Raw genomic sequence first — 243,793 nt, 5'->3', positions numbered from 1 at the left:
CAAAATGCATGTACCATGGATAAATACAATGGAATCGCCTCCGCACGGACAATAAGGAAATTATTTTAATCAAACCATTGATGAAAATAATACAATAACAAAAAATGCTAGTTATTAATAACGCATCAATGTATTGGCAAAAAAAATAAAAATAATAATATTACAGTAATAGTAAACATCTTTAATATTAGGCTTACTGTTTCAAATGGCATCATTGCTGTTAGAGCTGCGCTCGCTGAAGCTGAAGAGAACTGAAGAACTTTTCAAGCAGGTTGTTTAAATCAAGGAAACACATCCTGTGTGAGATTAATCAGATATTTATATTTCATAAACGTAATATGACTTATATCTGCACAAAATGACGTGAATGAACAAACGAACTTGACTGCTGGCCAGAACGTGTAATCCCTGTTCTGGACGTGCTATTTCCATAACAACGCGCTGAAACACGGCAACTAAACCCAGAAAATTCACAATGTTTTATTACAATAGTGTTCTCATTATAATGTCATGTATATGACAGTCCCAATTATAGTTATAAATGTGCATTGCTGTTTAAGCTGCGCACGCTAAAAATAAAGATGATCACCAGTAGGTTACAATTACGCACTTTACTGCATCGTTAATTAACTCAACCAAACGCATCCTATATTAATCAGATACTGTATACACACTAAATTAACATATCACAACTTACAATGGCACAAAATGCTGCGAATGCTCAAGCGAACTTGTCTGTGCTTGTCATGAAGTCTTGACTCGGTGGACGCGTTCTTTCCGCCACAAGGCTGTAACAAATGAGCTCAAATGGGAAATATTAATAATGATATAATTAATATTACATAATATAACCAATTATGATTAATTATTAATATTTGGGTCAGTTAATTAGATTAACTTGAGGTAGCTAAATTAATATTACAATCAATTAATCAGTTCCAACAAACTCTTTTGATTATTCAGTTATTCTAAGAAAAGTGTATCTTTCATGGCCACCGAAAAATAAATATTTCTTAGCATGTACAGCGCTTGGAGCATGTAACAAGATCAAGATCGTAAAATGGACTTTGTTGCAAGCAGATAATCAGAACCAAGGATATATTGTGCACAAGATTTATTAACTAAATCACAAACATAACTAGACAAACATACATATATTCATACATACATACATACATGCATAGGTAAAAGGGTGAGTGATATGGAACCGGAAGCCGGAAATAGAACTATGGAAAAGATCTATTTAACTATGAAAAGAACCATCAGCTTATCATTTTCAGAGCACCTCATTAAATTGATACTTTCATGGTCTGTGCAGAGGACAATTCTTGAAGTGGTTGAAAATTGAGTTCGTCGGTGGGTCCATGAGTGTCAAATGTCACTGTACAAGTTGCAGTCGTTTTCTTCTCTGCTGGATGGAGAAGATATGATGAACTTGCATGGTGGTTTCGACACTGATGTGGTTGAGAGAGAGACCTTTTTCTCCTGGGGGAGCACATGTTGTGAGTCGAAGCCTGCAGTCCAGGCCTGCTGAGGCCACGCTGGACAGCACGGCATCCTGAAGTGCTGAGAGTGCCAAGAGTTGATCGTTAACCCGTTCAGTGATGGTAAGGTTGTATTTTTCTGGATTGAAGAAAAGGCAGTCTGACTATCAAAGTGAAGATGCAAAGGCCAGAGAGAAGAGCTAAAGAGGGGGAGGTCACTGTGGACTGTCTCTAATAAAGCCTGAGAACGGCCCCACCCCTCCTGTTTGCTTGACCAATGAGAAGGGTGGACTTTCTGGTGGGAGTTTCCTCTGTGGGGAAGATTTATGAGTCTCTGTTCTAAGCATGCTCATTTGCAATGGCACGCTGGATTGGTTTCTGAAGATGAAACTAAGAAAGATTCTTGTAATACTAATATGTTGGACAGCTAGCGGCATATCATGTACACAATCATTTCGATCTTCAAAATACCCATATATAGAGACCAAACATGGTATACGTGAGGTTCCGTTAACTGTTGGTTCTACAGGGTGGGCCATTTATATGGATACACCGTAATAACATGGGAATGGTTGGTGATATTAAAGTCCTGTTTGTGGCACATTAGTATTGGGGGCAAACTCCTCAAGATGGGTGGTGTGTACTAATATATACTAATGTGCCACAAACAGGACTTTAATATCACCAACCATTCCCATGTTATTACGGTGTATCCATATAAATGGCCCACCCTGTATAATAAAATACATAGTATCAACAGATAATAGTATTAATAAACACAACACAAGACAGTAAATCATTCACAAATTGTTCTGGAATGCATGTTAATTTCATGTTAATCAGTTAATCGATAAATGAAAGCAGGAGAGTCTGTTCTAATATCTGTAGGTTTTGTAGCAGGGCCCTATTCACATTTCTAAGAGTCATAAAAACAACTTATCTGATCGTTGTCAGGGTAACTAAGACCGTCTTGCCCTGTTTGGGGGATGGGACCACAGATCACAGAGTGAAGTTTAAAGATTTTTCTTTGGCACATATACCAAATAATTGTGTTTGATTTGTCTCAGTCGTTACAACGCGCTTGTCGCGCTGAAACACTGGCTAACACAAATTCACAACATTCTTTTACAGGCGTGTTCTTATGAAGCGACAGATTTGGGCTGCACATGTTGAACTGTATCTTTCTTTTCGAAGTGATTCCAATCATTCAAAACCATCATGGCGAACAGCGCGCATCTCTCAGCTTAAGTAAATAATCTATTATCTATCGGCTTTGATATATCTGCCTAATTTTCTTATCGGATCGATAACGATAACATCAAAAATGACCATTTATCGGCCGATATCGATATGTGGTCGATATATATCGTGCATCCCTACAAGTTACTGCCATCGATGACCAGGCTCAACGCGTCAGATCAAGATGAGCGTGCCCGCAGTTGTGTCACAGCTACCGAGGATTTCACTGCGTTGATCCATCCTGCAATACTCGATTTTTTTTTCTGTGTGTTAAAGTGAACTGGAAAAATCGCCTCATGCCGAACAGACCAAACGGACAGCTGTCCACAGAGTAAGTGAATATTTTAAACATGACGCATGTATAGATCGACCCATATTATACCTGTTTTCACAAGTTGTGGGATTTCATGTGTTGCGTGATATCTCTGCGCCCAAGTAGCAATGCTTCGCCTGTGCTTCCCCCTAATCTAGTCCCATGTCAACATCTGCCTAGGAAATCGCCTGGTGTTAATCTGCATCGCTATTTGTATTCGTTGTGTACTCGCAGGCCACAAGAAGTAATTAGTTGTTTTTTTTATCACTTTTACTCAGGACATGCTAGCTGGCAACAAAGGATTCCATTCATTAAGCTAAGCTAAGCTCGCGCCGACCCTGTCAAACTAAAAAAATGCATGCACTGAGACAAAAATGCATTTGCCCACCTATCTAAATGTAAACGGTGTATATATAAGTGTTCCTTTAAATATATCTAGTCTTCATTAATTTTAACAAAAAAATAAAAATAAACAATCTCAATATTTTATCTTGCGGAATTTACCTGAATGTATTTGATATAGAACTAAATGTTGATCACTTGCAACAGGTTTTTATATGACCATGAAGGCTTGATAAACTTCTAAAACTCTTCTCACACTGAGTACAGTGGTACGGCTTCTCTCCAGTATGAATTCGCTCGTGTGTTTTCAGAGGTCCAGACTGAGTGAAACTCTTGTCACAATATGAGCACTTGTAAGGTTTTTCTCCAGTATGAATTCTTTGGTGCTCTTTCAGATCACCAGCTCTAGTAAAGCTCTTCCCACAGTCAAAGCACACATGATCTCTCACTTCATCATGTGTTTTCTGGTGCCGTTTAAAACTGTTCAGTCTTGAAAAACTATTTCCACAGAGAGAACACACATAAGGCTTCTCATCTGAATGAACTTTCAGGTGATCTTTTAGACGTGATGATGAAATAAAATCTTTACCACACTGATCACAGTTAAATGGTTTTTCTCCAGAGTGAATACGCAGATGATTTCTGAGATCAGATAAATATGTGGAACTCTTTCCACACAGAGGGCATGTATACGGTTTCTCTCCAGTGTGAATTCTCATGTGTTTATTAAGGCTTCCTTTTTGACTGAAACTCTTTCCACACTGAGTGCATGTATACGGTTTCTCTCCAGTGTGAATTCTCATGTGTTTGTTAAGGTATTCTTTTTGACTGAAACTATTTCCACACTGAGAGCATGGATACGGTTTCTCTCCAGTGTGAATTCTCATGTGTTTGTTAAGGTATTCTTTTTGACTGAAACTCTTTCCACAATGAGAGCATGGATACAGTTTCTCTCCAGTGTGAATTCTCATGTGTGTCTTAAGGCTTCCTTTTTGACTGAAACTCTTTCCACACTGTGAGCAGGAGTGCAGCCTTTTGGCTTTTGTTCCTTGAGTTTTGAAGTCACAGTGTTTCTTTACTTCTTTCAGTTCTTCTCTTAGCTCTGTTACTTCCATCTGATCTAGAATGAACATATCAAGTAGTTATAATCAGTTTAAGGAGGATAATTTCAAGGAAAATTCAAGTAAACACAAACAGAAAACAAGAGAATGGGTTTCTGTCTGTGTGAGTATAAAGTATCAGATCTTTGATGTTGAAGTTTTGTTATATGATTTTCATTAATTTGAATAATTAAAATGTGTTTGACAACTGCTATATACAAGATTAGGATAATTTAGATGAATTTCTAAATCATTTATCTACCAATAAACTACTTTTTAATTAATTCACAGCTACTAAAGCAGTCAACAATGAAGAATCAAGAATGGACACCAACCTATTTGTTCCTCAGTATCTTCATGTTTTATTCCGGATGGTTCTGGATCACTCATGTCTTCAATCTCCTCTTTAATAAACTCCATCTTTAACAGTCACACAGATTTCAGCTGCTACTCCTGGAGTTTGTCCTTCTCTTGTAGGATGATGGGAATGTTCCAGTATTTATTGGTGAATTGTTGTGTGAGGGACTTCACTGCAGGTGTGAACTGTGATCACCGTGTGATACTGACGCCCACAGGACCAGATCTGGAATTGGAAAGTTACTGAATTTATAATGAACTAAATTAATTACTTGATAGTTTAGTGAATATTTTTGCTGTAATAAATCTTGTTTTGACAAGGTTGCATATTATCATAATATAAAACAGATCTATAAGGTCATCCGTGTCAAAACAACCAAATTTTAGAAACTTCCCCGGCTGAAATTTGTTATATATTATTAAAATAAAATTCTGAAGAAAGCCAAACATAAATGTGATGGGTTTATATTTACTAAGTTATCCAGTATTTTGTAGAGGGGGGTAAAAATTACTTTAGAAAGATGGCAAATCATTATTTTGTGTTTACACCAAACGTGCCGCACAAGCCCTGAAAAGTGAAGCCAAAACGTCTCGATCGCCCCCCTGGTGACTGGTCCTAGTATAGGTCATAAGCCCCGCCTCCCCACGTTATTCAACAGGACGTGAGACGAACTAAACAATTAAATTACACTCCAAATGTGGTTTCTTTCATTTGCTGTCGTTTTTATCACGCTGATGTAAGTTCAAGTGTCTGTTTCAAAAATAAGTTGGTTTTTAGTTAGTTACGTGATGCTATAAAAATGGTGGTGTAACCAGCTGTGATTGACAGGTTCTCCGAGCAAAGTAGTCACTGAAGCACCAACGGACATTTTTTTCGGGATCTTCGGAGAACTGAGGAGATTGTATCTACTTTATTTTAACAAGCCTCTCGTCATACTGCAATCAGTTTTTTAAAAAGTGCACTCAGGGAGAGTGCATTCTGCGTGAAGGTTGAGTGAAGGCGGAGCGTTGATTTCGCGGCTTTACTTCCTGCTCGCTACTGCGCAGGTCTGGTCCCGAGATCGCTACTGCACAGACTCAAGTTCCAAGATGCCAGCGCCATATCGGGACACTGGCGGCTTCAGTTCTTACCAATGGAAAAGAGCGAAGGGATGCGTCCATCTTTTTTTACAGTCTATGGTTTACACAGAGATTGGTAGGTCCCAATGTTCAAATTGTGGAATTTTCCCATTTTCAATGATTGAAAACCAAATATGAGTATAACTTCTCAAACAGTGGATACTTATTTTGTTTAAAGAAGAATGTATGAAGAATAACTAGAAATGTATCTTGTTTCCCTCTATCAAAACAATTGCATACAACCAACTCTGATTGCCAAAAATACACTGAAATTAATATTTCCAGTATTTATTGGTGAATTATTGTGGGAGAAAAAAACATAAAAGAAAAGAAACAAGTGAATTTACACTTAATTACTTTCATTGCATTTAAATTGTGAACATTTGTTTGAAGAAATTTTAGAAATATAGTATATTTTAATGTGGTTTGATATTAGTTACATTTAAATCAAGGCTTGTTTAATACTTTCCCAAAGTCTGAGGCAAATAACTGAGTCATCATGTTTTTGAGCTGCTGAAAAACCTCTTTAAAAAATCTGCCATGTCTTTAATTTTAAGAGTAAAAATTCCCCCGCAAATGTCCTACCATATTTCGCCGAACACCGTAATTTCTGAATCACACAAGGTCCCCAGATAATACTAATCCAGTGTGAATAGGGCTTTTGTCTCTAAAAGTTCCCTGTTTTCACCTCATTGAGTTTCACTTCTTCACTACAACACTTGGACAACGCTTCTTTCTATGATTCACTACAGAGCTTTAAAGTATAAAACTCTCTCCACATTAGTGCGGCTTCTCTCCAGTATGAACTCGCTCGTGTGATTCCAGTGCAGACAAACCTTATTCACGATATGAGGGCTTTTACTCTGGAGCTGGTTAATGTTAAACTCTGTAATCTGGTAACATCTCTCATCTGCAGACTGGAAATATACGGCATCCGGAGAAAATATTCCACATCGTTAACAGTGACATATTCAGCCTCAACTGGTGAAAATTTCAGCTCGTCTCGTCTCTCTCGCTTCTCTCTTCTGCGCAGGCGCAGTGCGCGATGTCATCATGTTTCTTAAAGGGGCCGCATGTTATACCATTGTATTCAAAGGGTTAGTTCATCAGGGAAAGTAAGGCTGCTTCTTCTTCTTCTTTGGGGTTTTACGGCAGGATGCATCCAATTTGTTGCATTACTGCCACCTACTCTACTAAATTCCCTTTACACTATATTCTCTTGTCCAATCCGGGTTCTTTTAAAAAACCTACTAAATATTCCCTGCCTTTCTGTTTCTCTGCCAGTGGTGGACGAAGTAAACATACCATGTACCTGAGTTAAAGTAAAGATACTCAAGGTAAAATATTACTCAAGTAAAAGTAGAAGTGCTGCCTTTAAGCATTCACTTGAGTAAAAGTAGAAAAGTATTTGCCTTCAAATGTACTTAAGTATGCAGGTACTATGATTTTTTTGTATGGCTATAATGTCCTATTATATTTTTGTCACAAGACTCTTGCTTAACTCAGTCTACGTGAAGACTCTAATGTCACTCTTGGCTCATCAATCTATTAATAAAATGACATTAATTAGTCTATATATATATATATATATATATATATATATATATATATATATATATATATATATATAGTTATGGGAGCAGCCAATTTCCCTCCAAAATTAAACACCAAAACGTATTAATGCAGTGTTTCTGCTACTCCCCAGAAAAAAAAATGCTATTATATGCAAGTAACTTTAGTGTCAACGTAATAAGCAATGTTCATTATGCGTCAATATTTACCGATAATTGCTGCAATAATAGCTGCTGCTCTCTGCCCCGCTTAAAATCATTGGCAACGCGATTTGTTTGGAACTATCTCGGCGGCGAGATCACAGTAGGCTTGTCTTCGACTTGAACCGGCGCTGCACACTGCACAGACCAATCGGTGAATGACATTAAAATACCGCGAGAGCGATTAGAGAGTAGACGGCTCTGTATGCTTTTTTCAAGTCGAACAAGCCTAGTGTGTCGCAACCTCTTATATACTGTCTATGGTCGCAACTCTCATATTTAACGGCTCTGGTTCGCGCTTAGTTACCGACAAGCAGGGTCGGCGCCAGGACATACGGAACGAGGGGGCCTCGTTGTGTCACTGGGGGGGCATACCTCTCCCACCCTCAATAATAATAATACACCCACTTTTAATTAAAACAACAACAACCATCAAGTCACCATTTAGGCTACCCGACGCGACGATTCAGAGCAACGCTGCCTACAGCATTCTCATAAATAATAAGGACCAGCACTGGCTATATAATCAATCATAGTAACAAAGACAAAAAAGCAAAAACAGTCTGTCTATCTGTCTATCTCTGTTTTGATCTGTGTATCAATATTTCTCTATCTGTCGAGTGTCTATATACACTCACATGATGGACTTTGAGTTAGAAGAAGAGTTGAGAAATACTGATGAGCTCCTTGAAAAATAAAGTTATTGTACAAGCATTGAGTTTAGTATATTTTCTTAAAATTGTCCTGTTGATTTTATATTAAGTCACAATATTAATTTCACAATGACTGTTACTTTATTGGTCAATAGTATGCATTTATTAACCCTAACAAGACATTAAGTAATATTATATTTCTTGAATTGTTGGCTAGTCATTTGTTATGCTTTTAGGGAAGACTGGGCAAAAGCAATGTGCAGCCTCTACTCTCACCCCCTACTGTTCAGTGGAGAAAGAGGGACAGCCAAGGTGAAATCATTTACAAATATCCAAGAGCCAAAAGGAAAAGTGTAGAACGTAAGTATAAGGTACTCACTGTATATGCTCATAAAAATGATATAGGCCTATATGTATAATGCTCCATATGTGAGTCCAGAATCCATACTCCATATATACTGTATATAAGAAGCAATTGCACATACACACACACACACACACACACATATATATATATATATATATATATATATATATATGCATGCTTCTTAATCATTAGCTCTGCAATATTGAACATTATGTAAAATTGTGCTTCTGTTTTGTAAATAGGACTAAGAAGTGACCACAACAGCCTTTCTGGTAATGTTTAGCTACATCAATATTATGTTGTGTGTATTTGTATCTCTTTGTGTTTATTTCTTTTTTCAAAATTTTTAGCAGGTCCACTTGTTATGTTTGATCTCCTTATGGCCTTAAACATGTTCCGAGGGGAAATCTTTGCTTACCCCCTCTTTCTTCAGAAAAAACTTGCAGACATGTCACAAGGGAGCATTACATTTTTCTGTTCAGATGTAGCCTGCAAATACTTCCCATATCTCCAACGTGTGTCTAAACAGTGCCCTGAGCTGCAGTCTTTACTGGACATGCATCCTTTTCTGTCTGTGATGCATGCCAAAGCACACTCTTGGAAATGCGAGGTATATTGCCATGCATTTTAAGCATGTAATAATCAGAAGAAATGCACAAATTTTAAATGCGTTGATTTTGTCGGATTTAAAAATTGTTAGGTCAAGTACAGTGGGGCCTACCAGGAAGGAGCTGGGTCAACTATTGGTGAGGAAGTGGAGCAGGTGAACAGCTTCCTATCTAGAATTGCTGTTACAAGCAAATACATGTCAAACTCAGGTTTGTTGAATTAGGTATGAATAATACAGAATGATTTTTGTTATATACATACCTCTCATTACATTTTCTTATATTTATGTTATAGGCAGAACAGACATGATTACGACGCAAGCCATGTCCTGGAATAAGCGTAAGGTTCTCAATTTGGGACAAGCTCTAGTTAACAGATACGCAAAGGTATAACTTTCTTCTCAGTCACATATTGCAGTTGGGATTTTTAGGTTTTACTCATTTATTCCTATCTAAATTAAAGGTGTAAAAAGTAAATCAAAGTCAATCAGTAGTAGGGGCCGTATCCACTCATGATGGGGGAGAAGAGAGTGAGAGAAAGAGGGAGGGAGGGAGACATTACAAAAGAGGGGAATATTACTGGAAAAAAAGCAATAAAGGGAGGGGTGTGTTTGAGTTTATTTTAAATATCCAGTGTTTCTTAGAAATTGTTTACTGCACCTGTAAATGAAATGCAGGACTTTTTCAAGCTGACTTTTGTTTTGACTATTTTGTAGACTCAGAAGGCTCTTCAAGTGCAGCAACACACCTTGGAGGCATTGAAGACAGAGCTATCTCTTCATGATGATACTGTTCATCAGTGGGTTTTAGATGTACAGCAATGGGCAGAAGGTATTGTTTTGATTTCCTTTGTTATTATTCTTATTATTGGCAGGTAATACATAAAGCTGCTTTTATGCATTTTCTTGTGTAGAAAATGACCGACATGGGAGTGGTGATGTGAGAAGGTTGCAAGAAGAAATAGAGGGACTAACAGTCAGCATCAAAAGGCGTACACAACGTCTGTACAGTCAAACAGGTGAAACACAAACATTGAGAATTTACCATGTTATTTTTTAACTATTATGTCATTAGATGTCACATCGTATATGCATTTATTTCTTTGTAGCTAAAAAAGTGCTGTAATGTTTTTTATTTTTTATTTAATTCAGATAGCAACAAGCGACGCCATTCTTTGCGTCTCAGAAGGAGTGAGGAAAAGAAGAAGCTAGCTGCTGCAGTGGAAGAATACAACAGCATAGCGGATCCATCCCAGCAGCTTGGCTCAGTCGAAGACTTCTTTACAGCTGAGACTGTTGCTTGGCCTTGGCAAATCCCTTGCAGTACTGGTATGTTCTATATAACAGGGCAATTCAGTTATGTTCCCAGAGAGCCACAACCAGCAGAGTTCAGTTCCAACCCTAATCAAACACATCTGCCTGCAATAATCAAGCAATCCTGAAGACCTTGACCAGGAACCAAATTGAATAGCACTATTCTGTAAGACAAGTCTATGTCATTGTTTTTATTAGCAGGCACTGTATGTAATGACTCTTTTGTTAACCTTATTTCAGAATTGGCTCCTTTTCTCACCAAGAGGAAGGTGTTTGACAAGGTGATGGCAGTGAGACGCCTTCAGGAAGAGAGAGGTCTAATTTGTAAGGAAATGAAACAGCACTGGACAGTCCTGACACAAAAGATGTCCAAATTCGAAGCACTGATTAATGAGATAAGTTCAAAATGTAAGAAAGTCTTTAAACATTTATTTGCGCTTGTGTATATATCGCATTGTATTTTTTCTTAATGTATCCTTTTGTTTTTCAGCTCTTTTTCCAACACTGTCTGACACTGCATGCAAAGGTCTCCTCTGCATTGTTCGAAAGAAACATTATGAACTTAGGCATTTAATGCAGTTGGTAAAGGCAGGCTATGTGAAAATTTTCAGCCAACAAGATTTGATGTCTGAAGAAGAGAAGTTTGAACAGGAAGATGACTTGCAAGAGGAAGGGCTCTCAGAAAGCGACAACTGCTCAGATGATGAACATGATTTTCCTTAAGGCACCATCAAGATTTGTCTGGGAACAGACCGGGGTGTTTTTGAACAATAACCTTATAAATTCCACATGCCTAATATTACATCTAAAAAAAACTACTTTGATGATTAAGATCAATGGAGCTGTCTACACTTAAAGGGATACTCCACTTTAAAATGACAATTCTGTCATCATATACTTACCCTCATGTTGTTTCAATCCTTTATGAATTTCTTTCTTCTGCTGAACAGAAAGGAAGATATTTAGAAGAATGTCAGTAACCAGACAGTTTCTGGTCTCATTGACTTCCATAGTAGGAAAAAATATACTTCGGAAGTCAATGAATGTGTCATGGTATGTAAAGCACTTTGGCCGACATGTGTTTTTAAATGTGTTACATAAATAAATGTGGATTGATTGATTGAGCTCTTTTCCTCCCAATTTTTTAATGATTTAATAAAAAAAACTACATACAAATCCTTACCATGACTTTTTTTAGTCAGATCAATGACATTTGGGACAAAACACCAAAATATTATCATTGCTCATACTTAGTTATGTGTTACAGTGACAAATGGCTGAAAAGTGCATATAAGCAAGATTTGTGATGCAAAGTACTGATGCCCAACACTTGTTCCACAGGCCAAAGTCATTGATTGAGAAATAAATGGAGAAGCTTATTTGATAGGTCCTTCTGCTATAACTATGAATTGGATAATAATTTGTTGGCTAGTCTAGCCTAGTATTATTATTATTATAACATTTCTGTGAAATATTTCTGTATTTCATCAGATAGTCACATTATACCCATCAACAACTAATACAAGCATGATGTAAGCATAGAAAAGGGTGGAAAGAGAAAATAGAGTATTCAAATATAAATGTGATTCAGCACAGTTCGTTGTCCATGATTAAGGCTGCATTTATGCATGTATGTATGTAAGATAATATATGTGTATGTTGAAGGGGGTGGATTGGAATCCACTGCTGCTTCAATGTATTATAATCAAGGTATTAATCAATATTTTTTCCTTCTAAATATCTAATGAGTTGAATGACTTCTCTGGAGATTTTACTTTGTTATAGAAGTTACCAGTGTGATTACTGAAATGTTCTTTCATGCATTCTTTAACGTCAGTATTTGATATTTGAATGTAGTAACATTGCTTGCCTATTTACTATTTACATTACTTGTCCATTGCTTCCAGAAATTAAATAGGGACTGGTTTTGTGTTTGAGAAAGGTCTTCAACATGTTAAAGCATATAGGGTTCATTGAAGTCTATAGTTTAAGGGACCATTTGTCAGTTAAAGCCTATAGTTTCCATTTAGACTAAAGTGTCTGATCCTGAGAGAAAGAACTTGTTATCTTGATGTTTTGAGACGAGACTCCTGTTTATAGTTAGAGCCTGGCCAAATCCAACCTTGGAAAAGATGTGTGTCGGTGTGTGTGTTAGTCTTCTTGGTTACAGGTTAAGGAACCACTGGCATTGTTGGAGATTGACTGAGTTGTTGTTCGAGACATGCTGGCACCCAGCAACCCAAATCTGCGACCTGGAAGGTCACGACGTGCCTAACTTCAGGGTCCGAGTGTCAGCGGCATAATCTATGGAGATATGCTTCTGTCTAGCTGTATATGTGTGGAAAATTACTATGTTTATCAATTTCTTAGCCAATCAGAATCATTCAGCCTGTAAGTAATGACGTAGCTTAGACCTTGGAAATGGTGTAACTGCTGTGATCTGTGTAACTGTAAGCGGGGCGGCCTACGAACTCCTGTGTGAGTCTTGAAGCTGAACTTCTGCTGATGAAACTGCAAACTATCTTCAGTAAAACTTTTCTTCAATTTTTTATAATTCTGACTCCGGGTCTTCTTTTCAAACATCTGGTCCATGGGTCCTAAACTGTTAACCCCTAACAATGTTTATGCACATGTTTTACTGTTCTTACACCCCAGGGGCCCATAGCGCTCCCTGAAAGAGCAAAAAAGGCTGTAATGTTCAAATGACTGTAAATCAAGTCTAACCATTTATGCTATGTTTAACTAAATAATGGTGGACAAACCATTATCAGTCATGGAAAGGTGGTATAAAGGCGTTTTAAAAAGTGCTCACAGTAAAATAACAAATTTCAGCCTGCCTCTAAAATATGTCATTGAGGTTTGCACAATGAACATATTTATACATGCCTTTGTTCAATAAAGATACGATTTATTTAATTTAGTTACTAAACGTTTTAAACTACATTACCTATACCCCTCAGTCATTCTATAGATGGAACAGGCAAACATGGCGCTGCTATTTGTAGTTCATTGAAGTGTGTAGTCAGTCACACTTAGGGTTAGGGTTAGGATCTCTGTAAATTAGTAATTTCTCTCAACATTGCTTCACCCCATTGTTAATTTAATGTATTACTGACGTAATAATACCAGCAAAACATACTTTGTAACAGGAATCGTTTTTAAAATGGCTTTAAGACCTCAACAGGTCCTGTGGGTTCCAATGAAACGTCAAAGGCAGTGAAACCCCAGATTTAAAAAGAAATGGTCCATTGAGTAAGAGGTGGCAAGATTGAAATCAAAACATGATAAAGCTGCTGAATGTAAATTTGCGATAACACAGCGAATTTTTTTTAAACGTATCATATCTGATAGAAAATATGTAGCAGGGTATACCACCATGGGTAGTACATTTGACACTGGAGACACTAAATTGTCCATGTAGATGAGAGTGTGAATGTTTATTTGTCTGTCTGTGTTGTCACGCAATGGACTGGCCATCCGTTCGGGTTGTTTCCATTCATTAAGCCCAATATGCTGGCAATGGCTCCCGCACCTTACTATGTGTGTGTGTGTGTGTGTGTGTGTGTGTGTTACTGTGTTTTTTTTTACAGCGTTGAGCATTGTAGCCAATCACAGACATATATGTTGTGCCCATCACCGCAATGGCCAATCAGAGGTTTTTACGTTTGACACCTCGGAATCACAACATTAAAGGGTATTATTGTGTATTATAAAACAATGTTAACAAACGTTTCGAATATATCGTTAATTTATGAAATACTGCTGGCAAAATGTTAAATACATAAAACAAAAACATGTAAATTCATCCGAAATTCAATATTATGATATAATTTTTTTAATCCCGTTACCAATTAATGCCACACTATTTTATGCCCTGCCATGTTCGCTACATGTTCTGTCTTCAATATATAAAAAACAATTGTAACAAAAGGTGTATTGTTACTGCTGTAAGTACACACTGCCTTATTTTTTAAGGAGAATTGACAGTGACGAGCCTTCACTGCAGTATATTGTCTTCTAGACTTGCCACTTTGTTCATTTTATTACTAATTTTTCACTTGATGGTTTAAAAGCAATGTTTACTTAATTGATTACAATATTTGAAGGGTAGCCTATATATGCTAATGTTTTAATGCCTGTTAACATTAATTGTTACTCTTTTATTTATTGTTAAATATACTGTATTAGTTCATTATTTCCAATGTATATTATTTATTTTGCCATAGTACCTCAATTGGTACCAAGAACAACCATTTTGCCCAAGTTACCATAAATAATACTTATCAATTCAATAACATTTACCAGATGATCGTGTAAAGCTTCAAAAATTTTCAGCCTTTGTAACACCCAGTTGAAAATATTACTCCAAAATGGAATTCCAGGGGGGAAAAAACACTCACAGTACCAATGTTTGAATTTATTCAACATACCATAAAAGTGATTTGTAAAAAAGTGAAAAGTAATCAATCGATTATTAGATTTATTAGAAAACAGCAAAGAAACAACTACATGCAATAAATGTAGATAAGAAAACAAGAACAGCAAACTTAACCAAGAACAGGTACATAAACTTTAAACTAAACTCTATTCTTGGAAGAAAAGATTGTAGGGCTCCCAGGTGTCCGTCCATTTCATCCCACTGCAAATCAGTAAAAAAAAAAAAAAAAAAAGATCATATACAAATTTACAGAACAGGCTATGACATGTAACTATTGAAAATAGATTGCCTTTTTGAAGGGCAAACATATTTTTGCATTCAGTTAAGACATTTGAAGACAAAAATGTAAGTAAGAAAGATGTATTAGGCAATCAAAATGAATAAGTAAAAGTTTATTATAATACATGTAAACACAAATATCCTAGATTTTTAGAATAGGTTTACCTCATTTGTATAATTACCGTAGTGCACCCTTATACAGGTTATATGTGATACATACCATCCTGAACACGGCTTCCATCTCACTTTGACCTCTTTGCCACCCTTTAAGAAACATAAGCAACATCACACACACACACACACAACATCATGTTAAAAAAAAATACAAATACACAAACACATAATACAAATAAACATGCCTGTACCATGCCCTTATTAGGCCACAGATTCATTCTCATTTCAAATAAATGTACATTATTTAAAAAAAAAATCTTACGTTTCAATCTTTTTCTAAGAAATACATTTCTGACAAACATTTACAAAACGAGTTCAACCTTACTTCCTTTGACATCCTATTCCTTATGATCTTGTCATATGGAAATGTTTTTAATCTGGGATGTACTTGGCATTCTACAACAGAAAAATATAAAAGGATATAATATATAATCAGGAAATGTTTACAATCATGACATATTAACAGTTCGGTAAGCAATTCTTAATAAATAGAATGCATAAATCCTTGCAATGGCCTGGCCACCTGAAACCCTAAAAATGAACTGAAATTAGACCATCTGATGTACAATTTGCTTTGAATTGGTTGTGTGGTTTGGTAATAGTGCACATTAGGGAAACACTCATGGATGGCATGATTTTACATTTGCATAATGGCAAATATTTTATTTTAACCGTAAAGGCACTGTGCATTGTCATTAGGAGCTGCTTATTTTGTATGATCATTAAATATAAGTTCCTGTGGCGAGTAGGACGAGGTCGAGGGACGTGAGAGGACGTGAGAGACCGGTGGTGTGATTACTGATGAGCGACACATGCACCGGTCTCTCACGTCCCTCGACCTCCTCCTGCTCGCCACAGTTCCATTTATAGAATACTTGAAAGTTGTTTATAACTCATTTGGTATTATTTAAAAGCATTTAATTAAAACAACAACCATGCACATGGGAATAGTATGATGCCTGTACGGATTTAACCACTGTATTACAATCAAGAAGTAAGTTTGAACATTGAAGGGGATTATTCCAGTTTATGCACAATCAGTTGCATACACATATTCAGCTTCATAGACATTATTGTCTATGATTAGTTATGGAATTTAACAATATTTTGCGACTTAAAAACAGCATTTTAAAAATTATATTGAAATAAGAAACGTGTGTTCTACATTGTAGTTAGTCAGTTTTCATTAAAAATTAAAATACACAATACCTGCTTGTTTATACATCCATTTTCTTTGTTTGCCTCCTGTCCTTGGAATTATTGTGGAGGAATTGTCTGTAACACACACACACACACACACACACACACAGTCAGAACTAAATCTGGATTAAAATGCTGGCATTGGCACTAAAATTGGGAATAGAACTTTGTTCAAGCTTAAATAAAACTTATTGCATGTTGTGCATGTTTTTGGCTGAAGTGAAAGAAAAAAAATCACCTGCATCTTTGGCCTTAGATGGGGCAGCATGACTGTTCTGGCAGTGGAAAGAAGGGTTTGTAGATGGAAGATGTGAATCATAGAAAGCAGGGGTGATGGAAGAGGAGGTAGGGGTGAGGGGAAATGGTCTAGGAGGAGGAGTGGGGAAAGAAGAGGTAGGAGGAAGAAGGGTGATGTAAGAGGACGTGGGAGGAGAAAGGTTGGAGGACGAAGATGGAGAAGGAAGAAGGGTATCAAAAGACGAGGAAGAAGGAGGAAGGCTGGAGGAAGAAGATGGAGGAGGAAGAGGGGTATAGAAAGTGGAGGAAGGAGGAGGAAGGCTGGAGGAAGAAGATGGAGGAGGAGGAGGAGGAAGGGTGTCAAAAGAGGAGGAAGAAGGAGGAAGGCTAGAGGAAGAAGATGGAGGAGAAAGGGAGGAGGTCGGGTGCTGGCAGACAGTTTCAGCAGTACTGGTGTTGTTTTGAACCCCAAGGTAACCTATGAGAATTTTTTGAAAGAAATTTGGAAAATATTTCTTTGAATATTGCATGTGTAGATCATACGAAATACTTACTTTTAATACAGATTTCATAAAGGCTAGTCATCCTTTCAAAGATGGCTTGAAGTGGTCCCACTGCAAATGGACCCATTGAAGTGATGACTTCAGCCACAAACCCATTTCTTTTCTCTTTAGAAATGAAGAGAATTGGCTTATAGCCAAGTACCTCCAATTTCTTAACCTGTAAAACAAATGCACAGGCAGTCGATAAGTATCGATGTATTCATAATGGTAAGCAGGGACTTACCAGACAAAGCTTTTGCAAATCAACTGGATTATCAAAGTAAAAAAGAAAGATGTCTAAATGTTTAATTGAGAAATGTAGCAACTCATAATGTAATAACTGCACATAATGAAATAAGTATTACAGTATTATTGAAATAAAATGTTCATGATGTAATAATTTTCTCAAAATGTAATAAAATCTTGAGCTCATAATGTAATATCAATTTTTACATTTTGAGAAATGTATTACATTAGAAACTTACCAAAACATATCATATTTTCATTACTGTAATAGCTTTTAAACATAAAAATATTAGTATTCCCTTACAATACATTGAAGAAAAATCTAAATCCAATCTTAAACCTGCAAAATGCAACATTTAAATATTCATGCAATTAATATTACATATATATTAATTTAACAAAAAACATTGGTATTCCGTTTTAAAAGCTATTACAGTAATGAAAATATGATATGTTTTGGTAAGTTTCTAATGTAATTTCTCAAAATGTAAAAATTGCTCAAGATTTTATTACGTTTTGAGAAAATCATTACAGTATAAACATTTTATTACCATTATGAGTTGCTACAAGTAAGAATATATATATATATATATATATATATACATATATATATATATATACATATATATAGTACCCAGAAAAGCGCTATAGAAATGTAAGTATTATTATAATTAATAAGTATTTTTATAATTATAAAATATTATATCTTTTTAACATTTCTTTTTAAATAACAGATTTTTACTATTTAATTATTCATAGTTATATATACGTATGCTTATATTATAAGAATTATAAATATGAGAATATTTCGCGTATACTCAGTGAATAATATGTTATCTGTATAATTTTGTATTTACCTCATTCATTTCAGTACAGTACAGTATAGGCTACTATGAACAGAATATTATATATACTGATACTACATTTGCAGAACAAGACTTACAGCAATGCGGGCAGAATCCACCACACGAGCAGCATTTCTGTGTTTTTTTGTGCTGGACTTCCATGCACTCTCCTCGAAATACTTTTGTTTGTTTTTAACTCTCTGTCTGAGGGTTAAACTAGCAAAACAGGTTTTACATGTTTTGCAGCTGGCATTGTTGAGTGCCTGGCAGTGGGGACATGGTTTCTGTTTTGGTTTTGTCATTTTGCTCTAAAAGAAAAAAACAAGAAAAAAAACAACAACAATGCAATGCAAACAAAGCAAGTGCAGGCAACTGCTACAATTGGAGTTTTCTACCTGAGTTTTCTGTTTGGAAGCTACAGAATACTGTATAGTAGAAGGTGTAGGGGTGTGGACAGAAAATTAGATAGTAATTAGATAATATTTATTTGAATGTATGACAGAATGTAGATCATGTGAAAGAAATACTTTAAATGAAAATCCATTCAAACTAGTTATTTTTTTACTTATCATTACAGTATGTGTATTAATGCAAATACCATATAAGCACATATAAGTCACATATTATTTATAACAAATGTACATATGCATACACTTGTAGAAATGATATATGTCTGTGCATGGACATAGACCAATTCGATATTCTATGTAAAAAAAAGTTAACCATCCATTATTTAATTAGTCTATTATGGCAGTCTAACACAAATCCCAGGTCATAAAGTATCTGATAAACACCAAATTATAAAGTATTAGCTAACATGCTAATGGACGTAGGCCTATTGGTAACCATTAGCACTATAGCAGCATATCATCAGGTATCATTAGCACCCGTCAATAGGTTTTAGGTATGGCTTTTATTCTTAACAAAAAATAAAATAAAATAAAATAAATGATATATATATATATATCTCAACAACCCTGATAGACGTGTGAACATGATGCACAAAAAAGTACAATGATTCCAGAATCTGAAATTCTTTATCTAAATTATGTAATTTATGCACCAGAGAACCTACCGTGCAAAGACGAGATATAGCATTGGAAAGCGCGCGCGACAGAACTTACCGCGAGAATGGGATGCCAGAAAAAAATAAAATAAATAAATAAATAAATAATTGGTGGCATTTTGCTTTCATTATATATATAGGCTATTACAATATTTTACATGTATTAATTATAAACCAACAATTGTAATTTTACTCCATAAAAATATCCGGTTGATTATGTGTAAGAGTTTGTTATGTTTTGATTGGCCAACTTAAGAACCACAACAGTAAAAGCACGTACCGGTAATATCGCAGATTCTACAGATAACATTAATAACGAGCTGATAATTAATTTATTAATGTCTCTAGCATCAAATGTAAAAATAGCCTAAAGATCTCAAATCTATAAATATAAATGTGTGTGTTTTAATCTTTTTTTTGTTTGTTTTACAATAAGAAACAGGCCAGAAGTATACACAGTAAGCCTACACAATCATTTAATTATGGATTATAAAAACGCATATATATATAACACATGTGATTGGATTTTAAAGCTTTGGAGTTGTTGGAGGTAGCCTAGCCCAGATAAAAGTCTTTACAGATAATATTAAAAATGGGATTTATGGACATTAAATACATTTATGTAGCTATAGAAACTTAGCTATACAAAAATATCAATTTAATAGGCCTTATTTCTTACCAGAGCTTTAGAAAATTGCGATGATGTAGGGTCTATTATATACTAGGCTAATTTGCCTTTTGCGTCTTAATCTGACGCATAAGGCAAACCGTTGAAATCAATGGAGTTCCCTGTTCGTCAATTAAGTGACGCCTAGGGGTACCTTCGAAGTCTTCTGTGTGACGCGGAAGGCACTTGACCATGCTTCAGTTTTTGACGCCCTGGGAGTGAGAATGGGTTGTGGATACAGTTTCTCTCCAGTGTGAATTCTCATGTGTGTCTTAAGGCTTCCTTTTTGACTGAAACTCTTTCCACACTGAGTGCAGGTGTGTGTCTTTTTGGCTTTTGTTTCTTGAGTTTTGAAGTCACAGTGTTTCTTTACTTCTTTCAGTTCTTCTCTTAGCTCTGTTACTTCCATCTGATCTAGAATGAACATATCAAGTAGTTATAATCAGTTTAAGGAGGATCATTTCAAGGAAAATTCAAGTAAACAAACAGAAAACAAGAGAATGGGTTTCTGTCTGTGTGAGTATAAAGTATCAGATCTTTGATGTTGAAGTTTTGTTATATGATTTTCATTAATTTGAATAATTTAAATGTGTTTGACAACTGCTATATACAAGATTAGGATAATTTAGATGAATTTCTAAATCATTTATCTACCAATAAACTACTTTTTAATTAATTCACAGCTACTAAAGCAGTCAACAATGAAGAATCAAGAATGGACACCAACCTATTTGTTCCTCAGTATCTTCATGTTTTATTCCGGATGGTTCTGGATCACTCATGTCTTCAATCTCCTCTTTAATAAACTCCATCTTTAACAGTCACACAGATTTCAGCTGCTACTCCTGGAGTTTGTCCTTCTCTTGTAGGATGATGGGAATGTTCCAGTATTTATTGGTGAATTGTTGTGTGAGGGACTTCACTGCAGGTGTGAACTGTGATCACCGTGTGATACTGACGCCCACAGGACCAGATCTGGAATTGGAAAGTTATTGAATTTATAATGAACTAAATTAATTACTTGATAGTTTAGTGAATATTTTTGCTGTTATAAATCGTGTTTTGACAAGGTTGCATATTATCATAATATAAAACAGATCTATAAGGTCATCCGTGTCAAAACAACCACATTTTAGAAACTTCCCCGGCTAAAATTTGTTATATATTATTAAAATAAAATTCTGAAGAAAGCCAAACATAAATGTGATGGGTTTATATTTACTAAGTTATCCAGTATTTTGTAGAGGGGGGTCAAAATTACTTTAGAAAGATGGCAAATCATTATTTTGTGTTTACACCAAGCGTGCCGCACAAGCCCTGAAAAGTGAAGCCAAAATGTCTCGATCGCCCCCTGGTGACTGGTCCTAGTATAGGTCATAAGCCCCGCCTCCCCACGTTATTCAACAGGACGTGAGACGAACTAAACAATTAAATTACACTCCAAATGTGGTTTCTTTCATTTGCTGTCGTTTTTATCACGCTGATGTAAGTTCAAGTGTCTGTTTCAAAAATAAGTTGGTTTTTAGTTAGTTACGTGATGCTATAAAAATGGTGGTGTAACCTCATGATTGACAGCTGTGATTGACAGGTTCTCCGAGCGAAGTAGTCACTGAAGCACCAACGGACATTTTTTTCGGGATCTTCGGAGAACTGAGGAGATTGTATCTACTTTATTTTAACAAGCCTCTCGTCATACTGCAATCAGTTTTTAAAAAAGTGCACTCAGGGAGAGTGCATTCTGCGTGAAGGTTGAGTGAAGGCGGAGCGTTGATTTCGCGGCTTTACTTCCTGCTCGCTACTGCGCAGGTCTGGTCCCGAGATCGCTACTGCACAGACTCAAGTTCCAAGATGTCAGCGCCATATCGGGACACTGGCGGCTTCAGTTCTTACCAATGGAAAAGAGCAAAGGGATGCGTCCATCTTTTTTTTACAGTCTATGGTTTACACAGAGATTGGTAGGTCCCAATGTTCAAATTGTGGAATTTTCCCATTTTCAATGGTTGAAAACCAAATATGAGTATAACTTCTCAAACAGTGGATACTTATTTTGTTTAAAGAAGAATGTATGAAGAATAACTAGAAATGTATCTTGTTTCCCTCTATCAAAACAATTGCATACAACCAACTCTGATTGCCAAAAATACACTGAAATTAATATTTCCAGTATTTATTGGTGAATTATTGTGGGAGAAAAAATCGTAAAAGAAAAGAAACAAGTGAATTTACACTGAATTACTTTCATTGCATTTAAATTGTGAACATTTGTTTGAAGAACTTTTAGAAATATAGAATATTTTAATGTGGTTTGATATTAGTTACATTTAAATGATGTTTTATTAACAAAGTTCGGGAGGAGCAGGTTCAGATAATTAACCAAATTATGCACAGCTGGAGATTAATCAGTAATCAACTCAATGACAGAGTATAAATTCACAGCAGACCTATCTCTGTTTATTGAAAGTTTGTCAGCATCCCTCCTCCACCCCATCTCCTCACTTCCAGTTCCATCTACACTTACCAACTGGGGGGAGTACTTTGGGTTCGGGCCTAACTCCGAGCTCGGAGCCCTCCCCCCGGACAGCACGCCAAATACGCATAAACTTATTGTATTAATTATAATGTAGATGTGAAATCAAGGCTTGTTTAATAATTTCCCAAAGTCTGAGGCAAATAACTGAGTCATCATGTTTAAATGAGCTGCTGTAAAACCTCTTTAGCTCTATTCGCACAGGATAATCATTTGTAATAATTGCGGAGGTTGTCTGTGATCTTAATCCCGCGCGAATCTGCTATGTCTTTAATTTGAAGAGTAAAAATTCCCCCGCAAATGTCCTACCATATTTCGCCGAACACCGTAATTTCTGAATCACACAAGGTCCCATAGGCGGAAATCACGGGGGGGTCGGGGGGGTCAGGACCCCCCCATCTGAGGGTTGTCCCCTCCTAAAAATATAATTAAAATATGTGTATTGTAAATAATATAATGATATATACTTAAAATAATTGTTTAAGTAGTAAAACAATAAAAATGCAAACGGGGCAAATACAAATAAACGTTTTAAAATTTTGAGTCCCCCTCCCTTGCCTTCAGTGCTTCGGTCCACTGCCCGCTCCCTTTTTACCTCATCACAAACAAAGTCCAGTGGGAGAGAACAAGGTTTTTCAGTTGTTAAACTCCAGTAAATCAAGGTTATTTTATTCACTTTAAACCTCAGATGAAGTGATTATTTTCTCTTTAATACAGATTATGCTGCGTCATTAATAAATCATGACAAAAAATGTTATGATAACCAATGTACTTTTGTCACCGATGTATTCGGCCTCGCTATGTTGGCGATTATAACCTTGTTTTATACAGTCTGTGCATTTACCTAGATTGTTTAAAACCGTTCCCTCACACACACACCCATAGAGTGTACGCATACACCATGTGTAGTCTTGCAGATTAGACAAGTGCGGGTGCGCATTTAGATTTTCGCACTTTCACTGTGTGATTTAGTCAGTATATAATTTAATATAGTTAATCTAATATAATATCACACAAAGAGTGCAGTTTTTCTCCAGATGTTAACATGATAATAAATGTGATTTAATAAATTGATAATTGAAAAGTTTAACGTTACTTTTAGACACCATATTGCCTGTTTTAACTCTATTTCGCCAACGAAAATAGTTGAAAACTAAGCCAAAGCACTGTATTTGCGTCTCTGAGAAACACTGAGGTATTTCCTTACTGAATTATGAATCAGCTTTTTGAACGAATCAGTTGAATCGCAATGACTCACTCATTAACAATGAATTAGGCCTACTGCCACCTACTGGCGGTTTTAATTTCACATTTAAAGTATCTTTTCATGTTTTAAATCATTTTATATATCAATATTCAACGTTTTATGTTTTAAACAAAACATTATTTATGTCTGTGTAAAATCTAAATGCCATTTCAAATGCAACTTTTGTGTTTCCTCTCCATTGCAAAGATTTTGTTAATACTTATTTAATTTGTTTGGTAACAGCCCTATTGTGTCTTATTATTATAATTTAATTTAATTTAATGTATGAAATTGACACAAAAGATGATGCATGCATATATTTAGGTTTAAAAATACATTTATAAAGGTAAAAATGCCAATGAAGGTAAAAATCTATTGAAACTTATTGGAAAAATGATTTCTGTCACTGCTGTGAACTGACCGCCACACAGAATATGAAGAATAGCAAAAACTTTAGGAGTCAGCTGTCCTCGGCAGTCCTAAACATGCCAAGTTACCAGCACAATAACACACTCTTTTTGTCTAATTATCGTTATTGATAAAATCCCTGAAAATATAGAGATCATTTTTTGTCAATTTCACACACCAATAAAGAATATTTTGGTCAATTTAGTCAGCTTTTTCACTGAACCAGAGAGAAACTTTGAGAAGAAAGATAATGGCACGGTCTCCATGCTACACTAATAATAGAAGTAAGGCTTTCCTCTGTGTACACATATCCAAAGAAAGTACAATTTTGCCTGTATTATTGGTGTCCCCTTCAAAAATTGCTCTTGAGGAATGTTATGTTTATTGTCCCCCCCAACATTTAGATGAAATTTACGCCCCTGCAAGGTCCCCAGATAATACTAATCCAGTGTGAATAGGGCTTTTGTCTCTTAAAGTTCCCTGTTTTCACCTCATTGAGTTTCACATCTTCACTACAACACTTGGACAACGCTTCTTTCTATGATTCACTACAGAGCTTTAAAGTCTAAAACTCTCTCCACATTAGTGCGGCTTCTCTCCAGTATGAACTCGCTCGTGTGATTCCAGTGCAGACAAACCTTATTCACGATATGAGGGCTTTTACTCTGGAGCTGGTTAATGTTAAACTCTGTAATCTGGTAACATCTCTCATCTGCAGACTGGAAATATACGGCATCCGGAGAAAATATTCCACATCGTTAACAGTGACATATTCAGCCTCAACTGGTGAAAGTTCGGTTCTGATCCGGTTCGGGAGTAGCTATAGATAAAAGCCCGCCCGCACTTACATTTGATTGGTTGGGTCCTTACATGCGCTTCGTGAGGCACACTAGCACACACACGCAAGGTCTCTCGCTCCCTCTCTCTACACGTTCTTCCCCCGGTAGACGTAACGTTAGAATCCACAGCTAGATCAATGAGAAGCCCTATTACAACGACCATCATTTGAAGTGTCACACAGTTCTGAAATTATCGTACATTATAGGATTTTTTCCATTATTGATCGTACATCGTACAGAGGTCAAAATTATCGTACAAATACGATAATTATCGTACATCTGGCAACACTCTCGCTTCTCTCTTCTGCGCAGGCGCAGTGCGCGATGTCATCATGTTTCTTAAAGGGGCCGCATGTTATACCATTGTATTCAAAGGCTTAGTTCATCAGGGAAAGTAAGGCTGCTTCTTCTTCTTCTTTGAGGTTTTACGGCAGGATGCATCCAATTTGTTGCATTACTGCCACCTACTCTACTAAATTCCCTTTACACTATATTCTCTTGTCCAATCCGGGTTCTTTTAAAAAAACCTACTAAATATTCCCTTCCTTTCTGTTTCTCTGCCAGTGGTGGATGAAGTAAACATACCATGTACCTGAGTTAAAGTAAAGATACTCAAGGTAAAATATTACTCAAGTAAAAGTAGAAGTGCTGCCTTTAAGCATTCACTTGAGTAAAAGTAGAAAAGTATTTGCCTTCAAATGTACTTAAGTATGCAAGTACTATGATTTTTTTTATGGCTATAATGTCCTATTATATTTTTGTCACAAGACTCTTGCTTAACTCAGTCTACGTGAAGACTCTAATGTCACTCTTGGCACATCAATCTATTAATAAAATGACATTAATTAGTCTATATATATATATATATAGTTATATAGTTATGGGAGCAGCCAATTTCCCTCCAAAATTAAACACCAAAACGTATTAATGCAGTGTTTCTGATACTCCCCAGAAAAAAAAATGCTATTATATGCAAGTAACTTTAGTGTCAACGTAATAAGCAATGTTAATTATGCGTCAATATTTACCGATAATTGCTGCAATAATAGCTGCTGCTCTCTGCCCCGCTTAAAATCATTGGCAACGCGATTTGTTTGGAACTATCTCGGCGGCGAGATCACAGTAGGCTTGTCTTCGACTTGAACCGGCGCTGCACACTGCACAGACCAATCGGTGAATGACATTAAAATACCGCGAGAGCGATTAGAGAGTAGACGGCTCTGTATGCTTTTTTCAAGTCGAACAAGCCTAGTGTGTCGCAACCTCTTATATACTGTCTATGGTCGCAACTCTCATATTTAACGGCTCTGGTTCGCGCTTAGTTACCGACAAGCATGGTCGGCGCCAGGACATACGGAACGAGGGGGCCTCGTTGTGTCACTGGGGGGGCATACCTCTCCCACCCTCAATAATAATAATACACCCACTTTTAATTAAAACAACAACAACCATCAAGTCACCATTTAGGCTACCCGACGCGACGATACAGAGCAACGCTGCCTACAGCATTCTCATAAATAATAAGGACCAGCACTGGCTATATAATCAATCATAGTAACAAAGACAAAAAAGCAAAAACACATCCTACCTTTAGAAAAGCTGCAGTCGACGAGTGGAAGAGTTAAACTTTCTCAGAACGAGGTCTTTCCATTCGTTGCGCATTTTCTTTAAGGTCCTGCTTTTCAACAATCTATTGATCTATTGCTTTGCAACAATGCACTCCGTTTCCACAATGGTAGAATTAGTTAAATCCATGATGGGCTTTATGGACTTTACATCCAAAAAGGTCTAATTTTCTGGGTCAAACTGTGCTGCGGCAAACTTTGAATTACGTTCACTGAAACGCACCTCAATTTCACCAAGAATATGATCCAAAGCACTGAAGTACAGCCTGCGTAGCTCCACTTTATCAATGATGTTGACTCCAGTTGTTTCTTCAACAATATACACTCAGGTTCTTGTTTACCTGTCGCCTCCGTTTTGCTGAGACAGGTGTATCTTTTGTGCTCGCTGTAACTGTGTCACAGAGAATGCAGAATTAATCTTCGCTGCGGAGATTGCGCACACATTCGGCAGCTGAAGACACAAGTTTCATCCCAGTTAAAAGGTCTGTATCCTCTTGCAGAATGATATTGGCAGGATTGAGCAACAAAAGAACCCAGGGTGGCAACGATTTAATTAAAGGTTGCGTTAACGGAAATTGAACATTGAAGGATATCTCAAAAAAAAATTTAACATTTAAAAAAATAAAAATAGGCCTAAATAAAATCAGGCTATTTAAACCCATATTACGACTATCTTTAGTCTAACTGTTTTAACTGCCTTTTAAAAAAATCCCTTTTCAAGATTAAAGATGTCAATTAGGCTAATAGTAAAATGTCATCAACTTGAATTGAATAATCCTTACACATTATTCATATTATGAAATAATTAGTAAAAAACTTGAGCATTATAAAGCATTTTTATATTAAGCAAAAAGGGAATGGACCATTTAGTTTATGGGAGTCATATTCATAAATTAAAATAAATAAAATAAAAAGTTTAAATGTAGATTTATACAAAATATTTTATTAAGCTCTAGTATGCTTCTCATTTAAAATTCTTGATTCATAATATGTAAGGATTATTCAATTCATTTTGATGGAATTGTACTATTAATTGAAATGCGTAAATTTTGAAAAAGGCTTTTAAAAACTAAAAAAATATTTAGTCCATTTGTGCATTTAAAATTCATAAAATTCAATTTTTTAAAGAAAACTTTGAGTTGACTTGTTGAATTTTGTTATTTAATAAAATAAAATAATATTTACACACACACACAAAATAGCCTAAATGTCTTAGGCCTACCTTGTGAATCAAATGGCAGATGAAAATGAAGCTTTGATCTGTCACTTCCCTTAACAGTCCAACTGCCTCCATGCGAACTTCAGCTCCATAAGTCCTTGCAGAGCTGACATGCTCAAGAACTGATGTAATGTCCTCGAATGAACTGACGATGACGGCAACAGTACCCAGATGGCCTGTCCTCCTCTGGTCAAGTAAACGTTTGAGTCTGTCACCTCTATATTGCAGGGCAACCATGGGTTTACGGCAAAAGTTATAAAGCGCGTTGCATATGCTGAAAAAATCTTGAATGGATTTCTCAGCAGATAACGCATGCACAACAACTAAGTGCAGCTGGTGATTTAGCCAGTGTAGCCATATGATCAAAGGCCTCAATTTTACCCCTCAAGGGTAATTGATTGGACACCAGAAACTCCACAACATCAATAAGAGAAGACATGTAGTATCGATTTCTCTGTATTTGTTCTGCATACAGTAGCGTCAAGATTTCTTTACCTTTATCAATTCGGCTTACTTTTTCTTTCCGCATACTATAACAAGTCAAATGTTCTTTGGACATTTCATGTCTGTTGAATCCTTTATTTGTTTCCACAGCGTATTTCCAGTCATGGAAGCTTTTGGTTGTAAATGCTGGATCAAGCCTAGTCCCGCTCTGCGGCTGCCCGATCTTGATCTGCATAGCACTTCTGGCGCTAAAGTTTCTGCAAGGGTAGCAGAAGGCCGCATCTGCTTTAACCGAATACTCTAGCCAATCTCTTTTTTGAAACCACGCGTGTAAAAATGATCTGTTTTTGGTGCCAAATAAGCGTGTGGGATACGAACTTAATTGCAAAGGCTCATCCTTTCCCAAATCATCTGGGCAAATGTCATCATCATGACTGGAAGCAGTAGCTCGCCTACCATCGCTCGGATGGGCCTCTGTCACTGGCGTGTCGACATCATGGTGGTGGTGCTAGTGCTAGCCATGACAGTTTTCACTGTTGTCGAGGTGGCGGTAAACCATTTCCTTAAATCCATGATTGCTTGAATGATCAAGCACGTTAGGTGTTTTAGACGAATACAGATTATTATGAATAAAGAGTAGAAGTTGACTGAAAAAAAATACTTAACGTCATGATGTACAGTCATATTTCAACCAATTACATACAAGCTGCTAGTGACGTAATTTAGTTAATCACCTGTCGCGAGTGAAAATGCAAAGTTGCAAAGCTGATTTTATTCTAGTAAAACTAAATTAATTAACAAAAAAAAATAAAAAAAAAATATATATATATATATATATATACCGAGGCAGGGTGGTGTGCTGACCAGAGGTGAGGGGGCACAGTAACCTAGGTGGCCGGTCCAGGCCCCCTGGGGCCCCCTCGTGGCGCCGACCCTGCCGACAAGGCAAATTTAAAACAAAGCGCGCGCTGTACTGTGATTGGTGGCTCGTTTGACCAGTTACGTTTTTATCCACTCATAAATAAAAAGGAACGACTGATTTTGAAAATGTAGTAGAGTAAAAAGTAAGATATTTGACTTTGAAATGTAGTGGAGTTAAAGTAAAAGTCTTCCCAAATTTAAAGTAAAGTACAGATACGCAAAAAGCTACTTAAGTACAGTAACAAATTACATCTACTTCGTTACTGTCCTTCTCTGCACATTCTAAAATACATTTAACAGTTGGAAATCGATTTGCCTGCTTTTTAAAATAAGGTTAACTAATTAGAAATAACACATTGAACACTTTGCTATAATTTCTATGGCTGCTACTAGTCAATCATCAACAAAATCTATCTTTTTGTTGACAAACTTTATTTGTCTAAAATTTAAAGTTACCCATTAATAACTTGGTTACAGAGCAGTTGCGTAATGTCACATTTACAATCAAGCTGATATTCGGAAAAAACAGCACTCTAGATTTTATGTTGATTGGTTGAATGATGCTTGAGTTGTTCCTCTTATAAATATAAAAACACAGGAAAATTAAATATTTTTACCCCAATCTCTTGTATTTTGGGGGCATTTGTTATTTTTAATGGCTTATCTGCCCCAGTGTAACAGGTAACAAACAGTATAGTGAGACATATAGAAATGATCAATCTCGATGAAGAAATGTGACATAAAAAACATACATATTTATCAATATTCTTCCAAATGTTCACTCTTTTGAACTAAAAGCCTGAAAGAGAGTTGTTTTGTGCAGTCCCATGACCACAAACAAACAGGAGCAAATGTGATTGAATTTGATATGGTCTGTACAGTGGAAATGCGGTTAATAGAACGACAGGAGGAGGAGGTTGCGATCGCTCAACAGCCTGAGGACGTGAAGATGAGAGCCAACACGAACTGGTGGTGTGAATGTGGGGGAACATGCCAATCTATGCCCACTGAAATAGAGTGTCTGTGCTGTGGCGAGTGGGACAAGTTACTAGGGAAGCACCGATATGAACATTTTGGCCGATACCCATAACCGATAATTCTTTACATTTGAAAGCCGATAACCGTTATATTGGCCGATAAATCTAAATGAAAATTTTGATATACTTTGATAGCCTGTATACATAAACAAAAGACTCATCATTAGTCCCAAACACTTTAACATAAATCAAACATATAGAATATAGTAGCTTAGTTTGAACCAGTGTAAGATTCCTTAACTTTTAAAATTAAATTTACACTCCTATGGCCAACTTTCTTTATTAAAAAATGGTAACACTTTATAATAAGGTTTCATTTTGTTAGCATTAGTTAACATAAACCAATAATTAATGAACAATACTTCTACAGCATTTATTAATCTTAGTTAATGTTAAGCTCAACATTTTATAATACATTTTTAAGATCCAAATTCCAAAGCTGTATCTGAACATGCACTGTAAACTAACATGAACACACATATTTTATTAACTAACATTAACAAAGGCTATTGTTAGTTCATGTTAATGCATAAACAAATGAGACCTTATTGTAAAGTGTTACCAAAAATTAAATAAAATGTCTAAATAATGCAAACAACTAACATTGGGCTGCATATAAAGAAACAAAATGCATGTACCATGGATAAATACAATGGAATCGCCTCCGCACGGACAATAAGGAAATTATTTTAATCAAACCATTGATGAAAATAATACGATAACAAAAAATGCTAGTTATTAATAACGCATCAATGTTTTTGCAAAACAATAAAAATAAATTAATATTACAGTAATAGTAAATTACTGTAAATTACTTTAATATTAGGCTTACTGTTTCAAATGGCATCATTGCTGTTAGAGCTGCGCTCGCTGAAGCTGAAGAGAACTGAAGAACTTTTCAAGCAGGTTGTTTAAATCAAGGAAACACATCCTGTGTGAGATTAATCAGATATTTATATTTCATAAACGTAATATTACGGCCAGGGCCGTCGCTAGTGGGGTGAAAGGTAGTGACAATTATAGGGGCCCCCGCTGCCCATAGGGCCCCACAAAATCCAGCAGTTATACTATATAGGCCCCTGTTGTATGAATAATTCTAATATTTATATTAGTTGTATGCCTGAGATTTAAATGAAAACCACAAAAACATGCAATTTGGTTAAATATTTTTTCCAAATATCTGCTTCTCTTACCTCCCTATAAATGGTTTAGTCTGATCTAAAGTATTTTAAAGAGATTGACTGCCAAAATGTCAGGGAAAAGAAAACATAAATCAGGGTACCAGAAATGCCATGAAAAGAAGGAGAGGGAGGCCAGGAGAGTTGTTGTATCCCAGTCGATCGAGACATTCTTAAAGACAGGTTGCATTGTTATTTCGCTGGGAATAAGAAAACTACCGTCTACAGCCTGCCGGGTACTGTCACTTTTCATTATCGGTGCGCACCACAATCGACCGAATGATTACGTGGTCAAAATTCCTGTCTTTTTACACTATTGTAAATAGAGTTAAAAAACTGACACGAGTCACGACGCATTGCATTTGCATCTGACCTGCTGGCTGATGATGTATTTATTACATCAATAAAACACGAATACACACTGCACTTGAATGAATACATTTTAGCTTTATTTAATAATATTATCTTTATTAAAAAATAAGACAATAAATGACTTTATTTTTAAACTTTGACTACATTCTTGTCAATTTATAAATGTTTACTTTTTGATTTATGAATTATAATAGACTGATGGAGAAATGTATTATTTTGCTGTTACTTTTTAAAAATTGGTTTTATTATTGTTTAACAATTTCTTTTTATTAGTTGTAATTTTTATTTAAACATTTAACTTTAACTTAAAATAAAGGTTTTACAACAACACCACCATCTTCTGTTATATGTGGGCCTCCATGCTCATCTAGTGTACAGTATGATATAGGGTGGTGGGGGCCCACATCAATATTTTTTTTCAGGGGGCCCCGAATCCTCTAGCTACGGCCCTGATTACGACTTATATCTGCATAAAATGACGTGAATGAACAAACGAACTTGACTGCTGGCCAGAACGTGTAATCCCTGTTGGACGCGCTATTTCCACGACAACGCGCTGAAACACGGCAACTAAACCCAGAAAATTCACAACGTTTTATTACAATAGTGTTCTCATTATAATGTCATGTACAGTGAGGAAAATAAGTATTTGAACACCCTGCTATTTTGCAAGTTCTCCCACTTGGAAATCATGGAGGGGTCTGAAATTGTCATCGTAGGTGCATGTCCACTGTGAGAGACATAATCTAAAAAAAAAAATCCAGAAATCACAATATATGATTTTTTAACTATTTATTTGTATGATACAGCTGCAAATAAGTATTTGAACACCTGTCTATCAGTTAGAATTCTGACCCTCAAAGACCTGTTAGTCTGCCTTTAAAATGTTAACTGTTGGTTCTATAATAAAATACATAGTATCAACAGATAATAGTATCAACAGATAATGGTATTAAGAAACACAACACAAGACAGTAAATCATTCACAAATTGTTCTGGAATGCATGTTAATTTCATGTTAATCAGTTCATCGATAAATTAATGCAGGAGAGTCTGTTCTAATATCTGTAGGTTTTGTAGCAGGGCCCTACTCACATTTCTAAGAGTCATAAAAACAACTTATCTGATCGTTGTCAGGGTAACTAAGATGGTCTTGCCCTGTTTGGGGGATGGGACCACAGATCACAGAGTGAAGTTTAAAGATTTTTCTTTTGTACATATACCAAATAATTGTGTTTGATTTGTCTCAGTCGTTACAATGCGCTCGTCGCGCTAAAACACTGGCTAACACAAATTCACAACATTCTTTTACAGGCGTGTTCTTATGAAGCGACAGATTTGGGCTGCACATGTTGAACTGTATCTTCCTTTTCGAAGTGATTCCAATCATTCAAAACCATCATGGCGAACAGCGCGCATCTCTCAGCTTAAGTAAATAATCTATTATCTATCGGCTTTGATATATCTGCCTAATTTTCTTATCGGATCGATAATGATAACATCAAAAATTACCATTTATCGGCCGATATAGATATGTGGTCGATATATATCGTGCATCCCTACAAGTTACTGCCATCGATGACCAGGCTCAACGCGTCAGATCAAGATGAGCGGGCCCGCAGTTGTGTCACAGCTACCGAGGATTTCACTGCGTTGATCCATCCTGCAATACTCAATTTTTTTTTTCTGTGTGTTAAAGTGAACTGGAAAAATCGCCCCATGCCGAACAGACCAAACGGACAGCTGTCCACAGAGTAAGTGAATATTTTAAACATGACGCATGTATAGATCGACCCATATTATACCTGTTTTCACAAGTCGTGGGATTTCATGTGTTGCGTGATATCTCTGCGCCCAAGTAGCAATGCTTCGCCTGTGCTTCCCCCTAATCTAGTCCCATGTCAACATCTGCCTAGGAAATCGCCTGGTGTTAATCTGCATCGCTATTTGTACTCGTTGTGTACTCGCAGGCCACAAGAAGTAATTAGTTGTTTTTTTTAATCACTTTCACTCAGGACATGCTAGCTGGCAACAAAGGATTCCATTCATTAAGCTAAGCTAAGCTCGCGCCGACCCTGTCAAACTAAAAAAATCCATGCACTGAGACAAAAATGCATTTGCCCACCTATCTAAATGTAAACGGTGTATATATAAGTGTTCCTTTAAATATATCTAGTCTTCATTCATTTTAACAAAAAAATAAAAATAGACAATCTCAATATTTTATCTTGCGGAATTTACCTGAATGCATAGATATCATATATAAACGCTAAATGTCTTATGGCGCAGTCACTTCCGGCATCACCGTTCGGCCATCTTGTCACAGTGAAGCTGTGCATTAAGGTGAATGAACAGCATGCACACAAATCCTCTTATCTCGCTGAAATCTTGACGGATTTACAAACGGTTTGGTTTCTTACAAACGTTATTAACGTGGCTATAATTTGGAATGCTTGAACATGTATGTTATAATTATTCATATGTATGCACTGTATGTATGCAGTGTCATAACTACATCTCTGACGTTTATAACAAACCAAACCGTTTGAAAATCGGTAGCAAATTGAGCAAGTTATGGTTATTTAAAAGTACATGCACCATTAAACGAGTGAGCGAGCACACTGTGGCAAGATGGCCACCACGTGCGGACGTCGACCTCCATTGGCCAGCAGCGCGCACGAGACATCTAGCCTTTATATATGATATCTATGCCTGAATGTATTTGATATAGAACTAAATGTTGATCACTTGCAACAGGTTTTTATATGACCATGAAGGCTTGATAAACTTCTAAAACTCTTCTCACACTGAGTACAGTCGTACGGCTTCTCTCCAGTATGAATTCGCTCGTGTGTTTTCAGAGGTCCAGACTGAGTGAAACTCTTGTCACAATATGAGCACTTGTAAGGTTTTTCTCCAGTATGAATTCTTTGGTGCTCTTTCAGATCACCAGCTCTAGTAAAGCTCTTCCCACAGTCAAAGCACACATGATCTCTCACTTCAACATGTGTTTTCTGGTGCAGTTTAAAACTGTTCAGCCATGAAAAACTCTTTCCACAGAGAGAACACACATAAGGCCTCTCATCTGAATGAACTTTCAGGTGTTCTTTTAGACGTGATGATGAAATAAAATCTTTACCACACTGATCACAGTTAAATGGTTTTTCTCCAGAGTGAATACGCAGATGATTTCTGAGATCAGATAAATATGTGGAACTCTTTCCACACAGAGGGCATGTATACGGTTTCTCTCCAGTGTGAATTCTCATGTGTTTATTAAGGCTTCCTTTTTGACTGAAACTCTTTCCACACTGAGTGCATGTATACGGTTTCTCTCCAGTGTGAATTCTCATGTGTTTGTTAAGGTATTCTTTTTGACTGAAACTATTTCCACACTGAGAGCATGGATACGGTTTCTCTCCAGTGTGAATTCTCATGTGTTTGTTAAGGTATTCTTTTTGACTGAAACTCTTTCCACAATGAGAGCATGGATACAGTTTCTCTCCAGTGTGAATTCTCATGTGTGTCTTAAGGCTTCCTTTTTGACTGAAACTCTTTCCACACTGTGAGCAGGAGTGCAGCTTTTTGGCTTTTGTTCCTTGAGTTTTGAAGTCACAGTGTTTCTTTACTTCTTTCAGTTCTTCTCTTAGCTCTGTTACTTCCATCTGATCTAGAATGAACATATCAAGTAGTTATAATCAGTTTAAGGAGGATAATTTCAAGGAAAATTCAAGTAAACACAAACAGAAAACAAGAGAATGGGTTTCTGTCTGTGTGAGTATAAAGTATCAGATCTTTGATGTTGAAGTTTTGTTATATGATTTTCATTAATTTGAATAATTAAAATGTGTTTGACAACTGCTATATACAAGATTAGGATAATTTAGATGAATTTCTAAATCATTTATCTACCAATAAACTACTTTTTAATTAATTCACAGCTACTAAAGCAGTCAACAATGAAGAATCAAGAATGGACACCAACCTATTTGTTCCTCAGTATCTTCATGTTTTATTCTGGATGGTTCTGGATCACTCATGTCTTCAATCTCCTCTTTAATAAACTCCATCTTTAACAGTCACACAGATTTCAGCTGCTACTCCTGGAGTTTGTCCTTCTCTTGTAGGATGATGGGAATGTTCCAGTATTTATTGGTGAATTGTTGTGGGAGGGACTTCACTGCAGGTGTGAACTGTGATCACCGTGTGATACTGACGCCCACAGGACCAGATCTGGAATTGGAAAGTTATTGAATTTATAATGAACTAAATTAATTACTTGATAGTTTAGTGAATATTTTTGCTGTTATAAATCGTGTTTTGACAAGGTTGCATATTATCATAATATAAAACAGATCTATAAGGTCATCCGTGTCAAAACAACCAAATTTTAGAAACTTCCCCGGCTAAAATTTGTTATATATTATTAAAATAAAATTCTGAAGAAAGCCAAACATAAATGTGATGGGTTTATATTTACTAAGTTATCCAGTATTTTGTAGAGGGGGGTCAAAATTACTTTAGAAAGATGGCAAATCATTATTTTGTGTTTACACCAAGCGTGCCGCACAAGCCCTGAAAAGTGAAGCCAAAACGTCTCGATCGCCCCCTGGTGACTGGTCCTAGTATAGGTCATAAGCCCCGCCTCCCCACGTTATTCAACAGGACGTGAGACGAACTAAACAATTAAATTACACTCCAAATGTGGTTTCTTTCATTTGCTGTCGTTTTTATCACGCTGATGTAAGTTCAAGTGTCTGTTTCAAAAATAAGTTGGTTTTTAGTTAGTTACGTGATGCTATAAAAATGGTGGTGTAACCTCATGATTGACAGCTGTGATTGACAGGTTCTCCGAGTGAAGTAGTCACTGAAGCACCAACGGACATTTTTTTCGGGATCTTCGGAGAACTGAGGAGATTGTATCTACTTTATTTTAACAAGCCTCTCGTCATACTGCAATCAGTTTTTAAAAAAGTGCACTCAGGGAGAGTGCATTCTGCGTGAAGGTTGAGTGAAGGCGGAGCGTTGATTTTGCGGCTTTACTTCCTGCTCGCTACTGCGCAGGTCTGGTCCCGAGATCGCTACTGCACAGACTCAAGTTCCAAGATGTCAGCGCCATATCGGGACACTGGCGGCTTCAGTTCTTACCAATGGAAAAGAGCGAAGGGATGCGTCCATCTTTTTTTACAGTCTATGGTTTACACAGAGATTGGTAGGTCCCAATGTTCAAATTGTGGAATTTTCCCATTTTCAATGGTTGAAAACCAAATATGAGTATAACTTCTCAAACAGTGGATACTTATTTTGTTTAAAGAAGAATGTATGAAGAATAACTAGAAATGTATCTTGTTTCCCTCTATCAAAACAATTGCATACAACCAACTCTGATTGCCAAAAATACACTGAAATTAATATTTCCAGTATTTATTGGTGAATTATTGTGGGAGAAAAAATCGTAAAAGAAAAGAAACAAGTGAATTTACACTGAATTACTTTCATTGCATTTAAATTGTGAACATTTGTTTGAAGAACTTTTAGAAATATAGAATATTTTAATGTGGTTTGATATTAGTTACATTTAAATCAAGGCTTGTTTAATACTTTCCCAAAGTCTGAGGCAAATAACTGAGTCATCATGTTTTTGAGCTGCTGAAAAACCTCTTTAGCTCTATTCGCACAGGATAATCATTTGTAATAATTGCGAAGGTTGTCTGTGATCTTAATCCCGCGCGAAACTGCTATGTCTTTAATTTGAAGAGTAAAAATTCCCCCGCAAATGTCCTACCATATTTCGCCGAACACCGTAATTTCTGAATCACACAAGGTCCCCAGATAATACTAATCCAGTGTGAATAGGGCTTTTGTCTCTAAAAGTTCCCTGTTTTCACCTCATTGAGTTTCACTTCTTCACTACAACACTTGGACAACGCTTCTTTCTATGATTCACTACAGAGCTTTAAAGTCTAACTCTCTCCACATTAGTGCGGCTTCTCTCCAGTATGAACTCGCTCGTGTGATTCCAGTGCAGACAAACCTTATTCACGATATGAGGGCTTTTACTCTGGAGCTGGTTAATGTTAAACTCTATAATCTGGTAACATCTCTCATCTGCAGACTGGAAATATACGGCATCCGAAGAAAATATTCCACATCGTTAACAGTGACATATTCAGCCTCAACTGGTGAAAGTTTCAGCTCGTCTCGTCTCTCTCGCTTCTCTCTTCTGCGCAGGCGCAGTGCGCGATGTCATCATGTTTCTTAAAGGGGCCGCATGTTATACCATTGTATTCAAAGGGTTAGTTCATCAGGGAAAGTAAGGCTGCTTCTTCTTCTTCTTTGGGGTTTTACGGCAGGATGCATCCAATTTGTTGCATTACTGCCACCTACTCTACTAAATTCCCTTTACACTATATTCTCTTGTCCAATCCGGGTTCTTTTAAAAAACCTACTAAATATTCCCTGCCTTTCTGTTTCTCTGCCAGTGGTGGACGAAGTAAACATACCATGTACCTGAGTTAAAGTAAAGATACTCAAGGTAAAATATTACTCAAGTAAAAGTAGAAGTGCTGCCTTTAAGCATTCACTTGAGTAAAAGTAGAAAAGTATTTGCCTTCAAATGTACGCAAGTACTATGATTTTTTTTTATGGCTATAATGTCCTATTATATTTTTGTCACAAGACTCTTGCTTAACTCAGTCTACGTGAAGACTCTAATGTCACTCTTGGCACATCAATCTATTAATAAAATGACATTAATTAGTCTATATATATATATATATATATATATATATATATATATATATATATATATATATATATATAGTTATGGGAGCAGCCAATTTCCCTCCAAAATTAAACACCAAAACGTATTAATGCAGTGTTTCTGCTACTCCCCAGAAAAAAAAATGCTATTATATGCAAGTAACTTTAGTGTCAACGTAATAAGCAATGTTCATTATGCGTCAATATTTACAGATAATTGCTGCAATAATAGCTGCTGCTCTCTGCCCCGCTTAAAATCATTGGCAACGCGATTTGTTTGGAACTATCTCGGCGGCGAGATCACAGTAGGCTTGTCTTCGACTTGAACACTGCACACTGCACAGACCAATCGGTGAATGACATTAAAATACCGCGAGAGCGATTAGAGAGTAGACGGCTCTGTATGCTTTTTTCAAGTCGAACAAGCCTAGTGTGTCGCAACCTCTTATATACTGTCTATGGTCGCAACTCTCATATTTAACGGCTCTGGTTCGCGCTTAGTTACCGACAAGCAGGGTCGGCGCCAGGACATACAGAACGAGGGGGCCTCGTTGTGTCACTGGGGGGGGCATACCTCTCCCACCCTCAATAATAATAATACACCCACTTTTAATTAAAACAACAACAACCATCAAGTCACCATTTAGGCTACCCGACGCGACGATACAGAGCAACGCTGCCTACAGCATTCTCATAAATAATAAGGACCAGCACTGGCTATATAATCAATCATAGTAACAAAGACAAAAAAGCAAAAACACATCCTACCTTTAGAAAAGCTGCAGTCGACGAGTGGAAGAGTTAAACTTTCTCAGAACGAGGTCTTTCCATTCGTTGCGCATTTTCTTTAAGGTCCTGCTCAAACGCAAGTTGCACGAGCTGAGACTTACGTGTGTGGTTCATTGCTCGTCTGTTGTCCGTGATAACGTTCTTGAGCACAGAAAATGAGTTCTCACACATAGCGGTAGAGGCCCCCGAATGTGACAGCGAGTTTAAGTGCGGACAAAACACTAGGCATAGCTTTGAGTACTTTGTGGTTTTCAGAGAGAAGTCTCCTAGTAGTCATCATCTGCTGGCTTTCCTCCTCTTTGATTCTGGAGATCTATTGCTTTGCAACAATGCACTCCGTTTCCACAATGGTAGAATTAGTTAAATCCATGATGGGCTTTATGGACTTTACATCCAAAAAGGTCTAATTTTCTGGGTCAAACTGTGCTGCGGCAAACTTTGAATTGCGTTCAACGTAAAGACGTACGAATTACGTCTGTGCTGTGGCGAGTGGGACAAGTTACTAGGGAAGCACCGATATGAACATTTTGGCCGATACCCATAATCGATAATTCTTTACATTTGAAAGCCGATAAATCTAAATTCAAATTTTGATATACTTTGATAGCCTGTATACATAAACAAAAGACTCATCATTAGTCCCAAACACTTTAACATAATTCAAACATATAGAATATAGTAGCTTATTTTGAACCAGTGTAAGATTCCTTAACTTTTAAAATTAAATTTAAGCCGTGTTTCCACCGCAGGAACTTTCCCCAGGAACTAGGAACTGTGGGCTGGTACTCGATGTGTTTACACCGCAGGAGCCAGGGTCTAAATGAAGTTCCGGGTAAATATTTCCCCCCTCGATAGTCCCTGCTCACGAGGTAGTACTTTTTCAAAGTTCAGGAACTTTCAGGGGTGGGACTTGTGCGCTGCACAAGCTGATTGGTTGTGTTCACGCCGCATTTTGGTTGGATGACTCCATGCAGCATTTTATTTATTTTTAACCTCCCTTTTTAAAACATCTATTGCGGTTCGTGTCGTGGCTTCATGCAGTAAGAGTTGTCTGTCTGCAAATATGGAATTTAATAAAAAAAACTGGTGGACTGGCGACGAGTTTCAGGCTTTATTTTGTGGAAGAGGAAACTTTCTGCGCGTTCGTCCCAGCCATTTCACAGTCAATGTCCGCAATAGCTGATAACATACAAATTTTATATCTAACGTTAGCATTAGGAGCTTACTGAACACGCTTTATCAGTGCTCGTCTCTTTTCTGCCACAGCTTTTATTATTAAGTCATTATGTTTACACATTGCAAGGCACTCCAAACCATGTTATAAATTTACTATAACAGGATTGAAATAGCGCTTTGAGGTTAGTAACAAACAACTATTTACAAGACTGTCACTATTTATGATTGATAGGGGTTCAGGCTTTTTTTAAGCGTATTTGCGAAAGAGGAAATTTTGGCGCGTTCGTCCCAGGCATCTCACAATAACTGATAACATACGTTGTCTAATTTTATACGCATACGAGTTTTCTGAACACGCTTCAGTATCAGTGCTCGTCTATTTTGTTTTGTTAATTACCTCGTTAGTAAACCAATACATAACTGCAGCACAGTTTGAATCTCCTCCATACTTATTATAAATGTGGCGCTCAAAACTGATTACTGTCCGTCGCAGACTGGGAGGAGCAGTTGCGCGCAGTTTACCTTCCCGGTACTTTAGACCGCGGTGTAAACGCAGAAAGCAACCGGTCTGGGGCAAAAAAAGTTCCTGGGAAAAAAGTTCCTGGGACAAATTGTTCCGGGTAATTTCGGTGGAAACGCGGCTTTACACTCCTATGGCCAACTTTCTTTATTAAAAAATGGTAACACTTTATAATAAGGTTTCATTTTGTTAGCATTAGTTAACATGAACCAATAATTAATGAACAATACTTCTACAGCATTTATTAATCTTAGTTAATGTTAAGCTCAACATTTTATAATACATTTTTAAGATCCAAATTCCAAAGCTGTATCTGAACATGCACTGTAAACTAACATGAACACACATATTTTATTAACTAACATTAACAAAGGCTATTGTTAGTTCATGTTAATGCATAAACAAATGAGACCTTATTGTAAAGTGTTACCAAAAATTAAATAAAATACCTAAATAATGCAAACAACTAACATTGGGCTGCATATAAAGAAACAAATTGCATGTACCATGGATAAATACAATGGAATCGCCTCCGCATGGGCAAATTAGGAAATTATTTTAACCAAACCATTGATGAAAATAATACAATAACAAAAAATGCTAGTTATTAATAACGCATCAATGTTTTTGCAAAAAAATAAAAAAATAATAATATTACAGTAATAGTAAACATCTTTAATATTAGGCTTACTGTTTCAAATGGCATCATTGCTGTTAGAGCTGCGCTCGCTGAAGCTGAAGAGAACTGAAGAACTTTTCAAGCAGGTTGTTTAAATCAAGGAAACACATCCTGTGTGAGATTAATCAGATATTTATATTTCATAAACGTAATATTACGGCCAGGGCCGTCGCTAGTGGGGTGAAAGGTAGTGACAATTATAGGGGCCCCCGCTGCCCATAGGGCCCCACAAAATCCAGCAGTTATACTATATAGGCCCCTGTTGTATGAATAATTCTAATATTTAAATTAGTTGTATGCCTGAGATTTAAATGAAAACCACAAAAACATGCAATTTGGTTAAATATTTTTTCCAAATATCTGCTTCTCTTACCTCCCTATAAATGGTTTAGTCTGATCTAAAGTATTTTAAAGAGATTGACTGACAAAATGTCAGGGAAAAGAAAACATAAATCAGGGTACCAGAAATGCCATGAAAAGAAGGAGAGGGAGGCCAGGAGAGTTGTTGTATCACAGTCGATCGAGACATTCTTAAAGACAGGTTGCATTGTTATTTCGCTGGGAATAAGAAAACTACCGTCTACAGCCTGCCGGGTACTGTCACTTTTCATTATCGGTGCGCACCACAATCGACCGAATGATTACGTGGTCAAAATTCCTGTCTTTTTACACTATTGTAAATAGAGTTAAAAAATTGACACGAGTCACGACGCATTGCATTTGCATCTGACCTGCTGGCTGATGATGTATTTATTACATCAATAAAACACGAATACACACTGCACTTGATTTAATACATTTTAGCTTTATTTAATAATATTATCTTTATTAAAAAATAAGACAATAAATGACTTTATTTTTTAAATTTTACTGCATTCTTGTCAATTTATAAATGTTTATTTTTTGATTTATGAATTATAATAGACTGATGGAGAAATTTATTATTTTGCTGTTACTTTTTAAAAATTGGTTTTATTATTGTTTAACAATTTCTTTTTATTAGTTGTAATTTTTATTTAAACATTTAACTTAAAATAAAGGTTTTACAACAACACCACCATCTTCTGTTATATGTGGGCCTCCATGCTCATCTAGTGTACAGTATGATATAGGGTGGTGGGGGCCCACATCAATATTTTTTTTCAGGGGGCCCCGAATCCTCTAGCTTACGGCCCTGATTACGACTTATATCTGCATAAAATGACGTGAATGAACAAACGAACTGCTGGCCAGAACGTGTAATCCCTGTTGGACGCGCTATTTCCACGACAACGCGCTGAAACACGGCAACTAAACCCAGAAAATTCACAACGTTTTATTACAATAGTGTTCTCATTATAATGTCATGTACAGTGAGGAAAATAAGTATTTGAACACCCTGCTATTTTGCAAGTTCTCCCACTTGGAAATCATGGAGGGGTCTGAAATTGTCATCGTAGGTGCATGTCCACTGTGAGAGACATAATCTAAAAAATAAATCCAGAAATCACAATGTATGATTTTTTAACTATTTATTTGTATGATACAGCTGCAAATAAGTATTTGAACACCTGAGAAAATCAATGTTAATATTTGGTACAGTAGCCTTTGTTTGCAATTACAGAGGTCAAACGTTTCCTGTAGTTTTTCACCAGGTTTGCACACACTGCAGGAGGGATTTTGGCCCACACAGATCTTCTCTAGATCAGTCAGGTTTCTGGGCTGTCGCTGAGTTTGAAACACTCAGTTTGAGCTCCCTCCAAAGATTCTCTATTGGGTTTAGGTCTGGAGACTGGCTAGGCCACGCCAGAACCTTGATATGCTTCTTACAGAGCCACTCCTTGGTTATCCTGGCTGTGTGCTTCGAGTCATTGTCATGTTGGAAGACCCAGCCTCGACCCATCTTCAATGCTCTAACTGAGGGAAGGAGGTTGTTCCCCAAAATCTCGCAATACATGGCCCTGGTCATCCTCTCCTTAATACAGTGCAGTCGCCCTGTCCTATGTGCAGAAAAACACCCCCAAAGCATGATGCTACCACCCCCATGCTTCACAGTAGGGATGGTGTTCTTGGGATGGTACTCATCATTCTTCTTCCTCCAAACACGTTTAGTGGAATTATGACCAAAAAGTTCTATTTTGGTCTCATCTGACCACATGACTTTCTCCCATGACTCCTCTGGATCATCCAAATGGTCATTGGCAAACTTAAGACGGGCCTTGACATGTGCTGGTTTAAGCAGGGGAACCTTCCGTGCCATGCATGATTTCAAACCATGACGTCTTAGTGTATTACCAACAGTAACCTTGGAAACGGTGGTCCCAGCTCTTTTCAGGTCATTGACCAGCTCCTCCCGTGTAGTTCTGGGCTGATTTCTCACCTTTCTTAGGATCATTGAGAGCCCACGAGGTGAGATCTTGCATGGAGCCCCAGTCCGAGGGAGATTGACAGTCATGTTTAGCTTCTTCCATTTTCTAATGATTGCTCCAACAGTGGACCTTTTTTCACCAAGCTGCTTGGCAATTTCCCCGTAGCCCTTTCCAGCCTTGTGGAGGTGTACAATTTTGTCTCTAGTGTCTTTGGACAGCTCTTTGGTCTTGGCCATGTTAGTAGTTGGATTCTTACTGATTGCATGGGGTGGACAGGTGTCTTTATGCAGCTAACGACCTCAAACAGGTGCATCTAATTTAGGATAATAAATGGAGTGGAGGTGGATATTTTAAAGGCAGACTAACAGGTCTTTGAGGGTCAGAATTCTAGCTGATAGACAGGTGTTCAAATACTTATTTGCAGCTGTATCATACAAATAAATAGTTAAAAAATCATATATTGTGATTTCTGGATTTTTTTTTATAGATTATGTCTCTCACAGTGGACATGCACCTACGATGACAATTTCAGACCTCTCCATGATTTCCAAGTGGGAGAACTTGCAAAATAGCAGGGTGTTCAAATACTTATTTTCCTCATTGTATATGACAGTCCCAATTATAGTTAGAAATGTGCATTGCTGTTTAAGCTGCGCACGCTAAAAATAAAGATGATCACCAGTAGGTTACAATTACGCACTTTACTGCATCATTAATTAACTCAAACAAACGCATCCTATATTAGATTAATCAGATACTGTATACACACTAAATTATCATATCACAACTTACAATGGCACAAAATGCTGCGAATGCTCAAGCGAACTTGTCTGTGCTTGTCATGAAGTCTTGACTCGGTGGACGCGTTCTTTCCGCCACAAGGCTGTAACAAATGAGCTCAAATGGGAAATATTAATAATAACTCATAATTACCAATTCGGTTAATTAGATTAACTTCAGGTAGCTAAATTAATATTACAATCAATTAATCAGTTCCAACAAACTCTTTTGATTATTCAGTTATTCTAAGAAAAGTGTATCTTTCATGGCCACCGAAAAAATAATTATTTCTTAGCATGTACAGCGCTTAGAGCAACAAGATCAAGATCATAAAATTGACTTTGTTGCAAGCAGATAATCAGAACCAACTATATATTGTGCACAAGTTTTATTAACTAAATCACAAACATAACTAGACAAACATACATATATTCATACATACATGCATAGGTAAAAGGGTGAGTGATATGGAAAGGGAAGCGGGAAATAGAACTATGGAAAAGATCTATTTAACTATGAAAAGAACCATCAGCTTATCATTTTCAGAGCACCTCATTAAATTGATACTTTCATGGTCTGTGCAGAGGACAATTCTTGAAGTGGTTGAAAATTGAGTTTGTCGGTGGGTCCATGAGTGTCAAATGTCACTGTACAAGTTGCAGTCGTTTTCTTCTCTGCTGGATGGAGAAGATATGATGAACTTGCATGGTGGTTTCAACGCTGTTGTGGTTGAGAGAGAGATCTTTTTCTCCTGGGGGAGCACATGTTGTGAGTCGAAGCCTGCAGTCCAGGCCTGCTGAGGCCACGCTGGACAGCACGGCATCCTGAAGTGATGAGAGTGCCAAGAGTTGATCGTTAACCCGTTCAGTGATGGTAAGGTTGTATTTTTCTGGATTGAAGAAAAGGCAGTCTGACTCCCTTTGGGAGCATGAAGGCGGCGGCACTGGCAGGGGGGCACTATCAACGTGAAGACGCAGAGGCCAGAGAGAAGAGCTAAAGAGGGGGAGGTCACTGTGGACTGTCTCTAATAAAGCCTGAGAACGGCCCCACCCCTCCTGTTTGCTTGACCAATGAGAAGGGTGGACTTTCTGGTGGGAGTTTCCTCTGTGGGGAAGATTTATGAGTCTCTGTTCTAAGCATGCTCCTTTGCAATGGCACGCTGGATTGGTTTCTGAAGATGAAACCAAGAAAGATTCTTGTAATACTAATATGTTGGACAGTTAGCGGCATATCATGTACACAATCATTTCGATCTTCAAAATACCCATATATAGAGACCAAACAGGTTCCGGACCAAAGGTTCCGTTAACTGTTGGTTCTATAATAAAATACATAGTATCAACAGATAATAGTATTAAGAAACACAACACAAGACAGTAAATCATTCACAAAATGTTCTGGAATGCATGTTAATTTCATGTTAATCAGTTCATCGATAAATTAATGCAGGAGAGTCTGTTCTAATATCTGTAGTTTTTGTAGCAGGGCCCTATTCACATTTCTAAGAGTCATAAAAACAACTTATCTGATCGTTGTCAGGGTAACTAAGATGGTCTTGCCCTGTTTGGGGGATGGGACCACAGATCACAGAGTGAAGTTTAAAGATTTTTCTTTTGTACATATACCAAATAATTGTGTCTGATTTGTCTCAGTCATTACAATGCGCTCGTCGCGCTGAAGCACTGGCTAACACGAATTCACAACATTCTTTTACAGGCGTGTTCTTATGAAGCGACAGATTTGGGCTGCACATGTTGAACTGTATCTTCCTTTTCGAAGTGATTCAAATCATTCAAAACCATCATGGCGAACAGCGCGCATCTCTCAGCTTAAGTAAATAATCTATTATCTATCGGCTTTGATACATGCTTTGATATATCTGCCTAATTTTCTTATCGGATCGATAATGATAATATCAAAAATGACCATTTATCGGCCGATATCGATATGTGGTCGATATATATTGTGCATCCCTACAAGTTACTGCCATCGATGACCAGGCTCAACGCGTCAGATCAAGATGAGCGTGCCCCGCAGTTGTGTCACAGCTACCGAGGATTTCACTGCGTTGATCCATCCTGCAATACTCAATATTTTTTTCCGGTGTGTTAAAGTGAACTGGAAAAAATCGCCCCATGCCGAACAGACCAAACGGACAGCTGTCCACAGAGTAAGTGAATATTTTAAACATGACGCATGTATAGATCGACCCATATTATACCTGTATTCACAAGTTGTGGGATTTCATGTGTTGCGTGATATCTCTGCGCCCAAGTAGCAATGCTTCGCCTGTGCTTCCCCCTAATCTAGTCCCATGTCAACATCTGCCTAGGAAATTGCCTAGTGTTAATCTGCTTCGCTATTTGTACTCGTTGTGTACTCGCAGGCCACAAGAAGTAATTAGTTGGGTTTTTTATCACTTTTACTCAGGACATGCTAGCTGGCAACAAAGGATTCCATTCATTAAGCTAAGCTAAGCTTGCGCCGACCCTGTCAAACTAAAACAATGCATGCACTGAGACAAAAATGCATTTGCCCACCTATCTAAATGTAAACGGTGGAGTGTTCCTTTAAATATTTCTAGTCTTCCATTCATTTTAACAAAAAAATAAAAATAGACAATCTCAATATTTTATCTTGCGGAATTTACCTGAATGTATTTGATATAGAACTGAATGTTGATCACTTGCAACAGGTTTTTATATGACCATGAAGGCTACAGAGGTACGGCTTCTCTCCAGTATGAACTCGCTTGTGTGATTTCAGATGACTAGCTGTAGTAAAGCTCTTCCCACAGTCACAACACAAATGATCTCTCACTTCATTATGTGTTTTCTGGTGCAGTTTAAAACTGTCCAGCAGTGTAAAACTCTTTCCACAGAGAGAACACAAGTGAGGCTTAACACCTGTATGAAAAGTAAGGTGTTTTTTGAGATATGATGTTGAAGTAAAATCTTTTCCACATTGAGTACAGTGGTACGGCTTCTCTCCAGTGTGAACTCGCTCGTGTGATTTCAGAGATCCAGACTGAGTGAAACTCTTGTCACAATATGAGCACTTGTAAGGTTTTTCTCCAGTATGAATTCTTTGGTGCTCTTTCAGATCACCAGATGTAGTAAAACTCTTCCCACAGTCAAAGCACATATACTCTCTCACTTCATTATGTGTTTTCTGGTGCCGTTTAAAATTGTTCAGCCATGAAAAACTCTTTCCACAGAGAGAACACACATAAGGCCTCTCACCTGAATGAACTTTCAGGTGTTCTTTTAGACGTGATGATGAAATAAAATCTTTACCACACTGATCACAGTTAAATGGTTTTTCTCCAGAGTGAATACGCAGATGATTTCTGAGATCAGATAAATATGTGATACTCTTTCCACACTGAGAGCATGTATACGGTTTCTCTCCAGTGTGAATTCTCATGTGTTTGTTAAGGTCTCCTCTTTGACTGAAACTCTTTCCACACTGAGAGCATGTATACGGCTTCTCTCCAGTGTGAATTCTCATGTGTTTGTTAAGGTCTCCTTTATGACTGAAACTCTTTCCACACTGTGAGCAGGAGTGCAGCTTTTTGGCTTTTGTTTCTTGAGTTTTGAAGTCACAGTGTTTAAAGTCTTCATTCAGTTCTTCTCTGAGCTCTGGTATTTCCATCTGATCTAAATTAAACACAGCAAGTAGTTATAATCAGTTTATGGAGGATAATTTCAAGGAAAATTCAAGTGAACAAGCAGAAAACAAGAAAATAGGTTTCTGTCTGTGTGAGTTTAAAGTATCAGATCTTTGATGTTGAAGGTTTGTTATATCATTCTCATTAATTTGAATAATAAAATGTGTTTGACACACTGCTATATACAAGATTAGGATATAATTTAGATGAATTTCTCTATCATTTATCATCAATATACTAATTATTTCACAGCCACCAAAGCAGTCAGCAATGAAGAATCAAGAATGGACACCAACCTATTTGTTCCTCAGTATCTTCATGTTTTATTCCGGATGGTTCTGGATCACTCATGTCTTCAATCTCCTCTTTAATAAACTCCATCTTTAACAGTCACACAGATTTCAGCTGCTACTCCTGGAGTTTGTCCTTCTCTTGTAGGATGATGGGAATATTCCCAGTATTTATTGGTGAATTGTTGTGGGAGGGACTTCACTGCAGGTGTGAACTGTGATCACCGTGTGATACTGACGCCCACAGGAGCAGACCTGGAATTGGAAAGTTATTGAATTTATAATTAACTAAATTAATTACTTGATAGTTTAGTGAATATATTTGCTGTTACAAATCGTATTTTGACAAGGCTGTATATTATCATAATATAAAACAGATCTACAGGGTCATCCGTGTCAAAACAACCAAATTTTAGAAACTTCCCCGGCTAAAATTTGTTATAATGTTAATATTTTTTCTGAAGAGAGCTAAACATAAATGTGATTGGTTTATATTTACTGAGTTATCCAGTATTTTGTAGAGGGGGGTAAAATGACTTTAGAAAGATGGCAAATCATTATTTTGTGTTTACACCAAGCGTGCCGCACAAACCCTGAAAAGTGAAGCCAAAACGTCTCGATCGCCCCCTGGTGACTGGTCCTAGTATAGGTCATAAGCCCCGCCTCCCCGTGTTATTCAACGGGACGTGAGACCAATTAACAATTAAATTACACTTCAAATATCTTTTTTCCAAATGTGTTTTTTTCATTTGCTGTCGTTTTTATCACGCTGATGTAAGTTCAAGTGTCTGTTTCAAAAATAAGTTGGTTTTTAGTTAGTTACGTGATGCTATAAAAACGGTGGTGTAACCTCATGATTGACAGCTGTGATTGACAGGTTCTCCGAGCAAAGTAGTCACTGAAGCACATTTTTTTCGGGATCTTCGGAGGACTGAGGAGATTGTATTTACTTTATTTTAACAAGCCTCTCGTCATACTGCAATCAGTTTTTAAAAAAGTGTGCAGAATGCACTCTACCTGAGTGCATTCTGCGAGAGTGAGGGCGGAGCGTTGATTTCGCGGCTTTACTTCCTGCTCGCTACTGCGCAGGTCTGGTCCTGAGATCGCTACTGCACAGACTCAAGTTCCAAGATGCCAGCGCCATATCGGGACACTGGCGGCTTCAGTTCTTACCAATGGAAAAGAGCGAAGGGACGTCGTCTATCTTTTTTTACAGTCTATGATTTACACAGAGATTGGTAGGTCCCACTGTTCAAATTGTTGAATTTTCCCATTTTCAATGGTTGAAAACCAAATATGGGTATAACTTCTTAAACAGTGGATCCTTAATTTGTTTAAAGAAGAATGTATGAAGAATAACTAGAAATGTATCTTGTTTCCCTCTATCAAAACAACAGTGGTGGAACTAGAGTTTTATACATGGGGTGGCCACTGCTACTTTCGGGGGTACACACACACACACACACACACACACACACACACACACTGGAAAAGCTTGTGGAAGGAATTGGGTCACTCTGTTTGTGTCTATAAGTGTTGAACATCCAAAATATTTGCAGAAAACAAAGCTGAAGCACCAAGGAGATAAGATACCGTAGCATGTGTCTGTTATGAACTGCTGCGTTTATTTACAAAAAAACAATTTACAATTTTTATTTATTTATTATTAGATAACCTATAGCAGGCATCAAGCAGACATGTACTTGAAAAATTTAAACAATTTTAGTGCCCATCAATATAAAATCTTATCCAAGGAAGATTTAATACAACATAATTCTTTCTTTATAATAATTTATAATAATTCTTTCTAATTATATATTTTTTTTTTGTGTGTTCATTTTTGGGTGAACTATCCTTTTAATCTGGCAAAATCATCTCAACTTAAATTCCTGAATTCGGTATGTGATTTACTGCCTGTGTCTTGTAGATGCTCTGAACTGTTGCTGGTTCTGAAGTCTGACCACACTGACTCTGACTAGCCAGTGGTGATGCAAGGGCTGGGGTCTGATCCGCCTGTTAGTCCAGTCATTTTAAGCCAAAATGGGGATCAACCTTGAACAAATTGCAACAGAAGCAAACTCAACTGATTTTGTATCCTCAATATGTCCTGAGTAAGGAAAAAAAAAGTCCCGAAGAATCCCATTAGGGTTAAGTTTCGAAAAAGACCCAAATATAGCCTATTCATACGCCTATTCATTCTTTTTCTTACTTGAATAGGGTAAAAATTTTAACCTTTAGATATCACCATGAAAATTACTGAGTTGATTACTTACATCAAGACAAACAAAAAATTTTATTACAAGTTTTTTGAAATTGTTTGTTAACATGGACAAACGGTGCATAATCTAATTACATATGTGCTAATTTGCATAAAAAGATCTAAACATTGGGTCTAGCCAGGTGAAAATGTCTTGTTGAATCTTGTTGACACATAACAGCAAAATACTTAATGTTAAGGTCTGAATGGAACCCATTTAGGCTACCCATGAGCATTAATACAGGCAGGAAGAAGTACTTTAGAAACCAGCCTTTATTCATTTTTAAGAGATTGGGTTTGGGGCTGGGTCCGTGGGACTGTTTCTGGGGGACGAGTCTGAGGGAAGAACAGGAGACAATGGTAAGGAAAATGCAGAAGACAAAAGGTAGGTAAAATAAAAAGTGAATCCCCAGAAACAGTTTTCGAAACTTTCCCCTAATGGGATTCTTCTGGACTTTTTTTCCTTACTCAGGACATATTGAGGATACAAAATTAGTTGAGTTTGCTTCTGTTGCAATTTATTCAACCTTTTTTCATAAAATGACCGGACTATGTTTGTGCTTATTTAAAAAGAACTCTGATATCTCTCCCTTTCTTTTCATGTTTAATTGACCCTGTTCAAAAATATGACAAATTTAAAATATGATTCCAATCATTCCATTCATATTCTAATCATCATCCAATTACCAACATTTTTATCTTAACTCTTTCTCGCCAGGATAAAAAATTTTTTTTTTTTTTTTTTTTCATTTTCACAATTTCATGGCACTCCAGAATATTTTGTTGTATTAATATCTGAACATACCAAAAGAAAGAACAGACCCTGTGCTTTTAAACAAAACAAAAAAATCAGTTTTATTCTAGCTTTGTGCGTCTTTTTTATCAACACTTGAATGTTGGCAAGTTTCATAAAAAGCAACATGAGCAAAAAGCTGAGAAAATCGCATTTTTATCAAAGACTACATCTAGATCAGACCCATAAAGCTTCACAGTCCTATAGTGATCGCATTATGATATCGCTTGTTTCTGCTCTTCTTTGCCTGCGTTTTGATCTGGAGGTAACGTTAGCCTACTCATTCAGGAGATGCGTAATAGCGCCCTACCATAAACTCGTGAATGGCAGGGAGAGTAATTTAAATTACATTCATAACTATACATTAAATCAACTAAGTTACCAGTCAAGTTACAAATTTGATCATTGCTAGCCCTATTCTGAACTGAAGTAACTGAGCTTCAATCGATTTCAAACTTCCAAACGTTAACTCGCTGAACACTGACTGCTGTGGCCTATCCTCACATTAGCTAGAACATTTGTATACTGTAACGTACACACGGCATGGTACTGTATATGCAAACAACCCTGATGCTAAACCTTAAAAATTTACTTCAAATATTATGTTTTCTTATTCGGTGAAGTTCGATATCTTGCAACCATCTCTCGTCCTCTGCTCGTCCGTTTGAAAACTGTGCGTGCGCCGCGCTGCCGGTAGCCTGACTACGTCAGACTTCGTACTTCCGCGCAATTTCAGTTCGCTTCTGTACTCAGTCTGAGATAGCGACCTATTTTAGCGTTTTCCTCCGGCCTCAAAACAGCCGGCCAATCAACGAACAGAGGGCGGGCTGAGAGCCGTGACGTAGACACTGATTGTACCGTGGATGCGTAGATTTACTTAACATAATCTGCATAAGTCGTTCACAGCCATGTTCACTCCGGTATTTCGCTGGATGGTTTTGTTTTCGCATCATACATGTGTTTACAGTGGAAGTTAGATGCGGCTGAGCATGCGCATAACACACGCCATAACCAAACGTTATGTGATTGGCTTACGGGTAACCAATGATTTTAAACTTTAGACAAGCGTCTTGTTTGAATAACTTTTAGAAATTTAGGATATTTTAATGTGGTTTAATATTAGTTATATTTAAAACAAGGCTTGTTTAATAATTTCCCAAAGTCTGAGGCGAATAACTGAGTCATCATGTTTAAATGAGCTGCTGTAAAACCTCTTTAGCTCTATTCGCACAGGATAATCATTTGTAATAATTGCGGAGGTTGTCTGTGATCTTAATCCCGCGCGAATCTGCTATGTCTTTAATTTGAAGAGTAAAAATTCCCCCGCAAATGACCTAAAGTTACCATAACTCTCTCCACATTAGTGCGGCTTCTCTCCAGTATGAACTCGCTCGTGTGATTCCAGTGCAGACAAACCTTATTCACGATAAGAGGGCTTTTACTCTGGAGCTGGTTAATGTTAAACTCTGTAATCTGGTAACATCTCTCATCTGCAGACTGGAAATATACGGCATCCGGAGAAAATATTCCACATCGTTAACAGTGACATATTCAGCCTCAACTGGTAAAAGTTTCAGCTCGTCTCTCTCGCTTCTCTTCTGCGCAGGCGCAGTGCGCGATGTCATCATGTTTCTTAAAGGGGCCGCATGTTATACCATTGTATTCAAAGGGTAAGTTCATCAGGGAAAGTAAGGCTGCTTCTTCTTCTTTGGGGTTTTACGGCAGGTTGCATCCAATTTGTTGCATTACTGCCACCTACTCTACTAAATTCCCTTTACACTATTCTTGTCCAATCCGGTTTCTTTAAAAAAAAACTATTAATTATTCCCTGCCTTTCTGTTTCTCTGCACATTCTAAAATACATTTAACAGTTGGAAATCGATTTGCCTGCTTTTTTAAAATAAGGTTAACTAATTAGAAATATCAGTTTGGACACTTTGCTATAATTTCTATGGCTGCTACTAGTCAATCATCAAAATCTATCTTTTTGTTGACAAACTTTATTTGTCTAAAATTTAAAGTTACCCATTAATAACTTGGTTACAGAGCAGTTGCGTAATGTCACATTTACAATCAAGCTGATATTCGGAAAAAAACAGCACTCTAGATTTTATGTTGCTTGATTGTATGATGCTTGAGTTGTACCTCTTATAAATATAAAAACACAGGAAAATTAAATATTTTTACCCTAATCTCTTGTATTTTGGGGGCATTTGTTATTTTTAATGGCTTATCTGCTCCAGTGTAACAGGTAACAAACAGTATAGTGAGACAGTATAGAAATGATCAATCTCAATGAAGAAATGTGACATAAAAAACATACATATTTATCAATATTCTTCCAAATGTTCACTCTTTTGAACTAAAAGCCTGAAAGAGAGTTGTTTTGTGCAGTCCCATGACCACAAACAAACAGGAGCAAATGTGATTGAATTTGATATGGTCTGTACAGTGGAAATGCGGTTAATGATTTCTGACTGACATATAAATGAACAAATCAAACAAATGCAAACAGGTAAAAGTGAAGCCCCTACCGGAAAGAATCAGTCTAGACCAGGGGTGCCCAATCCTGCTCCTGCCAATCGACTGTCCTACACAGTTCATCTCCAACCCTAATCAAACCATTTTGACAATGGTTCCTGTCTCGACTTTTTGACTATTTTAGAATTGCCCATGACCGCTTTAGAATGTGAGTCTATGGCCATGCACAAACATGTCCTTAAAACAACCCTTAACGTTCGTTTTCAAAACTGTGCAACTCACCGAGTGGTTAGTGGTGTTCGTTAGAAACATTCCTGATAGTCAGATTTCTCAGAGAAGACAGGAGGCTAAATCCGCCACACCCCAACACAACCCCTTCCAGGGACCTCTGTAATGGTCACTCTGCGCATTTTTTGGTAATTTGAGGTACAATGAGAACTGCGCATGTGCGTAGAGAGAGAGTCTGTCATAGATGTGACAGGTGAGCAGGAGAAGAGATAAACGCTCTACGGACTTTTGTGCACTTTCTTTTATTTCCCTTTCTATTTGTGACCAGAGTTGAATGTTTATTTGTATGCTTTTTCTCACTCAATCCCCATGTATGCAGATGGGTGTGACGTTCAAGTCATTATATTTAACCTGGGAAAAAAATACGCCATCTCTTGTCCATCTTTTCCTCCGACACCACATATTTTTTCTCTCTCTGGGCAACAACATCTCAACTTTGCGTTACACCTGTCTATTGTCTTGAGGGCCCTCCGTTTGGGCCACACAGCGTTTTGCAGTGCATTTCCCATATGCTTCAGAAACTAATGCAATGCGAGTGATTCGTATCAAAAGGGAACGCTCCGTGTACTAACGGCTGTTTACATTTTTAGGCTGCTCTGCATCAGTGGTCTAACAGCGCTCGTCAATGTCAAAATGATAGGGATGGCCAATCAAATCAAAGAAGGCAGGTCTTACTGTCACAACACAACAAGAGTTTATGGAAAGGTGCAAGTAGATGTAAGTATTAGAAACTGTTTTACGATAGAAATGTTCAGCAATCGACAGTAATAGGCTATCTAGTGCAGTGTTTCCCATCCTTGTTACTGGAGATTTCTGGTCTTGGGAGTCTCTACTAATGAGCTGATGAGTTGATTCAGGTGTGTTTGATTAGGAAGAGTTGGAAAATGTGTGCCTCCAGGAACAGGGATGGAAAACGCTGATCTAGCAATGCAAACTAGGGGAGAGCGAGGCACAACCTAACACATTTTGGTTTTGGCTCAATTATAAAAAAATAATAAAAATTGAGTTAAATGATTAATTCCGCTTTATTAATATTTTTTTACACGATATTTTTTTACACAAGCAACATACACATCTCTGCTACAAATGAACACTTAAAGTTTTTTTCTAGGACCTACCATTTTCATACATTTGCACTGAAAGTGACAGAAGTGCAAATGTTACAACTTACCCCATATGCAGGGTTAATTGTAACAGACAGAGGGGTTAGTTGTAACACTTGTGTGTAACACATAATTCAGTACTATTTTATCTGTATAGTTTGATATTGTTTGTGCATCTGTATAGATAGATATCCATACATCCATCCCTCATCCAAACATCCTTCTATTATGGGTCAATATCATGGATAGAGATATAGGAAAGGGCTGCACAGTTTTGCAATAAATAAATAAATAAAATCATCAAATATTGTAATTGCAATTTAATTATATTTGTGTGTGGCAGCTGCATGCAAAATTATTATTATTAATAATAATAACAGTAATAATAATAATATTATAGGGTTATGTTATATTATAGGTATTATAAAAGGGTTTATTGCATTATTCTTAATAAGTGATCAATGCATAGTTAACAAATGTGAAGAAAATCATACTTTGACATTTTAAATCCCAACATTGTTTGTGAAAGTCCAACAAAGTTAAATGTGGCAAAATAAATATATAAATAAATACTCAAACCTGAAAAGTTGTGTGGCTCCCTGTTTTCATTTCATTATCGTTGTAAACTTGGCGGTTTAGTTTTAACACTGTGCTACAACTAACCCCGCTGTGTAAAAAATATTTTAAGCCTAGCTAACAGTTGCTAGGAGTTGCTGACATGTTTCGAAATGGTTTAGCCAACAAGACAGTGATTAAGGTAATATAAAGATTTTGGTGACGTACACACCCAACTCAGAAACTGAAAAAACTTATGATTTACTTGCATGGTGTCAAAACACTCTTTGTCCAGTATCTTCACGAAATCTTATCAAAACTTTCCACAAATCCGCGGGAGACCGTCTTCTGGCAGCGAGAGAAAAAGAGCGGAAACACTTATCTGCTTAACTATGTAAAAGGTCCGTGTTACATTTAACCCCGCGTTAGGTTGTGCCCCGTATAAGAATTGAGAAATTAGAAATGCCGGACAGTCTGGTTAAGGAGCGACCAGACCCTGAGAGGACAAAGGACCTCTCTGGAAATTAACATTTGAACTCCCCCTTGTGCACTATGGAGATGAAAGTCTCACCTCCGAGTCATCCTAATCTACATTTCATTCCCTCATCCCTCACATCCCATGCTCAGAGATCACCTGAATTCACCCAAGAAAATATATAGTTTAATGTGAATGATTATCATCGAGTATTGTACATTTTGGTATCATTTGAAATGTCTCATTGCGACTGGTACAAATGTCTCATTTCCAAGTAAAACAAAAGGTAATAAGGTTTTTAAGAGTTTAGGGATAACTGGCACACAAAGGAAGGTGGTCTCCTGGCAAATGGTCTCCCACCCCCAAAAGGTGTAACCTCTGAATGCAAATTTCCATTGTTAGAAGATGTTTCCATGTGAAAGCGGTTCTGTCAATATAATGGAATGCAACAAGAAGATCGGGGCCTTTTTGTAACTCAAGTTGGCCCATGATGCTAAGTAGGGGTGGGAATCTTTTACCATCTCACGATTCGATTCGATTCCGATTCTTGAGGCCACGATTCGATTCAAAATCGATTTTCGATTCAAAAAGATTTTCGATTCAAAACAATTCGATTTTATTCATAATGATTTCTAATCAGGTTTCTGATCATGATCTACTCTCATCTGCTTTGCAATACAGAATGACAAACGGAGACATTAAAGTGTCTTTTTCACATTTATTAAGTTCAATTCTCAGGGAAGTGCCTTTTATCAAAAACATTGAAAAAATATTTTTACTTGGTACTTTTAAAGCAAGTATTTATGATGACCCATAACGAATTTACTTCCAATACTTCCTATATTAATTGTATTAATAAAACAAATGGAAGTGATTTGGCAAGTCAACTGTAAGGTTACATTTGCCAGCATATGTCCCAACATTGCTGAGAACCAACAGGAAAATAAATGTGTGCCTGTACTAGCAGCATACTTGTAGTAAATTAATACAAACTTCAGCATATTCTGAATCTCTAGCATTTAATAATAGACTTCTAACCAACATCCTCTTGTTATTTCCAATGAGCAATATAATCCTTCAGACAAAAAAAAAACATTTTGCTGTAGCAAATTCACAAACAGTTTTCGTTCAAAAATATAGAATTATGTACCAGAAGCTATCATAACGTATAATGCTTGTGGACTTATGCATATTCTGAATAATTAAAGTCGCTCTTGACTTATACACAACTAAATAATAAAGAGTTATGACTTGAAATGTTTGCTGTATACCACAATCAAAAATAGCAAAGAAAGTGAATGAACATTCTGCAGAGAGTAACTTACAGTCAAAATGTAACTTTTTGTGACTGGCATTGCACATATTGCATACAGATCAGATCGGTTTACACAGCATATTGATGTGAAAACTAAACAATACAGAAATTAGCTCTCATACAAAAAAAATACTAAATAGATCACAATGAAATTGCCAATGTTCCATACGTTAGCTTTTAACGAAGACATTCTCTGGTGCCGTTCGGATTTGGCGCTCAGCCATCATGCGTCTGTTATGTGCGCGTCTCTGTTGTGCACGCCACAGACTGTCCGCGCACTGCACGTCCGCTTCAGAGTTCCGCCTTTTGCGTTCCTTCAATGTTACGTTATTAGATTTTTTTTTTTTTTTTTTTTAGAAAATCGATTTTTGACATTTGTGAATCGATTCAGAATCGTCCACGTCCCGAATCGCGATTCATCTAAGAATCGATTTTTTTCCCCACCCCTAATGCTAAGATTGACTCTTACTTAAGAGTAAACTCTTAGCATCATGTATCTTAATGTTGGGTCGGGGCCTTTCTGTATTTCAGATTAGCCTGTGAGGCTGAGATCAAGACTCTCAGCTTCATGTATAATGTTGTTCTCTTTATTCCAGAGCATTTGATGTTTTGTATCGATTATCTTTGAATTGATTATGAAATTGGCATGATACATTTACCTGACATAATAAATTGTTACATTTGATTATTCTAACTGACTTTGATATTATTTTCATTAAAGAGTTAAAAGGAATAGTCAAACATTCGCTCACATTTAATGATGCACAGATATCATTACAACCTCTTTATTTATGGAGTCAGATGAAATAACGAGAAAATACATATTCAAATGTATTGCATTTAATCAAAAAATACTTTGCCTCGAGAAAAGACAGTAACACGTAGAGACCTTCTGTGCTGATCGGATGCCAGTTTTGGGCCGATCGAGCGTGGCTTTACACCCGCGCTCCCCTTTACAACTTTTAATGAATTTTCGCCTATAAAAAAAAAGAAAAGAGAAAATATGCTATTGTGATTCATTTAATAAAAAAAATGTATGTGGCAAGACAAGAATGGTTGCGTTTTCGACATATTTGACATACGAATAAGCACAAAAGTGAAACTCTGTGTCTATGTCTTTTCTCCCTTATGAATTCTTTGGTGCTGTTTCAGTTGGTCATCTCTATTAAATCTTTGCCCACAGTCACAACACACGTGATCTTTCACTTCATCATGTATTTTCTGGTGCTTTTTAAAACCTTTTAGCCATAAAAAACTCTTTCCACAAAGTGAACACACAAAAGGCCTCTTATTTGAATGAACTTTCAAGTGTTGTTTTAAACATGATGATGAAATAAAATCTTTACCACACTGATCACAGTTAAATGGCTTTTCTCCAGAGTGACGGAGCAGATGATATTTGAGATTTGCTAAATATGTGAAACTCTTCTCACACTGAGTACAGTGATACGGCTTCTCTCCAGTATGAAGTCGCTCATGTACTTTCAGGTGTGCAGACTGAGTGAAACTCTTGTCACAATATGAGCACTTGTAAGGTTTTTCTCCAGTATGAATTCTTTGGTGCTCTTTCAGATGACTAGATGTAGTAAAGCTCTTCCCACATTCACAACACACATGATCTCTCGCTTCATTATGTATTTTCTGATGCTGTTTAAAATCGTCCAGCCGTGAAAAACTCTTTCCACAGAGAGGACACACATAAGGCCTCTCATCTGAATGAACGTTCAGGTGTCGTTTTAGATGTGATGACGAAATAAACTCTTTACCACACTGATCACAGTTAAATGGTTTCTCTCCAGTGTGAATTCTTATGTGTACATTAAGGTTGTCTTGTTGACTGAAACTCTTTCCACACTGAGGGCATGTATACGGTTTCTCTCCAGTATGAATTCTTACGTGTGTTTTAAGGTTTTCTTTACGTCTGAAACTCTTTCCACACTGAGGACATGTACACGGTTTCTCTCCAGTATGAATTCTTACATGTGTTTTAAGGTTTCCTTTATGTCTGAAACTCTTTCCACACTGAGGACATGTACACGGTTTCTCTCCAGTATGAATTCTTATGTGTGTTTTAAGGTTTCCTTTATGTCTGAAACTCTTTCCACACTGAGGACATGTACACGGTTTCTCTCCAGTATGAATTCTTATGTGTGTTTTAAGGTTTCCTTTTCGTCTGAAACTCTTTCCACACTGAGGACAGGAGTGCAGCTTATTAGTTTTGATGCTCTGCTGTTCCTCCTCTGCCTCACTCAGTTCATGATTTTGCTTATTCACTTCCATCCAGTCTAAAATAAAAATATTATGTGGTTAAAATAAGTTAAAGTGAACTCTGATTTAACAGAAGAGAGCAAATGAGTATCAAGTATCAGATCTTTGATGTGCCAAACTTTAGTTAAAGCTGCAGTTTGTAGCTTTGTTGGGTTAAAAATTATCCAAAATAAATTGAGCAAGTACATAACCAGCCAGTGTTCAAAACTCTCTGCTTGCCTTAGCTTGATTCAAAATGGTAAGCTTGTAATAATGTTTTTAATTCCAGTGGTACTGGTGGATTTCCGCGGGAAATTCGAGCATGTCTTTGCGTCATTGCATCACATCTGTACACATAAAGAAGAGTCTCGGGCTAGTAAGCTATGAGTGTGAGGATGTTGGAGGTGGAGATTTATAGCCTTTTCTCTCAGCACTTGATATGATTAAACTTATCAATTTGATGGCGGATCCAGAAAGGTTCAAACGACAATCACCAGTGACAACAGGAGATTCACCCGAACAAACGCGAAAGACTTCGGAGAAAAAAAGAGACTGCAACCGTCCCATGCGAAAACAAGGATAAATATCGGAAGGGTATTAAATGTCACCACCAGCACGGTGATTGACAACCGCACATTCTCCTCAAAACATTGGATTCATCCTCGCGTAAATTTGATAATTCCGTGAATAACTGCAATTGCAGATTTCGAACAGAGATGGCGACAAAGAGGAAAAACTACGGACTGCAGCTTTAATTAACTTTCTTGTTAATCCATTTAAAATGTAAATGACAAGAGCTATTCAAGCTTTTGACCATTTAGATGTTTTTTCATATTAAACTATGTTATTTCCTTAAAGGGATACTCCACTGTTTTTTCATATTAAACTATGTTATTCCCTTAACTAAGACGAGTTGATACATACCTCTCATCTCAGTGCGTGCACTCAATCGCTCTAGCGCGCGGTGACACTTTGAAAGCACTTAGCTTAGCCCAGTATATTCAATGGTATCTAACAGCAATGAATTTAGAAGTGACCAAACACATCAATGTTTTCCCTATTTAAAAACAGTTACGCTTCGACTCGGCGCAGTAAAAAGTCACGCCTGATCCTCTTCCTCTCACTTCTGTCAATAAAACAAACGTGATTTTTTACTGCGCCGAGTCGAAGTACTCCCAAAAGTGCTATTCCGCCATACATTATAGTTATCCTTTTTAACCCGCTTAGAAAAGTGCCACGTTTTATTTTTTGTCCCCATACTTGGTCTTGTAACTACTCGTGTAACTGTTTTTAAATAGGGAAAACGTTGATGTGTTTGGTCACTTCTAAATTCATTGCTGTTAGATACCATTGAATATACTAGGCTAAGCTAAGTGCTTTCAAAGTGTCACCGCGCGCTAGAGCGATTAAGTGCACGCACTGAGATGAGAGAGGTATGTATCAACTCGTCTTAGTTAAGGGAATAACAGTTTAATATGAAAAAACGGTGGAGTATCCCTTTAACTAAGACGAGTTGATACATACCTCTCTCGTCTCAGTCGTGCACTCAATCGCTCTGGCGCGCGGCGACAATTTGATAGCACTTAGCTTAGCCTAGTTCATTCATTAGGAACCAAACAGAGATGAAGTTAGAAGCGACCAAACACCTCCACGTTTTCCCTATTTAAATACAGTTACACGAGGGAAAACGTGGAGGTGTTTGGTCGCTTCTAGCTTCATCTCTGTTTGGTTCCTAATGAATGAACTAGGCTAAGCTAAGTGCTATCAAAGTGTCGCCGCGCGCCAGAGCGATTGAGTGCAAGCACTGAGACAAGAGAGGTATGTATCAACTCGTCTTAGTTAAGGGAATAACATAAATTTAATATGAAAAAACGGTGGAGTATCCCTTTAATGTTTCTCAAAAATCAAGATAATGAAGAATCAAGAATGGACACCAACCTGTTTGTTCCTCAGTATCTTCATGTTTTATTCTGGATGGTTCTGGATCACTCATGTCTTCAATCTCCTCTTTAATAAACTCCATTTTTAACAGTCACACAGATTTCAGCTGCTACTCCTGGAGTTTGTCCTTCTCTTGTAGGATGATGGGAATATTCCCAGTATTTATTGGTGAATTGTTGTGTGAGGGGCTTCACTGCAGGTGTGAACTGTGATCACTGTGTGATACAGACGCCCACAGGACCAGATCTGGAAAAATCAAAAACAAGTTACTGAATTTATACTGGATTACTTTAACAGCAAAATGCATATGGTGCCTTTAATTTAGTTCAAATATAGACCATTTTGATGGTTATATATTATAGGGCCCTATTCTAACGATCCAAGCGCATGGTCTAAAGCGCAGGGTGCAAGTAGTAGTAAAATAGTTTAAAAAAGGAAAAATGGTCGGCGCACCCAGCGCATGGTCTAAAAGGGTTGTCCCTATTCTCTTAATGAGTAATGGTGTTTTGGGTGTAATGTGCAATAAACCAATCAGAGTCTCATCTCCCATTCCCTTCAGTTGCGCACACGCCATGGCGGAAAGATTGAAATGACTGATGGCTTGCATTAAAAAAAACACACACGACTTTATTCCTAAAGTTAATGAATATAACTAATTTGGATGATAAATTGTTCTCAGAACTGTGCACTGTTTGTTTATTGGCAGGTTATGGAGTTGCAGCATCTTTCGGATATTAGTGACACGCAGGACGGCAGTCTGAAGTTCGAAGTTCACCCGTAGAGCGCAACTTTTCATCTGATCTTTCTGTTTGTGACCCATCTTACACTATGTGTTTTCAAATCCCTACTATTACTAACATACGTAAATCAAATGTCACATGTCGGAGGCAGTCCTATCCTAGCAACCTGCGTACCTTTCCGGTGTCTTCTAGTATTATATTCTCTTTTCCTATTGGTCTTTGTAATTGCCAGTCCGCTGTAAACAAAGCTGATTTCATTGCATGTATTTCTAGTCATTCAGGTCTCAGCCTACTGGCCCTGACTGGATCAGACCAGAGGACACTGCCACACCGGCTGCCCTCTCCACTAACTTCACTTTCTCACACACTGCTCGCCTGACTGGTAGGGGTGGAGGTACTGATCTGTTCATCTCAAACGATTGGAAATTTGATCATTTATCACCTCTGTGTGACAACAGCTCATTTGAATCACATTCAATTATCATCACTAGCCCTATTAAAATCCATTTTGTAGTTGTATATCGTCCCCCTGGTCAGCTTGGCAGTTTCTTGGAGGAGCTTGATGTGCTACTCTCATCCTTCCCTGAGGATGGTACTCCTCTCATAGTTCTTAGAGACTTCAACATTCACCTAGAAAAGCCTCAGGCTGCTGATTTCCACACTCTGCTTGCCTCATTCGACCTCAAACGAGTATCTACTGTGGCTACTCCCAAATCAGGTAACAAATTGGACTTTATTTACACATGCTACTGCTCCACTGACCATACACTGGTCACTCCACTGCACACCTCAAATCACTTCCTCCTCACTCTCAACCTCAACCTGCCTCAGAACACAACACACACTCCTCCACAGGTAACCTTTTGGTGAAACCTACGCTCACTCTCACCCTCTTGCCTATCCTCTCTGGTCTCATCCACACTTCCTCCACCTGATCAGCTTTCAACACTAGATACTAACAGTGCAACTGATAATCTTTTCTCCACTTTAATATCCTGCTTGGACAACTTCTGCCCACTTTCCTCCAGGCCAGCCCGCGCCACACCCTCTGCCCGCTGGTTATCTGATGTTCTTCGTGAACATCGTTCTAATCTCAGGGGTGCAGAGAGGAAGTGGTGCAAATCGAAAGATCCTACTGACCTTGGTCTTTATCAATCCCTCCTTTCTTCCTTCTCTGCTAATATCTCTACTGAAATGACTTACTATCACAACAAAATTAACAATTCTTCAGACTCTCGTTTGTGCTTTTCAAAACCTTCTCCTCTCTTCTCAACCCTCCTCCTCCTCCTCCTCCTTCATCAACCCTAACAGCTGACGATTTTGCTACATTCTTCATAAATAAAACAACCTCCATCAGCAGCCAATTTACCAATCCACAAACTGACACAAACATTTTACCAGCTAACACACACTTTCTACCCTCCTTCTCTCTACTTTCAGAGACAGAAGTCTCCAAACTCCTCCTTTCCAATTGCCCTACCACCTGTCTGCTTGATCCTATTCCCACTAACCTACTTCAAGCCATTTCATCCTCAGTTGTACCCGCACTCACACACATCATAAACACCTCTCTTCACACTGGTACCTTGTAACCCCACTGCTTAAGAAACCCACTCCAAATCCAGCACATCTGGAAAATTACAGACCGGTATCTCTCCTTCCATTCGTCGCGAAAACACTTGAACGAGTTGTTTTTAACCAGATCTCTTCCTTCCTTACACAGAACAACCTCTTGGACAACAATCAGTCTGGTTTCAAAAGCGGACACTCAACTGAGACTGCCCTGACCTTGAAGCTCTGAGACTGGCAAGAGCAGCTTCCAAATCCTCAGTTCTCATCCTGCTGGATCTGTCTGCTGCCTTTGACACAGTTAATCACCAGATCCTCCTGTCAATCCTAAAGATGAAGGGCATCTCAGGAACCGCACTCCAATGGTTCAAGTCTTACCTCTTAGGTAGGTCCTTTAGGGTATTGTGGAGGGGTGTGGTGTCTAAGACCCAACATCTAGCTACTGGAGTGCCTCAGGGCTCAGTGCTTAGACCACTTCTCTTCTCCATCTACATGACATCACTAGGATCTGTTATTCAGAAACATGGCTTTTCTTATCACTGCTACGCTGATGACACACAACTCTACCTCTCATTCCAGCCTGACGATCCAACGGTAGCTGATCGTATCTCAGCCTGCCTGACAGACATTTCTGTCTGGATGAAGGACCACCACCTTCAACTAAACCTTGCGAAGACAGAGCTACTCGTGGTCCCGGCTGACCCAACACTTCATCACAACTTCACCATTCAGCTAGACTCGTCATCCATAACTCCATCAAGGTCAGCCAGGAACCTTGGTGTGGTAATTGATGATCAATTGAACTTTACAGACCACATTGCAAGAACTGCCCGGTCCTGCAGATTTGCCTTGTACAACATTAGGAGGATCAGGCCCTTCCTATCGGAGCATGCTACACAACTCCTCGTTCAAGCGATAGTTCTATCCAGACTGGACTATTGTAATGCTCTGGCTGGTCTTCCAGCTTGCTCTGTCAAACCTCTGCAACTGATCCAGAACGCCTCAGCTAGAGTGGTCTTTAACGAGCCGAAGAGAGCACATGTAACTCCTCTCCTCACAAAATTGCACTGGTTGCCAGTTGCCACTCGCATCAAATTCAAGTCACTGACGTTTGCCTACAGAACAACCACTGGCTATGCTCCCTTTTACTTAAACTCATTACTTCGGACTTATGTGCCATCCAGAAACTTGCGCTCTGCAAGCGAACAATGTTTTGTGGTGCCATCTCAAAGAGGCACAAAATCTCTTTCTCTGACCTTTACCATGACTGTTCCCTGCTGGTGGAATGATCTGCTGAACTCAGAGCTAGTGCTCAACCAGAGAGTCCATAGCCACTTTAAAGAAACGACTGAAGACGGCTTTTTCGACAGCACTTGATCCAGTAATACTAGCCTAACACTTTCTCTTCTATTATATTCTATAATATTTAAAAAAATAATAATTATATTAACATTTACTGCATTAGATTAAACTGAGAAGGGTCATAGCACTTGCATATTGTTGTCCTACTGTTAGTTCAACTCAAATTCTCATTTGTAAGTTGCTTTAGATAAAAGCGTCTGCTAAATGAATAAATGTAAATGTAAATAACAAAAAATACTGCGCCTTTGACTTCAATAGACGAAGTCTATTTCAGTTTCCTCAAAATAACAATGCGCCATCAATGCGCCTGAACATGCCTCGTTTTCATTGGCAAACAGATGGGCGCACAGATGGCCGCAAATGCATTTGCTATTTAAACAACGTGGCGCAGGACAGGAAAATGATAACTGCGTCAGGCTGAAACTAGCAAAAAAACATTTGCATCGCGCCTGGCGCTGCATTGCACCGGGTGTATAATAGGGCCCATAGTGTATAAAACACTAGGTTGCTCATTTTTATGTAACCCAGCATATTATAAGGATGAAACAGGACACAGGTTAAATTATTCAGTTAACATCTAAACTAATCAGAAATCTAACAAGACGACAGAAATCCACACTATGTGAGTGATTCTCAACCGGTGGGCCGCGGCCCTCTAGTGAGGCCTGGACGAGAAGCGCATCGCCGTGTCGCGTCTAGGGGCCTGTTTACACCTGGTCACTTCATGTGTTTTTACTGATCAGAGAGATATCTGATTTATCAAAACGATTCCATTTACACCTGGTCACATAAATGTTTTTTTGCAAAACGGAGATAAATCCGATCTTCAATTCCTGCGCTATATGCAGATTTAATGGAGTTCATGTCACGAAATCAACTGAGATGAGCTGCAATTTGTTGATCATCAGCTAATTTCAAAATCAAAGACCACAACAGGAGAAGGCGGCAATGGTACATGGTAGGATCATTTCGTTTCTTTACTTTTAATGAAGATGATTGTGTGTTAAGCATCTGCGACTTACTTTCACTTTGATTTGCGATAGTTGCGTGTTGGCTTGATGAATAGATGCTCAGCTCGTCTTGCGGAAAAACATTGTAGCCGGATCTACTTCTCTCGGTTTGTTTTTGACGAGTCACACAGGAACTGGGCTACGGTTGCGTCCCGCTTCGTCTAAAGTAGTCAGAATATAAACACTTATTATAGGCGTACTGTAGGACACTGTTTGGAAGATGGATTCATGATGTACTCGCTCATTACATAAATTCTGTACATTTTTAACACCTTCAACAAAACAATGTGTAGATGGGGGGGGGGGGGATTCTTCTCAAAACTGTGAAATCATTTCAGAAAATTGTGATATTGTAACAGAACATTTTGTTTAGGTAGCAAAGTTGTTTTGAAACAACACCTCTGTCTATGGTAACATCCTAAACTGTAAAATGATGATAGAAAATACAATATGAACAGCTCAAATAATACCAGTTTTGACAAAACAAAAACTTGATGAAACCTCACTTGATGAAACAAAAATGCTAAACCTCACATTTAAGCCTAATAAATGACAGGCTGATGAAAATGCAAATTCACTCTCTGATAGAAGGTGGCGCTTAAAGCAGAAATACAGCAGTTACTCCTGAACACAAGCAGCGCTGCGCTTATAAACACTACTTTATTAGACATACTGACGAAAAATAAAAGAAGATGCCATCAAAACTTTTATGAAGACAGTAATTTCTCTTCAGATATACATTCAAATAAAAACTCCTCAGATCTGCACTAATCACGTGAATGACCGATTTCAGTGTCAGAAAGAGAGTTTGCAGGTGTGGTTTCTGTAGTCTTTAATAGTATTTTTAGTCATGTACTTTAACCTGAAGGGTAAAACATTGATAGGTGATTATCATATAAAGTGATGATCCTGTAGTTTGTCTGACACTAATGACGTGCTTGATGTGCCAATTTACAGAAGATCTCAGACATTACCATAATGAATGAGGTGAAAACAGGGACTATTGAATCCGATAAAGATGATTTTCTTTATCTGCAGCTCAGTTAAACGTTATGGCTCTGTCATTTTGTTTGTTAGACTCTTAATTCGATAATTTTCAGTTACATGTTTGTTTGTTATTGTTATGCCCAATTCTCATCAATCCTTAAACAATATTTAATTCATGAGATTCGTTCAAAACGCTGATACATCCAGTTATGGAACAAGTGAGTCATTGAATCCTTCATTCAAAACGATTTGGAAATTAGAGTCTATAAAAAAAAATTAGTCTATAAATAAAGACTGTATTGCAACAATAGGCATTTTGTCAGAGCCTTTAGTAAATGACATGTTATTTTGTTTAATTGTCTATTTAGAATAGTGGTTTATATTTTAAACAAAACATCATGATTCTCAATTTATCCAGAACACAGCTCTAGAGAAAGGGTGCCATTACTTTGACAATACAAATGTACAAATATTATGTATGTAACAAATGTATGTAATAGTTGTCGCACCAATAAAGTAGCCTACCTGTAAACAAACTCACTGGTTGAATGTATAACGCTTCTTTCTATCACTAACGTAAATCTCTCTCCACGTTAGTGCGGCTTCTCTCCAGTATGAACTCGCTCATGTGATTCCAGTGCAGACAAACCTTATTCACGATATTAGGGCTTTTACTCTGGAGCTGGTTAATGTTAAACTCTGTAATCTGGTAACATCTCTCACCTGCAGACTGGAAATATACGGCATCCAGTGAAAATATTTAAAATGTATCCTTCATTCACGGTCGTTAACAGTGACATATTCAGCCTCAACTGGTGAAAGTTTCAGCTCGTCTCTCTCGCTTCTCTCTTCTGCGCAGGCGCAGTGCGCGATGTCATGTTTCTTAAAGGGGCCGCATGTTATACCATTGTATTCAAAGGGTTAGTTCATTTAGTAAGTCAATAGTCAGGGAAAGTAAGGCTTCTTCTTCTTCTTTGGGGTTTTACGACAGCTTGCATCCAATTTGCTGCATTACTGCCACCTACTCTACTAAATTCCCTTTACACTATATTCTCTTGTCCAATCCGGTTTCTTTCGAAAAACCTACTAAATATTCCCTGTCTTTCTGTTTCTCTGCACATTCTAAAAATACATTTAACAGTTGGAAATCGATTTGCCTGCTTTTTAAAAATAAGGTTAACTAATTAGAAACAACACTTTGAACAATTTGCTATAATATTTATGGCTGCTACTAGTCAATCTTTATCAACAATTATCATATTTTTGTTGACAAACTTTATTTGTCTAAAATTAGTTAAAAGTTAACTTGGTCACAGAGCAGTTCGTAATGTCACATTTACAATCAAGCTGATATTCGGGAAAACAGCAGGACAGAGTCAGTCTAGACCAATGGAGAGTCCGGCTCAAAACACATGATTTCTCTCATGGTCTGTATTTTCTGCTGCTGTTTAGAGTCCAGCAGTGAAAAACTCTTTCCACAAACACATATTACACTTGTTTTCAGTTTAAACAATCTGAGTTAAACGCTTTTTGTCAAGACAGTATGGTTTTTTTTATGTTTATTTCTCATAACTGCATGTACTATCAGAAAACAATATAGTAAACCTAGTAAATAAGTATGACATGAATATATCTAATTCAAGATAGACAGATTTTTTGGACAATTTTTTTTTACACTTTTGAAGCTTCAACTCTTAAATCTTTCTAGTCTTCCATTCATTTTAACAAAATAAAAAAAAGACAATCTCAATATTTTATCTTGCAGAATTTACCTGAATGTATTTGATATAGAACTGAATGTTGATCACTTGCAACAGTTTTTCATGTGAATGAGAAAGCTTGATAAACGTCTAAAACTCTTCTCACACGGAGTACAGTGATACGGCTTCTCTCCAGTATGAACTCGCTCATGTGGTTTCAGGTTTCCAGACTGAGTGAAACTCTTGTCACAATATGAGCACTTGTAAGGTTTTTCTCCAGAATGAATTCTTTGATGCAGTTTCAGATGGCCAGTTGTAATAAAGCTCTTCCCACAGTCACGACACACATGATCTCTCACTTCATTATGTGTTTTCTGGTGCTTTTTACAACTTTCCAGCCATGAAAAACTCTTTCCACAGAGAGCACACACATAAGGCCTTTCGTCTGAATGAACGTTCAGGTGTCTTTTAGATGTGATGACAAAAACTCTTTACCACACTGATCACAGTTAAATGGTTTCACTCCAGTGTGAATTCTCATGTGTGTCTTAAGGCTTCCTTTTTGACTGAAACTCTTTCCACACTGTAAGCAGGAGTGCAGCTTTTTGACTTTTGTTCTTTGAGTTTTGAAGTCACAGTGTTTCTTTACTTCATTCAGTTCTTCTCTTAGCTCTGGTATTTCCATCTGATCTAAAATGAACATATCAAGTAGTTATAATCAGTTTAAGGAGGATCATTTCAAGGAAAATTCAAGTGAACACAAACAGACAACAAGAGAATAGGTTTCTGTCTGTGATCATCATCATCATCATATTCTTTATTCAGGACATACATAAAAAATGGTCCATAGCACTATACAAACACATAGTAAAAAAAACAAAAACAAAAAAACCCCACACACAATACAATACAAGATATAACACATACAATAAAAAAAAATGACTACAACAGTCAAAATGATCTCTATTATATGACTCTGCTAATCTACACATACACACTCAAAAAAAATGATTTTTTTAATGCTGTTCAATTCATATGAACAGTTCATTTTCATTTAACATCATTGTATCAGGTTTCTCTTTCAAACACGATTGCATCATTTTAAACTAACTTGAAACGGTTACTCTTTGGTTTAACTCCATGTTATCATTTTGAAAGAACATGTTTCTATCAAATAACTCAATCAAAGATTCAATCGTAATAACAAAAACTTTTCTAAAGACCGTCAGTTCACTTCAGATATATTCATATAAAAACACCCGCGCCGCGTTTTGATTTTGAAACGTGCAGTGCTCATGTTTATTCAACGATGTCAATGCCAACCACAAATAGATTTTCCAAAAGGCAGTGTTGATATTGTGAACCAATGTATGGGAAACACTGTAATATAATTTAACAGCTATCAATAGTTTAACCTATCCAGCTTCAAAGTCATGCTTAGTAACTCGTGCATCACCACAGTGCAACAGTGAAAAAGGACCCTCTCAAACAGTGCCGCGCCGCGTTCCGATCGTTATTAAAGCGACATACACCGGTACTGCGGTATTTTAAAAATTCATATCATAACAAAAATAAACACCGGTATTCGGTATGAACCGGTACACAGCCCAGCACTAATTATTACTATAAATGTCAAATCTTTTTTTCTTTCAAGTTTAAAGGCAGATTTTTGCTCCTAAGTTAAAGTTGTAGAAACCAGAGCATTAATTGTCAGAACATATCAGGATAAACACTTGCCAAACTGGCCAAAACATTTCACAAATCTGAGGTAGAACATTCAAACATTTGTCATTTTTCCTTAACAAAATAAATATTGGAAAATTAATTTCTTAGTTTCTGCATGTGCTAATGGGGGATATTGTTTCAAGTCTTGAAACAAGGTTTGTGTTGCCTGACTTTGATGACACGTATCTTCAGCACAGTTTGCAGTGCAGGCTGCAATATTAATATTACAAGTTTTGTCTCGAAACGCATATTTGACAGTAGTATTAGCTTGAGTTAGGATGCAGATTTACTATAAATTTATGTTCATTATCACAAACAGTAACATCTGTTAAAAAAATGTAACAACCTCATTTTTATTAGGTCAAATGACCATTGGTCATCCAGTATCATGCATTTAGATCATGATAACCACAGATAAAACCAGGCATAGCCTATAGCACCTCATTATCAAGGCAAAATGTAACTTTATGGTTTCTATGGTATTTGTATGAAAAACAGTAGCCTAAATACATTATTAAATATTGTAATTAGATTCCATTAGTCCTTTAATGCATTGTCTACATTAATAATATAATACAATTCAATATGTATATCCCACATTTCATGGTGCAGTTAATATTACTAGGCTAAGTAAATCCATGGTAAATTATGGGAATTTGTAGATTGAAAAGCCTTGTGACTGTATCGTTGCGCACAGTGTTTCTCCTGTTTGTCAGCGCCGTTTCATCTGCCTTTAAACTGGTTTAAATCACTGAGACATTTGTGTTCTTCGCTGAATTCAAGCGCTTCTCACTGGATCTCGTGACCGAGACCGATCAGAGTAAACGCATCGGAGCCGATACCGATACTGAATATCGGATCGGTGCATCCCTATTCCTAACAAGAAAAACCATGCAGCCCCATGCGCTTGATCTGACATTTTCGATGTCTAACTTCACAATCAATGGAAACATGCAGTTTAATTTTAATAAATAAAGTATAGTCCTATCTATAATCAATAGAAAATTAAACCTAATATATAGATAGTCCTGCTGCACAGGTTTTCGTTATTAGCCTATTGCAGATAATATAACATATAAATAAATAGCCTATTGATAGGCCTTCTTGTTATAAGGACTGTTTCATTTATTAGGCTAGCCTATTGTCAATAATAGAAAAATAAAATGAACAAATTAATTAAGACGAATTAATAAATAAATTAAATAATATTACATGTAGCCTACCGTTACACCCCTATTGTGACTAGATCTGATTTTAATTAGATATGTTTCCTATTTGTCAGCTGACATTTTCCCCCTATTTTCTTCCCCAGACTACCTGACAGTGTGGGAGTTTTGTTTTGTCTGGAGCAAATCTTAAATATGCCTTTGGGTCATTAAGGTATGTGGAAGTGTAAGACCTGTGAGTTTTCAGCATCTACTAGATCTGAGTTGTTGAAACATTACAAATTGAAGCACAAACATTTTGGCCGTAGCCACTTATACCCATGCATGTATTCACGTTGTCCTTGCATAGACCCTTTTACTGTTTGTACACAACGATGACGTATGCGCGCGCATATTGGCAACGGAAGTATGGCGAGAATCAGCAGCGTGTCAAGCTACGCGAGCGGATTAAACAACAGACGCGAGCATTTTTTATTATGTCCTCAACACGTTTAATCGCCTGCAGCCACTATTTTGAAACGGCCGTGATCCTGTCGGAATCCTATAAAACTTAAGCCCCTTGGTGGAATATCGATTAGTGCAACCGTAAACGCAACAACCAGACATTTTGATGCTGGGAAACCGTTTTGATAAACTTTTGGAGGTGCCAACCCAGCTAGCAGGGAACGTTCTCAGAACTTTCGCTAACATTCCCTACAAGTTTGGTTAATGTTCTAAAGAAAACATTTGAATGTAATGTTTACCGAACATTTTAAGGATGTTTTCTCATTTAAAAAAATGTTCCTATAACGTTATATGAAAACTAAGATATAACATTTTAACTGCAACATTCAAAAGATGTTTTGGGAATGTTTCTGAAATAACAAGTTGTACTATGATCTCAAAATATCATTGTCCCTATGTTTCATTATAACGAAAGAAGAACGTTCTCTCTGTCACGTTAGGAAAACGTTTTGAGGATATCATTGAGAGATGAGATGTTGAATGTTCTTTATAAAACGTTATTTTAATGTGACGAGTTAACAAAATTATAACATTTTATTTGCAACATTTTGAGAATATTTTGGGAATGTTGTTAAAGTTAAAGTTTGTACAATGATCTCAATATAACATTGTCCCAATGTTTCATAAAAACAAAAGAAGAACATTCTCTCTGTCACATTTATAGAATATTTTGAGGATATCATTGAGAGATGAGATGTTGAATGTTCTTTATAAAACGTTCTTCTAATGTGACGAGTTAACACAATTAGAACATTTTACTTGCAACATTTTGAGCATATTTTGGGAATGTTGTTAAAGTTAAAGTTTGTACAATGATCTCAAAATAACGTTGTCTTAATGTTTTGTCATAACAAAAGAAGAACGTTCTCTCTGTCACATTAGGAAAATGTTTTGAGGATATCATTGAGAGATGAGATGTTTATTGTTCTTTATAAAACGTTCTTCTAATGTGACGAGTTAACACAATTAGAACATTTTACCTGCAACATTTTGAGCATATTTTGGGAATGTTGTTAAAGTTAAAGTTTGTACAATGATCTCAATATAACATTGTCCCAATGTTTCATGATAACAAAAGAAGAGCATTCTACTTGCAACATTTTGAGCATATTTTGGGAATGTTGTTAAAGTTAAAGTTTGTACAATGATCTCAATATAACATTGTCCCAATGTTTCATGATAACAAAAGAAGGGCATTCTACTTGCAACATTTTGAGCATATTTTGGGAATGTTATTAAAGTTAAAGTTTGTACAATGATCTCAATATAACATTGTCCCAATGTTTCATAAAACCAAAAGAAGAACAATTCTCTCTGTCACATTAGGAAAATGTTTTGAGGATATCATTGAGAGATGAGATGTTTATTGTTCTTTATAAAATGTTCTTCTAATGTGACGAGTTAACACAATTAGAACATTTTACTTGCAACATTTTGAGCATATTTTGGGAATGTTGCTAAAGTTAAAGTTTGTACAATGATCTCAATATAACATTGTCCCAATGTTTCATGATAACAAAAGAAGAACATTCTACTTGCAACATTTTGAGCATATTTTGGGAATGTTATTAAAGTTAAAGTTTGTACAATGATCTCAATATAACATTGTCCCAATGTTTCATAAAACCAAAAGAAGAACAATTCTCTCTGTCACATTAGGAAAATGTTTTGAGGATATCATTGAGAGATGAGATGTTTATTGTTCTTTATAAAACGTTCTTTTAATGTGACGAGTTAACACAATTAGAACATTTTATTTGCAACATTTTGAGCATATTTTGGGAATGTTGTTTAAGTTAAAGTTTGTACAATGATCTCAAAATAACGTTGTCTTAATGTTTTGTCATAACAAAAGAAGAACGTTCTCTCTGTCACATTTGTAGAATGTTTTGAGGATATTATTGAGAGATGAGATGTTGAATGTTCTTTATAAAATGTTCTTCTAATGTGACGAGTTAACACAATTAGAACATTTTACTTGCAACATTTTGAGCATATTTTGGGAATGTTGCTAAAGTTAAAGTTTGTACAATGATCTCAATATAACATTGTCCCAATGTTTCATGATAACAAAAGAAGAACATTCTACTTGCAACATTTTGAGGATATTTTGGGAATGTTGTTAAAGTTAAAGTTTGTACAATGATCTCAATATAACATTGTCCCAATGTTTTGTCATAACAAAAGAAGAACATTCTCTCTGTCACATTAGGAAAATGTTTTGAGGATATCATTGAGAGATGAGATGTTGAATGTTCTTTATAAAACGTTCTTGTAATGTTATGTGTTAACACAATTAGAACATTTTAATTGCAACATTTTAAGGATGTTTTGAGGATGTTGTTGAGATAACAGATTATATAATGTTCTCAGTAAAACATTGGCACAATGTTCCATAATAACAGAGGAGGAACATTATCAAATCAACGTTCGTAAAATGTTTTGAGTATATCACTGAGACCTGAGATGATGAGTGTTTTTTAAAAAAAATCTTGTAATGTGACGTGTTAACAAAACTAGAACATTTTAAATGTAACATTTAGCAATCAAACTACACAATTATTGTTAAATTGAGCTTGCTGGTCTGACAGCAGGCCAACAGGGTTCACGATGGAACATATGGTGCATTTAAGTCCTCCTGGGAAGTTTGTATTCATGAGGTTTTACAATTTTGTTTAATGTTTTAAATTAATGAAGCCACTGTAAACTTTATCATCACATATTATACTGTTACATATTAATGCTATCATATTTTGTGCAGGCATTAGCTTACTTCATTGTCACTGCTAAATACCTAAGTATAGTGGTATCCCACAATGTTTCCCACTGACACACCCCTAACTCTTCAAGATCGGGGTTAAAGAAAATCCTGAGCTTCCTACTCATATTCTCATCATTGTGGTGGCGTTCAACTTGTAAATACGATCTTTATGACATGACTTGAATGCACCAATAGCTCTATCTTAATTAGGGACAATCCATACAAACACTCTTTGCTAAAATACATTACAGACTGTCACAGTAAGAAGTTATTCGTCCTGTATCAACGCTAAAGGCCTAACCACTGCAGTCAACACCTTGGAGTATCCATGCTGTTAAATAAAAGTCTGTAGACAAGGGTTAGGGTTAGGGTTAACCTTAACCCTTAATTTCTAACCCAGACCCGGTTTCACAGAGTTTAGATTAAGCCAGGATTAGGCCTTAGTGCATTTAATTAGCTTTTAAAAATGTGCCTTAGAAAAAAGAAAAAGAAACATTACTGGTGTGCATCTTGAGACAAAACAATGGCACTGACATATTTTAAGATATGTCAGTGCAAGTTGCTTTCAGGTAAAACAGCTCAAACGTGCATTTTAGTCTGGGACTACAGGCTTAAACCTTGCCTGTGAAACCCGGGGTATATGTTGTAACTTGTATAGAATTATGCCAATGTTACCAAAGTGTTGTGTTGGACAGAGGATTAACCCTAAACCAACAGGTTGTGTAACTGTGCCACACAGGGTGAAAAGCAAGTTGACATTATTAGGCATAAGAGTGTTTCTAAAGGAAAGGTCAATATTTTGTTAAAGTGCAAAAGGATCATTATGGGTCACATGAATGTAACTCTAATGTTACCATGATACCAATCCATTAGTTTTTCATGTAGGTAGGTATACAGAATTGTATATGAATAGCCTACATATGCAATGTTTGCTCTGTTTAATATATAATATGTTTGCTCTTTTAAACTGCTGTTTGGCAGAGCAGTGGTAAATATATGTTGTTATACATGGTATATATTATTTGTGTAATTTATTATTATTATTTATATGTTATTGTAAGTTTATTTTTTTTTATCATGCACTGCAATGAAGACACCATTTAACCAATTGATTAAATATAACAGCCAGCTTACAAATACAACTAAATAAATAGCCGTGCACATTTTTTTCATATTCTTTCTTTTAAAACATGTAATCTTTTCCTGTAATTGCAATGTTACCACATTATTGGCTGTCTCTTCGAGTTGTTTTGAGCATGATTGGCTATTCAGACTGTCATCCAGGAATCTGGCCAATGGCAGCTATGCGCGCCTTTTACTGGTCAAGTTTGAAGTTTGAATATTCGTCTGTTAGAGTCTGTGTGTGTGTGCTGCTGCTCGGGAGGATCTTCAGTACTAGCCTCCTTCGGTTCTGTGGCTTTTACATTGTTTAAAACATGGATTATTTTGCATCGTACTGTTACATTTTTATTTTGAGCGAGTTGCGGGATGTAAATGGACAACGAATTTTAACAACGTAGCCTACGTGTAACGGACATATTGCAATCTGCGGAAGGTAAATAACTTTATTTTATATAAAAATACATTATGCTACATCAAAATATAGTGTGTTAAATTGAGAAGCTAATTTTAAATGCGACTAGAGCAATATCGATATTATGTCAATGTTTCAGGCTGCATGTGTAACGTTAGGCTAAATATTGTCAGCTAAGTTAGTTTTTGATAAAAATAAATAAAAATAAACCTCAGCATAGTCTGAGCTTTACAATGAGTGAACTGAGAACATTGTGTCTTTATACAGAGAGGAACTCGAACCACACTATGAAAACTAGGCTTTTGAATGATCGCGGGATATCGGCCTAACGTTACCGTCAAAATGATGAGTCATCATCATAATATGTTTTTGAGCTGGTGAGTAAAAATTTGCAAGCTTTTTATGTCTCTTTTAGTAAGTAAATACAAATAGCTAATAATATTGCTGTATGTGTGTGTTTCCCATTATCCAGGAATTTTGGGAATAAATATTATCCAGCCACATGATCTTCAGTTGCGGTGAGTATTGTCATAGTAAAATACACGTGAAATAGAGGCAGAACATGTAAACTCTGCTCAAAGGCACACTGGTCCAAACCCTCCAGTCAAAATTGTACCTGTCTTCTTGATATGAGTTTTTATGGGCCTAGCTGACCCAAACATAAATGTCCTTTCAAAATGAAATTATTTTCAAACCTGTATGACTTCTGTGAAACACAAGAATGTTGGGAATAAAACAACATTGGAACCCATTTTATGGAAACAAATGTTCCCAATGTTTCATGATAACAAAAGAAGAACATTCTACTTGCAACATTTTGAGCATATTTTGGGAATGTTGCTAAAGTTAAAGTTGTACAATGATCTCAATATAACATTGTCCCAATGTTTCATGATAACAAAAGAAGAACATTCTCTCTGTCACGTTAGGGAAATGTTTTGAGGATATCATTGAGAGATGAGATGTTGAATGTTCTTCATAAAACGTTCTTCTAATGTGACAAGTTAACACAATTAGAACATTTTACTTGCAACATTTTGAAAAAATAAAATAAAATAAACCTCAGCATAGGAGCTTTACAATGAGGGAACTGAGAACATTGTGTCTTTATACATAACATAAATGTCCTTTCAAAATGAAATTATTTTCAAACCTGTATGACTTACTTCTCTGAAATACAAGAATGTTGGGAATTAAACAACATTGGAACCCATTTTATGAAAAAAAAAAAACAAAACAGTGAAGTCATTTCTCAAGATATCTTAATTAAGGTTATACAAAATAAATTCATACAGTTTTGGAACAACATGGAGTACCGGTAAATAACGATAGAGAGTCTATTTTTTGGATGAGCTGTTCTTTTTAGGACATGTTCCCAGGGTCCTTTGCTAAATTAACCATGGTTTTTATTATAGTAAAGTGTAGAAACAATATTTTTATGGTGGATTGATTACAATAATTTATTACCATTTAGTTAGTGTTGCAAAACCATGGTTAATGTTAGTAAGGGTTCTCCAGATTTATATAGCCTAACACTTAAGGAAAACATAAAAAATGGTCCTATGTCACCCAGATCAATAGTCTGTTAACACACATTAACACACTTTTTACATTTTCTTAAGATCAAGCATTGGACCAATGTTTACGGAGCAGAACAGGCACCAACAGAGAAACAAGTCCATCACTAGTAAGTATCCACTGCATTTTATAAAACCGTAGTCAATTTTAAACGCACAATGCACTCCAAAATAAAAATGATCTATTTTTTTCTCCCTCGTGCCAGATTTATATCTGTCCCAGATTTATATCTGACTTTCTTTCCACAGAGATTTTTAGAAAAATTATCATTAAAGAGAATCATATAAAGAGAAATGTGGGAGGAGCTTGAATTTATTGCCTAGCCCTGTTTGTTTGAACCGCGAGAGCCGTCAAAGCTTATGCTACTCCTATGTCATGCACCGACAAGAGCCTTTTATAGTCAACACGTCGGACGCAAGCAACTTGCACTTTTGCCCCCACCAACAACGCATAGTATTGCATACAACGGTGCGTCGCGTATCAAAAACTGGGACGACACATTTTTCTACGCATAGACGCATATGGCGGCCGAAGTGTAGTGATGCGTAGCCTTGCAGGCGCATATGCGTATCGATGCGTTGACTAACTCTTTGGGCGTAATTTGACTTGCATATGGCTGTCTGCTGGAAGCTAGTTATTTAAGTCGATAAAATTATAAATATGGTAGGGCTGGGGGAATTAACACGTTAATCTTCGCGATTAATTTGAGATGCTTAACGAGTTTATAAAAAAAATGCAATTAACGCAGCACTTTTTTTGCCTCATTTTAATGACTTCCTGTTGCGGAAAAGGCTGCAAAATATGCCGTCCCGCCCCTCCGTGTTTGGCGATCAGGTTTTATTCTCACGCAGCTTTCATGAGCGGGTCTTTTCCGCTCCGCGCTCTCCATTCCGTGTGTGTGTGTCGGCGCACTGACACACACACACAACACTGAGCAAACATTGAGCTCTTTGCTCAATGTTCTGCTCCGTGTTTGCGCTGCACGTTCTGCTCTGTCGTTAACGGCCCAAACGCTCCAATCATGTACCGATCATGCACTGGAAAAGCAAAGTCAAATAACGTGAAATTTCTCAGTAGTAGACTTCTGTGAAATAGCCCTACTGAGCTGGTATAGTCATGCTGACAACAATGGTAAAATTACCTGCTCTGATCACATGCTCTTGTAATAATAGCTTTGTAGGACTGTTTTATTTTGATAATTAGAAAAAAAAATTTATAATAATAAATTGTTAAATTTATTATGTTGATTGATTATTGAAAATAATAATATATTGATATATTGATGTTTAATATTATTTTAATACAGGGCTATTTTCTGTTCCTTTTTTTCCTTTTTGTTGTTTAATTAGGTTATTCTAAGTTTAAATATTGATGATTACAAGCTTGGGGGAAATGCAATTAATTGCATTTAATTACAGCAAATTGTGTAAATAATCAGTTACTTTTTTTAATCGATTCCCAGCCCTAAAATATAAAATATGGATATGTTTCTTACACAAACGCATCACTTCGCTTCACCTTTCGCCTTTATTAACCTGCCAGAGCCGTGTGGAGTACTTTTATCATGGATGGATGCATTTTTATGGACTTGTCAAAAAAATCCCACAGGGAGCTACAGAATAAGAAATCTTTGAAGTCCACTTTTTTACTGTCTGTTTCCATCAGTAAAATTACAGTTGTTTTTTTTCTCTCAGAATTGTGAGGCAAGAACACACAATTGCAAGAAAATATCAGAATTGTGAGCTGTCTTTTTTACTCCCCTCAGAATTCACCCTTCGAGGGAGTTTGATTGACAGGTATTTTTTACATTTTTATTTTACCAAAAATATTTTTTTCTAAAAAAATTACACAAATTAAACGTTGAGACTTTGTTTCAACTTTCATATCAAAAGTAACCTGCTCTGTCTTGTCTCTGCGTTTAAACGTTTCAGCGTTTTTTCTGTGATCCGCAATGTATTTTTCATGGCTTGTTGGACATAGCAACAGTAACTAAAGGGGGCGGGTCTTTGCAAATTACATTAACCATGGCTGCCTGTTAATTATCACTGGACTACTTCGCTCTCGCATCTCCCAAAAGTAATTTTTTTTTTGTTTTCTTGATTCCATTTGAATGGTTTAATTAAATTGCTATAACCAATTATTTAAAATGTAATGATTTAAGCAAAACGTTCTTCAAAGGTTAAACCAAACTTTTATTTGACGGATTGCCGTGTAGACCTTTGAGTTTCTCTGTGTTTTATGATATGATGATAGTTTTTCTCAAATGAAGCTAAAATGCTGCTGAAGTGACTCTCAGAGCAGCTGTATTGATGAAGTGCATTAATGTTCTCATATAGAAACGACAGCAAAAAAAAATAAGCCAGAATTGCTTTTTTTTCTCAGGTTTTACTAATTTATCCTGTGATTCTGACTTTCAAACGGCCAATTGCGAGTTTATATCTCGCACTTCTGAGAAAAAAAAGTTTGAATTGAAAAATTGTATTCCATGGCGGAAACAAGCTTTCATATGCACAGACAGTAGCTCACATTTAACATGCAGATTGTGCGCACACAGAAACCTACTGGAGCACAAAAAGTTAGTGTCAACACTGTCCTGTGATTTCTCAATAAGAAACAGAAGTTATAGCATATTTTTCTTTCTGCTTTTGAAGTAACTAAAACTTACAGCTTAGCTAATAGCAAAGAGACGATTCACAGGTATGATTAAATCACACTAGAAATTGTTCTATCTCAAATGCAGTACTACTTTATCTGTATCTGATTTAAAACAAGCAGAAATCTGTAAGAAATGTAACAATCCATAGACAATATAACTGATGAAAATGAGCTGTTACATCAGAGCAAAAGCATCGTGGGCAGTGCTGTGACATGCTGCAGCTGTGCTCAAGGCTACCTGAGTTCGAGGTTCACACTTCTCAAGCCAAGTTTGTAGTTTGTTAAAATAATTTAGCCTCTAGTTGTGTTATTAAAGGGATACTCCACTTTTTTTGGAAATAGGCTCATTTTACAACTCCCCCAGAGTTAAACAGTTGAGTTTTACCGTTTTCGAATCCATTCAGCCGAGTTTCTGATATTTGGAAGAATATCAGTAACCAGACAGTTTCTGGTCTCATTGACTTCCATAGTAGGAAAAAATATATACTATGGAAGTCAATGAGACCAGAAACTGTCTGGTTACTGACATTCTTCTAAATATCAGAAACTCGGCTGAATGGATTCGAAAACGGTAAAACTCAACTGTTTAACTCTGGGGGAGTTATAAAATGAGCCTATTTCCAAAAAAAGTGGAGTATCCCTTTAACATGTATATAATGGATTAAGTATATGTTTTAAATTACAGAAACAAAATAGATACTCATAAGGTATCATATTTATACTTTTAAATAAACTAATCTAATTAATTTCTGATTAATAATTAGGCTGGCTAATTTTGAAAGTTTTCAAAGTCAATATTGCTTGTGATCTTAATATGTAATATGTATTTGTATTATTTTTGTTTACACTGTTGCATGATCTTCTTTTATAGGCTATGAGGAAAAACTCTACCATGCACAGAGAATGGAGCTCTCAATTATGCTAACTGGGATAGCAGCTGAAAAACAAGAAGAGAAGAACAGTAGAACACCTATTAATGCAGATGACTTTATTCTTTTTCTGCAAGAACCAAGACAACCAAAGACTGATGATGAGCGCTCTGAGCAAACAGCAGTCAAGACGTGTGATTGCACATTGGACTTTACTGAGTTCTTCATGTAATGTTGGGCATCTACTGTACGCAGAACTTCTAATAATTTATGTGAATGCCATTCATAAACCTGTTAGATTTTTGTTTTATTTTAGAGATTAATAAAATTGTATGTTTTAACAATGTTATAGCTAAGCATTTTTTATGTTTAAGAGAACATTTTGGGAACAAAAATAAAACTTCCCACTAAAAAATTTATAAGAATGTTAAGTAGTATTTTTAAGAGTATTTTTAGAGAATGTTATCCTAACTTTTAGAAGAATGTTCTAAGAATAAAAATAAAACTTCCTGCTAAAAACTTTATAAGAATAAAGGGATAATGTTCTAAAAATGTTATGATTAAACATTTATAGAACGTCATCATCACAAAACATTTTTAGAGTGTTCTTAGAGAATGTTATCCTACCTTTTAGGAGAAATAATGTTCTAACAATATTATTATTAAACATTTTTATAATGTTGTAAAAAAAAATGTTATCTGAACTTTTAAAAGAACATTCTGGGAACAAAAATAAAAACACCCCCTGAAAACTTTCTAAGAACGTTAGAGAATAATGTTGTAAGAATGGTACACCTAAACATTTTAATAATGTTTTTAAATAATGTTATCCGAACATTTAAAAGAACATTCTGGGAACAAAAATAAAACTATCCGCTTACAACATTATAAGAACGTTAGAGAATGATGTTATAAGAATGTTATTACTAAACATTTTAATAATGTTTTTAGAAAATGTTCTCTAAACATTTAAAAAAACATTCTGGGAACAAAAATAAAACTACCCGCTGAAAACGTTCTATGAACATTAGAGAATAATGTTATAAGAACGTTATTACTAAACATTTTAATAATGTTTTTAAAAAAATGTTATCCGAACATTTATAAGAACATTCTGGGAACAAAAATAAAACTACACGCTAAAAACATTATAAGAACGTCAGAGAATAATGTTGTAAAAATGTTACTACTAAACATTTTAATAATGTTTTTAGAAAATGTTCTCTAAACATTTAAAAAAACATTCTGGGAACACAAATAAAACTAGCCGCTGAAAACGTTCTGAGAAAATTAGAGAATAATGTTAAAAGAATGTTACTACTAAACATTTTAATAATGTTTTTAAAGAATGTTCTCCAAACTTTTAAAAGAACATTCTGGGAACAAAACTAAAACTAGCCGCTGAAAACTTTCTAAGAACGTTAGAGAATAATGTTAAAAGAATGTTACTACTAAACATTTTAATAATGTTTTTAAAGAATGTTCTCCAAACTTTTAAAAGAACATTCTGAGAACAAAACTAAAACTAGCCGCTGAAAACATTTATAGAACAATACATGCTAATGTTCTTAGAACATTTTTAGAACAAAAAATTTCTAGCTGGGAACTCGTTAGAGCCAGTGGGGAAAAACACCACTTCCATTGCCAAAATGCGCGCGCAACTATTTGATCAAGTGGGCTGTAAAAGGGTCTATAAGACATGGAATGCTCTATTGATCCACTTAAGTAGAGTGCATGCATCTCACCTGCAAGATCCTGAGCAACCAAAACTGACTACCTTCTGTTGTAATTTGTGTACAAACAACAATATTGGTTGTGAGAAGGATTATTTTGTTCACATAGGTACACATTTAAAGAAAAATGAGGTGATTAGTTGTATGTTCTCTAGCTGTGATTTTCAGACAAATGTTTATGGTACCTTTAGGTCCCACAAAAACAGAAAACACACCCCTCATTCATTAAGTGACTTTAAGTTTGGCGTAGTATCTACATCTGGGGCAACTGAGTCTGAAAGAGATGTAGATGAAATTGTGGACATTAATGAGGTTGCTTCATATGGTGTATGCTCACAAAGCAGTGCAGGGGTTCAGGACCTTAATTGTGTTGTTGTCGAAAACTTTGCGGCAATGTTATTGAAACTGGAACATGTTCCAGCCATAGCAATTGATGAGTTTTTAGAAGAGCTGCACTTCTTACTGAGTACTGGATCCCTTACTCTTACATGTGACAAATTCAAAGATCTGTTTCAGGAACACGTTGCCTTTGAGTCATTTATTCCAGAAATTGCTAAAGTTGTGTGCGAGTCTAATCCATTGCATACAGCAATAGGCCAGAGTGATCTCCTAAACACAGCTTATCTGCGCAAGGAGTTTTATAAAAGTCACTTCCATGCTGTGGAACCTGTTGAATACATCTTTGATGCACAAGAGCGAAAAACTTTTCAGTATGTCCCCATTTTGAGATCCTTGCAGCAGCTGTTAGCTAGGAAGGATGTGTCTGAAAAAGTAATGGCAAACCACATATCTGCCAAAGCCATTTATGCATCCTATCAAGATGGCAGTGTCTTTAGGGAAAATGCTTTACTGTCGGGTGGCGATTTTACACTTATGTTAAGGCTGTATATTGATGATTGTCTATTGGACTTTAGGCAATCTACCTTCTGGCTCTCATGCAACATTGTCATCAATTTACTTGGCTGTATTGTGTAAAAGTGATGACGTGAAACAATACGACTTTAGTAAAGTCCTTGAACCTCTTCTTGATGACCTGGCACAACTTGAAGAAACTGGTATTTTCATTCATTCAATTGGTCAGTTTGTGAAGGGTACTGTTCAAGTTGTGATTGCAGACAACCTGGGTGCCCATAGCATAGCTGGCTTTGTAGAGAGTTTTTCTGGTCAGTATTACTGCAGATTTTGCACTGCAAAGAGCTCGGATATTCAATCAAATGAGGTTAGGTCAGATGTGTTTAGCCTTAGAAAGACAGAGAGCTATGATGTTCACCTGAAGTCTGCACAAGAGACTGGCACCAATTGTTTTGGTGTTAAAAGAGAATGTGTCTTCACTACACGCCTTTCTCATTTTCATGTTCTCTCTGGCTATCCCCCAGATGTCATGCATGACATTTTTGAGGGTGTTGTGCCTCATGAACTTGCACACTGTTTAGCATTGCTTATATCTAAGAAGTACTTCAACTTTGAATTGCTCAATGAGCGTATTGTAAATTTCCCCTACAAATGGACAGACAAGACAGACAAACCCCATGCAATCCCTCGCTCCATGTTTAGTTGTAAAACTATTGGAGGCAATGCTCATGAGAACTGGAGCCTGATAAGACTGCTTCCATTCCTCATTGGACACATGGTGCCAGAAGATGAACCAGCATGGCTGGTGCTTATGGACCTTAAAGATATCGTCGAGCCTGTGGTCTCACCGGTTCACACTGATGAGTCAATTGCGTACCTTGGTTGCAAGATTGGAAGTTTTCCCTGATGTGAGGTTAATACCTAAACACCACTTCTTGGAACATTATCCTGCACTTATTAAGTCATTTGGTCCACTTGTGCATCTTTGGGCCATGCGCTTCGAAGCCAAGCACAGCTTTTTCAAGCAAGTTGCTCGGCACACCAATTGTTTTAAGAATGTCCCCCTTACACTAGCAACAAAGCACCAGTTCATGATTTCCCACTGTTTGAAGTCTGACAGTCTTGAAAAATCTGCACTAGACGTATCGAGTGTTTCAACAGTTCCTCTGACTGTCTTAAGAACTGAAATAACACAGGCCATCAAAAACAAGTACCCAGAGACTGAATTTGTCCAGATTGCCACAAGTGTCACCAGTAAAGGGTTCTGTTACAGAAATGGCATGATTCTTGTTTGCCGCTCTCTAGGCGGGCTCCCTGATTTTGCAGAGATTATTCAGTTGTGCATTGTTCAGAAGAGGTTGTGTTTTGTAGTTAAAGGTCTGTGTGGATGGTATAGGGAGCACTTTAGGGCCTTTGAACTCACTACTTCTCCCGCACAGGAGATTTTCTTTCTTGAACTCTGTGAATTGGCTGATGACTACCCACTGGCTGACTACAAGGTTGGCTGTCTTCGTTTGGTGTCATTAAAAAGACAAATTCATGTGTAACAGGTGCTCTTTTGGTCTTTGTTTTTTGTTTTGAATAAATGTGTGTACTTATGACAGCTTTAACAAATGTATGTTTGTTTGTTTTTTCTTGTTCCAATAGTATTGTCAAAGTGATAATGACCTCCCCTGTCATCTTGCGGATAATCCTGGGAGAGAACAATGCTCAGAAATTGACACTTCAGCATGGTGTCCCTTGTTCTCTGGAAGAACTTATTGAAGAAATCAAGACACAGTGTGATTTGAGGGAAGAAATTAGACTTCAGTTTATGGACACTGACTTTAATGAATTTATAAACCTGACATCTACAACTGATGTACAGAACAAGAGCACCCTCACGGTGATCAGACTGTATGAATCTACTAGAGCATTATCAGCATCGCCCTCATTGTGTGACAGTCATACAGTCTTCTTCTACATCTTCCGTGAGATTATCCTCTGAACTATCGCCTACTCTCTCCCTTGAAGCATTGTGTAGTTCATCTCTAGGGTCAGCCTCAAATGCCAAGTCTTCCTGGCCAACCACTTTTGTTGTGCCCCGTTTCTCTTACGATGCAGAAATTAGACTGGGACAAGGCAATGTAGCTCACAGAACAAATGGCTCTTTGCTGAATCCAGATCCCAAGCTCAAATCAGGAATTTTGGACGGACTTGCTGAAGAAATCATTAAATTCAAAGTTTATCTGTCAGATTCAGAGTTCAGTGAAGTGGCTGAAGCTCTTATAAGACAGCACCCTTGCCTCAAAGAACCGGGATCGGTAACAGGCTGCAGCGGCTGGAAGATCAGTCTTAAGTACAAAATGGCAAATTGCCGAACAAAGTTGCGGAATCTTGGTTGTTCTGAAGTGACCATTAATTCAATGAAGCACAAACCCGAGGGCACCACAAACCCGGCATTTGGAGTGAAGAAAGCCCGCAAGGCTGAAGTCAACTTCTGTCCATCGTATCATCCAGGTAAAACTGTTGACAATCTTGAGACTATCAGAGTCTCCATTCTCTCTGAGGTCAAAAAGAAAAACAATGAGCAAATATTGCAGCGGTTAATGGACCGTACCTTTGCGCTCAGGAGACAAGTAGTAATCCAAGGATCTCCACTCACTGCTGATTTCAAGAACAGATGGCCGGCTTTGTTTCAAGAAAATGAGGTAACTCAGCTGAATGCTTGTAAGTGGAATTTTTACATTTCTTACCAACACCAATTCTTACTCTCATTTACTGCTTGGTAAAGGTTCATTTTAGGCTCTATTTGCACACTGAATTTTATGTGTACTGTAAAACTGTGACTTCTTTATCTCCTTTTTGTTTTTTAGGTCTGTGCTGAATTTGCACGTCTCACAACTGTGCCCTTGATTTCAAAATTCTTCCAAAAGCTTGACGAGTACACTCCAAATCTTTTGAGGATCTTTTCCCAGCGAGGGGGAGTTCTGGGACGAAAGATCAGGAAATTTCTTGTGCCAATGTCACAGGTGTGATAACCGCAATCAGCACTATAAATGTCACTGCCCACTCTGCTTAAATCCTTTTGTTCTTTATATTTTTTGTTTACACATAGGCCTACTGTTTAATGTTTTCAACTAAAAGAAAACTTTAACATATATTGTAAGCTTGTTGTGTATATTGCCTATTCGTAAGCTTGTTCAGGAATGGTGACAAAAACTTTTAAAAAAATGAACTTAAAAAAAAATAACGTCTTTTCGTTAAACGTCATTTAAATAAACGAATATTCGAATATTCGATTTTTATGAGCCCGAATATTCGAATGCAATATTTTTGAAAAATGCCCATCCCTAATTTAATATAAAAAGTCTAATAACTCATTTAAAAATAGATATAAATAAAAAAAAAATTAAGTAATTTGGTTTAAGCACAAATTTTTCATTTTGGTGTATCCCTACTAAAAGGTTGAGGGGTTTTTAGTCGTTTTTTAAAGTTGTGCGTCAACACATCAAACCAAGCAGTATTCATGTTACTGTAACTTCAACTATTTGCAATATCAAAATGATTCAAATTGCTCCTGACAGTAGACAGTAGTTTTCGGCAATATATGGCTTACTACAGTAATTTAAATTAAATTAAAACAATTGTATGTTCCAGATCTGACAAAGGAACTTCGCCTGGACCCGATGACAACGCAGTGCTGAAGTGCCAACTAGTCTCTCCCTATGGAGGATCCCTTTACCACTCTACAGATAAAGCGTTGTCGGGAAAATTCGTTTCGCGTACCTACCCCAAAGTAACACTAAAAGAAAATTTGTTTTGTGTACCTACCCCAAAGAGACAAAATAAAATAAAATTCTGTATCAAAATTTATAAGGAAAGACCAGTACTTTGTTTACGCTTGGTTTGTAGGGAATTACAAACCTGCACACATATATTCAAACGCACATAACTATAGAACCAATTCTTAATGCGCATGTGAACGCCATCAGCGTTTCTCACAGGTTCGCGTTTAAAGTCTGCGTAGAGAGAATGGTGTCGTCTTAGCGGCCCCTAATTTAATAACAAATGATCGTTGCTACGGAAGCAAATCAATCAAAACTAACTTTAGCTGAAAAATAACTATTAAAGAACCGCTATAAAGCCAAAACAATCTCTGTTACCTTAAATTATACGTTTATCTCTGTAATGCTTCTAAATTCAAATTTGCGTCCGCGTGTTGGCTGGCGCTGAGCCAGAGACAGACGCACTCAGCAGGGGTGTCAAAATTTATCGTTTCTACGATGCATCGCGATGCAGACGAGGACGATTCGGTATCGGTTCAGTAATAGACCATAACCGATTATAATGTACTGACACTTTTCTGGCGTCATTTGTCGCGTACGTGCTTTGTCGTGGTAGCATTCAATGGCAGAGGATGGCGAGACGCGAGTGCGAGAAAATTAAAAATGCTCCAACTACTTTAAAAGCTTACATCTGGGCACATTTCGGCTTTTATGAACAACCTGGTAAGCACGACCTGCAAAAGACAAGCGCTGTGTGCGCTCATGTTACGCACAAATAGAATATTTAGGAGGTAATACCACTAACTTGATAAACCACGTTAGCCATTTTCAACCCGAGCTGTTAACGCCTGGCAGAATCTGACTGCTTTAGAGATGCGCGGATGAGCTCCAACGTCACCCGAATCCACAGCCAAAAACAAATTATCCACCCGCCCCAATAATTTTCTCTGATTTAAGTATCCGCACCCGATGGTCAAATTACAATTATTCTGTGTTGTTACGCGTGATTATAAATGGATGATCGTCACCTTCAACAGCGGATTCAGCAACGGTTGATGCGTGCATCTTTAATGGTAACATAATACACTGATTAATGAGCGCTGCTTTTAAATGAACATTTCTTTAAAACAAAATTTATTTGACAGATTTTCCTTTTCTTAATGGCATAAACAAGCTTTACTCCCTTGAAACTTAAACTGGAATGTCACTGTTTCTGTCACTGCGACTTCCCGAACATGCGCGCACATATACACACACACATCACTTTGAAGTAAAATTTAAAATTGAGGATGCGGTGCATCGCGATGCATTGTGATCTCGAATTGAACTGAATCGATGACATGATAATCGTAATCGAACCGAACCGTGAGACCAGTGTCGGTTCACACCCCTAGCGCTCAGCGCTGTCATATTATATCACAACTATTCAGTGTTTTCAACCACATAAGGTTTATTTTAGGTTTCAGACATTTAAATACACATAAGTACTAGCAAAACAACAAAACAATTTTTTGTTTGTAAAATACACACTGATGTCTATAGAAGCGGCAATAACAATCCTTTCAATTATAAATTGATGATGTGTTTAGGTACGCATTGTGTAGGTAACTATAAAATTTACTCTGTTCTTCTCACACTTCACCAGCCACTTAAGCCCAATTTATACTTCTGCGTCGGACCTACGCCGGAGTCTCTACGCTGTAGGCAACGCGTTGGTTTTAATTTATACTTGTGCGTCGTTGTCCGCGTTGACGCACAATAATCCGCGTAGAATTGACGCGTTGTTACATTTTTGGAGAGGTGCGCGTCAGGGTACGCTGAAGGGTACGCGCGCTAAACACAGCCTACGACGTAGCTATGGCATAAGTTCGACGCAGAAGTATAAATTGGGCTTTACTTTAATGTATTTCGGTAGAAGTGGATGAATTGACGTGTTGTAGGCCTAAATCTGACAGATACAATTATCTGAACTGCGGTTACTAACATGGCGCCCATTATGCGTTATAGATCAACTAACAATCATGATCATTATAAAGGTTTCTTAAATGACAAAACACATTCACTTGCATGTATTTAAGAATAAAAATATTTATTCTACTTACCACAGCTATGCAGATGACACACAGCTCTACTTAGCCCTATCGCCTGATTAATGAAATTACAGCCCCATTGACTCCCTGTGCCAATGCATTGATGAAGTCAACAGTTGGATGTGCCAAAACTTTCTTCAGTTAAACAAAGACAAAATTGAAGTCATTGCGTTTGGAAACAAAGAGGAAGTTCTCAAGGTGAACGCATACCTTCACTCTAGGGGTCAAACAACTAAAAATCAAGTCAGGAATAAACAATGAGTATTTATATCAAGACCAAATGAGGAACTAATTGAGCTAATTAACGAGCCACAGGTGAATGAGATGAAACAAAGAACGACATGGGAAAGCTGTGTAAACTGAAGATGCAAACAGAAGGTGAACAATCTAAATCCTGATAACTAAACCCAGTTAAAATGTTTTTCTCCAGAGTGAACACGCAGATGACTTTTTAAACCGGTTGCATCTCTGAAACTCTTCTCACACTGAGTACAGTGGTAGCCTACAGCTTCTCTCCAGTATGAAGTCACTCATGTGATTTTAGGTGCTTTAACCGTTGAAACTCTTGAAACCAGTAGCCTATGAACTCGATCGTGTGATTCACGATATGAGGGCATTTACTCTGGAGCTGGTTAATGTTAAACTCTATAATCGGAACATCTCTGACCTGCAGACTGGAAATATACGGCATCCAGAGAAAATATTCCACATTTGTCCTTCATTCATGATCGTTAACAGCGTCACTTACAGCCTCAACTGGTGACAGTTTCAGCTCGTCTCGTCTCTCTTCTGCGCAGGCGCAGTGCACGATGTCATCATGTTTCTTAAAGGAACACTCCACCGTTTTTTGAAATAGGGCTTATTCACATTCTTTAATACATTTAGATAGGTGGGTAAATGCATTTTTGTCTCAGTGCATGCATTGTTTTAGTTTGACAGGGTCGGCACTAGCTTAGCTTAGCACAATGAATGGAATCCTTTGTTGCCAGCTAGCATGTCCTGAGTAAAAGTGATAAAAAAACCAAAAAAAACCCACGTAATTACTTCTTGTGGCCTGCGTATTCACAACGAGTACAAATAGCGATGCAGATTAACACTATGTGATTTCTTAGGCAGATATTGACTTGGGACTATATTAGGAGGAAGCACAGGCGAAGCACGGCTACTTAGGCGAAGCACAGCTACTTGGGCGCAGACATATAACGCAACACATGAAATCCCACGACTTCCGTCAACATACCGGTGTGAATAGTAGCTGCCTGGCTATTTTCCCTACAGTACATGAATGGCGATGAACATGGCTGATTTTGTGTGAGCCAGAACCATACCTATATACAAGAGTTTACAGAAAATGAGTGGAAATAGAACGACAGGCGGAGGTTGCGATCGCTTAACAGCCCGAGGACGTGAGGATGAGAGCCAACACGACCTGGTGGTGTGAATGTGGGGGAACATGCCGACTGAAATAGAGTGTCTGTGCTGTGGCGAGTGGGATAAGTTACTGCCATCGATAACCAGGCTCAACGTGTCAGATGAGCGTGCCTGCAGTTGTGTCACAGCTACCGAGGATTTCATGGCGCTGATCCATCCGGCAGTACTCGATTTTTTTTTCCGGTGTGATAAAGTGAACTGGAAAAAACGCCCCACGCCGAATGGACCAAATGGACAGCTGTCCACAGAGTAAGTGATTATTTTAAACATGACACATGTATAGTAAACTGCTTGTAGCCTTCTCCTCATAGTAGTTATACTAAAACTCCTGAGCCTAACTCGGTGAGAGAAATATAGCTAACTTAGCCCTCGGTCATTTCATTTTACAGGTAACGATAACAGCGATTTTTATTTTAGTTTGGTTGTTCATGCTAAACAGGTTGAATTCAACATGAGGTTATACTAGAGGAGGCTAACGTTATTTGAACCATAGTCTATACAGCTTCTCAGCATCTATCTTACAACCGAATAAAGACACAGATTAACATAAGGAAGAGTAATAAAAGACAACTTACATGTGCACTTTGTTCTGCCTGTGCTTTGAAAATAGATGGGATGGGACAGCCGTATGTTTCAGACGTAGTACCGTCTTTCTGGGCCCATATTCCATTTTTTCAAAGTAACTTAGTCCTCCGGTGCAAAATGCTCTTTGCAAACACGATACGGTTTGATTTTGTAAAGAGGCGTTGAAGTACAGATCTCCAGAGTAGCTAACTTAGCCATTTATTTCTCAGTTCCACATTCGATGGAATTCTGTGAAACATTACATTCGTGTATGTCCTTTGCTTGTTCTCACAACCTTTTGCTACGCAGGTAATTACCATGTTTGCTGTAACTGTAGCTGTAACTTCTCAAAATAAACAATCCAAAAGCGAAGACACTCGGTGCAGATCACGCGTGTTGTTCTTCTGTGTTTTGACTCCTTGCACACCGGTATGTTGACAGAAGTCGTGGGATTTCATGTGTTGCGTGATATGTCTGCACCCAAGTAGCAGTGCTTCGCCTGTGCTTCCCCATAATATAGTCCCAAGTCAATATCTGCCTAAGAAATCACATAGTGTTAATCTGCATCGCTATTTGTACTCGTTGTGAATACGCAGGCCACAAGAAGTAATTACATGTTTTTTTTAATTTTTTTTATCACTTTTACTCAGGACATGCTAGCTGGCAACAAAGGATTCCATTCATTGTGCTAAGCTAAGCTAGCGCTGACCCTGTCAAACTAAAACAATGCATGCACTGAGACAAAAATGCATTTACCCACCTATCTAAATGTATGAAAGAATATGAATAAGCCCTATTTCAAAAAACGGTGGAGTGTTCCTTTAAAGGGGGCGCGTGTTATACCATTGTATTCAAAGGGTTAGTTCATTTAGTAAGTCAATAGTCAGGGAAAGTAAGGCTATCGATTTCCCTGCTTTTTAAAGTAAGGTTATCTAATTAGAAAAAACATTTTGAACACGTTGCTATAATTTCTATGGCTGTAACTAGTCAATCAAAATCTATCTTTTTTGTTGACAAACTTTATTTGTCTAAAATTTTAAGTTACTCATTAATAACTTGGTTACGGAGCAGTTGCGTAATGTCACATTTACAATCAAGCTGATATTCAGGAAAATAGCACTCTTGATTTTATGTTGTTTGGTTGTATGATGCTTGAGTTGTTCCTCATATAAATATAAAAACAGAGGAAAATTACATATTTGTTACCCCAATATCTTGAATATCTGAGTCCAGCAGTGAATACCTCTTTCCACAAACACATATTAGACTTTTTTTTTTTTTTTTTAGTTTAAACAATCACAGTTAAACACTTTTTGTCAAGACAAGATGGGTTTTTTTGTGTTTGTTTTTTTCATAAATGCATGTAGGCTACTATCAGAAGACAATATAGTTAACTTAGAAAATAAGTATGACATGATGGTTGAATATGATTTCACTTTTCTAACTTCAGTTAGTGTGTAATGTTGCTGTTTGAGCATAAACAACATCTGCAAAGTTACAACGCTCAAAGTTCAAAGCAAAGGGAGATGTTTTATTTTACAGAAATCGCTTTTTAAGGACTACAACAAATGACTGGTAGAGACTACACAACATTCCTCCCGGGTTAGTGTCATCATGAACCCTCAAATTTACATAAACCCCGCCCCCGGAACGCAATTTATAGATTATCAAGACAGAATATGCTAATCAATGACCAGAAGATAACTACACATAAGATACACAAATTCACCAATTAACCATTCAGAAATGTTGTCTACATGTTGTCACTTCTTCTTGAGTCTCTACATCTTTCTGACTCCGGTTTGAACATAAAAGGCTAAAAGTTTTAGAAATTTTCAGAGCATGTCTGTGTGAGGTAAAAGGACACAACCTCTTGAAGCTCCGCTCTCTGTGCCGGGAGCAGCAGCTCATTTGCATTTAAAGGGACAGACACAAAACGGTGTTTTTGCTCACCCTGCAAAAGGGACAACTTTAACATGCTATATAAAAATATCTGTGGGGTATTTTGAGCTAAAACTTCACATACACACTCTGGGGACATCAGAGACTTATTTTACATCTTGTGAAAAGAGCATTATACCACCCCTTTAAATCTTTCTAGTCTTTCATTAATTAAAAAAATATATATAATAATAATAGACAATCTCAATATTTTATCTTGCATAATTTGCCTGAATGTATTTGATATACAAACTAATGTTGATCACTTGCAACAGTTTTTCATGTGAATGAGAAGGCTTGATACATGTCTAAAACTCTTCTCACACTGAGTACAGTCGTACGGCTTCTCTCCAGTATGAACTCGCTCATGTGATTTCAGCTGTCCAGACTGAGTGAAACTCTTGTCACAATATGAGCACTTGTAAGGTTTTTCTCCAGTATGAATTCTTTGGTGATGTTTCAGATTGTCAGCTCTAGTAAAACTCTTTCCACAGACAGAACACAACTGAGGCTTAACAACTGTATGAACAGTTAGGTGTTTTTTGAGATATGATGGTGAAATAAAATCTTTTCCACACTGAGTACAGTGATACGGCTTCTCTCCAGTATGAATTCTTTGGTGCAGTTTCAGATGACTAGATTTAGTATAACTCTTCCCACAGTCACAACACACATGATCTCTCACTTCATTATGTGTTTTCTGGTGCTGTTTAAAACTGTTCAGTCTTGAAAAACTCTTTCCACAGAGAGAACACACATAAGGCCTCTCATCTGAATGAACTTTCATGTGTGTTTTTAGACGTGATGACAAAATAAACTCTTTACCACACTGATCACAGTTAAATGGTTTTTCTCCAGAGTGAATACGCAGATGAATTTTGAGTAAGGATGAAGATGTGTAACTCTTTCCACACTGAGGGCATGTATACGGTTTCTCTCCAGTGTGAATTCTCATGTGTGTCTTAAGGTTTCCTTTTTGTTTGAAACTCTTTCCACACTGTGAGCAGGAGTGCAGCTTTTTGGCTTTTGTTTCTTGAGTTTTGAAGTCACAGTGTTTAAAGTCTTCATTCAGTTCTTCTCTTAGCTTTGTTACTTCCATCTGATCTAGAATAAACACAGCAAGTAGTTACAATCAGTTAAAGGAGGATAATTTCAAGGAAAACTCAAGTGAACAAGCAGACAACAAGAGAATAGGTTTCTGTCTGTGTGAGTATAAAGTATCAGATCTTTGATGTTGAAGGTTTTTTTATATAATTCTCATTAATATGAATAATTAAAATGTATGACACATTGCTATATACAAGGTTAGGATCATTTAGTTGAATTTCTACATCATGTATCATCAATATACTACTTATTTCACAGCCACCAAAGCAGTCAACAATGAAGAATCAAGAATGGACACCAACCTATTTGTTCTTCAGTATCTTCATGTTTTATTCTGGATGGTTCTGGATCACTCATGTCTTCAATCTCCTCTTTAATAAACTCCATCTTTAACAGTCACACAGATTTCAGCTGCTACTCCTTGAGTTTGTCCTTCTCTTGTAGGATGATGGGAATAATCCCAGTATTTATTGGTGAATTGTGTGAGGGGCTTCACTGCAGGTGTGAACTGTGATCACCGTGTGATACTGACGCCCACAGGAGCAGACCTGGAATTGTAAAGATACTGGATTTATACTGAACTAAATTAATTACTTAATAGTTAAGTGAACATATTTGATGTTAGAAATAGTGTTTTGACAAAGTTGTATATTATCATCATATAAAACAGATCTATAGGGTCATCCATGTCAAAACAACCAAATTTCAGAAACTTCCCCGGCCAAAATATTTTATATTGTTAAAAAAATTTCCTAAGAAATTTACATATGCACAGGTGAGATCTGGTTTAATTTTTTTTTCCAAAACCGCGGATAAGCAAATGTTCATGATATGATAATCGCACATGTCAATAACCGCCATACCGGTATACCATTACAACCCTAGCAGCAAACAATATGCATATCGCAACGGCTTACAATAACTGGGGTCATGAACAAAAGACAAAGAGAAAATCACTCACTGCTTTTGGCTGAATAACTTTTGTAGCTTTAATAATAATCAGTATATATTTAATTAATGCAGTGAAAACTAAGCAGTGTTTTATTTTTACATTTGATTATTCAGTTTCTGTTGTTAAATAAACCTAATGTAGGATAACCTGAAACCCTGAACCTGTGGTGTACACTGATGTCAAAATAACACTTCTTACAGTAAAACACTGATGTTCACTTTCAGAAGTTGTAGGGATGTTTTCTTGTCACAAAAAGAATGTGAAACACACATGTAGGTTATATAATTTTAGGGATGTCCCGATACCACTTTTTCACTTCCGATACGATACCGATGCCGCAGCTTTGGCTATTTGCCGATACCGATATCAATCCGATATTTTTATTTTATTCTTGAACTAATACTACTACTAATAAAATATATGGAAGCACTTTGCTCAATAAGCCACATAAAAACATCTCACTCAAATGGAGAACAAATACTTCTCCAGTATATAGTCCACAACAACAGTTGATAATGAAAGACTGCCACCCTTTATTCAAAAGACCTTGAGATATGTTTGGTAATTGTACCTGAATGAATTTAAAATTAATTTGCTATATTTCAAATCAATATATTTGTTTCCTTAAAATTTTAATTAACTTTAACGTTATTCTCATCTGAATTATAAATAATTTATTTCTGTATAAAATAATACTACCATTAAAACACATTTGATTTTCTTTTTTAATCAATGTAGAATGTGTAACTTAAAAATAAACAGATTAGTGTTTTAGACTAGAAATGAAAACCAATGCAATATGATGAATGTCCAAAAGATGAGATAATTTTTGCTTTTAAACAGCGCGTGTGTGTGTGTGTGTGTGTGTGTGTGTGTGTGTGTGTGTGTGTGTGTGTGCGTGTGAGATTTTGGTTGGGTGACAGTTGTAGGTTACAGTTTCACAAGAGTTTACAGTTTGACAAAAGCACAATGTTGTGTTTTACACAAATATAAGTAGACTAAACACTTTTTGCAGTTTTAATGATGTCCTGTTGTTAGATCTTGTATTAGTAGTAAGCACGACACCGTATATCTTCAAGACCTCTCATTTATTCTGAACAGTAACTTCACATGTTTTTTAGCACTAAGCACACACTTCTTCTTCCTTTGTTTTTTACCCACTACTTCGTCCTCTCACAACACAACGTCCCTAGAGGTAGCATTATGAATTACAGTACATGACAACATTTCCCCTCTTTGTAAAACATTCTTCTTAACTCAACAGAAGGAAACACGTACTCTGAATAAAGTATATGTGACAACCTAGACAACTATTCAGTAACAGTCCGTACATTATATTCAATGCATGTGAAACAGTGACATCTCTGTTAACTAGAAACTCTTAACACCAATACATGAATGCTCAAAAGACATTTTGTCAGTTGACATTTGAACATATTTAATAACATTCCTTTACTGTTACTTCAAACACTTTTGTAAACCAAAGAGCGATTAACTCATTCAGAACCATTTTTTTCTCATTGAGAGCTACACCTGTGCAACTTGGATGTAAAACAGTCCTGTTTAGGGTATCTCATAGTCCTTATGCCAAACAGGCTTCCGTCTCATACGCAAGACTTTCACAGAACTGTGTATAGTGTTGGGTGTTTGCTGTAATGTGTTACTGGCACAGTCAGTCAATCCAGGCGAGTATGCCAGGTGAGCAGCATTCCACTTTTTTCCGTCACTGAGGAGGAATGTGTTGGGTCCCACTCTCTTCTCTACTCTTACAGGAGCAGAAAATCTAGGATGACCCTTTGGGGTTGCTCGAGGACACCTTATTCTCACTTTCCCTCCCACGCCAAAGAGAGGATTGCGAGCACTGCGTTTGTGATCAGTGTATAATTTCATTTTGTCCTGTTTCTTTTTCACGTTCACGGACAGCAGCAAGATCACATTTGCCCTCCCCATGTAAAGGCAGCCTTTCAGTGCACGGTGAAATCTTTCAACAGCACCGTTAGAGGCCGGATAGTACACAGATGTACGGATGTGTTTTATATCTCGTTCCTTCACAAACTCAGCAAAGACAGTTGAGGTGAACTGTGTACCATTGTCTGTAACGATACACTCTGGGTTGCCATGACGACTAAAAACTGTACTCAGAAATTTGACAACATCCTCAGTAGTTGCACTGCTAGCAAATGCAAGCTCAGGCCACTTGGAATGTTAGTCTGTGAGCGTTATAGCATATCTGCAACCTGGGGTGGCTGTTTCAAATGGTCCGACTATATCCAGACCCAGTTTTTTCCATGGAACCTCAGGAAACTGAACTGGCTGCAGAGGTGCTGGATGCGTCACAGCAGATTTGTCATTGGACTGGCAGGGGATGCATGTAGCGATAGTCGACTAAACCTGAGAGTCCATCCGCGGCCACCAGTAAAGATCCCGCAACCTCTGCTTTGTGCGGACTACTCCCTGGTGAGACTTGTGTGCCAAGGAAATCAAAGTGTGTCGCAGGGCTACAGGAACTAACAACCTTGTCCCTCTGAAAATGAAAGCATCTTTCACTGCGAGTTCATCTCTCACTCTGAAGTATGGAATCATGTCCTGACTCACTGCTTTGAGGGAAGGTGGCCAGCCATGTGTAATTTGCTTTCGCAGCTTTTCCAGTTCAAGACAAGCAGCACAGGCAGTTTCAAAATCAGTCACTGAAAGAGAACATAATGTTGAGGAAATTAATGCAACTATTTCAGGCTCTAAATCAGCAAAGGAGTCAGCAAGTGCCGGTATGGGAAGACGAGACAAGCAGTCTGCTGTGTGGTTCTGGGAACCCGGCCGATAAACAACGTCATAGTCAAAACAAAGCAGACGTGCTGCCCAACGAGCAATGCGCATTCCGGCTCTCCCCATGCCTTTTGTAGTCAGTAAGGTGGGGAGTGCCTGGTGATCTGTGCGAAGTGTAAAGCGATGGCCCCACACGTACGTTCGCCATTTTTCAGTAGCCCACACACATGCCAGGGCCTCCTTCTCCACTATTGAATTTTTTTTTTCAGCATCAGTGAGCGTGCGGGAAGCGAAAGCCACTGGTTTTTCCTGTTCCGTCTGATTGCACTTGGGCAAACACTGCACCCAACCCGTAGTCACTGGCACGTTCAGTGACTGAACGAAGTGTGGGGTCATAAATGGCAAGGGCCGGACTGGACACAAGCATCTGTTTAATGTTCTCAAAACTGCTTTGAGCAGCCGGCGTCCAAGAAAATTGTCCTTTTTCTTTAGCGCACTCACACATTGGGGCAACGACTGTTGCAAACCCAGGAAGGAATTTTGAGTACCAAGACACTAATCCTAGGAAGGATTGCAGAGATGCTGCATCAGATGGAGGCGGAGCTTCACGGACAACATCCAGATGCTCTCGATCAGGTAGGATTCCATGAGCGTTGATTACATGGCCCAGAAACCGCAGTGAAGTCTGTTTGAAATTGCATTTTTTATCATTTAACACCAGCCCGACTCTTTCAATTTCTGCAATACAGTACTGAGGTTCAAGTCATGCTCCTCAGATGTTTCTCCATACACGATAACATCATCCAGGTAATTTTTGACACCTGGTACACCCTCCAGGATGGTGGCCATCATCTTTTGGAAAGCGGAAGGTGCCGACGCCAGGCCATAGGGAACCCTGCAAAATCTGAACAGGCCGTCATGAGTGATAAAAGCTGTAATATCTCTACACTCCTCATGCAGGGGAAGCTGATAGTATGTATTAGCCAGATCAATAGTAGAAAATACTGTAGCACCACTAAGGCTGGTAAGCATTTCATCAATGTGTGGTAATGGATAACAGTCAGTAATGACGGCTTTGTTAAAGGAACACTCCACCGTTTTTTGAAATAGGGCTTATTCACCTTCTTTCCTACATTTAGATAGGTGGGCAAATGCATTTTTGTCTCCGTGCATGCATTGTTTTAGTTTGACAGGGTCGGCGCGAGCTTAGCTTAGCATAATGAATGGAATCCTTTGTTGCCAGCTAGCATGTCCTGAGTAAAAGTGATATAAAAAATAAATAAAAAACACCTAATTACTTCTTGTGGCCTGCGTATTCACAACGAGTACAAATAGCGATGCAGATTAACACTAGGCGACTTCCTAGGCAGATTTTGACTTATATATTAAGGACTATATTAGGGGGAAGCACAGGCGAAGCACTGCTACTTGGGCGTGATATCTCTGCGCCCAAGTAGCAGTGCTTCGCCTATGCTTCCCCCTAATATAGTCCCAAGTCAATATCTGCCTAGGATATCGCCTAGTGTTAATCTGCATCACTATTTGTACTTGTTGTGAATACGCAGGCCACAAGAAGTAATTAGGTGTTTTTTATTTATTTTTTATATCACTTTTACTCAGGACATGCTAGCTGGCAACAAAGGATTCCATTCATTATGCTAAGCTAGCGCCGACCCTGTCAAACTAAAACAATGCATGCACGGAGACAAAAATGCATTTGCCCACCTATCTAAATGTAGGAAAGAAGGTGAATAAGCCCTATTTCAAAAAACGGTGGAGTGTTCCTTTAACTTCTCTCAAGTCGGCACACATTCGTATCCCACCTGTTTTCTTCCCAGTAACAACGATGGGGGACGCCCAGGCTGAAGCATCCACACGTTCGATGACACCTGCTCTCAGCAGACGTTCTAATTCAGCTGAAACAGACGCTTGGACCGCAAAAGGTAAGTGTCGCAATTTCTGACGCACAGGTTTTACTGTGGGGTCAATTTTTGCCTTGTGGACAAAGTTTTTTACACATCCTATTTCAGTATCTGTCAGGGATGTGGTATTGGTGGCCATGACCGAGGAACAGACATTATTACCCTTTATTTGAAGTTTTAGGGCAGAAATCAAGTCCATGCCTAACAAAGCAGTCCCTTTATCCACAACGAAGAACGTGGCAGCAGCTGACACATTTGATACACACGCTTGTGCTTGCAGGCATCCAAGTACAGGTATGTATTCCTGTGTATAAGTCACTAGACGGATGGCAGGTGTTGATAATTGTGTGGCACTGAAGTGGTGTTTATAAATGTGAAGAGGCAATATAGACACAGAAGAACCTGTATCCACAACGAATTGTACTGTGGTACCAAGTGAAGCAGGAGTATTGACAGTCACTTCGCAATGTAGTTTCTTTGGTACTTCGGAAGAATTCTCTAGATACAGCACTGTGACGTCATGCACTTGCACCTCGCGCACATCACTCGCTGGGGCTGAATGGCACACACGAGCAAAATGTCCCTTCTTGTTGCATAATTTACAAAACACCTTTGCAGCTGGGCACTGTGCTGAGTTAGCTAGGTGTTTGTCTGAACCGCATCTGAAACATGACTTACGGGTCGAAGAAGCGGGGGCAGCAGTCGGACGTGAACGGTGTTTCCCTCTCACATGATGTGGCTTGACTTGTACGTCTCGCACTGGAGCATCTCTGTGGGCCGTCATTCTCTTTGCGTGCTCAGCCGCGGCTTCTAATTGTGTTGCAAGGGTAGTTGCTTTCTGTAATGTCAGGTCCGGCTCAAGTAACAGTCTCTGTCTAATATCATCACTGTGCAAATTATCCAGCAGTTGATCGCGAATCATATCATCCACTTTATCACCAAAGTCACAGTTAGCGGCGAGTGCATGTAAAGCAGCAACGTACTGTTGAATGTTTTCGTGTGAAGCTTGTACTCTTTTTCTGAATGTATGCCGCTCCACGACAACATTAACTTTGGGCATGAAGTGTTTTTTTAAAGCATCAACAGCGGAATTGTATGTCTCACCGGTGTCTGGCAGTGCATAAAAGATCCGTTGACCCTCTGCGCCTAAACAGTGAAGTAATGTAGCCCTCCTCCGAGCTTCAGGCCATGCATCGCCCACTGCATTGATTACCGTTAGATAGTTATTGAACATGCGCAACCACATGTCGAATGGCATGGTAGGCTCTCCCGGGCAAGCCAGGAACACTGACGGTGCAGAGACATGCACAGACATGATTGAAAGTCAGTAACGTTATGCAAGACGTAGTATCCTCGTCGCCAATTTGTTAGATCTTGTATTAAGCCGCGTTTCCACCGAAATTACCCGGAACAATTTGTCCCAGGAACTTTTTTCCCAGGAACTTTTTTTGCCCCAGACCGGTTGCTTTCTGCGTTTACACCGCGGTCTAATGTACCGGGAAGGTAAACTGCGCGCAACTGCTCCTCCCAGTCTGCGACGGACAGTAATCAGTTTTGAGCGCCACATTTATAATAAGTATGGAGGAGATTCAAACTGTGCTGCAGTTATGTATTGGTTCACTAACGAGGTAATTAACAAAACAAAATAGACGAGCACTGATACTGAAGCGTGTTCAGAAAACTCGTATGCGTATAAAATTAGACAACGTATGTTATCAGTTATTGTGAGATGCCTGGGACGAACGCGCCAAAATTTCCTCTTTCGCAAATACGCTTAAAAAAAGCCTGAACCCCTATCAATCATAAATAGTGACAGTCTTGTAAATAGTTGTTTGTTACTAACCTCAAAGCGCTATTTCAATCCTGTTATAGTAAATTTATAACATGGTTTGGAGTGCCTTGCAATAGATGACAATGTGTAAACATAATGACTTAATAATAAAAGCTGTGGCAGAAAAGAGACGAGCACTGATAAAGCATGTTCAGTAAGCTTGTAATGCTAACGTTAGATATAAAATTTGTATGTTATCAGCTATTGCGGACATTGACCGTGAAATGGCTGGGACGAACGCGCAGAAAGTTTCCTCTTCCACAAAATAAAGCCTGAAACTCGTCGCCAGTCCACCAGTTTTTTTTATTAAATTCCATATTTGTAGACAGACAACTCTTACTGCACGACACAAACCGCAATAGATGTTTTAAAAAGGGAGGTTAAAAATAAATAAAATGCTGCGTGGAGTCATCCAACCAAAATGCGGCGTGAACACAACCAATCAGCTTAACACAACTCAAGTCCCACCCCTGAAAGTTCCTAAACTTTGAAAAAGTACTACCTCGTGAGCAGGGGCTATCGGAGGGGGAAATATTTACCCGGAACTTCATTTAGACCCTGGTTCCTGCGGTGTAAACACATCGAGTACCAGCCCAAAGTTCCTAGTTCCTGGGGAAAGTTCCTGCGGTGGAAACACGGCTTTAGTAGTAAGCACGACACCGTATATCTTCAAGACCTCTCATTTATTCTGAACAGTAACTTCACATGTTTTTTAGCACTAAGCACACACTACTTCTTCCTTTGTTTTTTACCCACTACTTCTTCCTCTCACAACACAACGTCCCTAGAGGTAGCATTATGAATTACAGTACATGACAACACCTGTATGAACAAAACGACGGAGTATGTTTTTATGTTTCCACTGTTCGATCGCGCACGTGCCTCTCTCTCTCTCTCTGACACACACACATTCCAGCATTGCAATCTTGACATCGTAGCCTGCTCATTTTGCTGCGTTCACACCAAACGTGAATAGAGCGTCAAATTCGCGTCTATCGCGTCTAGTTCGACGCTTGAACAGTTTGAATCCATTCGCGCGTATAATGATAAAGCGTGTGTTTGAAGCGAAGTAGAAGCGTTCAGAGCTAAGGCGGGGCTACAGATTAGGTGTCCCTAAAGAACCCGCGTATGTCTCTGCGTGTATCTAACAGTAGTTCCGCATTACATTAATTAATGTGCACGCGTGTTTTATTTATTTTTATACCGTGTATTCTCCGTGTAAATCCATGCACCGAACTGTGACGCACGTACCGAATTTACATTCAATATGAATACACGTACCGTTCCACCCCTAATAGGTATCGGATCTATTTTTTTCTCCCCTCCGGTATCCAATCTAGCGTTCTGGGCCAGTATCGGCACAATACCGATGCCATGGATCGGATCGGGACATCCCTATATAATTTGAAATATATTTTAAAGATAATTTAAGTTTATTTTACACACTTTAAGCATTATCGTATCGCATATCGCACAATTTTCTTCAATATCGTGCAGCCCTACCATGTACTCATAAAAAGAAAATGTTGTTTAGGTGGCAAAGTTATTTTGAAACAACACTAATATCTATCGTAAAATAGTAAAATGTAAAATGCATTACATACAAAATGCAATTTTGTAAAATGCTAGCCTAAATTATTTGAACAACTTTGCAGTTCAAATAATACCAGTTTTTAAAAACCAAACGCTTTTATAAAATGATGATGAATCTCATATTTGAGCCTAATAAATGATTATAAATTATAAATGATCATGAAAATGCAAATTTATCTCTGACAGGCACTTATGGGAAAAGGCAGAAATACAGCGGTTACTCCTGAACACAAGCAGCACTGCGCTTATAAACACTACTAGGCATCATACTGAGGAAAAATAAAAGATGATGCCATCTAAACTCATTTCTCTTCAGATACATTCAAATAAAAACTCCCCAGATTTGCACTAATCACGTGAATGGTGTATTTCAGTGTCAGAAAGAGAGTTTGCAGGTGTGGTTTCTGTAGTCTTTAATAGTATTTTTAGTCATGTACTTTAACCTGAGGGGTAAAACATAAAACACACATCGATAGATGATTAACACATAAAGTGATGATCCTGTAGTTTGTCTGACACTAATGACGTGCTTGATGTGCCAATTTACAGAAGATCTCAGACATTACCATAATGAATGAAGTGAAAACAGGGACTATTGAATCCGATAAAGATGATTTTCAGCAGCTCAGTTAAATGTTCTGGCTCTGTAATTTTGTTTGTTAGACTCTTAATTTGCTCATTTTCATGTTTTTTTTTTATTGTTATGCCCAATTCTCAACAATCCTTAAACAATATTTAATTCATGAGAGTCGTTTAAAAACGCTGATACATCCAGTTATGGAACAAGTGAGTGAGTCATTGTAATAATTAATTAAAACCGATTTTAAAAAATAATAATAAAAAAATATTTAAATATTTAGTCTATAAATAAAAAGACTGTTTTGCAAAAATTGGCTTTTTGTCAAAGCCTCTAGTGAATGACATGTTATTTGGTTTAATTGTCTTTAGAATAGTGGTTTATATTATATGTACAAAACATCATGATTCTCAATTTATCCAGAACACAGCTCTAGAGAAAGGGTGCCATTACTTTAACACAACACTCAGGTACCTAAAAACAAACTCACTGGATGAATGGATATACTTTGCTCACTGTGACACTTGGATAAAGCTTCTTTATGATTCACTACAGAGCTTGAAAGTATAAACCTCTCTCCACATTAGTGCGGCTTCTCTCCAGTATGAACTCGCTCGTGTGATTCCAGTGCAGACAAACCTTATTCACGATATGAGGGCTTGTACTCTGGAGCTGGTTAATGTTAAACTCTGTAATCTGGGAACATCGCTCACCTGCAGACTGGAAATATACGGCATCCAGTGAAAATCTTCCACATTTGTCCTTCATTCACGATCGTTAACAGTGACATATTTAGCCTCAACTGGTGAAAGTTTCAGCTCGTCTCTCTCGCCTCTCTCTTCTGCGCAGGCGCAGTGCGCGATGTCATCATGTTTCTTAAAGGGGCCGCATGTTATACCATTGTATTCAAAGGGTTAGTTCATTTAGTAAGGCAATAGTCAGGGAAAGTAAGGCTTCTTCTTCTTTGGGGTTTTACGGCAGCTTGCATCCAATTTGCTGCATTACTGCCACCTACTCTACTAAATTCCCTTTACAGTATATTCTCTCGTCCAATCCAGTTTCTTTCGAAAAACCTACTAAATATTCCCTGCCTTTCTGTTTCTCTGCACATTCTAAAATACTTTTAACAGTTGGAAATCGATTTGTCTTCTTTTTAAAATAAGGTTAACTAATTAAAAATAACACTTTGCTATAATATTTATGGCTGCTACTAGTCAATCATTATCAACAAAAAGATAGATATTTTTGTTGACAAACTTTATTTGTCTAAAATTTTAAGTTACCAAGTTAACTTGGTCACGGAGCAGTTGCGTAATGTCACATTTACAATCAAGCTGATATATGGGAAAACAGCAGGACAGAGTCAGTCTAGACCAATGGAGAGTCCGGCTCAAAACACACATGATTTCTCTCATGGTCTGTATTTTCTGCTGCTGTTTAGAGTCCAGCAGTGAAAAACTCTTTCCACAAACACATATTACACTTGTTTTCAGTTTAAACAATCTCAGTTAAACGCTTTTTGTCAAGACAGTATGATTTTCCATGATATTTCTCATAACTGCATGTACTAGAAGACAATATAGTAAACTTAGTAAATAAGTACATGAATATATCTAATTCAAGATAGACAGGTTTTGGGCATTTTTTTTTTTTTTTTTTTTACACTTTTGAAGCTTCAACTCTTAAATCTTTCTAGTCTTCCATTCATTTGAACAAATAAAAAAAATAGACAATCTCAAAATTTTATCTTGCAGTATTTACCTGAATGTCGATCACTTGCAACAGTTTTTCATGTGAGCATAAAGGCTTGATAAATGTCTAAAACTCTTCTCACACCGAGTACAGTCGTACGGCTTCTCTCCAGTATGAACTCGCTCGTGTGATTTCAGTGGCCCAGGCTGAGTGAAACTCTTGTCACAATATGAGCACTTGTAAGGTTTTTCTCCAGTATGAATTCTTTGGTGCCGTTTCAGACATTCAGCTCTAGTAAAACTCTTCCCACAGTCACAACACACATGATCTCTCACTTCATCATGTGTTTTCTGGTGCTGTTTAAAACTGATTAGTTGTGAAAAACTCTTTCCACAGAGAGAACACACATAAGGCCTCTCATCTGAATGAACTATCAGGTGTTGATTGAGATGTTTTGATGAAATAAAATCTTTTCCACACTGAGTACAGTCGTACGGCTTCTCTCCAGTATGTACTTTTTCGTGTGATTTCAGGTGTCCAGACTGAGTGACTTGTAAGGTTTTTCTAGTATGAATTCTTTGATGCAGTTTCAGTTGGCCAGTTGTAATAAAGCTCTTCCCACAGTCACAACACACATGATCTCTCACTTCATTATGTGTTTTCTGGTGCTTTTTACAACTTTCCAGCCATGAAAAACTCTTTCCACAGAGAGAGCACAAATAAGGCTTCTCATCTGAATGAACTTTCAGGTGTTGTTTTAGATGTGATGAAGAAATAAACTCTTTACCACACTGATCACAGTTAAATGGTTTTTCTCCAGAGTGAATACGCAGATGATACTTGAGTATGGATGAAGATGTAAAACTCTTTCCACACTGAGTGCATGGATACGGTTTCTCTCCAGTGTGAATTCTCATGTGTATCTTAAGGCTTCCTTTTTGACTGAAACTCTTTCCACACTGACAGCAGGACAGAACCTTACCTTACAAGAGCAGGAGTGCAGCTTTTTGGCTTTTGATCCTTGAGTTTTGAAGTCTCAGTGTTTCTTTACTTCATTCAGTTCTTCTCTTAGCTCTGGTATTTCCATCTGATCTAGAATGAACATATCAAGTAGTTATAATCCGTTTAAGGAGGATCATTTCAAGGAAAATTCAAGTGAACACAAACAGAAAACAGAAAAAAGTAGGTTATACTTTTTAGTATAAAGTATCATATCTTTGATGTTGAAGGGCTGTTATATCATTCTCATTAATTTGAATAATTTAAATGTATTTGACACACTGCTATATACAAGATTAGGATAATTTAGATGAATTTCTAAATAATTTATCATCAATATACTTAATATTTCACAGCCACCAAAGCAGTCAACAATGAAGAATCAAGAATGGACACCAACCTGTTTATTCCTCAGTATCTTCATGTTTTATTCTGGATGGTTCTGGATCTCTCATGTCTTCAATCTCCTCTTTAATAAACTCCATCTTTAACAGTCACACAGATTTCAGCTGCTACTCCTGGAGTTTGTCCTTCTCTTGTAGGATGATGGGAATATTCCCAGTATTTATTGGTGAATTGTTGTGGGAGGGGCTTCATTGCATGTGTGAGCTGTGATCACTGTGTGATACTGACGCCCACAGGACCAGATCTGTAATTGGAAAGTTATTGAATTTATAATTTATAATTAGCTAAATTAATTACATGATAGTTTAGTGAATATATTTGCTGTTATAAATCGTGTTTTGACAAGGTTGTATATTATTATATAGAGAGTGAAACTCTTGTCACAATATGAGCACTTGTAAGGATTATCTCCAGTATGAATTCTTTGGTGCCGATTAAGATTTTATGAAAAAAATAACTTAATCTCGCCTTTGTGGACAAAAATGGGCACCCATTGGAATAAATGGGAAAAACAGTAATTCAGAGCAATTTTTTTTGTCAAATAAAAATCAATAGATCCAACAAAATGCATATCATGCATACACAAAAATGAAGGGGTGATCCTGTACAATATTCTCAATGTGGCTCACACACACACACACACACACACACACACACACACACACACACACACACACACAAACACAAACAAAGCATTCAGCACTGCAAGGTTTGTTGATGCTTCCACACCAAACATGTCTGCAGCATTTGCTACCTAAACCTCAGTGGCAGTTATTTCATCAGTTCATTCTGAAGCAGCACAATGACAAAGAGGTTTAGTGCAGAGACCATGGATCTTTTACTGGAATCCAGTGAGGATGAAGGAGACCTGCCAGACTGTGATTTGGAGTAATCCTTTGATCAAGCATCTGAAACAGATGATCATACAGAGTTTGACCAGGACTACGAGGACACCGATGGGGAAGATCCTGGTGAAGTCACTTACGAGTCAAAAAATGGGTAAATTATCTGGACTGCACCTACAACTACTCGTACACCAGGGAGAGCACCTGCAGAGCATGTGATCAAAATGATCCCTGGTCCAACAAGATTTGCATGTTCCCGTGTAGACAACATCAGGTCAGCTTTTGAGCTTTTTTTTTTCTCTGGAAACTCAAAAGACACTGGTTGATATGACCAAATTAGAGGGGAAACGAGTGTTTGGAAAGTCCTGGAAAGAGGTGGATTGGGTGGACTTACAGGCCTACATTGGTCTGCTCTTGCTGGCAGGTGTGTATCGTTCCCACAACGAGGCCACAATGAGCTTGTGGGATACAGCCACAATCAGGGGTGCAAACATATGTATGGTCAAAAAAGAGAGAGGTAATCGAAGCCCTCGTCCCGCGGCAAATATCCAGATACTACATTGTCACCATCCCCAACCCACCCCTATATGCACATAGAGTCAAATGAAATTTAGAAAAACTATCTTGCACTTCTTCTTCTTGCTTTACTGCTACTTCCTGAAAACAATTTCACCTGATGATTTGAATAGCTCTTTTTGTAAAGAATTAATAATTCTAGGATGATTGGGGTAATTGTGTAGGGTAGGCCTAGTGCATCTGCATAGAAACTAATAAACAAAATACAAATATAAATACAATAAAACACAAATACACGAGAAATAAAGCAGTGCTTTATGTTTTTCAGGTAAATTAACTGTATTAAGTATTAATACAGTTTATCTTTTGACAAAACGTGATTTTTCTCTTTCTCTTTTGTTGTTTGATTAACTTTGGTGACAAAAACAGCTGCAGGTATATTGGGTGCTGTCCCTTTAAGACGAATGCACGTATCTAATACCGGTAATGACACGCATCCGTTTTATTTTGACTGCGTTTACGGGGAAACTCGTTGAGACGGACACTGGCTTATTTTTTCGTGCACATGTCTGTTCAAACACAAATAGATAAGAAAGAAAAGGGAATTCGGTGTTCACGAACTTCACGTGCTGTCTGCGACTGCGTGGCGCCGACAGACCATCTACATTTGGATGTTAAACATAATATATATAGCCTGATACAGCAAAGACAACGTCGGCAGTATTGACGGCAAAATAGGCTACAGAATATTTCGTTCTATAGGCCTATTGACAGGGGCAATATTTGAAAATCAATAATTAGGCCTATTTTTTAAATTACAATTATATATGCATTTGTCAAAACCGAGAGACTTGACATTTTACATCAAAATGTAATTTATTAATATGTATTTGCGCCTTCTATTTTGTCTGAAAACTTCCAACACTCGTGCGTGTCGCGTGAAAAATAGGCGTCGGTTGCGGTTCTATTTGTAGCACGCGGTTTCGGCGCGGCTCGAGAAGTGTGTGTCACGCAGGCATTGTGCTCTAACACAAGCCCTAACCAGTTAACATGAGAGCCGACATAAAAACGGACACTCCACGCCACGCAGAGAGAAATGTGATGCAGTGGCAGATCCAGAGTGAGACAGAAACACTAGTGGTTCACGCTTGCGCACATACTGCTGGTTTGGCGCGCAGTGTTCTGATTCGCTTATTTCCTATTTACTTGTTGGTGGACGCAATCCAGAATTACTGTTGGTTAAATTATAATCAGACCCTCTCAAACCACCCCCCCTCCCCTTCCTTAAAAAAAAACTCTTCGGATCTGCACGATTTATACAAGTCACCCAAACTGACGTGAAAAAAGCGGGAGGGGGGTGTGATTAGTCTAGATGAATTTTTATTGCTCCAATATGTACACTCTATCATTTATGTTATTGGCCCTCCATATATCTATAAGCTTGAACCTATTCATAAATGCTTTCAAAGCAGAGTTTGAATTTGTTGGGCGACCAGGTGGCCACCTATCAAGGGATTCATTTAAGACAACATTAAAGTCACCACCAATCAGTAAGCAGGCGTTTGGAAATTCTGACTGTTAATAAGCAAGCTTATCTTTCATAAAAAATAATAACTGATCATTCTCAGATCTAGAGTTATACCCACAATAATTGACAACAATAAGATTAACATTGTAACACTTTAGAATTAAGAAAATAAAGTGCCCATACACTGTCAGAAAAAGGGTACAGTAGGAGTCCATTTCTGTCCCCCAAGGTACAATCTACACTAACGTACCCCATAGGGCTTATTATTGCACCTCAAGGTACATATATGTACCTTTTTGAGGGTCAAAAAGCATTAAAAGGTACATATATGTACCGTTTCTTTTAAAGGTTAAGGTACAATATTGTACCCTTGAGGGTACAGCCCTAGTGACAAGCCATTGTATCCCTAAAGGTACAATTATGTACTTTATTTTCTGAGTATGTATTCACAGTACGCATGTAAAACATCACCTGCAAAGATACCCCTGCTAATTGCTCCGAACCATGAGAGAACCATATCTCGCTTCCCCAATGAGATTTCCAAAAAGTTCTGTCATTATCTTTAGAATGAGACTCTTGAAAAAACACAAACTCAGAACCAAACTGTCTGGTAAACAAAAATAAGGCCTTGCGCTTAACAGCATCTCTTAAACCCCTGGCGTTTAAAGACAAAACGGAAAAAGACATTTAAAGAACACAAACACTATTAACCTGCTTAAAGACAGAACGAGGGAATCAAACAATTATTGAAAATAGGTCATAAAATCGAAAAGTGCTGAAAAAGGTCAGATAACGGCAGCACCATTTTATACCAAAAAAAGAGCTATAACAAACAAACCAGAGACAGCCTCTAAAAAGAACGTGTCAAAATCCGTATCACTGTCTTCAAAGTATACCTGACATATCAAAATTGGCAACGTCAGGTATTAAGATGAAAACATCTCATGTAGAAAGAACAGTGTCAACCTGTCCTTGAATGAAAGCTCTGCCTCCGACGAAGAATGCCGTCTTCCCCTCTGCACTTGCCTTCTGAACCTCTGGCCACAACTTTCTTCTTCTTTCACGATCTCCAGCCGAAAAGTCCTCCATGAAACGCAGGCCATTCTCTTTCAGGTATGAAGAAGTCTTCGCGGCCTTCCAGACAGCGGACAGAACAGAAAACTCCATAATGGTCGCCCTGGATCTTTCCGCGCCACCTTGTTGAATCTTCCCGAGATGATGAACCATGTCAATAACTTCTGGGAGCTTGCCCTTTGCACTAGGAAGAACTTTTTGACAGATGTTGACCACTTCAAGGCAGAGCCTTCAACGTCTTCGTGTGCAGATTCTGGAATCCTGCCAATCCTCAGATTACGTCTTCTCAAGTACGTTTCCATGTCATCCATCCTTCGTTGCATCTGCGCTACTGACCGCTCAACATCATCCACACGCTGCTTAGGAGGCCGGACATGTCAGAGATCTTTTTTTCTATGCCATCAGAGCGGCTGTTGATCCACTGCGTTATGCCTTACAGTTGTAACGAGACATCAGCTTGAGCATCGTCACTTGCTGTTTTCTTTATGATCAGCGATTTACTCGGGGTGATAGGCAATAAGGCTGGGACAATATATCGATGCATCGTGAAATGATTCTGGATCGATTCCAATTTTTCCAAATGCATCGCGATTCTCTTTCGAATCGATCAGCAGATGGCACTACGTGTTTTAGAAACAGTATGCTTGTGAATCTTCTATAAAATAATCATTCATAAAGTTCGAAAAGGTTGAAGCGAATTATAAGGGTGTTTGCATTAATATCACGTCATAAAAGCATTCAGAGGTGCAAGTACATTCTCAGACACAGCTGAATGCACGAGCGCTCATCTTCGTGAGCATTTGAGCGTGCGGTTAAAAACTAGCCTAGAGAGCAATCTGCTGTAAAAATAAATAAAAAATAGTCAGGGAAAGTAAGGCTATTGATTTGCCTGCTTTTTAAAGTAAGGTTAACTAATTAGAAATAACACTTTGAACACTTTTCTATAATTTCTATGGCTGCAACTAGTCAATCATTATCAACAAAATCTATCTTTTTGTTGCCAAACTTTATTTGTCTGAAATTTAAAGTTACCCATTAATAACTTGGTCATGGAGCAGTTGTGTAATGTCACATTTACAATCAAGCTGATATTCAGGAAAATAGCACTCTTGATTTTATGTTGTTTGGTTGTATGATGCTTGAGTTGTTCCTCATATAAATATAAAAACAGAGGAAAATTACATATTTGTTACCCCAATATCTTGAATATTTGAGTCCAGCAGTGAATAATAACTCTTTCCACAAACACATATTAGACTTGTTTTCAGTTTAAACAATCACAGTTAAACACTTTTTGTCAAGACAATTAGTTTTTTTTGTTCAGAAGACAATATAGTAAACTTTGTAAATAAGTGACAATACTCTAATCTAATTCAAGATAGACCTACTAAGCACACAATCCATGCAGAGAGATTTTGCACAAAAAAAAAAAAATGTTGAAGCTTGAACTAGTCTCTAGTCTTTCAATTATTTTAACAAAAAAAAAAAAAAAAACATTCTCCATATTTTATCTTGCAGAATTTACCTGAATGTATTTGAGATGAAAACGTACTCAGTTACTAACGTAACCTCGGTTCTCTCTAGAAGAGGGAACGAGTACTGCGTAATATCTTACGTTATGGGAAATCTCTTTTCCGCGAGATATTGAAGCCAAAAAATTATCCTTAATTTTGTATTAATGTAAAACGCATTGCAGCAGCATGCAGACATAGGCAAGACGGCTCGCGTGCCTATTGGCTGCTCTGCGGCAACTGCATCAGCCTATCGAGAGAGGCCCTCATGACGTCAGATCCAATGCTGCGTCATGTCCCGCCGAAATGGGCGTGGCTAGGGCCTATAAATATAGCTCGACAGGCTGGATAATCTGTTTTTTCATCGCCGAAGTGAACCAGAGCGTGTTGCAGGCACGGCAAGATATGCAGTACTCGTTCCCTCTTCTAGAGAGAACTGAGGTTATGTTAGTAACCGAGTACGTTCTCTTACGAGAGGTTCTCTTGTACTGCGTAATATCTTACGCTATGGGGAACACAGTGTAAAACGCTGTGCATGCTGAGATCCAACACCAAAGTCCCAAGGCCAGGTGCCCGGGGCTCATACAGTGCAAAATCATCAAGGACTCGCAGAGAGTCCAGGAAGAGAGGCTATAATAGTATCATTCCTGTAATAAACAGCATCCTATAAGGAGCAATTATATTGATAGTGTACCACACAGCCAGGGCGAAAAACTCAGCCTAGTCTGATGAATGTTGTAGTGAATGAATATTACACACTGCCCAAAGGGTTGCATGATCTATCAGCGAGCGTTGCTCAGGCAGTTTCAGTAATCTGGGCCGAAAGCACTGGGGCAGACAATACTGATCTGTTAGACCGAAAGCAGCCTAGCCTGCAAGGCGGGAACCTCTAGGTTATAAAACCTTATAAATGTAGACGGGGAGGCCCAGCCTGCCGCCATACAGATATCTTGCAAGGCAATCCCACTAGACCAAGGTTTTGGGACCTGAGACCTCCCTGGCGATTTATATAGGCCACCACCGACATGTTGTCCGAACGGACCAAGACGTGGTGTCCTTTTATCTGGGGACAAAAACACCTCAGCGCATAGTCGACTGCTATCATCTCTAGGCAGTTTATGTGCAGAAGCTTTTCCTGTTCTGACCACTGGCCGAAGAACGGTCTGCCCTCGAGCAGTGCTCCCCATCCCGAGGTGGAGGCATCCGTAGACACTACTTTCACACTCGAGGAAGTCCCCAGGTTTACACCTGACCGGTACCAGTCGGTCACTCTCCAAGGTTTCAGAGCTGAAACGCATTCTCTGTCGACCTTGAGGCGAAAAAGACCAGAGGTCCACGCCCGACACAGTACTCGCGCTTTTAGCCAGAACTGAAGTGGGCGCATGCGAAGCAGACCCAACTGGAGTACTGATGATGCTGAGGCCATGAGACCCAGCATTTTCTGAAACTTCCTGAGCGGGACTGTAGTGCCGCAGCGGAAGGATCTTGTCGTGCGCTGAATATTCATTCTGCGCTGTGGCGATAGTTGCGCTGTCATAGACAGCGAGTTCAGTTCTGTGCCCAGAAAAGATATTCTTTGACTGGGGGACAGTGAACTTTTCGCCCAATTGACTTTGAGACCTAAATTCTTGAGGTGCTCGAGTAGTACAGTCCTTTACTCTATGAGCTCCGAACGTGATTGAGCTAGAATCAGCCAATCGTCCAGACAGTTCAAAACTCGCATGCCCCGAAGTTTCAGGGGTGCGAGCGCCACGTCCATGCACAACGTGAATGTACGGGGTGCTAGGGACAGGCCAAACAGAAGGACTGTGTATTGATATGCCTGGCCCTCGAAAGCGAATCTCAAGAATCGCCTGTGATGTGACGCTATCTGTATTTGAAAATATGCGTCCTTTAGATCTATTGATATAAGCCAGTCCCCTTGGCGAAATTGCAAGAGAAATTTCCTGGTGGTGAGCATTCTGAACCAATGCTTTAGAAGCGCTTTGTTCAGCTGCCTTAGATCTAGAATGGGTCTGAGACCCCCGTCTTTTTTCGCCACGACATAGTGGTGACCGGAGAGCTTTGATATGCTGTAACATTGATGCCGCGTTTACGGCATTCGAGGCGGGGGGCGCGCTGATCACAGCGGGCAGCCTGCCCGTGCTCGACTCTTCTACAGCGGCTTGCTGAGATAGAGAGAGCGGGGGAAGGCCCGTGGGGCTTGTAATGTCTGTGAGTGCATGTGGGCGCGGGACAGCGGGCACATTCTCGCAACGGCCTGCGCGAGCAGACGCATCAGCTCTGACTCAATGCTGGCCCTTTTCCCGGAAGGTTCGCGAGCAGAAGGGGCGGGGTCCACAGAGCCCATCCAATCCTCACTGCCCGACGCCAGGATAGAGCAGCTGTCATCCTCCACAGATGCGGCTTCCTCGCCGTCATCTATGAGGGAAGCGGCGGCAGACGGCGGCCGCTGTCCGTCAGTGAGAGACCCGAGCGAAGCGGGCAGCGAAGCTGGCAGGCGAACCGGCGAGCTTTCGCGGGTTGGAGGAGGTTCCGGAACCCGCTGAGCACGGCGCTTTTTACGGCGCGGCACCACAGCGGGTGGAGGTGCAGTCTCGGTGAAAGCCGCCAGGCGAGTCCTCAGAGTCACCATAGGCCAGGGGTGTCAAACTCAGTTCCTGGAGGGCCACAGCCCTGCAGATTTTAGCTTCAACCCTAATTAAACACACCTGATCAGCTAATCAAATCCTTCAGGCTTATTTGAAAACTGCAGGTGTTTGTGTATTGAAGCAGGGTTGGAACAAAACTCTGTAAGACAGTGGCCCTCCAGGAACTGAGTTTGACACCTGTGCCATAGGCAGAAGCTCGCAGTGAGGGCAGCCGCCGTCAGCGAGTGCGAGAGCTGCGTGATCCTCACCCAGGCAGGAAACGCAGATGACATGGCGGTCCCCGTCGCTGAGTGGGGCTCGGCACGAGCCACAGAAGGAACGAGGCATCTTGAAAAAGACGCTAGCTCTTTTAGAACAAAAGTGTGAGTCGCGGCGGCGAACACACACTGGCAGAGAAAAAGAATATTGGATCGCAATTATTGGATCTGACGTCATGAGGGCCTCTCTCGATAGGCTGATGCAGTTGCCGCAGAGCAGCCAATAGGCACGCGAGCTGTCTTGCCTACAGTATGTCTGCATGCTGCTACAACGCGTTTTACATTAATACAAAATTAAAGATAATTTTTTGGCTTCAATATCTCGCGGAAAAGAGATTTCCCATAGCATAAGATATTACGCAGTACGAGAGAACCTCTCGTAAGAGAACAAATGTTGATCACTTGCAACAGTTTTTCATATGAGCATGAAGGCTTGATACATGTCTAAAACTCTTCTCACACTGAGTGCAGTCGTACGGCTTCTCTCCAGTATGAACTCGCTCATGTTCTTTCAGGTTTCCAGACTGAGTGAAACTTTTCTCACACTGAGTACAGTGATACGGCTTCTCTCCAGTATGAACTCGCTCGTGTGATTTCAGATGTCCAGACCGAGTGAAACTCTTGTCACAATATGAGCACTTGTAAGGTTTTTCTCCAGTATGAATTCTTTGGTGCTCTTTTAGACATTCAGCTCTAGTAAAACTCTTCCCACAGTCACAACACACATGATCTCTCACTTCATTATGTGTTTTCTGGTGCCGTTTCAAACTATCCAGCAGTGTAAAACTCTTTCCACAGAGAGAACACAAGTGAGGCTTAACACCTGTATGAAAAGTTAGGTGTTTTTTGAAATATGATGGTGAGGTAAAACCTTTTCCACACTCAGTGCAGTAGTACGGCTTCTCTCCAGTATGAACTCGCTCGTGTGATTTCAGGGCTCCAGACTGAGTGAAACTCTTGTCACAATATGAGCACTTGTGAGGTTTTTCTCCAGTATGAATTCTTTGATGCCGTTTCAGTTGGTCAAGTAAAGTAAAGCTCTTCCCACAGTCACAACACACATGATCTCTCACTTCAATATGTGTTTTCTGATGCCGTTTAAAACCGTTCAGTCTTGAAAAACTCTTTCCACAGAGAGAACACACATAAGGCTTCTCATCTGAATGAACTTTCATGTGTTTTTTGAGATGTGATGACAAAATAAACTCTTTACCACAGTTATCACAGTTAAAAGGTTTTTCTCCAGAGTGAATATGCAGATGAATTTTGAGTAAGGATGAAGATATGAAACTCAATCCACACTGAGTGCATGGATACGGTTTCTCTCCAGTGTGAATTCTCATGTGTGTCTTAAGGCTTCCTATATGAATGAAACTCTTTCCACACTGAGTGCAGGAGTGCAGCTTTTTGGCTTTAGTTCCTTGAGTTTTGAAGTCACAGTGTTTCTTTACTTCATTCAGTTCTTCTTTTAGCTCTGTTACTTCCATCTGACCTAAAATGAACATATCAAGTAGTTATAATCAGTTTAAGAAGGATCATTTCAAGGAAAATTCAAGTGAACACAAACAGAAAACAAGAGAATAGGTTTCTGTCTGTGTAAGTATAAAGTATCAGATCTTTGATGTTGAAAGTTTGTTATATAATTCTCATTAATATGAATAATAAAAATGCATTTGACACATTGTTATATACAAGATTAGGATCATTTAGTTGAATTTCTACATCATTTATCATCAATATACTACTTATTAGGCACGGCAAGGCAAGTTTATTTATATAGCACATTTCATACACAATGGCAATTCAAAGTGCTTTACATAGAATAAATTAAAATAATAAAAAGAAATAAGAATAATTAAAACAGTTTAGAAAAATAAAATACAGTACAGTACAAACAGTCGGACGAACATTGGCACAGTGCTCATTCAGTAAATGCATAGCTAAACAGAAGTGTTTTGAGTCTGGATTTGAAAGTGACTACTGTAGGAGCACGTCTGATCTCCTCTGGAAGCTGGTTCCAGCTGCGGCTGGCATAATAGCTAAAAGCGGACTCGCCATGCTTTGAGTGAACCCTTGGTATTTCTAGGTGATATGATCCTAATGATCTGAGTGATCTGTTGGGTTTATATTCAGTGAGCATATCTGCAATGTATTGAGGTCCTAGGCCATTGAATGATTTATATACCAGTAATAATACTTTAAAATTAATCCTAAATCTAACTGGCAGCCAGTGTAAAGACCTGAGGACTGGTGTGATATGTTCATATGTTCTGGTTCTGCTCAGAATCCTGGCGGCAGCGTTCTGTATGAGCTGCAACTGTCTTATGGTCTTTTTGGGAAGGCCAGTGAGGAGTCCATTAAAATAATCCACCCTGCTGGTGATGAAAGCATGCACAAGTTTCTCTAAGTCTTGTCTGGAAACAAAGCATCTAATTCTTGCAATATTTTTCAGATGATAGTATGCTGATTTAGTTATTGCTTTAACATGACTACTGAAACTAAGGTCTGACTCTAGTGTCACACCAAAATTCCTGACTTGATGTTTAGTTGTTTGACCCCTAGAGTGAAGGTATACGTTCACCTTGAGAACTTCATCTTTGTTTCCAAATGCAATGACTTCAGTTTTGTCTTTGTTTAACTGAAGGAAGTTTTGACACATCCAACTGTTGACTTCATCAATGCATTGGCACAGGGAGCAATGGGGCTGTAATCGTTAGGCGATAGGGCTAAGTAAATCTGTGTGTCGTCTGCATAGCTGTGGTAAGAGATCTGATTCTTTCTCATTATTTGGCTCATTGGGAGCATATACAGGTTGAACAGGAGTGGCGCAAAAATTGAGCCTTGAGGGACTCCGCATGTCATGCATGTCCACTCAGACTTATGGTCTCCTATACTCACATAATAACATCTCCCATCTAAGTATGACCTGAACCATTTTAAGACTATCCCAGAAAGCCCCACCCAGTTTTCCAGCCTGTCAAGAAGTATGTTGTGATCAACAGTGTCAAATGCAGCACTGAGGTCGAGTAGTACCAGCACTGATAATTTGCCTGTATCAGTATTTAAGCGAATATCGTTTATTATCTTTATGAGCACTGTCTCTGTGCTGTGGTGCGGTCGGAGACCAGATTGAAAATTGTCAAAGTATCCATTCAAGCATAAGAATTTGTTCAGCTGATTGAAGACAACTTTTTCAATGATTTTGCCTATGAAAGGAAGATTTGAAATCGGTCTATAGTTGCTTAATATGGTCTTATCCAGATTGTTCTTTTTCAGGAGGGGCTTGACAACTGCAGTTTTCAGGGAGTTTGGAAAACTCCCAGAGAGAAGTGAGGCATTAACCACTTCTAGAAGATCTGCTTCTAAACTGTTTAACACACTTTTGAAAAAAAGATGTGGGAAGTGTGTCAAGAGCGCAGGTTGATGTTTTAAGGTGCCGTACGGTTTCTTCCAAAATTTTGCCATCAATTTCTTTGAAATCAGACATAGTAACTACTTTCTCAGGTGGTCTGATCTGTCTGACCCCAGGGCAACTCAAGGATGTGCTGATCACCTTTCTGATATTATTGATTTTCTCAGAGAAGAAAGAAGCGAACTCACTGCACTTGCTGTCTGAGAGCATTTCACTGGGAATCTGGCATTGGGGGTTTGTCAGTCTCTCTACAGTAGCAAAAAGAGTGCGTGTTTAAATTGCTGTTTATAATATTTGAGAAGAAAGACTGTCTAGCTTTGCCTAGTTCCATATTGAAAGCATGAAGGCTGTCTTTGTAGATGTTATAATGGACTACAAGTTTAGTCTTCCGCCACATGTGCTCTACTTTTCTGCATTGTCTTTTCATATTTTGTACTGCTGTTGAGTTTCTCCAAGGTGCTTTTTGTCTGCCACTCTTCTTCCTGACTTTCACAGGAGCAATATCATCAATTACACTTTTAACTTTTGAGTTAAAAGAATCAAGGAGAAAATCAACAGAGTCTGCAGATATGCTTGGTGTTAAGGATATAGCCTTCATAAATAGTACACTAGTGTTCTCATTTAAGCATCTCTTCTTGACAGACACAGATCTAGCTTCAGTGGCCGGAGAGATCAATATATCAAATAAAATACAGAAATGATCAGACAGTGCTACATCCTTAATAACAATCAATGAAATGTTTAGACCCTTACTGATAAGTAAATCTAGAGTGTTTTCACGATTGTTTGTGGGTCCACGTACATGCTGAGTCAGATCAAAAGTTTTTAAAACAGTTTTGATTTCTTTTGCCATATTGTTTTCTGCACTATCTATGTGGATGTTAAAATCTCCAGCAATGGCAAAACAGTCAAACTCTGATATGATTGTTTATAACAGTTCTGTAAAGTCCTCAGCAAAGGTTGGAGAGTATTTTGGAGGCCTGTAAATAATGATAAGTAAAATGCAATCAACAATAAAGAATCAAGAATGGACACCAACCTATTTGTTCCTCAATATCTTCATGTTTTATTCTGGATGGTTCTGGATCACTCATGTCTTCAATCTCCTCTTTAATAAACTCCATCTTTAACAGTCACACAGATTTCAGCTGCTACTCCTGGAGTTTGTCCTTCTCTTGTAGGATGATGGGAATATTCCCAGTATTTATTGGTGAATTGTTGTGTGAGGGGCTTCACTGCAGGTGTGAACTGTGATCACTGTGTGATACTGACGCCCACAGGACCAGACCTGGAATCTGAAAGTTATTGAATTTATACTGAACTAAATTAATTACTTGATAGTTAAGTGAATATATTTGCTGTTATAAATCGTGTTTTTGACCAAGTTGTACATTATCATCATATAAACCAAATTTGAGAAACTTCACTGGCAAAAAAATAAAATAATAATAATAAATCTGAAGAAAGCCAAACATAAATGTGATGAGTTTATATTTACTGAGTTATCCAGCATTTTGTAGATGGGGGGTAAAATGACTTTAGAAAGATGGCAAATCATTATTTTGTATTTACAAAGAGATTGGTAGGTCCCAGTGTTCAAATTGTTGAATTTTACCCATTTTCAATGGTTGAAAACCAAATATGGGTATAACTTCTCAAACAGTGGATACTTATTTTGTTTAAAGAATGTATGAAGAATAACTAGAAATGTATCTTGTTTCCCTCCATCAAAACAATTGCATACAACATCCAACTCTGATTGCCAAAAATACACTGATATTAACTGAATATTTCCAGTATTTATTGGTGAATTATTGTGGGAGAAAAATTTGTAAAAGAAAAGAAAATAAACAACTGAATTTACACTGAATTACTTACATTGCATTTAAATTGTGAACATTTGTTTTAACAACTTTTAGAAATATAGGATATTTTAATGTGGTTTGATATTAGTTAAAACAAGGCTTGTTTAATACTTTCCCAAAGCCTGAGGCAAATAACTGAGTCATCATGTTCAAATGAGCAGCTGAAAAACCTCTTTAGCCCTATTCGCACAGGATAAGTATTACCTGTGACCTCTAGTCATTTGTAATAATTGCGGAGATTGTCTGTGATCTTAATCCCGCGCGAATCGGCCATGTCTTTAATTTGAAGAGTAGAAATTCCCCCGCAAATGACCTACCATATTTCGCCGAACGCAGAGGTCCCATGATAATATTAGTCCTGTGCGAATCAGCATCTCTGTGATTTGGCGGGGTTGTATATCATTTTTGTTTCCTGTGCGCTTTTTGATCTATCTTTCGCGAAGAATGGAGGCATTTCTAAATCACACGAGGTCTCCAGATAATACTAATCCAGTGCGAATAGGGCTTTTGTCTCCAAAATGTCTGAGATCTTATGTAAAGTGGCACATTAAGCACATTTTATTGGTGTCAACAGGCTGAAACAGAGTCTGTGAAAAACTCTCTGCCAACATATTACACTCTAATTAACAATAAGACCTGCAAATTCAGAGGTGAAAACAGTGACATGTTCTCGAATTAAATCTCTGTAGGGGTTTTTGGGGGCTTAATGCTGTAAGCTATACAGAAAACCCTAGTTGGTACATTATTATAATTGTCACAGAATGGCTGTATCAATGAAGCACACGAATAAGGATAATTCCAGGAAATAAGAAATATCCAAATAGGAATTATCCTTTTAATCCAAAAGAACAGGCAGAGAAACTCAGAAAACAGCCATCCCTCATAAATGAGACAGGACAAAAGTACTGAACCAAACAAGGAGTATATATACACATATATACACACACAAGACCAAACGGTTTCGCCAAATCGGAACCAAACCAGTGCAGAAATGTTCACTGGAGTCTGAGGGCCCTTTCACACCTACCTTGTTTGGTTCGGATTTTATGACTTTTCAGTTTGGTCCAAATCAAAATTACAGGTGTGAAACCTCCACTGGACCACGGTCCGGACCAAACAGATGAAATTTGGTCCGACGAAAAGAGGTAGTCTCGGTCCGGATCAAACTGAACAAAGGTTTGGTTCGTTTCTAGTGTATAGCATTTTCTGTATGGTTCGGACTTTCAGACCATTTACAGGAAGTTCTGGTGGTTCCCGCGTAGCCTAAACAACTGAAGAAGAATATTTATGTGCAGATCTGTCAGTCCTGCCCACAGCGTTTCTTCCAGCTGATTCTCTCACACACACATTTGTCCTGCGTCCTGCCGGCGACAATAAAATGTTCACACAACGAGAACGTTCATTTGGCGAATTTTAACTAGCCTCGGGTATAGTTGGTGCTGCAGGGAGTAATTCCATAATAATAAAAGTATAGTGGCAACGATATGCGTCTGTTTATTCATTCTTGTCAAAGTTACCCGCCGAATTGACAACACGCTGACGTCAGACGCACGTCTGTTTATAAACCAATCAATGTCAAGATGCAGCCCATATAGATGATGACAACAGGACGCAAGTACGCCACGTAAAGTTCTTTAGTACGCTCGCATAATTGCAATGTGAAAACAAACCAAAACTAACCTAATGTATACAATGTCTCAAAACATGCACTTTGGTTCGGATCTTGGTGCGGACTATCAGGTGTGAAAACACCCTGAATATCAATAATTATAAAAAAAAAAAAGTAGAAATTTCAATTCACGGTCGCCAAAACGTACGTTGTGGGAGGAGCCTATTTTACAAAAAGGACTATAAAGTTCATTTCAATCACAAAATCTCACGTGGAGGGCAGTGGTATGGTCTTCTCTCCAGTATGAACTCGCTCGTGTGATTTCAGAGATCTGGACCGAGTGAAACTCTTGTCACAATATGAGCACTTGTAAGGATTATCTCCAGTATGAATTCTTTGGTGCCGATTCAGATTGTCAGCTCTAGTAAAGCTCTTCCCACAGTCACAACACAAATGATCTCTCACTTCATCATGTGTTTTCTGATGCAGTTTAAAATGATCCAGTCGTGAAAAACTCTTTCCACAGAACGAACACACATAATGCCTCTCATCTGAATGAACTTTCAGGTGTTGATTTAGATTTGATGACGAAATAAACTCTTTACCACACTGATCACAGTTAAAAGGTTTTTTTCCCGAGTGAACGCGCAGGTGACTTTTTAAACCAGTTGTATCTCTGAAACTCTTCCCACAATGAGTACACTGGTACGGCTTCTCTCCAGTATGAAGTCGCTCGTGTGATTTCAGGTGCTCCGACCGATTGAAACTCTTGTCACAATATGAGCACTTGTAAGGATTTTCTCCGGTATGAAAACTTTGGTGCTGTCTCAGTTGGTCAGCTCTAGTAAAGCTCTTCCCACAGTCCAAACACACATGATCTCTCACTTCATTATGTGTTTTCTGGTGCAGTTTAAAATGATCCAGCCTTGAAAAACTCTTTCCACAGAAAGAACACACATAAGGCCTCTCATCTGCATGAACTTTCAGGTGTTTGATTAGATGTGATGACGAAATAAAGTCTTTACCACACTGATCACAGGTAAATGGTTTCTCTCCAGTATGAATTCGTATGTGTGTTTTAAGGTGTCCTTTTTGTCTGAAACTTTTTCCACACTGAGGGCAGGTGTGCAGCTTATTAGCTGTGTTGCTCTGCTGTTCCTCCTCTGCTTCATTCAGTTCATGTTTTTGGGGTTTCATCTCCATCCAGTCTAAAATAAAAATATTATGTTGTTAAAATAAGTTCAATTGTATTCTGATTTAAAAGAAGAAAGCAATAGAGTATCAAGTATCAGATCTTTGATGTAACAAAAGCTATTCAAGATTATGAGGTAATTCCATGTCAACTCAACTAGGGGTCCCCAGCCTAATTTGGATTTTAAAAGAAAGTCAAAATGATAAACGTCATGACTGTATATTGACTGTGTAATACACTGTTTTGTAGAGGGGGGTCATAATTATAATTTTCACCTGAGATTTGGAGCCAAATTACAAGGGTGTAAAAATGACTTCAGAAAGATGGCAGCATCATTATTTTATTTTTACACAGTGATTGGTAGGTCAGGTTCCACTTCAGAGCGTAAGCGTGCCTTGAAGCATGCCTTTCGCAGAAGTGATGGTGTCTATGACTGCTTGTGGTAAGTTCTCTGTGTCCCGTCCAGGGACTAGATATGGATTTTTCAGAGGTCTGGACGCCAGTGTCATACGGTGCCCCGTCTCTGAGAAAGCAGATCCTTGAGCAAGGAGGGTCTTCGAGAGGACCATGAGTTCTGAGAACCAGGTCCGGTTGGGCCAATAAGGGGCAACTTGCAAGACCTGCTCCTCGTCTTCCCTGACTTGGCACAGTGTCTGTGTGAGAAGGCTCACTGGGGGAAACGTATACTTGCGTAGGCCCCGGGGCCAGCTGTGTTCCAGCGCATCCATGCAGAGGGGCCCCTCGGTCAGGGGATAAAACAACCGGCAGTCGGAAGAGTCCGGAGAGGGAACAGGTCTTTAACTGTGCGAATCCGAAGTGGTACTATCTCAGCTGGACCGCCTAGGGATGGAGTTTCCACTTGCCCGGGGGCCACAGGCTGTCGTGAGGATTAAGTGACAAAGGGATTAAGTGACACGAAGCAACCTCAGATGCTTCTGACTCCATAGGAGGAGATGGCGGGCGAGTTGCGACATGCGGCAGCGTAGACCAGCTTGATGGTTGATGCAACGGTAGCAGTGTTGTCCGTACAGACCAGTACCAGCTTGCCTAGTAGAGGCTTTCTGAGGCGACCCAGCACAAGTGGACTGCTAGCAACTCGAGGCAGTTGATGCCAATGCTGTTGGGGGCCTGTTCAGATCCCCGCAACTGCATGCCTGTTGTACGTGGCCCCCCAACCGGTGGTGGAGGCATCCGTGGACCACAGTATGCCTGGACTCTTGCTCTAGGGCAGGGAACGGCAAGTAAGTGCTTGTTGCTAATGCTATCCGTGTTGTTTGGTCTTATCTAGTAATTTTCATTAAAATGCTCTTGCAAGGCTTATGCAATCATATTGGCTATGTGTGTTACTTATCTGTTGTCATTGGCTCTTTGGTCATTGGCTCTTTGGTCATTGTCAACTGCTCGCGTTGCACATACTGTGCTTTTAGCACTATGCAGCACAGCTTCAAGCAGCTTGCGGTGATAGTTAGGAAATAACTATCCATAGTGCAAACGGAATAATTTCTGCTGTGGCACAGCTCTGAAAAGATAGTAAACAGTCACTATTCAGTTGAGTCAGTTCAGCGTTGATTCTGCCAGGTATCGGACACACTTGGTCTATCTAGTTCTTGGAAACATGGCGCTCTTAAAGCTATAGTGTATTGGAAATATGCTTGCTCTAAAGGCTACCTGTTGTTATTGAAACATGCTTGTCCTTAAGGCTGTTTGGTAGCTATTGGAAACATGCTTGTGCTTAAGGCTATCTGGTTGCTATTGGAAACATGCTCAGATTTTTTTTTTAAAGCTTAAAGGGGGGCGCGACCAAAAAAGTTTGAGAACCACTGCTTTAAAAGCTGTTAGTGCTATTGGAAATATGGTTGTTTTAAGGTTATTAAGCCCAGTCGTTATTTGGAACTTGGCTGTGTTTTAGGCTTATATCTGTCATTGTCACATTGTCACACTGAAGTGATTGAACACCTTCGGGATCTCCTCACGGAGAGAAGACTCAATTCAACGGATAGGCTCCACTTCTAAGGGGGAGCGTGCCTCATTTTGAGACGGTGCTCTCACAGAAGTGATGGTCTGTATGGCATAAAAATTCTTGCGGTAGTTACCTCCACGTCCCGTTCTTTTTAGAACCAGACCTAGAACTCTCTAAGGTCTAAACGCAAGTGTCATCATGCCTCATCCCTCAGGAAGGGCTGTCGAGAGGAGATGTCTGGTTGGGCCAATAAGGGGCAACTAGCAAGACCTGCTCCATCTCCTCCCTGACTTTAGCACAATTGTGTGCAAGAAGGCTCACTGGGGAACGCATTTCTGCGGGGGCCCCGGGGCCAGCTGTGGCCAGAGTTTTTTCTGTGTCAAGGGATGTCCACTCAAACAGGAGAAAAAACAACTGGCGGAGGGACGAGTCCGGAGGGGCACAAGATGTAACTGTGCGGCCCCGAAGTGGTCCCAAACAGCTGGACCACCTGGGGACAAGGACTACACTCTCCCTGTGCCATAGGCTGTCGTGAGGCTCGTCAATGGCACGATTGAGCAGTCCAGAAGTAATAAGTGGAATGAAGCAACCTCAGAAGCTTCTGACTCTGAGTAGGAGGTGGCATGCAAGGGAAGCGTAGCGTAATGGTCGCAATGTTGTCTTTTCAGACCAGTACAAATTCGCTGAGTAGCGGGGTCTCAAAGCGAGATGAACTGCAAGCAACTCGAGGCAATGGATGCCAATGCAGTCGGAGGGCCGCCCAGACCTCCGTTACTGCATACCCTTTGTATGTGGCCCCTCAGCTGGTATTGATGGACACTCGTTCTATGGACCGTTGGCCCGGAGAAACAATAGGACTGTTACAGACCTGTTAGGGTTTGGCGACAGGCCAGGGTGCTTTCACACGGAGCGTGCCGCTCTGCCACGGCCACCTCGGGACTCGGCCGTTAAGTCAGTGCTGAAGCAGTCTTCATATGGAGGAAGCCGAGAGGCTGCGTCTACCATATGCCCCAGGAGCTTCTGAAGAGTTTCAGTGGGACCCTTTCTCACTTCTATACAGCACTAATCATCCACACACTCTTTTTCAGAGATGCAGTGCACTGTATCCATCTCCAAACTAGAAAAGAGATCCTCAGCCCGTGGACGAGTTTACTCTTTCCCAGTTGACCTGAGGACCCAACTGGCTATGAGCACTTGAAGGGTAGGACTTTGTACTGATACTTCACACCCTTCGAACGCACAAACACAGGATGGCCTGTGGTGCGGAAGGATAGAGATCTGAAGTACATGTCTCTCAGGTCGAATGCTGCAGACCAATCTTGGGGACGGAGCATTTGGAAATGCATCGAAAGGAAAGGCTTTCGAAAAAGGGCCCGTCTCAATTAACACAGGACCACGATGGTCGTGACCCACCTCTCTAGGGTACAATGAAGTACGGCTTATAGAAGCCGGCCTTCATATTGGCTGGAGAGAGCGACTGCAGCCAGTAGACTGCGATGTGCACACACAAGACAAGAGCACTGGTCAACACTTAGGTGTGACCAAAGTCACTAATTTTAGGAGCATATTTGCTCAACACCTAGGTGTGATGAATATCACTGAGCTTGGGCGGAAGCCGAGCAAAAAGGAATCGCAAGCCGAGTCTGATGGTATAGTTTGGGGCCATCTGGACCGATTGGGAAGCATTTTTGGCTTCCACGAACCGGGCCAGGGGACAACAGACGTACCCGAGGTGGGGCAGCGAAGTGGAGGACAGGGACCCGGGCTCAGAAGGCCCAAAGGCGGCCCGAATAGGGGTGTGAACCTACACTGGTCTCACGGTTCGGTTTGATTACGATTATCATGTCATCGATTCAGTTCAATTCGATATCATGATGCATCACTATGCACTGCATCCTCAATTTTCAATTTTACTTCACAACTGATGTGTGCGAGCGCGCATCATCATGCGTAACAACACAAGAATAATTGTATGGCTATTTTAGAGATGGGTCTAGCGATCCACAGTCTCTTTTGAATGTCTTTCAGAACTTTTCAAATTAAAAGCTCTCAATTCAGCTCAACATAAAACATTGCTGCAAAAACGTTCTCGTACTTTTAATTTGAAGGCAAAATCACTAAAGACGAAGTGATTGTGAGTAACTGTTGCTGTCATAACAGATCTATTTCAGAACCAGCCGCTATCAAAATAATCTGGCTGCAGGCACGGGCCAGATATTATTGCTGGCGGGCCAGTTTTGGCCCACGGATGGCCTGTTGCCGACCACTACTCTAGGGGCACTCCTGCCCGGAGAACGAAGGGTCTGACCATGAGCTGAGGGTTTGGCGGCAGACCGGGGTGATTGTCAAACGGAGTGTGCCGCTCTGCCATGCCCATCTCAGGACTCGGCCGTGAACCAGTGCTGAAGCGGCCACATATGAAGCAATCCGAGCGGCATTACTTAGGCTGTGGATGCTATATGCCCCAGGAGCCTCTGATAAAGTTTCAGTGGGGCCGCTGTTCTGCTCTTGAGTGTATTCAAGCAGTTGAACACTGACCAGACACGTTCCTCTGTGAGGCGTGCCGTCTAGTGGAACGAGTCCAGCTTCATACCGAGAAAAGAGATTTTTTTTGTATGTGTTTGTGTTAATGAATATTTGTATAAAATACAAAATGCAAACAAGACGGATTATAGCAACATTGCTCATTTACATCCGCAGTCCCTGGGCAGGTACACACAAGAACAAATACTCAGCTATACACACAACACTGCAAAGAGACAATACCCCAAACACATTACTAAAATTTCTAAGACTTTTTTTTTACACAACTGACTCGTCATAAGCCACTTCTTCAGATGATCTTTAAAAGCGTGATAAGTAGAACATTGTTTTATTGACTGCGGTAAACTATTCCAATATTTGCTCCCTATTACAGATAATACTTTCTGGCCAAAAGATGTTCGCCTTTATGGCACTTCACAATCCTCTCTAATGACAGACCTGGTACCAACACCACAATCTGTCCTCTGTTTTATAAACTCATTTAACAGAGGTGGGGCAAGCCCATGCCAGACCTTATAATAAAACAGGCATATTTGGGGAAAAAAAATATTCAATAAATTGTCTGTTTTTTTTTAAAAGAATTTGACAGGAATGAAATGAGACAGGTTTTTTATCCAACTCTTTTATTGCCTTATTATACAGTGATTCTATTATTTTTAGAGTTTTGTCACCTATGAATGACCAAGTATTAAAACAATACTGAATATGTGAAAAAATAATTGAATGTAAACACAACCTGGCAGCACAGACTGTCAAGAATGGCCTAATGTACTTGAAATTCTTTAAATTAAATTTTACAATATTAGACAACTTTTTTACATGACTTTTAAAAGTTAGAGTAGAATCCAAAGTAACCCCAAGATACGAAAACTCTTTAACAATTTCAAGCTCCTCCCCTCTCAGGAATACATTTGAATGTGTCATCTCTACTAACTGTTGCAAACATCATAAACACAGTTTTTTTTGTGTGTGTTCAATAATAAACCTGTCCTGGTTATCCAATCCTGAATAATGGTCATAGCAGAAGCCAAAGTAATCAAAGCTTTTTCAAAATTCTTAGCATTGGTTAAAATAACTACATCACCTGCATACAGCTGAACATTTACATATTTAAATACCCCAGGTAGATCATTAATATAGAGTGAAAATAGAATTGCTCCTAAAATAGAGCCTTGTGAAACCCTCTTGGGGCAAGCAAGGTAAGAAGATTTTTTACCATCAATACGCACAAATTGTTTCCTATTTGAAAGATATGATTTTATCCAAAGTTTTGCTTCCTCTGAAATGTTTTAATTTGTTAGTTAAGATAAAAGCACCTGATGGTCAACAGTGTCTAATGCCTTCTTTAGACCTAAAAAGACAGCACCAACACACGCACTCTTATCTAATAAGCATTTGACTTTCTCAACAAACAAACAATTTGCTGAATCTGTTGTAAAGCAGTAAAACCCTTATTTAGATGATTGGTCAAAAGCTTAGCAACACATTTTTCTGCTACCTTAAAGGTGCCCTAGAATGTGAAATTGAATTTATCTTGGCATAGTTAAATAACAAGAGTTTAGTACATGGACATGACATACAGTGAGTCTCAAACACCATAGTTTTCTCTTTCTTATTTAAATCTCATTTTTGAAAAACACCCCTGAAAAACAGGCGAATCTCCACATAACACCGACTGTGACGCAACAGTCGGGATCATTAATATGTACGCCTCCAAAAATTTGCATATGCCAGCCCATGCTCAATGCCAGGCGGAACTGCGCAGCCGAATCATCGGAAGTTCTGCAGGTGAAGAAAAAACAAGCAGGAGGAGGATTATAGGGAAAATGGCAGATCTATCTATAATCTATCTATCTATCTATCTATCTATAATCGGATACCGCTACAGTTTAATTCAAAGTTGTTAGTTGCTCTGCCCATTTCACCACGGACTGTTTCTCTAACCTGGAACAATATCAAGCAGCCAGGCTTCTCTCAGCGTCTCATACTGACGAAGGGGGCAATTTCAACTAACGTTATATTCCCGCAAGCGGTAAGTAGTGATTTTATTAACGATAATTTACACTGTGTTATCTAGATCCAGCGCGATATTGTTTTTTCCTCGAGAGACATCATGGCTTGCAAACGAGCGAACGAAGCATGGCAGTTGCTCAGTGTTTGGATGTACAAATGAACACAAAAGTATTTTTTTAGTTCCTTCATCCGAGCCTCTGGAGAACCATGAGTTATGTGAATTTCTGATGTGTAATTGTTCAAGTTCAGACAGATAATCTTTCTCTCAAAGTCGTTCAATACTGTTTATGCATCAGTAAATCAAGCCAGTGACTAAACGCTCAACTTCACGTCGTTTCTCGCAGAAACTGCGTATAAAAGCTGTAATAGTAAAAGTTTTCCAGATGGCTCTACATGTAATGCCAGATATTTCATATGCAAGCATGTCAGCCAATCACAGCAGTGGGCAACAACACTGCAGTCTTACAGCAGACACGCCCCTTCAAACAGAGTGTTCAGATCAAAGGATGAAATCAGGCTAGAAAATATGCCTTTTATTTCTAAATTATAACAAATTTTGATCTAAAAAACATACTAACATTATAAGGGCACCCCAGGAAACATTATAAAATAATAAAATAATCCATTCTAGGGCACCTTTAAATATAATCAGAAGGATGCTAGTTGACCTATAATTTTTCAAATTTGATTTATCTCCTGTAGCCACCTTGCTGCTTGCCTAAAGGACAAATTTACAATTTGTGTTATTGGGCGTACTAAAGAAACTTTATTTGATTTTTAAAAATTTGTATCAAGCCCATTGCCTCCTTTGCTTTTGAGTTTTTTAATGCATCAATAATAAGTCTCTAAGTAATGTCCTTTGTGGTAAAAAGCTGGTATAATTCATCATCTGAATTTATAAAATGTGTATTAAAATTAGTAGCTATAGTTAAAGAATCCTTTACTAAAATATTGTTAATTTTAAGTTCAAAACTTTTATCAATGTTCTTTTGTTTTCCAGCTAATTTATTAATGGTTTGCCAGATTTTTTCCCCATCCCCTTTTGACCCCTCAATAATGTTCATTAAAAAAACCTGGCTTTGGCCTTTCGTAAAGTCTGTATTACTTTATTCCTCATAGAAGCATATTTATATCGATCAGTAATAAGACCAGAATTCAATGATTTTTTAAGGAGCTGATCTCTATCCTTCATCAATTTCCTACATTCAGTGTTAACCCAGGGCAACGATCCTCTGCACGGGGGCAAGTTTGCTCTTTTTCCAGGTGACCTGAAGCCCCAACTGGATGAGGTACAGCCCGAAGGGACGGACTTTGTACTGATATTCTTGACCCTTAAAAGCAAAGCGCAGGAATGGTCTGTGTCGCGGGAGGATCGAGACATGAAAGTATGCGTCCTTCAGTTCAATCACTGCAAACCATTCTCGGGGACAGATGCATACGACGATGCATTTCTGCGTCAACAATTTTGAACGGGAGCCTGTGTAAGGTGCGATTCAAGACTCCCAGGTCCAAGATTGGTCGAAACCCACCCACAATGACGTACGGGCTGTAAAAGCCAGTCTTGGAGGGACTGGATCTATTGCGTCTACTCTGATTTCTGCTGTCAATACAGGAGCAGTCTCGTTCAGCAAAGAGCATTGTTACACCCCTACTTGAGTCTCGACCGCGCACCTAGAGCGCCGAACGACGCGTGCTGGTTTGCCGTGGCAACACGCACTGTCAGCCAGCAGCTCAACGGCACGCTGAGCAGCTCAAGCCTTTACGAGAAAGGTAAGACGAACAGCGTGCCGATGAACCACCCACGAAAGCAGTCTTAGCACGCTTAAGCCCAGGCATGTGAAACAGTGACCGTCAAATGAGGATAGGAAACGACCGCACCCAGAAACACACGGTTTGAATGACATCTTGAAAAAGACGCAGTGTCAAACGGTGTATGCTCTTTCAGGAAAATGCTCTCTCTGGTGCCAAAGCACACAGGGGAATGACCGCGGCTACACAAGCAGGACGATAGTGCGTCGAACCAGGCGTTGTCCTGAAGAAGCAGACTAGTTTTCTTTTCTTCTTTCTTTTTTTGAAGAGTAAACACTCAGATAAGATTGCAGAGCAGGGACAGTAGAGCCGCTCGGCTCAGAAGTGAAAAGCAAATATGCGACGCACCTCCTGCTCAGCTCGAGCTGCGAGGCAGAGCACCTGATGCAATTATTGCATGCCAATGTGCATTGGCTCGTTTTGTTACACTCGAAGTCTCTCAAAGCGATCCATCAGTCAGTCGACGTACATTGAATGTGACCGACTGAAAGGGAACAAGATACATTTCTAGTTTCAATATTATTTTTTCTTCAGACTTTCCCCTTTAATTGCAATTAGTATCATCTGTGTGCAAAGTGAACCACATTTGGTTTTCAACCATTGAAATTGGGTAAAACTTAAATTGAACATGGAGCCGCATTAAGATTCCCATATATCTGGGATTGAACCATATTTGGCCTTTAAAATAAAGACACCTCAATAAATGTTTGGTAAAAACCAGAATCTAAAAGGATATTAAGATACCTATAATACTTCTGGTGTTGCAGACATGCAAACTTCAGGCAAAAAACACAAGTGCTTTTTCCCATTTTTGAACGCTCACCATTGGATTAGCTAAAAATCCAACAAAGATCGCTAAAGTCAACAGATTTTACTAATAGACCTACCAATCTCTGTGTAAAAATAAAATAATTATGCTACCATCTTCCTGAAGGCATTTTTATACCACTGTAATTTGGCTCCAAATCTCAGGTGAAAATTGTCATTTTGACACCCTCTTCAAATCAGTGGATTACTCAGTGTTACGACCTGTGTTTGTGTATCTTTTCTATTGCTGTTTGTTTTTTTGTTTTTTTCTGTTTGAATCCTGATAGGTTGACCAATGATGGGGGGTACGAACGCCATTGGTTGCCCAGTCGGGGAGCGGCCATTATAAGGACGCTGCTGGCACTCATGTTATCCATTGTAACATCTGAACACGTTCACTTATGTCTAACAAAACATCCTATGATTGCGGAGCGTAGGGGTGTCCTGCCTCTTTATTTTGAAAACCCTTTTAAGCTCGGTTTTCTGTGAGGGAGTTAGGCAAGTTAAATGTATTTTATTTTGTAATTAGATTAGGTTATTTAATTTCTCCTCTTTTCTTTTTATATTTGTTTTGATTTTTATTTTGGCCTTTGGACACCCTGAAGAGATGCTCTCCATTTCACTTCTTAATCTTTAATCAATGTAATACTTTTTCTGCTTAGTTTTGTGTATTTGTTTGATTATTGACCGGAGTGATCCGTTGCTGGGATTCCATTACCACTACCCATCTTTCTTTTATTTTATTATGCCCTTTATTTATATATATATATATATATATATATATATATATATATATATATATATATATATATATATATATATATATATTCCCCCTAGACACTCAGTAAATATACATCTGTGACATTTAATATTTTGCCTCTCATCACTATTTTTGTTTGCCTTTCTTCAGAAAAAAATATTAACATCAAAAATATGCACCAGGGGAGTTTCTGCAATTCGGTTGATTCGACATGGAATGACCCTTTGAGCATTTAGATGCATTTTCTGTATCATTTATCATCTAATGTGTTGAACTGAAGCTTTGTTACCTTAATTTTTCACAACAGTCAACAAAGAATCAAGAATCAACACCAACCTGTTTGTTGCTCAGCATCTTCATGTTTTATTCTGGATGGTTCTGGATCACTCATGTCTTCAATCTCCTCTTTAATAAACTCCATCCTTAACAGACACACAGATTTCAGCTGCTACTCCTGGAGTTTGTCCCTCTCTTGTAGGATGATGTTATATTCTCAATATGAAATTAAAAATTAGTTTTTATTGGTGAATTGTTGTGGGAGGGGCTTCATTGCATGTGTGAGCTGTGAACACTGTGTGATACTGACGCCCACAGGACCAGATCTGGAAAAATCAAAAACCAGTTACTAAATATATAATGAACGACTTTAATTACGTTAGTAAGTGAGCATATTTCCTGTTTTGACAAGTTTGTATACTAGTGTTATCATGTAAAACAGACCTATAAGAAACAATCTACAGCATCTGTAATCGACATATATTAAATTCTTAAATTAAAATTTCAACTAAACGTAGAAACGCTTTCCATGGGAACATTTTAGCAGTTGTATGTCCCGTATTTCTATCGACTGAATCATCGAATCGAAGCATCGTTCTTTTGAGTCGATTCTTTCTGTGAAAGCGTTTGCAAGACGGTGTCACCCATGATTTCATACACAATATTATGATTGCGCATTGCTGCCACATATATATTATTTTTCCACTCAATTATGTCGTAATAAACGAGATGTTATATCTTTTCTCGTAATAACGAGATCTTATGTCGTTTTAACGACATATTTTCTTGTAATAATGAGATGTTTTGTCATTAAAACGACATGTTTTCTCGTAATACGGAGATCTTTTGTTAAAATGAGATATTTTTCACTTTACATTTGAGAATTTATATAGCATATCATGCCTTTATCTCACTTTACAGCAGAAGCAAAAAGCATATAAAATACCTTCCACTGCCTGTATCAATGGCAGTGCATTGTTGTGATTTACTGATGTACAGTTCACAGATAGCCTACTTCATCTAAACCAAACTTTCTCAAACTTTGTGGGGCCATGGACCGCTTATAAGGTAGAACATTTTCCAAGGACCCCACATAATGAGCCTATAACAGCGATTAAACTCAAAGTTAGTGGGTGGGTGGGAGTAATAAACATTATTATCGTATCCCTAAATTGTCTATGTTATGTCATTTTAACGACATAATATCGTTATCACGAGAAAATATGTCGTTAAAACGATCTAACATCTCGTTATTGCGATATAATTGAGTGGAAAAATAATATATGTGGCAGCAATGCGCCACCGTAACGTTACAATAAACAGATATTTCTGAGAGAGAAAAAAACATCTCTTACGTGTATGTAGAGTGGAAATAGCATCCAGCGAAAATACTCCACAACACAACAGTCCTTCACTCAAACTCTAATCTAGCCTCGTCGATTATTATGAACTTGAACTGGTCTTCAAGCGTTTGCACTGTGATCTTCTTCTTCATCATCTTCCTCTTCTTCTTTTTATTGGAGGCTTGCATTCTTAAATAGTGCATTACCGCCATCTACTGTGGGTTATGGATCAGGAACTCTTTTCCCTCTCTTCCCTGATCAGAAAAAAAAAACACCTTTAGGTCAAACTATATTCTTTCAATTAATTGTTCTAATTCCTCATTATATCATTTTAGATTTATATCCATGCTTACCTTTTTATTTGTAAAGAAAATAAATGTTGTTTTCTCTACAGATAATTTAAATTCCATTTCCCAACATTATTTTATTCCCAACATTTTTATTAACAATATAATCCACATTTCTTTCTCCAATCCAAAGGGCTCCATCATCTGCAAACAACGATTTTCCTTTATTCATATCTACTGTTGCAAATTCATCATTAATCATAATTATAAATAATAATGGACTTATGACACTATGGGGTCCCATTCTCAATCAAACCTTTTTCTGATATATACTCTCCTTTCTTCTCTTTTATTTTTCTTTCTATTAAAAATGATTTAATCCAATTATATAACCTATTCCAATCTGTTCTAATTTTATTAGCAAACCTTCCTTCCATAACATATCATAATCCTTTTCAATATCAAAGAAAACTGCTTCTGCTTCTTCATTTGTCAAGGCTTTCCTTATATCCGATTCCAAACGCACTATTGAATCCAGTGTTCCCATTCCGCATCTAAATCCACTTTGATACGGAGAAAATAACTTAATTTTCTCCAAATGATAGCCGGCCAGTAATCATTTTTTCCATTAGTTTACACAAATGTGTAGTTAATTTTGGTCTGTAATTTATAGGTAGCCTACATTTGGATCATTACCTGGCTGGTTTCTTTATAGGAATAATTAAAGCTTCCTTCCAACTCTGAGGTCACATCCCTTCTTCCCATCTTCTGTTATAAAACTTTATAGTATTCCAAGTGATTTCTCTTTTTCTCTTTGTCACTTATTGCATTTTCTTCTCCCATACATTCTTGAACAGTTACACAACAATGTACATCACATGTCTGTAGCAACACATATAATGTACAAAAACAAAACAAACAATAACGCCAGGGCTCATATTACATGAAAAGTGCTATTCTCCCATATTAACACGGGATATTCATATTCTTTCCTGATTCCACTCATCTTTTTAATCATGCTCCACATTTCCTTAACTGGAGTACTTTTACCTATTTCTTCCCAAAATGACCTCCAAAACTTTCTTTTTACTGCCCTCATAATTTTCCTTGTTTCCTGCTTTTTTATGTTATGTATTATCACATGTTCACAGCTATGTGTTTTCTTCAGTATTTTAAATGCTTTCCTTTTCTTTCTGATTGCTATTGTGAACGATTTTCTCTTTACTTTTTTGGAATACATTCTTTTGCAGCATTCTGTATCACTGAAAATAATTATCCTTTCAGTATCTTTCCCTTCGTTAATCCTGATCATTTTCATTCCATCCTCACTCATTATTTTGTATTTTTCACAGTTAACTTTCTCAAACTTCCATTTCCTCATTTTTCCCTCCTTCCCATCTCATTATTTACAATTTTACTTACTATAGGAAAACGATCACTACCAACCAACTGTACTTTTCTTGGTAATACTTTAGTTAAATGTTCCGTCATCATTTATAAGTAACTATACAGGAAGAAATGCAGGACTATTGAGTAGTACATTAACACTTCAGCTACTATTTGGAAACAAGCTTAACTAATCAATAAGTGATATTGAATATAGGACTAAGATAGTTCCTTATTAGGTAATCAATAACTGAATGAGAATGGCGTCATTAAAAACTAATAGGTAATTATTACAATTATAAAAAAAATACTAGTTAATTACTAATCACAACATTAATGTGTCTGAGATGTTAGAAATGGTCTTTTTTTATTGTCAACATGGTCATAAAATGCATCAAGTATAGTCACTCTGCAAATGAGATTATTTCACTTTAAAATAATGGTCCAGATCACAATCCTGTTAAACTTGAGTAATTAGAGATGCATTTTATGACTATTCAGAGGAAAAAATATGACTGATTACGTCTTAGACACATGATGTTCTTTATAATTTGTCAGTAATAGTTATTAGGCCAATCTCATTAAGTGATTATTGATTACCTAATAAAGAACTATCTCCTAAATTTGATATTACTGACTGATTAGTTAAGCTTGTTTCTATATTAGTTAATAATAGCCAAGTCAAGTCACCTTTATTTATAGCACTTTTTACAATACAGATTGTTTCAAAGCAGCAAAGATAACAGCAAAATAATGTAGCAAAGTTTGTTTCTAGAAGAAAACAGCGTCACAGTCCAGCTTAATTAAGATCAGTGATGTTTCAATTTTGTTGTAAAAAAAGTTATTAATTTAGTTCATATAGCTAGTTCATAGGTGAAGTGTTAATGTAGCCTAGTAACTGCTATAGCATACTCATTAGTCCCAGATTACTTCCTGCATTATTAATGACAGACCATTATTCTAAAGTGTTTCCCATTTATTTAATACTTCCTAATTTATTATTCCTCCTATTGTATTCTAAACAATTATTAGATCTATTGCTGATTCCCTTTCTGAATTCACATCTATTCTTGTGGAGTTTCTTTGAGTAGGCTATTTGTTAAACTGAGTGGTGCTGAGGTAGGCCTAATGTGCTTTGTTCATTAGTTGATAATGAACTTGCTATTTCGGAAGTGTTTTTTGAAGCTTTATTTGTCTATGACCCGATTCCCGAACGCGTCTCCGTGGCGTTTATGCTTTCAGAGTCATTCAGCGCCACCTTGAGGAAGACAAGCGAGTAACACATTTCCTGCCCGATGCGACACCAGCAGGCGCGTTACGGCAGATGTTTACGACAGTAAGAGGGCTGCTTCACGGCGGAGTATCGTGTGAGTTTCATTTCTTTGTTTGTGACTGTTGTAACTGACGTATCTTCTTAAAATTACTAATAAATGCGATGTCTGCATGTCTGGATGATTTATTTTAAACATGTTTAGTCAGCTTAAATTCCCTATAATATTTTTTTCTATTGCAGAGGAATCTGTGTTCTTAATTAATTCTACAACATTCATTACGTTAATATACAATGAAAAAGTTTAGGTAATTGTTTAATGGAGACAAACAATGTTTGTACAATGCAGGATTTTTATATTTATTTCCAGTGTCTGTTTGTTTTGGTTTGTATTCATTTGAGTGAAATATGTTTTAGGCTAAATGTAGAATAAAATGAGATTTAATGAAAGACAAGAAAATTAGTTTTAGTGGTTCTGCAGGTTCTGCAGGGCTCTAAATGTAAATGTCTAGGGAGAAACACAATGAGTTATTAGCAACACTTCCGAGTTTGAAAACACCACTTCCAACATTTGTAACATGCTAATATTCATTACTTTTTAATTCATTTTAAAAATCAAAAGTAGATTCAATACCTCTGCTCTCAAAATCTAGAATATTAAAATATATTTTACTTTATCTTGTGATCACACAGAAGAAAAGTGATTTTTTTCCTCAGTATTTTTTTTTTCTTGTTTTCCTAGTGCAAATGTATAAATATTCTCAAATCAAGATGCATTAACTGCAGATACAGAAAGTCTTGATTTATGTGAAACTGATCAAAATTTAGTGAATTTATGATTAAAACAAGACCAAATATCTGCCAATGGGCTCATATAATTAACTTATTTCAGAAGGAAACTATCATAACTCTGAGAGACATATTTGTTCTTGTTTTAAGCATAAACTCACTTCATTTGGTTTAAGACTTCATTTTACATTTGCATCTCAAGTAAATCTCAGTTTAAAGATGTTAAGATATTATTTGTATAGGAAAATAGGACAAAATACTGAGGAATTTAATGCCATGACTTTATGAATTTAAGACTTTCTGCTCTGATTTAAGACAATTTTAAGGCCTTAATTTGTGCAAGGTTGATTTTACAAAATAATTTCTGAAAAAAAGAAAAGAATATAAGAGTATCTAAAACAGGGAATATTTTTATAGTTATACAAACATATATTCATTTTCTTTTCTTATTAGTATTTTTCATTTTCATAGATTTGGTCTTTTAGACCTTTGCATCGCACAAAAATCATAATTTGCACAGTTATCCAGAACTCTTCTCTCTCTTGATTTGATTTTCAATCATATGTTATTTTTTGTAGATCGGATGGAGGTGAAAGAGGAAAGTGAAGAACTGAATGTAGTGGAGGAGTGTCAGAAACCTCAGAGTCTTTCAACCGGAGGAGAATCTCTTAATCACTCAGAGACTGAAGAAAAGGTCTCAAGAAAAATAACTCGAAGAACAAAAGCCAAAAAGTCTTTCGCACACCGTCACTGTGAAAAGAGTTTTGAAGTAAAGAAATGCCTTAATAGTCATATAAAAATTAACCCTGTAGAAACTCCTTTCACTTGCCCGCAGTGTGGAAAGACTTTCGCACATAGAAGCAAACTTGAAGTTCACTTAAGAGTTCATACTGGAGAGAAACCGTACACCTGTCCTCAATGTGGAAAGAGTTTCATACTTAGTAACAGACTTAAGAGACACCTAAGAGTTCATGAGAACCTGCACTCATGCCGTCACTGTGAAAAGACTTTTGAAGTAAAGGAACACCTTAATAGTCACATACAAATTCACCATGGAGAAACACTTTTCACTTGCCCGGAGTGCGGAAAGAGTTTCACACATAGAAGTAAACTTGAGGCTCACTTAAGAGTTCACACTGGAGAGAAACCGCACACCTGTCCTCAATGTGGAAAGAGATTCAAACAAAAAGGACACCTTCGCAAACACATGAGAATTCACACCGGAGAGAAACCGTATACATGCACTCAGTGTGGAAAGAGTTTTACCGGCGCATCAACTCTCACTCATCATCTGCGCATTCACTCTGGAGAAAGACCATTCAAGTGTGATCAGTGTGGTAAAGATTTTATTTCATCACCACATCTAAAATCACACCTGAAAGTTCATTCAGATGAGAGGCCTTATGTGTGTTCTCTGTGTGGAAAGAGTTTTTCACGGCTGGACGGTTTTAAACTGCACCAGAAAACACACACCGGTGAGAAAGATCATGTGTGTTTGGACTGTGGAAGGAGCTTCACTACATCTTTCCAGCTGAAATTGCACCAAAGAAATCACACTGGAGAGAAACCTCAGTGCACTCAGTGTGGGAAGAGATTCAGCCACCCAAGCAGTCTAACGGTTCATATTAAAAAGCATTGTCGAAAGTTGACATATTGATGGTTTAGTGTGCACTGTGCAGAAAAGTAATTTGACAAAATAATTTTAGACTATGTAAAGTTGTTTAAAAAAAGTTTGCAACAGCTTCTGAAGCTATAAAGGGATCTTAAAGGGACAGTTCACCCAAAAACAAAAATGCTGTCATCATTTACTCACCCTCTAGTTGTTCCAAACCTGTACAAGTTTCTATGTTCTGTTCAACACAAAGGAAGATATTTTGAAGAGTGTGGGAAACTGAACAGTTCTGGGGCACCATTGACTTTTTTTTCCTTCTATGGAAGTCCATGATTCCCCCATTATTTTCCTGTTTATCAATGTGAACTTGTTTTAAAACAATCCTGTATAAAACACTATAGAAACAAAGGTGATTTGACTCTAATGTGCACCAGAAAATTCATACTGGAGAAAGACCATGCAAATGTTAATAGTGGCTATGTTTCCATCCACTTATTTGTATGTGCATTTTTGGTAATGTATATGAAAACACATAGATATCATATAAAGGCTAGATATCTTAAGGCGGAGTCACTTCTGGCATCACCGGCGGCCATCTTACCACAGGGAAGCTGTGAATTAAGGTGAGTGATCAGCACGCACACAAATCCTCTTATCTCGCTGAAATCTTGATGGATTTACAAACAGTGTGGTTTCTTATAAACATTGTTAACGTGGCTATAATTCAGAATGTTTGAACATATATGTTATAATTATTCATATGTATGCAGCAGTGTCATAACTACATCTCTGACGTTTATAAAAAACCAAACCGTTTGAAAATTGAGCAAGTTATGGTTATTTAAAAGTACATGCACCATGTTATGAGTGAGCGAGCACCCTGTGGTAAGATGGCCGCCGTGTGCGGACATCGACCTCCATTGGCCAGCAGCGCGCACGAGAAATCTAGCCTTTCTATCATTATATGATATCTATGTGAAAACAGACCCACTGTGGCCTCTCCTACTGCAGCAAATTACATTTTTCTTAGTGATATTTGGCGCTAGTTTATCATGTAGGGATGAATTTATTCTCTTCGCCTCACTGGATGGAAACTGTTTTTATTCGCAAATGTTTTTATGCGATATAACAATTTTGTTAGTTAAATTCGCAACTTGATGGAAACGTATCTATTGTGACAAGAGTTTCACACTGTCTGGAAACCTGAAAGCAGTTTTCTTGTATTTTTTTATTAAAACAGGAATAATACAAAGTAAAATAATATTGTATATAAGTAGCAACTATACTTGTAACTTATAGATGTAACTTGAAGACAGCCTAATTAGGATGTAAAGCAGAAAAACAACACTAATTTTAAACTAGCTTGCCTGATTTTTATGATGATAGTGTATTAATCGCTTACTAGTGCAGCGATGTGATTTATAAAATGTGCGGCCCCTTTAAGAAGCCATGACAACATTGCACGCACTAACTGAGCATGCGCAGAAGAGACAGAACCGCGACCAGTTCGAGATGAACGTTGTTAATGTTAACCAGATTCAGATAAAAGACGATTGCGGGCTATTTTCGACGGATGCCGTATATTTCAGTCTGCATGTAAGAGATGTTTCTAATCTACATGTGTTAGATTAGTTAGACTAGTGTTTAAGTGCTTAAAGATGGAGTTTACTAAGGAGGAGATTGAAGACATGAGTGATCCAGAAACATACAGAATAAAACATGAAGATACTGAGGAACAAACAGGTTGGTGTCCATTCTTGATTCTTCATTATGATTACTTTGGTAGCAGTGAAATGATAAGCAGGATATGGACGGTAAATGATACAGAAATGCATCTAAAAGATCATAACATCATCCGATCCCAATGCGTTTTGTGGGTGGCACTTCCGGTTTGGGAAAGTTCTGCTGAAACAAATAGTTTCAAATTATAAGGTTGCTCTACAAATAATCCTTATCTGTCATTTTGACTGAATGAGCTGTACAATTTTCTTCATCTTCTTTTCACACGGATGCTTTTTCCTCTTTTCACTTTCAAATGTTTCTAAAGCATGTACTGTCAAATGACAAAATCACTTTGAAATATTCCAGTGTTCCCGAACATTTCTGATCAAGACAACATATGTTACATATTAATGACATTTATTATGTGATTATAATAAATAAGGTTATTTTTCATTCCACTGCATCTAATATGTTTTTAACTGCAATATGTGTGATCGGTGCTTTAGCTCTTTATATTAATTAAAGCTATGCATAAATGCTGTTTTTTTTCATAATTGTTTACGTTATTTACGAAATTAGGCTATTTGATTTATAAATGTTAGTTTAAACTTTATGCACTTTTTATAGGCAAGCATGTCATCTCATTGCTTTAAATAAGCAATTGAATGCGTTATATTGATATTTTGCTCATTGCGTCCTCTTGTGGCTTCAGGAGACAAGCAAAAAGTTAATCTTCATAACATACAAAAAAAGATGTTGTTTGTTTAAATTTCATTTTGTGTTTGACTGTTAAAACTAAAATTACTTGTTGTTTACCTTAATGAATTTGGTAAATTAAAATACAGTGGTTACATTCAAACCTTTTTTTCTACTGGTCTTAAACTTTGTTTAAAAAAGGTTATAATTTTTTTATATATATTTATTGATACCGAATGAAAAGAAACATTGTCTTATGGTGATAATTTATTTAGCTGCCTACTTTTGGGGTTATTCATGGTCTGTTGGAGTCATTTGTTAATGCTTTTATACATATTAAATTGGCTTTAAAATGTTCGATTGATGAAGGGTGAGTAGAATAATGTCATCTCATTGTACCCAGTTTTTGTAAATGCTTATTGCATTCATAGAGCAAACCTTTCGCTGATTGTTTACAATTTAATGGAAGTTACAGCCACAATTCACGCATACCGTCATGTGGCGTATAGAAAAAAGGTGGATAGCAGTTGTAATAAATTAATCTCTCATTTCTGTTGCTTTCTGCTATTAAATCAGAGTTCTTTTGAGCTTATTTTAACCATATAATGTTTTTATTTTATTTATTTTTTTAGATTGGATGGAAGTGAAACAGCAAAGACATGAACTGAATGAAGTGGAAGAAGAATGTCACAACTTTAAAACTCGAACAAAAGCCAAAAAGACGCACACCTGCACTCAGTGTGGAAAGAGTTTCACACGAAAAGGAGACCTTAACAAACACATGAGAATTCACACTGGAGAGAAACCGTATACATGCACTCAGTGTGGAAAGAGTTTCAATCGGACAACAGCTCTCAGTAAACATCTTCTCTGTCACTCTGGAGAAAAGCCATTTAACTGTGATCAGTGTGGTAAAAAGTTTATTTCATCATCAGATCTAAAAAGACATCAGAGAGTTCATTCAGACGAGAAGCCTTATGTGTGTTCTCTCTGTGGAAAGAGTTTTTCACGGCTGGATCATTGTAAGCAGCACCAGAAAACACATGATGAAGTGAAAGATCATGTGTGTTGTGACTGTGGGAAGAGCTTTACTAGAGCTGACCAACTGAGACAGCACCAAAAAACTCATACTGGAGAAAGACCTTACAAGTGCTCATCCTGTGATCAGAGTTTTTCTCATTCTGGAAACCTAAAAGAACATCAGCGAGTTCATATTGGAGATATGCCGTACCAGTGCACTCAGTGTGGGAAGAGTTTCAAACATAAGAAAAGCATTCTCTATCATAGAAAATGTTGCAAGATGATGTTACAGTCGTCTTTTAAAGACATGAGCGATCCAGAACCATCCAGAATAAAACATGAAGATACTGAGGAACAAACAGTTTGGTGTCCGTTCTTGATTCTTCATTGTTGACGACACTCTCCACCATTTACTCTGAGGATTTACAGCTAAGACCAGTTGACCAGTAATGGTGAATGAAGACCAGGACTGCGTCCGAAATATCACACTACTTCGCATGTTTCTTTGTTTTCTGTTGAAGTTGAATTTTATAAAATGTTTGTTTTCATTATATTGTATTTATGAAATGTTGTTGTTAAATGTTCGATACGTGTCTGCCATGTAATAACCGGTGATGCTGATATGGCAAAAAGCTCAAATACTACTGTAGGATTGAACATAATCCAAGATATTTTAAATGAACAAAGACATTTGCTTTGCTGTTTTCCACCCCCTCTTTCTCCCACAAGGACCATTTGGAGTTCCCGAAGGCACAGACGGGCTGATATGATCAAGGCCTGTAGGCCAAGATGTTTGTACTTTGGGGGTCTATGAATTGTCACACCTTTAGTAGGGTGGGGGAAGTTGTAATTATATGATTGGTCAGCTTGAATGTCTCACATTTGGGTCAAAGTCACATGGTCAGGGAAAGGATAAAAGAAGATTGAAATGCCTGTTTCACACATACTCCGTTTGCAGTGCGTATGCGGTGCGTATTTTTTTCCGTACCCATGTTAACAGGTTAGAGCTTTCACACTGCATGCGGATGCGGTCCGTCGATCCGTTCCAGGTGCGTATACAGCAGTGCAGAGATCGTTTCCGCACCGAGTCTATTTCTGCTGTGCTGCACGCGCTGAATTAAAGGCCCCGTTTACACTGCCAGTGAAATGTGACCCAATTCCGATTTTTTGCTCACATGTGACACAGATCGGATGTGTTCTATGACAGTGTAAACAGGAAAAAAACGCATGCATTCGGATATTTCCAGATCGGTTTCAGGCCTCATTCATATGTGGAAATAAATTGGATATGTGCCAATGCGACTGTCATGTAAACAGGCAGATCGGATTTTCTGAGGCATTAGGCGACGTCTCCGCGGTTTAATGACGAGAGAAACCCCGACGCACATCTGCAAAAGGACGGATGGCCCGACGAAACGTCATCGTAGGAGAGGAATGTGGAGAGGGGCACGTGAAGTGTTTTCACATGATTGTAAATTTAACGAAAATTTTTGTTCATTTACATTTATTCATTTCAAGCAATTAGTAATTTATTTGTAATAAACGCTTTAAGTGGGCTATTTAAATTTAAAAAGTGCTAGGACTATTTACATGTTCAATTATATTTTTAAAACATACGCGCAGATTGTGATTGAAAATTGTTCACAGCTGCTCTACTCCTGAGCGCAACTCCACTGTCAGTGTTGTGTAAGTAGGCTACAGGCTCTAGGCAGGCTTTTTGTGTGTTAATTTCTATTTCTTGTCGCTGTGCAGGCTCTTTATTGTATAACAGTGAACAGCCCTTAATGTATGTGCCGTAGATCGGTCCGTTGCATTACGAATGAAAGCAGTATCAATAATGTCAAATATGTGATGTGCAGTCAAGTTCGGCTGTGTGTATGTTGTTTTAACGAGTGTTCTCACCGACACGCTTGTGATTCGTGGAGTTTTAACGAGTTTTATAGACATTGTTTCTTATTCAAAAGTGGTGTTTGGCAACTTTGCATATCGCAGAGCATGAAACATATTTTGTGTTCGTCTATTTGTGCAAGAGAATTTAACCCTTTAAGCATGCGCGATATGTTTCAGATAGTAGCCTATGGCAAGTGTAAACACATGAATCGGATATGGGTCACAATTTAAAGAACGTGTAAACAGACAGTCAAAAAAATCGGATATAGGCAACAAATCAGAATTGGGCATCAAGACCTGCAGTGTAAACGAGGCCTTAAAGTGACAGCGCATGTTTCGTGGTCAAAATGAACACAGAATGCATTTAATTAAATACTACTATTTTTCACAGTCATCTTTTTACTTTAAGACCGGGGTAAAGCAAGGAAAACTACAATTTACTTCAACAAGGCGACATAATGAACAACACTTGTCTGATTCGTGGAGGTGGAAAAACATGTTCTTTGTGACATGCAAGATTTATTGTATAAAGATTTAAAGGTATATGGGTCTGCTGTTTTTGTCAATTTTGTTTTAATTTAAAATATATGTGATTTTAATATAAGTAGGCCTACATGGTTACATATTTTACTACTTGCTTGAGCAACTTAATATATAATTATATAGAAGTAATGCATTGAATAATACGTTGTTTAAATTGTGTTTAAACGTGAATACGTCTATTAAAGAGTGTATATGTGTACAAAGAGAATCGCAATGCTGACAAACAACTTTTTTTAAAATAAAAGTTGCTGATAACTTTGAAATAAAAATAGTGAGTATGTGTTTGTGGTACAGCCGCGGATCATTGCGCACTGCAAACGCATCATGTGAAAACACTATAGCGCGTGCTGCTCCTGTACCGCATACACACTGCACACGGAGTGTGTGTGAAACGGGCGTAACTGTTGCTCTGTCTCTTTGATGCTCTGGCTTTCTTGATTCTCTGGCCCTTCTTGGCTTTGGGTCTTTCTCTCCCCTATTTTCTCTCCCTTCTTCTCTCTCTCTGGTAACATTTTACATATATGCTGGGTACAATTAATGCTATAAGTTATTATCATCTCATACATCTATTTTGTAACTCTTTTAAATGTAACCATTACCATATTCAGGGTTCCCACGGGTCATGGAATTTCTGGAATGTCATGGAATTTTAGGTCTATTCCAGACATTGAAAGTCAGGGAATTTTATATATTTGTTGTCCAAGTCATGGAATATCAGGGAATTTAGTTTGTTGCTTTAAATTTTAGTTTCTATTTATCAAAATGTAATTTTTCTATACCGATTTTTTTATCGCGCTGTTTCACACATCTTTCTACGGAGCCCCTGAGGGGACCTTTGCAAAAAAATAATAATACGGACTTTCACGTGCGCACGCAAAACTATTGCGTGCGCACGAGAAACTTTTGCGTGCGCACGAGAAAGTTTTGCGTGCGCACGCGTTACAATTTCCGGTTTGGTTATAGTGTCATTACTACAAATGTGGGAAAAGGGATGAGATGAGAGTGTGCTTGGAGCATGCCTCCAGAGATTTGTCTTATTATAGGGAGGTTGTTTATGGACTGTGCTTTACTGTAAGAAAAAAAGCATGAATATCACATAAATGAATATCAGGTCCCACATCATGGATTACATAATCAGAGAGTAGCCTATTTCTTTTCGTTTTGAAATGTTTCGTTTAAAGACATTCCAAGCTATCTTCAGATGTATTTCTCATGTATGTGAGGCATACACCGAGTTTCGGTTAATTTATGATGAGATGTGCTCCAGTTCACGTGCAATGCTAGTGACCGCAGCGCCTCCATGATTATATTGTCTGCTATATATTTGCTTCTCATTTATTAAATAGCCTACAGGCAATTGGTTGATGAAAAATTTATTAAAATTAAGATACAATTTATACAAAACGAAATTCACTTTAAAGAAAGGTTTTCTACAAAACAAAACAGCTCGGTGCTCCGCAAAACAGCAGCCTGTTTTGCCGTTCATTATAGGTCATGGAAATTCATCTTTTTAGTCAGTGAAAGTCAGGGAAAAGTCAGGGAATTTGACATTTGGTTTAGAGTGGGAACCCTGCATATTGTCATTAAACCTTTTCAATTACAAAGGATGTGCTAACTAGTTTTGATTTATTGACTTTGAAGCTACCTATTGCAATACAATATTGTCACTCTCTATATAGCAACACTCTCCCACAAATTAAGCTATTGTAACTGCGCTTATTTCTGTCAGTGGCTGGTAATAGACAAGAAATGTAAAGTTTTCTACCATCTTGTGAACTACTAATGCATTTTATTTGTTTTATTTGATATAGATTGTAGCTCTTTGGGTTTTAGAAAAGCGCATTATAAATAAAATGTATTATCATTATTATTATACTCTCGAGTATGCATTTATTTTGACTAAGCAATTATTTCACGACCGCTAAAAAAGTATGTTCTATGTAGTATGAATGTAATCTGTACTACATTGGCCATGTTGTTATTATCATGTGACCTACTAGTGTCAGTTGCATCGCTTCACTGTCATTCATAAATCCCTTGTGGAATAGTAAAGTGTCCATAAGATGCACACTTCAGACTCTCTCCAGAAGTTGAAGGTCATTCGGGTACTTTGACCTGCTCTTTTATGAGTGCTGGACTATAGATGTTCCAGTTCAATTCGATTTCGATTCTAAATTCAATTTTCGATTCAACTCAATGAAAATTGATTTAATACAAATCCTATATTTATAAAAAAAGAACGGTGAACATAAGTTTACAAGTGGTTAATTAATACAATTAATTAAGAGCCACAAATCTGAATATTAAACTTTATTTTAGGTAAAAAACAGAACCCAACTCTATATGTCAAATGCATACAATTAATAGACAGGATTTTGAAGCAAGATGAAAAATTTATGCTGAAAATTGGACAAGTCAGAACAGTGGCATGCCTTGATCAAACAGGATCAGGTTATTTAATGTTTAAGATAAAACAAACAGCATTAGCTAACATGAGGAGGAGTCGGTCAGCTGCTCGCAGATCACGCCTTTGTCAAGAGCTTTTGTGTAATCTCTCAAAAAAGGTAAGTATCATCATTTGGCTAATACAATTTTACCTCAGAAAACACACACACACACACAAACAAACCTGTGAACAATGACAGATATAGATTTTTGGTTAGGAAAAAGTATTTTATTTGCTTGTGATATTACCATCAGTAAATAAACATGAATCAATAGAGGTGTATGAGTGTGTGTATCTCTGTTGATTCATTCATGGCAATATCATATACACACACACACACACCCAGGTCACAGTGAACAGTAGGGTAACACACTGAGGTCAGATACAATACACACATTCATATACATGCGTATATATGCGTATATATGAAGACTTAAAAGAAGAATGACAATTAATAGGTCCTTTTCATTGCCATTAAAGTGATTTAACTGAACTTATACATACAAGCTTGATAAAAATGATCAATCTAGAAGAAAAATTCAGATGGCACTTAGAGGCTTTTATGTCTGAAGTATTCATAGGCTATATGTGTGTGTGTGTGTATACAAATTTATTAAATGTTAAATTTAGGTTCCAATACAATATATAAACTTGAGAAAGTTCGGTACATTGTATTTTACATTTTGAGGAATAGATGATGATGAGATTCAAAGAAGATGAAGTCAAGCAACCCAGTCGTCTGACATTAACCTTTTGTCTTTTTGCACCTCCTGACTAGTGTCAGTGTCCAAATTAAGCAAGGCACAGCTGCGCCTTTGTCTCTATGACAATGTGAAAGTATGGGTGATACAGTCGGGCTGATTGATTGCATCTGTGCATTTGAATGAAACTGTTGTGCTGATGAGATCAGGGCTGGGGAAATTCCGATAACAAGCTGAATCCTGTATTTCATTTGCATGCTTTGATGTGTCTCCACTTCTATGTAATTCACCCCCCCCCCCTCCCCCCTCCCCCTCCCCCTCTTAATGCACTGCCTTAGTTGAACTTGATGACTGCAGCGACCGACAGCTCATGTTCTCAATAAAGAATCTGAAGATACAACCAAGTCTCCTGGTCTTCGCTTCTGAGTTTCCTACAACAGAAAACAAGTGTCAAATTGTATTCTAAAATAAATTATATGCACGTTTACAGAGCCCTACAACCTACTTCCACCTCAATGCTGCTGTGCCAATTCTTCATCTATATTTTAAAGATGGAGCTTACCTCCGCCCCAACCTCCGACTTTCACGGCAGTCCATCCAGTCACTGATTGAGAGCATGGGTGGGAAATAAGGACACCGAGGTGATGGTGTTCTAGCTACATATGTCATATTTGATTTTTTTTTTTTTTTTTTTTTACAAATTATTTACTTTAAATTTGGGTAGGAAAAATTCACGTGGAAATCCCAAAATTACCCAAAGTGTAAAGTTCTCATCTTGTACACATCCTTTGAAAGAAACAGATTTTGAATGATTTTAAAGTGATGCCTTACAAATGAGACCGCTAGTATCAAAGTCCCTTAAGATCTTTTAGAAACCTGTGAAGATTACCTTACTGAAGCTGCTGACGTTCATTTTCTTCCCTCAAAATGACACTATAATAAAAAAATATAAACTTTTGCTTTTGGTGGAGCTTTAAGCTCTATTATACTACTTTGTGCCAAAGTTTTGTGGTTTTGTTTTAAGCTTTGTATTCTGTATCCAGGGCCGTAGCTAGAGGATTCGGGGCCCCCTGAAAAAATATTGATGTGGGCCCCCTCCACCAATATCATATACTGTAGATAGATGAGCGTGGAGGCCCAAATATAACAGAAGATGGTGATGTTGTTGTAAAACCTTTATTTTAAAAGTTAAATGTTTATATAAAAATTACAACTAATAAAAACTAACAAAAAGCAAGAAATTGTTGAATAATAATAAAACCAATTTTAAAAAAGTAACAGCAAAATAATGTTTGTTTTTCACCCCATCAGTCTGTTATAATTCATAAATCAAAAGGTAAACAATTAGAAATGGACAAGAATGCAGTCAAATTTAAAAAATAAAATCATTTATTGTCTTATTTTTTAATAAAGATAATATGAAACTGGTAATATATTATTAAATAAAGCTAATAAATGTATTCATCCAAGTGCAGTGTGTATTCGTGTTTTTTCTTGATGTAATAAATACTTCATCAGCCAGCAGGTCAGATGCAAATGCAATGCGTCGTGACTCGTGTAAATTTTTTAACTCTATGTACATTAATGTAAAAAGAGGAATTTTGACCATGTAATCATTCGGTCGATTGTGGTGCGCACCGATAATGAAAAGTGACAGTACCCGGTCGGCAGGCTTTAGTCGACGGTAGTTTTCTTATTCCAAGCGAAATAACAATGCAACCTGTCTTTAAGAACGTATTGATCGACTGGGATACAACAACTCTCCTGGCCTCCCTCTCCTTCTTTTCATGGCATTTCTGGTACCCTGATTTATGTTTTCTTTTCCCGAAATTTTCAGTCAGTCAATCTCAATTGTCACTGACTGAATAATTAATAAATACTTTAGATCGGACTAAACCATTTATAGGGAGGTAAGAGAAGCAGATATTTGGAAAAAATATTTAACCAAATTGCATGTTTTTCTGGTTTTCATTTAAATCTCAGGCATGCAACTATAATATTATAATTATTTATACAACAGGGGCCTATATAGTATAACTGCTGGATTTTGTGGGGCCCTCTGGGCAGCGGGGGCCCCTATAATTGTCACCACCTTTCACCCCACTAGCGACGGCCCTGTCTGTATCCATTTAAAAGTTAAATAATATACAAAAATAAAGCAAATGCATGTTAAAGGTTTCTGGAGTGTGTGGGTATAAAATTGTTGTAAAATTAAAAACTAAAAGTTTTGTAACTAGCTCATTTAACTGCGAAACAACGAACGTCGTTGTTTAAAGAAAACAGCGTTAGCTAGCTGAGGCATTAGTTAGTTCTGTTCGGTAATAATAATGATAAAAATGGTCATTTTGCAGCCAATTCACAAAATTGTACCCTCAATTTACATTATTTAAACTTTTAACGAGTCAATTGTTTACTTATATGATGTTAAACAAATATAATTTATCCACAAATAAACAAAAAGCGTTTTGTAAAGTACTTACACTTGAAAACAGCCGCGTCTCCGTTTCCGCCATTTTTTAAATATAACGGCGACAATCCTCTCCCGTGGCATCATGGGATAGTAAAGTGGCCATCGTATGCACACTTCAGAATCTCGCCGGAAGTCATCCAGGTACTTTTCGCCTATTGTTTTTCGAATTCTATGATTTCGGACAAAGGGGGAGACCGGGGACAGTTGCAACACTTTTAGCATTTCTCTCAGTTACTCAGAGACTATTTGGACTAGACCAACCAAATTTGTATATATTAAACTTGCATCTGTCTGCTAATTACCCATACCATTTAAAGATGATTATATATGACCGTTATATTATATTATATTATATTATATTATATCGTTCACAGTATTTATTTGAATGGAAGAAGCCAGATGTTGCAACTGACCCCAACCCAGGGACAGTTGCAACATGTTAAAAATACCTTAAATTTCATTAATTAGCTTAAGCTTTTTGTCTCAATGAGCATAGAATTCTGAAAATATTAACTGTTTTAGGCCTACTATAACATTATAGTATTATTTATTTCCATAATATTATCGTAGCTTATTATTTATTTATTTAGTCATATTTATCAAATAACAGTTATTGAGTTTGTTTTGTTTATGTGTAGAACATAGGCCTACATAGATTCAGTGTGCAGGTGTTACAGATGCTATTCAATCTCTCCATATTTCAGTGTCAGACAGGAAGAATTGAACAATTTGCAATGCAACAAACCTTTATTAAACATGCAATTTATAACTTGTTGCAACCGTCCCCAACCCTATCAGCCATGACAGAACATCATACGCCTGCTAGACACACTGACTTTGACACATGCTAGCCATGTCATTTAGAAGTCAACACAACAATAATTCAAACTAAGTATGATTAATTCATATAAAATTTCAGGACAGTATGACAAAAATATATCTCATGAAAAAATTTACTTTCATACCTCCAAAACAAGTTTTGTTCAATAAATGCAGCAGCAGATGTTTAATGTGGGGGGATGGGGGGATTGGGGAATGGGGGGGGGGTTGTCTAACTGTGCATGTGCAGTATGAGTAGCTTGTTTCTGATTGGAGAAAAATGACATCCCCATGTTGCAACTGTCCCCGGTCTCCCCTGCTACTCTGCTCGCGTACTGTTTTTTACAGACTATATAGTAGGGAAGTATTTGATTTCGGACGCAGCTATAGATAAACTTAGAAAATCTCCATAGTCCATTGATTATCAGTGTGATAGCAAGTGGGCGGGGTCCAAGTTTAGGCACAAAGTGACCCAGCAGGTCACAGATCAGCACTTTTATACATCTGGTCTTAATATGGTCATTTCAACACCCCAGAATGCCTGTTGTTCACCAGCCGTCTCTTCCTAAGGTATCCTGTAACGAAGACATTGAGAGACACAGCTTCCTCAAGGTTGAAGAAGCTCTTGCATATTTCCAAAACATTGTGATAAGATGTACTCCCTCAAAGATGGAGGCTTCAACAATATTCTTTCTTTCTTCTATAGTGATGAAGACGAAGAGTAAATGCTTTAATTCCTCGATTGTGAACATCTTAACTACCACTTTGACGCTTCAAAAAGTTCATAAAGAAATCGTAAAACTAATCCATATGAATTGAGTGGTTTAGTCCAATTTTTCTGAAGAGACAATATATACAGGATACACGATTGTTAGCTGAAACTGTGGTCTTTGGTGATCCATATAATGCAGGTTGTGTTTGTTGTGACTTTAGTTGCTTGTTTCATGATGTTCAGAGCAGTGGCGGTTCTAGACCACAGTAACTGGGGGGCAGGCAGGGGCCACTTGTGTTTTTAGGGGGCACACCTTTAACATTCATCTTAACCTATTTTCAGTATTATTTCAAGTCATTTTTCACCATGTCATGCATGACTGCAATCTCTAGAAAAAGCTAATAAATGATATTAGCTAAGCTAATAAAACAATTTCAATTCAAATTAATGTTTCATTATGTTTAATTGCAGTGTGATATAATGATCAATAATAACACATTTTTAGCATCTAAGCACATCTAGGCACTTTATTACACCTGGGGTGGGCGATATGGCAATAATATCATATCACGATTTTTTTTTCAGGAAAATCATGATTTTATCACGATTCTTTTTTCATGTTGGTTTTACTATTTTGCAAGTGACTGAGCATTACAGCCAAACTAATGTCCCTATTTTAAAAACAAAGCCTTATAGGTAACAAAATATAAAATAAAAAAGAATGGCAGACATTTAGGCCAAAGTGGCGAAGATAAAAAATCTTTGTCATTATTTTCTTTGTTATTAAAAATTATGAACAGAGATACATATTACACATACACAACTTAATATACAAATGAAATAAACAGTGCTTTATTTTTTCAGATATAGGTGTATTTAACAGTAGAATTGAAGAAAGTAATTAAATGAACAAATATGAAAATAAAACACAACAGACTTAAAGTTCTCAGTCAAGAGCAGTGAATGATTTCCTCTGTGTGTTTTGTTGTTTTATTAACATTAAAGGGATAGTTCTCCCCCAAAAAAGTCATAATTTACTCTCTTAAGTTGTTTTAAACCCGAATAAGTTTCTTTCTTCTGTTGAAAATAAACGTTATTTGAAAGAATGTGAGTAACCAAACAGTTGATGTACCCCTGTGACTTCCATAGTATATTTTTTTCCTACTATGTATGGAAGTCAATGGGGACCAGCAACTGTTTGGTTTTGGGTGAACTATCTCTTTAAGGACAAGCGGAAGCATGTTTATTATTAGGGCTACTGTCTCTTTAAGAACTGCACGCGACGCGTCTAATATACACGCATATGACAAGCAGATTTTAATTAATTTTCTCTGTTTGCTTTCACTTTAGACATAACCAACTTTGTTTATGTAAACATTGTCTGTATTTGACAGTATTAGCGCAATATAAGATTCAAAAGATAACTTAGTCCAGTAACAGGCTTTTAGTGCATGTGTGCGTCGAGTGTATGCGCTCAGTAAAGCGCATGTTTGAACAGCGCATCAGCAGCGAATGACATGTTTAACTGGCAAGGCTTTAAAGGCATTGAAAAACGATCTCTGTTCCCCTTAACAATGTTATTGCATTAGTGATCTTTCTACTAAAACCCCTTTTTTAACCGTTTGAAAGTAGGTTGCCTATTGTTTGAATAATGTGATTTTAAATCATTTAATGAGTGTCAACTGCATGTCATTAACATAAAACTTTACGTGATCTTTTTCAATCTCTTTGTGTTTTGCTTTTGCAGGAGATTTAATATTTACTAAACATTTGCTCAAAAAAATGTCTTGTGACATTGAAGTTGTAACGGTCAAAACAATATTTACACACTATGCAGGGCGCCTTTAAGAGACTTTTAGATCGCTAACTGCGTGGTAATGACTTAGAGACTAATGTAAACATCAGTATAACAGTAATACGCAGTATCAATACAGTGGAAAAGCGCGATAAGGAGGTTTCTAGTTTGCCTTGCAAATCCAAAATAACAAATTGAGGATGCGCAGAAGAGAGACACGAGCGCTGAAAGTTTGAAGAACAGTATGCTATTTGTTTAATCAAAGCGAGGCTGTAACGATCGTGTAAGAGTTTGAATGAAGGACAGTTGTGGAGTATTTTCGCTGAATGCTGGATATTTTGTAAGTTTTTGCCACACGTGAGAGATGACATGAACCAACTCAAGAGATGAGGTATTTAATTATTTTTCTGAGACCCAGGCTTTTCTCCTCTGTAGCGGACATTATATAGCGAATTTCTCTGGAAAGTCTGGAAATCCTGTAAAGAACACATTTCGCTAAAATTGCATTTTTTTTTTGTGGGTATGTAGCCTACTAGTGGCTTCTTTCGCCTCTGTGAAAAATCACTCTCTGGGGTCTTTAATGCCAGAATAGAGTTCATAAAGGCGAGTTGGTCTGCAGAACAACTGACGACCAGCTCTCGCACACTCTTTTTATACAGTTATCAGAGTCAATACATCTTACACATTTTTCAAATTATGAACCACTTTTTATTGATTAATTCTTAAAAAAAATTTGTTGTGAATTCAGTCTGTTTTTAGAGAATGGAATGAGAGGCTCTTATCTATTTACATTAGAACCCCCTCATCCTACAAATAGGCCTATTCTTAATATTTCTTAAATTTGTACGAATTGCTGTGAGATCGGGTTGGATTATCTTGTTTTCATAATCATTTGGAAGCCAAACTCGAAATCAGTTAAGATTAATCGGACAGCCCTTTATGGGTTTTCTACATGTTTAAGTAGGCTAGTTTTTATTAATGTTTGAAATTATATATTTCACATTTGCAGTTAGCACATATGCGAACACTTGGCGTAATAATAAAATGTATGAGTAAAAATGTTCATGCATATGTGTAGCATTATCAAGCATTTTGGGAGACAAGTGAATAGGGAAATAAATTATATATTACTTACATTATTACATTTCTTTTTCCATTACGTGATTATAGATGCACCAAGAATGCATTAATATGCAAATTAGATACAGTGTAGATGCATTGTATAGAAAAGGATTACCCATTTATGGCCATGTTTACACATATTGCATAAGTAAAATGGTATACTAAATCGTTATATCTTTCACAACATAGTTGAGAATCACCTTTATACAAAGTTAGAAAAAATCCTGAAACCTAAAAAATGTCGATGAATGAAAAAAAGAAGAAAGTTTTTGCATGTACATGTCTTTTTATGTTCTTAATAATTGGTCTACAGCAGACATAACATATGAATACATTTCTTATGCTCCAAACAATGTAATGACATTGTATATATTATCCTAAGAACCAGAAAAAAAATAATTAAAGAATTTAGCTAACCTGTGCTGTTTTATCCTTGTTAAAAAATCTTAGGTTACACCAAGATGAACTTGCTTCTTTCAGATGTTTTATATAGTAATAATATACAACCTTACTTTGTACAGCAAAATATGTTCACACGATTTCTGCATTATTAAAGTAGTTCAGTATATATTTAGTCCCTTCCTTGTTTTTTATTTTTCCAGATCAGGTCCTGTGGTCTTCAGTTTCACACAGTGATCACAGTTCACACCTGCAGTGAAGCCCCTCACACAACAATTCACCAGTAAATACTGGGAATATTCCCATCATCCTACAAGAGAAGGACAGACTCCAGGAGTAGCAGCTGCAATCTGTGTGACTGTTAAAGGCATGAGTGATCAAGAAACATCCAGAATCGAAGATACTGAGGAACAAACAGGTTGGTGTTCATTCGTGATTTTTCATTGTTGACTGTAGAAAAACATTAAGGTAGTTCACCAGATCTAGTGGCTGTGAAAAAATAAGTACTATAATTATAATAGGGCTGCCCCTGACTAAAAAGTTGATTCAAACCAATAGTCAACTAATCACTTGTTATGATATTAATTTAATGACCTATATGTGTCCCCACAAGCTTATACTTGTCTGTGGTGCAAGTATACGCTGAGTTTCGGTTAATTTTTGTGATGCGCTATGACCAAAAATGATGGAAAATTCGAAGTTTTTTTCTGATGTTATCAAGAAAAAAATGCACATTTAATCGACTTATTAATGGTCTAAGGGGTTTTACAATCAAAGACCCAGAACCAGATATGATGAATGAAGACCCGGAGTCAGAATTATAATAAATTAAAGAAAAGATTTACTGAAGATGTCATAATCTGCAGTTTCATCAGCAGAAGTCAGCTTCAATACTAACAAAGAGTTTGTAGGCCGTCCCACTTACAGTTACAAAGATCACAGCAGTTATAGCCTTCACCAAGGTCTAAGCTACGTCCTTGCTTCAGGTTGCAGTTTCTGATTGGCTAAGAAATTGATAAACATAGTAATTTTCCACACATACAGATAGACTGAGGCATATCTCCATCGATTATGCAGCTGACACTCGGACCCTGAAGTTAGGCACGTCGTGACCTTCCAGGTCGCAGATTTGGGTTACTGGGTGCTAACATGTCTCGAACAACAACTCAGTCAATCGCTAATAATACCAGTGGTTCCTTAACCTGTAACCAAGAAGACTAACACACTCACCGACACACAGCTTTTCCAAGGTTGGATTTGGCCAGGCTCTAACTATAAACAGGAGAGTCCTCTCAAAACATCAAGATAATGCGTTCTTTCTCTCAGAGAACACTTTGGTCTAACTGGAAAGTAAGGTTTTAACAAAGAAATGGTCCGTTAAACTATAGACTTCAATGACCCCTGTATGTTTTAACATGTTGAAGACCTTTCTCAAACACAAAACAAGTCCCTATTTAATTTCTGGAGGCCGGGCTAAATGAGCAAGCACTGTTACTGCATTCAGATATCAAATACAGACATTAAAGAATACATGAAAGAACATTTCAGTAATCACACTGGTAACTTCTATAACAAAGTAAAATCTCCAGAGAAGTCATTCAACTCATTTTATATTTAGAAGGAAAAATATTGATTAATACCTTGATTATAATCACTCATTTCATATACATTGAAGCAGCAGAGGATTCCAATCCACCCCCTTCAGGTCAATAAAGCAAGGTCATCATTAGAGTGTGTAGTTATGAGGTGTGTGCGGCTCAAGCTCAAAACATGCAGCAAACACACAAGGAAAAATGAAGGGAGTGCGCCGTAGTTAGGTATTCTAAATATATTCGTGTCTTCAAGCCATGCAATGGATTGCAAGGAGAAAATCTGAAATCTAATATTAGACAGGACTGTTTGACAGATCGTAAACTAATGAACACAGAGAATGCCAGCACTGTTAGCTCAGGCTCTGGCATTCTCAGTGCCATCAAAATAAAGGTCCGCCGCTGTCAAAATAAAAGTCACATCAACACGTGCGGCCTACGTCACTTCAGAGTTGCTACTGGCGGTGCGAATGCAACCAGAAAACGTTCCTAGGGGAACCATTAGTTCTCGGGGAACCATCCTGGTGACTCGTTCCTAGACCTACCCGGTGAGAAAGCCCCTATTGTCTCCGGATCAGTACTGGTCACAGCAGTAATGAAAGGAAGAGCGTGCAGTTTATTGCAGTTTATCTGAGTTGTTTTACGGAGTTGTTAATGTACTTCCTGTACTGTTTTAAGCTCTTACAGTGATTTTCTGGAGTGAAAACGGACGCTTCATCTTTTCAAGTCAAGTCTTTTATCTTTTATGTGATGTACAATAAACTTCATAAAACTCATCAGCAAAGTTTTGTACTAATAGTGGATAAATGCAAGATGTCAAGTTACAACCATAATTAAACTAAACTGTACCTGTTCTATCTCCATGAAGCATATATTCTTTGGCTCCTGGCATCATTGTCTGACTCGGTTCAAACATATAAGGTTGAATATTTCAGATTTCTGACATTTTCAGTGCGTGAGATTGTCCTGTTTTGTTGTTGCATGAGCTCTTGAAGCTTTGCCCTCTTCTTGAAAGGGGAGCCGAGAGCACCAGCTCATTTGCATTTAAAGGGACACACACAAAAACAGTGCATATGCGGTGCAGGAGCAGCAAACGTTATTGTGATTTTACACATTGCGGAGCGCCACTGATATGCTCCGCTGTGTACCACAAACTCAACATTTAGTCACTACTTTTATTTATAAATCCAAAAGTTATCAGCAACTTTTATATATAAAAAAAGTTGTCAGCATTGTTAATTTAAACAACAATCGATTTGTCGTTTGATATCCCTAGCACAAACACTTGGATATGCACCAGTGATACTGCACATTTATCCAGGTTAACGTTTGATCGAGTGGCCATGTAAAGTGTAAAACATTAGGGTATGAAGACTCAAAATTGTACTGTTTAATGTTATTTTTTAGTATTCTTTTTCTTTATTCATTTTCATAATAATTTCATAATGTATTTTGTGAAGTCAGAGTACATGTGTGCTGAGCAGAGATCTGGGATGAGCTATATTTTGCTTAGAGGTATGTGTGCAATGTAACATGTTCACTGAGCAGAGATGTTCCACTAATGATGATATTTCATTTGGCATGTTCTTTACAAGGAAAGGAAAGTTTCAACTGATGCAAATGTACCACAAATGTATACACTGAGAAATAGTTTCTTAATGTGGTGTAAGACTGGAAAAACTGGAAGATATGGCAATTCTCTAAGAGAACAAAGGAAATTAACATTTGAACTCACTCTTGTGAACCATTCAAGACGCAAGTCTCACCTCAGAATCATCCTAATCTACATCTCCCTCTTCCCCCATTCCTTCTCTCTCATGCTGAGATCACCAAAATTCACCCAAGAATCTATATGGTTTAATGTGAATAATTATCAATCAGTATTACACATGTTTGGTATCATTTGAAATGTCTCAGTGCGACTGGTACAAAGGTCTCATTCCAAAGAAGTAAAACGTAAGATAATAAAGTTTTTAAGAGTTTAGAGATAACTTGCACTCAGAGGAGGGTGCACTGTCTGTCAGGCAAATGGGTTCCTGCTCTCAAAAGGTGTAAACTCTGAATGCAAATTCCCATTGTTAGCTAATGTTTCCATGTAAAAGAGATTCGGGGTGATTTGTAGCTCAAATTAGCCTGTGATGCTGAGTGTATGCAAAACACTTTGCATCATGTATTTTGAAATGTCAGGGTCGCATCTTCTCTCTTTATTCCAGAGCATTTGATGTTTTGTATTTATTATCTTTGAACTGATTCTGAAATTGGCACGATACATTTACCTGACATAATAAAGTGCTACATTTGATTTTATTCCAGCTGACTCAGGTAGATTAAACGGATTTGTATGTTACCGCAAGTTTTGTGTCAGATTAGTGACAAATTCAAGTGTATGTGTTTTGCAAAGACAAGAAGTGAATTTACAATTAGGGCAACAAAAGTGCTGCTTGACCAATCTAAATCTGCCCTTTAGAAATCCAAAGAAATGTTACTTTAGATAAGTTTACATGGGAAACTACAGCATGGCCAATCCAAAGCTATTTAAAGTAAAGCTAAAAGTAAAGTTGGTTGACTTGTATCTGTAGTAGTGGCCATACCTCTACTGAAGTAAACGTTATTCTTTTATTTCAAGTGTATGCAATCACGGGGGCTATACCAAAGTATCTTTGATTGTGTAAGTGTGAATGCGACCAATCTCAGGTATATAGCAATTACCTCTGTTTAGTGACCGAAGCTGGCGAGGTTGTGATCGTGAGACCCACGTTTAAACAAGGCGTGAGGGCTTCTGAGTGACATAGCTTCCTGATATGAATGGGTAAAATATAAGTAAAGAGTTAAATAGAACAATCAAATATATTGCTAAACTATTACATAATTGACCAATAACCAATTGGCAATCTAACTTAAATTCGAGGTCGTGATAAAATGGAGGCAGATATAAAATGGTGTCAGATAAAAGCTTAAATGGAATTAAATTACTTTGGAAAGATAGTAACACGCAGACACCTTCACCCGCTCTGGCGGAAAACCCCCATTTGGACTGATAAAGGGCTTACAAATGTGGAAAGTGGATTGTACCATGTGTAAGCATGAGGTATACGTTTCATTTTTAAACATAAGCAACATGTTTTTCTACCTTACAAGGACGTTTTAAAGCAACACTAAGTAACATTTTTTACCATAAAATAATGCTTCCAAAATCGTATCAGTGGCTCATCAAGTCGTAACAGGGTGAAAGGCACTTCTGGCTCCGCTTTGCAGCCCTATATCTGCTATAACCACACTATGCAAAACTACAAATTTGACTTGCTTTACGTTAAGCGTTACAATAGTCATTATTTAGTTTTTCTTTGTTTCTGATGTTGCAATACATCATGCTTTCATGAAATCATGCAACATACTCTACCTTGTCTGTGGACATCGTTCATTCCAAAGCCGGTGCTAGATAAACAGCGAGTGTGCGTGCGACAGTAGGCTGCGGGCGGAGAAATTATTTACGACAGTGGTAATGGACAATTCCGCTTCCAACCTGTATGGTGACCGAAGAGGAAAAGTTATTGTAAATGTGTTGCTTTAAGTCCCAGAATAGTGTATATAAGCTACATTTTTACTGTACCACCTCAGATAAACATAAAGGCATGATGGGGTGAGAGGAAGGGGAAATAGAGGCATGAGTGGGTGAGGGAGGAGAAACCTAAGAAACCAGCTAGCATGATGGGGTGTGGGAATAGAGGGTACTATACGGTTATCCGGACCACACCTGACCACACGTGACCACAACCGCTCTTGGTTGGTCGTAACCCCAGTGACGGGTAGGTTTAGGGGCGGGGTTGGGGTAGGTCATCACATGTGGTCCGGATAACCAAATAGTACCGAATAGAGCAATGGGGAACAGAGAAATCTGGAATGAAGACCTCCTCACCTGTATAGCCTTATTCTGCTATGCCTGTTTCTCTCTGTCTGATACATGTATATTAAGTAATAAATAGAAATCTCTTGGCAAAAGTAACTGGTGTAGCTTCCGTGATTCAACCACAACTACTTGCATGTTTCAAATCATAAGCCAAAGTAGGTTGATGAATGATCAACGTTTGGATTTCCTGCCTGACATACTTGATTACCACAGACCAGCCGTGTTACGATCTGTCCGTCATGGACTGTGTGACCTCCCCACTTCCAGTGGAGTTTTTTCTTTTGCTTTTTGAGACTAACTAACTAATTCAAATTTGGTCGACTAATACTCTTCTCCTCAATTAACGTTTGGTCAACTATTAGGATGCAGCTCTAAATTGTAATAAAAGAGAAAATGCAAATCAATGATCATTAAACTTATTATAATCTGACATCTATTTGATCGTACTAACAAGGGAATGACAAAACTAACCTTTGGCACATCAAAGATCTGGTATTTGATACTCACAGAAAGATACCTGATCTCTTGGTTTCTGATATTAAATCAGGGTTCACTTGAGTTTTCACATTTATCCTCCTTGAACTGATTCTAACTACTTAATATGTTTATTTCAGACCAGATTGAAGTTAAAGAGCAAAGACAAGAACTGAATGAAGTTGAGAAGGAACATTGCGACTTCAAAAATCAAAGGAGTTTTTCATTGATGAAAAAATGTAAACGGCAAAAGAAAACACGTGATAAAGTGAGAGATCCTGTGTGTTGTGACTGTGGGAAGAGCTTTAGTTCAGCTGACAGTCTGAAACAGCACCAAAGAATTCATACTGGAGAAAAACCTTTCAAGTGCTCATATTGTGACAAGAGTTTTGCTCATTCTGGATCCCTGAAATCACACAAGCAAGTCCATACTGGAGAGAAGCCGTACCAGTGCACTCAGTGTGGAGAGAGTTTCAGAAGTAGTACCAAACTCAAGCATCATCATCTGCGCGTTCACACTGGAGAAAAGCCATATAACTGTGATCTGTGTGGTAAAGATTTTATTTCATTATCATATCTAAAAAAACACCTGAAAAATCACACAAACGAGAGGCCTTATGCATGTTCATTTTGTGGAGCATTTTTTGCGCGACAGGATCATTGTAAACGGCACCAGAAAACACACACCGGTAAGAAAGATCATGTGTGTTTGGACTGTGGGAAGAGCTTTAGTTCAGCTGAATGTCTGAAACAGCACCAAAGAATTCATACTGGAGAAAAACCTTACAAGTGCTCATATTGTGACAAGAGTTTCGCACAGTCTGGAAACCTGAAAGAACATCAGCGAGTTCATACTGGAGAGAAGCTCTACTGTACTGAATGTGAGAAGAGTTTTAGACATTCAAAAAGCATTCTCAGGCACATGAGGAACTATCATAAGTGGTCGCAATGAGCAACATTTCATTTTTGTGTCAAATACATTAAAGTAAATGGTTGCTCCCAAAAGAACAATATCGTCTAGTTTAAATTTGTGAATTTGGTGAAATGCTTAGAAAACTAGAAGACTGATTAAGGAACTAAAAGATAAAAGGTAAAAGGTAATTGAAGCTTCAGAAAATGATTCTTACAGTTTCTCAATAACAACCTGTGGTGTATTACTTCGAGAGATCAAACATACACCTGTGTTGTGTTTTATTTTTCTTTCTTTTTTTTTAATTATTAATTTATGTAGTTGTCACTGATTTATCATTTAACAATTATTATTATTATTATTATATAACATAATATTATTATTATTATTCATGTAATTATGTAATTTATTATTTTACTTCGTTCCTTGCTCTCTATTGTTTAATCCTGATTGTGTGTTTGCAAGCGATGTTTGTCTCCATAGATAAAGAGATAAGACAGTGTTTCCTAATCCTGTTCCTGACTAATACATGTAATGTTACTAGCGCATACATGCACACTTTTCACGTACATCTATGAAACGCTTGCACATGCATACAAACGTTTAAATAATTATTTGCATCTTTCCTAAATATGCTTGAATAAGAAAACAGGTTTTATTTTTACAGTGTCGATAATTATTTGTATTTGTCATAATGGCAAAATCTACTTGACATAAGTAAATGGCATGAATATTTACTAATGTTTACTCTATTGTGTTCTGATTGAAAAGAGTCAATGGCTTAAGTTAGAAAATAATAGAAGCTGTAAAATGTTAAACAATAAACAAACTTAAAAAAATGGATTGTTTTCTTGATTTACAGATGGTTTAAAATGCCATTCGAACTGCTGCAGTGAGTTGCAAGTGTGTACTAGGATTAATTTTGTGTAATTTGATTTGTATCATGCAAGTTCAATGACAAAAGATGTATTATCCGAATGACCAGATTCTCGTTTACTAATATATTTTTTACCTTCTACACAAAAAAATTCAAGCATTCATGGTAGTTATACAAAAAAATAAAAAATAAAAAAAATAAAAAAATGGCTGACATATTTATGAATCAATCAATTAGTTTAAATGCATGATGATAACTGGCTGTTTGGCTTAGTTTATATATTGTTGAATGCCAAATAAGAGCTGTGAAAAATAAGCAAATAATCTGGGATATATGACATACACTTAGATCATAATCTTGTACAGTAGTTTTTATCCACATTTTGACTGTATTAATACCTGATCTCACTTGTTTTCTATTAAATCAAGGTTCACTTGAATATTCAGATTTATAAATACAATAAGATTTAAAATAAATATATTTGACAAAATTGGAAATGAATATGGGTCAATTTATGCATTCATGGACGTTATACAAAAAAGAAATCCTATCTTAAGACCAAGAAATATGAAAATGACACTGATGAGGATCAGAAACAAGAAAAATGTCAAATAAATAAATGTTTTCATTGATAAAATATTTTAAAAATCAAAGCATGCTGGGTCAATTTCACCCCTTTTATGCATTCTATAGGGTTAATGTGAAAATTTACAGAAGATCTCAGGCATCATCATTATGAATGAGAAAACAGAGAACTATTAGCTTTTCAGCAGTAAAACATGCCCTGTTAACTATCAATAATTAAATAAGCCATTTAGGTTAATCCGGAGATTATTCAGGTTAAATTAAGTAAACGCAAGTGTATGGTGTTAGAAATACAGATTTGAAATGTTTTGTTTATTGCTTTATATTGTATTTGTAAAATTACTCACTCTGACTCCAATAAAACATCAACAATATCTAGCACACACACTAATCAATAAGTTATTTGTCAGTACCTGCTCTTCCTCTCTCTTCTTCATCACCTTTTCTCTTTCTTTTTCATTGTCTCCTTATTTTGCCTTGTATCTCTTCCCTTCCCAATGCTGAGCTTTGATTGACACTGTCTTTTTCTTTTTTTATCTGTCAGTGAAGAAAGTAAACGTAGAGTAAACTGTTACATGTTTTATGAATCATTTTGTGCATAGCTTACTAGGCTTCAGCTATAGGTACATAGTGCACATTCAGTATTAATCTTATTCCTAAAATTATGAAAACGGCTTCTTTAATGTTTCTTCTCTCGTCACATTGACAGTTCCGAATTACATTAGGCTACATGAATCAAGCAAATTATATTTTCAATTCAAAATGGCAAAATTAGACAAAAGTTTATTAGTTTGCATCCCTGATTATTTTGGTTGGTCGTTTAACATTTCTATCGTAAAACGGCTGTAAAATATTAATGTTTGAAACGTCACTCTTGGAATTCTTGCTCAGCAGCTTCTGTGAACAATAAGCCCCGCCTACTTTGATTTGATTGGTCATCTCAACCATGTTGACAGTGACGGGCGCTGTTAGACTGAGGAGCTCAGATGAGAAGGACGGGTATCCTGGTGTTGTACAATATCATTGCAGAACTAAATTAGAGTTTAATATCAGGGAATTACTTCACGACCTTCATATACTGTATAGGTCTCTTGTGACATATCAGCTTTCTCTTTTAAAAGACGTCAAGGCAAAAACCGCAAGGCTCGCGTTAGCTCCAGTAATATTATAGCACTGTCTTTCTCCGGTCCTGAACGCGGCGACTGACGCACTGCGCATGCGCTCAAGGTTTGTTTGGGTTCGGGATACACGTAATACAAATGTCAACTAATATGCGAATTGTATGGCAGTTAAAGTTTGTTGTTCTTCTAAACAGAGCTTTCAGTATTGGATTTATAAACATGTAAACATCCAGTTGGTGGCAGTAATACACTAAAGAGGTTTCTAGTGTAAGTTACTGTGTAAATACAAAGGAACAAGTAGAGAGGCGAGTGCTGAACGTTTGAAGACCAGTTCAAGTATTTTATATTATTAATTGACGAGGCTGTAACTACTCTGTAAGAGTTTGAATGAAGGGCAGTTGTGGAGTATTTTCGCTGGATATTTTCAGTGTGCATGTTTTTGCCACACGTGAGAGATGATCCCGATTTTCAGAGTGTGACATGATCCAGCTTGAGATATAAAGTATTTAACTACTAATTAACATATTATGTGCTCAGATTTAGTGTTAATATGTAATAAACATGAAATATTCAATGTTTCTAATGTAAGAATTGATGTCATTAACATAATAATATTAAGAATGTGTCGTAATGTATGGCTGATGAACTTCATCAGTGTGTATGAAATGGTTTAAAACCTGGGTTACACAAAGAACTTGCTTCTTTCAGATGTGTTTATATAGCCTAGTAACAATATGCAACCCTACTCTGTACAGCAGATATGTTCACATAATTTCAGAGTAATAAAATTAATTGAATACATATTTTGTGACTTTGTTTTTTGATTAGTTCCCCCCAGATCTGTTCCTGTGGGCGTCAGTATCACACCTGCAGTGAAGCCCCTCCCACAACAATTCACCAATAAATACTGGGAATATTCCCATCATCCTACAAGAGAAGGACAAACTCCAGGATTAGCAGCTGAAATCTGTGTGACTGTTAAAGATGGAGTTTATTAAAGAGGAGATTGAAGACATGAGTGATCCAGAACCATCCAGAATAAAACATGAAGATACTGAGGAACAAATAGGTTGGTGTCCATTCTTGATTCTTCATTGTTGACTGTTGAGAAACATTAAGGTAACTAATTCTAACTACTTAATATGTTTATTTTAGACCAGATGGAATTGAAGGAACAAAGACAAGAACTGAATGAAGTTAAAGAGGAACATGACTTCAAAGCTCAAACGAGTTTTTCATGGTTGAACAGTTTTACACAGCAACAGAAAACACATAATGAAGTGAGAGATTATGTGTGTTGTGACTGTGGGAAGAGCTTTACTACAACTGGCCAACTGAGACAGCACCAAAGAATTCATACTGGAGAAAAACCTTACAAGTGTTCATATTGTGACAAGAGTTTCACTCAGTCTGGATCCCTAAAATTACATGAGCGAGTTCATACTGGAGAGAAGCCGTATCACTGTACTCAGTGTGGGAAGAGTTTCAAATGTAAAACCAATCTCAAGTATCATCATCTGCGTGTTCACTCAGAAGAAAAGCCATTTAGCTGTGATCAGTGTGGTAAAGATTTTAAAATGTCATCAAATCTAAAAAAACACCAGATAATTCACACAAACGAGAGGCCTTATGCATGTTCATTTTGTGGAGAGACTTTTTCACGGCTGGAACATTGTAAACGGCACCAGAAAACACACACCGGTGAGAAAAATCATGTGTGTTGTGACTGTGGGAAGAGCTTTATTACATCTGACCATCTGAAAAGTCACCAAAGAATTCATACTGGAGAAAAACCTTACAAGTGCTCATATTGTGGCAAAAGTTTCACTCAGTCTGCACACCTGAAAGAACATCAGCCAGTTCACACTGACGAGAAGCTGTACTGTACTCAGTGTGAGAAGAGTTTTAGACATTCAAAAAGCCTTCTCAGACACATGAAAAAATATCATAAATCATCACAGTGAGGAACATCTCATTTTCATGTCAAATACATTCTAAGAAATGGTGTGAGATTAACAAAAAATGGTGACACTCCCAAAAGCACAATATCATCTAGTTATATCAAACTAGAAATACTTAATTATTTTGTTGTCTGAATAAGGAAGTAAAAGAAGCTTCAGAAAAAGGCTAAAGGCTTGTTCACTCCAAGGATGATAAAGATAAAGTTAAAAAAAATATAATTCTCAATATTAAAGAACAGCAGACTCCACACCACAGCTATAACGATAACGATACAGAAAATTTATATTGTTGGGATCCCTTTCAGAACAGCTGTTGAATGATAAAACACTGACAGCCAATCAGAATCCATTCTAATTTAAAGGGCTCACAAATTTAAAATGGCAGACGACACTGCGGAGAAGTTAATCACCGAAGTCACGAAAAATCCACCACTGTTTGACAAGTCAAGCCCCTTTCGAAGAAAATGTCATTCATACCCTCTGAATAAACGGTGAGAAGTATTACCTCAGGTATCCAGCGCTCGTTTCGACAACATTGTCTTGCTTCCTGTGAAGTTGTGAAAAGACTAGCCGTTGTTTTTATTCCCTCTATACTGACTAGGTCAGCTAAAGGCTGGAATACACTACACAGCTTTTAAAATCTGAACAGATTTTTAAAAAGCAGGCATCATACACTTGCCGACTTTGTAAATGATTAGAAAGAAAAGCTGGACATCAAACAATACAGCAGTGAGGATCATACACTGAAGGACTGAGGATCATACACTGCACTACACGACACTAATCAGAAACACGTGACACATTCTTCATTGATTTTTCCGTATTTATAAAATTTGTTGTATTTTTCGGCCTGGAAGTGAAGTGAGTTAACCCCACTGTGTGAACACTGAATCTGCTGTGTGAATGGCAGATTCTGCGTTTTCTAACACATTTATTTAATGGATGGCATGCACAAGCTCGTGGCTCCATCTAGTGTATCCTGGTATCTCAATATGATCACACGTCAAACTTTAAGCTCATGATCCGTGATCTATTCTAGATGGTACATTTTTCCTTCTTTTTTTGTGTTTAACCAATCTCGTAAGTCGTCTCCATTTTTTTTTAACTTTGTGTCTTCGCACCCTTGATTTCCATTGTCTGGTCAGGGTTTTATGATTGTATTATGTACAGTATTTATTAGCGATGAAGAGAACATGTGTTATAAAATCTCAATATCAAACATGTTTTGATATCCTCCGACTGGATGGAATTTATAGTCTGAAGCTAAAAAGTCTGAGTCTGTGCCCATCATACACTACGTGATTTTCTGTGAATTCTGTCAACTCCAGAACTCACAAAATCTGCAGACTGGTGAAAACATTCGGCAACTACTGCCGACTCACCCAGATCACAAATCGGGGCAAAAGTCCTGTAGTGTATTCCAGCCTTTACGTAACTAAGATTATTCAATAAGCTCTGTTTTTTATTATTATTATCATCACTTCATATCCTGCTTCTGCTCTTCCCTGACTTTCTCAGTCAAACTCTCAGGCCGATAGAAAACTGTTTTGGGTACCAGACAACACAAGCTGTTGAGAGGGTTTACTGGCTTTGGACACTAGACAACACAACTATCATCTGACAGGATTTAACGGCCGGAGTCGGATCTGATATTTCTGACATGGAGATCCATCCGATCTAACATTTTGCCGTAGTCAGCAGGATGTCTGCAATAACACAGTGTAAAAAATTATTTGTATATCTCCAACTTGGTAATTGCTTGAATAATATTCATGTCATTTATTTATTTATTTATTTGCCAATGTTTACTATATTGTTTCTGATTGTAAAGATTCGTGGCTGTAGTTAGAAAATAATAGAAGCTGTAAAATGTGAAGTTGATTGTTTTCTTGATTTACAGATGGATTAAAATGGCATTAAATCTGATCCAGTAAGTTGCAAGTGTGTACAAATGTAAAGGATTTAAAAGACACATTTTTTGGACAACATTCACTGGTGTGTAATTTGATTTGTATCATGAAACCAGATTATATTGTTTAATTATGTTTACCCTCTACACAACCTTCATTTCAATATCTATATTTATAAACAAACATATATATCAATCATGGCTGACATATGTATGAATTGTTTCAATCAGTTTAAATGCATGATGATCACTGGCTGTTTGGCTTAGTTTATATTGTATATATTGTAAGAGCTTTGAAAAATAAGCAAATAATCTAGGGATATATGACATAAATGCACTTAGATCATAATCTTGTACAGCAGTTTTTATCCACATTTTGACTGTATTGAATGCTACTAACCTTCTGCACATCAAAGATCTGATATTTGATAGAAAGATACCTGATCTCTTGTTTTCTGTTATTAAATCAGGTTTGAATATCCACATTTATCCTCCTTAAACTGATTTAACTCTTTAATATGTTTATTTCAGACCAGATGGAGGTGAAAGAGCAAAGACAAAAACTGAAGTTAAAGGTAATGATGCTGTAGTTTGTTTCAACCTGTTGACACCAATAAAATGAGCTTAATGTGCCAATTTACAATTTAGTTGAAAACATAATCCATAAACAACTGAATGGTAAAGTTTAGGGTTAATATAAACAGAGCTTTCAGAATTTGAAATAGGATGGGATGTATTACTAAATTAGTGCATGTAAACATCCAGTAGGTGTCAGTAACCCACTAAAGATATTTTACCATATAAATCCAAAAGAAGAAATGGAGGATGTGCAGAAGAAAGACACATGAAATGGTCTTATAAATGGGGAATTCAATTCTCTGGAGAAAACCAAATATATGTTCCTTACAAATAAAAAGATAAGTAGAAATAGAAATCTAAAGTTATATAATAAGGAATTAGAACAAGTTTAAGTGATAAGATTTTTTGGAATGTGGTTTGACACAAAAATGACACAGGGTACCCGCATAAATAAGATGGAAGAGAAATATAAGATTTTAAAAAATGTTATGAGTTTGTGAATGGGGGGCTGGTATTCTGGCACTGAAAACCATTTATTCAACAATGACAAGAGCAAAACTAGACTATGGATGTATGGCTTATAGATCAGCGTCTAAATCACAATTATTGGGATAATGAACAAAATGATAGGCATCTAAATTTAATACAGCCATTAGTAGGAAGAGGAAGGAATTCAGGAAAGAAGACTGTATTTTATCTAGACTCAGACTGGGACATACAGTAATTCAACAATAATAAGAAAATATCTTACAGGATTGTGTGGTACGTGTGGAGTCAGAGAAACCGTGGAACATGTATTAATGTAGTGTAACAGATATATAGAGAAAATAAATAAACTGACAGATGAATTACAGAAGAAAGGAGAACAAAATGTAACCTGAAAGAAGCTTTTGAATCCAGTAAGATGGGATAGTGTTAATACATCATTTCTGAATAGAACTTGGTTAATTGAAAGAATATCGCCAAAAATTTATATATATATATATATATATATATATATATAATTACTTTTTTTTTCATACTATTATTATTATGTTTTTTTCTGTCTGGTCTGGGGAGAGAAGGGTAAGTGTCTCTGATCCGTAACCCACAGTAGATGGCGGTAATGCTTTATTTAAGAATGTGAGTCTCCAATAAAAAGAAGAAGAAGAGAGAGACACAAGCTAAAAGTTTAGAAACAAGATTACCAGGCTTTTATTGTCGGTTGATTCTGTTTCATAAAGCAAACTTAAAATAGTTCGAACTCAGTTACTCTGGCAACTTATGCTGGGAAACTAGCCTGGTCCAGAGCAGACTAACTGTCAGGTTAAGCTTCAGTTGTTACACCGTTCCTCTAACACTGATCATCAGGAACACAATGGTATTACCTCTGACACTCTCTCATACCATTATTTTATTACTTTATTAACCACTATCTGTCCAAAAATAAATACACAGTATACAGGAAATCTACTTAACCAAGGCTGCAATGATAAATTAGACAATATAGACCTACAAACGCGTTCAATTATATTGTACATAAAATGTTTGTTTAATTTGTTTAAATATGTTGTTAAATATGTTTAAATAAATAAATGAGTGCATATATATATATATATATATATATATATATGAAGACTTCAGATGCAAAAGCCTCTAGGTGCCATCTGAAATTTTCTTCTAAAATTAGCATTTTTATCAAGCTCATATATTTAAGTTCAGTAATTTAACTTTAATGACAATTAATAGGTCATTTTCATTGCCATTAAAGTGAAATAACTGAACATAAACATACAAGCTTGATAAAAATGATCATTCTAGAAGAAAATTTCAGATGGCACTTAGAGGCTTTTGCATCTGAACCCTTCTAAAAAAGGCACATCTAATGTCCAAATTACAAATATTATATATATATATATATATATATATATATATAGACATACACACACACACACATTATGTGCTTTACTATGTCTTTCAATTCAAACGCATTTAACATAAATATACAAATGGACAGTTCTTTTAAATTAGATGTGCCTTATAAAAAACATGTCTCAAAGGCATAAAACAGCACAAAATAGATGATGTTTGTTGTGGTGGATCGATTTGATCCATGATCGATCTCTAGTGCTTCTTAAGAAACGTGTGCAAACGCTATTATCCAGACTAGATAAACCTGGATCAAATTAGTGGGATTGCGTGACCTTCAATCACCGTTTATGAAACCGCTTTAGCCCCTTAGGTTCATTCAAGTCAGGTGTTGGGAGTTTAATCCCCGCTTTTCTTAGCGTATTTCATGAAACAGGTCTCAGTTCAAGGTGATATTAATCGACGAGCAGTAACGATCGTGTAAGAGTTTGAATGAAGGACAGTTGTGGAGTATTTTCGCTGGATATCTTCAGTCTGTATTTTGTTGCCACGCGTGAGAGATGTTCCCGATTTACGGAGTATGACATGATCCAGCTTGAGAGATGAGGTATTTAACTACTAATTATTAACATTAGGCCTATGTGCTCAGGTTTAGTGTCAATATTGAATAAGTTTTTAATGTAAGAATTGATGTTAACATTAATTAATAATGTGCCATAATGTAGAGCTAAGGCTAGTGCTCTAATCTAGAGCTTAATTTAGTCTTTAACTTGATCAGTGTGTATAATAATTGATTATATGGCAAGCCATTTTAGTTTAAAATGTTCCAAGCGTTACTTCTTGTAATTAAAGGGGTGGTATAATGCCCTTTTCACAAGATGTAAAATAAGTCTCTGATGTCCCCAGAGTGTGTATGTTAAGATTTAGCTCAAAATACCCCACAGATATTTTTATATAGCATGTTAAAATTGTCACTTTTTGATAGCCTGGGAAAACCCAGACAACTTCCGGCAAATTTAGATTTGCTCTGCAAGTAGTCTGGCAAAGAGCTCATTCAAGTCCATTTCCCCATGCCAAGAAATTGCGGCACCAATCAGAAACGTTGAGGCGGGCTTTACACATGACAATCGCTCTGATTGGTTTTAGGTCTAGCCTATCCAATTGCGCCCAGAGGCATTTGAGCGATGTCTGTTGGTGAAGCGCACCAACTTTTAAATGCATTATTATATTCAAATTGCAAACACATGAGGACAGTCTCCATGAAAGACCCACTGGCAGATGAACGTGCAACTACATTTCTCTCTGAAACGGTAGGAAATTAAATTAGATTTAATAGAGGATTTTAACTGTGACTAGATGATTGACAGGGCAGTTTACATGACGGGATGCACGCGACAGATCCGTCCGATAAAGATGACGAAGTAGTATGTCCCAAAGTTGCCTACTTTTTTGCAACACATTCAAAAGTAAATACATTTTCTTCACAAAAAGAGTAAATACTTTTATGGCGTAGTGTAACATAGGCGAATTGGGACGCAGCATATGGCTTTACACATGACGATTGCTCTGATTGGTTTTAGGAGTTTTAGGTCTATCCAATTGCGCCCAGAGGCATTTGAGCGAAATGAGTTTGGAAATGAGTTATTAAAGACGCTTTGCCAGACTATAACTCAGTTACTACTGAGAATGGTCTGGTTTTAACCAGGCTAACTTTTTGAGGGTGAGCAGAAACGCACCGTTTTTGTGTCTGTCCCTTTAAATGCAAATGAGCTGCTGCTCCCATATTCTGTCTTGATAATCTATAAATCGCATTCCCGGGGGCAGGGTTTATGTAAATTTTAGGGTTGGTGATGTCACTAACCCAGAAGGCATGTCCTGTAGGCCTAGTCCCTACCAGCAGCAGTAGTTGTTGTAGTCCTTAAATTATTTCTTTAAAAGGACATTGTGTAGGATTTTCTCCCATCTAGTGGTGAAATTGTATTTTGCATTCAAACGAATAATGCTCTTCAGCGCCTCGTTTTTTAAAATGCGTGTTGCATCTACGGTAGCCGTTATGTACCAAAAAGCTAAGCTTCTAATAACACTTCATCGAGTTTTCCTTCGGGTGAACTGGTTTGTTATTTCAAACAAACTGCAACTTGACACAACGAACAAATGAATGTTACAGTTTTGAACAAACAAAACTTACAACCTTGTTTTTAGGGCCTTCTCTACTTTACTCAGTAGCTGCTATTCATCAAATAGCCTGTTTAACTTTTAACTGTAAATGTTCTACTGTCTATATAATAAAATACACAACTAAGCAATGAAAAAAATGCTTGTAATTAAGACCGTAACATTGACTTACCTGTCGAGAAGAAAGCAGGCAACTTCAGCGTCTCTTTTGAAAGCTTTCTCCTGCATTAGCTCTTTCCACCTGGAAAAAGCTATCCCGACATTAACCCTTGTTTTTTGTAATCTCTGGTTACGTTTCCTTTTACGGTCTATTTTGGACTTTTTCTACGACGAGGACTCCTTATCCTGTGACTCGGCATATGTTTGGTCCTCCATTATAAATAACCGTGCAGTGCAGACTTTTAAACTTGCCGGGGCAGTGACAAGCGCCTCTTACTGCTCTGCTCCTCTGCTTCTGCTGGCTTCAGTCACGTGACGCTGGCTCTGAACGAAAACCTGTTGTGAACGCGTTGGCCTAGTATTTTTTGTTTCTCTCTGCTATTATAGTTTTTCAAGATGGCGGAACTACATGGAAGCCTCCGTGGACCTACCCGTCCCATGTATATAAAGATAATAAATTCTTCGTTTACGAGGATAAGTCAGATCATTGGCAGAGGTATTTGTACAACATTGAGGACATATTTATGAATACAATTATTGATTTTAGATAATAAAATACCTAAAAAAACTACTCATTGTCCCTTTAAAAGCAAATATCTTCCTTTGCTTTGAACTTTGAGCTTCGTAACTTTGCAGATGTTGTTTATGCTCAAACAGCAACATTACACACTGACTAAAGTTAAAAAAGGGAAATCATAATCAACCACCCCTTTAAATTTTTACTAGTAAGAATTCAATTAGTTCTTAGTAACAATTCCAATTAGACTGCTCTACAATTCAATTCCAATTAGAGAGCTCTTCAGTTCATACTAACAATGCGCAGTGGTTCCCAAACCTGTCCTGGAGTACCCCCAACACTGCACGTTTTCTTTTTCTCCCTAATCAAACACACCTGATTCAACTCATCAGCTCATTATCACATGGGTTAATGAGCTGATGAGTTGAATCAGGTGTGTTTGATTAGGGAGAAAAAGAAAACGTGCAGTGTTGGGGGTACTCCGGGACAGGTTTGGGAACCACTCCAGCTCTACAATTCAATTCATGCATCGAAGATGTCTCACAAGTATTGGGATGTCGATTATAACAGTCGTTTCCACACGATAATCGTCAATATCAAAAAATTACAAATATTTCACATAGCCCTCTATTTATTCGCATGCAATAACATGAATGAAATCTATATATTTTATAGGCTAGTTAGTAGGATTTGGAATAGAAAATCGATTCTTCTTGATAGCATTCTTTAAGCGCAAGACGCGAGAGAACACATCTGCATGCCCGCTGTTTTCTGTGCTGCACACTCACAAAGTGCGAAAAGAGCCGCCTCTCATATAGAGCACGGGCACATACACAATTATATCTCACAATTATCCTTCTAGTTAATTTATAGCAGTCAAAAACCGTGGCGATTGGCCACATGGTGGCGCTATAACATGAAGAAAAAAACATAAAACAGGCTATAACCACCTGATCGGTATGTAGTGTCTTGGTCCAAGGTGCCATGTATATCTATGAGGACATTGCCGTATCTCGAAAAACATTGCTGCTATCGGCCAATGAAATTTGAGCACCTATTAGACAAGGTTAACGGAGGCCAATCAGAACGAAACTCGATGGGCATGTTCGACTCATGGCCCTAGAGGTCTGTAAGAATTTTGAAAGAAATCGGCCACTAGTTGGCGTTAATGAGTTTTATGGCTCTGTAATCACATGGTGTTGCACACATCCACACAATATGCATATCATTTGATAGATCTCTTACTGAACAACTTTGCCATAAGAACCACCGCTGTCAATCAAACTGTTATATTTACTGTAAATATTTGCAATTATTGTTAAAAACCTACTAGTCCTAGGTTTTTCACCCGATCGGAACCAAACCAATCTAGGACAATTCTATGAACTCTCTAGATCAGTGGTTCCCAAACCTGTCCTGAAGGCCCCCCAACACTGCACGTTTTCTTTGTCTCCCTACTCAAACACACCTGATTCAACTCATCAGCTCAATTAACCCATGTGATAATGAGCTGATGAGTTGAATCAGGTGTGTTTGATTAGGGAGACAAAGAAAACGTGCAGTGTTGGGGGGCCTTCAGGACAGGGTTGGGAACCACTGCTCTAGATCAATAATTATAAAAAAAAAGTTGATCTTTTGCATTTTTCGCACAGCTATAATAGGGTCATATAGAAAATGGGCTTGGCAAAATGCACTCAAAAGCCTATAAATTCTAAACGAAAACTCAAAACTTCACGGAAGTTGGTGAGCATATGTGACATAATTCTAAACAAGCATGCAACATTTTATGCAGATCGGACCATAGGTGGCGCTATAACTGTCAAAAAGCTTTGGAAACCTTATATTTCCTATGGTAAATTGCCTGTATTGGCTGTAAATTGACTTTTCCATCTATGTTGTCAGTGGTTAAAAGTTTGCTAAATAAAACTTAGTCTTTTGATGCTTGTGTGCTTAAAGGCCTTAAATGCTTGAACCCCGATAAATGCTGCTTGCAGCTTTAATTTTTATTGTTATTAAATGTTATTTTGTTGTGTTGTTGGGTGTCATTGTTTTGATTGTTGTGACTAGACTTTTTGAAGAACCTGGTAAAAAATCAAATGCATAGTTAAAAAATGAATATGTGGATCTGGAATTTTTATTTCTAGAAAATATTCACATCATTAAAATTGCACCATAATGTCACTCTTTATTGTCGTCATCTGACCTTAGCGCTGGCTAGGCAGAACTGCGTCTTGTAGGCTACCACACAAGTCTTGTATGACCTTACAGGCATTTAAAGATTTATATGCCCTCAGTTTTTCTTTACGCTCAGTTTGACTGAGCGTGTACGGGTCAGCCAATCTGGTTTCGTCCGTTAAAATTAACTTTTACAAATAACAATCGCGGTCCTGGACAGTGAGTGACATTGCACATTAAGATAAAATCGGATTTTCTCCAGTCATTGTTAAAAAAAACAAGCCAACAAAACTTGCAAACTAATGTTAGTGAAGCGGCCAGAGCGATCGTTCTGCCACCACCTAAGCTCCGCCCACAAACGTCACCATGTTTACCAACTGGAAAGGGGTCTCTTGCGTAAAAAAAAAAATTGCTTTTTTAAAATCGATATTTTTATTACAGAATCGATATTAATAAAAAAAATGCTTTATTTTTATCCTTGCTTATAGACGAGGTTGACATAAGTAAGCCACTTTTGTTCCGACATAGGATGAAATGTGTCGTTATCTATGAGTGTTAAAGTGGCGTAATATCCCTTTCAAGTGAAACGACGTTACTGAATGCACTGAAAAGCACTCGCGCTACTCATATGCTGAGAGAGATAAGACAGTAGAGCTGCAGGATTCATCTTTAAAAGACTGTGATCTCGATTCAAACACTGTAGTGGCCGTTTGTCAAACAAAAAACAAAAAAAACATTAATTAAACTTAAATCAAACTTCAAACGACAACCTTTATAGCACCCTGGGCAGGTGATGCACGCAGGCAAGAAATGAGTCCAATTCCAGGCTGATTCAAAGTTGTGTCTGATTTATTTTTCCAACGGAGCAAAAACAATACAGCATCTCTCGCGCTGTTAAAAATCCATATGCCCATCACCCAGGTGCTACAGATCACCTCCTACTTCCTACCTATATTCACCTTTACCTGTGCCCACTACTGCCCTCAGGTGTCTAAATCAAAACATTGTAGTTAGTAAACTAACCAAAAAATAAAGACTAAACATATAAATAAAACAATTAACTAAACAAACAACAAAATAATATTACCAAAATATATATTACTAATGTGAGCAAAATTATAATGGTAAACAAATCAATTAACAAAATTACCACTACTGAAAGCAAACTAATGTAGCTCCAACAAACACCTATGCTATCTTACATTTCATTTGTCTATTAAACCTTTGACAAAAACATGCATCGGCGCTGTCGCTGATCCAGAGAGAGTTGTCATGAAACAGCTTCACAAAAGGTCTTTTCAACCTCATAATAGTATCATGTGCTGTTATACAATAGTTAAATGGGATACTGGGATAAAAGTTTAAAGTTCCAATATTTTGATTGCTACCATAGACATCAATTTATAGAGTAAATCAGCTTTTGATAGAAACTTGGTGCTTAAAATAACTTTATCGATTACATTGTTTCAATTCAGACAAGTAGCCTAACTGTTAAAAAAAAATTAAATAAACAAAATGGAAATAAAAGTCAGAAAGTTGTGATTGTTTTTGTAAATATGACTCATTTTATACATGTACAGTCTGTATAATGTGTATGATTTAACTTTACCCCATGGACTAGTGTTAAAACAAATCGCAATATATTGCAATATCGAATAGCAATACTTGTAGAATCGCATTACTTTAAAAAAATCGCAATAAATATCATATCGGCACCCAAGTATCGTGATAGTATTGAATCGGGAGATATGTGTATCATCCCAGCCCTTCTAGTAACGTATCTGCCATAAGCATTAGCTCTTGACACCTAGGCTTAGGCTACAGATTGTGGTGGGCTATTGAAACAGCAATACCAAGAAAGGCTCACTACAATATGGTGCAAGCACATGTAATGTTTAGGATACTTTTGATCTCAAGTTTTGCTGGTTAGCTTTGTCCTTGACATGGTACAAGATGACCTACAATCTAAAACATGACATTTCTGAAAATGGTAAATGAAATACTAGGAAATTAATAGAAAATGCATAAATACATTAACAGAAAACTAGAGTTGAAATGAGCTTTTGTGTATTTACATAGCAAGCTGATTTGAAAGGGACAGTTCTGTCAAAGCATTTTTGTCTTCAGCTAAATTTTTTTACACAGATTTACAACCAGTTGAGAATTGTGAATTTGTGATAATGATAAATCATGTTCTGCAATGAATGTGGGTATTTTCAAGTCACAAACATGGTCAGTCATTGACGCCGGTACATCAGGTGTGGTTGTTGCTCCCGGTAATCGTGTTGTGTGTTGGAGAGCATTGACAGCTGCTCTATGAACGGGGTCTAATTCGTGACGTGGTAGCACTTCTTTTTTTTTTTTTTTCTTTTTTTTTTTTACTGCTAGTTGCATGCTTTAGCTTTCTTGAGCACAATGTGCAGAAGCAAAAATCTGCTTCTCTTAATTTCTTGCACCAGCTATTGGTACCAAAAGGCTTGCCGTCTCTGCCTATTTCTCTTTTATCCACGCCCAGCGGCATTTATTTTTATAAGTCCTTTATCAATTAGGACGTCTTCCCCAGTTTGCTCTCCAACGTGACGTCTCCGCTCCAGCTTCTATGCTTAGGACTCAGCTGGGTCTCAACCCCACTTTTTCCAAGACCTGTCCAATTCTACTTCTGATTGGCTTGTAACGTTAGTTTGGTTGAGAGTGAAAGCTGTGTTCCTCTCACACCATTGGTAGGCGAACTCATGAATTGAACGTGATATCAACAATTTTTTTTTTTAATGTAGGACTATCTTTTTTTTCGCAGCCAGACGCTGCACGCCGGAGATCCGGCACGCTGCCAGAAAACTTTAAGCCCTGAATTTATTAAAGATGAGATTGAAGACATGGGTGATCTAGAACCATCCAGAATAAAACATGAGGATGCTGAGGAACAAACAGGTTGGTGTCCATTCTTTATTCTCGATTGTTTACTGCTGTGAAACATTAAGGTAACAAAGCTTTAGTTTAACAGATCTTGTGGCTCTGAAATGATGAGCCCTGTAATCATAATAGAGAGAATGCAACATATTGATCATAAACTTGTTTATACTTGTCTTATCCAAAGCGATTTACAAATGAGGAGAGCAATGGAATCAATTGGGCGACAGTGGCTCAGTGGTTCATGTAGGTTGTCTACAAAACGTAAGGTTGGTGGTTCAATCCCCGGTTCCACCTGACCAAGTGTCGAGGTGTCCATGAGCAAGACACCTAACCCCAGCTGCTCCCGACGAGCTGGATGGCGCCTTGCATGGCTGACACCGCCGTCGGTGTATGAATGAGTGAGTGAATGGGTGAATGTGAGGCTATATGTACAGCGCTTTGGTGGCCATAGGTCTGTGAAAGCGCTATATAAATGCAGTCCATTTACCATTTACCAATAAAACTAAGAATAGGACAACTATATGCAAGTGTTGTGACTCTTCCCAGTTTAGTCTAACGCAGTACACATTTTTCAAATAGATATAGAATAGAATTGTTAGCTAGTTAAGTGTTGGTGATAAAGATGTGTCTTCAGCCGTTTCTTGAAAATGGCTGCGGACTCAGCACCTCTGGTTGAGTTAGGCAAATCATTCCACCAGCAGGGAACAGTCCAGGTCAAGGTCCATGAAAGTGATTTTGTGCCTCTTTGGGATGGCACCTCGAGGTGCTGTCTACTTGCAGAATGCAAGGTTCTGGATGGCACGTAAGTCTGGAGTAATGAGTTTAGGTTAAAGGGAGCACAGCCATTGGTTGTTCTGTAGGCAAGCTTCAGTGCCTTGAATTTGATGCGAGTGGCAATTGGCAACCAGTGCAAATTCGTGAGGAGAGGGATGACGTGTGCTCTCTTCGGCCCATTAAAACCACTCTAGCTGTAGCATTCTGGATCAGTTGCAGAGGTTTAAGTATGCAGCCAGGAATCTTGATGAACCTAGCTGAATGGAGAAGTTATGATGAAGTGTTGGGTTGTCCGGGACCACAAGCAGTTTCTGTCTTCGCAAGGTTTAGTTGAAGGTGGAGATCCTTCATCCAGCAAGAAATATCTGCTATGTAGGCTGAGATGCGAGCAGCTACCATCGGATCATCTGTCTGGAATGAGATGTAGAGTTGTGTGTCAACATAACAGTGATAGGAAAAAACATGTTTCTGAATGACATGTAGATGGAGAACAGAAGTGGTCCAAGCACTGAGCCCTGAGGCACCCCAGTAGCTAGATGTTGTGACTTGGACACCTCACCTCTCCATGACACCCTAAATAACCTACCTGATAGGTAAGACTTGAACCACTGGAGTGCGGTTCCTGAGATGCCCTTCGTCTTTAGCATTGACAGAAGGATCTGGTGGTTAACTGTGTCAAAGGCAGAAGACAGATCCAGCAGGATGAGAACTGAGGATTTGGAAGCTGCTCTTGCCAGTCCCAGAGCTTCAGTAAACGAGAGCAGGGTAGTCTCCGTTGAGAGTCTGTTTTTGAAATGAATCTGGTTGTTGTCCAAGAGGTTGTTCTGTGTAAGAAAGGCAGCCTCGTTCAGGTCTTTTTGCAATGAATGGAAGGAGGGATAACGGTCTGTAATTTTCCAAATGTGCTGGATTTAGAGTAGGTTTCCTAAGCAGTGGGGTTACCTGAGCCTGCTTAAATGCTGTGGGAAAGGTACCAGTGTGAAAAGAGTTGATGTAAGTGCTGGTACAACTGAGGAAGAATTGGCTTGAAGTGGATAAGTGGGAATAGGATCAAGTGGACAGGTAGTGGGGTAATTGGAAAAGATGAGTTTGGAGACTTCTGCCTCAGAGTAGAAAGAAGGAGGGGGGGATGTGTGTGTTAGCTGTTAAGATGTGTGTCAGTTTGTGGTGTGAAGAATTGGGTGCTGATGGTGCTTGTTTTAATTATGAAGAATTTGTCAAAATGGTCAGCTGTTAAGATTGATGGAGGAGGAGGTTTTGAAAAGCGTGTGAGTCAGAAGAATTGTTAATTTTGTTGTGATGGCAAGTCATTTTAGCAATAGAGATATTTGCAGAGAAGGAAGAGAGGAGGGATTGATACAGAACAAAGTCAGTAGGATCTTTCGATTTGCGCCACTTCCTTTCTGCAGCCCTGAGTTTAGAACGATGTTTGCGGAGAACATCAGATAACCAGGGGGCAGAGGGGGTGCCACGGGCTGGATTAAAGTGGACAGAAGTTGTCCAAGCAAGATGTTAGAGTGGAGAAAATGGTTTGCACTGTTAGTATCTAGTGTTGAGAGCTGATGGGGGATGGGTGGTGGATAAGACCAAGGAGGATGGGTAGGAGGGTGAGCATTGGTTACGCGAAAAGGTGACCTGTGGAGGAGTGTGTGTTGTGTCCTGAGGCAGGTTGAGGTTAAGAGGAAGTGATTTGAGGTTTGCAGTGGAGTGACCAACGAATGGTCAGTGGAGCAGTAGTGCATGTAAATAAGGTCCAATTGGTTACCTGATTTGTGAGTAGCTGGCAGCTGCAGTAGATACTCGTTTGAGGTCAGATAAGGCGGGCAGAGTGTGGAAATCAGCAGCCTTAGGCTTTTCCTAGTGGATTTTGAAGTCTCCAAGAACTACGAGAGAAGTACTATCCTCAGGGAAGGATGAAAGTAACGCATCCAACTGCAAGAAATGGCCAAGCTGACCTGGAGGACAATAGATGACTACAAAATGGATTTTAATAGGACTGGTGATTGTAATCAAATGCAATTCAAATGGGCTCTTGTCACAGAGATGGTAAAGGATCAAATTTCCAATCATTGGAGATGAGCAGAGCAGTATGAGGGGTGTGTGAGAAAGTGAAGTTAGTGGAGAGGGCAGCAAAATATGACATCTATTTGATTGTATTGACAAAACTAATGACAAAACTAACCTTTGGCACATTAAAGATCTGATACTTGATTCTCAGAAAGATACCTGATTCTTGTTTTCTTGTATTAAAGTTGATTATTATTATTAAATCAGGGTTCACTTAAATTTTGACATGTATCCTCCTTGAACTGATTCTAACTACTAAATGTTTATTTTAGGCCAGATGGAAGTGAAAGAGCAAAGTGAAAATCTACATGAAGTTGAGGAGGAACATTGCAACATCAAAACTCAAAACAGTTTTTCATTGAAGGAAAATTTCAAACAGCAGCAGAAAACGCATAATGATGTGAGAGATCATGTGTGCTTTGACTGTGGGAAGAGCTTTACTAGAACTGTCGGACTGAAACAGCACCAAAGAATTCATACTGGAGAAAGACCTTACAAGTGCTCATATTGTGACAAGTGTTTTGCTCAGTCTGGATCTCTGAAATTACATGAGCGAGTTCATACTGGAGAGAAGCCGTATCACTGCACTCAGTGTCAGAAGAGTTTCAGAAGCAAGACTGATCTCAAGTATCATCTGCGCGATCACACTGGAGAAAAGCCATATAACTGTGATCAGTGTGGTAAAGATTTTAAATTATCAGCAACTCTAAAAGAACACCTGAAAATTCACTTAAAGAAGTCTTATTATCCATGTTCATTTTGTGGAGAGTTTTTTACACGACAGGATCATTGTAAACGACATCAGAAAAAACACACTGGTGAGAAAGATCATGTGTGTTTGGACTGTGGGAAGAGCTTTATTAGAGCTGACCATCTGAAAAATCACCAAAGAATTCATACTGGGAAAAAATATTACAAGTGCTCATATTGTGACAAGAGTTTCACTCACTCTGGAAACCTGAAATCACATGAGCGAGCTCATACTGCAGAGAAGCCATACTGTACTCAGTGTAAGAAGAGTTTTAGATATAAAAGAAACCTTCTGACTCACATGAAGATATGCTGTAAGAAGTCGTCACAATGAGCAACATTTTATTTTCATGTCAAATACATTCAAGTAAATTGTGTGAAATTAACTAAATATGGTGTTGCTCCTAAAAGCACAATATCGTTTTGTTCTACTTTGTGATTTTGGTGAAAAGCTTAGAGAACTAGGCTTGTTTGTAGTTTAAGGAACTAAAAGAGTGGTGTTTGAAATGCCAGAAAAAATTGTACAGTCAATAATTTAAATTCTCTCTTAATTACTTTGCTAAATCTGCTTGAATGAGACATAGTCATGGCATTTACTTATTTACTAATTTTACTATATTTTGTTCTGATTGTACAACAGTCAGAGGTTAGAAAATAAGACGCTGTAAAATGTTAAACAATAAACAAATTGCAAAATAAAGTTGCAATAAAGTTTCTTAATTTACAGATTAGAATGCCACGAAATCAGTTGCAAGTGTGTACAAATATAAAGGATTTAAAAGACAAACTTTTTTAACAACATTTACTGGTGTGTAATTTTGATTTGTATCATGCAAGGTTAATGCAAAATATTTATTATGAGATTAGTAAGCTCTGTTTTGTTTTTGTTTTTTAGCTCAAGGAGGTGGATTGGTTTTTAGCTGTGTTTAGTGCTGTGGTAACTTACATTAAACTGCTTTTATTCTGGGTTTGGCCAGGCATACACTGTGTGATTTCAGCAAGGTTACCAACTCACACTGTATGAGTAGATTACATACATAATCTGCAATCTTTTGCAGATTGCAGATTGCAATTTTGCAGATTGCAGATCAAACTGCAATCACTTGTTGTGCCCACACACATCAAGTCAGTTTTAATCTGAGTTGTGTGGCCCAGATGTTGCCCATATGACCTTTTTCGCTACCAGAACTGAGCCATATGTGCCATAGTTGGCCCAGATGAGGCACGGATATGTGTACTATTGCCAGCCACACTCAGGTCATACTGGCCCTCATTTATCATTCTTGCGTAGAAACGGGCGTATATGTTGGCGTAAGATTATGCTTACACTCTTCTCACCGCCTGATTTATGAAGCTGTGTGTACCTTTGAAATCCCGGTGTACGCAATACCTGCCCTTGATAAATGCCGCGGCTGAAAACGATCGTCATTAGAATAACACGCCCCTATATATTCTCCGCTTCCCCCACGCTCTCATTTTACGCCATGGACACACGGAAGACGGCAAAGAAGAGAAACTTCTTTGAGAAAGAGAAACCAGGGAAGTGGAAAGAAACAAAATTGATTTCTAGATTTTTAATATTAATGACGCTTATTGTTATTTAGAAGAAGAATGTCGTTATTATTATTATTTGTATTATTATTACTACTATTATTATTATTATTATTATTTAAAAGAAGAAGAATGTCATTTTTATTATTTTGTCAGTCTGAATTATTTTTTGGTCATTGAAAGCCTTTCATTACTGAACCCAGTCCGTGCAAACCCTGGCCTAACCATCGTTTCAAAGAATAGTACAACGGCGAGCGCGTCGAGTATAAACACCTCGTCCGTTTGGGGAGGTGCGCGCGCATGCGGAGACTCGCGCTGCGGAGCCAGGCGAAAGTATAAACAAGGGTTAGGCCTACAAATTAAATGCTTTGGTAAAGTCACACAAATTAAACACTTAAGTCCATGTTGCACAAAAATAAACACTTAAGTTTATAATTACTATGTTGTTGTTTTTTACAGTGGGTCATAATATATCATATCTTTTAGTTTGTCAGTGTGTTTTGTGGTGTTAGGAATTGTTTTTCTGCGCATTTCCACACTAACTCAAAACGTGCGTACACCACCTCCTGAGCTGGCGTAGGATTTGAGCGTGCTGTACGCCAACGCCAACGCATTACCACCTCGGGTGTGCATTATTTTTCTAATAATTCAACGGCCTGAAATTAGTCCTACATACAAGAGCGTTTTAATGACAAAAACTTTACAAACGTCTTGAAATACATAATCTGAACAATGTTTCGAGGTGTGGTAACTGTAGTATAAGCAGAATAATTGACGACAGGCCGTTGAATTATTTGAAAAATAATGCACACCCGAGGTGTAACGGCCACTCCGCTTCGTGCCGTGACCGCATTACCACCTCGGGTGTGCATTATTTTTCTAATAATTCAACGGCCTGTCGTCAATTATTCCTTACATATATATATTACAGAAACGTCTGTCTGTCTGTCTGTGTGTATGTCTGTTAACCGGATATCTCTCGAACCGTTAGTCCAATGGATTTCAAACTTGACAGGTGTCTCGCTACGGGCACGAGTAAGTGCAGTGCCAAGTTTGACGTTGTTTGGATGAGAAATGCAAAAGATATTGTTAAATATATCATTTTTAGAAGGTTGTGGTTTAAAAATAAACATTCTGACATTAGATTGTGTATCGGTCAAAGAAGCCCCAAGAAGGTTGTGGTTTAAAAATAAACATTCTGACAATCTGTCAGCTACACTGTTTACTTCTGAATATTATAGTTTGGTTCCAAAATGTGATAAATCCATTTTGATTAATTTGAGTAAAAATGTGTTTTCTTTACCAAGAAACCAACAATTACTAAAAACACACACAAAAACTGATTTTGCGCGGGCACTTTGCGCTGCTCCCTGAATCGACACGCTTATTCATTTGTGGATGTAAACTGAATCTATATGTCAGCTATGCTGTTTACTTCTGAATATTATATTTCATTCTGGTGCGCTTAACGTTATCGCTACTGTGTAATAGTAGCCTATGCTTTTCACCAACTAAACATATCCTATTCAATGCGTTCACAGTCTCTTTCACAGGCATCATTTGTAGTAGCCCATTCACAAACTGTTTGCTCAAGCATAGCGTTTTCTCTGAGTTCACTGTGTGCTTTCTACCATGCACAAATAAAAATGTCACTGAAATTTTGCTGTGTAATTGTAACAATGAGCACTCAAACACACCAAACTAACAATTACTAAAAACACACACAAAAACTGTATTTTCACGGGCATTTTGCACTAGTGTATATATGTGTGTGTTAAAATCCTGGGTTACACAAATATGAAGTTGTATATGTCAGATGTTATTTTATAGAATTTATATACAGCCTTACTCTTTACAGCAAATATGTTCACATAATTTCAGAGTAATTAAAGTAGTTGAGTATATAATTACTTTTTATTTTAGTCCAAATCATAGTCTCTCCTGCACCAATTTAAATGATATAAATACTAGTGTAGAACATTGCATAGAAACTGTGTCTATTCCTCGTTTAGTGAGATCAAATAATAATTCTACTGCAGGATCTAGGAAAAATCTAATTGTTATTAAAACAGAAAATGTTGCTATTAGTAAACAAAAACAATTTTTAAAGCTAGGTCTTCTAAACATTAGATCACTCACACCTAAGGCAATTATTGTAAATGAAATAGTCACAGATAATAGCTTCGATATACTTTGCCTTACTGAAAACTGGCTTAAACCAAATGATTATTTCGGTCTAAATGAGTCTACTCCATCTGGATACTCCTATAAGCATGAACCCCGTCTGATTGGTCGTGGCGGCGGTGTTGCAACAATCTATAGAGATATTCTCAATGTTACTCAGAAAACAGGTTATTTCGTTTGAAGTACTTGTACTAAATGTTACGCTCTTAGATGTTACAAAAAAATCCATATTATCTCTAGCCTTGGCAACCGTATATAGACCGCCTGGGCCTTACGCTGATTTCCTAAAAGAGTTTGCAGATTTTCTCTCAGATCTATTGGTCAATGTAGATAAAGCATTAATTGTTGGAGATTTTAACATACACGTAGATAATTCAAATGATGCGTTAGGGGCTGCGTTTATAGATTTATTAAATTCCTTTGGGGTAAAGCAAAACGTCATCGGACCAACTCATCGTCTTAATCACACACTCAATTTAATTATATCATATGGAACCGATCCAACTGATATAGATATCATTCCACAAAGTGATGTCACTGACCATTACTTGGTAACTTGCATATTACGTACTGCTGTAATATGTCATGCTGTGCCGCGTTATCGACCAGGCAGAACAGTCCTTCCATCCACCATAGATAATTTCTCAAATTGCTTATCTAATCTGTCTCAGATGCTGCCTGAACCCAAACAAACAGATGAACTAGAAGAACTAACTAGCACTATGAGCACCATTCTCTCTAGAACATTGGATGTTGTTGCACCCATTAAATTAAAAATAATAATACTACGCATGTTCTAAAGAGAGAAACCCGTAATTTAGAGCGTAAATGGAAACAAATTAATTTAGAGGTCTTTAGAATCGCGTGGAAAGACAGTATGTCACGTTATAAAAAGGCCCTAAAAGCGGCCAGGGCTGAGCACCTCCGCAAACTAATAGAAAATAACCAAAACAATCCAAGGTTTTTATTTAACACCGTGGCTAGACTAACAAATAAACAGACGTCACCCGAACAAAATATCACGTTACAGTTTAGTAGCAATGATTTCATTAACTTCTTCACTGAGAAAATAGAAAACATCAGAACCACAATTGTAAACGTTCAATCCTCAATCGCGCCTTATAATTCAGCCTCAATTATCCCCCCGCAAGAACAATTACAGTGCTTTACAACTATAGAACAAAAATAGTTAAATAAACTTATCACTTCATCTAAAACAACATGTTTATTAGATCCTATACCAACTAAACTACTGAAAGAAGTGTTACCTATAGTGGAAGAGCCTCTCCTCAATATTATTAACTCATCTTTATCTTTAGGTCATGTTCCAAGAACATTTAAACTGGCAGTTATAAAACCTCTCATTAAGAAACCACAATTAGATCATAATAATCTAGCAAATTATAGACCCATTTCAAATCTACCTTTTATGTCTAAAATACTAGAAAAAGTTGTCCACTCAACTGGGCTCTTTCTTGCAAGAAAATGATATCTATGAAAAGTTTCAGTCTGGATTCAGGCCGCATCATAGCACTGAAACTGCGCTCGTTAAAATCACAAATGATTTACTTTTAGCTTCTGACCAAGGCTGTTTCTCAATACTAGTTTTACTTGATCTTAGTGCTGCGTTCGATACTATAGATCACACAATACTCTTAGATCGACTACAAAATTATACTGGTGTTCAAGGACAAGCATTAAGCTGGTTTAGATCATACTTATCTGACCGCTACCATTTTGTCTATTTAAATGGAGAAAAATCGATCATAACTCCAGTAAATTATGGAGTGCCACAGGGATCTGTGTTAGGCCCTCTATTATTCTCAATATATATGATGCCACTTGGAAATATTATAAGGAAACATGGAATTAGTTTCCATTGTTATGCTGATGACACTCAAATATATATATATTTCATCACGGCCGGATGAAAACGCTAAATTATCCAAATTGACAGAGTGTGTTAAAGATATAAAAGATTGGATGACGCGTAATTTTCTTTTATTAAATCCAGACAATACAGAGGTAATACTTATCGGTTCAAAAAACCGCCCACAGAACCTCTCACAATACAACTTTGACATCGTAGGATGTCCTATTACTTTATCCTCTACAGTAAAAGACCTGGGTGTTATACTCGATTGTAACCTGTCTTTTGAAAATCATATTTCGTATGTTACAAAAACAGCCTTTTTCCACCTTAGAAACATTGCTAAGCTACGTAATATGCTATCAGTTTCTGATGCAGAAAAGTTAGTTCATGCATTCATGACCTCGAGACTAGATTACTGTAATGCTTTATTAGTCGGTTGTCCTGCATCCTCAATAAACAAGCTACAGTTAGTCCAAAATGCAGCTGCTAGAGTTCTTACTAGATCAAGAAAATATGATCATATAACACCGATTTTATCATCACTACATTGGCTACCTATAAAGTTCCGTATTAATTATAAGGTATTGCTACTGACTTATAAAGCCCTAAACGGCTTAGCTCCAGTCTATTTAACGGATCTTCTATCACCCTATAATCCATTGCGCTCTTTAAGATCAATAAATTCGAGGCTTTTGGTCATACCTAGGATATCCAGATCAACCAAAGGAGGGAGAGCATTTTCACATTTGGCTCCGAAACTCTGGAATAGTCTTCCTGATACTGTTCGTTGCTCGGACTCACTCTCCCAGTTTAAAACTAGATTAAAGACGCATATTTTCGGCCAGGCATTCATATAATATTGTTAATCTTACAGTTCAAACTACAATCCGGCCTCTAGTTCATAAATGCCAGAGGAGAACTGGCCCCCGACTGAGCCTGGGTTCTCCCAAGGTTTTTTTTTTCTCCATTGGGTCACCTGATGGAGTTTTAGGACACCATTAGGTCACTTGATGGAGTTTTTTTCGGTTCCTTGCCACTGTTGCCTTTGGCTTGCTCAGTTGGGGATATTTTGGGGATATTTAATTTTATTCTATCAATCAATAAATTCCACTAGAAACAAACCTTGTTGTATTATTTTATTTTAATTTAATACTGTGAAGCTGCTTTGAATACAATCTGTATTGTGAAAAGCACTATACAAATATACTTGATTTGATTTATTTTTCCAGGTCTGGTCCTGTGGGTGTCAGTATCACACAGTGATCACAGTTCACACCTGCAGTGAAGCCCCTCCCACAACAATTCACCAATAAATACTGGGAATATTCCCATCATCCTACAAGAGAAGAACAAACTCCAGGAGTAGCAGCTGAAATCTGTGTGACTGTTAAGATGGAGTTTATTAAAGAGGAGATTGAAGACATGAGTGATCCAGAACCATCCAGAATAAAACATGAAGATATTGAGGAACAAATAGGTTGGTGTCCATTCTTGATTCTTCATTGTTGACTGTTGAGAAACATTAAGAGAGTAACACTAACAGATCTAGTGGCTGTGAAATAATGAGCACTATAATTATAATAACAGAGAAAATGCAACTCTACCATCATACATTTATTATAATCTGACATCTATTTGATTGTATTAACAAGGGAGTAACCAAACTAACCTTTGGCACATTAAAGATCTGATGCTTGATACTCATAAAAAACCCTGATCTCTTGTTTTCTGCTATTAAATCAGGGTTCAGTTGTATTTTCACATTTATCCTCCTTGAACTGAATCTAATGTGTTTATTTTAGACCAGATGGAGGTGGAGCAAAGACACAAACTATATGAAGTTGAAGAGGAACATTGCAACATCAAAACTCAAAAGAGTTTTTCATTGACGGAAAATTGTAAACCGCGAAAGAAAACACATAATGAAGTAGGAGATCATGTGTGTTGTGACTGTGGGAAGAGCTTTACTACATCTGTAAATCTGAATGTGCACCAGAGGATTCATACTGGGGAAAAACCTTACAAGTGCTCATATTGTGACAAGAGTTTCACTCATACTGGAGAGAAGCCGTACGACTGTATTCAGTGTGGGAAGAGTTTCAAAAGAAAAACTGAACTCGAGTATCATCTGCACGTTCACACTGGAGAAAAGCCATATAACTGTGATCAGTGTGAGAAGAGTTTCAGAAGTAAAACTGATCTCAAGTATCATCTGCACGTTCACACTGGAGAAAAGCCATATAACTGTGATCAGTGTGGTAAAGATTTTAACTCAGTATCAAATCGAAACAAACACCTGAAAATACACACAAACGAGAGGCCTTATGCATGTTCATTTTGTGGAGAGACTTTTTCACGGCTGGAACATTGTAAACGGCACCAGAAAACGCACACCGGTGAGAAAGATTATGTGTGTTTGGACTGTGGGAAGAGCTTTACTACATCTGACCATCTGAAACAGCACCAAAGAATTCATACTGGAGAAAAACCTTACAAGTGCTCATATTGTGACAAGAGTTTCGCTCAGTCTGGAAACCTGAACGCGCATGAGCGAGTTCATACTGGAGAGATGCCGTACTACTGTACTGAGTGTGAGAGGAGTTTTAGATATTCAAATAGCCTTCTTGGGCACTTGAGGAAATATCACAAGTTGTCACAATGAGCAACATTTTATTTTCATGTCAAACACATTCAAGTAAATGGTGTTGAACAAAATATGGTGTTGCTCCCAAAAGCACAGTATCATTTTTAACTTTGTGAATTTGATGAAATGCTTAGAAAAGAGTGATGTTTGAAGCTTCATATAATATTTCTTACAGTGTCAATAATTTGTATCACTCCTATTGGGTAATAATTGCAAAATCTGCTTGAATAAGATATATTCATGTCATTAACTTATTTACTAATGTTTACTATTGTGTTCAGATTGTACTAGAGTCAGTGGCTGTAGTTAGAAAATAATAGACACTGTAAACAATAAACAAACTGAAAAATAGTCGATTGTCTTGATTTACGGATGGTTTAAAATGCCATTAAGCTGGCATATTAACCATTTTTGTTCTGTCGTCTAATAATAAACAATAGGCGATAAGCCTATGCGCATTTTGCAATCTTTCTAATGGGCTATTTTGACGAAGACAGACAAATCCGTTTACAATTAATTTTCTTACATTTCTTCCTTGAGTCATATTGAGTGTTTGATAGCTGAATAGCCTGTTATTATGAAGAAAACGAGATCAACCAGAAGACGATAAATGAAATTTATTGAAGATTGAAGATTGGACAATTGATGATTATTAAAGAGATAGCATGTGTTGCGTAATTGAAAATGTATTTGCATTAAAAGAAACACAAGTCTAGAAACAGTATATGAATCTATGAACAGTAGGCTATGACCAGGTTTAACTGGCAGGACGCGCTGTCGGGACAGTTTAAACACTTGTTTTCCTATCTGTAGTTAAGATAAGATTATGCACTTAAGAAATGTCATAGCATTGTAATAGCTTTTTGTCCTAAATGTGGTACTTCTTGAAATTACCATGGTTACCAAACAGCTAGGAGTTAGGATCTTTCTGTAATGCGCCCCCTGATCTCTTGTTTTGTTATTTAATCAGGGTTGAATATTCACATTTCAATTCACATTCGCACAAGTAGACCTGTTTGCCGCCCCGGACACGTCACATTGCCAATTGTTTTATTCCCTGACAGAAGGGACCTTCGGCACGGATGCACTGACACACAGCTGGCAACGAAAACACACAGCAGACACTGTGCCAAGTCAGGGAGGACAAGGAGCAGGTCTTGCAAGTTGCCCCATATTGGCCCAACCAGACCTGGTTCCCAGAAGACCTCCTTTCTCAGAGAGACGGGGCACCGTATGGCACCCGTGTCCAGACCTCTGGAATCTCCTCATTTGGTCTCTAGATGGGATGCGGAGGACTTAGGTGATCTACCCCAAGTGGTGATAGACACCATCACTTTGGCTAAAGTCCCCTCTACGAGGCGTCTCTATGCATTGAAGTGAAACCTGTTTGTTGAATGGTGCTCCTCTCACCGGGAAAACCCCCGAAGATGTCCAATCAGAGCTGAGCAAAGGCTGTTTCCCTCCACCCTAAAAATGTATGTTGCCACGATTGCCGCACATCACAATGCAGTAGATGGTATGTCCGTGGAAAAGCAGGTTCCTGAGAGGTGCGAGAAGATTAAATCCTCCTTGCCTTCACCCTGTACCCTCTTGGGATCTCTCACTTGTGCTAACAGCACTTCATATAGCCTGTTTTGAACCATTGCAGTCAGCCAATTTAAAAACCCTGTCAATGAAGACAGTGCCCCTGACTGCAGAGGGAGACCCAGCTGCCTCCCTGGCGTCTTTCCTTTGGCCTAGTACGCTCTGCCTTCCCTGCCGGTGTTGACTACCTCCTCATATTCACCTCAGAGACATTCCATATGTTGCACTAGCCTAATGGCCAGTCCATACGTGTAATTTCCACATAAGTCCCCATGGGTAGGATGGGCGTTTCATAGCATCCTTTTCAAAACATGAAAGGGCACACTTTCCCAGTGTTATCCAATAGACTCGCTGAATGGGTCATGCGGAACAGCATTGATCGACTTTTCCCTGCGTAAGCCCTGTCCCATCGTCCACCCCAAGAAGTGTGGGAGGAATAGGAGGCTTAAAGGGATAGTTCACCCAAAAAATTTAAATGAGCCCGTGATTTACTCACCTAGAAGCCATCCTAGGTGAATATGACATTCTTCTTTCAGACGAATACAATTGGAGTTATATTAAAACATTTCCTGGCTCTTCCAAGCTTTACTGTATAATGGGAGTACATATTTTTGGGTGAACTATCCCTTTAAGAAGGGCGCTGGAAGGGGCAGCAACAGTGGCGTTTTGTTAGCGATCCCAATACATTGTTTACGTCGCACAGAACAGACTGAAAGGAAAAATCTGAGTTATGCATGTAACCCTTGTTCCCTGAAAGAGGGAACGGAGACGCCCCGTCGCCACAGTTGCTGTACCACTGTGGAGCCATCAAGTCACTAACTCGGATCCTCAGTGAATAGCAAATGTGCGTTGCATCTGCTTCCGTGCCCGCGCAGGAGTGCGAGATGCAAAATCTCCAATCGCCAATCTCCATTATCTCGTTTAGTTTACACTCAAAGGCGATTGGGCTCTCTGTCCCTTCCTTCAGGAAACGAGGGTTACATACGTAACAGAGACGGGGTTTTTTAGCTCAAAAAAGTTGGATTGGTTTCAATCGATGTTCAATGCCATGGTAAACTTACACTACATTGCTTTTATTCTGAGTTAGAGATCGCAAACCAAAACTGGACCAATCAGCTGTGAGTAAAGTGACATATCTGATGCGATAAAGATATAGGGGAAATGTCCCTTATTTCTCTCGTACCAAATTAAAGCAGTTTAGGGTGAAAGCATAAAAGAGACAAAATTGCCAATATTTTGCTGCTAATTATTTATATTATATGAATTATGAATTATAAATATGCATCATTCATATAATCACATAATTATTATATTGATTGACAATTAATGTTAAACTTGGCTTTTAAATTAATATAAATATATATAAATACGCTTTCATATATATGCTTTTAAACCGCTTGTGTATTAAGCTTGTGTATTCTTTTGAAGTCTTTACGAAACTATATACATTATTACAGGTGCACAAGCTTCGCAAACTTTTGGATTAAACCTGAGTTGACGATGTTTATTCCAAGCTTTGTGAGCCCGTTGTACCTGATCCAGGTTGGATTTATATGGATTTGTCAACTCTAAACCTACTCTGAAACTCAGTTTGTTCAACTAGTTTCATGCAACAGGCCTTATATTCTCGTTTAATTATATATATTTTTTTACTTCTACACAACCTTCATTGCAATATATATATATCTCATGACTGACATTTGATAATTGTTTCAAACTGTTTAAATGAATGATGATCACTGGCTGTTTGGCTTAGTTAAATTGTAAGATACAAATCATAAGAGCTATGAAAAATAATTAAGCAATTAATATAGAGATATATGACATGAATACACTTAGATAGATCATTATCTTTTACAAAAGTTGTCATCCACATTAACAAGAATGACAGAACCAACCTTTGGTACATTTAAAGTCTGATACTTGATAGACAGATACATGATCTATGTTGCTTTCTGAATCAGGGTTCACTTTAATATTCACATTTATCCTCCTTGAATGTATTCTAACTACTTCATGTTTATTTCAGACCAGATGGAAGAGAAAGAGCAAAGACAAGAACTGAAGTGAAATTACAAAGGTGATGATGCTGTAGTTTGTTTTCAGCCTGTTGACACCAATAAAACGATTTAATGTGCCAATTTACAGAAGATCTCAGACATCACCATAATGAATGAGCTGAAAACAGGGAACTATTGGAGACAACGAGGCTTTTCAGCAGAAGTTTAACATGATGGATCTTCTTATTTTTTTGTCAATGCTATTTAAACAAACCTTTTAGGATAATCAAGTTTTGTGTGAGATAGATTCTCATTTGAATTAAGCTTCAGATAAAAAAGATTAAAAAAGATTTTGTTTTGGCTAGCAAATAAGAGAAAGTAGAAGATTCTACATAAAACAACATCTAGACAAAGCTTTTGTTAAATTCGAAGACAACAACAACATGAGACAGCTTACAAATGACATTAATAAAAATGAGAGTATATCGGCAAATTTATCAGCAAAGACGCAGAGAAGAGATGTCAAAGGAACTTCCGCAAAACAAGGATGAACTGTGAAGTAAAATCAACTTGTAACTTATATATGGTGTTAAATTGGTTTTATTTGCCCTGTTTAATTCTTATTTAACATCCTGTGTTACACAAATATTAACTTCTATATTTCAGATGTTGTCTTATAGTAATAATATACAGCCTTACTCTGTACAGCAAATATATTTACATAATTTCAGAGTAATTAAAGTAGGTGAGTATTTAGTCAAGGTTCACACCTGCAGTGAAGCCCCTCCCACAACAATTCACCAATAAATACTGGGAATATTCCCATCATCCTACAAGAGAAGGACAAACTCCAGGAGTAGCAGCTGAAATCTGTGTGACTGTTAAAGATGGAGTTTATTAAAGAGGAGATTGAAGACATGAGTGATCCAGAACCATCCAGAATAAAACATGAAGATACTGAGGAACAAATAGGTTGGTGTCCATTCTTGATTCTTCATTGTTGACTGTTGAGAAACATTAAGGTATCAAAGCTTCAGTTCAACAGATCTAGTTACTGGGAAATAATGAGCACTATAATTCTAATAACAGAGAAAATACAACTCTATCATACATGTATTATAATGTGACATCTGTTTGATAGTATTGACAAAGAAATGACCAATCTAAGCTTCTGATCTGATACTTGATACTCATAGAAATCCCTGATCTCTTGTTTTCTGCTATTAAATCAGAGTTCAGTTTAATTTTCACATTTATCCTCCTTCAACTGATTCTTACTACTTAATGTTTTGGTTTTTTTTTTAGATCAGATGAAAGTGAAAGAGCAAAGACACAAACTATATGAAGTTGAGGAGGAACATTGCAAGTTCGAAACTCAAAAGAGTTTCTCATTAATGGAAAATTTTAAACTGCAACAAAAAACACATAATGAGGTGAGAGATCATGTGTGTTGTTACTGTGGGAAGAGCTTTACTTCACCTAGTCATCTGAATGTGCACCAGAGGATTCACACTGGAGAAAAACCTTACAAGTGTTCATATTGTGACAAGAGTTTCACTCAGTCTGGACCACTGAAAGTACACGAGCGAGTTCATACTGGAGAGAAGCCGTACTACTGTACTGACTGTGAGAAGAGTTTCAAAAGTAAAACTGAACTCAGTAATCATCTGCGCATTCACACTGGAGGAAAGATAGTGCACAGAAACGAGAAGCCTTATGCATGTTCATTTTGTGGAGAGACTTTTTCACGGCTGGAACATTGTAAACGGCACCAGAAAACACACACCGGTGAGAAAGATCATGTGTGTTTGGACTGTGGGAAGAGATTCACTAGAGCTGACCATCTGAAGAGTCATCAAAGAATTCATACTGGAGAAAAACCTTACAAGTGCTCATATTGTGACAAGAGTTTCACTGTGTCTGGATATCTGAAAGAACACGAGCGAGTTCATACTGGAGAGAAGCCGTACGACTGTACTCAGTGTGGGAAGAGTTTCACCCAATCACATAATCTAGGGACTCATATTAAAAAGCATTGTTGTGTGTCACAGCCAGCAAATGTTTTGTGAGATTCACATAAAGTTAATGTGTAGTTACTTAACTAATAAACGTGTTTCTGTGAAATGCCACAAGAATTGTGTTTTATATGTTGGAGAACAAGAAACTGAAATACTGTGCAGGACAATTAAGTTCTATCTTCAGTGATATTTTTAATATGTCTTTATACCTACAACATACACCTAACCGGTGGTAGCAGGCTGTTATTACCCCGGTCCCTAAAAAGAATAGTCCCAAGGCTTTAAATGATCTCAGGCCAGTTGCCCTCACTTCTCTTGTAATGAAATCTTTTGAAAAGCCTGTGAAGACGGAGAGGCAAACTGAGCAAGCTCTCTAGACCGTATGCAGTTTGCTTATAGAGCACAGGAGTTGAGGATGCTACAATTACTTTATTTAATCTTTTGTTTAAGCACTTAGAAGGGAGAAATACACATGCTAGACTGTTGTTTATTCATGTTTCCTCAGCTTTTAATACCATCTAACCTCACATTTTGGCTACAAGACTAATTGAGCATTTTGATCTGAGCAAAAATTTAGTGGGTGGATTTTTTGACAAATAGATCACAGAGGGTGAAAGTACATGCAATTTTGTCGAATTTACTATTTACATCTACCGGCGCACCCCAGGGCTGTGTTCTCTCACCCTTATTTTATATTTTGTACACTAACATGTGCCAAAGCAGTTATGCTAAAAAGTCCATATTGAAATTTGCTGATGACACAGTTATTGTGAGTCTGCTTAGTGACGGTGAGTCTGGTCATGGTCCTATTATTGAAGAGTTTGTCCCCTGGTGTGGGAAATCCTATTTGGAGTTAAACTTAGCTAAAACAAAAGAGATGATTATAGATTTTAGAAACTGTGCTTCATGTTATGACACTACGATCATTAAAGACCAGGCAGTGGATTGTGTAGAAAGCTACAAATACCTTGGGACTAGGGGTGGAACGGTACACAGAAGTCATGGTTCGGTACATACCTCGGTTCAGACATCACGGTTCGATACGAGTTCGGTACAATGGAGGGAAAAGCAAAACAAAAATGCAGAAGGCAATTTTTTGTATTGTGCATATCTCAGGCTGTACCACATAGTGTCTGTGTCTGCTACAATAGCAGACATAAGCCCTTTAAATAAAAATAAATGGCCATGTTTTATAAAAAGGTTCACAAAACTTAATAAAAATGTTTAGAAATCATGTAAGATAACGTTAATTTATTTGTAGGTTACTTTCTCATATACATTTTTTTTTTTCTAATGTCACAAGGTATAATCTGGTTTACCGCTTTACACGATTCTTTTGTAGTGTGGTTTTGGTGTACTAAAGTGTTGTTTTACTAAAATAAACATTCACGAGTGTACCTTACTTCTCACCGCTGATTCCTGATGGTTTAGAGGACAATTACACCGAGTCGCACCCTGTCGTTTCAAAGAATAGTACACCAGCGAGCGCGAAGTATAAATGCCTCGTCCATTTTGGGAGGCGCACGCTGCGGAGGCAGGCGAAATATAAACAAACCTATTTTAAGGCAGGGCTACAGATTAGGTGTCCCTAAAGAACCTGCGTATCTAACAGTAGTTCCGCATTACATTAATTAATTTGCACGCGAGTTTTATTTATTTTTATACCGTGTATTCTCCGTGTAAATTCATGCACCGAACCGTGACGCCCGTACCGATTCGGTTCGATACGAATACATGTACCGTTCCACCCCTACTTGGGACAGTCATAGACTCTAAATCAGGGGTGACCAATCCTGCTCCTGGAGGGCCACTGCCCTGCAGAGTTTAGCTCCAACCCCAATTAAACACACCTGAACCAGATAATCTAGGTAGGGCTTGATTATCTGGTTCAGGTGTGTTTAATTGGGGTTGGAGCTAAACTCTGCAGGACAGTGGCCCTCCAGGACTGAGTTTGGACACCCCTGCTCTAAACTGACTTTTGAAAAGAACTGTGAGTCTGTACTGTATGTAAAAAGGGACATCAGCGTCAGAAAGCACTCCAAATTTCATACTGATAAATCTATGATGACCCTTTTCTATCAGGCCTTTATTGAATCAGTCTTGTCGTTCTCCCTTGGTTTGGTAATTTGTCTTTGAAGACAAACAATTATTTGAACCAAATTGTTAGGTGGGCTAGTAAGATTATAGGTGAATCTTTATTCCAATAAGCTACAGCATAAGGCAAGTTTTATTATTGGAGATTATTATTACTCAGGATATCGGTTTGTGGCCCCTAGGTGGAGAACTAAACGATATAGGAATACTTTTGTACCCGCAGCCATAGAATTAATAAATAAAAATAGCAGGAGATGACACTCATTGCTATGCACGGCACAATCTATTTTAGTCGGGCAAGTGGGAGGGCGGGAGGGTGGGGGGGGATAGGGGCTGGGGGGCTGGGGGGCTGGATGTGTAGAGGCACATTGTTATGATCTTTCTCAGATGTTTTTATGCTTTGGACAATGTTTTTAATGTTAGATTTTAATGTTCTATGTTTACTGTTTGTTTTGATGGTTTTTTTTTGGATTATCTTATGTATGGATTGCTGAATCTCCTGTCTGCACAACAAATTTACCCTTGGGTACTAATAACCCAGCAAACACATTTACGTTGTGGCAACGTCTGTGGCACATTGCATTTCTGCTATGGCAACGTCGCTGTCTACGTGCTCGCAACATTGAAATGTGGGCTGTAGCAACGTTGCGACGCGACATTCAGCAACTGAGAGACGACGTTCTGACAATTCATATTTTTATGCTAGATAGGTCTATAGATATCCCCCATTTAGCATGTTATGTTTTGTGGTTAATTTTTAATTAGTCATATGTTATATAATTATAGGCTATACTTTTTAAATAGTGTTTATCCTTATTATTATTTATGGGCCTAACATTAGCATCATTATAATCAACACCTGCAAGTGTACACTTTGAAGAGTAAAACATGACATAGAAGGTTAGCTAATTCAACTTTATTAAAACTGTATTGCAGTTCCAAAAGTCATACATTTGTGAGAAGAAAAACAAACAAACATATTATACAAGGAGTGGACTAAAGTTAACTAGCATGAGCAAACATGCGAAAATCTGGCAAAGAAACGAATGAGACGACAAATCAAAGGAAAAAATAAACAGGTGTGCGAGCAGTTACACATTTTTTTTCTCTCTGTGCGTTTCCAAAAAAAAAAGAAAAAAAAAAAGTGCAACAAGTAGGCTAGGCGTCACTGCCTGTTCAATGAGTGCTGAAATCAATTAACGTTACTCATCAATAACGTCATTTTGGCTTCATACTTTTGGCTTAAAGTTAAATATTTGTCATACCTGACCAGAAGATGTTCAAAAAATGAGATATCAGATAAGGAAGTTATGTTGTGTTTGAATAATTGAGTATCTTATTTAGCTGAAGTGAATTAAACACAATTCTCACGTATCCTTACTTGATGAAGAATGAGACGGCCCAGCGATCAGTTGAAATTTAAAAGGCTGATTTTCGCGCTTCAGGGCAGTAACGAGTACATATGTTGTCCAGTGGTTGTCCAGACACCCTAGGCACAACCTTAAGCAATGGCCCTGAACGGTGGTTTGATGTCAACATTGTGACAACGCTGTAACAACCTTCACCACACAACGTAGTTATAGCAACCTTTTGGCCATGTTGTTAAAACGTTGTTAGAAGGTTGGGTACGTTGTGCCAACGTTCTGTGTTTGCTGGGAAAGACACCTTGATCTTGACTTGACGTCCACTGCACTAGCCAGTGGAATAAGTCAGAGCAATTGTTCGTCTGTTATGGGGCAGTAACGGGGGCGGCTGCCACCAAGCAGACCATATCACATTGGGTCAGAGATGCTGCGCTGCATTGCCGTGCTGAAGATGTCCCAGGACTGCTCTTCAGACAAAATATCCTGATGATGCACCCGTGGCTCATCTATTTATAGCCTCGTGTCGTGGGTGCGCGCTGGTGACGTCACCGACCGAGGCTATTAATACCTCCGGGGCAATTCTATTGACGTGTTACACACTATATTCACACGATTAAAGACGTTCCCAATGCGCTAAGCAGCGCAGCATCTCATTCTGCTTTTTCAGGGAACAGCGTTACAGTTAAGTAACCCGGATCGTTTTCTATTATTAAATCAGGATTCATTTAAAAATTCACATTTATCCTCCTTGATAAGAACTGAAGTGAAATTTCAAATGTGAAGATTCTGTAGTTTGTTTTCAGCCTGTTCACACCAATAAAACTATTTAATGTGCCAATTTACAGAAGATCTCAGACATCCCCATAATTAATGAGCTGAAAACAGGGAACTTTTGGAGACAAAGAGGTTTTCAGCAGCAGTTTAACATGATGACTCTGTACTTTTTAAATGCAGATTGGATATAAACACAGTGATCACAGTTCACACCTGCAGTGAAGCCCCTCCCACAACAATTCACCAATAAATACTGGGAATATTCCCATCATCCTACAAGAGAAGGACAAACTCCAGGAGTAGCAGCTGAAATCTGTGTGACTGTTAAAGATGGAGTTTATTAAAGAGGAGATTGAAGACATGAGTGATCCAGAACCATCCAGAATAAAACATGAAGATACTGATGAACAAACAGGTTGGTGTCCATTCTTGATTCTTCATTGTTGGCTGTTGAGAAACATTACGGTATCAAAGCTTCAGTTCAACAGATCTAGTTACTGGGAAATAATGAGCACTATAATTCTAATAACAGAGAAAATACAACTCTATGATCATAAATGTATTATAATGTGACATCTGTGTGATAGTATTGACAAAGGAATGACCAATCTAAGCTTCTGATCTGATCCTTGATACTCATAGAAATCCCTGATCTCTTGTTTTCTGCTATTAAATCAGAGTTCAGTTGAATTTTCACATTTATCCTCCTTCAACTGAATCTAATATGTTTAATTTAGACCAGATGGAGGTGGAGCAAAGACACAAACTATATGAAGTTGAAGAGGAACATTGCAGCATCAAAACTCAAAAGAGTTTTTCATTGACGGAAAATTGTAAACCGCAACAAAAAACACATAATAAATTTAGAGATCATGTGTGTTGTGACTGTGGGAAGAGCTTTACCACATCTGGAAATCTGAATGTGCACCAGAGGATTCATACTGGGGAAAAACCTTACAAGTGCTCATATTGTGACAAGAGTTTCACTGAGTCTAGAAACCTGAAATCACACGAGCGAGTTCATACTGGAGAGAAGTCGTATCACTGTACTCAGTGTGAGAAGAGTTTCAAAAGTAAAACTGAACTCAGTCATCATCTGCGCGTTCACACTGGAGAAAAGCCATATAACTGTGATCAGTGTGGGAAAGATTTTAAATTATTATCACATCTAAAAAGACACCAGATAATGCACACAAACGAGAGGCCTTATGCATGTTCATTTTGTGGAGAGACTTTTCCACGGCTGGAAAATTGTAAACGGCACATGAAAACACACACCGGTGAGAAAGATAATGTGTGTTTGGACTGTGGGAAGAGCTTTACTAGAGCTGACCATCTGAAAAATCATCAAAGAATTCATACTGGAGAAAAACTTTACAAGTGCTCATTATGTGACCAGAGTTTCACTCAGTCTGGAACCCTGAGATCACACGAGCGAGTTCATACTGGAGAAAAACTTTACAAGTGCTCATATTGTGACAAGACTTTCGCTCAGTCTGGAACCCTGAGATCACACGAGCGAGTTCATACTGGAGAGAAGCCGTACAACTGTACTCAGTGTGAGAAGAGTTTTAGATCTTCAAAAAGCCTTCTCAGGCACACGAGGAATTATCATAAGTGTTCACAATGAGCAACATTTCATTTTTATGTCAAAAAACAAAAACAAAAAGTCAAGTAAATGGTGTGAGATGAACAAAATATGGTGTTGCTCCCAAAAGCACAATGTCATCTAGTTTAACTTTGTGAATTTGGTGAACTGCTTAGGAAAGAGTGGTGTTTGAAGCTTCAGAATAGTTTTTTACAGTGTCAATAATTATTTGTATCTTTCCTACTTGGTGAAAATAGTAAAATCTGCTTGAATAAGACATATTCATGTAATTTACTTATTTACTAATGTTTACTGTATTGTGTTGATTGTAAAGATTCGGTGACTATAGTTAGAAAATAATAGACGCTGTAAAATGTTAAACAATTAAAAAACTGGAAAAAAAGTTAATTGTTTTCTTGATTTAGAAATGGATTAATTTAAATGCCTTTAAAGTTGCTGCTGTGAGTTGCAAGTGTGTACAAAGATAAAGGATTTAAAAGACAGACATGACAACATTCACTGGTGTGTAATTTGATCTGTATCATCAAGTTCAATGACAAAACATCCAAATCACCAGATTCTCTTGTTTGATTATATATTTAACTTACACACAACTTTTATTTAAATATAAAAACACAGATTTTATCGCTGGCATATTTGTTCAAGAATTATTTCAATTAGTTTAACCCTCCTATTACCTTTGGGGTCAATTTGACCCCATTCAGTGTTTAACGTCTCAAAATACATACTTTAAAAAAATTTTTTTGCTTCAAATTTAAAGACTTTTCCTAATTTAATGGGGACAACTGGGTAAACATAAAATTAACATGATGATAGGTTTTCAATGTTCTGTACGTACTTTTGTAGCATCGGTGTTCTTTGGGGTCAATTTGACCCCAGGCTCATTTTGCTGTATAAAACATATAAGAAATATCATTTTTTTTGTTGTTCACACATTGGTGATTAGGCACAAATCCCACATTTATTCTGGATGATATTGAGGTCATTATAAGTTGAGATTTTATGATCTTCAAAAACCTTCCCTCTGCTTTAGGGCCCTAACCTGACATTACCATATAGGCCTACTTGAAGTATTGCGAGAACCACTGATAGTTCACACGATATAGTGGAGGGGGGAATCATAATTCTCACAAGAAATTAGATATTTCCAGTGCCAATTATATATTTCCAGGGAAGGGAAAACATAATTCTTGCAAGAACTTTGATATTTTGTTCCGTGGGGGAGGGGAAAACATAATATAGGGGAGGAGCAAATGTATGAAAGCTTCCACAGAAGCCTTATAAACCATTTCTCTTTGTGCTTTGTGAGCTCTCTCTTTATGCTCTTTCTCAATTGAAAATTACCTCTTAGCAAAGTTTTTTGGGGTTTTTTTTGGGTTCTATACGGACCTATTCGCCAGCAAGACACCAGTCAACCCGCCCGAAATGCAGGACGACGCCATACCAGCCATCCCGTCAGTGTTGACCAGTGAGGTCAGGCATGCGATCCAGAACATCCAGAAAGACCGGCGCCAGGGCTGGACGGAATCGAGGCCGAGCTGCTCAAAGAGGGTGGACCGATGCTGTGGGCAGCATTGGACAGCCATTTCAGCCACTACATGGCGCAGAGAAGAACACCAGATCAATGGAAGACGGCCAAGACAGTGCTGTTGTACAAGAAGGGTGACCGCGAACAGCTGAGGAATTATCGGCCAATCTGGCTCCTGCCGACCGTGTACAAGGTCTTCACCAAGGTGCTGTACAACCGACTAGCCAGGCAGTTGGACGAACAACAGCCACCCGAACAGGCCGGCTTCCGGTCTGGCTACAGCACAATGGACCACATCCACGTGCTGAACCAACTGCTCGAACGCTGCCGGAAGTACAAGATGCCCTTGGTACTGGCCTTCGTAGACTACGAGAAAGCCTTCGACAGCATAGAGATCAATGCCGTACTGCTCGCCCTACAACAACAGGGCATCTCCTACGAGTACGTGGACCTTTTGCGGGAGCTGAACAGCGGATGCGCCACCAACATCACCTTGTTCGACCGGACACTTCCCACTTGAATGACAGGGTACAGCTGTGGCCAAATTTGAAATTTTTGCTGCTTCAGTTGTTATGATGTTGATTCACATTTTTCTAGATTATTGTGCAGAGTGATCAGTGGCATTTTACATAATTTTAAAAAGCTTTATCACAAAACCCCAAATTTCACTGTTTTTGTCCTTGGCACCAAATTACCAGCTAACATCATTTTACTAATCATATCATCAGCACATGATTGCTATAAGGAAGGAAGAAGTGCTTCCAATCATTGTGTTCTTCTGTTAGCAATGGTTTCCTCCAAAGAAAGATGGAGGATCATCTTTGCATCAAAATGGCCTCCATTTACCAGATCATCAAGAGCTTCAAGAATAGAGGTTCGGCTGCAGTGAAGAAGGCTTTAGGATGTCCCAGAGTGTCCAGCAAGTACCAGTAACTTCTCCTGAGGAATCAGCTAGGGAATCGTGTCACCACCAGTGCAGAACTGCTCAATATTGGCAGCAGGTGGGTGTGAGAGCATCTGCACAAACAGCGAGGCCAAGACTTTTGGACAACGACCTGGTGTCAAGAAGGGCAGCAAAGAAGCCACTTCTCTCCAATAAAAACATCAAATATTGGCTGAAATTCTGCAGGAATTACAAGAATTGGACAGCAGAAGACTGGTGCAAAGTTAATGTATCTGATTAGAACATCTGGAAAATCGATTGTCCAGAGAAGAAAAGGTGAACGCTACCATGAGTCCTGTGTCGTGCCAACAGTGAGGCATCCTGAGACTATCAATGGGAGTGTCATATTGACCCCAAACCTATCCTTGATAAAATATATTATATAATATAATAAATAAATAGCTATTAAAACACCAAAAATATATATAATTTTTGAATTTTAGATAAATCAGTGACATTTTATAGTGATTTGCTAATTTGTCCATAGTCGTGCAATAGGTATTCTGGATGTATAAGGGGTGGGGGGTTGGTGGTGTTTTATTTAAAGGGCTATTTAAGTAGTCAACAAAGAAACATAAAGTACCTGACTTAAACCTTTGGGGAAAAAATCAAATTGTGGGGGTTTAAATTGGTGGGGTCAAATTGACCCCAGTGGGTAAAAGATGTTGGTAGATTTGAGGGTAACAGGAGGGTTAAATGCATGATGATCACTGGCTGTTTGGCTTAAAGGATTAGTTCACTTTCAAATAAAAAAATTCCTGATAATTTACTCACTCCCATGTCATCCAAGATGTCCATGTCTTTCTTTCTTCAGTCATAAAGAAATTCAGGTTTTCTCCATATAATGGACTTCAATGGCATCCAACATTTTGAAGGTCTCAATGCAGCTTCAAAGCCTCTACATGATCCCAGCCGAAAAAATAAGTGTCTTATCTAGCGAAACGATTGGTCATTTTCTAAAAAAAATAAAAAATAAACATATTTTTAACTACAAATACCTGTCATGTACCATCTCTGAGAAGCGCCGCGCATTGCGTCATCAGGTTAGAAAGGTCATGCGTCACGTCATCTGTCTAAGTTCTTTGTCTGTATTCTCCGGTTCAAAAATGTTGGGAAGGGTGAAAAACTCCATCACATTTTCTCCAACTTCAAAATCATCCGACACCTTTGTTAAATTTATTTTTTTAATTCATTTTATTTTTTCATGACCGTTCCAACGTGATGACATAATGCATCTCAGAGATGGTACAAGATGGGCATTTGTGGTTAAAAAGTATAAAAAATGATTAGGGCCCGAGCTGTCCATGTCTTGTCAGATGTCTTGTCTTGTTCATGTCTTGTCCGAGCTGTCCATGTCAATGGTTTAAATTCGTTAAATTATTGCCCCCACATTTTACCCGGCTCTAGGTTTCACGTACAGGTATGAAATTTGGTACATACATATAATGACCCAATACCTACAAAAAAGTATTTTGGAGCATAGCCCTAAACACAACAGGAAGTCAGCTATTTTGAACTTCCTCTCAGATTTTTTGGCAGTTTTGGCCATTTCCTGATGTTGTACTTTAACGAACTCCTCCTACAGTTTTGATCTGATCCTCTTCAAATTTGGTGAGTGTAATCTTAACACCTTTGCAACGTTAAATTGCGAAGATCTTGAGTTTTCGTCGAAGGGTGTGCCCTCGGCGGCCTGACAAATGTACACCCAATTTCGGCCTTTTGGTGATATATGCATGATCAGATAAGTTCAATATTAATGTTGCTTGCAGTTCCGATGTTGCTAGGCAACCACAGCCAGCCTGCAGTAACTCAAGCATACAATGTCCAATCTGCCCCAAACTTCACGTTTGATAAGAGTCCTGTCCTGAACACATGGCCATGCTCATATTTGGTTATAGCAATAGCGCCACCTGCTGGTAGCAGGAAGTGTGGCAAATACAAATTACTTTGACATAGTCCTCCTATATTTACATACTGCCCACCGTGCTCTGTTTTCCTAAAGGCGACGGGTGGCGGCGGCACGGGTGCGAGGGCCCTTTTCATCGCTGCTTGCAGCTTTAATTATTATTATTATTTTAATGACCAATCATTTCGCTAGATAAGACCTTTATTTCTCGACTTGGATTGTGTAGAGACTTTGAAGCTGCATTTAGACTTACATTTGAACCTTCAAACCGTTGGTTGCTATTGAAGTCCATTATTTGGAGGAAAATCCTGGAATGTAGAAACCTTAATATTTTCGATTTAATTTTCGACTGAAGAAAGAAAGACATGGACATCTTGGATGACATGGGGGTGAGTAAATGATCAGGACAATTTTATTTGAAAGTGAAATAATCCTTTAATATATTGTTAGATGCCAATCTAAGAGCTGTGAAAAATAAGCAAATAATATTGGGAAATATGACAAATACACTTAGATCATAATCTTGTACAGCAGTTATTTCACATTTTGACTGTATTGAATGACAGGACTAACCTTTGGCTCGTCAAAAATCAGATATTTAATAAACAGATACCTGATCTCTTGTTTTCTGTTATTAAATCAGGGTTGAATTTTCACATTTATCCTCCTTAAACTGATTCTAACCACTTAATGTTTATTTCAAACTCGATGGATCAAAGGTGTTGATGCTTTAGTTTGTTTCAGCCTGTTGACACCAATAAAATAAGTTTAATGTGCCAATTTACAGAAGATCTCAGACATCACCATAATGAATGAGCTGAAAACAGGGAACTTTTGGCTTTTCAGCAGCAGTTTAACATGATGACTCTGTACTTTTTAAATGCAGATTGGATAAAAACACAGTGATCACAGTTCACACCTGCAGTGAAGCCCCTCCCACAACAATTCACCAATAAATACTGGGAATATTCCCATCATCCTACAAGAGAAGGACAAACTCCAGGAGTAGCAGCTGAAATCTGTGTGACTGTTAAGGATGGAGTTTATTAAAGAGGAGACTGAAGACATGAGTGATCCAGAACCATCCAGAATAAAACATGAAGATACTGAGGAACAAATAGGTTGGTGTCCATTCTTGATTCTTCATTGTTGACCGTTGAGAAACATTACGGTATCAAAGCTTCAGTTCAACAGATAACTCTAATAACAGAGAAAATGCAACTCTGCGATCATACATTTATTATAATCTGACGTCTGTTTGATTGTATTAACAAGGGAATGATAAAACTAACCTTTGGCACATTAAAGATCTGATACTTGATACTTGTAAAAATCCCTGATCTCTTGTTTTCTGCTATTAAATCAGGGTTCAGTGAATTTCATTTATCGTCCTTCAACTGATTCTTAATACTTAATGGGTTTTTTTTTTTAGATCAGGTGAAAGTGAAAGAGCAAAGACAGAAACTATATGAAGTTGAGGAGGAACATTACAACTTCGAAACTCAAAAGAGTTTTTCATTGACAGAAAATTGTAAACTGCAACAAAAAACACATAATGAAGTGAGAGGTAAAGTGTGCTTTGACTGTGGGAAGAGCTTTCCTACACCTAGTCATCTACTTGTGCACCAGAGGATTCACACTGGAGAAAAACCTTACAAGTGCTCATATTGTGACAAGACTTTTGCTCAGTTGGGACCACTGAAAGTACATGAGCGAGTTCATACTGGAGAGAAGCCGTACGACTGTACTGAGTGTGAGAAGAGTTTCAAAAGTAAATCTGATCTCAGTTATCATCTGCACATTCACACTGGAGAAAAGCCATATAACTGTGATCAGTGTGGTAAAGATTTTAAATTATTATCACATCTAAAAAGACACCAGATAATGCACACAAACGAGAGGCCTTATGCATGTTCATTTTGTGGAGAGACTTTTTCACAGCTGGAACATTGTAAACGGCACCAGAAAACACACACCGGTGAGAAAGATCATGTGTGTTTGGACTGTGGGAAGAGATTCACTAGAGCTGACAGTCTGATACGGCACCAAAGAATTCACACTGGAGAAAAACCTTACAAGTGCTCATATTGTGACAAGAGTTTCACTGTGTCTGGAAACCTGAAATCACACGAGCGAGTTCACACTGGAGAGAAGCCGTATCACTGTACTCAGTGTGGGAAGAGTTTCACCACATTACATTATCTAGGGACTCATATTAAAAAGCATTGTTCTGTGTCACAGTGAGCATATGTTTTGTGTGATTCACATAAAGTTAATGTGTAGTTACTTAACTAATAAACTAATGTTTCTGTAAAATGCCACAAGATTTGTGTTTTATATGCTGGAGAACAAGAAAATCATTTAGTTTTTTGATTGAACGCTTAAAGAAATACCAAAATTAAAAGAGACTGGAAGCAAATGTAAGAAAAAAACAACAACAATCAGTTATTAGTCAATATATGAAGCAATGGACCGCTTGCACTGAGCTTTGTGACGCACTTCCATTTGGAAATGGTACATCTCACTTATTTCCGGTTATGTTTACTTTCAATGTACTGTGGTCAATGAGTTGAACAAACGCCACCTAAAATGAGTGTCCGCAATAAGATTTAAAAATGTGGAATTTTAATTGACAGTATAAAGTATACTCTGATGTTTACTGTGTGCAGAATTTTCCAAACTCATTGGAAAAACATCTTTTGACATATCATGTCAAAGGCCTTCTTAAAATGTAATCTATCAAGTGACTGTACTCCACCAAATCCATAACTAATCTAATATTATTATGAACAGATCTTCCTTTAGAAAACCTGATTGTGACTTGTTGATTCAATTATTTATGCCCTCTTTGAACCTGTTAACATATATACAGTATGTGAGAAAAATTTATAATCATTGTTGAGCAATGTAATTGGACGCAAGTTATCCACATATCTCAGGTCTTTATCTGGTTTAGGGATTAAGGTAATCAAACCCTGATTCATAGTGGGGGCTAAAGACATGTCTTCTGTAGATTCAACAAAACATTAAATAACAATAGTTTAATATCTTTCCAAAAAATTTTTTTAAGTTAGCTGTGAGGCCATCAGGGCCAGGAGATTTGTTTATCTTAATTTTTTAAATTGCTAAATCAAGTTCTTCAATACGCAAGTTAGCATCACAACGATCACTGTAAAATTGATGGATGTTTTTACTTATTAGAGTAGGATCCGTGCTTTCAATACCATTTATCATTAATGATAGGATTGAATTTCTCGATTGTCATCTTTTTTCTAATCTACAAAAGTAAGAAGTACTTTTCTCTCCCTCTTCGATCCATTTAGCTTTGGAATGTACTGTATATACTGTATGCACCTTTGGCTTTCTTAATGTAAAGATTGTCCAGTTCTAGTTGTAGAGAGACCATTTTTCTTTTTCCGGCATCACTTAACATACCTTCACTACAGTATTTGTTAATCTCTTGAATAATCTTATGTTCCTTCTGTCTCCTTACTTTGGCAAGTATTTTTTTATTAATAGAAATTTCACATGTTTTAAATTTGAGAAACTCCCATCTAGCTTTATGAGAATTGAAGTTACTTTTTTTTATTTTATAAAATTAAATATTTTACTTTATCACAGAATCTCTTATTATTAAGTAAATCAGAATTGAATTTCCAATATCCCTTATTTCTTGAAGTGTTGAGGTTCGGTTTAACTAATAGAGAAATGGCACAGTGGTCTGTCAAAGGCGCTGCTGAAATAGCGCAGTCTAACAAATAAAAGTAAGTTTTATCTAAAAATAAGCCAATAATCAACTCTTGACATGCTGGAAGTATTAGGTCTTAACCAAGAGAACTGTCTAAGATTGGGATGAGGATATCTCCACACATCTATTAATTTAAGATTAGTGCAAAAGTGGGAAATTAAAGGGTTTGGCCCGAGAAGTATTGCTTATTGTCTATCGTGCGTCTCATCTGGTACCACACTAAAGTCCCCACCTACGACAATATTATCTGTTGGGTATAAGCTCTTTAAATCAGATATTATAGAAGATACCTCATGTAGAAGATTTTGATTCAGTTGATGGCCATATATATTCATTAATATGAAAAAAATATTTTCAATGTCTAAAACTACCGCTGGCCAATGTCCACTGAGATCAGATCTACAAGACATTATTTTCCCTGGACAGTTATTAAATAAAACTGCAGCTCCTGCCGAGTGGGAGGATCCATGGCAAAATAAAATGTTACTGGACCAAAAAGCAGCATCAGTTACAACAGAGTGCGTTTCTTGTAGAAAAATACAGTGAGAACCACTACCTTTACAATATAAGAACATTGCCTTTCTTTTGACCTAGTTTTGAATGTCTCTAACATTTAATGACATGAACGACAGTGGTAACTTAACTCGAAATATTTAAACCAAAAACCAAAAAGAGAGAAAAAAAGTGTAAGATGTAAAAAAGAAAAAAAGTCTGCAAGCACTTGTATCAGAAAGAACAAAATTGTCACCAGGTTGTGTAGCCACAAACCTAGAACATATACCTCACAAGTCTCTCCAAACAATCATATATCACACCATCACAGTGTGAGTACACAATTATGTTGAGTCAATGCATCTTCCTAGCCTGGCTAACGTCAGACATGATCTGGGAACCACATGTTCATTTTCTCGTATTTGAGGCGTGGTTTACGAATGCCCAGAGCCGTTTATTGGGCTCTACGAATGTCTATGAAATGCGCCTGTACGTAGCTCATAGCCAATCGTTTCAATTATACCAGATGACGTATGTAGAGCGACAGAAATTCGACGAGGAAGAAGACGAAATAAACTTGCGTTCTAAACTACTTAGACACTATCTAAGGCTGCATCGAAAGATAACTTCGCGTCTGATGCCATGTTGGATCCATAGATATAAACAAACTGCTTCGGTGTGTCGCATAGACGTCGTCATCGTCTTGCTGCTCCCTCCCCGTTCTGTAATTGGTTCCCTTTTTGAGGGGAAAATCTGGTCCATGGTGTCCAGGCTGCCTAACAGCGTGAATAAAATCGCACTGCACAAGGCAGCATGGGGAAACCCAGGCTAGCATCTTCCTTCAACGTAACCGAAATGTCCACGGTAATACGCTTTCTTTCCAGCTTTACGTGCCTGATCCATCAAAGGCCACAGCGCCGCACGGGCCAACCGGTCCTTTTCCTGACAGGCTGACAAGTTCTTAGATGATTTCCACATTTCATCCCTGTACTTCCTCATGGTAAACTGCACAATCATCTGCCTTGGTTTCCCCGGTTCCTTCTTGCCGATTCGGTGCACTGTGTCAACAACGTCTTCTAATTTCTGAACCAAATGCGGTGCGATTTCAGCAATAAGACAGATCACTTCCCCACGGGGATCCTCTTCAGGCCTCTCCTTCAGATCCAGAGGTCCCATCTTCTTTTATACAGCTCGAGTTCAGATGTTCTGCTCGCCAAGTCTTTGTGTGTTGTTGTTAAATGCAGAAGCGATTTGCTCGTCTCTAGGCACTTTCCTTTGCATTCTTTAAATCCGCCGGCATTGAACTCTACAGCCTTGGAAATCTCTGCGATCATGACTCTGTTCCTCCGCATTTGAGTCGTTATTTCTTGTAATTTTTCGTCTTGTGAGTAAAAACGAGCGGTCAATGAAGTGATGGCTTGTAGCAGAGTTGCATTAGTGATGTCGTCGTCGCATGACCTTATTTTTTTCAGTGTGTTTGCTTTATAGGGGTTAAATGAGACGAGTCACGACTTTTAACTGCAGGATCGGTCTGTACCTCCATCTCTGAATCGACTGAGACCGGAGCTGGAGTCGAGCCATGATCCGGAGGGATGATAATCTTTGGGTGAGTAACTTGTTGAGAAGATTTCCGCATTTTGAGGACACAAAACACACGCGGAGTGTTTAAATGATATTTTAGGTAGGTGTAAATGAGACTTGTGTACTTTTCAAAACAAAATTGGGAGATTAACTAGGCAGCTCGGTACAAACACGTGTTCAGCCCGCCATCATAGCCGGAACCTCTTTTGTTTATAAGTAATATTTTGAGTTTGTTCTGTGAGTGACGTCATTTGTAATGGACCGGTCGCGCGCTCAGTCAGAACAGCCGTGACTGGTGGCGCAATGGATAAGACACATGCCTTTGGTGTGAGAGACCCGGGTTCGAATCCACTGTGAGACACCAATGTGTCCCTGAGCAAGACACTTAACCCCTAGTTGCTCCAGAGGCATGCGACCTCTGACATATATAGCAATTGTAAGTCGCTTTGGATAAAAGCGTCAGCTAAATGAATAAATATAAATGTAAATGTGACTGGAGAGGTAACTTTAGGTCTCTGCATTAAAGAGTGAAAATAGGCTTTATTGAGTGAAGTTTTGAGTTTATATTATTTATAGCAGTTATTATATCCAGACATAAAACCAGAACAAGTTTATTTATTCAGTTTTCCACCAACAGTTCGATTTATTTTTGGAGTTTTATTAAAGCACGGGTTTGTTTTATGTTGCCGACTGTTGTTTTTGACTGTTAATAAATTTCTCCACGTATAATCTTGGTGGATTGAGTGTGTGGAAATGTCTTTTAGTGTAGTGAATGTGTGTAGCTTTCATTTTGATGTTAACATATTTTTTAGCCATATGTGACCTGTGTATTAGATGAATTACAGAACAGGGAGGACGGTAATTAGCACATCTTTTCTTATACATCATTCAGCTGAAAGACAGTGAATCTGAAGGTGTGTGTGTTTATGTCTGTCCTCTGGCAATAAACTGCAGATGTGGTTCATTTAGGTGAAATCTGCTGTATATTTAAAATACTTTTTTTTTGACAACATTCACTGGTGTGTAATTTTGATTTGTATAATGAAAGTTTAAAGACAAAACATTTAGCCTATTATCTGAATAACTAGATTTTCTTGTTTAATTCTGTAGTTACCTTCTACACAAAACATCCTTTTAAATGTAAAAAAGGGGCTGATTTTATGATTTGTTTCAATTAGTTTAAATGCATGATAATCATTGCCTGTTTTTTTATTAGTTTATATATTGTTAGATACCAATCATAAGAGCTGTGAAAAATAAGCAAATAATCTAGGAATATATGGCATAAATGCACTTAGATCATAATCATGTACAGCAGTTATCTTTCACATTTTGACTATTAACAAGACAATGACAAAACTTATCTTTGTACATCACAAATGTGATATTTGATAGACAGATCTCACTCGTTTTCTATTATTCAATCAGGGTTCACTTGGAAATTCACATTTATCCTCCTTGATAAAAACTGAAGTGAAATTTCAAATGTGAAGATTCTGTAGTTTGTTTCCGGCCTGTTGACACCAATAAAACTATTTAATGTGCCAATTTACAGAAGATCTCAGACATCACCATAATGAATGAGCTGAAAACAGGGAACTTTGGCTTTTCAGCAGCAGTTTAACATGATGGCCCTGTACTTTTTAAAGAGGAGATTGAAGACATGAGTGATCCAGAACCATCCAGAATAAAACATGAAGATACTGAGGAACAAATAGGTTGGTGTCCATTCTTGATTCTTCATTGTTGACTGTTGAGAAACATTACGGTATCAAAGCTTCAGTTCAACAGATCTAGTTACTGGGAAATAATGAGCATTATAATTATATTAAAGGTGCAGTTACTTAACTAATAAACTAATGTTTCTGTGAAATGCCACAAGATTTGTGTTTTATATGCTGGAGAACAAGAAAATCATTGAATTTTTTGATTAAATGCTTAAAGAAATACCAAAATTAAAAGAGACTGGAAGCAAATGTAAGAAAAAAACAAAATTATTAGTCAATATATGAAGCAGGACCGCTTGCACTGAGCTTCATGAAGCACTTCCGTTTGGAAATGGTACATCTCACTTATTTCCGGTTATGTTTACTTTCAATGTACTGTGGTCAATGAGTTGAACAAACGCCACCTAAAATGAGTGTCCGCAATAAGATTTAAAAATGTGGAATTTTTATTGACAGTATAAAGTATATTCTGATGTTTACTGTGTGCAGAATTTTCCAAACTCATTGGAAAAACATCTTTTGACATATCATGTCCAAGGCCTTCTTAAAATGTAATCTATCAAGTGACTGTAGGCTACTCCACCAAATCCATAACCAATCTAAATATTATTATGAACAGATCTTCCTTTAGAAAACCTGATTGTGACTTGTTGATTCAATTATTGATGCCCTCTTTTAACCTGTTAACATATATACAGTATGTGAGAAAAGTTTATGATTGTAGTTAAGTGCTGCTGTTTGGGTTGCGTCTTCTCTGCGTGTGTCGACTCCGCCCTAGAGGCCCCTAGAGGCGTCTCATTCCCACGAGTAGCCTATATTAAGGTGGCTGTTTTGCCACCGGACATGGCGTCAATGTGCGACCGCCTCTTTAGCGCGTCATTCTGCTGTCGGTCTGGTGTTCTGACTGGAGGTGAGTGTGACGGCCGTTTGTGATTGTTACTCAAACCTACCGGGCTTTAAACGGTTAACAGTGTTACTCTTCTCAGGTGCTGGGCTGTGTGTGGATAAGCACACGTTGTGCTGAGTGTTTGCAGCCAGTTGTAATACACGCCATTTGCCGGATACCAACGCATGTTATATATTGCACTAAGCGTCGCTGGTGTATATTGCTGCTTGGCTTGCTGGTAGGTCTCTTTTTAGCTTTTATAGCCGTATTTATTTAAGTAATGTATACTGATGGGGTTTATGCGTGTATTCCAGCTCGCCTTTGTGAACTTTGTTCATCTGTTGCTGCCGGACGAATGACGCGATCTCCGCATGTTTGGTATGTGCGGTTAGTGTATAACAGTGATGAGTTAATGCCATGTATTTTTTTAGCTTATAGTCGGGCTTTTGCAGGTGAATTAATCTGCCTGTATAAGGGCACTTGAAGACTGCTGCTCGGATTGGGACTTCGCTGCTGTTTTGTTCCTATTATTCTAAAAAAGAATTGTTGAACTATTGTTTTGTTTCATCAACATGCTGGAGTGCAGTTGCTCACATGCGAGCACGCTTCAGCATTGTCGATGTTTGTTTTTGCTTGCTTATTTGTTTGAGTTATTTTGCTTTATTATTGTGTGATTATTTAATTCATTATTTTCCTGTATTTTGCTTGCTTTTGATTTATTTTTTTGGGTGCTGTACCTTGTATTTATTTTGTGTTGTAGCAAATTAGCTCTATATGAAATATTAATAATCAATAATAATTGGTTATAATTGATTATGAATATTTGGATTAGTTAATATAATTAATTTACTGTCGTAAATTAATATTACAATCAATGAACCTATTTGTCCCATGAACACTCAGGATCAATTGTTTATTAACTCTAAGAAATGTACATTTCCGGGGCATGGGAAATGTCTTTCTTAATTTACAATACTACTAAGAGCAGTAACCAAGATCTAAATGATTAGTGACTCCAGTTATGAGCTTGAGACACGGACAACTTTACGTGTAACATGAACAAGATTTTATTAACTAGTCTAAACACTTAAACTACTCTAACATACACACACATACATGAAAGAGAGCTGAAGCAGAATACAGGAAAGCAAGAAGTTATAGCATTGTTTGAAATTCAGCAGATCAACATTCTTGAGCAAACCATCAGTTTAGTTCTAACACGCCCTTCTTTAAAGGGGTAAGGATACTTAATGTATCAAATAATGAGACTAAGTTTGATACTTGCACGTCTCGCCCATTTGAATTAAACTGTCCTGATGCAATTTGTTGAGGCTCCAGTTGATCTTTGCTGATGTGGTCTTGATGAGAGAGAACCAGTGGTAGTCAGAGTATCTTTGGTGAATGGAAAGACAAGGCCGCAGCCTGGCACAAGCTTGGTGGGTCCTTAGAGGCTTCTAGTTCAGCATCATCTTCACGTCAGCATTTCAGAAAAGGAGTAAGAGGGTAAGAGAGAGCTAAAAGCTGATCAGTGACTTTAAAGTGTGAAGATGGCACAACCTCTGGAGGTGTGTGAGCCAATGAGAAGATTTCCCTTTGGGGGGAAATTTTACGACCCGTTGTGTTCTAGCAGGGCATTTGAATATGTACTTTCATTGGGTGTTTAAGAAAATAATCTTTAAGATTCTTATACTACTAATGCATCACAAAGTTAGCAACATGTAATGTAAATTAACAAATCGGAGACGAAGATTGGATTTTTTAGAGACCAAACATGCCGCACATATAATGTTGGTTAACCATAATATGCAAAGTCTGAAACATTAACCCAATTGAGTTCACAAGAATACAAACGCCACATAAAAGGGAAAATCATGAGATGGGAAAATTAGATGCACGTTTACACATTTATCAAGTGGTTATATATAGAATATATATAGGATTAACAGGGTTTTTATTTCTCTTCCTCTGCAAGAATTTAAGTGAGAGTCACAGCTCTCAGGACATTATTTACCGTCGTAAAACCTAGTCTCAGTGTGTGTCCTGTAACAAGACACTGCGTCCTGCAAGTGTGTTAGCTTCATTTGGGGAACGTTTCACAGGCCTTATTTGGGAGAGTGAGTTTGCTGGATTATTCATTAAATAAATGAATAATATGTGTGTGTCTGATTGATCCAGTCGCTACAGTGTTGTGAATAATATTTTCTTTTTACTAATTGGTACTGTGAGTGACACTTGACCTGTCAAAAGAAAGAGGGGTTGTGAGTGGTAACCGGCCTGTAAAGTTTGGACCGGTTGGTGACACTGGTCTATTCACAATTACTGAAGCCGATGAGTGAAGGTTTGAGTGGATCGTCTTCTTCTTTTTGTTATAATGGTTTTGTTTCTTGTGTCTTGTAAACTGGGTACCCATATGTAAGAACAATTATCTTTTTTTTGTTGTAATTTGCATTTCTTGTGTTTCAGGCACTGTGAGTCCAGAGCAGGAGGGCTAGTTGCTCTATTTGGTGGTGGGTCCTGATGATGCACAGTGTGTGTGGTCTACAACCCATAGTGATTGATCTTGGTTGACGTGAGTGTGTGTGCAGTGTAGTGCATGTGTGGGTGCTCCGGCCATCGCTGACGTTGGTGAAGTCTGGCACTAGCTCGTCCTGCTTCTGGCCATCACGAGTCCTGGTAATCCTTTATTATAGTATATAGACACCCAGGGGCGTCACTAGGATTGGAAGACAGGGGGGGCTTAGCCCCCAGGGTATTTGTAACTTGCGTTTATAGAAAATCTTACAGTGAATTTGAGTAAAAAACAACTATGTATATGTTTAGCTGTATTTGTCTCTTCAACCCCGTTACCATCTTCAACCCTGTTACCTTAGTCTCAACCCCGTCACACCTACATTTTTATTAATTATTTTTTTAAGTTTATGAATAAGTAATTTAATGTTTGTTGAACTTAGTCAGAAATTTTAGGAGCAATCATAAGAATACTGATTTTAGTTCAAATTCTGAAGTTAATCCACATCTTTGATAAAAAATGATAGGGTTGCTGTCACAAAAAGTGCCAATTTCAGGCTTTAGTATAGCATAAGTGTAAAATTATAAATGTTATGGTGCATGGTACAATTTCTGGTAAGCTGCGCTTTTTTATTATTTCAGTTCAATTCAATTATTGTGATTTGATTTAATATTGACTCATTTGGATAAATATTAGGTACTCAAGATGGGCGTTAATTTTTCTCAAGAAAAAAACAACTCACCTAATGCTGTAAACATACAGAGAGCCCTATCAGCTGGCAGTATTATTTAAGGTTAAAAATAACTCAAATATAATGTGTTTTTTTTATTACAATAACTTTGTTTATTGATATAAGTAAAAATATAATAAATATGTAATATAGAACACATATTTAGCAAAATACTCTCTATAGCTCTTTTTTTCTTGCCAACTACGTGCTATATAGCCTATATTATGTTCATTAAATGGATTTCCTGAGGTAAATGTAACATGATTGTTGTCCAGCTGTGTTATTGACCTCTTCACGCTGATAAAAAACACTGATTGATCGATATTATGTATGAGGAATATACATTTCGGTAAGTTGTACTGTATCTTTCAACAGTGTTCGTGTTTTTTACTATTAGCTAGTAGAGATGATCGGTTCACGTGCGCTAGGGATCTGTCACGTAACATTTACAAACGCCAAAACGGTATTTATTGTTTGAATTTCGTAATAAAATTGACAGAATCTGAGAGTTGAGATTCTTTTATATCATAACTAACCTGCTCTGTCTATTCTGTTGGTCTCCGTGTCCTCTTTGCTTTGCGATTTTTCTGTGCGTGAGAAAATGGATGTGTGGCGTGAGAGCGTGTGAAAAGTGTCAATTGCGTGTGTCTCACGGTGAATGCGTGAGAGTTGGCAGCTCTGTTACGACTCTTTGTACTTCTCGACTCCCGACTTTTTGGCTATCTTTTGTAGCTGGATATATATAATTTGTTGCGTCTAAATATGAATGAGGATACGGTTATTGATAAATCGAATTGTTATTGTTGTTCTTATTATCATTTAGGGGGTCTTAGGAACATTTTGGGGTAGCTTCAGTCCCCTAAAATAGGCCTAACGACGTCCCTGTAGACACCAATAAAACGATTTAATGTGCCAATTTACAGAAGATCTCAGACATCACCATAATGAATGAGCTGAAAACAGGGAACTTTTGGCTTTTCAGCAGCAGTTTAACATGATGACTGATTTTTAAATGCAGATTGGATAAAAACACAGTGATCACAGTTCACACCTGCAGTGAAGCCCCTCCCACAACAATTCACCAATAAATACTGGGAATATTCCCATCATCCTACAAGAGAAGAACAAACTCCAGGAGTAGCAGCTGAAATCTGTGTGACTGTTAAAGATGGAGTTTATTAAAGAGGAGATTGAAGACATGAGTGATCCAGAACCATCCAGAATAAAACATGAAGATACTGAGGAACAAATAGGTTGGTGTCCATTCTTGATTCTTCATTGTTGACTGATGAGAAACATTACGGTATCAAAGCTTCAGTTCAACAGATCTAGCTACTGGAAAATAATGAGCACTATAATTATATCATACAGAGAAAATGCAACTCTACGATCATAAATGTATTATAATCTGACATCTATTTGATTGTATTGACAAGGGAATGACAAAACTAACCTTTGGCACATTAAAGATCTGATACTTGATACTCGTAAAAATCCCTGATCTCTTGTTTTCTGCTATTAAATCAGGGTTCAGTGAATTTCATTTATCGTCCTTCAACTGATTCTTAATACTTAATGTTTTTTTGTTTTTTTTTAGATCAGATTAAAGTGATGGAAAATTGTAAACGGCAACAAAAAACACATAATGAAGTGAGAGATCATGTGTGTTGTGACTGTGGGAAGAGCTTTACTAGAGCAATTGGTCTGACACGACACCAAAGAATTCACACTGGAGAAAAACCTTACAAGTGTTCATATTGTGACAAGAGTTTCACTCAGTCTGGAACCCTGACAATACACGAGCGAGTTCATACTGGAGAGAAGCCGTACGACTGTACTCGGTGTGAGAAGAGTTTCAGAAGTAAAACTGATCTCAAGTATCATCTGCGCGTTCACACTGGAGAAAAGCCATATAACTGTGATCAGTGTGGTAAAGATTTTAAATTATCAGCAAATCTAAAAGAACACCTGAAAATGCACATAAACAAGAGGCCTTATGCATGCTCATTTTGTGGAGAGTTTTTTACACGACAGGATCATTGTAAACGACACCAGAAAACACACACCGGTGAGAAAGATAATGTGTGTTTGGACTGTGGGAAGAGCTTTACTAGAGCTGACCATCTGAAAAATCATCAAAGAATTCATACTGGAGAAAAACTTTACAAGTGCTCATATTGTGACAAGACTTTCGCTCAGTCTGGACACCTGAAATCACACGAGCGAGTTCATACTGGAGAGATGCTGTACTACTGTACTCCGTGTAAGAAGAGTTTTAGATATAAAAGAAGCCTTTTGACTCACATGAAGAAATGTCGTAAGAAGTCGTCACAATGAGAAACCTTTAGTTTTAATGTAAAATACATTCTAGTAAATGTTCCGAGATGAACAAAATATGGAGTTGCTCCCAAAAGCACTATATCATCTAGTTTTAATTAGTGTCAATAATTAGTTATTTCTTTTCTCGCTGTATAATTATTTTGCAAAATCTGCTTGAATAAGACATATTCATGTAATTTACTTATTTGTTTGTTACAATGGATGTACAATGTTACTTATTACAATGTTTACTTTATTGTTTTCTGATTGTACAAGAGTAATTTGCTGTACAATTTTAAACATAGCCTACTGAAAAATAGAGTTGGTTGTTTTCTTGATTTTTAGATGGATTAAAATGCCATTCAGGCATTCAGGTAAGGCTCAACCTGTGTAGAGCACATGCCTGTTTTTTTGGTGGTGGTGTTTTTTTAATTATTCAATAAATCAATGCTATTGGTCGCCCTTTACGTCTGTCTGTTTGTTTTACAAATATTTAGCCAATGAAAGTTCAAAAAAAGAGCTTGTGTAAATCTTGTTCGATCCTCAAACTGTAAGTAAACCTGATAACTCCGCCCCCTCTATCTGATAACTCCGCCCCTCTATCTGATAACTCCGCCCCCTCTATCTGATAACTCCGCCCCTCTATCTGATAACTCTGCCTCCTCTATCTGATAACTCCGCCCCCTCTATCTGATATCTCCACCCCCTCTGTCTTGACTGAATGAACTTTTATTCTCTCAACAGACATTTACATCGATAGTCTGGCATTATAATTTATTTGCTTTTGGTGTACTGTGGAGTGGGTAAAACTGTTTTAATGGCAGGCTAGCAGATACCGTTGACTCGCGCTAGCCTAGCACCGGCGAACTATGCAACTGGAAGGCAGGCGCGTCGTTAGACATGGGCATCCGGGGCTTCAGCCCCGGATGTTTTTTTATAGCCCTGGATCTCAAAAAATTGATTTTATTGATTATTATTATTATTATTTAATAATTTTGTATTTATTTAAAAAAATTGATCGGGTCTTTTAATCTATCCTTCGGAATCAATCATGTATTAAAGACGATTAAAATGTGTTCAAGCAGATCAAAGTTACTATGGTTACAGCATGCTTGTATTTAGAGTGCGCACCAGAGGAGAGAGCCTGAAAGAGCCATCGGTTAACTTACAGCTTTAGGGCTTGACTGTCATTGTTGTTTGTGGCTTCTGGTGGTAGCTATTATGGACATTAGACACTTTTTAAAAAATAAAATAAGGAGTCATGAACAATACGAGGCGGATGAGAGGCAAGAAGAGTTATCTACTGGCGCCGTTCCCTCATCATTAAGCTCAGGTCGGTGAAGGCTCTATTTAGTTAGTGCTATTTGTGCATTAATGCATTTGACGCGAATTCGCGCCTGCCGCCCGAGTTGAAAAATCTGAACTTCTGCATCAATTCGCGCCGCGTTAACCAATCAGGAGCCTGCTTGCTGCTGTCACGTGGTGAAGTGACACAGTTTATAATGTTATATTATGTTTGGCCTCAATAAATTATTTTGTTGTCAGCCGTTTGCTCGCGGCGCGCACTCTTCAATCACGCGCAAATGCGGCGCGCCCTGTATGACGCAAAATAAACTACTAGCATGTAAGGTTGTGTCGTCAATTAAGTATTGAATTAACCAAAAGGGAGATTAAAGCTGCGTCAAAACTCTATGTCGGGGCTTTTGTATTCCTTTGTAGGCTACATAAATGTTACACATTTTGGCATAGCCCTACTCATTTTTTATTATTACTATTCTAACATTTTATCAATATTGCAAAGTCATCAAAACTGACTAAATATTTTGTGCCCAAAAATTTGAAAAATAGGCCTACATCTAGCCTAAATGATCGTTCATGATATTCTTTTAACTATAAGCAACCCAATTTGTCTAGATCTGTATTATTTCCTTTGTATAATGAGCTTAAATATTGCTGCGCAGTCGTGTGATTTAGTCTGCTTGATTAACATTATTACAATGTATTCCTATTTAACTCTGATATGTAGCCTATATAAGGTCCTCGAATGTGTTCGAATATTTCACCAGCATCAGCCTTTTCACAGTTTGTATCACTCCGCTTGTGTTTGTGCAACTTGCATCATTAAGCCAGTAGGTGGTGACAAGTGACTGTCTTTATGAGTGAACAATTGAAATTTAATTGAACTGATTTAATAGTGGCAAAAACATTGATTAACTCAAGAAAAAAACAAGTTGCTGAAACCAATCTTTAATGCTAAAAAGTTTACATCTATGCAAAATAATCCTTGAAAGATTTCTCATTTAAGGCCATTCCTGTTTGGAATATGTGATTGTAATTGTCAACAATAAGCAGAAACATTTTGCATTTCCATTTTCTAGTGTGGATCATTAATTTCAACATTTATCCTCATTCTCATGTTTAAGAATCTGTTATCTGCTTGACAAATAATTTATGCTACTGCCCACTGACATGCTTTTAAAGCGATTGTTATCAAAATATGTTGGCCTTCAAACACCTTAAAATGCACATATGTAGGTCCGAGAAATCAAAATTTTCTCGGGGGAGCATGCCCCCCAACCCCCCTAACTACCTCACATTTGAATGTGTGTGTCTGTGTGCTAATATGGGCTGGTGTGCCAACAGTGCCAGGACTGAAATTTTAAACCAGTCTGCCCCCTGAATATAGGCCTAAATATATACATTATTCTCTGTATTGAATCATGTTATCTTATTACCCACCCCAGCCCCTGATGTTTCGGGCTCAGCCCCGGATGTTTTTAAAACCTAGAAACGCCCCTACTGGAAGGACTGGATGAACATTTTTGAAAACTGTCTCCACTGATAAATAACACCCAGGCTAACTTGGAAATGAGGTCCGATGTCCAAAATCCCGAACCACCCCTTTAAATCTGCTTTAAATCTTTAAATCTGCAATCTTAGTGAATTAATAATTGAAAATATGGGATACTCAGAATAATCAAAGATCTAAATTAATTCATAATCAATATTTATGATTATTTTCTAATCAGAAACCCAATCTAAATATGATTATCATTTGAAATTGGAGTCAGATTACGCATAGAGCTAAAGTAATACTAAAACTAAATTCCAATAAATTAAGTGAACTTCACTGGAGCGCTGAAAAGACATACACGCGTTATACCTTTGCCAGGCCGTTGGATTCCGTAGTTGGGCCAATGGATGGTCCTTGCACTATTAATTAAATGCGTTAAACAATTATTTATATTATTTTACTTTATGTATATCATGTTTATTTATTTTTTGCAAGACGGGGAAAATATATAATTTTGTTTATAAATAATATTTTGAGTTCGTTCTGTGACGTCATTTGTAATGGACTGGTCGCGCGCGCTCAGTCAGAACAGCCCTGACAAGGTAGGAATTATTGTAGGACTGCAGTGGGTTGAGGAAGTAAAACCAGACAGAGTGGTGTGTTGTGTTGATTCTGTAGCAGCCCTTATAGTATTCAAAATATGAAATCTAATAGAGAAGATCTAATGCTAGAAATCCAACAGAGTTTATTTAGATTACAGATACTACTGATAGATTATTTTCACTGAGATATGCTTCCCAGTGTACCTTGTATTCCTGTGTTAAGTAGGAGTTTTTCGTCCGTGCTAGACTCACGACAGGGATCTCAGACTTACGCAGGGCACTGGAAGACAGCCAAGGTGGCGTGATTATACTGGGAACCCCATTCGTCGTCACTGACATAACTCGAGTGACCACGAAAGATCTCAGACATCACCATAATGAATGAGCTGAAAACAGGGAACTTTGGCTTTTCAGCAGCAGTTTAACATGATGGCTCTGTACTTTTTAAATGCAGATTGGATAAAAACACAGTGATCACAGTTCACACCTGCAGTGAAGCCCCTCCCACAACAATTCACCAATAAATACTGGGAATATTCCCATCATCCTACAAGAGAAGGACAAACTCCAGGAGTAGCAGCTGAAATCTGTGTGACTGTTAAAGATGGAGTTTATTAAAGAGGAGATTGAAGACATGAGTGATCCAGAACCATCCAGAATAAAACATGAAGATACTGAGGAACAAACAGGTTGGTGTCCATTCTTGATTCTTTGTTGGCTATTGAGAAACATTAAGGTATCAAAGCTTCAGTTCAACAGATCTAGTTACTGGGAAATAATGAGCACTATAATTATAATAACAGAGAAAATGCAACTGTATGATCATAAATGTATTATAATGTGACATCTGTGTGATAGTACTGACAAAGAAATGACCAATCTAAGCTTCTGATCTGATACTTGATACTCATAAAAATCCCTGATCTCTTGTTTTCTGCTATTAAATCAGAGTTCAGTTGAATTTTCACATTTATCCTCCTTGAACTGAATCTAATATGTTGATTTTAGACCAGATGGAGGTGGAGCAAAGACACAAACTATATGAAGTTGAGGAGGAACATTGCAACATCAAAACTCAAAAGAGTTTTTCATTAAAGAAAAACTGTAAACGGCACCAGAAAACACATAATGAAGTGAGAGATCATGTGTGTTGTGACTGTGGGAAAAACTTTACTACATCTGGAAATCTGAAAAAACATCAAAGAATTCACACTGGAGAAAAACCTTACAAGTGCTCATATTGTGACAAGAGTTTTGCTCAGTCTGGATCTCTGAAAATACACGAGCGAATTCATACTGGAGAGAAGCCGTATCACTGTACTCAGTGTGAGAAGAGTTTCAAAAGTAAAACTGGACTCAGTTATCATCTGCGCGTTCACACTGGAGAAAAGCCATATAACTGTGATCAGTGTGGTAAAGATTTTAAATTATTATCACATCTAAAAAATCACCAGATAATGCACACAAACGAGAGGCCTTATGCATGTTCATTTTGTGGAGAGACTTTTTCACGGCTGGAACATTGTAAACAGCACCAGAAAACACACACCGGTGAGAAAGATTATGTGTGTTGTGACTGTGGGAAGAGATTTACTAGAGCTGCATATCTGAAACTGCACCAAAAAATTCATACTGGGGAAAAACTTTACAAGTGCTCATATTGTGACAAGAGTTTCACTCATTCTGGAAACTTGAAATCACACGAGCGACTTCATACTGGAGAGATGCTGTACTACTGTACTCAGTGTGAGAAGAGTTTTAGTTATTCAAAAAGCTTTCTCGCTCACATGAGGAAATATCATAAGTGGTCACAATGAGCAACATTTCATTTTTATGTCAAAAAAGTAAAGTCAAGTAAATGGTGTGAGATTAACAAAATATGGTGTTGCTCCCAAAAGCACAATGTCATCTAGCTTAACTTTGTGAATTTGGTGAAATGGTTAGAAAAGAGTGGTGTTTGAAGCTTCAGAATAGTTTTTTACAGTGTCAATAATTATTTGTATCTTTCCTACTTGGTAAAAATGGCAAAATTTGCTTGAATAAGACATATTCATGTAATTTACTTATGTTTACAATATTGTGTGGATTGTAAAGAGTCGTGACTGTAGTTAGAATAGATGCTGTAAAATTTTAAACAATTAAAAAAGAAAAGAAAAATAAAGTTGATTTTTTTTTTTTTTTTTTTAGAAATGGATTCATTTTAAATGCCATTAAAGCTGCTGCAGTTGAAAGTGTTTACAAAGATAAAGGATTTACAAGACGGATATGACAACATTCACTGGTGTGTAATTTGATTTCTATCATGAAAGTTCAATGACAAAACATCCAAATCACCAGATGCTTGATCATATATTTACCTTACACACACATAAAAAAAACACTAATTTTATGGCTGACATATTTCTTCAAGAATTATTTAAATTAGTTTAAATGCATGAGGATCACTGGCTGTTTGGCTTAGTTAATATATTGTTAGATGCCAATCATAAGAGCTGTGAAAAATAATCAAATAATCTAGGGAATATGACAAATACACTTAGATCATAATCTTGTACAGCAGTTATCTTTCACATTTTGACTGTATTGAATGACAGGACTAACCTTTGGCTCGTCAAAAATCAGATATTTAATAAACAGATACCTGATCTCTTGTTTTCTGTTATTAAATCAGGGTTGAATTTTCACATTTATCCTCCTTAAACCGATTCTAACCACTTAATGTTTATTTCAAACATGATGGATCAAAGGTGTTGATGCTGTAGTTTGTTTCAACCTGTTGACACCAATAAAATGAGCTTAATGTGCCAATTTACAGAAGATCTCAGACATCACCATAATGAATGAGCTGAAAACAGGGAACTTTTGGAGACAAAGAGGTTTTCAGCTGCAGTTTAACATGATGACTCTGTTTATTTTTGTCAATCTATCAATACTAATCTAACAAACTTTTTAAAATAATCAGGTTTTGCGTGAGAGAGAATACCATGAGAGGATTCAACAAGATGAATCTAGACAAAGCTTTTGCTGAATTTAGACAGATGTTAGAGATTCAGGAATATCTGCAAAGACGCAGAGAAGAGATGTCAAAGGAACTTCAGCAAAACAAGGATGAACTGTGAAGTAAAATCAACTTGTAACTTACATATGGTGTTAAATTGGTTTTATGTGCCCTGTTTAATTCTTATTTTATCCTGTGTTACACAAATATTAACTTCCATATTTCAGATGTTGTCTTATAGTAATAATATACAGCCCTACTCTGTACAGCAAATATATTTACATCATTTTAGAGTAATTAAAGTTGAGTATTTTAGTCAAGGTTCACACCTGCAGTGAAGCCCCTCCCACAACAATTCACCAATAAATACTGGAACATTCCCATCATCCTACAAGAGAAGGACAAACTCCAGGAGTAGCAGCTGAAATCTGTGTGACTGTTAAAGATGGAGTTTATTAAAGAGGAGATTGAAGACACGAGTGATCCAGAACCAGAATAAAACATGAAGATACTGAGGAACAAACAGGTTGGTGTCCATTCTTGATTCTTCATTGTTGACTGATGAGAAACTTTAAGGTATCAAAGCTTCAGGTCAACTGATCTAGTTACTGGGAAATAATGAGCATTATAATTATATTAAACAGAGAAAATGCAACTCTACAACATTTATTCTAATTAGTGCTGTCAAACGATTAAAATATTTAATCGCGATTAATCGCATTAATGTCATAGTTAACTCGCGATTAATCACAATTAATCACACATTTTTATCTATTCTAAATGTCACTTGATTTCTTTTTGTCCCATTATTTTTTCTCATTTTAATGCTCTTATCAACATGGAAAAGTGGATCATCTTGCTTTGTGCAAATGTTTTTTATTGAACACAACATTGGCATATACTGTAGTGTTCAATTTCACACTAACATTCTCACTTTGAGCAAATAATCTCTCACACAATGTAACACTGTCCATCAATAAAAGGGTGAAAGAAATACTGACAAGGTCCTGATATATTGACGAGGGGCGGAGAATTCGCATCAGCTGTGTGTGTGCTTGGCCATCGAGTGGTATTTCAGACTGGACGTGCTGCGATGATAGCTCAGTTCACAACGACAAAACACACAGATAACTTTGGTCTTGTCAATTGAACCATTTGGCAACTTTTTAAAAGTAAACTTTCCATTGAGAATCTTATTGGCATCGATTTCGGCGTCTCGCACTCGCCATCCACTCAAAACGTAACGTTAAAGGGCGTCGCACACTGGACGAGAAGCGAAGCGCAGTGCCTCATATTTAAAATTCGAACACATTATTCTCTATGACACACACCGGCGGCGCCATTCGGCATTTTTATTGCTTAACTGACAGCCCTAATTATAATCTGGCATCTGTTCGGAAAATCAGAAAATTGTAAACAGCAACAAAAAACACACAATGAGGTGAGAGATCATGGGCCCTATCTTGCACCCAGCGCAATTGACTTTGTACACCGACGCATGTATCATTCCTATTTTGCACCCGAGCACAGCATCTTGAGAAACATGGCAATAAGGGTAGAGGTAAGCCATCTTACCTGTCATCAACTGTGTGCGAAGAATTTATTTCATTAATGAGTGAAAAAACTAAGCAAGTGATTGCATAGGAAATCAAACATGCAAAATATTTCTCTGTAATCATTGATTCAACACCAGATTTAGCACATGTAGATCAGCTCACATTTGTTTTTCGTTTTGTCAGTGCAGATGGCAGAGTAGTGGAAAGATTCCTCGGGTTTGAGCCCATCCACAGCCACACAGGTGTCAGCCTAGCTGAATCTGTGATTGAAATGGTGCGTCGCTTGGGGTTAGACTTGTCAAACTGTCGTGGCCAAAGTTACGATAATGCTAGCAACATGGCTGGCAAATACAGCGGGCTCCAGGCGCACTTGAAAAAACAAAACCCACTAATTCATTATACACCGTGTGCTGCCCATTCTCTGAACCTCGTAGGTGTTAACTGCGTTGCTGTGAGGAGGTTAACTCTTTTTTTGAACTGCTGCAGTCTCTGTATAGATTTTGTAGTGCATCAACAGATCGCTGGAATACAGTTTTCAATAACAGCGAACATAACATTAAATACACTTTTAAATCCCTCAGCACCACTCGATGGAATTGCAGAGCAGACTCCACAAAAGCTCTCAAAGAAAATTACGGGGCAATTAGAGATATATTAGCCAAAATATCTTTAGACTGTGATGAGAAAACACAAACTAAACTCGAAGCTGCTGCATTGGTCGCAAAACTTGATAAACTGGAGACGGTAATAATGACTATGCTGTGGGACCAGGTACTGCATAGATTTAAGGCAACAAGTGACCAACTCCAAAAAAGTGATATGGATTTAGCTACTGCTCTTGGCCTTTTGCGCTCACTGCTTTCATATGTTGGCACTCTACGAGAACAGTTTTCAGAGCTCGAAGAATCAGCACGCGCGGTCAGTGTGACACGAAACTACCAGTTTGACACTAAACGTGTGAGGGAAAAAAAGAGATTTGCAGATGAGTCTGCTGATGACAGCAAAGTAGATTTTAATGACAGCAGTCAGAAATTTAAAGTTGAAACATATTACGTCATCATTGACAGACTTTGTTCATGCCTATCCAAGCGCATAGAAGCCTACACACATGTGTGTGACCTCTTTGGGGTTTTATGGATAGTTCCTTGTCAGATGAACTTATTCAGTTCAAGCACTTTGTGCAGCATGAGACTTCACCTGTACAGCTGCTGCAAGCTCTTGACAGACATGGACTTAAGACAACATTTCCGAATGTTTATGTTGCACTAAGACTGTTTTTAACCTTACCTGTGTCTAACTGTGAGGGCGAGAGGTCATTTTCTGTTTTGAAACGGGTTAAAAATGAGCTGAGGACTACAATGTCACAGACACGGCTCTGCACTTTCTCTCTTAGCCATTGAACATGAACTTGTAAGTGGCCTTGATTTTGAAGATATTATACATCAGTTTGCACAGTCAAAGTCCAGAAAAAAGCCAGTATAAGATGCCAAATGAAAGCAAACATGCACTTCCTCATTATTTAGGATTAAAATTGTGTGTTTTGCCAGATTATGTAGCATTTATTTCTGTCTTGTCTTCTTCAGAGAAATTGACAGATTTCTAAATGTTTATGTAGCACTAAAATGTTTAACTGGTTAATTGTGCTGTGATATGTTGTTGTTCTATTTTAAAACAAGTTAAAATGAGCTTAGGATAAAAATGTTTATGAGCAGATAATAGTGATACTGCATTTTATTTATTTATTTTTTCCTTGAGGTGCCAGCTTTATTAAAATGCTGTAAATTGTTGTGGAGGGATAACTGGCAGATTCAAATTGTTTGTGTTGCACTAATAACTTGATTGCCTTGTTGAATTCTGAGGAGACAGGGTCACCCTGTCAGGGTGATTTCTGCTTAAAATGAGCTGAGGACCAAAATGTTTCTTGATGACCAATGTGTTGTCTGTGGTCTTCTGTTATAGCTCTATCAATTCAATACATTTCTATTGGGAATAAATGTTGTTAAATAAACGATGGTTTGAAAGTGGTTGCTAATTTATTCATTTTTGTGAAAATGGAGGATATTTCCCTCCCTCTCAATGTAGTGGGTCAGTTTTACCAGATTATACAGATGCTGATGTGTTTTGTTTTCATAGCATCATATGTGAGTGAATGTCTTTGAAAGGGGACATAGTAGTGCATTTGTAGTTCTATGAGCATTTAAATATTTGTAAATCAAAATACACCTGATGACAGTTAGAATTTGAAGTATTGAGTATATTTACTGTATATTACAGTAATATATTCTGTATATGACCATATTATGGTGATCCTGGGGTCGTGATGATGGGGCCCTTGAATATTGTTGCCCAGGGTACAACAAAGTGTTAATCTGGCCCTGCTCCCGGGGGCGGTTCAGCACAAAGAGGAGGCGTGTTCCTGCACAAACGTTCCCTCATGCTATTTTACAGGTTTAGAAAACAATTCCGCCACTGGCCGAAAAAAACTAGTTTAAAGTCAGTGGCGCATTGCGCATGTTATTCATATGCTATTTTAAGGGCGCATGCTTGGCCATAATCAATGTAGCGTGTGCACAACGCGCATACACTTTGATTCTCTCATCTACACAGAAGCAGCAGTTTTCATTTTTGCAAATCATACATTATTACGATAGATAGATAGATAGATAGATAGACAGTTTATTATAAAAGCATACATCTAGCTTATACATTTACCCAAATTATCATACGCCTGTTTAACCGAAGCTAATTTGGGTGTGTTTCTCCATCCCCAATGTCACTTCTCTGTGTTTTACGGCCCTGACGAGAACGTCGCTCTCCTCGGCTGTGAACCGCTCCCGGCAAATCCGCCGTTACAATAGGAATCCGCTTTTAGAACAAGCGCGCCTGCTCTTAAAGGGAATGTGAGATGTCGCTCTGATTGGTTTATTTCACGTTACGCCCAAACCACACCTATGAATAATGAAGCTACTTCAGACCAACCCATTTTAGATTTGCGTCGGGCGCAAGAGTCATTTATCCCGCCGGTATAATAGCAACAGCGCCCAAGACCCGCCCACAAAGTTACTTGCGTTTCGCGCTTGATACTTGCGTTTCAGACCGTTAAAACAGGGCCCCATGTGTGTTGTTACTGCAGGAAAAGAGTTGTGACAAGAGTTTCACTCAGTCTGGCCACCTGAAATTATACGAGCGAGTTCATACAGGAGAGAAGCCGTACGACTGTACTCAGTGTGGGAAGAGTTTCACCCAATCAAGTAGACTAATGAAGCATATTAAAAAGCATTGTTCTGTGTCACAGTGAGCAAATGTTTTGTGAGATTCACATAAAGTAAATGTGTAGTTACTTAACTAATAAACTATTGTTTCTGTGCAATGCCACAAGATTTGTGTTTTTTATATGTTGGAGAAAAAGAAAATTATTGAATTAACTGATTGAACGCTTAAATAAATACCTAAATTAAAAGAGACTGGAAGCAAATGTAAGAAAAACATCAACAATCAGTTATTTGGCATTTAATGAAGCAACGGACCACTTGCACTGAGCTTTGTGAAGCACTTCCGTTTGGAAATGGTACATCTCACTTATTTCCAGTTATGTTTACTTTCAGTGTACTGTGGTCAATGAGTTGAACAAACGGCACCTAAAATGAGTGTCCACAATATGATTTAAAAATGTGAAAAATTGTATTGACTGGAGAAGGGATATTCTGATGTTTACTGTGTGCAGAATTTTCTAAACTCATCGGAACATGAAGTTTTAATCCAAACAAGCCGATCTCAGAAAGCTACGTTCATAAGCTTGTAATGAAAACCAGAGGATTCAAGTGCAAATACAAAATCTCTTTATTGAGAATAGATCAGATGTTGGGAGCGTGAATATTAAGTCCAGTAACACTCTTGGCAGCACAGGGACGCTGAGGACAATCTGATCTCTCCGGAGAAGAGAATGATGATGATGATGAAAGTTCGGGAACAGAGATCCGGAAGACGGCGATGTGACGAACCAGGAGTGCTGAACGTGAAGACCACAAGGACACAGGAAACAGGCAGGAAAACACAAGCGGGAACATCCACAACGATCTGACAAAGACAAGGCAACAGCAGAGAGACTAAATAGGGTACGCTGATCAGTTGCAGCTGGCGTGCGGATCAGCGGCCGCAAACAGTGACCACACCCACATGAACACACATACACATAAACACGAGACGAGAAAAGAGACATCAAATCTAACAACTGTGAAAAAGCTTCATTCGTGTGGCCAGACGACTGAGGCTGACTGTAAGAACCAAGATCCCTTAATGGGACTTAGCTATAGTCCTCGGGGGTCTGGTTTTTATTAAACTATTATTAAATCAGGGTTCACTTGAAAATTCACATTTATCATCCTTGATAAGACCTGAAGTGAAATTTCAAATGTGTAGTTTCTGTAGTTTGTTTTCAGCCTGTTGACACCAATAAAACGATTTAATGTGCCAATTTACAGAAGATCTCAGACATCCCCATAATGAATGAGCTGAAAACAGGGAACTTTTGCAGACAAAGAGGCTTTTCAGCAGCAGTTTAACATGATGGCTCTGCACTTTTTAAATGCAGATTGAATAAAAACACGGTGATCACAGTTCACACCTGCAGTGAAGCCCCTCCCACAACAATTCACCAATAAATACTGGGAATATTCCCATCATCCTACAAGAGAAGGACAAACTCCAGGAGTAGCAGCTGAAATCTGTGTTACTGTTAAAGATGGAGTTTATTAAAGAGGAGATTGAAGACATGAGTGATCCAGAACCATCCGGAATAAAACATGAAGATACTGAGGAACAAACAGGTTGGAGTCCATTATTGATTCTTCATTGTTGACATCCAAACGATCATAACCTTGTATATAGCATAATGTATTAAAAAGTGAATGACAGAACAAAAAGTGAAAGATCTGATCTCTGTAGCTTTCTGCTATTAAATAAGGGTTCCAGGTGAGACGGAGACAGGTGAGAGTGAAAGAGCAAAGACAAGAACTGAATGAAGTGGAGGAGGAACATCGTAAATTTACAATTCAAAGAACAAAAGCCAAAAAGACACACACCTGCTCTCAGTGTGGAAAGAGTTTCACACACAAAGGAAACCTTAACATACACATGAGAATTCACACTGGAGAGAAACCATATACATGCACTCAGTGTGGAAAGAGTTTCAGAGATTCAACATGTCTCAGGTATCATCTGCGTATTCACTCTGGAGAAAAACCATTTAACTGTGATCAGTGTGGTAAAGATTTTATTTCATCATCAAGTCTAAAAAAACACCTGAAAGTTCATTCAGATGAGAGGCCTTATGTGTGTTCTCTCTGTGGAAAGAGTTTTTCACGGCTGGACAGTTTTAAACAGCACAAGAAAACACACAATGAAGTGAGAGATTATATGTGCTTTGACTGTGGGAAGAGCTTTACTAAAGCTGAGCATCTGAAACAGCACCAAAGAATTCATACTGGAGAAAAACCTTACAAGTGCTCATATTGTGACAAGAGTTTCACTCTGTCTGGAAACCTGAAGGCACACGAGCGAGTTCATACTGGAGTGAAGCCGTACTACTGTACTCAGTGTGAGAAGAGCTTCACCCAATCAAAAAATCTAGTGAGGCATATTAGAAAGCATTGTTCTGTGTCACAGTGAGCAAATGTTTTGTTAGATTCACATAAAGTAAATGTGTAGTTAGTTAAGTAATAAACTGGTTTTGCTGTAAAATGCCACAAGATTTGTGTTTTATATGTTGGAGAACAAGAAAGAAAATTATTTTGATGGAAAACTTGCACAAAGAAATCCCAAAATTAAAAGAAACCAGAAAGACATGTAGAAAAACAACAACAATCAGTTATTAGTTAATATATGAAACAATTCCCTGAATTTGATCAGTTTTTTTTTTTTTTTTTTTATTTTGTTTGTTTAGTTACATAAAGCCTGTTATTACATAAACAGATGTATATACAATAACGTACATCTGTACAATAACTCTGTACAACAAATAAAATTACCATTTCAATGACAATGTGTGATTTTGTGAGTAAAATGTTTCTACAGATCCAATAATTAAAATAAACTGAGATTCAATAGCCTAAGACTGGTTGCCCACTGAAGCTAAGCAGGGCTGAGCCTGGTTAGTACCTAGATATGAGACTCCTGGGAAAACCAGGTTGCTGCTGGAAGAGTTGTGAGTGAGGCCAGCAGGGGGCGCTCAACCTGTGGTCTGTGTGGGTCCTATCGCCCCAGTAGAGTGATGGGGACACTATACTGTAACAAGCACAGTCCTTCAGATGAGACGTTAAACCGAGGTCTTGACTCTTTGTGGTCAATAAAAAATCCCATGGCACTTCTCGTAAAGAGTAGGGGTGTAACCTGTAGGGGTGTAACCATTCCACCCATTGGCCCTTGCCAATCATGGCCTCCTAATAATCCCCATCCACTGAACTGGCTCTATCACTCTCTCCTCCCCACCTATAGCTGGTGTGTGGTGAGCACATTGGCGCCGCTGTACTGTGCCTGCCGTCGCATCATCCAAGTGGTGCTGCACACTGGTGGTGGATGAGGAGAGATCCCCTGATATGATTGTAAAGTGCTTTGGGTATACAGTAGTACATTTGAAAGTGTTATATAAAAATAAATAAAAACAACAACAACAAAAACGTCCTGTGGCCTGTTGCACAAAGCCGGTTTCAGTTGCTAACAGGTAAAGTTCGAGATTAGTTTGCAAACTCTGACTTTTTCAGGCACAAGAAAGTGGATTGGTTTTTAGTTGTGTTCATCATCATGGTAACTTACGCTACACGGCTAACCTGTCCTCCGGAGCAGGTTTTATTCTGGGTTAGAAATGCAGACCAAAACTGGACCAATCAGTGCAGTGATACAATAAAGCCACTCCCCCTGTATCTCTCACTCCAAATCAAAGCAGTTTATTGTGTGAAACAAACTTTAGAGAGCAAATTGTCCATCTTTTGCTGCTATATATATATATATATATATATATATATATATATATATATATTCATTATAATTACTTTTGATTCATGTAATATATCCATATATTATAGCCTATTAATTGACTAGTAAAATATAAATGTGGAGACCTGGGCAAATGTTTGGGTTTCTAAATGTATAACTGTCGTTTTCTTTTTAAATGAGAAGTAAATTTCATTATTTGTATTTGGGTCTGAAATGATACACACATCACACATACGCAAAATGCAAGCGGTGAGTGGTAGCCAGTGTAGAGAGATGAACAGAGGAGTGACGTGGGCACTTTTGGGCTCATTGAAGACAAGACGAGCTGCAGCATTCTGAATCATTTGTAGAGGTTTAGTTGCACATGATGGAAGTCCAGCCAGAAGAGCATTGCAGTAGTCAAGCCTAGAGATGACCAAGGCCTGGACGAGAAGTTGTGTTGCATGCTCAGTTAGGAAAGGCCTGATCTTCCTGATGTTGTGCAGTGCAAACCTGCATGATCGAGCTGTCTTTGAAATGTGATCTGTTAAGGTCAGCTGGTCATCAAATATTACTTCAAGATTTCTGACCGACCTTGATGGGGTGATTGATGATGATTCTAGCTGGATAGTGAAGTCGTGTTGTAGAGATGGATTGGCGGGGAGGACGAGAAGCTCAGTCTTTGCCAGGTTGAGCTGCAGGAGATGTTCCTTCATCCATGTCGAGATGTCCGCCAGACAGCTTGAGATCCGTGCAGCTACTGTGGGATCAGGTTGAAATAAGAGGAAGAGCTGTGTGTCATCAGCATAGCAGTGGTAGGAGAAACCATATGCCTGTATGATGTGTCCCAGTGACGTGGTGTAGATGGAGAAGAGCAAGGGTCCAATAACTGAACCCTGAGGAACCCCTGTGGTCAGCTGATGTGCTTTGGATACCTCACCTCTCCATGCGACCCTGAAGGACCTACCTGTGAGATAGGACTCAAACCAGTGGAGGGAAGTTCCTGTGATGCCCAGTGATGAGAGGGTGGACATAAGGATCTGATGATTCACAGTGTCGAAGGCAGCAGATCCAGGAGAATGAGAACTGAGGATTTGGAAGCAGCTTTTGCGATCCGTAGGGCTTCTGTGACCGACAGTAATGCAGTCTCAGTTGAATGCCCTTTCTTGAAGCCAGATTGGTTGACATCCAGCAGGTTGTTCAGAGACAAGAAGGATGTTACTTGGTTTTCGCAATGAATGGTAGGAGAGAGATAGGTCTGTAATTCTCTACAAATGATGTGTTTAGTGTTGTTTTTTTTAAGCAGTGGAGTTACCCGAGCCTGCTTGAATGCAGAAGGGAAAGTGCCAGTATGGAGGGATGAGTTGATGATGTGTTGAGTGCTGGTAGAAGTGTGGGAGAGATGGCTTGTAGAAGGTGTGAGGGGATGGGGTCTAGAGGGCAGGTGGTAGGATGACTGGAGAAGAGAAGTTTAGATACTTCTTCCTCGGTTAGCGGAGAGAAGGAGGAGAGAGGGTTATTGGCTATGGAAGGGGTCGGTCTGGGTTCCTGTGTGTGTGGAGCTGAGAACTGACTGCTGATAGATGTTGTTTTGTTGGTGAAGAAGTTAGCAAAATCGTCAGCAGTTAAGGAGGAGGCGGGTGGTGGTGGAGGTGGACAGAGGAGAGAGTTGAATGTCTTGAAGAGTGATCGTGTGTTGGAGGAGTTGTTGATCTTGTTGTGAAAGTAGGAAGATTTTGCAGCATGAACATCAACAGAAAAGGAAGAGAGGAGAGATTTATACATACTCAGGTCAGATGTGTCTTTTGATTTGCGCAATTTCCTCTCCGCTGCCCTGAGTTCGGTCCGGTGTTCACGAAGAACCTCAGATAACCAGGGGTTAGAGGGAGTAACATGTGCTGGCCTGGAGGAGAGAGGGCAGATATTGTCTAGAGAAGAGGTTAGAGTGGAGCATAAGGTATCCGTTGCGGTATTCACATCCAGAGATGAGAATAAATGACTACAATATGGATCTTGTTGGGAGTTGTAAGTGTAATAGCATGATATTCAAACGAATAGCATGATATTCAAATGAGTTGTTGTTGAATAGAGAAGAGAGCGCTGAGTATTTCCAATTGTTAGAAATGAGAAGCCCTGTACCCCCACCCCTCCCAGACTGGCGAGGGGAGTGAGAGAAAGAGAAATTGCTAGAGAGAGCAGCGGGGGTTGCTGAGTCTTCTGGACGAATCCAGGTCTCAGTCAAGCCCAAGATAGTAAGAGTAGAATGAGATGCAAAGGCTGGAATAAAGTCAGCTTTATTGACTGCTGACTGACAATTCCATAGACCCACGGAAAGAGAGAGAGGTGTGTGTGAGGATGAGAGAATGGGACGCAGATTAGCAGTATTGCGCTGCCTTTTGCGCGTGATGAAAGGCCGTTGCAGAGAGATAACAGGAATGTATTGAAAGCACATGTTGAGTAAGGGGAAAATAAGATAAAAGTGGGAAAGGAAAGGGAGAAGGAGATACTTAAGTGCCTTTCTGGTGTCCTTGCTCAGTGGAGTCGCGCAGGTAGAGTCGATGGTCTTTACCTGAGTCGGTCTTCACACGAGGAGGCTGAACACGAGAGCTGAACGCTTCCGCTGATGCTTCCACGACAGCGCGCAAGCTACATACAGTAGATATGGTGCTTTCACTGCTTGAGTGAGGACAGCTGTCTCGGCCCAGCAATTAAGCAAATAAAGCGAAATGGGCCAAATCGAAACTAGCTGCTAGGAGGCAATACTTAAGTGCAATTAAACTGCAATAATTTTCACACGCTGCTGTTAAAGTCGAAACGTGTCTAAATAAAATTAAATTAAAAAGGTAAAAATTAAAAATAAGCAGAGAATCGAAGATAGGCTTACCTTGAGTCAAATAGAACACTGAATAACGGGAGAACTGGGTATTTCAGAAGAAACTACTAGCGCGCTCTTGCCGTCTCCACCAACTGACCACTTGTCCAAGAATTATTATTGTCCAAGAATTATAATTGTTCAATAATTATTTCAATTAGTTTAAATGCATATGGATCACTGGCTGTTTGGCTTAGTTAAAGGAGAACTCCGGTCAATTTTAACATTGAGCTCATTTTTTTGTAAATTTGGAGTGCTGTCAGTACAGAGAACAACGACAAAAAACGGTGTTGCCTACACCGTGTTATCCTCTTTTTAAAATTTGCACCCTGTTGCACATACCTGTATTTATTTCCTGTTTTCGGTCGAAGTCCATAGTAGTCGATTGTCGAGTTCTCCACCATCTCCTTTTCCCTATTCTTTGTTATTTGCTCATCGGAACGTCGTCTCTTTGGTTGTGTGTCGGCTATATCAAAATTCAAGAGAATATAATTCTAACGTTAGTCGTTGTCTAGGACATCTCTCCACTAGCTAACTTCCCTCTTCATGCTTCTCTCTCCTCCACTCCCCACACCCCCCTTCATGTGCACGCACATTAACCCCCCAACCCCCAAATTATTCTTGTCGGTTATTGGCTGGAACACTGTTTGTTATGTTTCGTGGTCCAGGCTGGGCCAGTTTATTTTTCTTGCTGTTTGTGGAGCCTGGGCTGTCTACAGAGACCCTGTTTTTTTTTTATAGTGTGTTCAGGAGACAGGTAGCTAGCGGATAGTGAGGAGATGTTTGCTGTATGTGAAAATGTTTTTTTGTTTTTTTTAACGTGTGACATCGCTTAGAGCACATTTAATATATTGTTCGATGCCTGTTTTTTTCTTAGTTTACATATATTGTAAGATACCAATCATAAGAGCTGTGAAAAATAACCAAATAATGTAGGAATATATGGCATAAATGCACTTATATAATTTATAGCCGAGTCCTGAGATGGGCGTGGCGGATCCCGCGGATGGGCCCCAAACTGCATTGGCACATAAACTGCCTCAAGTTTTTAGCTGTACGTCTTGCGCTGGGCTGCCTCAAACACAGCTACGAGGCAAGCACGTACTGTTCCGTACAGACAACACTGCGAACATTGCGTACATCAACCATCAAGGTGGTCTACGCAACTCACCCACCATCCCCTCCTATGGAGTTAGAAGCATCTGAGGTCGCTTCGTTTCATTCACATTCCAGGCCTGCTGAATCATGCAGCCGACAAACTCTCACGACAGCCTACGCTTCCGGGGAGTGGCAACTCCATCCCCTGGCAGTGATATTGAGACAATTCGGGACCGCTCAGGTAGACCCATGGCCGTCGGAACCATTGTATATCGGTGGGACAAGATCCACCCACTTTTTAAGACCAATGATATTGGACCCACTCACTTTTACCGTCTCTAATTCAGCGCATATGTCTGCTCACTTTTCAGTCACCTGTCAGTCAAATCCATTCCACTTGAGGAATGCCCTAATAAATTAAACTCCATTCCGTGTTTTAGCTGCAGAGACGGCAATTAAAGCGCTGTTTGATTTGTGATTGTGCTGCTTATTCCATTCATTTGAGTATATATTGAACAAAGCTTAAATCATTTAAATATACATACAATAATATACAATATCATATTGTAAAACATGTATATGATGAAGTAGCCTATTTGAGTCTATATTACTCTTGCCAAGCTCTGATTTCTGAGAGATGCACACACAGACGGATTTACGCTCGTTTAATTTTTACTCTCACTCATTCACTTCACTCATTCATCCAAGTCACTATCTCGGATCCTCAGTGAAAAGCAAATGTGCGCCAATCTCCATTATCTTGTTTAGTTTACACTCGAAGGTGACTCAGCTCTCCGTCCCCTCCTTCAGGGAATGAGGGTTACATACAGTGGGTACGGAAAGTATTCATACCCCCGGTAAATATGATCAAAAATGG

At 37.8% G+C, this 243,793-nt stretch overlaps 9 protein-coding genes and 4 long non-coding RNA genes across 30 annotated transcripts; 6 read left to right on the top strand and 7 right to left on the bottom strand.

Annotated features, from left to right (window-relative positions):
- Positions 1–1,099: 1,099 nt before the first annotated feature.
- On the bottom strand, positions 1,100–6,989 carry LOC311090797 (uncharacterized protein). Its single transcript, XM_084126333.1, has 3 exons — positions 6,791–6,989; positions 4,814–5,061; positions 1,100–4,498 (listed from the first exon to the last, which is right to left on the bottom strand). Exons 2-3 carry the CDS (start codon positions 4,896–4,898, stop codon positions 3,573–3,575), a joined length of 1,011 nt encoding a protein of 336 aa, XP_083982459.1. The 5' UTR covers positions 4,899–5,061; positions 6,791–6,989; the 3' UTR covers positions 1,100–3,572.
- Positions 6,990–9,203: 2,214 nt separating this feature from the next.
- Positions 9,204–11,519, top strand: LOC311090495 (uncharacterized protein). The gene is made up of 8 exons (XM_084125793.1): positions 9,204–9,356; positions 9,447–9,564; positions 9,650–9,741; positions 10,071–10,185; positions 10,268–10,372; positions 10,506–10,682; positions 10,908–11,075; positions 11,158–11,519. Exons 1-8 carry the CDS (start codon positions 9,303–9,305, stop codon positions 11,388–11,390), a joined length of 1,062 nt encoding a protein of 353 aa, XP_083981919.1. The 5' UTR covers positions 9,204–9,302; the 3' UTR covers positions 11,391–11,519.
- A 3,552-nt stretch (positions 11,520–15,071) lies between these two features.
- LOC311090787 (uncharacterized protein) lies at positions 15,072–35,842 on the bottom strand. Of its 3 annotated transcripts, none has more exons than XM_084126303.1 (10): positions 25,391–25,697; positions 21,089–21,336; positions 20,516–20,775; positions 18,727–18,936; positions 17,550–17,715; positions 16,997–17,473; positions 16,768–16,833; positions 15,884–15,954; positions 15,605–15,648; positions 15,072–15,306 (listed from the first exon to the last, which is right to left on the bottom strand). In XM_084126303.1, exons 2-10 carry the CDS (start codon positions 21,171–21,173, stop codon positions 15,252–15,254), a joined length of 1,434 nt encoding a protein of 477 aa, XP_083982429.1. In that variant the 5' UTR covers positions 21,174–21,336; positions 25,391–25,697; the 3' UTR covers positions 15,072–15,251. The 3 variants fall into 3 exon arrangements, with proteins under 3 accessions (XP_083982429.1, XP_083982430.1, XP_083982431.1); XM_084126304.1 differs by having other exon boundaries at positions 25,181–25,683; XM_084126305.1 differs by lacking the exons at positions 21,089–21,336; positions 25,391–25,697 and adding an exon at positions 35,740–35,842 and having other exon boundaries at positions 20,516–20,668.
- Positions 34,323–38,404, bottom strand: LOC311090796 (uncharacterized protein). 3 transcript variants are annotated; one of them, XM_084126332.1, is made up of 4 exons: positions 38,212–38,404; positions 36,163–36,410; positions 34,890–35,847; positions 34,323–34,418 (listed from the first exon to the last, which is right to left on the bottom strand). In XM_084126332.1, exons 2-3 carry the CDS (start codon positions 36,245–36,247, stop codon positions 34,922–34,924), a joined length of 1,011 nt encoding a protein of 336 aa, XP_083982458.1. In that variant the 5' UTR covers positions 36,248–36,410; positions 38,212–38,404; the 3' UTR covers positions 34,323–34,418; positions 34,890–34,921. The 3 variants fall into 3 exon arrangements, with proteins under 3 accessions (XP_083982458.1, XP_083982456.1, XP_083982457.1); XM_084126330.1 differs by having other exon boundaries at positions 34,323–35,847; XM_084126331.1 differs by lacking the exon at positions 38,212–38,404 and adding an exon at positions 37,963–38,101 and having other exon boundaries at positions 34,323–35,847.
- Positions 38,405–45,140: 6,736 nt separating this feature from the next.
- Positions 45,141–106,766, bottom strand: LOC311090795 (uncharacterized protein). Of its 3 annotated transcripts, none has more exons than XM_084126328.1 (4): positions 106,643–106,766; positions 104,299–104,381; positions 49,198–49,446; positions 45,522–48,890 (listed from the first exon to the last, which is right to left on the bottom strand). In XM_084126328.1, exons 3-4 carry the CDS (start codon positions 49,280–49,282, stop codon positions 47,914–47,916), a joined length of 1,062 nt encoding a protein of 353 aa, XP_083982454.1. In that variant the 5' UTR covers positions 49,283–49,446; positions 104,299–104,381; positions 106,643–106,766; the 3' UTR covers positions 45,522–47,913. The 3 variants fall into 3 exon arrangements, with proteins under 3 accessions (XP_083982453.1, XP_083982454.1, XP_083982455.1); XM_084126329.1 differs by lacking the exons at positions 104,299–104,381; positions 106,643–106,766 and adding an exon at positions 53,658–53,854 and having other exon boundaries at positions 45,522–46,402; positions 47,882–48,890; XM_084126327.1 differs by lacking the exons at positions 104,299–104,381; positions 106,643–106,766 and adding an exon at positions 53,658–53,851 and having other exon boundaries at positions 45,141–48,890.
- LOC311090788 (uncharacterized protein) lies at positions 59,283–69,169 on the bottom strand. 4 transcript variants are annotated; one of them, XM_084126306.1, is made up of 4 exons: positions 69,038–69,169; positions 67,340–67,488; positions 62,644–62,892; positions 59,283–60,743 (listed from the first exon to the last, which is right to left on the bottom strand). In XM_084126306.1, exons 3-4 carry the CDS (start codon positions 62,726–62,728, stop codon positions 59,569–59,571), a joined length of 1,260 nt encoding a protein of 419 aa, XP_083982432.1. In that variant the 5' UTR covers positions 62,729–62,892; positions 67,340–67,488; positions 69,038–69,169; the 3' UTR covers positions 59,283–59,568. The 4 variants fall into 4 exon arrangements, with proteins under 4 accessions (XP_083982432.1, XP_083982433.1, XP_083982435.1 ...); XM_084126307.1 differs by having other exon boundaries at positions 68,840–69,150; XM_084126309.1 differs by lacking the exon at positions 67,340–67,488 and having other exon boundaries at positions 69,038–69,156.
- Positions 77,535–82,840, top strand: LOC311090239. Of its 5 annotated transcripts, XR_014607867.1 has the most exons (6): positions 77,535–77,725; positions 77,972–78,081; positions 78,177–78,222; positions 79,327–79,391; positions 80,977–81,078; positions 82,809–82,836. It is a non-coding gene; the product is annotated as an uncharacterized lncRNA (long non-coding RNA). The 5 variants fall into 5 exon arrangements; XR_014607866.1 differs by lacking the exon at positions 80,977–81,078 and having other exon boundaries at positions 82,809–82,840; XR_014607870.1 differs by lacking the exon at positions 82,809–82,836 and having other exon boundaries at positions 80,977–81,207.
- LOC311090798 (uncharacterized protein) lies at positions 94,079–103,658 on the bottom strand. The gene is made up of 3 exons (XM_084126334.1): positions 102,607–103,658; positions 96,594–96,839; positions 94,079–96,288 (listed from the first exon to the last, which is right to left on the bottom strand). Exons 2-3 carry the CDS (start codon positions 96,676–96,678, stop codon positions 95,447–95,449), a joined length of 927 nt encoding a protein of 308 aa, XP_083982460.1. The 5' UTR covers positions 96,679–96,839; positions 102,607–103,658; the 3' UTR covers positions 94,079–95,446.
- A 7,182-nt stretch (positions 106,767–113,948) lies between the features above and the next one.
- Positions 113,949–137,173, bottom strand: LOC311090793 (uncharacterized protein). Of its 2 annotated transcripts, XM_084126322.1 has the most exons (4): positions 137,010–137,165; positions 135,715–135,980; positions 121,859–122,114; positions 113,949–118,899 (listed from the first exon to the last, which is right to left on the bottom strand). In XM_084126322.1, the coding sequence occupies exons 3-4, from the start codon at positions 121,941–121,943 to the stop codon at positions 117,806–117,808; spliced, it is 1,179 nt and encodes a 392-aa protein (XP_083982448.1). In that variant the 5' UTR covers positions 121,944–122,114; positions 135,715–135,980; positions 137,010–137,165; the 3' UTR covers positions 113,949–117,805. The 2 variants fall into 2 exon arrangements, with proteins under 2 accessions (XP_083982448.1, XP_083982449.1); XM_084126323.1 differs by lacking the exons at positions 113,949–118,899; positions 121,859–122,114 and adding an exon at positions 122,604–125,501 and having other exon boundaries at positions 137,010–137,173.
- Positions 137,174–139,998: 2,825 nt separating this feature from the next.
- Positions 139,999–142,902, top strand: LOC311091420 (uncharacterized protein). Its single transcript, XM_084127361.1, has 2 exons — positions 139,999–140,037; positions 141,308–142,902. Exon 2 carries the CDS (start codon positions 141,313–141,315, stop codon positions 142,384–142,386), a length of 1,074 nt encoding a protein of 357 aa, XP_083983487.1. The 5' UTR covers positions 139,999–140,037; positions 141,308–141,312; the 3' UTR covers positions 142,387–142,902.
- A 905-nt stretch (positions 142,903–143,807) lies between these two features.
- LOC311090785 lies at positions 143,808–150,082 on the top strand. Its single transcript, XR_014607950.1, has 2 exons — positions 143,808–144,084; positions 145,392–150,082. It is a non-coding gene; the product is annotated as an uncharacterized lncRNA (long non-coding RNA).
- Positions 150,083–167,955: 17,873 nt separating this feature from the next.
- LOC311091087 lies at positions 167,956–172,026 on the top strand. 3 transcript variants are annotated; one of them, XR_014607993.1, is made up of 3 exons: positions 167,956–168,245; positions 168,968–169,208; positions 169,295–172,026. It is a non-coding gene; the product is annotated as an uncharacterized lncRNA (long non-coding RNA). The 3 variants fall into 3 exon arrangements; XR_014607994.1 differs by having other exon boundaries at positions 168,002–168,406; XR_014607995.1 differs by having other exon boundaries at positions 168,002–168,641.
- A 46,400-nt stretch (positions 172,027–218,426) lies between these two features.
- Positions 218,427–224,488, top strand: LOC311090786. Of its 2 annotated transcripts, XR_014607952.1 has the most exons (6): positions 218,427–218,493; positions 218,570–218,707; positions 218,784–218,847; positions 220,933–221,142; positions 222,727–222,961; positions 223,306–224,488. It is a non-coding gene; the product is annotated as an uncharacterized lncRNA (long non-coding RNA). The 2 variants fall into 2 exon arrangements; XR_014607951.1 differs by lacking the exon at positions 220,933–221,142.
- Positions 224,489–243,793: the final 19,305 nt, after the last annotated feature.

The sequence above is a fragment of the Abramis brama genome, assembly GCF_963993115.1.
Source record: "Abramis brama genome assembly, chromosome: 10".
NCBI lineage: Eukaryota > Metazoa > Chordata > Actinopteri > Cypriniformes > Leuciscidae > Abramis > Abramis brama.
The sequence above is the reverse complement of the archived record's forward strand: the minus strand, read 5'-3'. Positions and strand labels throughout refer to the sequence as shown.

Bases quoted from the DNA above. Each gene is read 5' to 3' on its own strand.
- LOC311090797 (XM_084126333.1), bottom strand. From the start codon at position 4,898: ATGGAGTTTATTAAAGAGGAGATTGAAGACATGAGTGATCCAGAACCA. The intron at 4,499-4,813 runs GTTGGTGTCCAT...TGTTCATTCTAG, and splicing joins AGATACTGAGGAACAAATAG to ATCAGATGGAAGTAACAGAG.
- LOC311090495 (XM_084125793.1), top strand. From the start codon at position 9,303: ATGCATCCTTTTCTGTCTGTGATGCATGCCAAAGCACACTCTTGGAAA. The intron at 10,186-10,267 runs GTATTGTTTTGA...TTTCTTGTGTAG, and splicing joins TGTACAGCAATGGGCAGAAG to AAAATGACCGACATGGGAGT. The intron at 11,076-11,157 runs GTAAGAAAGTCT...TTTGTTTTTCAG, and splicing joins TAATGAGATAAGTTCAAAAT to CTCTTTTTCCAACACTGTCT.
- LOC311090787 (XM_084126303.1), bottom strand. From the start codon at position 21,173: ATGGAGTTTATTAAAGAGGAGATTGAAGACATGAGTGATCCAGAACCA. The intron at 20,776-21,088 runs GTTGGTGTCCAT...TGTTCATTCTAG, and splicing joins AGATACTGAGGAACAAATAG to ATCAGATGGAAGTAACAGAG. The intron at 17,474-17,549 runs GTAAGTATTTCG...AAATTCTCATAG, and splicing joins TTATGAAATCTGTATTAAAA to GTTACCTTGGGGTTCAAAAC.
- LOC311090796 (XM_084126330.1), bottom strand. From the start codon at position 36,247: ATGGAGTTTATTAAAGAGGAGATTGAAGACATGAGTGATCCAGAACCA. The intron at 35,848-36,162 runs GTTGGTGTCCAT...TGTTCATTCTAG, and splicing joins AGATACTGAGGAACAAATAG to ATCAGATGGAAGTAACAGAG.
- LOC311090795 (XM_084126328.1), bottom strand. From the start codon at position 49,282: ATGGAGTTTATTAAAGAGGAGATTGAAGACATGAGTGATCCAGAACCA. The intron at 48,891-49,197 runs GTTGGTGTCCAT...TGTTTAATTTAG, and splicing joins AGATACTGAGGAACAAATAG to ATCAGATGGAAATACCAGAG.
- LOC311090788 (XM_084126306.1), bottom strand. From the start codon at position 62,728: ATGGAGTTTATTAAAGAGGAGATTGAAGACATGAGTGATCCAGAACCA. The intron at 60,744-62,643 runs GTTGGTGTCCAT...TTTTTATTTTAG, and splicing joins AGATACTGAGGAACAAACAG to ACTGGATGGAAGTGAATAAG.
- LOC311090798 (XM_084126334.1), bottom strand. From the start codon at position 96,678: ATGGAGTTTATTAAAGAGGAGATTGAAGACATGAGTGATCCAGAACCA. The intron at 96,289-96,593 runs GTTGGTGTCCAT...TGTTTATTCTAG, and splicing joins AGATACTGAAGAACAAATAG to ATCAGATGGAAGTAACAAAG.
- LOC311090793 (XM_084126322.1), bottom strand. From the start codon at position 121,943: ATGGAGTTTATTAAAGAGGAGATTGAAGACATGAGTGATCCAGAACCA. The intron at 118,900-121,858 runs GTTGGTGTCCAT...TGTTCATTTTAG, and splicing joins AGATATTGAGGAACAAATAG to GTCAGATGGAAGTAACAGAG.
- LOC311091420 (XM_084127361.1), top strand. From the start codon at position 141,313: ATGGAGGTGAAAGAGGAAAGTGAAGAACTGAATGTAGTGGAGGAGTGT.